General features: G+C 48.9%; 4 protein-coding genes and 1 non-coding gene across 6 annotated transcripts; 2 read left to right on the top strand and 3 right to left on the bottom strand.

The window, feature by feature from the left end:
• The first annotated feature begins 36,595 nt into the window (after nt 1-36,595).
• Nucleotides 36,596-65,349, top strand: HS6ST1 (heparan sulfate 6-O-sulfotransferase 1). Its single transcript, XM_004589328.3, has 2 exons — nt 36,596-37,383; nt 63,046-65,349. The coding sequence occupies exons 1-2, from the start codon at nt 36,857-36,859 to the stop codon at nt 63,752-63,754; spliced, it is 1,236 nt and encodes a 411-aa protein (XP_004589385.2). The 5' UTR covers nt 36,596-36,856; the 3' UTR covers nt 63,755-65,349.
• Nucleotides 65,350-77,159: 11,810 nt separating this feature from the next.
• Nucleotides 77,160-166,444, bottom strand: UGGT1 (UDP-glucose glycoprotein glucosyltransferase 1). Its single transcript, XM_058664368.1, has 41 exons — nt 166,232-166,444; nt 159,620-159,755; nt 158,430-158,512; nt 155,697-155,827; nt 149,431-149,543; nt 144,169-144,343; nt 141,606-141,702; nt 140,667-140,745; nt 134,389-134,489; nt 132,084-132,183; nt 130,670-130,730; nt 127,343-127,434; nt 125,325-125,475; nt 123,897-124,016; nt 123,181-123,266; nt 117,808-117,943; nt 115,661-115,792; nt 113,575-113,739; nt 111,189-111,309; nt 109,499-109,597; nt 108,758-108,781; nt 108,161-108,255; nt 106,030-106,236; nt 104,850-104,981; nt 104,147-104,277; nt 101,147-101,242; nt 97,750-97,852; nt 96,863-96,942; nt 95,478-95,667; nt 91,829-91,987; nt 90,921-91,006; nt 89,317-89,401; nt 88,436-88,524; nt 87,876-87,980; nt 86,125-86,209; nt 85,040-85,222; nt 84,035-84,195; nt 81,830-81,944; nt 80,275-80,391; nt 79,680-79,845; nt 77,160-77,333 (listed from the first exon to the last, which is right to left on the bottom strand). The coding sequence occupies exons 1-41, from the start codon at nt 166,269-166,271 to the stop codon at nt 77,308-77,310; spliced, it is 4,653 nt and encodes a 1,550-aa protein (XP_058520351.1). The 5' UTR covers nt 166,272-166,444; the 3' UTR covers nt 77,160-77,307.
• Nucleotides 150,970-151,107, bottom strand: LOC118757958 (small nucleolar RNA SNORA2/SNORA34 family). The gene has a single exon (XR_004995459.2). It is a non-coding gene; the product is annotated as a small nucleolar RNA SNORA2/SNORA34 family (small nucleolar RNA).
• A 15,355-nt stretch (nt 166,445-181,799) lies between the features above and the next one.
• Nucleotides 181,800-193,698, bottom strand: LOC101522314 (ADP-ribosylation factor 6-like). The gene is made up of 2 exons (XM_004589327.2): nt 193,504-193,698; nt 181,800-182,592 (listed from the first exon to the last, which is right to left on the bottom strand). Exons 1-2 carry the CDS (start codon nt 193,696-193,698, stop codon nt 182,155-182,157), a joined length of 633 nt encoding a protein of 210 aa, XP_004589384.2. The 3' UTR covers nt 181,800-182,154.
• Nucleotides 193,699-199,125: 5,427 nt separating this feature from the next.
• SAP130 (Sin3A associated protein 130) lies at nt 199,126-276,247 on the top strand. Of its 2 annotated transcripts, XM_004589324.4 has the most exons (21): nt 199,127-199,327; nt 200,197-200,314; nt 210,223-210,458; nt 211,136-211,294; nt 212,613-212,724; nt 213,064-213,188; nt 214,600-214,724; nt 227,342-227,489; nt 227,652-227,742; nt 227,945-228,049; nt 232,233-232,374; nt 237,836-237,957; nt 238,456-238,758; nt 241,631-241,808; nt 248,210-248,314; nt 259,722-260,080; nt 267,915-268,163; nt 268,297-268,422; nt 274,336-274,439; nt 275,189-275,302; nt 275,472-276,247. In XM_004589324.4, exons 1-21 carry the CDS (start codon nt 199,256-199,258, stop codon nt 275,628-275,630), a joined length of 3,252 nt encoding a protein of 1,083 aa, XP_004589381.2. In that variant the 5' UTR covers nt 199,127-199,255; the 3' UTR covers nt 275,631-276,247. The 2 variants fall into 2 exon arrangements, with proteins under 2 accessions (XP_004589383.2, XP_004589381.2); XM_004589326.4 differs by lacking the exon at nt 248,210-248,314 and having other exon boundaries at nt 199,126-199,327.
• The last annotated feature ends 10,067 nt before the right edge of the window (nt 276,248-286,314 follow it).

The following is a 286,314-nucleotide window of genomic DNA, read 5'->3' as shown; positions in this document are numbered from 1 at the left end:
ATCGTGTGGTGACCACGGAGACGGGAAGCTCTGGTGGCCCTTCGTGGACACATGGAAAAATGGGTCCTGGGCTCTGGCAGGGCCTCAGGAGTCTGGTTGATGTGTGCTGAGCTGTGGGCAGGGCCTCCGTGGAGTGGTCCATATCAGGAAGTAGAACAGGCACATAGTCATTAACGGAGTGCAGAGAGGAAGCGCAATTCCGGTGATCCTCCTAAGAAGCCTGGGGCACAGGTGGCTCTCGGGACCCCAGCACCCTGGGACCAAAGAATCTGAGTGGGTCTGTGGTCCCACTGCAAGCCCATGGCCCTGTTCGTCTCATGTCAATCATAGAAACCAAAGAACAAAGCACACGGCTGAAGAACTGCTTGTGGCTTAGAACCTGTCTAGCACACCGAGGCCTGATGGAACCCATTCAGTTCCCAGGCCCAATGACAGTGGGCACAGGTGGACCGTATTCAAAGCCCTGCCCCGGGGCCACCCTCCAGACTGCTACAACACACTGCACCGTGAGATGCACCAAGGGGCCCTTCTGCCCGTCCCCCACCACCTTATAGGGTGCTCGTGGTGATCCGCACCACCCCCAGCCAGCCGCATGGTAAGGGACTGTGCTGCCCAGTGCTCAGGCAGAACAAAACTTGGCTTCAAATCCCTGCCCTCCATCGCAGCAGGCTCAGTTCTGACTCTCCTGATCCTGTCCTCCATTCTGTCCTCCCTCACCTCTAAAATGAAGTCTTTCCTACTAGCCCAAAGTCAAGTTCATAAATGCTCAAGGGTGACAGAGGCCACCCCACATCCTGGGTGGGAGCCATGAATCTGGAATTGACTTTGGCAGACAGCAGAGAGGCTGGCAGGGGTGGTAGCATGAGCTCCGGGGGCAGCATCCTGCACCGTGGTTCCCAGCCACCTGTGAGCTTCAGGCAGAGCAAACACTGGAGTGGATGGCTGTCCTCGGAATGCCACCTGGGCCCCTCCGAGTGAGACACGGTGAGGGGGGATGGACAACAGCCCTGGGGCCCCTGGAGGTCTAGCACAGCCCCCCTTGCTGCTGGCAGGAATCTAAGTGGCCTCCCCTTGCAACTGGCTCGTGACCCCGCCACAGGGCACCCATGGATGCCTGGGTGACAGACGCCAGAGCAGCACCAGCACCCACATCCTGACACATGTCAAGCATTCTCAGAAAGCAACACAGAAAAGCTGGCACCTCTATGGCAGTATGGACACCAGTTCGAGTCCCGGATGCTCCACACCTGGATCCAGCTCTCTGCTTGTGGCCTGGGAAAGCAGTGGAGGACGCCCAAGTCGTTAAGCCCCTGCACCCACATGGGAGACCAGGAAGAAGCTTTTGGCTCCTGGCTTCGGACCTGCTCAGCTGTGACCACAGCAACCATTTGGGAAGTGAACCAGCAGATACAAGATCTCTCTCTGTCCCTCCTTCTCTTTGTAACTCTGCCTTTTCAATTAAACAAATGAAACAACTCTCACAGAAACACAGAGATATGCTTAGGACCACCAGGTATCCCTGGAGGACTTCCTGAACCTTTTTGTGCCCCCATTTCTCAGCTGGACACACAGAGGTCTTCCAAGGTCACCAGGCAGAGAGGAGTTTCAGATTCAGACCTGACAGCCCCTGCACCCACGTCCTCCCTGTGGCCGTAACGGTGAGAGGCGGCAGGTTTGGGTGGTGGGAGTGGACACACTTGTTCCTGGCACTGTCATACTTTCTAACTCGCATGCGTGGAGTCCCCCATGCCAGTCTCCACAGAGCAAAGAGCTGTCAGACCGCGGCTCCTTCCTCTCTTCAGGCGGTCGATGGAGTGGGGCATCCCTGTCAAGGACAGCAGCACACATCCAGGCCACCCATCCCCCAGGCTGGGAGCCCGTCTCCAGACCTTGTCCACCCAAGCCTTGCAAATGTGGAGACTGCCTCGGCCCACGGCAAGAGGAGAGTGGATGTCCACAGGCCTGGATCTGTGTCTTGCCCACTGACAAGGGGACTCTAGCATCGGCACCAAGTAGCCACATGTCAGAACTCCAGTGCCGCTGAGCTGGTAGGGGGGAGGAGTCACAACTTCCCTGGAAAGCTGCAGCCCGTGTGGGCAGGTGGAGACTCCGTTGGCGGAGGCTGCGTGGGCAAGCCGACATTCCGATTTCACGGAGGCCACGCTTGTGGCATGATCCCAGCAGGCGGGGCAGGGGAGTAGCGCCAGATAGGCAGGTCCAGAAAGCAAATGGCCCTGCTCCCTACGCCTACCTGTCTGTCCTGCAGGGCTAAGCTCTGCCCCTGCCCCGGGGGAATGTCCTGCATTCTCCAAGTTCCGCCTTTTCATTCCGGGCACGGCACACAGGGCAAGGTAGGGCTTGCTCTGAGAGGTCGGCTCTCAGACTTGGAGGGTGGAGAGAGGGGGGTCGCTTCTCTCTCTCTGCCCCTTGACCTTGTCCGCGGCTGCGGGAAGATAAATGCTACTGCATTCAGAGCCGCCTGGGCCAGGCTGAGCCAGAAGGGGACCGTGGTCGCCAGCTACCCGACCCCCACACTTCCCACCCTCCAGGTCACCTGGGAGGGCAAACCTGCCACTTTCCTCCTTCACCGGGGTCAGCCACAAGAGTGTCTCTACAAGGGTTCCGCTTGACATGGAGGGGCCCGCACTTCAAGCCATCCAGAGCAGGGGTAGCTCCCCACCTCCCCGTGGCCCCATCCATCTCCCTGCCACCACCGCCCCCCTCCCCGGCCCGCCAGAAGGATTTACGGGGTGGGAGGCACGCACAGGACAATGGCCTCCCTCCTTGGCGCCTTCAACGGCCTTTTCCCACGGTCGGCTCGGGCTGGGCCCTGGCGGGAGGGTCGGCGGGGTCAGCTGGCTCACCGGAGCCCACGCCAGCCTGCGGGCCAGGGGCTGCTCCCCCACGGCCAGTGGGCTGACCAACAGCCAGCATCTCTGCTTGTCGTCCGAAGCCGCCCGCCCCTGCCGTGTCCAAGCGAGCCGGGAGAGCGAACAATGGGCCGCTTTGGCTTTGTCTGGCTGTGCGAACGGCGCGCTAAGGGCCTGCGGGAGAGGCAGCCGGACCGCTCGGCGGGGAGCCGGGACTTGTCTGAGTTCCCAGGGAAGCCACATAAAAAGCCGGGCCCGCCCGTTCCCGGAACAATGCTCGGCCAAGCACAGCTTCAGCCTTCCCCTGCGTGGATCACAGCTCGGGCGGCGCTGCCCAGGCTGGCGTCAGGGCGCCGGCCCGCTCTCTCCTCCTCCTCCCCCCCCCCCCATGTCCATGCACCCTGGGGTCAAAGGGCCTGGGGGCTTAGAGAAGAGCTGGGGAGGGGTGCCTGTGGCCCTTCCTCTCTGCCTGTCCCCCTCTCTCCCAACCTCAGCTTTAGCTTCCTGATGATGCACTCACTGCACACCCTGGGACAGCTCAAGTCTCAGGGTCCCTGACACCCATGGAGGAGACCCAGATGGAGTTGGTAGTTCCTGGCCTCAGGTGTGGCCCGCTCATTGCTGCTATGAGCATTTGGGAGGTGAACCTGCAGGTGATGGGGCTTGCTTATGCGCTCTTGGTCTCTCTGTCCGTCTCAAAATAACTGCGGACTTCTTTAAGACAAGTGTTTGGGAGCCAGCACGATGGTGCAGCAGGCTAATCCTCTACCCTGTGGGGCGAGCATCCATACGGGTACTGGTTCATGCCCCAGTTGTTCTTCTGATCCGGTCCCCTGCTTGTGACCTGGGAAAGCATCGGAGGAGCCCCTGCAGCCACGTGGGAGACCCAGAGAAAACGCCTGGCTCCTGGCTTCAGATCAGCTCAGCTCTGGCTGTTGTGGCCATTTGGGAAAGGAAACAGGATGCAAGAACTCTTTCTTTATCTCTCCTTCTCTCTTTGTAAAATCTGCTTTCAAATAAAAATAAATAAAAATTTTAAGTGTTTGGGGCAGATTTGGGCTGGGGACAAACACCCCAGCATTTACTGACCTTGCCATGCCCCCCGGTGGCAGCCAGGGCTCCCACCCCACCTGTGTCACTGTGTATAAGGCAGCTAGGACAAAGAGCAATTGTTTCCTCACAATATGTTCCTGGCAAGACGAGAATTGTGGTCCTTTCGTGAAACCTGGGAAACAGGCCAAGCCCTGCTCCACTTCCAGCAAGTGAGGTACAAGAACTGAAGGATGTAAATACAGAAGACCCTTCCCAGCCTCCAGCAAACTCCTAACTTTAACATGTGCCACCTGCAGCCTGGTGATCAGAACCTGGAGCAGTAGGTTGAAGAGGATTCTGAAGTTGCCAGTTGGTTCCAAATGCTCTGCAGTGGACTGATGATGCCTGCCTCAGGCACAGGAGAACTGAGAAGGTGCTGTGATGGACTAGTGATGCCTGCCATGGGCACAGAGGGATCCTGATGTTATAAGACTCAGGCACCTCCCCACCCCATTGCAGAGGATCTGATACAGGGATGAGTTGGGGCTGAAACCCCCAGTGTGCTGGTCATCAGTGCAGAACCACTAAAGTGCCTGGAAGTTATTTGTCTGACCTGTATCTTCTATACCCTGCCCCCAATCCCACGGATGATTGAAAGGACAGAGGATGACCCCACTCGACAGGACAGAGGACGGACGCTCATCTGCTGTCGGCAGGTGTGGGACACAAAAGCTGGCGGGTCAGGGTCCAGGCTGTGGATTCATGACTGAGGAGTGCCACCTGTCACCTCCCTGGAAGGCCACCTCCCCAGTTCCCAGCACCCATTCCTGCCTTCTCGTTTTGCACATGAGCAAAATCAGGCCTTGGTATAACCACTGCTGTCTGTTGCAACAACAGAAACATCTGACAAGCATCCCAAAAGCTTGTTTCTTACTCACACACTAACCCAAGGCTAATGTTCTGATCTGTGGCTCTGCCCAGACTCACAGATCCCGGCTCCTGCCACGAACAGGGCCACTTACCTCAAAGGACTCTGCACTCTAGTGATGGTGGGCTAGCCCCAGGCTCTATTATCATCCCATTGGACACAGCCCAGTCACGTGGACTTCACAATGTTGCATGGGACCCTGGGAACTATAGCCCAGGTGTTCCTGGGCCATGACAAGACAAGGGGCTAGGAGGCTTCAGGCCAGTTCCTGTGGCTTCCACCCTCAACACACTCACACACATACACACAGATCTCCTCTGAGTTGGCTTCTAAAACAGGGTTAAGCAGAGACTTTGTGAACAGAAACTCCTGCAGAGCGGGCTTTAGGAAGGATGTTGCATGGCGATCAATTAAATTCCAGAGGGAAGTCGGGAAAGACAGTAGGAAATTGCAAGCAGGGAGATAAAAACCACACTGGAATTCCAGGGGGGCTAGTGTCGTGAGTTGCGTGGGTAGAGGCCAGCCAGAGTGGAGACCAGGCTGCAGACAGACCCTAGCCGCATCCTGGGGGCAGACCTGAACTCATCACAGGGTTGGTCACAGCAGTGTATGGCTCCTCCACAAGAACCACCTTAACCTAAGCCCCTACACACAGCAGCTCCCAATGGGGACCCTCCCAGCATTCACGGCCATCCCTCCAGGGATTGGGGTTCAGATATGAAGGTTCTGGATATGATAGAGTCTGGTGTGCTTTTTAAAACAGAGTGTGGGACTCTGGCCTCGGGTGCAGGGGAGCAGCAAAAGCCAGGTGCGGAAGGCAGAAGCAACAGCACCCTGGTCCATGGGAGTGAGACGGGCCTGTTTCAGCTCTGGCCTATGGGGAGCCCCCAGGCCAGCCGTGTACTCAACTGAGGGCTGCAGCTACCTGGAATGAGTATGGAGGAACCCTGGATTTGGTCCTGGAGAGGGAGGTACAGGACTGACCTATACAACATCCCTCTTCTCAGATACTAGACACCTGAACGGGTCATGCTCGTGAACAGAGAGAGAGCGTCCCAGGTAGAGCAGCTGCAAGAAGCACCCTGAGCCCTCTGGCGATTGGGGGTGGGAGGGGAGGGCACACCAGGGCTTCAGGCTGATACAACAAGATGTGGTGGAAGAAGCAGGGGACTCTCACAGCCTAGCCCACGTGGGGATCCACACCTCTCACACATCCTGAGCAGAGTTCTGGGCAGAGGGAGGGGATACCGCAGCAATGGTGGTACCCACACTGGCTCAGAAGGGTTACACCCAAAATTTGAGGCCCCAGCAAAGAGGGGCACACATAGGTGCTCACACAGGTGCCTGTGTAGATCATACAGGTACCCAAAAGGTGCCCACACAGGTGCCCAGAGATAGGTACACATGTGCCTACCCAGTACCCACACATATGCCCACATAGGTGTCCACACAATCGTGTGTGCCATCACCACTGCCCACCTCCTCTCCAGCTGGAGTACACTTCAGATCCCTCTCTGGCTTTTCTCTGCTGTGGGAGGCAGCCCTGTGGGAGCAGCTCAGCCCCTGATTCAGAAAAGCACCAAGCCTTGGATTATTCTCTCCCATCCCCAAGCCAGTGCCCACCTGCCAACCACCCAGAGGTCCCTCTTGTGCCCTCTGAGTCCTGTGACCTGGCCCTGGGAAGGTGGGGCCCTCTCTGTCCACCTCACACAGGAGCCCCCTCTCCCTGCCCAGAGTGTCACTGGAGTCACCTGTGTCTTCCTGGGGCACCTGGATCAGGAGCTGGGATCACCTGCCCAAAAAGCTGTCAACATCGCCATTGCCACCTGCCTCACTCCCATTCCCGTGGAAGGTGTGTCTCCCCTCAGTTACCATCACCTTTCTGCTCACCATCAAAAGGTAGACTGAGGTCCCCATCTCCAGGCCTGTGACCCAAACACCCCATATGAATGCTGGTTCATGTCCCAGCAGCCCTGCTTCTGAATCAGCTTGCCACGTATGACCTGGGAAAGCAGCAGAGGATGGCTCAAGCCCTTGGGCCCCTGCACTCACATGGAAGACCTGTAAGACATCCTTGGCTTCTGGCTTTGGATCAGCTCCGCTGTAGCCATCGAGGCCATTTGGGGAATAAATCTGTGGGGAGCGGCCGATCCCACACGGATGAGGGGCTTCAAGATGGCGGCTGGCCAAGTGCCAGGAGGCGGGACTTGTTCCCGCCAGGAGGCAGGCAGGAAGTCACAGGATAGGCTCATTCTCCCTCGCTGCGATTGCTGGCCTATCAGCGCCCTGTGGACCATGTGCAGAAGTGATTGGTGGAAGAACTATATTTAAGCAGCTTGTTTTCAGCAATAAAGGTCTTTTTGGTTCGTGACGTTCTGGTGGCTCTTACATGGGGAATGGGGGGAATACAGAAACGGGAAGAGTGGGGAAGAAGGGTGGTGGAAAATGGGAGGAAGGGTGGCAAAGAAGCGGGTAGGAAAGCTTAGACAGACGGTGCAGGCGCAGCGGAGAGGTTTTATTTTTTTTTTTAAAGATTTATTCATTTTATTACAGCCAGATATACACAGAGGAGGACAGACAGAGAGGAAGATCTTCCGTCCGATGATTCACTCCCCAAGTGAGCCGCAACGGGCCGATGCGCGCCGATCCAAAGCCGGGAACCAGGAACCTCTTCCAGGTCTCCCACGCGGGTGCAGGGTCCCAATGCATTGGGCCGTCCTCAACTGCTTTCCCAGGCCACAAGCAGGGAGCTGGATGGGAAGTGGAGCTGCCAGGATTAGAACCAGCGCCCATATGGGATCCCGGGGCTTTCAAGGCAAGGACTTTAGCTGCTAGGCCACGTCGCCGGGCCCGGAGAGAAGGTTTTAAAACGCGGACACTTTTGCCAGTTTTTCCCGGACCCCCAAGAGTATGACTAGGCATTTTTAGTGTCGCTGCTGCTGAGTGGCAGTGACAGAACCAGTGGATGGAAGTGCTCTCCCTCCCAACCCCTCTCTGTAACTCTGCCTTTCAAATAAATAAAACTTTAAAGAAAAAAAAAAAGCAGCCCATGGAGGGCCCCATGTGGAAAGGGCGGGGCCGTGGCCGAAGATGAGCTTCTGTCTTGGAAAGAACCTGCAAGTCCCAGCTGGGATTGGCATCTGCCAGGCCCAGCCCCAACTCATGAGAAAAATTGCTTGTGGCTGCCGCAGAATGGTTCCCCCTTGTTGGTCAGCAATAGACAATCGAGGCAATTCCTACACACCCCTCTTAGGGGTGTGCCTGAAAGACACCCCTCCACAGGCTAGGACTAGGGAACCTGGCCAGGAAAGAGTGGCCGCATGGTATCCTAAGAGTGCTGGGCCAAGCATGGCTTCAGTGGAGCCAAGAGGTTCCCCAGAAGCTGGGAAGGGTGTACCCTGTGGGGTCTGAGGACACCAAGGTGCCATGCTCCGTACTGGGTGCTCAAGGCTAAGCGGCTTACAGAAGACAACAAAGGTCTTGGTTGGTGATTCTGCATGCTGGGAGGTTCGAGCTGTGGTGAGGACAGAACTTAAATCCTTTCTAGAAGCCCCAGCTCCTCTGACTAAATAATTGAGTGTTCTACACCTGCCCCTTCAAGTTACCTTCAAGTGCACCTGGGGAGGGCGGGGTGCCCACAGCACAGTCACTCATCAGACTGGGCAGGGACATGTACATTGGGGGTGGCAGTATACAGCTACACACACACACACACCCCACAGCCTCTACAGATGGAGAACATTCCAGTACCCAGGGCACAGGACCAGCTCCAGCTCCCTGGAGGCAGGGGAAGGGGTCAGAGGACAACCAGCACAGCATTCTAGGAAAAAACAAAAACAAAGCCTGGTGCCTTGGAGGAGCCGTGGGTCCTGGCCGTCTTTCTCCTGTCTGTGGCCAGCATACCCGTGGGAGGGTGCTGAAGCCAAAGCAAGATTAAAGCAGATCTTTCTCTCTCAACCCCGAAGCTGCCATGCAGACACATCCATTGCGTGCATGGTAACCCAGCCTGTCTCCCCAGCCGTATCAGCCGTGCACACCCATCCAGAGACTTGGCAGAGGGAAACAGCAAATTGTGCAAGCAGAAATGTAAGATGCTGCTTGCTACCCTCCCACCCCAGGTCCTGGTGAAGGGGAACCAGCAAGGATGGGAGTGGGGAGGGGTCACCAGCTGCTCCCCACCAAAAAAAAAAAAAAAAAAACCTCTTGGAAAGGACTTCCTGTGACATTACGGTCGCTAAGGGGACTGTCTTCCAGTACCCAGTGTGCTAGGATGAAAATCCCGTGGGAGGGCGCTCCTGCCCAAGCAGAGGCTGGTGGGGATGGACGCAGGGCAGAGCAGAGCAGATTTCTTCATCTGGCAGCATTTTTGGAGCGACCCTGCCCCCGCCCCCACCTCAACCCTTGGGGCGGGACCTAGACGGCTCCCGGAGCCAGTAGCTCCCGACTGCCCCACTCTCCCCCTCCTGCTCCCCTCAGTCCGGGCCGGGAAAGCAAGCAGACATGCTTGGAATTCCAAAAATGCGCCGGGGCTCAGGCCTCGGCTTGCTCCCCCAGCCTTGTGGGAGACGGAGAGAGGGGCCACCCCCCCCCCCCCGGGCCTCAGGGCTGTCTGGGAAAGAAAGCCCAATAGCACCATCCCCCACCCACTCCCCTCCTCCTCCTCCTGCCTACAGGGGATCTTACACCCCAGCACCAGCCCAACTCCCTCTCCCCCTCCCTAGGGCAGCTCATCTGCCTCCTGGGCCAGCTCGAAGGCCGCCAGTAGTCCCCCTACACACACACACACCCCTGATGATGCGGACTTCTGGAGCAGGGAGGTGGGGACCACCCCAGGTTCAGGGTCTTCTAGAAGGTTCCATCTTAAAGAGGCCACGCAGATGGGGGTAGGGGGGTGTCAGAAAAGGGCAAACAGGGGACAGCAGACAGTAGGGAACATCCTGTCTGGACGCCCCCTCCCCCCCCCCCAGGTCTAGGCTAGGCCCACCAGCGCAGGAGGGGCCCTTACCTGGAAGGAAGTGCTTCAGATCTATAAGTGTCTCCTTTTTCCTCTCATCTGAGTAATCTCTCTCTGGGCACATCTAGGGCCCCCAGGACCACAGCATGGCAGCTGGTAGTTCTAGGCATGGCTTCCTGGAAAGGAGGCACACCGGGGGAGTTCCAACCTCGAGGCTGGGGGCTCTCCCTGCAGGGGGAGGCCTGTTCTGGGGTTGAGGACACACTGGACACACACACAGACACCTCAGGCCTCCTGACCAACAGATAGCAGCCAGACTCTACCCCGCCTCCTCCGCACTCCTCTCCCTACTTTAGGAGATTCCAGACACAGCAGCACACTGGAAGAGGCCCACGTGTCCCACCTGCATGACCCTCCCTGCTTCCACCGAGGTCCCTCTTGCCTCCATCACTGTCAGGGCTATCACCCTTGTTAAAATGCTGCACTAACTCGGAGGACTGCTTTAGCCACCTCTGACTGCCATAATATGCCAAGACTGGCTAGCTCAAACACCCCCACATCAGGGTCCCCCATTTTAGGGTCTCCCAGGGACCCAATCTCTCTCAACTCCCTCTTAGCCCTAAATGTCCTGGCTCATCTTCTGGGATTAGCCACTTATCCAAAGGAATTGGTTGAATTGAAGGAGTAAGGCAGCTGGTCATGCAAAATTCTAATCATTGAACACAGCAAGTTATTGGCTTTTCCAATAGATAAAACTTTGATGACGGCCAGTATTGACCAGAAGGATTCAGAAAGGGTAGGGAAATTCCAAGTCTGACATTATGCCAGACTAACTGAAGCCCACCATAACTGGTCCCTAAAGAGAGGCCAGCACCATGATACAGTAGGTTAAGCCTCCACCTATGGAACCAGCATCCCATATGGGCTTGGTCTGGTTCTCAGCTGCTCTGCTTTCCACCCAGCTCTCTGCTTGTGGCCTGAGAAAGCAGCAGAGGACAGACCCAGGGCTTGTGCTTCTGCAGCTATGTGAGAATCCTGGATTAAGCTCCAGGTTCCTGGCTCCAGATCAGATCAGCTGCGCCCATTGCACCCATTTGGGGAGTGAACCAGCAGATGGAAGCTCTCTCTGACGACCTCTCCTTTGCTCTGTAACTCTAGTGTTCAAATACAATTAAATAAACCTTTTGTAAAAATCCCTTGAGAGTATAATATCTCTGACCAATACAAGGAAGGCCTTAGAGCATCATGGACCAAACAGGTGCTTGGACACAAGGTGATCCCTTACATCTCAGTTCCAAACTCAGTCTACAAGAATCTGCACCCTAACCCCTGACTGCACTTTGCCATCAACACTGCCTTCCTCAACACCATGTCAGTGATAGGTTTTCTGCACATTGGGGGAGTTGAGGCAAGTTGAGGGGTTCCCGCATCGACTCTTCCCCTTGGCTTGGATTGGCAGGGCGAAGGGGAGAGGGGTGGTTCTGCAGCAAGATCAAGATGCCAGCAGACAAGATGTCCGGTGAGGGCTTGCTTCCAATCAGTAGGCAACCACCTTCCTGCCACATCCTCACACGGTGTGGCAGGGATTGGTCCAGTGTCACTCAACCAGCTCAGGTTGAAAGAGAGTCTGACCCATGTCTGACTCAGCATCCAGAGATGCCCAAAGTGTGCCCTGAGGAGGGCCTGGACATCTTAGGACCATTCTGGGCAGGTGGGGGTGCAGAGAAGGCCAAAATAACTTTAAAAAAAAAAGATTTATTTAGCTTTATTGGAAAGGCAGATTTACAGAGAGGAGAGACAGGGAGAAAGGTCTTCTGTCTTCTGGCTCACTCCACAAGTGGCTACAATGGCTGAAGCTGAGTCAGTCTGAAGTCAGGAGCCAGGAGCTTTCTCTGGGTCTCCCACATGGGTACAGGGTCCCAAGGCTTTGCGCCATCCTCCACTGCTTTCCTAGGCCACAAGCAGAGAGCTGGAAGGGAAGTGGAGCAGTCAGGATACAAATCAGTGCCCATAAGGGATCCCAGGCACTTGCAGGTAGAAGATGAATCTGTTGAGCCATTGTTGCACTGCTCCTGTCCGTTTACTCTCCCATCCCCCCACCATTGCTTTTGTCATCATATGGAAGCAACGCTAACCTCTTCCGCTCTCATTCTCTTGCAAATACATCCAGGACTTTGGGGCCTGTCTGTTGATGCATTGTCACTCCAGTGGCTGCCGAAACATGCACCGATGCACATTCCTGTGTTTGGCAGAGTTTATAATTCTAAATGCTATTACAGCAAACACAGCTAGACATAACCCCAGCGTGCTGGCAACTTCCGATACGAAGCATCTGCTCATTTCCATGCTGTGAATATTGGCACAGCAGCCACGTTGGAGTTGGGAAAGGTGCACACAGCCTCTCACTGCCGGACCTGAAGACAGGGTGTCGGCTTGCCTCGCCCTGGGCTCAAGCACCTGAGACCGGAGCTCTCTGGGTCTTCTGCGATTTTAAGAGCATAAAAGGGTCCTGAGATGAAACCATCTGGAAACCACAACACTGCCCCTGAACGAAAAACCCCTGGGTACCATCAGACCACAGGAGGTGCAGCACTTAGGCATTTTCCAGGCATTCTGACCCAAAGGCAAGGATAATGAACAAGTGACCAGAATGACTGGGAAGAGAGGGCTCCATGCTCCTGGGGCACTGAGGAGGCAGCCCCTCCACTACGGGGCTGGCACAGAGACCCTGGGTACTGCTTGCGAGAGGCACTGCTTGCTGGCAAAAGCCAACATCTGCCCATACCCTCCGTGCCCAGCTAATGAGGGACGTGCTAAGACTGGTGCTTTAAAGGCCAATGGGCAAAGCGGAAATATTCCCATAAAGAAGCTGGGTTAGACTTAACTTGACTCCTTGACCCTGAAATTAACCTTCAGCGGTAGGGAGAAGGGAGCTTCTGGTCCAGGGACCACCCTGAGCCTGATCCTCACTGCCCTAAGTGCTTTTTCTGCACAGTGACACCAGCTGGCTGTGGCTTAAGAGTTGAGACTCCACGGAAACACCTCAGGGCTCTTCCAGCAAAGTAAACCTGTGTCCAGCTGCGAACAGCAGCAGCAGAAACACTGCAAGGCGGCAGGCGAGGAAGCAGCCATGGAGAGGAATTGTACAGCCGTGGGGCCAGAAGGCAGGACCAGACCGAGCTTGTGCAAGCGGCTGCAAAGGCACCAGGGAGGAGGCCAGACCCCTTCCCCCTCACCCCCCACGTGCCCCGGGGGGGCTCTGTACTGAGCCTTGGCGGCGTGGGTGTAAATTCCTTGTCATCACCCAGCTGGAAACTCCCAGCTGCTGGGGCTTCCTGTCTCAGGAGGGCCAGGAGGCCTGGTCCTCGCCTGTCTCACTTTCTCTCAATGCTTCCAGGCTCCCAGGCTCTGCTCCTGGCGACACCCGAGACTGCATGCCCAGGCTTGCTTTGTGTCCCTCGCGCCGTCCCCCTGGGACGCATGGCGTGAGGCCAGGCTGAACTCTCAGCTGCAGACAACACTTCCCCCAGTCCTCCCTGAAAAGCCAGCTCAAATGGGAACCCCTTGGGCAAGCGCCTCCAGACGCTGCCCCTTGCGCTGGAAAGAAGGCAGTCTGCTTTCAATGCCTGCTAAAAAATAAATTGTGTTTTGGGCCCAGCTTGATGGCCTAGCAGCTAAAGTCCTCGGCTTGAGTGCACAGGGATCCCACATGGGAGCCAATTCTAATCCCGGCAGCCCTGCTTCCCACCCAGCTCCCTATTTGTGGCCTGGGAAAGCGGTGGAGGACAGTCCAAGGCCTTGGGACCCTGCATCCTTGTGGGAGACCCAGAGGAGGCTCCTGGCTCCTGGCTTCAGATTGGCAGCAGCTCCGGCTGTTGCAGCAGCTTGGGGAGTGGACTATCAGATAGAAGGTCTTTTCTCTCTGTCTCTCCTCCTCTGTATAAAATTTAAAAAAAAAAAAGGTTACTTTTTTTTTTAATCACATTTTTTTTTTTACCTGTAGGAGCACAGTCAGCCGTGGGAAGTGAGGGAAACGCATCACCGAGCAGGGGGCATGAGCGGCTGCCGGGGGGTTGTGCCGGAACTGGCATCCGTCCGTCAGCATTCAGGGTTGGCCCCTTCAGCCCTGCTCCCACAGATCTCCCCAAAGGCTCCCACCCCTCCCGCCCAGCTTCTGTGTTGCCCTTGAGAGAACACAAACCTCACAAGACCAGGCAGTGCTCCAAGGTCATCGGGCAGGTACACGGCGGCGCCAGGAGATCTGACAATGCTGGGACAGGGTTTCCACACTCCTGGTGGGCATTGGGTAAACTGAGGCAATGGCACCACACTTGTGTCACTCAAGCTGAACTCAGGGCAGCAGTGAGGATGACAGCCATGACTCTGCCGAGTGGCAGCAGCTACAGACCACCTGGATGCCTTTTTGTTTTCTTCTTGCTCTTTTATTAATATAAAGAGAACAGTTCATGCACAGCATAGGCACAGTCCAGGAAGACAGTCCCTCATCTCTCCCTCCCAATCCTCTTCCCCTCTCTGCATCAGTTTTTGTTAAAACACAACTTTTTTTCTTTTGATGACTTGATTTGATTTGAAAGGTAGAGCTTCAGAGAGAGGGCAGAGAGAGAGAGATCTTACATCCACAGTTTCACTTTTGGAATGGCCTCAACAGTTGGAACTGGGTTCATCCAAAGCCAGGAGCCTAGAATTTCTTCTACGTCTCCCACATGGTTACATTAGATTCAAAGACTTAGCAGATGTAAAACCTCTTCCACTCTCTCTCTCCTTTTAGACTATCTTCCGCTGCTTTCCCAGGCACATTAGCAGGGAACTGGGTCAGAAGTGGAGCAGCCGGGACTCAAACCTGTCCCCCAAAACATAGTACATATACACTATGGAATACTACTTTGTCCTAAGAAAGAATAAATTCTGTCTTTTGCGATAGAATAGATACAACTGGAAGTCACTATACTTAATTGATAAAGTAAGCCAGTGTCAAAAAAGATAAATGGCATGTGTTTTCCATGACCTGTGGCAGCTAAGACAGAACCCAAAAATGAGATGGTTGGGGACCGGCGTGATAGCGTAGCAGCTAAAGTCCTCGTCTTGCAAGTGCCAGGATGCCATATGGGTGCTGGTTCTAATCCCAGCAGTCCCGCTTCCCATCAAGCTCCCTGCTTGTGGCCTGGGAAAGCAGTCGAGGACGGCCCAAAGCCTTGGGACCCTGCAGCTGCATGGGAGACCCAGAAGAATCTCCTGGCTCCTAGCTTCGGATCAGCTTGGCTCTAGCCATTGTGGCCACTTGGGGAGTGAACCATCGGTCAGAAGATCTTCCTTTCTGTCTCTCTTCTGCTCTGTATATCTGCCTTTCCAATAAAAATAAATAAATCTTTTTTTAAAAAATGAGATGGTCACCCCAGCCCCCCTAGCTTTGACAGGTGGGAAGGGGAATGAGGCACGGCTTCCAGCTACGCTCATGTGCAGCCAGCCTCAAGTACTCCCAGAGCCAGGAGTGGCAGGAGTGCAGCGGACCCAGATGCCAGCACCTTCAATGGCCCTACCCTCTAGGAGGTGACCTAGGTTGACCCAAACAACATGGGGCATGCACAGATCCTTGGCGACTAACACAGGTGTGAGCTTGTTGTCTAAGTGGGAACTGTCAGCCTAAATAACATTCAGAGACAGAGATGAAGGGACTGTGATGAATCATGAATTTGGAAATAACAGGACTGCCATGGGAACACAGGTGCCGTTGTGAACAACGGATATATTCACGGAGGTCACAGCCAGGGCAAAGGGAGAAAGCTGAGCTCAAGCTACTCACCGACAAAAGTCGTGGACCACCTTAGAGAGCCAAGGGAGGCACTGGTCTCTGCTCACTGCTGGGAAACAACCTACCCAGAACACACCAAGGGGGCCCAGTGTTGTGGTGCAGGGGGCTAAGCCTTTGTGAGAGCACCTAGTATCGGAATACCAGCTCCAGTCCCAGCTGTTCCACTTCCCATGCAGCTCCCTGCTAATGCCTCTGGGAAAGCAGCAGAAGATGGCCCAAAGCCTTGGAACCCTGCACGTAGGTGGGAGACCAGGAGGGAGATCCTGGTTCCTGCCTTCAACCAGCCCCAGAGCTGGCAGCTACAGGCATGAGGGAATGACCCGGTGGGTAGAAGACCTCTCCGTGTGTCTCTCCCTCTCTCCCCTCTTTTCCCCCTCTTTGCCGGTAAATGAATAATTTTTAAAAGCAGTTGGAAATTTGGGTCATCTTTCACTGTTTTCCCAGGCCATTAGCAAGGAGCTGGATCAAAAGTGGAGCAACCGGGACTTGAACCGGTACCCCTTTGGGATGGCAGCACTGCAAGGCAGATTAGTCTGATGGGTTACTGGGCCAGTCTCCTAAAGAATCTTCAACTAAAAAGAGCATCTTGTTTGAACTGTGGTATTCATTACAAAACATTAAAGATAAACTTGTTTCAGAAGTCTGTGTGTGGGTCCAGCACGATGGTTCAGTGGCTAAATCCTTGACTTGCAAGTGGCAGCATCCTTTAAGGTGTCAGTTCATGTCCCGGCTGCTCCACTTCCCATCCAGATCCCTGCTTGGGAATCGAGGACGGCCCAAAGCCTTGGGACTCTGCGCATACGTGGGAGACCTGAACAGCATCAAGAGCTCTCAGGAAACTGGGACATCATCTGGCTACCAAAGGAAGTTGCCAGAAGCAATCAGGGAGCAACTGACATGCACCGCTTCTCAGGTACAGAATCCAAAGTCGCTGTCTGCAGCAACATCAGGGAGCTTCAAGCAGACAAAGGGAAATGGTTCGAGATTAACGGAGAAACTTGACAGGAAAAAATGAAAATGAATTTTTAACAAGCAGACCGGAATCCTGGAGAGAAAAAGGAAATTTAAAATGTGATACAAGGTGTCGATGGCAGAATATAGCAAACAAAAGAATTAGTAAGCTTGAATGTAGGCTGTTTGAAAAATCACAGCCATTGAAGAAAAAAATGAAGAAATATTTCAGAAGCTCAAGAGAGCATTTAAAAAGAAGATGCCTGTGTTATTGGGATTCCAGGGGGACTTGGAAGAAGCACAAAAGGATAGAAAACAATTAACAGGGCCCAGTGCAATGGCTCAATGGCTAAATCCTCACCTTACAAGCACCTGGGTCCCATATGGGCACCAGTTCATGTCCTGCCTGCTCCACTTCCCATCCAGCTCCCTGCCTGTGGCCTGGGAAAGCAGTCGAGGAAGGCCCAAAGCCTTGGGACCCTTCACCTGCGTGTGAGACTCGGAGGAAGCTTCTGGCTCCTGGCTTCAGATCAGCTCAGCTTTGGCTGTTGCGGCCACTTGGGGAGTGAACCAGCAGATGAAAGATCTTTGTGTGTCTCTCCTTCTTTCTGTATATCTGCCCTTCCAATAATAAAATAAATAAATATTTTTTTTAAAAAAAGAATGTTCTGTGACGCAACAGGCTAGTCCTCCACCTGCAAGTGCCAACTTCCTGTATGGACACCAGCCGGTATGACCACTTAGCTCCGGTCATTGTGGCCATTTGGAAAGTGAACTAGTAGATGAAAGACCTTTCTCTCTGTAGATCTGTCATTTTAGTAAAATTGAGTAAATCTCTTTAAAAAGAAAGAATTTTTTCTGCATGTATATTGATGTGATGTGAAATTACATATGTAATGGATCTCACCCTATAACTGGATCATTGGGGATGGGTCACCAGAAATGGATACCTTCAAATCATTTGGAAAATACTAGAAATAACACCAAATCTTTTCCAACACTAATGTGCCACTGGACACTCCCATCAGCCATACGTGAGAATTTCAGTTGTTTCATCCACACTTGGGGTTAGCAGTCTTGTTTTCAAGATTTTTTTTTTTTTAATTTGAAAGGCAGTTAGAGCAGAATGAGAAATAGAGAGATCTTCCATCCACTGATTCACTCCCCAGATGACTGCAACAGCCAGTACTGAGCCGATTTGAAGCCAGGAACCAGAAGTTAAGAGCTTCTTCGGGTCTTGCTTGTGGGTGCAGGGGCCCTCCTCTGCCTGCCCAAGCACCAGTCTTTGAAATATTAACCTTTCTGATGGGTAACGGCATTGTCTTTGTAATCCATTGTAATACAGCAAATTATTCTCAAAGCCTAGTGGTTTGAAGCAACATGCATTTATCACCTCTCTGTCATGTGGGTCAGAAGTCCAAAAGGGAGGGAGGAGTTCCAATTTCTGGCAAGATTCCAGCTGAGACATTAGCAGGGCTGCAGGCACCTGAAGGCTTGGCTGGGCCTGCAAGACGCACTTCTAAGATGGCGCACTCCCCTGGAATGGCAGGCAGCTCTCCATGGGCTGGACTGACTTGCCTGCAGACACAGCCTGAGGTCCCCAACCAGCAAGGGGTCGAACAGAAGGAAGCCGCGTTGTCAGGACCCACAGGTAGATGCAACCTCTGTCATATCCTACTCTGGAAAATTGAATCACTTCAACTCAGCCCATACCAAGCCCCATCCATTAAAGATCTCATGGACCTACTTTAAAATTCTCCTGGTGACCCATCATGATGCCTCGGTGACTAAATCCTCAGTTTGCATCAGCTGGAATCCCATATGGGCACCGATTCATGCCCTGGCTGCTCCACTTCTCATCCAGCTCCCTGCTTGTGGCCTGAGAAAGCAGTCCAGAATAGCCCAAAGCCTTGGGACCCTGCACCCTGCTTGGGAGACCTGGGGGATGCTTTGAATCGGCTCAGCTCCAGCTATTGTGGCCACTTGGGGAATGAACCAGCAAATGAAAGATCTTTCTCTATCTCCTTCTTTCCATAAATCTGCCTTTCCAATAACAATTTTAAAAATGTTTTTTTAAAAAAAAAAAAAAGACTTTCACGGGTATCTCATGGCAGCATTCATTTGAATTTTCCAGTAAGTGAGGAGGAACATTGTGGCATGAGTTTACTCATCCTTAAGGATTAACTTTTTGGCCAAGTACCTCACCAAGTCTCTTTCACAATATCCTATTGTGTGGTACTTTCCTTGCTGATCTGTTAAGCAGCCTTTACAAATCCTGCATGTACGTCAGTGGTACGTGCTACAATGACAGTGTCCCACGCTCGACTTCTGGGAGGAATAGACATTGTTCGTTTTCATGCACCCTGGTTGTTCAGTCTCTGGCTTGATGGTTGGTGTTTTTACATCCTGCCTATAAAAATCCTTCCCCTACCCGCAAGGCATGAAGTGGTGTTCTTCCTAGAATGGCATGTGGCTGTGTCGTCCTGGCGAGGCTGAGCCACAGTCCCCTGAGTGACCCTCCCCAGGCCGCCAGCAAGGGTGCCTCCTGCGCATGCCCACGCCTTCCCGTTATCCGCTCAGACAAGTCCGTGTGTTGTCCGAAGGGATTTAGATGTGAGTGCAATCACACATCAGTTGACTTTCGAAACAGTGAAGAGGGCGGTTTCCCTGGATGGGCCTGACTCACATCAGGAGGCCGATAGGAAAGAGCTTAGGCATGCCCTGTGCCCTGAGCTGTGCTCCAACAGCCATGTGGTCTCCTGGCTGCCTGCCGGCTCTATGGACATCAGTCCTGCTTGGCCAACCCTATGCCAACTCCATGTACCAAATCCATACGTACGCCCTCACACACACCAACATGAACCCTTGTGCCCTGCACGATGGCTCAATGGTTAAATCCTTGCCTTGTAAGTGCCGGGATCCCACGTGGGCACTGGTTTGTATCCCAGCTGCCTCCACTTCCCATCCAGCTCCCTGCTTGTGGCCTGGGAAAGCAGTCGAGGACGGCCCAAAGCCTTGGGACCGTGCACCCAAGTGGGAGACCAGAAGAAACTCCCACAGACAAGCTCAGCTCTGGCCATTGCCATCACTTGCAGAGGGAAGCAGCAGATGGAAGATGTTTCTCTCTGTATCTCCTTCTCTCTGTAAATCTGTCTTCCATTTAAAATACAATAAATCTTTTTTTTAAGGTAGTTAAAAAGACAATATGCAAGGTATACTTGCACATACTCACTGGCTCCTCCTCTCTGGTTATTGGCCCTTAATGCCAGATCCATACTATCTTCCAAATCCATACTATTTTGTCTTTCTCATGTAAGTACAAATCCACTTAGATTTGATTTTTTTAAGATTTATTTATTTTTATTGGAAAGTCAGATATACAGAGAGGAGGAGAGACAGAGAGGAAGATCTTTCTTCCATCTATTCACTCTCCAGGTGGCCACAATGGCTGGAGCTGAGCCAATCTGAAGCCAGGAACCAGGAGCCTCCCCCAGGTCTCCCATGTCGGTGCAGGGTCTCAAGGTATTCCCAGGCCACAAGCAGGGAGCTGGATGGAAAGCAGGGCCACCAGGATTAGAACCGGTGCCCATATGGGATCCTGGCACATGCAAGGTGAGGGCTTTAGCTGCTAGGCTACAGCGCTGGGCCCATATGTTTGAATTCTTTTGTGAATGGTGTGAGATAAGGGGTCAAGGTTTGCTTTGGCTTGGGTTTCTTCCCCCCATTTAGATACTCAATCATTTATCACTTATTACTAAAACACATCTCTTTTCCTACTGTTTGGCCAGCTTTGTCACAAATCCAGAAAGCACGTCCTAAACACTGGGTGCCGACCTGCTTTGGCCACCAAGCAATCTGTCTTGGGACTTGCTGCCTCCGGGGAGGGCTGTGTCAGACTTTGTAACATGTCAGTAGAAACTTCCCACTGGCTCTCCCTGCCATTCCATCCTTACTTCCTGCCCCTCTGACACATATCAGGTTCTCCTGAAAGCCTGGTTTCCTAGCTTTCCTCTGCTTGAAAAAACAGAGAGCACCCTCTGAAGGGGCCTAGGAAGATGACATGGTCCTCCCACGAGTGTTAGAGAAGGTTTGAGAGCAAGGGCCCTGCACATGAGCACTTTTTTTTTTAAGATTTACTTTATTTGGGGGGTGGTACTGTGACTCAACAAGAAAACTCTCCACCTTCAAGCATCTGCATCCCATACGAGCACTGGTTCATATTCCAGCTGCTCCACTTCCTATCCAGTTCCCTGTTTATGGGGTGAGAAAGCAGTGGAGGATATAGTCCAATGCCTTTGGTACCTGGACAACATGGGAGACCTAAAAGAGATTCCTGGCTTCAGAGCCATTGGGGCCATTTCGGGAGTACACCAGCAGGTGGAAGAGCTTTCTGTCTTTGTCTCCCCTTCTCTCTGTAAATCTGCCTTTCCAATACAAATAAATGCATGTTTTTTGAAAGATGTACCAACTATTGATGTGAAAGGCAAAGTGGCAGAGAGAGGTAAGACAAAGAAATCTTCCATCCACTGATGAATTTCTCACACGGCTGCAGCAGCCAGGCCAGGCCATGCTGAAACCGCTAGGAGCCTAGAACTCCACCCAGGTCTCCCACTTGGGTGGTGGAGACCCAAGCACCGGTGCCAACATCTGCTGCTTTTCTAGCCGCATTAGCAAGGAGTTAGAGCGGACATGCAGCAAGTGGGACTCCAACAAGCACTCACATGGGATGCCAGCTCCACAGGCAGCAGCTTAACCGGGTGTGCCACAACCCTGGCCCCACGCCTTCTATTAGTAAACTGACTCATCAGTGTTCTAAACATCCCATAAAAATATCCCCTTGGCATCACTGCCACAGTCACTGGTAAGACAATCAAGTCAGAAACAGTCTCCCAGTCTCACCTGGCATCGCTCCTGTCTTCTGGCTTTGGATTGGTTCAGCTCCAACTATTGCAGCTACTTGGGGAGTGAATCTGTAGACAGAAGCTTTTTCTCTGTGCCGATCTGAAGCCAGGAGCCAGGAACTTCTTCCAGGTCTCCCACGTGGATGCAGGGTTCCAAGGTTTTGGGCCGTCCTCGACTGCTTCCCCAGGCCACAAGCAGGGAGCTGGGTGGGAAGTGGAGCTGCTGGCATTAGAACAGGCGCCCATATGAAATCCCAGAGCATTCAAGGAGAGGACTTTAGCTGCTAGGCCACCAAGCCAGGCCCAATGCATCTTCTTAAAACTATTTATTTTTGTTTATTAAATTTTATTTAAATTTATATAAAGAGAGACTGAGAGAGAGATACCTTCCATCTGCTGTTTTACACCCCAAATGGTTGCAACAGCTTGAGCTGAGTCAATCTGAAGCCAAGAGCCAAGAGTTTCTTCCTGGTCTCCCACATGGGTGCAGGGTCCCAAGGCTTTGAGCCATCCTCTGCTGCTTTCCAAGGCCACAAGCAGGGAACTGAATGGGAAGTGGGACAGCTGGGACACAAACTGGCATCCATACAGGATGCCAGTGCCTGGAGGTGGAGGATTAGCCAGTTGAGCCAAAGCAAATGTCCCTGGTTCTGCCTTTCATTCTGTGCCCATAAGAAGAGAAACATCACCCTTTCATGTTGCCAGTTTTCATATGATCTGGAGTGGTTTAATGATACCACCCCTAGTCTCCAGTGAGGGGAAGTATGTCCTTGGGGAAAGGATCATTCATTGATTGGCACACTGGATTTGCATAGAGTGGGGGGAGGCGTGGCTTCTTACTTATGTCCCTAAGCTAGCTACCCATTCATTGCCTTTCATTTCTTTCTTTTTTTTTTTTTAAAGATTTATTTTATTTTTATTACAAAGTCAGATATACTGAGAGGAGGAGAGATAGAGAGGAAGTGGAGCTGCCGGGATTAGAACCAGCGGCCATATGGGATCAAGGCAAGGACCTTAGCCACCAGGCCACACTGCCAAGCCCCATTGCCTTTCATTTCTGCCTCAGAGGTTTCTCACTCGTAATCTAAAGGTTGCTGAAGAATACAGATTCATTGTATCTTCCATAATTACTTCCTGCTAGTTAGGGGCATACGGTGTGCCTATCCTGGGCTTGAAACTCTCATCTGATGGACCCCTCTCACAAGCTGGAGAAGTTCTACTCTGCCCGTGGCTGTGTCCCCTGCATCTTCATCATTACTCTGAGATGTTCTTGGCTTCTTTGCACAGCAGTTAACAGCGTAGGTGGTCTAATCATACAACATGCGCACTGAGGCCAGAACAAACACCCACAGACTCTGGTGCCCGAGATCAGAGATGGCCATCATGAGAGGAAAGCATAGGCTGCTGGCCAACAACAAAGGCCGTTAATAAGCAGCCCGGCACTGCACGTGCTGCAGTCCCGCCTAGGCAGGCCCAGCCCACTGGCTTTTCAGGCCCCCTGCCTGGCCCACCTCCAGCCTCAGCTTGTCAATTGTTTTCATTATAGTCACTCTAATATGTATAGAATGTATAAAGTGGCTATTTTGCTGAGCGTTTCCTTGGTTCCTGGCTTCAGATCAGCTCAGCTCCAACTACTGCAGTCACTTGGGGAGTGAATTAGCGGATGAAGATCATTTATTTGTTTGTTTTAACTTTTTTTTTAATTGTTGCAGAGAGAGGAGAGACAGAGAGGGAAATGCCTTCCATCCACTGCTTCACTCCCCATATGGCTGCAATGGCCAATCCAAAGCCAGGACCAGGAGCCTCTTCTGGGTCTCCCATGCAGGTGCAGCGTCCCCAGGACTTGAGCCATCCTCCTCTGCTTTCCCAGGCCATAAGCAGAGTGCTGCATTAGAGGTGGAGCAGCCAGGACATGAACCAGTGCCCATATAGGAAACTGGTGGCACAGGCAGAAGTTATAGTCTCAGTGCCAGCCCCCACATTGAGAGTTTTATTTATTAACATTACTATACTTAAGGTATTAAGATATTATACTTAAGATTATTATACTTATTTATTAAGATTATTAGATTATTTATTAAGTCTACACTAGAAACACACAGAAATCTTGGGATTTTTTTGCCCTATTCAAGTCTGAAAAAGATTTAAAAAAACACAACAGTCAGTGTCAGTAGGAGGGGTGGTGTAGCAAGTACTGGCTGGCTGGAAAGGGAGCTGGCATCATGAACTAAGACCCTTAAAATTGTTCCCTTGGGGGCCCGGCGCGATAGCATAATGGTTAAGGTCCTCGCCTTGCACGCCCGGGATCCCATATGGGCGCCAGTTCTAATCCCGGCTGCTCCACTTGCCATCCAGCTCCCTGCTTGTGGCCTGGGAGAGCAGTTGAGGATGGCCCAAAGCTTTGGGACCCTGCACCCGTGTGGGATACCCGGAAGAAGCTCCTGGCTCCTGGCTTCAGATTGGCTCAGCTCCAGCCGTTGCAGCTGCTTGGGGAGTGTATCAGCAGATGAAGATCTTCCCCTCTGTCTCCTCCTCTCTGTGTATCTGACTTAGCAATAAAAGTAAATAAATCTTCAAAAAAAAAATTGTTCCCTTGGCCCATCAAACACTACTTTAATAAACTGTTCTGAAAAAAATAACCTGAAATGTGGGCAATAGTGTGTGACTAGGAGTGCTCATCACAACATTATATTAAGTACAGGGAAAAAAACTCTCAAAAAGTTTTTAAAGATTATTTATTTGAAAGGCAGAGTTACAGAGAGAGAGAGAAAGCATAGTAGATCTTCAACCTGCTGGTTCACTTTATGGCCATGAGGGTTGGGGCTGGGCCAGGCAATGCCAGCAGGCAAGAGCTTCTTCCAGGTCTCCCACATGGATTAAGCGGCGCATCTTCAGCTGCATTCCCAGACCAAAAGTAAGGAACTGGATCGGAAGTGGAACAAGTGGGACTCAAACCAGTGCCCATATTGGATGTCAACACTAGAGGTAGCAACTTTACGCACTACACCATGATGTTGGGCCCCGTGTGTGTGTGTGTGTGTGTGTGTGTGTGTGTGTTTAAATAATCATTACAGGGTTGGTTAGGGTGGGAAGGATCGATATTTAGGGAAAATTGGGTGAACTCATTGTTTACAAATTTGCTATTTTTTCTTTTCCTGGGGAAAGGGAAGAGACAAAGGGGGAAACCACTCATGACTTTCCACATGTCCCAGTGCCCAGGGTTGAGGAACCACCACCTCATATCAACCCAGAGTCTCAACGCACACATGTTCCGAGGGTTCTGTCCAAGTGGTTTGGATAGTTCTGAAATGCTGTCGATTTCAGTTATCCAGGGATGATGTCGCCCTCCCAACGCCCATTGGCTCCGTTCACCTAGATTTTTTGCTGTCATCGTTTGGGGTAGTTGTCCAGTTAGTTCTGTTCTTATGCTACAGCACCAAATGAGCTGCCATATTCTCCTTTTACAACAGGGCCTGTGTCCCCTGCTTCTCCTTTTTTATTAAGTAGGATGTGTTCTTGCATGTAAGTGCAAGTACCCAGGCCAGACGTCCTAAGAATCCCCGGATCCCCCTTCCCTGGGGCTCCCAAACCTGGCACCTACCTAGTAGGCAGGTCCCAGGACCCAGGACAGGAGACCCAAGCCCCACCAGATCCCCTACCCTGGCGATCATAAACCCGGCACCCACCTTGCTGGTAGACTCCGTGGCCCGGGCCAGGTGACCTGAGCCTCATCGAATCCCCCAACCCTGGAACTCAGGAACCTGACACCCACCTAGAAGGTGGGCCTCCGGACCTATGTCAGATGATCTGACCCCACCAATACCCCCACCCCTGGAGCTCACGAAACTGACACCCAACTAGTAGTTGGCCTCTAGCACCCGGGCCATATCCCCTACCCCTGGGGTTCACAGAACCAACACCCAACTAGAAGGCGGGCCCCAGGATCCAGCAGCAACAAGTTTTAAAATACTCTCGGGCCTGGCAGCATGGCCTAGAGGCCAAAGTCCTCGCCTTGAACGCCCCGGGATCCCATATGGGCACTGGTTCTAGTCCCAGCAGCTCCACTTCCCATCCAGTTCCCTGCTTGTGGTCTGGGAAAGCAGTTGAGGACGGCCCAGGGCTTTGGGACCCTGCACCCGTGTGGGAGACCCGGAAGAGGTTCCTGGGTCCCGGCATAGGATCTGCGCAGCACCGGCCGTCGCGGCTCACTTGGGGAGTGAATCATCAGATGGAAGATCTTTCTCTCTGTCTCTCCTCTCTGTATATCCGGCTTTCCAATAATAATTAAATAAATAAATAAATAAATAAATAAATAAATAAATAAATAAATAAAATACTCTGAAAATAGCTAAAGTCGCAACAACAAACAAACTATGAAGTAACTTACAATGTATTTCAAACTGGAAATAGTAAGTAGTCTAACATCTTATTGATTACGTTTTCCTTAATAATTTACAAGCATGCTTGGGATACAGTCTTATACAATGTCATATGGAAAGTCTGTTCTCAATGGCCCCGTTAAAATGTATTAAGGAAAACACAAAGACCAGAAGCAAATAAAAATATCACCCATGCTTCATTTTAGATGGTTGAATAAGAAGTGATTGTCATTTTTCCGCTTACACTAGTTCCCTCCTCTCTTGTGTGTTAAATTTCTTTCCAGGACTGGCAAAATAATTACCAAAGAAAAACCCACTTTTTTGCAATTATTTTGTTTTAATAATCTTTACATAGTTGATCAGGGCACAAAAGCTCAAGGCCTACAGGAAAGTGGGTAAGACCATTGTTTCCATATTATTGCTTTTTTTTTTTTTGTTCTGTATCTGGGGTAAGGAGGGAGATGAAGGGAGAAGCCCCACCCAGCCTCCCACCCACCCCAGGGTCCCCAATGTGGGGCATGCTCCGAGGCTCCTGCTCAAGTGGTTTTGAGAGGTCAACAGTTCTGAATTGCTGCCAATCTCGCCATTCCAAGCACAATGAAATCTCTCCGGAATCCACTGGCTGACATAGTTCACCTTAGAGTCTCTGCCAACACATGGCTGGGGTAGTTGATTGACTTGTTCTGTCCTCCATCCTCTGTTGTGGTACCAGGTGTCCTCTGCAGGTTCCGATGGACTGCCATCTCCTCCATGTGCACCTGGGTATGCTGTCCATTGCTCTGTCTGAGCCTCTGAGGAGGCTCAGCTTTGACACTTGCACTCCACAGTCAGACCATGGAACCTGCAATTCTCTTCATGGTTGGGGTTCTGAGATCAGCAATTCAGTTGGAGAGATTCCAAAAGAAACTTTGTCTGAGGTGATCCCAGACCTGATTCTTGTGTGTGTTTGCCAGCATAGGGCTTGGCACAGTCTGTTGCCCCGACCAGCTGGTGGTTGCAATTGCTGGGTGAATTCTCTTTCCAGCCCTTTCTTCCGCATGAACCAATGGGTGTTGTAGTCCAGCCTGATTCTGCCCAGCACACACTTGGCTCTCACAAAAACCAGTGGGAGCTTCAGCCTGGTAATAGGAGTGACCTGCAATAACCCCCACCAGGTCTGCTCCTTGTGCGTGCGATCTATGGCTGGGAGCAACCCTGGCTGGGGAACTCAGGGGATGACCTGGCTAGGCTGTGGTTCCTACTGGTGAGGGCAAGGGCCAGAATGGGGGCTGCTACCTGGTTTGAACATGGCTGCAGTGTCCCTTGGCACAAGTGTGGACTGGGTCTGTGGTGTGCCAGACTGGGCTAGACTCAAGCACCAACTGGTACTCATGAAAACCAGGGTAGATGTAGAACAGATTAGGTTAGGTCTCTGCTGAGCCATATATGAGCTGTGTCAGGGAATGGACCAGGCTTGGTTAAGCTGTAACACCCAACAGTAAGAACCAGAATGGGTTGAAAGCCACTGTTTCTGCTAGGGCAGGAAGTGTACTAAGTAAGGCTGGTCCAGAGACCCACTGATGGTCATGAGATCTGGCACTGGGAAGGTTCTGATGGAGGAGCCTGGTCAACTGCTCTGTCAGGACACAGTCCCTGCAAGTGAGCACAAGAACCACAATAGGCAACAGCCCAGACCAGGCCAGGTTACAGCACCTGCCAGCATACATTTGGCACAGGTGGGGGCAAAGTAGGCTGGGCCAGTTCATATCACCCACTAGCGAATCTGAGCACCAGAACAGAGTGTGGGTCAGGATGGGTTGGGGTGCAACACAAACTAGTTCACATGAGGGTCCAGACTCGGGGCTAGCTGGGCTGGGCTAGGCTGTAATCCCCACCAACCTGAGCTGAAATTGGGGGTGGGCTGGGCAGGGCCAGGCTACAACATCCACTGGCAAATGCCAAGGTGAGGCAGGCCAACAACCAGCACCCAACCAGCAGCACCCAGCCAGCACACATGAGACCCGGGGGGGCGGTGAACCTGAAAGGGGGCTTCATGCAGCTCCCCTGCTGGTGGAACACCACTCCAACTGGAGAGCATGAGAGCTGGGATGGGGGCAGACAGAGCCGGGCAGGGCTACAACACCTGTAGGCCTCATGTGAGCTGGATCAGGGAAAAGCAAGGCTGAATTGACTGTGCCTACTGGTGCATGCATAAATCAGAATGGGTGAGGATTGGTTAGGCTTTACCGCAGCATCAGCTGGCAGAGGCTGGCACGGGGGGAGGCTAATTCTGTCAAGCTAAAGTGCAGCACCATCTGGAGAGTGCAAGATCTGGGAGTGGACTCATTAGGGAAACAGTGGGCACCGCCCCCTTGTGTTGCCACTCCCACTGCTGAGTGTGAGAACCAGGACTAGGGCAGGCAAAGAGTGGCACCTGCCAGTACGTGTGGACTGGATAGTGGGGCTGGTTGGGTTGAACTGAGCTTCAATGCCCATTGACATGTAAGAAAGCTGAACAGGATGTGGGATAGACCAGACCAGTCTGCTGTATATACTGGCAAGCCCAGGAACAAAGGCAGGGGGCAGGTCTGGTGGGGGTTATTGCAACTCGCTCTAACAAGTCTGCAGTTGCCACAGGTTTGTGTGAGGGCCGAGTGGGCAGTGGGTAGGATCAGGCTGGACTCTAACACTCATTGGTTTGCACAGAAGACAGGGCTGGAGACAGAACTGACCCAGCAATTGCAATTACCAGTGTGTGCAACAGACTGCCAGAACCAGTATTGGCAGGCACACACAAGAATCAGGTCTGGGGAACTTTCAGCAACCTATTGGCTGCTGGGAGGTCCCGGGCAGGGTCAGACTCCATGCTTGGGGCCCTGGCTCCAGCCATCACGACCATACGGTGAGCTGGGCCCAGGCTGTCAGTGTCCCATTTGGTGCCAGGCTCTGCCTGCTAGCCACCCGGCAGTGAGCTGTGGGATCTTGTGGGTATGGAATTGCTGCCTACGTACATCCATGTTGAGCCCACTATGCTTGTGGGTTGCAAATCAATCCTGAAGGACTCCCAATGAGAGTAACTTTTCCTTGAGGGTAATGAGACCTGGTGCTTTGGAGGAGAGAGACCGGATAATCTTCATGGGTCAGACTGACACAGTAGCCTACTTATGTGTCCTGTGTAGAACTTGTTATCACCAAACAATACTGACTGCCACACACCAGCCCATGAGAAAGCTAAGACTGGGGGCTTGTCTAGCAGGGCCAGATCCTAGTACCTGACAGAATGTTGGATCAGGGGATGGGTCACATTAGACAGGGCCATGACACTAACCAGCACACGAAAGAACCATTTCTCGGGGGTAGATTCTGTGGGAGATGAGTGGGCCAAACCCTACGGAAATACTAGTCCCACTTTAACTCAAGAGTTAGTTCAAGATTTGGGGTGGTTGGGCCCGGCAGCGTGGCCTAGCGGCTAAAGTCCTTGCCTTGAATGCGCTGGGATCCCATATGGGTGCCGGTTCCAATCCCGGCTGCTCCACTTCCCATCCAGCTCCCTGCTTCTGGCCTGGGAAAGCAGTCGAGGACGGCCCAACGCCTTGGGACCCTGCACCCGTGTGGGAGACCTGGAAGAGGTTCCCGGCTTCGGATCGGCACAGCACCGGCCGTTGTGCTCACTTGGGGAGTGAATCATCGGACGAAATATCTTCCTCTCTGTCTCTCCTCCTCTCTGTCTATCTGACTTTCTAATAAAAATAAATAAATCTTTAAAAAAAAAAAAAGATTTGGGGTGGTGATGGGCTGAGCTATGAGTGACCACTGAACTTGCCATCACTTACAGGTAAAGGAACCGACAACAGTCTGGGCTGGTCATGGCAGCAGCACCTGCATGTGAATCCTAAAACAGGGTATGGGGTGGGCCAGGCTGCAACATTCACCAGCTCATACAAGGCCAAAATGGAAGGGCAGACTATGCCGGGCACTAGCCTAACACCCACTGGCATGTATGAGATCTGGGTCTGGGAGTGGGTCAAGTGGGGGAACTTGGGAAACTCCCCTAGTGGGTTACAACTCTCATTGATGATCACATGGTCTAGGACTGGGGGTTAGTCAGGCTGGGTAAAGTAACTCCAATGGCTGGCTAATGTGTGGGTTGATTATGGAAGAGGGTGGGCAGAGCAAACCCTAGCTCACAAGCAAGAATAGAAATCAGGCTGGAGTACAGGTCATGCCGAGATAGACTCTTACGTCTACTGGTCTTCATGAGCCAGGGATGCTAGGCCACAGCATCTAAGACAAAGGTCAAGACAGGTGAGGGGCTATGCCAAGATGGGTCAGAACAACCACTAACATGCACGCGATCTATGGCTGGGAACAGGCCTGTTTGGGGAGCTAAGAGAACACCCTGACTGGGTTGGGGGTCCCACTGATGAGGGCAGGGGCCAAAGTAGGGGCTGCGTTCTGGTCTGGATATGGCTGCAGTCTCCCTTGGCACAAATGTGGATTGGGACTGGACGCACCAAGCCGGGCTAGACTCCAGCACCAACTGGTGCTCGTGAAAACCAGTAGATGTAGAACAGACTAGGCTAGGTCTCTGCCCCTACTGTGCCATGTGTGAGCAGTGTCTGGGTATGGATGAGCTGTGGCTGGGCTGAAACATCCAATAGTAAGAACCAGAATGGGTTGTAGGCCAGTCAGGAAAGGCCACTGTTCCTGCTAGGACAGGAAGTGGACTAAATGGGACTGGCTCATGGACCCACTGTATGCGTGAGATCTGGCATTGGGAGAGGTTCTGATGGAGGAGCCTGGGCAACTCCTCTGTCAGGACACAGTCCCTGCAGGTGAGTGCAAGAACCACGATGGGGAGCAGCCCAGACCAGGCCAGGGAAAGGTACCCACTGGCATACATTTGGCATAGGTTGGGGGCAAATCAGGCTGAACTAGTTCATATCACCCATTGGCGAATCTGAGCACCAGAACAGTGTGGGTCGAGCCAGGTTCGGTCGCAACACATGCCAGTACGCATTACGGCTGGGATGGGGTGCCGGCTGGGCTGGGCTAAGCTATAATTCGCACCAACCTGAGCAGAAATTGTGGGTGGGCCTTACCGGGTCAAAAAACAGCACCCACTGGCAAATGCTGAGGTGAGCGGGGCCGTGCCAGACTGGGCCGCAGCACCCAACCAGCTCATGCAGGAACCAGGCAGCCTCCTCAGAGGCTCAGACAGAGCAATGGACAGCATACCCAGGTGCACATGGAGGAGATGGCAGTCCATCGGAACCTGCAGAGGACACCTGGTACCACAACAGAGGATGGAGGACAGAACAAGTCAATCAACTACCCCAGCCATGTGTTGGCAGAGACTCTAAGGTGAACTATGTCAGCCAGCGGATTCCGGAGAGATTTCATTGTGCTTGGAATGGTGAGATTGGCAGCAATTCAGAACTGTTGACCTCTCAAAACCACTTGAGCAGGAGCCTCGGAGCATGCCCCACATTGGGGACCCTAAGGTGGGTGGGAGGCTGGGTGGGGCTTCTCCCTTTATCTCCCTCCTTACCCCAGATACAGAACAAAAAAAAAACAATAATGTGGAAACAATGGTCTTACCCACTTTCCTGTATGCCTTGAGCTTTTGTGCCCTAATCAACTATGTAAAGAATGTAAAGATTGGACCCGGCAGCGTGGGCACCGGTTCTAATCCCAGCAGCTCCACTTCCCTTCCAGCTCCCTGCTTGTGGCCTGGGAAAGCAGTCGAGGACGGCCCAACGCCTTGGGATCCTGCACCCACGTAGGAGACCTGGAGGAAGTTCCTGGCTCCTGGCTCCTGATCGGTGCAGCACCAGCCGTTGCGCTCACTTGGGGAGTGAATCATCAGATGGAAGATCTTCCTCTCCGTCTTTTCTCCTCTCTGTATATCTGACTTAGTAATAAAAATAAAAATTAATCTTAAAAAAAAAAGAAAAAGAAGTGGAGCAACCGGGACCCAAATCAGTGCCCATACAGGATGTTGGTGAGCTCCGGCCCATCCTCACAGGTGCCATCCAGGCGGCCCACCTGGATGGCCACCTCCTGCTGGGTGGGGTTGTGAGGGTCCCACTGCTCGGGGTCTTCCAGCAGCCCAGCTTCCCCTTGCACCTCTCAACCTCCCTCCTGCTTCTGTGACAGGTGCCCGACCACGATTCAGGGCCCAGGTCAGCAGGCAGAAAGAGAAGCAGCAGGGAGAAATGGAATCTCCACGCCCTACCTTGTCTCTACCTGAACTGCAACCTTGCTTGTTGGCTTTCAAAGCCTAGCCCTGCCCAGGTACATGCAGCAGACAAAACCTGACCCGATCCTTGCCTGATCCAATCATGGCCAGAGATCCCTTGCATGCCTGAGCTTGAGGAAGAGCTGACATTCACACAATGGGGAGGTTGGTAAGGGGACCGTCTGCCACCTCCCCAGCGTCCACAAGGGACACTGGTGGCCTTGCAGAATTCTGACTCCTTTGGGAGTTCCGGGGGAATCAGCGCTATGTGGCCATGCTGAGGCTGGGAGAGCTGTGACTGCCCCCAGATTCCTCCAAGTTCTGTGTCCCCACTGGGAGTACACAAGCCTTGGGACCTCATGCCTACCACAAAAGGGTCCCAGAGCTGCCTGAGTTAGCAGGCTGCTGGGTCTTTCCCTGCTGATGACACCCAGGGACCCCGAGGCCATGCCAACACTGCTGGCCTGGCAGGTGCAAAGCCTGTATCCAGAAATCCAGGAGGCCAGAAATCCAAACTCAGACTGCCCGCCCAAGCCAGCAGCACCTCTGGGAGCACCAGGAGCCGGCAGGATACACAGACACATCACACCCATAGAAAAGGGGCAGATGCCGTGAGCCGAGGGGTACACAGAAATCACAAATTCTGAGGTCAGGCAGGGGTTGTCAGAGAGAGGGCCTGGACCAGGCGCTCATTAGCAGGGTCCAGGTATCCTTACCCATCTGGGCTGCTGGCTCTGGCTCAGCCTCAGCCTCCCCAGCTGTGAAATGGGGGCATGATACCCACAGCACAGAGATGACCCACCAGCAGTGGGGAGACCAGGAGTGGGAGGGCCCAGCACATGGCGGGAGCAGCTGCCGCACTGCAGACAGACATGGACGTGTGGCTACACCTGCAGGTCAGCAGCCTCACTCAGCCCTGAGCCCGGCGCCCTGTCCATAGCCCTGAAGCCACTTGCTGGTGGAACAGAGCTCAGCTAGGAACATACGCCCTGGCTCCCAACAGTGCCCGTCTAACTTTGTTTCGACGTGGTTAAAGCCAAAACCCTCTTCCAAGCCTCCCCCCCAAGCCAAGAGCATCTCCAGGACCCAAATCTGAGGGTTGAAGGAGGGTCCTGTGCCCCCTCCATCACCCAAAAGCCAATCCTCCTACCCAGAGGCGCTTGCCCAGCCATGGTGCCCCAGGAATGGCACAGCGCTGGGCTGGCACACTCTCCCCTCCCCCTCACTTCCCCCACACACCCCTGGCCTTGCAGACCGCAGATGCTGTGCAGGCAGCTGGCTCCGTGACCTTGGTGGCTGACCTTGCCTCCCTGGGGCCAGGAGGGGGGGCATCTATAAAAGAGAAGCTGCCCCCCCTCCCCGTGGGCTAGCCCTGTGGCCAGCACTGTCACAGGCCCAGGGATCCGGCTAGGCTGCCTCAGGGCCGGCTTCCCGCTGGCCACAGCTGCCACCTCTCCATGAAAGCAGGAGCTGCGGCCTCCTGCCTGGCTTGCAGTCCTTCCTGCCCCCCACTGCCACTCAGAGCCCCTTGGGCCAGGACCTGCCTCCCCCACCCCCATTCCGGGATGTCCCCAAAGCAAAATGGACTCCACCTGGGGACAGGTGAGAGCTGGGAGGTGAACGAAGGACCGCAGGGCCTGAGAGCTGGCCAGTCAGGGAGGGCTGAAGCATAGTGCCTGGCACAGCCCCACCATGGGCAGGGGCTGCCAGGAGGGCCGGGGTCAAGGCCCAGGCCCCGTGCCTCCCTCCTCCTCCACACAGCCCCGCACAGCTCCAGCCAAGGCCCCAGGGCAACGCTGAGCCCAGCCACACCTCACCGAACTGCCAGGACCTGCCTTGCCCTGCCCTGCCTAGCCGGGCACTGCCCTGCCAAACAACCCCTCCCAGGAAACATGGCCAAGGGTGGGGGGTTGGGGTGGGGGGGTTAGAGCGGCACTCCCAACAAGGACATGGAGGAGGGTGGCGGAGAACGGGCCAGAAGACACAGAGGGGACAGTGGGGGAGTGCCCAGCCCCAAGGGGGTACACAGTTGTCGGGGCCACAGTCAAGCCACAAACCTCAACTCCTGGGAGCAGGTGGGAGGCAGGGGCCGAGCTCAGAATCCCACCACCCTTCTCCTCACCCAAGACAGAAAAGATGGCAGAGAGAAGGCGGGTGACTCCAGCAAGCTCCCCCCATCCACTCGGGGGGCGGGGCAGGAACAGAGGGCTAGCTCCTCACACCTGGCCTGCCCACCACCTCCCCGGCCAGCGCTGCAGGTGATGCAGGGACCTGGGGCCTGCAACCCTGAGAATATTTACATATTCCTGGGGAGAGGGGAGAGGGCAGGGTGCGGTGGGGAGCAGCCCGAGGGGGTCCGTGGGAAGCGAGAGGGACATGCGCACCCACGCGGACACCCCCTGGCTGGTAGGCTCCCTGGAGGAGAGGGCTTGTGGGCTCAGAAGTGGGAGCAGGTGAAAGACAGGGAGAACTGGGGAGGCCGTCGTGAGCCCCGCCGGCAGCCCCCCACTCAGCCCCTTTAAAAGTTTGCCCCCCTGCCCCCCAACCCGCCGGGGCGGGCTCTGAGCCCAGGAGCAGCTGCCATCCCCGCTTCCTCCTCCTGCTCTCCTTCCTCCTCCTTCTCCTCCAGTTCCCGCTCGGACACAACAATGCGCAGCCCGGCCGAGAACGAGCCAGGGAAGCGAGCGTGGAAAATCCCCCAATTTTGCAATGTCAAGGCGCGGGGCGCTCGGCGAGCATCGGGCCGCAGTGCTGCCCCCGCGCGTCCGCCCCGCGGCACTGCAGCCCCCCGAGGCCGGGGCGCCGCGGTTGATCTGCTGGTTCTCGGACGCCGAGGGAGCGCGGGAGGGAGCCCGTGGCGCCTCCTCCCTGATGCCCAGAGCTGGCAGACAGGGGCACCTCCGGGCACCCAGGCCTGGAACTGGGTTCAGCTCCCTGCCTGCCCGCTGCAGCCAGGGCAACAGGGCAGCAGGTGCCCACACCAGGGGCTTGGCCTTTCTGAGCCTCAGTTTTCCCCTCTGCAGGCTTGGACTGGAAATGGCACGTGGACAGTCCCTGGTAAGGAGTAGCACTTGGCAGGACGAATGTGCCCCGGGGTGGGGGTGGGGGGGCAGGACATCTGGAGGGCTCCTCCCCAGGGCCGTTCTGCTTGCAGGGTCTGCCCAAGCAGGAAGCCTCCCCAGGCCTCCTAGCAGAAGGTCAGCGTCACTGGGGAAGCCTAAACCAATGCCCCCTCCAGGTCTCTGGGAACGGGAGAAGCGTCCCCAAGCAGGAGCAGGCCCTTGGAGCACTGCATTCCCCTAAAACCCCCTTCCCCAAGGGCTGTGGGGCCCAAACCGCCCTGAACCCAGCCCCAGCCCTGCCTGCCCTACCCCGCAGTCCCTTGAACAGCCTCGAGTCCACCTTGGGTGGGGTCTAGGGGTACCAGCACCTTTCCTGTCCCCAGAGGCTTGCTGGAGTGCTTTTATTAGATACACAGATAGATTTATTTTGGCAATGCAACAAACACCATCCACCTCCTCCACTCCCTCTTCGCCAGTCTCCCCTCTCTGCTCCCACAAGCGAAAATAGAACTAAACTCAAGCACCGCCAGGCAGAGCCAGGCGCACACTTTGGAACCCAGACCCAGCACCTGGACTCGGTCCCGGAGCTCACTCTGGCCGGAGGTCGCGGGGGTCCACCGGTGCTGCACCTGCTCCCCCTGCAGCCAGAGCGCCGGGGTCCAGGTGCCGCCAGGACTCGGGGTCCAGCAGCCAGGAGGGACACCCCCTCCCGCCCCAGCGCACGCCCACGGAGGCCCAGGGACTCCAGCCCAGGCAGGCCAAAACTCGGAATTGCTTCTAGACTCTCAGCTGTTAAATCCTACCTCTAGGTCTTATAAAAACAACTTTGTCATTGGAGTGTAATTAACTTAAAGGGAGAAAAAAGGCTAAAATTCACACAAGGAGCGAGTGTGAGAGAAGCAGGCCGGGGCCCCTTGGCACACTCAGCTCCAGCCCCTGGCCCCCGAGCCGCGGGCGGGTTCCTGCAGGCTCCCTCGGCTGCGCGCCCCAGCGCCCTCGGTCCCTTCCAGGACAGCCCCAGGCGTCCGGAACTCCAGCCCGCAAGGTCAAGGCCCTTCCTCCAGAGGAGGAGCAGGGCGGCGGGGGAGGCCACCCGGGGCCAGGACCCGGGGAGCAGAGGGCGCAGACCGCAGCGCCACCCCCTCGGCCCTGGGTGCCACCCGCGCATCGGCTCCAAGCTCCCCGGCTCCCCCGCCGGGCCTCTGCGGGCTGCCAGCCGCCCGGCGCCCCGCGGACACCCGGCCTCGGCCCGGGGCGCGTTTGGGGGTGTCTCCGGCACCCCGAGGGGCGGGGGGCGGGGCCGAGAAGCCGCGCGGGCGGCGACGGCAAGCGGCGGCGCGGCGGGGGCGGGGGCCGGGGGCGGGCCGGGGCGGGGCGGCGGCGGACTGCGGAGACGCGGCGGCGCGCGGGGCGGCGCAGAGCGTGGTCGGCGCGGAGCGGAGCGGGCCGGCGCGAGGGGCGCGCGCGCGCGGGGCCGGGGGCGGCGAGGCCCGGTGGAGCGGCGCCGGAGGTCGGGCCCGGGAACCGGGCACCCAGGAGCCGGGGGAGCGCGTCGGGCGCAGCCATGGCGCCGCGGAGGGCCGGGGCCCGCGCCGCGGAGGGCGGCCTGGGCGCCGAGTAGCCGGCCGGGCCGGAACGGGGCGACGGCGGCGGCGGTTGCTGCTGCTGCGCCCCCCGCCCTCCGGGCTCCGCGCGCGCCCCGCGCCGGGGTGGCCGGCGATGGTGACACATGCGGCGGCGGCGCGCCGGCGGCAGGACCATGGTTGAGCGCGCCAGCAAGTTCGTGCTGGTGGTGGCGGGCTCGGCGTGCTTTATGCTCATCCTGTACCAGTACGCGGGCCCGGGGCTGAGCCTGGGCGCGCCCGGCGGCCGCGCGCCGCCCGACGACCTGGACCTGTTCCCCACGCCCGACCCGCACTACGAGAAGAAGTACTACTTCCCGGTGCGCGAGCTGGAGCGCTCGCTGCGCTTCGACATGAAGGGCGACGACGTGATCGTCTTCCTGCACATCCAGAAGACGGGCGGCACCACCTTCGGCCGCCACCTAGTGCAGAACGTGCGCCTCGAGGTGCCCTGCGACTGCCGGCCCGGCCAAAAGAAGTGCACCTGCTACCGACCCAACCGCCGCGAGACCTGGCTCTTCTCCCGCTTCTCCACGGGCTGGAGCTGCGGACTGCACGCCGACTGGACCGAACTCACCAACTGCGTCCCGGGCGTCCTGGACCGCCGTGACCCCGCCACTATGCGCACCCCCAGGTGAGCACCCGCCGCCCGCGGGACGGCATCGTTGCGGACGGGGAGGGGGTCCCCGGGTGGCGGGGGCGCAAGGAGAGAATGGGAGAGGCCCCAGCGCACCCTCGCTCCTCACTGGGCCGGCCAGAGCCAGCCCTCGCTCGGCTACGGTGCTCTCTGCCCCTTCTGACCTGCGGGGTGCCCGATGACCGCGGTTCATCCGCTCTGCTGCCAACCCTGCTCTCTGACGCAGCTCTCATCGCCAAGCTCTCCGGCGTGGCTGCGGTGTCTTAGGTCCCGCAGGTCCCTCTCACCGCTGTGCACACGGGGTGGGGAGAAGATCCGACCTGCCTGCTCCCGCGGGTCTACCTGCGGGCCGGGGGACTTCTGGAATGTACATGCGACCCCCTCTACCTGTGCGGTGCCGGCTTCCCGCCGCTTTCTCGTGCCTAAAGCGCAGTTGAGAGAAGTGAGGTGCACCTGTGGTGCACGCTGAAGGCAGGGGGCGTGGAGACAGGCCTGCCCCGGTGTGTGCAGGTAGAACAAAGGCTCCGTGTGACCTGAGGCTGGGGGTGGGGAGGAAGCAGCGCTGTAGCCTCCCCAGCCTTAGGAGGGAAACAAAAGCCATCTCCAGGGAAGGGAGTGCCATTCTTCCCCAGGACCCGCACCAGCCAGGTGGGCCCAGCTGCTGGTGGGCACCTGTGCAGCCCGGCATCTTCGTGGAGGCGGCAGGGAAGGGGGAGGACCCTCCATACCCGCTCCTTTCCAGGTGCTCCCTTAACTGTGGGAGTTGGGGGCTCAGAGCCAGCCTGTGTGGGCAGGGAGCATTGGAACAGCTTCCCTGGGGAGCCCTTCCTGGCAGGACCCCCAGGATCACTGGCTGGCAGCATGAAACTTGGGATGGTTTGTACTCCTGGTCCCTGGTGCCCCGATGACCCCCACGGAAGGGCCCGAGCCAGCTCCTCTGCTTACCTTTTGTTTCTTGGCCTGGTGTCCTCAGGGCTGAGTCCGCACTCAGGCTGGGGTGGTGTAGGGGTGCCAGCGGGGGGAAGCAGAGCGCTGCTTGGGTTCGCCCTCTTGCCCCACCCTTAAGGGTCTGGCCTTTGGTTTTTCTTACCCCTCGGTTCCACTTGCGTTTGGCTGGGCTTCCCCCCCCCCCCCCGCCACCCGAATGTGTGCCACACATTCGTTCTGCTACCAGCAGCTCTTGGCCCCAGAGGTCACGTTCCAAACTTGGTGCTAACCATGCTGTCCGTTCAAGTTCTTTGAAGCATTGCTTTCTGCTTTGCAAGCGCAGGACCCCCACTCAGACCTGCTGCTGGGTACTCCACAGAGCTGGGCTGAGGGCCACTGCCACCACCCTGCCTTCTGGGCCAGAAACTGAGAGCTGGGCTGTGACCAACCCCCATGCGCCGGGGACGGTATTTCTGTGCCTGTAGGGGAACCGGGAAGGAGATCCTGGGGTTATCTGGCGGAGAAAGCTGGCAGTAGAGTGCCCCAGCAGCGGCCAAGTTGTTCAGCCTGCAGCCCTTCCTCCCTCAGGGGCCCTTAGGAGTGAGAGGCCCTGGCCTGCCCGAAGCAGGAGTTGTCCATCCAACCCTGCTGCCCTCCCCCATGCCCAAGCCAGCCAGCAGTAGCAGGACTGGGTGAGGCAGGCGGGCCCCAGGTGTGTGCACACGGGCCAGCCCAGGCCCCTGCCGGAGGAGGAGGGTCGAGGGACAAGTCCCTGAAGCTGTCTGCCCAGCAGCATGGGGGCAGGTTCCAAGACTGCTGAACCACCCTGGCTGTTAGAGTGGGCTGGCTCGCTAGGCAGTGGTAGCAACCTGCTCCCCACTCTGCCTCCTCTCGCTTCTTCGTTCCTTTCTGTGTGGGGACTCGCTAGATTGCCTGTTTGGTGAGCTTTGTCACGTGGCCAGGTGATCTGGGCTTCTTGGGCCATAGCCTAGCCACCCCGAAGTTCCCCCTGGCTGAGCCTAGCCAGACAGGCAGCATCTCCCGAGTGCCCCCCAGGGATCCCCAGCAACTTAGGGTGCAAGGTGGTGAGTGGCGTTTTGTAGTCACCCTCGTGTGCAGAGGTTTGGGTGTCCATCTGGCTGGTGACCCCTGGAGCCGGCAGGCTGGCTCTGGGCACTGCGTCCCTCTCTCCTCCCCCCACCACCGTCCCCAGAGCCGTGCAGGCTGCAGGGCCTTGGGGAGCTTAGGCTCTGCCTGGAACCAAGCCTCCCCGTGACCAGGCCCAGCCTACAGAGTGTGCATTCGCTGACAAAAAGGTCGGACACTTCTGCCAGCTGGTAGCACTGGCCAAGGCAAGCAGGGCATCGGCCAGTCCCTCTAGGGTTCCTGTGGGAGCCGCCTCAAGCTGCCAGCTTCCCGCCGAGTGGCTGCTCCTGGTGCCAATGTGACGCCGTGGCCCAGAGGGAGACGCAGTCAAGGCATTGCCTCGCCCACCCCAGGCAGTGCTGCCTAGCAGGATGGATGGCACCACGGAGCCCTGGTGTCCGTGCTGTGGGGCCTCGCGGGACCCACAGCCTCCTGTCTGTCTACTCACTGTCCCACAGGCTTTTCTCGCTCTGGTCTTTGCTCAGGCATCCCTTCATCCAAGGAAGCCTTCCCTGGCTTCCTGGTCCTGGACATGCCCTGGGGTGCTCTGCCACTCTGGCACAGCCACATTACCTTGGCTCTGGCACTGCCTTCCTGGTGCCCCCAGAGTGTCTGGGCTCGGTGCCACCTTTCCTTGTGGGTCAAGCTTGAGAGCAGGCCTGAGACCCGCCCCCCCAGGGGCTCCTGTGTGGGGGGCCAGGTTTTCTGCAGCAGCTGTGGCTCTGCGCTTGTGGCAACTTTTGACCTGTCTGCCGTGACACCTACAAACAGACCACTGTTGGCCACAGGGACAGCGGTTACCCAGAGCCAGTGGCTGAGGCCACCAGGCAGGCAGGCAGACAGGCCCCAGAACTGGGACAGGAAGAGAGCTTAGTGTACACAGCCCGAGAAGGCCTTGGATTGAGGTGGGCGAGAGGCTCTTGAATTCAAGATCTTTTGCATTTGGGTTTCACTGAAGCACAGCAAGGCGCTGGGAAAGCCGCCTCTTTGTAAGCAGGCTCCTCCCGTGTGGTTTGCTGACTGCAGGGTCTCTGGGGGCCCTCGGGCTCTGGCTGCTGACCCTGCTCTGGCAGTGGAGGTGGACCCGGAGGCGTGCCCACAGGGCCATAGTGGGGACTGGCCTCGCCTAGAGCCTTGCCTGCTGGGTGGCCGGGACCCAGAGGCCTAGGAGGCCACGGCCATGGTGTGGGTCCGGGTTACTCTCTCGCCTTTGGCAGCCACGGGTGGGGGGTGAGTAGCCACACTGGACCCGGGGTGCTGCAAGCCAGGCGAGGGCTCCCCGAGTCTCTTCCTCCTCCCACGCAGTTGCCTTGTTGCTATCTTTACAGGGGTTTGGTCTGTGGTGGGTGGTGGAGGATGAAGATAAACAGCCACAGTCTCTCTTCCTGTCCCCATGCAAGGCTGCTCCCCCGTCTAATGGAAGCCATAGCGTGAGTGACCCCCGGCCGTCCTCAGGGCCACCGTGGACCCGCTCGTGCCTAAGTTCCAGTTTCCTTTGGGAACCCCGAAAGGCGTGGCTGTTTGTTCTGCTTGTCGCTGGTCAGTTACTTTATAGAGGCTGCCTCCCACTCCAAGCCGCCCCGCCCAGGTGTCCCACCTGGGACGTTGGCGTGTCCCCACAGCTGTGCCCTGACACACCCTCGCTGTCTAGCATGTCACCGTTCAGAAGGAAAGCGTCCTGTTTTGGCAGCAGTCCCTCGCTGTGGTTGCTCCTGACCTACGTGCCTATCTGGACTGGTGACTGGGAGTGACTGTACCCCCAGGAACTCTCAACCATACAGGGGATGCCTGGGGTCTGAAGAAGCGACCAGTCTCTGGAGGGCTAATGAGGAAGCCAGCATAGGGAGAAGAGGGGGGTCTTCATCCCCTGGGTACCCACTGGGTACTTGGGAGAGGTCTTTGGACTAAGCCCTTGGCATTGCCTGGATGCCTACACATGCCCACGGCTCCATTTCCCAGATGAGAAAGTCAAAGGCTGGAGATATCAGGGCACGTGGTCCCCAGCCTTGTATTGCATCTCTGCCTGACTCAGCAGGTCAGGACCAAGTGGGCGCACGCAGGCACTTCACCGTGGACCCCCTGTGGTCAGATTGGCTGCCTTGCAAGCATCAGGCTTCCTAGGGGAGGGGGAGGAGGCGGGGTCTCCCTGCCCCTCACCCCCTCTCTCAAGGCCCTTATTCTTGGCTGTTCAGGAAGCCACTTGGCTCTGGTACTTCCTAATGAGATTGCACTGTTTGTTTTGGCTTCTGTGGGCAGGGGGAGAAGTCTGCCATGCGGGGGAAGAAAAAGTCCCAAGGGTGAAGAGCTGGGGCGGCCTGGGGCCAGACGTGTGTGTGTGTGTGTGTGTGTGTGTGTGTGTGTGTGTGTGTGTGTCTACACAAGAATTCAAGCTCTGGATGCCCAGTCAGCATCCAAGAGCCATAGCTGGGCGCAGCACCATACAAGGCGGGTGGAGAGGGCCTGGTGTCCGTGTGCCTTCTGCACCCCAAATGCAGAGTGGGGTACTTGTCACCCAATCTCTTCCTGGTGGGCAGAGGGAGGAGGCTGCTCAGCCAGGGCAACCCTTGTCCCCCATTACCACCCGCCTGCTGCCCCAGAAGGATGACTCTCCTGGTCTTTCCCTGTAGCATCAGTGGCCAATTGTTCAAGTTGGGGGCTCCCCTCAGGCAGCTGGACCATGGCAGCTGGGGGCGGAGCAGCGATGCTTGGGGGTGTCGGTGAGAGGCCCCCTCCTGGCAGCCCGGCAGCCCAGCAGCCCAGCATCGGCTGGCTGTATGCAGGCTCCTGGAGCCACAGAGCTGCGGCTGCCTCCGCATGTTTACATGGAAGATCTTCAGAAGGCCCACCAGGGCGCGTCAGAGCTAATCGACAATCGCCTTCAGCAGAGATTAGCACTCAGCAGTTACACGCTTACAAAGCTATAGAGGTCATGGAGACCAGTGGCCTGGGTCACCCGCCATTGCTGGTCCCTGATAAGCGGCAGGAGTCTTTATCTCCCCCAGGACAGGGCTTCTCTCCCTGGAGGAGGAGGAGGAGGGAAGGCCCAGGTAGGGTCCAGACTGCCCCCCTTGGGAAAAGCCAGCTGCCAGCTCAGGACCTGCACCTGAACCCTGAGTCCAGCCTGGCCCTGATCCCCACCTGAACACTTGGCCTGCCTTTGCCCGCGTCATGGAGCAGTGGGAGGCCGGGGCTCTGCGGGACTCACATTGTCCTGCACGTCACGTGAGGGCAGGATGGGCAAGCCGTGAGGAGGGCAGGTGAGCAGAGTAGAGACGGGGCGGCTGGGAACTGCCCCAGGCCTCCGGGGGTCCCAGGGAGGCCGGAGTCCAGGCTCGGAGCGACTCCCAGTCTCGCCTCTCACAGGATCCATGCCTTGATTTCCGCATCTGTACACTGGGCACCCCAGGGGTGCCTGTGCCCTGTGGGCGGGGCTTCTTCCTTCAGGAGGGCCCTGGGCTCGATCCCCAGCCCTGGAGGTCAGAGTGCTCTCTCTCTCTTTTTTTTTTTTTTGGAGGATATATTTATTTATTTGAAAGGCAGAGTTACAGCGAGAACCAGAGATCTACCATCCATTCGTTCATTCCCCAGATGACCACATTGGTCAGGCCTGAACTGGGTTGAAACCAGGAGCCAGGAGCTTTTTCCTGGTCTCCTTTATGGGTGTAGGGCCCCAAGCACTTGGGCCATCCTCTGCGGGTTTTCCGAGACTATTAATGGGGAACTGGGTCAGAAGTGGAACAAGCAGCACTCGAACCAGAGCCCACACGGGATGCTGGTATTGCAGACAGCTGCATAACCCAGTAAGCCACGGCACCAACCCAAGCGCTTGGTCTTGCTGCCTCCAGCGCCAGCAGGTTGGATCAGAGCAACCTTACTCAGCAGGTGGGCTCCTGTCACCTGTTCAGCCTGGGATGTGCTGGGCGTCAGCCCTGAGGGCCTCCTCTCAGCCCAGGCTGTGGCCTGTCCTGTCCTGTCCTGATAAAGCTTCAGTGTTGGCCTGCTGGCTGCAGTGCAGAGCAGGCAGGAAGGAAAGAGCCCCTTGATGCTGGCAGGGCTCTGCTTGACTGCTCCTGTGAGGAGGAAGGGAGCCCCCCTTGGGGACAGATGCAAGGCCCAGGCCCTCACCCTCACGGCAGCCCCCAGGCAGCTCCCAATCCCCTCCCGCTTCCTGTGCCTAGGCAAGCTCTACTGTGTAACTCACCTCACCGCAGTGCTGATCTGAGCAGCTCGCTGGCAGCTGCGGCTGACTGTGCTTAACCCTCCGCCGCCTGCTGCCTTCGCCTTGCACAGCCCTGGCCTCCTTGCTGAGATGCACCGTGTTGGTGCACGACCGGCAGGTGAATTCATCAGCTGCCAGCTCACACTGCAGGGTTGCCTAGACCTAGCACCTTGCCCTGCTACTCTGTGCTTGGAGCAGCTAGCAGAAACCCTGCCTACACGTGGCCGCCCCGCCTTCCCAGGCACACAGGGGTTAACCTACCCTGTCCCGCTAGATGGCTGGGGCAGGTTCACAGGGCTGATGGCTGTGTTCATTCGCAGGTGAACTACTCCCAGCTCCCTGGCCATAGTCCCCCAAAGGCTTGTGTCCCTTGGACTGGTTCACCTGCCCTTCAGCACTCCCTCCCAAGTGTCTGTCCACCCCAGACCAGCCCTGCCGTCTGGCCCATTACATACACGGGAGGCTCATGCCTGCCCACAGCTGAACCCTGGGCTAGGAGACTCGGTGAGTGGACAGATGGCCGGCTGACCTGCTGTCCTTCTGGCAGTGTAGACTCCCCGGGGACTTCCTCCGAGGACGTCCCCAGTGGCCATCCAAGCCCAAGCAGCCAGATGAGGCCAGCTCACAGCCACAGGCCCGCTCCCCAGGATCCTCAGGGCCTGGAGTGGAAGAGAGATTCCAGCCAGAATCTGCACTCAATACTGTTTGAAGTCACAGGAAGCCCCCACCTCCCACCTCCCCGCGGGCCCCTTTCCGAGCTGGGGACAGCCTTTGTCAGTGTCACTCCACCCCAGGTAGTTGGCCCCCGCCTGCTATGCCTCAGTCTCTCCCCACCCCATCACAGGGACAACACTGGCTGTCTGTGCCTCCGGCTGGTGCCCAGCTGCCCCCACATGGACCAAGCTCCTGGCACCCCCCCAGCTTGGCCCGGGTTCATTCGTGGAAGCGTCTGCTCCAGGCCAGGCCTGCCACCCCACCCCCACAGGCTTGGGCCAAACAGAAGGAGCCATCTATCACTGCCTCTCTGCAGCAGAAGAGATTGTCACCCAGCCGGCTGTGGGGCTAGCAGGGCTCCCCCTGGGGAAGGGGCAAGGTGGGCAGCCAACAGGGGGCCAGGGGGTATCTGTCCCCTAGTGGGAGCTGCAGAGATGCATAGTTGAAGGGTTTCTTGCTCCTTGCCCACCAGGCTGTCTGCCTGGGATGGGGAGGGGGGAAGCAGACTTGCCACGGAGCCCAGGGTGGCATGGGGATCCTGGGAGAGGTCCCCAAGCCAGCGCCAGCCCAGCCTCGGCGTGTAGCCAACCATGGCACCTGGCCGGAAGTAGTAGAGTTCTCGGGTCTGATGTGTGGGCTCCCTGGAGGAACAGGGGCAGGTGGAGCTGGGGGGAGGGGAGGTAGAGCAGCTGCTGCCCCATTTGGAGCTTCTGGCGTCACCCGGACGCTGGAGAGAGGCACATCCGCTTGTCCCGCAGCAGCCGCTGGGGCACCAGGCAGAAGGTGGGGGCTGCTGGCTCTTCTCTCCCTTCCTGTCCCACCTCTGCAGCCAGGTGAGCCAGCAGGTCTGGACTGGCCTCGCTCAGGCAAGCGCTCGGGGAGGAGCGTTGGATTCTCTTTTCCAGGACAAGAGGGTTAGCAGGCAGGACTGTCAGATTCAGTTGGGATATGGAACAGGGCAGGTAATGGAGGACACAGAGCCCAAGAATCAAAGGGCTTAGAGGAGACTCCAGCACCTTCCCATCTGCAAACTGATCTCTATCCTATGGAACTCTTGCTTTGCCCCAACAGATGCATAAGACACAGGAGCAGACACCTGTGGCCAGCACCACAGGACCAAGAAATCCCAGAGCACAGCTCAGACCACATCCAGCATCCTGAGAGCCCGGGGAGCTGTTGGTGTAACCTGAGTCAGGGAGAGCCTAGGGTGCTGCTGGCTGGCACAACACTCTGGAGCCTGGACCTCCCAGGGCGTGCGGGGATGGGGATTCCAGCTCCAGCAAGGATAGCAAACTCCCTTTTCTCCACCCCTGGGTCCCTGCCAGGCCCTCTCACCCACCGTGCTGACCACGCTCAGGGACTCCCAGCTCTTTGGGAATCAACCACTCCCCGCCGCCAGACGTACCGCTTGTAACACCTGTCTGCCTTCCTCCCTCTAGCTAACACCTAAAATTAGCCATCGCGGCGGCCTTTAAGCCAGGACCTCACTGTAAGCAATGACGAACTCCCTAGCTAGTCACCCGGAGCAGCAGCGGCTCCAGAGGGAACCTCAGTCGCTTCTTTTTAGGCCTCCACCTGATGTCCTCCTTAACAGACGGAGCAGTCTTAGGGGTTAAGCCACCAGTGGGGACACCCAGGTCCCCTATGAGAGCACACGAGTTCAAGTCCAGCTGCCTGGTGCCGGCGCCCTGGGAGGCCCCTAATGACGGCTTGAGTCCTCGGTTCCCTATGTCTTGCAGAAGACCTGGAGTGAGTGCTGGGCTCCTGGTTGTAGCTTTGCCTGGCCCCGGCCACTGCAGGCATTTAGGAAGTAAACCAGTGGATCGTAGTAAGTTCTGTCTGCCTCTTGTTTCCACTCTCAAGTAACTCACCTAGAAGGTAGGCGGGACCTGGTAGCTGCTGGTGCGCGTGTGTGTGTGTATGTGAATGTGACCTTTGGGGCTCTTGGCATTTGTCCTGGACAGAGGCAGGACAGCGCGGAGAACCAGGTACTGCAGAGCCCATGCTGCCCGTGCCATGCGTCAGCAGGCGAGAGGATGCTGGTACCCCGAGTCTTACTCCTATAGGCCTCTCCTTCCACCGTCCAGGTGAGGTCCCCACTCCTGTGCGCCCTCGTTCGCCATTCTGTGTTTCTGCCCCTTGCCGAGTGAGATGAGGACAGACAGCTCAGGGTGAACCAAAAAGCTCTGGGGTCAGAAGGACACAGGGCAGGCCCTCCCCGAGCAGGTGCAACCTGGACCTTGCCCCCCGCGCTGCCTGGCAGCTGCTGTGCGGTCAGCAGGGTGAGTCAGTGTGCACTCGTGACACCAGCATGTCCACCACAGACCTGGAGCTGCCTGGCGTGGACACCACAGTCCTGTCTGGTCCCCCAGGTGGCTGGGGAGCCCACCCTCATCCTTCCCCCCCACCCTTGCACAAACACTGAACTCTGAGCAGTGAGCTAGGGCACTGTGACGGAGCCTGTGTGTGCTTGCGCCGTGGGGTGAACTGGGCCCCGCCTCCTGGGCTCGGGGAGCAACAGGTGCTCACCAGTATCCCAGCCCCCTTCCATAAGGTAAAGTGAGCCAGCTCCTTGGACTCATTCCACCTGTGGGCCTGGCTTCCAGGGATCGGAGAATCAGACCGTGAGTGCTTCAGGGACACAGGCACAATGGCCTCCGGAGTAGTGGGGGCTGGGAGCCCAGGGAGGGCTTGTGCACAGTAGGTCGCTGAGAGCCAAAGCTGGAGGCTGGGAGGCTGGGCCTGTGTCCCACACACAGGAGGCCCCCTCAGGAGCTGCTGTCACAGGGGATGTGGCCAGTGGCTACCTTGGGACATTTAGGAAGTAGGAGGGCAACTCTCAGGTGCTGCTTGCTGCCAAGGAGGTGACAGGAAAGGCAGCCTGGGTGGGGATACAGAGGGGGAGCAAGGTGTTAGGGGAGGCTGAGAGGGACCTGCACCCACCACCCATGCCTCGAGGAGCCATAGGGGGATGTAGGAGTGTGGGACACGGGGTGTTCTTAGCCAGAAGCTTCATGGAAGAGGCTGCACAGGTGCAGGCATGCATAATACATGTGACCATACACATACACAGGCCTGCATGTGCATATGGAGAGAGGCGTGCGTGCACACACACACAGCCTTGATGGCAGACCCAGCCCAGCCTGGCCCTTGCAAGCTGCCAGTGCCAACGTCCGTGGCCTGGGGCACATTATGGGACCAGAGACCATGCCTCCTCCCCTTGCCCAGCTCTCAGGGCCCTCCAAGGTGGCAGCACCAGCTGGAAGCACGGGCCCAGCTGACAACACCTGCCTTCATTTGCAGGTGCAGTGGGACGGGGACGCTGAGGCACAAAACCACCTTTATGAATTCAAAGCAACGCCTTCTGACTGGGTCCTGACTTGCAGCAGCAGAGGACCTAGCAGGTGCTGGGACACCAGGGGAAGCACAGGCTGGCGGGGTGGCCCTGACCTTTTACCAGCCCCAGGGGAGGAATGGGCCACGTGGCTGCGGTTGCCACTGTGCCTAGCCGTCCCCTGCTGCTGAGCTGGGTCAGCCTCAGACCGGATGCTTGCACAGAGGTTTCTGTAAGGACAAGATGCTCCTGGGGCTGCACAGGGCGCACACACACATGCATGCCATACAGACAGATGCACCCACACACAAATACACCACACACATAACACTCCTAGGGGAGCCCAGAGCATGACCAACACACATGCGCACACCCACGCATACACACTTGGGGAGCCCCTGGGGCTGTTCACATACACACACCCCCCCACAGCAGCCCCAGCTGCAGGGCCCACGGTGACTCAAAAAGCAAGCTGCAGCAAGAATCCCTTTTTCTCCTTACGAGTGGTTGGCACTTTGGGCTGTTTCCTCCCATTTGGAATTCCTTCCCACCCATCCCCTTGAAGAGCTGAGCAATTTTCCACTTGGTGGCCAGGCCACTCCTCCCGTGGAGCCTGAAGAAGGGGCCCAGCTATTAGAGGAAATGGGTTTTCACGGAAGAGCTGTTATCACTACAGGAACAGCCTGGGGGATGGGAAGGATGGCCCAGAACCCTGTGGCCCCTGGAGGGAAAAGCCATGCTCAGTGGGATGTGGGGGGGGGCTGTCAGAGCCCTGAGATTTGGACTACAAAGAGTCCCCATGCCCAGGACATAGTAAATGCTCCTCCTTGGAAAAGTAGAAACCAAGCTTCAGTCTAGGTAAAAGGCGAAGGGTGAGGCGGGCCTGAGCCTCCTCCATTCTGGGAGCTGGGAGGAGGGCTCTGTGATGGCCAGTCACTTGAGGGAGCTGGACAGGGCAGGGGAAGGGGGATGCTCCGATCTCAGACCGCCCTCCCACCTTGCTCTTCTTACCCCGCTCTTTCAGCTTTGGCTGAAGAGATGAGTTACAAGCAGGAGGCCAAGGGACAGTCACAGCCACGTTCAGGGAGTCCCAGCTCCCCTCCTTGCATGGCTGGGGGCAGCGAGCTGGACCCTTGCAGCAGCTGGGTGGTCCCCACACTGGTGGTATCCTGCAGACACACACACAGCTGCACACAGAGGTGTGGGTGCAGGGGCAGGTGTGACAGCCACGCCTCGTGATGATGATGTTCGGCTCTGCCTGGGTAGTGTGCAATCTGGGGACCCCCCCCGGGGGGGTCCTGCTGATATAGCAGTCCCCCACTTCTCACTCAGCCTCCTACCTCCCAGGCTGGCTGATTCAATCCTGCTCGGCCCAAGGCAAGTAACCGAGGAAGCAGAGAAGGTGCACTCCTGGGCCCTTGGGGTCCCTGGGGACCCAAGGTAGCTACAGCTGCTCTTCCTCAGCCTCAGGGAGGTCCCCTCTGTTGGGAGCTGGGAGGACAGGAAGCAGCCACCCTGATCTGCCCTGTGCTGTGCCCATGGGGGACCCTACTGCTTGGTGGCCGCCGTGAATCACTTCACTCCTGGTTTTGTGGAGTCCCTGACCAGTTGGCTTTACTGTGAGCTGGTTGGTTGGTCAGCATCATCGCAGGCCTCATTCTGCCCCCCACAGACCAGGCTGGTCAGGGAGTAAGAGGGGACTGTACCGTGTACCACACCCAAGGCCAGAGATGGGTGCCAGGTCAGCTTCTGCATCTGACTTGCACACCTGCTCACCCCCTGGTCCTTGAGCAACAATCCAGCAGGTGTTGGCTGGGCTGCAGCTGGCAAGGCCAGGTGAGAGCCCGGCCCCGGCCCCACCTCCACCCGAGGCTGCCCTCCCTGTCACCTCCAGGGTGAGTCAAACTGCCCGTCGCAATGGGAGCCCGTCAGCTGATGGCAACCCTCCCCCACGTGCCTGGTGAGTCACAGCTGGCCCCCGCCTGGGCCGTGTATTCTGACCTGCAGCCCACTGAGCACCTCAGACCTGGGGTGCAGTTCCCTGCAGGGTACTTCGTTTCCCAGCACTCCTCTGACAGCATGCGGAGTAGTGGCCCAGACTGTTCAAGGCCCAGACCGTCCCCCCCCCCCCCACCCGCAGCCTTGGCAGAGGGGGAGGAAGGAAGGGGTGGGGGGCTGCCAAAGGGGGGGGGGGAGTGAGTGTACACCCAGTGGGAGGGCCCCCCAGGGCTGGCTGAACGAGCTGATTTCCTACACCTGCTAACACCTGTCCTGTGACGGGGCCTGCCTCCAATGGAGACAGCAGTGCTGGCGCCACCCTGCCGTGCCAGGCGAGGGCACACGGCCTGTTCTGCGACTCCCCAGAGGCACACCTGGCCCCAGGCAGGGCCTCAGCACCCCCCCGTGGCTCCGGGTGTTGCAGCCAGGGCTTTTCTCCCTGGAGCCCCGCTTGCTCGGAAGCCAGTCGCCCAGGCTGACGTACCTGCTGAGCTCAGCCACCATCCCTGGAGGCCCAGCGCCACTGCCCTGCCCCCTCCAAGCCAGGCAAACCACAGTCTGTGGAAGCCAGCACAGTGGCAGAAACATGAGCAGACGCTGTCCCTGGCGCCAGGACCAAAAGAGGAGGCTGTGCTAGACAGTGGTACCCCTTCTTGTGTCTCATCTTGGCGTGGCCATCATCCAGTCCTCTCATGGGGGGAATGCAGCTTCCTCTCTTTGGAGACCCTCCATGCGCTGGGTCTGGGAAGGGGAGCCCTCCTCTCTTCCTGCTTTACGGAGAGCTTCATCATGAACGTAGGATGGCATTCAGACCTGAGGTTTGAGGGGAGGATCCTTGTATGTCCGGATAGCCTTACTGTAGGTTGGAACCTGGAGATTTTAGTCAGAGACTCGTCAGCCCCTTGACTGATAGATATCAAGAAGAGCTTGCATCAGACTGGACAGCCTGATCCTTTTAAAATGTTGGTAGAAAGAGCTGGGCATTTTCATTGTGGGGATCCCCTCCCCCCCCACGCACACGCACTGTTTAATCTGGGAAAGGTCACACTGCAGACAGTCGAAGCGGAGTGAAGCCTCTTCGCTGCTGGGTTCGCCAAGTGCTGACGTGTGGCTGTTGTGCACCTGCTTGGGCGCATGTGTTCTCGCTCACACTCCATACGCTTGTGTCTGCAGGCAGAGGGCTACACACAGCCGTGTGTGTGTGCGCACGCGTGCATGCGTGTGCTTTTTAGCAGAAGTTGGAAACTGACCTGCAGGTGTTCAGCAATCTGCAGAAATGTGGAGTTAACACTTCGGTTTTACTTTCTGAGATTGCGGGGACTGTTCCTGGTTTTTTTCTGTGAGCTGTCTGGCTGACAGCTTCTCTCTCCTTTCTCTCGCATGGTCTCCTGGTGCCTCTGACCTGTGGTTGGTGCTCACAGGTAAGTCCCTCCCCTCCATTTCCTCTCCTTCCCCGGGCCCCTCCTCCTGAGCCGGGCATGCTGCTGGAAGAAGCAGATGGTAGAGGCATCCTTGAAGGACCTGTCTCAGCCACGCTGGCTGCTCTGCTCTGTGCCGCAGTGCTGGGCATGCAGAAGACCTGTGCTGACAAGAGTGCCCCCAACAAAATGCCCTCGGGTACCTATTAAAACCTGGGAAGTCGGACACAGCTGGTGTCAGGGAAGCTGTGGCTGCAGAGGCCGTCTGACGGCTGCAACGGTTGTAGGACTAAGGCGGGAAGATGCCTGCCAGGCTCCCACCCTGGCTCGGGGAAAAGCCATTATCCCCATTCAGGTGACAACTTGCCCGGCGTGTCAGCTAGAAGCACAGCCAGATCAACAAGGCCACCGGACGGTAGAAAGTGGGGCGCCGTGGCTAACTGGGGCACGGACTAGCTTCTCTCCACAATGAGCTGTCTGGGCAAGCATGTAGCCACCTCGTGGCCTCCACTGGGTGTGTGCCCGAGGGGATGGGTGTGACCACCAGGGAGAGAGCCTGGTGCCATTTCTTTGGGCTCTTGCCCAAAGGCGTTGATGAGCGGTGTGGAGCCAGCCACCAGCTGGAGGACAGCGGCCCTGGGGATAGGCCAAAAGACCCCGCTGACTCCCACACCTTCTGCAAGAAGGTCCAATTTGATCATGTACCCATTTGGTCTCTGCTCATCAGTCAGGTTTCTGAGCCACACTGGATTCTATAAAACTGTGGTGCCAGACTCCTGCTGCATATTGTATGTCTGCCCCCGCTTCCTCTGGCAGTGGCATCCGTGCCCCTGGGTCCTGGCACAGTCACCCAGAGGGCCCGTCCTTCCCTGTTGCCATGGAGTTAGCAGACCTGCCCCCTGGAGGCAGCCCCTGAGCGTTCTCCAAGCTGGAAGGGGCACACGGAGTGTCGGCCACAGAGCTGGCACTGGGCTGGCTGAGCTGCACGCCCTGGCAAGGCCTGATGCCGACACCACCCCAACCCAATTTGCAGGCCTCCATGTTGCCCTGCCCAGGCCTGGGAGACCGTGACAGATCAGGGGCCTGGGAGCAGTAGGAGTGCACCTTCCCACCCGGCCACACGGCAGGCAGAAGGGACAAGCTACTGTCACCACGCAACAAATCCCCACCCTAGTGCTGCCAGCTGCTAGTATGTGTGCTCCAGCGCAAGGGCCATCTTCGTGCCCGCCGGCTGTCTGGAAGCCAACGAGTGCCAGGCTGGGTAGGGGTGTGGAATGTGAGTGAGCAGCCCTCAGGCCCCCTGGTGCCTGGAAGAGCAGGCAGGAGCTGGGGAGGAGCAGGAAAAGGTGGTGCGGAAGTTGGGGGCCCCCCAAGCCCCACTCCTGGCCACACAGGGCCCCAGGACCAGCGCTGCCGCTGACATCCTCCCCACAGCCCCCAACCCCCACCTCCTTGGAGAGGGCAGGTGGGGGCACGGCCTGCACCCCCAGGGCGAAGGGGTCTCAGGCTGGAGGCAGGGCTCAGGCCAAGCGTGCCTCAGTTTCCCCATCTTGTACAGGCGCAACTTGGCTGGCAGGAGGCCTGGCGCACAGAGCAGCCGGTGTTGTTTCCTCTAAGGGCTGCCGGGCGGTAGAGACCTCACCCCACCCGAAGGCCTATTTCTCACGGCAGGCCGGCTGGGTGTTTTCAAACAAGGGTGGAAATTTCCGTTTCTCCCACCACTGGATAACAATGTGGGTCCTTGAGACCAAGGGCGCGTTTCCTCTCCTCAAGGATGCGCCCAGTGAGGCTGCTGCCCCTGCCGCTCGGATCCCTCCACACTGACCTGGGTCAGCTGAGGTGGGCGGCAGGAGTTCTCCGTTAGAGGGGGTCCTGCCTGTCGCTCGGCCAACTCACCCACTTCCCGGCGGCCTCTTCTGCCTCCCCACAGGCAACGAACTGTTTTGGGAGGAAACAGTGCCCCCTGCGGGCTCTGGGTGGGAGACAGTGTGAGCCTTCAGTCAGGGTTTTAGTCTGGTAGGGACACTGTGGGGGAGGACGGCCTCTCCATCCCCGGACATCTGGTTGGACAGCTCTGACCCTGGCCACGGCTCCCCTGACACGGGGGATCAGCCTTTTTATAGCAGAGGCTGAGGTCAGGCGGACCGGCCCTGGGTGCAAGGGGCAGGGATGCCCCCCTTCCCTGTGCTAGAACCATGCCCCATGTGCGCCCTGCACACCCCCTGCTTCCAGAAGCCACTGGCATCAGGTGTCCTGGTGAATCGAGCTACCACACAGGCGGGTAGGAGGTGTGAAGAGGACTGGAGCCAGAGGTGTTCTGCTGGGCTTCCAGAGCAGGGGTCAGTCAGTCAAGAACTGGGCTCTGCTGTCCCCACGTGCTGCCTAGGAACAGAGAGTTGGTGTATAGAGCAGCAGGGGCCTCAGTGGAAGGAGAGATGCCACCTGGGCAGGTGGCAGTGATCTGGGGACACTGGTCTCGGGAGAGACGGAAGCTAAGGAGGGCCTGCCTATGGGGACAGTAACTGTTGGGCTGCACCAATGACACCCCCCGGGGAGAGGGCTTGCTCCCCTTCACCCCCTCAGGGTGCCTGGACCCTACCCCATGCAGGAGTGCTGCCGACTGCGGCCATCCAGGGCCCATCCCAGGGGGCCCAGAGCGACCGGCTAGATACCCGTATTGGCAGAGCCTCAGGCCCCATCTCATCATGAGGGAGGAGCCGCTGAGAACCCCGACCCCTCCCCACTGGCACCGAGTAGGCGCAGTGCCTGCAGAATGCTAGGACAACTAGTTGCTTTTTTTTTTTTTTTTTTTTTTTAATAAAAAGATTGTATTTATTGTAAGGTCAGATTTACAGAGAGGAAAGAGCTTCCATCTACTGATTCATTCCCCAAGTGGCCGCAACAGCCTGAGCTGAGCTAGTCCAAAGCCAGGAGCCAGGAACTTCTTCCGGGTCTCCCATACAAGTACAGGGTCCCAAGGCTTTGGGCCTTCTTCAACTGCTTTCCCAGGCCACAAGCAGGGAGCTGCATGGGAAGTGGAGCAGCCGGGAAACGAATTGGTGCCCACATGAGATCCTGGTGCTTGCAAGGTGAGGGCTTAGCCACCGAGCCATGGCACCGGGCCTGACAGCTGGTCTTGTTGACGGTAGAACCAACTGCAGGTGGAGCTGAGCTGGAAGACAGGGAGGATAGAGTCAGCAGTGTGTCCCTACTCCCCCTCCAGGGGCCTTCCCTGACCTGGCTTGGAGCCCAGTGCCCTCCAGGTGGGGAGCTGCTGGGGCTGCAGGCTTCTGCCCTCAATTCCTCCTGCCCCAACCCTCCCCCTCCCTCCTCCTCCTCCTCCTCCACCCCCCACCTGTGCCTGGGAGCCAGACTCTGGGCTGTGGGTAGGAAGGGGCAGAGGGCGGCCCTGAGCCAGCACCCCTCCCCCTGCCCCTGGGTCTTTGGCCATCTGGCCTCCCAGCAGGGGACACACACACACACTGTCAGAACTCTAGCCAAGTTGTCATCGTAGCTTCCCCCAAGGCGCCAGCCTCGCTCTGTCGCCAGCCATCTGCCACCAGGCCACAGGGGTGGGAGAGACGCAGGGGCGCCTGTCCAGGAGGCCAGAGGGAGGAGGCATGCCCAGCGCCAGGATCAGACCAAAGTCCAGCACCCGGCCCCGCCCTGTGCTGCCCAGGGACTGTCACAGGTTCCAGGTGCCACGCTCAGGCCCCGGAGCTGTCAGCCTGCATGTGGCTGGCGAGTCACTGTGACTTGGAGGAAATGGCTTGTGGCTTTCGTCCGCACTGGAGTTTAAAACACCACCACCATGCTTGTGCTAGGCAGCCGGGCCCGCCCTGAGGCTGGCAGGATCACAGTCCTCTGCCTTCACTCTGGCCTCGATGCCCCCGTCTGCAGAGTGGAACCCACTGGTACCCATGCATGGCCAGCAGGACCAGGTAAAGCACCAAGGGTTTGGTGGAGTCAGTGAGTTTGCTTGTCACCGCAGGTGACACTTCCCAGGCCCCCCAACATGGCAGCCCACCGGGTCCCAGTCCTGGGTGCCCATACCCTTGATTGATGTATCAGATCCAAGGGTCACAATAACAGCAGTTTCTGACCCTCTGTCTGACTAGGAGCCCAGCCTGTGTGGTGCAGCTGCAGGAAAACACGGGGGACCCATGTTCTCTTGCTGCCCCCAGCCTCAGAAAGCCGGGGCTTCTGCCACGTGGCCCAAGACTGCCTGCACTCCACAGTCACACCCACATCCCCGGTGGCCAGAAGAGAACAGGGCAAGGGACAGTGTTTCTATGTAAATTCTGGTGTCCAAAATTAGTCACATGGCTGCCCCTGGCCACAAATGACCTCCTGGGCTGCTTCCTCTTCCGGGGCCTTCCTCGGCCTCACCTTCCTAAAGCCTGGCAGGGGAGGGGGGGCCAAGGGGTGCTGCTTTGCCCTTTGAAAATTATCTGCTCACCTGGAGATCAGCAAGTCCCACCCAAGTTCCCTTCCTGCAAGGGGTGCTGTGTCCAACCCAGCCCGCCCCCTGGCAGGGGGTAAGGGGGTGCAGGGAGGAGCCCAGGGTGAGGCAGCTTGCCTGGGGTCAGCTGGTCACCCTCTCTAGTGCTGTTACCCCATCTCTAACTGGGACCTCAGGTCACTGCTGAGGGCTCCCTGTCGGCAGCTCCCCAGACTGCACAGAACCCAGAGAGTCCGGGCCCACATGGCACCTGACCCCCATTAGCATGGAACCCCTGGCTGGACACAGATGGAGTTAGCAGACAGGAGGACCCTGCTGTCGCACAGACGTGGCCAGGGGGAGCGGCCTTAGCGCAGCCTGCTCGAAGCTGCTGCTGCATCTGGCACGGGCTGCCCTAGCCTGCTGGCTCAGCACTTGGCGAGTGGGGCTTCTCCCGCGGGTGCTGCCAGGGTGGGTGCAGGGAGCACAGCAGGCAGGGTGGGCCTGAGCCCAGCGGGAAAGCCATCAGCAGTGACCCAGGCATCCTCCATGCTTGCACTGTCTTCCCACTCTTCCCCTCCTCCGTCTCTCCCAGCCAGCTTTGGCCCTCGTGGATCTGGCGAGCTGTGCGCCCGGAGCCACTCCAGCTGCCACTTCCTGGGGGGACTTGGAGCCAAATTCAGCTTCGATCTTGTTGCTAAGGAGCCAGGCTGACTGGGGCACTCTCTCCTCCAAATGATACGGTTTCCTTTGTGTGTAAGACCCGGGCCACAACCCCAAAAGGGCGTGGGAAGCAGGTTCACCTGGACTTAAGCTCCTCCCAGTACACCTGACCTCATCCTAAAGGGGAGTGTCCTCCTCTGGCTCCCGGGGACCCCCTAGAGCGTGGCTGGATCCAACTTTGATGGTGTTGTCATTGTCCCCAGGGTGTGGGGGGCAGGGAGAGCACAAAGCCCTGTGAGAACACAGTCTGCAGGGACAGAGGGTGACCCCTGGCCCTGGAGCCCGTCCCTGGGGCAGGGCGTGACATCAGATCCTGTGACCATCAGCCCCACTGTCACGACTGACACACAAGACATGGCTGTGCAGGCACTGGCTGCTTGGGTCTCAGGGTCTGGTCAGACGGAGCCTTGTGGATGGTACACCCCTGGCCGGGCCTAGGGCACGGGCAAGGCAAGCCTGAGGAAGGCAGTGTGCCTGACACATGGCCACAGGGCTTTGGGGTGCTTGGCCGGATCGGGCTGGGGGCAGGACTTGGGTCTCTCGATGCGGAGAAAGCTGAAGGAAGCAGATACTGGGTGTTTCAAACTTGCTTCCCCCGGACAGTAGGAAACCAAGCAGTTGGCATCTGAGGTTCCCTCTTCTGTCTGCAGAGGGCACTTCCTCCGCGTGCTGGCTGCAGCAGCCTGATTGGGAAATGCAAGCGACCCCTTGGATGTGCAGTGTGGGCACAAGCTGATGTCCCCAAACAGTGACCTGCCATTGTCCCCATTCATCAGACTCGGGAAGAAGAAACCTCTACGTCAGTGGCAGGAGACGCCAAAGCAAAGCTCCGAGAAGTCTTGAGCAGTGAGGGGGCAGAGCTTTGAAAGCCATGGGAATTTTTCACTCTGGACACTTGTACCCACAGCTGCAGTGGCGATTGCATTTCAAGAGGTGCCCCATAGGCCCCTGCTACCACAAACAGACCCGTTCATGGGGGGTCCCTGAGCAGAAGGTGTGGGGAAGACTTCAGAGGAAGGGCTTCCTCTGTGACCCGCTCAGGGACAGTGCTGAGTCCTGTGGGGTCACACGCTAAGTGCCATTGTTACCAGCGTGCTGTGGGCCAGCATGCCATTAACACCGGCCTCACCAGAGGTGCCGTACGCCTGTCCCCTTAGAAAGCATCATTTCCCAGCCAAGGTCCCCTCGCGGGGTCCTGGCCCCTGCTACTGAGTAGGCAGCAGTGAAGGAGAGCCCATTTGATTGGAGCCATCCTGCTTGGCAACCCCAGAATCTCCTGGGCAGTGAAGCCATCCACCGGCTGGATGCTTGGGCTCAGCAGGGGCTGTGGTTCCCTTCTAGGGAGACCACAGAGCGGTCAGGATCATTAATGCACTGTTAGTTACCAAACCACAGGCGTCAGGCAGTCCTGGAAACTGGCTGCCCTTCCCAGCCACCTGCTCACTGCAGCCAGGTAGGAGGGTGAAGAGGGGAGAGGCAGGAGCAGTGGGCAGCTTGGGGAAGGCTTGTGTCCTGCAGGTGCTCAGTTGTGAAGTGTTGGGGACCCCCCCCCCAGGCCCCTGCAGAAATGAGCCATAACAGTAACCACCTGCACACCTGCCGCCCACCCTAGCAGTGAGGACATGGTCATAACCAGGGGCCGTTCTCAGAGCCCACCAAGGCTGTGACACAAACTCATCATCCTGCAGCCTGTGCAGGTGGAACCCTGGCAGACGCTTTCCTGGGTTTTGTTCACTGCCGAGAACTGCCTGGACAGCAAGCCTCACTCCCGGTGAAGTGTTGATCCGCTCTGGCTTGTGCATCTTAGGCACCCTGTCAACTTCTTGCAGTGAGGAGCTGTCCTTTACCTGTCGTAACATACACCGTGAATGTGCACACACCCCATGTGACACTGTCCCCTCCACACGTCCCCTTACGGTTGTCAGGGCATCACACTCCCGTCTTGCTGCCCTCCCATCCTCAGCTGGATGTGGCCCACTGTTCGCCTCACGCCATTGCTTCAGCATCCTTTCATGCACCTCTGGCCAGTGTACTCATCGACTTGCTTCTGCTTTTAATTTTTCAACGCAACTCAGTGACAAAAAAACTTAATATTTGCTTTTCCTTTCCAACTTCCCAAACCATTTGCTGTAGTTTTCAATATTCTTTGGGTATTTACCTCCGTATTTATAAATAACTGATAGCGTTTCCTGGCTTACTGATGTAAACATTGCCTCTGTACTCGCTGCTTTGGAAGATGAAAATCAAGAGTTTCATGCGTCCTTCCCCTCATCCAGCCCATCCTCCCTGTAATGTGAAAGGCCAAGTTTTTAGTCGGTAGCCATTGTTGACAATACAGTTGTCTGCAGAACTCCAGCTTGACTCTGAGCCTGGTGGTATGCGACCTTTTCCTTTTGCCTGTAACTTGGTTTTTCCTGGAGTTGATCATGGCTTTTCATTTGCTTGATTTTCTGCATTCATGGACTTTATTTTGTCCAAACAATTCTAAAAGCTGCCACATCCCTACAGTACTGTTAAGTGAGGTGACGGTCCATGCCCTTTTTCCTGCAACAAATGATCCTATACCCAGGGTCCCGACATCTGGGGTCTCCCTTGGATCTGGGGTTCTGTACCCAGGGTCCCGACATCTGGGGTCTCCCTTGGATCTGGGGTTCCTGTCCGCTGCTTTCTCGTTGTTTTCTACCAAACCAGATACGTTTTCCAGCATCTTCCTCAAACAGAATTCGCAGGTGACGGACTTGCCAAGCATTTGCCTGAAAAAGGTTCTACTCTCCCCCTCCACCTTCAGTTGGTTTGCCAGGTTGGGTTGGGCATGAGAGCTAGTTGGTCATCTCCACTGCATCTTGAAGACATTGCTCCACGGGCTCCTGGCATGGGGCATGGCCATAGGAAGGCTGGGTCCTATTCCAACAGTCATTCTGCTGTCTCCTTTTCTCTCCTGGGTTCAGTCCCACATTTCATTGCTGATGCATGAGCCATTTCTGTCTCGGTGAGTTAGGTGCGAGCACTCCATGTTCACTTGTTTCTCTCACCCTCTTTCCAGAAAAACCCCAGGAAGGCAGTACTCGGGACACTAGGTGGACACCTGCTATGTGCGCATTGCAGGTGTCAGTGCAAAGGATGGTCCACTTTCTGCTGGATGGGGACAGAATACATGAGCCTGGGGCCACCTGGGAGTGTGCAGATTATTCCCATGTCCCTGGGTCTGGAGCCACCCCTGCGCACCTCCAGAATGACGCGCCAGGTCTGGAGAAGGGGCTGATCCTTGCACCACGCCCTGCCCTGGGCCTGCACTCTGAACAGACAGGGTAGAGTGACAGCTGGCGGTCTGGCTGTGGATGCAGTGAGCACAGGGACAGCATAGGATGGACAGTATTGAGGGTAGGAGGGAATGAACAGGTTGATGGAAAGCAGAAACAGGTGTGTGGGCCTGCCGGAGGCGCCCACACGGTCCAGGCCGCTGTGACTGATGGTCCATCCTAGGCTGCTGGCCTCACAAGCAGGTTCCCTGTCTTCCTGGCCTTGTCTCTACCACAGCCATGTCCGAGAACAGAATCCACAGCCCTGGATGTGGTGGGAGCTGTTCTGAACAGAGCAGGTGCAGCAAGGCCCTTCCTGGGCACCCAGCAGCTATAGGCGAACCTGGGTCCCCGGCACCCCACCACCACCACCATTCCGGTGCTTAGAGCCACGTAGGAGGCCTCAGTCAGCTCCTGGGGCTCCCTAGAAAGAGTAGTGTGCTGAGGGGACAGCTTTCACTTACTGTTTGCCCTAAGTAGGGCAGCCCTGCACGCTGGCTGCCAACCATAGCACGGCCATCTTCAGGGACACACCACAGAGGGCAGACTAGGCAGAGGGACCAGGATGGGAGTGCTGTGGCAGGTGCCTGGCTGACCCGACCCCTACAGGTGCAGAGGGCCCCACGGCATGGACACGCTCACCTCCCCCAGCTGCCCGCCTTCCCGTGAACAGACACAGCGCAGTGTTTGCAGACCCCAAGGCGTCAGTTAAGTACAGGAAGTGAAGAGGTTCAACTCCCCTCTCCACCCATCTTTGTTTGCCACCCCGCAGGGAGAAGCCGCAGCAGCCCTGGGCCAGCTGCCAGCCCTGGCCACCGTCCTGGAGGCCCTGCCCTTGGGTCTAGCCACCCGCTGCTCTCCACAGGGCCACATGGGGGCGCTCCTCCCCCATTCCTGCAGCAGCACACTTTTTTCTTGGCTCAATCCTTAAATAATCCACAACAACCAGAGCTGGGAGGGAGCCTCAGAGTCTACCCAGGTCCCACCAGTGGACACAGAATCAGGCCCTATCCCAAGAGACCAGGACTGGAGCCCTCAGATATGGGGCAGCAGAGACTGCTAGGGCAGGGTGGGGTCAGCTGAGCCTGGGCAGGAATTGCTGGTCTGTATGGTCGCAGTGTAGACCCACCTGCAGACCGGACAGTGGGCACATGGCTGTGTTCCTCCCCTCATCCCAGGCAGCCACCTGCCTCACTGGCAGGGCCTTTCTCCAGAAGCACAGCTCTCAAAGTTCCCTTCTAAGCCAGTCAGACAGGGGTAAGTCCTCCCTCCAATCCACATCACCCCCTGCCCCCTTCCCACACCCCTCTCCTGGACAGCTGGAAGAAGTACTAGATTGGAAGCAGAAAGTCTTTGGGTGCAGCTGGAAATCTGCAGGGGGACTGAAGGTGTCCCGCTAGCAGGGAGGGCTTTCCAACCACCTGCCCTGTTCTGTCCTGGGGTTCTGAGGGAGCAGCTGCAAGTGACCCCACACACGTATGCCAGAACTGTGGTTTGGCAGCCCGGGTTAGCATGCCAGCCATCACTGTCTGGTGGGGCAGAGGGTTTGCATTAGCTCAGGCTGGAGGCCAGCAGAGATGACCTTGTGGGCATGTGGCAAGGCCAAAAGAGCGGGGTGGGGGTGGAGGGGTGCCCAGAACTTGTGGGTGACAGTGCAGTGAGCCAGGCAGGAGCACAGGGTGCAGGTACATGGGTGTGGGAGGAGCCAAGCAGGACCCCACTCTGCTGTCTCCCACTGTGTCTCAGAGTCTCAGCACTGGGAAACCAGTGGTCCTTCCCTGTTCAGGATCAGGCTGTGGCAGGGCATTTGGGGCAAGTCACCTGAACCCCTGGGGATGGCCAAAAGCACGCCTCATTAAGCAAGGATCCTCCAAGTGCAGGCAGAACATAGAAGTTCCTCACATCATCTGGTAACGGGGCGTATCCCCCCGTGACCCTGTCTGCAACCGCCCAGGTCCCCAGACAGGCTTCCAGCAGTGTCCGTCCCTGTATCGCATCAGGCATGGAGTAGTACGGGGTGTCCCACCTGCTTTAGCGAGGCCAGGTGCTAATGGGGATCCCGGGTTGTGGGGCTACATCCCAGGGGCAGAGTGCAGTATCGGGAGCTGCAGTGGCTTTTGGAAGGAAAGCAGCTGGTGCTGGGGAGATGTGGCTCCTGGTGGGACCCGCCACACTGTGAGTGATGTGTCATTGTCCCCAGGGGACTTTGTGTGCCAGGAGCTGCTGGCCATCCACAGATGCAGGGGGCTCAGGGATGCCAGAGGACACATGCTGCCCCAAGCTTTACAGAAAGCAGCCCTGTTCCCCCTTCAGACTGGCCCTGGGCACTGACAGCAAGGCCCCAGATGGCTTCCAAGGGGGTGTGGGTCCCAGGCACCTTGGGGGCAGAGGCCTGAAGAGCCCCAGGTGGGTAACAGCTGCCCGTTTCTTCCTTGGTAGTCAACGCTCCCTTGCAGTGTGTTTCCGGAGTCATCAGCTAGCTCCTACATGTCCCCTGTGGAAGGAGCTGCCACACTGCCACCCTTTGGTTTCCAGGCTCTGTTCCCGTTGTCTGGGCTGGCCTCTAGTGTTATCCTGCCACTCTTCTCCCCCGCCGCCCTCCCCCCGTCCTTTTTTTCCCCCCAAGACTTAGTCATTTGAAAGAGAGGTCTTCCATCCACTGGTTCACTCCCCAAAGGACTCCAACAGCTGGGGCTGGGCCGGGGCCAAGTCAGGAGCCAGGACCTTCTGAGTCTCCCACATGGTGCAGGGGCCCCAGCACCTCAGGCACATTAGCAAAGAGCTTGAGCAGAAGTGGAGCAGCTGGGACTTAAACTGGTGCCCATATGGATACAGGTAGCAACTTAATGCTCTGTGCCACAATGCTGACCCCTGAACCATGCCACCTCTGCCCTGAGTAGGCAGTCTACCCAGCCCTGGGATCTCCTTATCTTGGGAGATGTGCAGGTGCCAGCAGACACCAAGAGGTACCTCCTGGGGGCGGGGTAGCCAAGGGGTCTTCACCCCAGGCCAACAGGAGGGCGGCAGATGAACAGTGTTGTAGCTGAAGCTTAGCAAGGTGGGGAAGGGGTAGATGTGGAGCCGCCTCACCATATGCCAGGGGAGTCCCCCAGGAGGGATGGGAGGAGGACGAGGCCAGCCCTTCCTGGGCAACCCCTTGCTCAGCGAGAGAGGATTCCTGGTAAAATTATGGCTTGGGGTGAAGAGAGCCCCCAAGAGCTGCAGCTCCAAGGCTGTCCCCCCAGCAGGTCGAAGTTGGGGAGCCCCCATCCTCCCGGAGCTGCATGTGGCAGGTGTGGCCACTTGCGCTCAGGCCACTGTGTGGGTGTCCAACTGAAAAAATGACCTTCTGTCCAGAGCTCGAGGCACGATAGATGTGGGACCCTGGCCTGACCTGCACACACACCCTGTAACCTTCTCTCTTCCCTTGTGCCCCGCAGGAAGTTCTACTACATCACATTGCTGCGAGACCCCGTGTCACGCTACCTGAGCGAGTGGCGCCACGTGCAGCGTGGGGCCACGTGGAAGACGTCGCTGCACATGTGCGACGGACGCACGCCCACACCCGAGGAACTGCCGCCCTGCTACGAAGGCACAGACTGGTCGGGCTGCACGCTGCAGGAGTTCATGGACTGCCCATACAACCTGGCCAACAACCGGCAGGTGCGCATGCTGGCCGATCTGAGCCTGGTGGGCTGCTACAACCTGTCCTTCATCCCCGAGGGCAAGCGCGCACAGCTGCTCCTGGACAGCGCCAAGAAGAACCTGCGCGGCATGGCCTTCTTCGGCCTGACCGAGTTCCAACGCAAGACGCAGTACCTGTTCGAGCGGACGTTCAACCTCAAGTTCATCCGGCCCTTCATGCAGTACAACAGCACGCGCGCGGGGGGCGTGGAGGTGGACGAGGACACGATCCGGCGCATTGAAGAGCTCAACGACCTGGACATGCAGCTCTACGACTACGCCAAGGACCTCTTCCAGCAGCGCTACCAGTACAAGCGGCAGTTGGAGCGCCGCGAACAGCGCCTCAAGAGCCGCGAGGAGCGGCTGCTGCACCGGACCAAGGAGGCAGTGCCACGGGATGACGCCGATGAGCCGGGCCGCGTGCCCACCGAAGACTACATGAGCCACATCATCGAGAAGTGGTAGTAGTGGCGGCAGCGGGGGTCAGGGCGCCCTCCACCTTGCAGGAAGGGACTGACTGACGCATGTGCGCACACAGCCTGGGGACCCAGCCACAGGGGGCTTCGTGGCTGGCTCCAGGCTAGGGACCCAGAGGGAAGTGCTAGGAAAAGGAATTCCTGCTGGGGCTGGACCAGACAGGGATTCTCTGGCCAGTGGTCCCCCGCTGTCTGGTTGGAGGTGGAGGTGCTAAGGCCCGGAGCCAGTCTCCCAGCAACTATGCACACACTTGTTCCTGTTCACTTCCATCCCAACCAGCACCGCCCCTGCCCTCTGGGGACCTCAGGGCTCCCATAGCCTGGGAAACACCACCCCCTTCAGCCACCTTCAAAAGAAACTAGACAAAAACAGACCTCCTGGACTTCTCCTCCCCTCCCCCCCACCGTAGTGTCCCCCTGACCCGGGCAGGCAGGGAATGCTGTGGCCAGAGATGCCACCCCTGAGTGCACCCCACCAGCAGGCCTTTGGGGAGTAATCGTGTGGGGTGTACCAGGTCAGGAGTTAGGGGACAGAGGGGTTGAGGGAGAGGCTGGGATCACCCCTGCCCCATTCTTCCTTCTGTTCCCCTGGGGTTTGTTAGCAGGTGGCCGCCCCCAGCAGCCCCACGGGCTGGCCCCTGGCCCTACTACAAGCCATGTTGTATATCCGTTGTAAGCACCCGTCCAGTGCGCTCTAGTCCAGGCCAGCATCTCCCCCGCTGGGTGGAGCCCTGGGGAAAAAGTGCATGTACCTGACCCCGAAGTTGGATGGAGTCCCCCTCCATGCCCCTGGCTTCACCTGAAGACAGGAGGGAACCATGGAGGAGTTGGGTGACTTGGCTCTTACGGCAGAGTGTGGGAGCAAGGGGGTTCTAGAATGCTTTCCTCCCTGCCCACGTGGCACTGTAGAACCCACAGCTGGGCAGTTGGCCCCCAGGCAAGTACCCAGAGTGGCTCCTTTAAAACGGTGGTCAGAGTCTTTAACATGGGGTGCCCCTGCTCTCCAGGGAGGGTGGGATGTGTTCTGGGGAGCCCCGGGGTTTCACACAGGCCTGGCTCCACACAGGCCCTGCTAGCTGAGAGCACCCCCTCACACAGGCCATACATGCAAGAACCGTTTTGTACTTGGCAGGATATGTTTTCACTCACGCCCCGCTATTCCAACTCACCGAAACTTCTGTCCTGCCCAGGGTCTTGGCCAGTGGCTAGGTGCGTCCGCCTGCAGCATCTCCAAGAACGCCACAGGCTGGCACACCAACCCTGAGCCCGAGGACCTTCCCAGGGCCAAGGTGACAGAGGCAAAGCCACATGAGCCGGGCCTGCCAACGTCCCCTCCTGCAGGGAGAAGCCGGGGGAGGGAGAAAGAGCTGTCTGGAGCAATGAAGTCTGTGAACTTTTTGGCAACTGGAACGCTTCTCACCCAAACCCCGGGAGCGTTTAAAGCTTTATTTATTTATAGCTTCTTATTAAAAAAAAAAAAAAGAAAGAAAAAAGTGATGAGAAGAAATCTTTGGGTCATTCATACAAAAAAATCGATGATGGCGAGGCGAGTTATAATCCTCCAGTTTTTGTTTTTTCAGTCTAGATCGAGAATGAATGTTAGCAGATGAAATAAACCTGAAAAGGCGCGCTGGTGTGCTGTGGTGTGTGGGGGCCCAGCTGGCCGGTGGGTGGTGGGGGCCTGGCAGAGGGCAGTAACACGCCTGGGGGGTCCGAGCGGGAGGACAGCTGTCTCCGTCGCCCCTGAGCCAGTCTTCCACCGTATAGGGAGGTGACACCAGTGAGGGAGGGACAGGTGCTGATCGTCCTCAGGTCGTCCTCAGTGGCCTCTTTCCCTGCCCCCCCCCACACACACTTTGATCTCTAGAGGCTAAAAGAACTGGGCTCTTAGTTATCTCTGGAGATGATAATGTTAACATTACCCTCTTTTTTCTTTTCTTTTTTAAAAATTTATTTATTAATTACATTGTATTATGTGACACAGTTTTATAGGCACTGGGATTCCCTCCACCCCTCCCCTAGCCCTCCCCCCATGGTGGATTCCTCTACCTTGTTGCATAACCACAGTTCAAGTTCAGTTGAGATTCCCTCATTGCAAGCATATACCAAACATAGAGTCCAGAATCTTACTGTCCAGTTAAGTTCAACGGTTTCTTAGGGAGACCTTCTCTGGTCTGAAGACAGAGCCAGCAGAGTATCATCCCGATCAATTAAAAGCTCCAACATCAACAGTTTAGGTGTTTGTTTGTTTTTTAATCCACTGGAAAGGTTGTGTTATAAAAAAGGAAGCTTCTGTCTGCTGGTTCAATCCCCAAATGGCTGCAAAAGCTAGAGCTGAGCCGATCTAAAACCAGGAGCTTCCTCTGGGTCTCCCATGTGGGTGCAGGGTCCCAAGGCTTTGGGCCCTCCTCTACTGCTTTCCCAAGTCACAAGCAGGGAGCTGGATGGGAAGTGGAGCAGCCAGGACTCACTGGATATGAGTCCTACCAGACCTAAAGCTTAGCCTGCCACCTAGTGAAGCCAGCCCCTGACAAATTGTGACAGTTGATAACAAGTGCACGTATGTTTCCATTTGTCTTCACACACTCATGGGCATGTGCACTCACACACCACACCCCTGTAGGACTATTTTGTTCCTAAAGACTTTTTTTTAAAGATTTATTTATTTTTATTACAAAGTCAGATATAGAGAGAGAGGAGGAGAGACAGAGAGGAAGATCTTCTGTCCGATGATGCACTCCCCAAGTGAGCCTCAATGGCTGGTGCTGCGCTGATCTGAAGCCGGGAACTTGGAACCTCTTCCAGGTCTCCCACGCGGTGCAGGGTCCCAAGGCTTTGGGCAGTCCTCTACTGCTTTCCCAGACCACAAGCAGGGAGCTGGATGGGAAGTGGGGCTGCCAGGATTAGAACCAGCGCCCATATGGGATCCTGGCATGTTCAAGGCAGGGACTTGAACCGCTAGGCCACCGCACTGGGCCGGAATTTTAGGTGAGGACTTGGCTGTTAGGCCACTGCACCAGGCCCTCCTGAAGACTTCTATGAGACGGGTCTCTTGAAGTTCCCACTTCTGACCCCGCCAGGGGCTGATGCAGGCTTTCAGGGAGTCAACTAGTGAATGGGAGTTCAGTCTTTCACTTTCTCAAGCGAACAATTTTAAAGTGAATGGCAAAATGGAATTAAAAGTAAATTGGGGTGCCATTCAAAAAAATTGGAATCTGTACATAGCTTTTCCTAACAACATTTTGCACAAACTTTTTGCAGGTCCATAGAAATGAAATCCCTCTCTTCCTCCCATCTCCCGACCTTGCACCGTCTATACCCAGGTGTATGACCGCTCTCAGCCCTTGCTCACACCTCTCCCCCCTCCAAGCCAGGTGCTGAGGTCCATTGGGTGATACAGGTCAGGTGTTTCCCCCTGATCTGTCTCCTGATGCTATGATTCTGTTTAGCACTCTGGGCCTGAATACCAGGCAGGTATGTGACTTTCCTGGCTACTAGCACTTCCCAAGCTTTAGTTCTCTATCCCACAAGGCCAGAAGAGGCCCTGCCCACTCCCCACCACCCACCTACCCTGCCCAGAGGGTCTCATGCAGAAATACAGGCAAGACATGTGTAGGTCTCCTGAGCTCTGGCCCCCTCCGCAAGGCCATCCCTGGAGATGCTGTTTGGGGGTGCAAGTCAGCCCTCAACCTGTGCCTCCCCTGTGGGAAGCCCATGACCAAGATGTCCTCCACTTACCTGCGGTCCTGCGCACCTGAAGGCCACTTTTCCCCTTAAGCAGGAAGACAGCCAGGTTGGAGACCACCGTGGCGATAGCGATCGGTAAAGCTGGGATTGAGGCTCACCAGGAAAACAATCTGAGCCACAGCCAGCCCTCACCCCCTTTCCTGCCATCTCCTGTGGACCCCCTCAGTTCCCGGCCCCTCTTTCCCTGGTGGGCCTGCTGCCTAGAGCCTTCCCTGGTCCTCGCCCCATGCACAATGCACTGTCCTTGTCCTCACAGCCCTTCTCAAGAGGGTGGGGTCTCTGTACCCCATACCACACACGCGCACCCAGAGGTAGGCTCACAGAGGCCTGACTGGCCACTGGTGCCTTTCGTAGCAGCATAGACAGGAGCCTGTTTTCTGGACAACCTGGAATGGTAGAACCCCAAACTCTGCCTACCTAGGGGTGTGCACCAGATACTGGGGACCCTCAAGACGAGGAAGCCTGCTGAAGCACGGCAGGTGACTTTCACACAAGGGCCTTAACTGGGTCCAAGCGTGGGCCTGTGTCCCCACCCCTCAGCATGCTCAGCCACCCGTGGCCAGCTGTCATGCTTCATGGCAAGGACTAGCAGGAGAGGCCTCTGCCTCAGAGGACCCATGACCGTGAACAGGGCCCAGTTACCAGGAGGCCCCAAGTACTGGTTCTGCCCAGGGCCGACCGTTCGGGCCGTGGTGAGGCACAGCCCCTCCGTGGGCACACCGACTTGTCTTGTTTCCCCTGCAAAGAGGGCCATGCTAGCTCTGCTCACATCACTGACAGATCAGGGCCATCTCGCTTCCTGGCAGGTGCCATCTGTTTACTGCTCCCACCGCCACTTGGCAGGAGCTTCTCCTCTCAATGACTACAAAAGACCCAGTGGCCCCCTTGCCTGCAAGGGCCTTCAGGATCCCCGCTCCCAGGCCTAGGGCCAAGTCAAACAACAGCCTCGGCAGAATCCACACAGCACTCACCGGCTTCCAAGGAAGGACCACAGCAAGTGCACAGAGCAGCGGAGAACAGGTGACAGGCCACAGAGCTGAAGAAAGCAGGGAACAAAGAACACATTGGTCCTGGCAAAGTTACTTTTTCTGGAAGAGAGGACCAAGAGAAACAATAATGGGAAAACAGGGGTTGCCTTTCTGAACAAAGCCAGGGGGATCTTCTCTATCATGTACATTGAAATTGACCTGGCTTGAGCCCAACGCGGTGACTCAGTTAACTAATCGCTCATCTCCAAGCTCCAAGATCCCATATGGGCGCCGGTTCTAATCCCAGCCACCTCGCTTCCCATCCAGCTCCCTGCTTGTAGCCTGGAAAAGCAGTCGAGGATGGCCCAAGGCTTTGGGACCCTGCACCCGCATGGGAGACCTGGAGGAGCTCCTGGCTCCTGGCTTCAGATTGTCGCAGCACCAGACATTGTGCTCACTTGGGGAGTGAATCATTGGACGGAAGAGCTTCCTCTCTGTCTCGCCTCCTCTCTATATATATCTGACTTTGTAATAAAAATAAATAAATCTTTGGGGGAAAAAAAGATTCTAAGATGATAGGGAAGGGAGAAAAGGGAGCATTGGATTCAGCACCTCAGTCCAAGGAGTCCCAGCATGCGCAGCCCCACCACCTGCCCCACGGTTAAATCCTAAACCCCAGCTTAGTGTCGGGTCAGGGGCCGTCCAGGAGGTGGGCGAGTGCTCAGGGAGGCCAGCAGAGGGACCGCGCCGAGCCCCTGCCTGACACCCGCACCCCTGTTGCGGCCGCAGCTCCCACACCACAGGTGCCCGGCTCCGCGCTGCGGGGGACGCCGGATCCGGGGCTCTGATGGCGCTCAGCACAAGACCGGTCGGGTGCGACCCCGCCAAACCCCGGATCCCCAAGAGCCACCCCGCGAGGGCTGGGCAAGGTGACCCCAAGGGCGCATGGAGGAGATGGCGGTGCGCTCCTGTCCTCAACGTACCTGGACAAGGCCACCAGGAGGGGCGGGAGGGGGCGTGAATTAGTGGATGGAGGATCTTTGTCTCTCTTTATTCATATTCATCAGGGTCTGCCTTTTCAATAAAAAATTTAAAAATTTTTTTACAAATTCCGGCCCAGTGCGGTGGCCTAGCGGCTAAAGTCCTTGCCTTGAACGTGCCGGGATCCCACATGGGCGCTGATTCTAATTCTGGCAGCTCCGCTTCCCACCCAGCTCCCTGCTGTGGCCTGGGAAAGCAGTCGAGGACGGCCCAAAGCCTTGGAACCCTGCACCCGCGTGGGAGACCTGGAGGAAATTTCTTGATTCCTGGCTCTGGATTGGCGCAGCACCAGCCATTGTGGTCACTTGGGGGTTGAATCATTGGACGGAAGATCTTCCTCTCTGTCTCTCCTCCTCCCGGTATATTGACTTTGCAATAAAAAAATAAAATGAATCTTTAAAAACTCTAAAAATTAAAAAAGTTATATTTTAGATTTTAAAAATCTCTACCTTAAGTAAGATCCGTTATTTTATCTTTAAAAAATTATTTATTTTTATTTGAAATACAGAGTTAAAGAGATGGTGGGAGAGAGAGAGAGAGATCTGTTGGATCATTGCCCAATTCCCCGGACAACCCATCCGAAACCAGTAGCCTCTTTGGGGACTTCAGTCATTTTGGCGTCCCAAAGTTGGGCCATTCTCCACTGCTTTCCCAAGCCATAAGCAGGGAGTTGATGGGAAGTGGAGCAGCCAGGCCTCGAACCAGCACCCACGCAACAGTCGTCGCCAACTACACCACAGCGATATCCTCCACACATATCTGTGAGGTGGTTGTTTTCCAAGTCAGAGAAACAGCCCACAGACTGTGGTTTAGGACTGCTAGGTGTGCCAGAAGACCTCAAACTCCCTCGGGATCAAGAATTCCCGAAATCAACACCTCATACGCAATCCTGCACTCAGCAGGTTCCCCAAATTGGTAGCTACTGTCACAGAGGAGCCAGAAAAACGCAGATAAAGAGTTGGCGCGCACAACACATGGACAAATGAACGGGAATAACAGGAACACAGGTGACCCAGACCTGCTACAGATGCGTGGGGAAGGCAGGTGCCTCCCTGAGGCCCAGCAACCCTGCTCCTCCTGCAGGCAGCCCGGAGCAGGCGCAGCTTCTGTGGGCCACCGGGGCCCGCGGGGCGGCCTGTGCGGGGTGCTGAGATTGACAGGCCCACGGGGCGGCCTGTGCGGGGTGCTGAGATTGACCGCCTGGGGAGCTGGCGGCAGAGCACGCCAGTGCCAAGGCCGGGTGCGGAAGCATTGCGCGAGCTGTGCACAAGCAGGGTCCTCAGAGCTTGCTACCGGCGGACGTGCGCACACAGGCTCCCTGCGTGAGAACCATAGGCACGAGCGGGATTGCAGCGTGGGAAACGCACGTGTGCCTACAATTCCAGCCAGAGAACCTCATGGTAGCACGCAATTGCACCGTGAAAACCAGACGCGTGCAGTGTTCCAGAGTGAGAACTTGTGTGCGTGTGTGCGTGCACAGAATTCGAGCGTGAAAACCCACACGCTCGCACGGGCTCCCAGTGTGGGAACCTGCGCGTGCACTGTGAAAACTAGACGCTTACACAGGGGTCCAGCAATGAGAACTTACGTGCGTGCACAGAATTCTAGCATGAGAGCCTCACGTTCACACAGACTCTCAGCGTGGGAATTTTGCCCGCCTGCAAGATTCCTACGTGGGAACCACACGTGCACACGGCACTCCAGCGTGGGAACACAGCCAGAGCCAAGTGATTGGCCAGGAGACCCTTCTTCGGTTGTGTTTGCACACAGTCCTTTTCCTCCTTGCCAATCTATGAAGTTTTCCTATTGGAGACGCCGCCTAGGGTATGTCCAACTTGAGACTTCCTGCGTCTGGGACACCTCCGACAGTGCTGCTCTCAACGCTTAACCTCCCCCAACCACGAGCCAGTTTTCACTCTGGGGTGAGGACATTGTCCCGTGGGAAATGCGTGCCCTGTGGCTGGGGTGGGGAAGGGATTGGCTCAGGAGGTCAAGCACTTGTAACATCTGCTGCATTTCCCTGGGTTCAAGGCAGGGCTCCCTGCGCAGCTTCCTGCTAATACACACGCCGGGTGTTGGATCAAGGAGTTAGGTGCCTGCCACCCACCACAGGCCAACACAGGACATTGGTGCCAGCCCCTAGTCCACCGTTGTGGGCATTTGGGGAAAGAGGGAGTAGCGGCATAGCTGGCTTTCTCTTCTTCCTCCCACTCCCTCTTGCCCCTTCTCCTTACTTCAAAAAAAAAAAAATCTTTTTTAATGTTTAAAAGGCCAGGACCAGAATGAATGATGGCTTAAAACCACAGCATTTCAGGCCTGGTGGCTAAAGTCCTCGCCTTGAACGCCCTGGGATCCCATATGGGCGCTGGTTCTAATCCCGGCAGCTCCACTTCCCATCCAGCTCCCTGCTTGTGGCCTGGGAAAGCAGTCGAGGATGGCCCAGAGTCTTGGGATTCTGCACCCGCATGGGAGACCCAGAGGAAGTTCCAGGCTCCTGGCTCTAGATCAGCGCAGCACAGGCCGTTGCGGTCACTTGAGGAGTGAATCATCGGACAGAAGATCTTCCTCTCTGTCTCTCCTCATCTCTGTATATCTGACTTTCCAATAAAAGTAAATAAATCTTTAAAAGATTATATATATATAAAAAAACCACAGCATTTCAACAGGACCCAAACTCTGCTAAACTAACAGCCACCAGGCCAGGCTTCAACAAGAAATCTCTGGTGACATCCGGGGAACCTGTTCCTGGAAGGAGACGACAACCGAAACTTGAGAAAATAGTTGAGAAAATAGTTGGCCCAAAGCCAGGAGCCAGGAGCTTCTTCTTGGTCTCCCACATGTGTGCAGGATCCCGGCCTGGGCCATCCTCCATGCTTTCCCAGGGAGCTGAGTCAGAAGTGGACCTGCCAGGACTGGAACTGGTACCCACATGGGTTGCTGGCACTACAGCAGAGGATTAGTCTGTTAAGTCACCCTGGAATGTCTTATTAACTGCTTCTCCTGGCTGTAACACTTCTCGGTATCCCTTGTATCTCCTGTTGGTACCCACCTGCCAAGCATTCTGAATCAGTGTGGACCCGCACACTCTGCGGTCTGGTTCCATGGGCAGTTACCACTGGACCCCTCCTATTTGAGGCTTTACGAGGGTGGGGTCTTCCATGGTGTAACCCTCTACCCCAGGGCCTGCGTTCCCCTGAGTTCTCATTAGGAAGCCCCTGCTTCCCTCCAATGTGCTGGAACATCATTGCAGATTCTGAAACATCCAGAGTCCTGCCCAGTGTTTTCCCCCCTGGGCCTCATGGAACACTGCCTGTCAGCCAGGGCTCTGCAGCTTCCTCCTGGCCCGGATGCAGAGGCGGCCACCATTGCCTTCCAGTTGCTCAGCCACTGGGCATACCTCCCTCCTGCAATAGCTAAGCTCCCAAGTGTGCCAGGAGCTGTGCGACTGGTGACAGGCAAGAGGTTGCCCCTCTGCCAAGGGCAGAAGGTCATCAGATATTCAGACCCAACACCCAGCATCACCACTTGGAAATGCTTACATGGTGCTTTCAATTTTTCAAGATTTATTTATTGTTATTGCAAAGTCAGATATAGAAAGGAGAGAGCGAGGGGAAGATCTTCTGTCCGATGATTCACTCCCCAAGTGGGCACAACAGCCGGAGCTGAGTCGACCTGAGCCAGGAGCCAGAAACTTCTTCCAAGTCTCCCACATGGGTGCAAGGTCCCAAGGACGTGAGCCTTTTTCTACTGCTTTCCCAGGCCACAGGGAGGGAGCTGGACCAGAAATAGAAAAGCTAGGCCTGGAACCAGTATCCATATGGATGCCAGCACTGTAAGTAACAGCCTTACACCCTACACCGGCACCTAAAATAGATCTTTCAAAAGTACTGTTTATTCTGACAAAGTCCGGGATCTCCAATTCCACTGCACTTAGGACACTGGGTCACCAAGCCCACTGCATGTTGAGTGCCAGGTGCCAGGGTCTTCATCGCAGTCCATGGCACCCTCTGTATCCCAGGGAGAAGGCTGGGCTGCCTGTGGCTGCTCATCTCACCTTGACACTGCCAGGACACTGTGCGGAGTGATGCGCCTGCTCCGCCGCGTGCACGAAGGGCACGGAAAATCTGCCTAGCACAGCCCCAGAGATGGCCCATTATGCTCTGTCACTCCTGCGGGCCCTCTCAAGCTCTGATTTTGCAAAATAACCCACCTGCCGGTTTTAACAAGATGTTTGTTGTATCAAGTAGACTTCATTTTCCTCACAGTCCCAGGAATTGCTTTCTTCTTCTCATTCTGTGGGCACTGGAACCCCCGATGGCTGTGCTGCATTCAATGGGGCACAATGACAGTTAAGATAGCCCTAAAGAAGAAGAGTTTGCAGGACTGGACTGGTGGCATAGCAAGCTCATTCCCTGTCTGAAGCACCTGTATCCCACATGGGCACCGGTTTGTGTCCTGGCTGCTCCCTGCCTATGAGCCGGGGTTTGGTTCCCTGCACCCATGTAGGAGAATCAGAGAAACTCTTGGCTTCAGACTAGCTCAGCTCTGACCCTGTACACAGTGGATAGATTCTCTGTGACTCTCTCATCTGGCCTCTTCATTACTAGGCAACTGCGGACGACTCGAGAGAGGGAGTCTGGCTTGGTGCACCCACTCATGACCTTGGAGTTTAAACTGCAGAAGTCCTGCTGGGGACCATGCAGCGACTCAAAGCTGACATGGTGGTTTATTTGTAGAAACTGTGTGAACTCACCGACTCCCCACGGCACTCACCCACTGCTGCGGCCACTGTCCACATGTCTGCATACAAATGGGATAGGAGCCAAAGACAGCAAGAAACGCGACATAACCACAGCCCCGACTAGGAGCTTTCCCCTGCAGTCCAGGTGGAGAACATATACATTTCAACTAAAAAAAAAAAAAAAAAAAAAAAAAGAGAGAGAGAGAGAAAAGATACCACCTGCACAATCAATACATGTGATGAGCTATGTTTATTAACTCCGATCAGCTCACAAAGATGTCCCCACAAAATCAAGTCCTTAGAAAATCAATCTCTAAGATGACACAACAGGGTGATGTATAAATAACTGCACCAGTTGGCTTTCCAGTTTTTATTTGCCATGTTCACTCCTGAGACAGTTCCCGTCAGGTGGCTCAACCAGTACATCACAGTTCCGCAAAACCGGACACTACAGCGCTAACAGAATTCCCGGATTGTAACTTCTGAATTGAGTTGTTCTTTTGGAGCATTCATGCCACATCAGTTGCAATCATTTTAGAAAAGGATGCTTTCAAAGCTCTGACTTTATTCCTGCTGTTGGGCACGGTATCTGGCCTGTCCCTAAGCAGTGTGTTGGGTAAGCTACGGTCCCTGGCTAGCGGGGACTAGTGCTTCGTGGCCAGTCCCCCACACCTGTGGGACGAGCCCCAGCTCTCAGGCCTTCTAGAGTTGAGGATCCAGTCCCTGCCAGCAGGTCTGAGCTGCTCAGAGGCAGGAACACGAGAGGACGGAGGAGACCCGAGGAAGCGAAGCTCCGCATGGGGGGGAGGGATTCAACAGACATGACTCATCTCTGCTCTCCCACGTAACATTCACACGGCACACGGGCCTTCCGTGATACCGTGCAGACATGCGCCACTCCAACAGCTCACAACTTTTCTAACCCTACAGAAAAGCGATAGGCCATCTCTTTCAGGGTACAAGGATCCAGCACGTGTGCGTGTACACACACACACACACACACACACACACACACAGAGCTAATCAAGACTGGATGGGAGCACAGCACCATTTCCAAGGGCACAAGGTTAGCTGAAAGGTCATTACTCACATGAAGCAAGACACGACAGACACAGGAAGCCTGGATCACTTCAGAACCCAGCTGAGTGCTGTAACACCCGCTGAGGCTGGTGATGGACACGGCAAGGAGTGGCCAGGACACACATCCTAGACAAGGGACGTGACTGATTCTGCACCTTCCTTACAAAGAACAAGACAGACTTGGGGAAACAGAGAAGGGTCGGTCCCACACCCCAACAAAGCCAGCGTTTTGAAAGCACACCCCAGTAGCTTGAGAGTTCCTGTTTAACCACTAGATGATATCCTGGGACAGTGGCCGCGGCCTTCTCTCTGAGACTTGATGAAACGCATAGGTCAAGTTGGAACAAATATATTTTATTCGGTCAATCCCATCACCCTTAGCTACTCTTATTGGTGTGGGGCAGGCAGACGGGGGACGCAGTGCCACAGCCTTTGTGCCCAGCAGCCACAGGGAGGTGGGCAGGGAGAGTGGGAAGGACCAAACCACGTGCCTGATCCTCTTCTGAGCTTTGGGTTTTTAATGGACTTGGGAAAACTAAGTGCTCCTCCAGACCTTCTGGGGAGGCTCCTAAACAAACTTCCGCATTTGAATATGGGGAAAATAAATTACTTGGTATTAGTGATGAGATTCTGATTTATTTAAAAAAGACTGCACACCAGTTTAGTAACTGGCTTAGAAGGGTGAGGACTTAGCTAGCTAGCTATCTGCACCCACTGCTTGCATTTTTAAAATGCAGGTAAAATATTAAAACAAATCAAGCCACTGGCCTCTGGGCACTGAGAGGTGAGTGCAGTGCCCATCGGTGCTTGTGCTGCTGCAGCCTAGCAGCCTGGGCAGGGACGAAGCCAGGGCAATGGGGCCTCCGCCACCCCTGGAAACATGGCCTGGCAGAACTCCAGAGTGCGGCCGTGGGACGTCAAAACCAGGGTGGGCAATGTCTGCAAGCTGGAAGTAATCCACAGAGCCAGGACAGAGGAGCCAGGGAGAACACTGAGCTCCAGTCAAGATTCCCTCCGGGGCTGGGATGTGGGAGCCCGCCCTCCGTGGAGAAAAGTCCGCGCTGACTGACCAGCCGGCCAGCCCTGGGTCTGAGAAAGGCAGGCAGGGAGAGGGCGAGCTGCCGAGCCTCCGCCTCCCTCCACGCCACCACACCCCACCCTTGTGGCTCACAGTATGACTGCAGCCAGTAAGTGAGAAGAAAAAAAGGCAGACTTCCACAAACACCAAAACTGTTTACAAAACAGTCCCCTAGAATGCCCACTACACTAGGTGAATGCCAATCGCTCTTCACTTCTGATTACCATCTAGCAGTGATGGCTGAGAGAACAGCCCACCTCTGGTCTGTCTTGCCCACCCCCGGACCTCCAGAGCCCTCCTACCACACCCCACCCCACCCCATCCTATCCCAGAATTCATTTGCTTAGCAACTGCACCGAGCCAACCCTGAAGACACATGATTGTTGATTCTGATGAAACAATCAATAATCCTAATGTGTGGGAGGTGCATGGCAGGGGGCATGCTGGCACGCAGGCCTTGGACGAAGCTGCTGCTGGCCTGACACCAAGTGGGGGGCGGATGCCTGGGCAGTGCAGCTCAGGTTGTGGGTAAACTGAGGTAAGGAAGAACGTGACGACTCGGGCTGGTCTGCATGCCCACAGGTGTGGGCACCGCAGGACTCTTCTGGGCTGCGGCTGTGTTGCCTCTTCCGACAAGAAGGCGGCTCTGGACAGAGCCCCCGAAGAGCAGCCACTCGCCTTCCTCTGAGGTACAAATCAGGCAGAGCTTACCCCCAGAGAGCCGGTGCCCACTGGTGTGCAGAAGTCAAAATCAAATGTTCAGAATCAAAAGGGGTGGCGTGGCCGCGCCGCCAGTTCATCAGCAGTTGTATAGACAGATCAGAAAACTAGCATTTAGTATAAAAACTGTCTTTCAAAGGGCGTCGTTTCCTATCGTCCTCCAGACATCATAATTCTTCATGATTCTGAAGTCCTATGGGAAAAGAGAACCGTGGGCAAGAAAACAGGTTACCCGGGCACCACAGCCCTGGGTGCCCACACTTCCATGGCGCCAGCCCACTCTCTGTACCCCCATTCCCATTTCAGCCTTTTAAAAATGTTTGGTTTGAGCCCAGTGCAAAATGGCTCAGTGGCTAAACCCTCCTCTCGTATCCATTGGGACCCCATATGGGCACCAGTTTGTGTCCTGGCTGCTCCACTTCACATCCAGCTCCCTGCCTATGGCCTGGAAAACCAGCGCAGGACAAGCCAAAGCCTTGGGACCCTGTAGCCACACGGGAGACCCAGAAGTTCCTGGCTTCAGCTCAGCTCAGCTACAGCCATTACGAGCACTTGGGGGGTGAACCAGTTGATGGAAGATGTTTCTTTCTGTCTTTCCTCCCTGTAAATCTGCCTTTCTATTGAAAATAATACATCTTGAAAAACTAGTGGTTTTTTTTGGTTTGGTGTTTTCAGGCTTAGAATTTTATTTCAAAAACTAATGAATTAGTCAATTGAACAGAGAGTAGCAGGGATTAGAAACCTATCCTCTGTATGCTCCATTAAAAATGCCCTTAGCAGCTGGGATGGGGCTAGGCCGGGCTGGGAGCTGGGAACACAATGCAGGTCTCCCCAAGGGGGCCAGCCCACCTACGTGCAAGCCGCCACAGCTGTGCAAGCCACCACAGCTGTGCCTGCGGGCTGTACTTAGGCGAGAAGTTGGGATCAGGAGCAGAGGACTGCAGGGGACTGCAATCTGACAAGATGCAGGCGTCCTGACCAGCCTCCTTACTGCTACCCTGGACACACTAGCTGCTCTTATATTTTAAACGCAAAAACCTAAATGGAGGAGACGGCTTTCTGTTTCAAGATACTGAAACATCCTGCAATCTGCACCCCCACCTGGCTGCTTTCATGGGAGCAACATCCCCTGGAGTGACCACGTGTGTGTCTCCAGTCGGGAGTCTGTTCCTCACATCCCAGCCGACAAACCATCTTCTTGGTCTCAGGGTAGCTCATCCCTGGGTGTTTAAATGGCTTTCAATGCTTCTGACATATATATATATATATAAAATAGTAAAACAAACTGCATGTATGTAACTCTTTATCAAGCGCACATTTTTTTTTTTTTTAGGATAAATCTGTAGAGAGGAACTTCTGAGGTTATAAACATTTTAAAGACTCTTCTGGGCAGACATGCTAAATCATTTAAAAACTCAATTGTTCAAATTAATAATTTATTTAAATTTAACTTGCTAATTATTGAATAGATTATTTATTTTAAAGAGTTACAGAGTGGGACAGAGACTGCCCATCCTCTGGTCACTCAGGAGCCAGGAACGCCATCTAGGATTCCCAGGTGTGTGCAGGGGCCCCAGCACTGGGGTCATCCTCCACTGCCTTCCCAGCGACATCCGCAGGGAGCCGGATCAGAAGTGGAGCAGCCAGGACTCACACAGGAGCCCATAAGAGCTGCCAGTACTGCCAAGCGGCAATGTAAACCACTGTGCCAACACCAGCCCCAGATGTGCTGCTCCTAAGCAGTGTTGGCATGATGCCATGAGAACAGCTACATCACCTTCTCCCCCAAAATGGCATCGCCGACATGTCTGCTTTTCCCTGTAGGGCAGAGCCACACACCAGACTGTGACTGACTGCTGCCTTGGAGGACTGACTTGTTATTTATGCTTTCCTCTTACTGAGCCAGGTGGCCACACTCTGCTCCCCTATTTAAGGAACGCTTTAGATTTCAATGAATTTGAATTCATTTTTATGGTGACCATAGACCTTCCTAGCTGAGATATTTAATCTGGTATTAAGATCCATGTGTTGTCTTAATGTTTTTGGAAAGAGTTTCAAGGACAACAAGGCTCAAAATCCAGAGCACAGCTTGTTAGTAAAAAGTCTGTTCGTAGGCTACTAACGTTTTCGAGTGGCCACTACTGTGAGCTATACACAGTAGGAACAGACCAGAAAGACTTAGGTCTTTTCTGTCCTTAGCTTAAATGCAACACACTTCACGCCCATCCCAGTGTGTGTTGGGGAAAGGACTCTCCCCAGCCAATGCAGACTTTGTCGTGGTCTCAGCACACCTGCTCCCCAGTTTACTGACAAACCTGAAAACCTGTGAACCATAAGTAACAGCCACTACAATTAAGGTGCTCCTTCCCCCTCCCAGCACAGCAGGGGAAGAAGCTGATACTGGCGCAGACCGGCAAGGTCAGCTTCTAGAGGGAGCTTTAGCCTCCTGTGTCTCTGCTCATTATTCTGCTGCTTGGGCCACAAATAGAACCCGTGACCGTGAACAAAAGCTCCCCGCGGGTCAGGGAGGTGCGCCTACCTTCTTGGGGCTGCTCGGGCGTCTCTTCCTGGTACAGGGTTCCTGCCTCCTTCTCCTCCTGGAAGCGCACCTGCAGCTGCTTGATTTCCTGATCGTAGTCCTGCCACTCGGGGACGATCCGCACAGCTGCTTGCAGCTTGGGCTCCTTGGTCATGGGATTGTTGCACTGGGACAAGCAGAGGAACATACACCTCAGCGGGACGGAAGCAAGGGCATGCTACATGGAGTTCAAAGGTGTTCCTAGTCCTTGGGAAGCCAGCCCTAACTGCATAGAAAGGACAACGACGAGGGAGCAAGTGATGGGCGAGCAGGAGCAGCAGGACGGTGGGGAAGACAAGCCCTCATACGGGGGGGGGGGAAGCTACACAGCGGGGGGGGGGGGGGAACGAGGCCGACTGGAGGCAGTGGGAACAGTCCCATCAGGCCCTGCGGCACTGGGCTCCCCGCTGCAGGCATAAAAGACAGTTCAGAATTACTGGAAGATGCTCCACAGCCCATGGACCAGTCCCTGAGATGGGTGAGGTAAACGAGATGGCTGTGGGTCACTCTCAATCTATGCAGCTAGCTATGCGGAGGAGCGACATGGGTCACTTACCAAATCAATTGTTTTTGCCTTTTTCTTAGAGGCGTCATCACACCACGTTTCACACCAAAGCCATTCTTGAGGAAGTGATTTAATTGGCACCTGATGGATCATGTTGTTCGGCAAATCCTGTTTGGTCAAGGAAATGAAACATGAGGATCTAATGTTCTGGGAGATGTTTTAAAGAACAGTACAGTAAACTGGTGATGTTAGCTGCTCCTGGCAAATCACAGCCCACCGCAAGTGTTCAGCCCCAAAACGGCCCTCACCAAAAGCTAAGAGAAGTGAGAAAATTCATGTACAGAGTTGTCTGAAACCTCAAAATTCAGACAAAACACTGGACCATAATAAGCAACAGAAAAACATCTGTGTGAAGTGCAGAAATAGCTGCACTCAAACATCTGTCAGAGCAATTATAAGAAAAATATTCCTTTTGACTGCTGAGACAACTGAACACAAGGATCTTCAAAAACAGTTCATGGAAATGCATTCTATGAAAAATCAGGCCGCGTAGTGGCATTAATGCTCCATCAAGTACATGTCAGAGTCCAGAACAGGAAAAAAAATCGAGCAGAAAAATACCATGAGACACAATACAAGAACAACATGTGCTAAGTGTACATAACTCCACAATTTGCAGACATAGATACAGTCACAAAAGATGTAAGGAAAAATTTGACAGAAGTACACGAGACAGATTTCATAAGATGAAAAAAGACTTCTAACAACTCTCCAGAAAGTAAAAGAAGCAGACCAAAAAAAAAAAAAAAAAAAAAAAAAAAGAAGCAGAAGAAGAAAATAAAAAGCAGAAGAAAATAAAAAGTATAACAACACATTGCTAAGCATGACCCAAGCAGAGCAGCAGGGATTCGAGCTGGTGCCCATACAGGATGCCAGTGCTGCGAACGGCGGCTTAATCTGTTACAGCACAATGGCAGTTTCCGATTTTACTTTTAAAGACTTACTTATTTGAAATGCAAGATAACAGGGAGAGACAGAGAGAGGTGTCTCCTATCCACTAGTTTCCTTCTCAGGTAGCTGCAACAGCGAGAGCTAGGCCAGGCTGCAATCAGGAGCCAGGAGCCCCACCAATGTCTCCAACATGGGCGGCAGGTGACCAAGCACTGGGCACGTCAACTGTTGCCTTTCTAGGTGTGTTTGCAGGAAACTGAACGGGAAGTAAGAGTCAGGACACAAATCGGCACTCGGATATGGGATGTTGCTGTTTTTTGCAGGCAGAGGCCTACCCCACAGTGCCACAATGCTGGCCCCCAGATAATTTTAAACAAAGAGGCAAACTGGGAATAAGAGGAATTTCTTTAGTCTGAGTGAGCGGTATCTACAAATTGTACAGCGAATGAAGATCTCTGTCTCTCCTTCTCTCTGCAACGTTGCCTTTCAAATAAAATAAATAAATCTTTTTTTTAAAAAAGGTCTCTTACACTGGCACACACACACCCGTTTCCATGAAGAAACAAGACTTCCTGAGACTACCGTGTTTCATTTTCTGACACAACATTGTGTCTTTGTTGCTGCCAGGTGCTAACCATGAAGAATGGCTACTTACTTGATCAAGATTTGAAAGGCTGTTGGGATCCTGGCTGAGCCCTTGGTACTGTCCCCTGAGTCTGTCACCAGCAGCTATTTTCCTAAACTTCTTCAGGTCCACGACATACAGTGCGCTGAATGGGGAAGACACATTTGTTGTAAGCAGTCATGGATTATGGCAGAAAAAGTTAACTCCACTAAAGCACGCAACAGGCCACCTGCCAAGTGCTCTGGCTTGTCTTGGAGAAGTTAAGACGTAGCCCCACAGCAGTTATCGGCCATGCAGGACTTCAGAGGTGTTTAAGAGGTTACTGCAAAATCCATACTCTGCCACCAGAAGCTAACATTTGTCACTGCTCCTTATTGAACTGTCCTCCAGAGGAAAATGCAGTGGATTCGGCCACACAAAAAAAATAACTATTATTCAGAGTTGTGGTAGAAAAACCCAGCGTGCACAATTCTTTTTGACCTGGGAATATAAATGTGCCACTGAAGTCACCAGACCCCAGCACTTCTGCTTGTAGGAAGCTGCTTCAAAAGGTCTGCGGCAGATTTGGCCCAGCAGGTCAGATTCCGTCGCCCACACTGGAGTCCCCAGGCCTCACCCCGATTCCACTCCCCAACATGGTGGACACTGGAAGGCAGCAGGTGATGCAGCAAGAGGCTGGGCTCCCCCTACCCACCTGGGAGACGTGGGTTACATTCCTAGTTGTTGACTTGGGCCCCGACTTTGGGTCACCGTGGGCATTTGAAGACTGAACAATAGATGGAATACTCAGTATCTCTCTCCTCAAAAACAGTAACAACCTTTTTTTTTTTTTAAAGAAAATATGAAGGTCCAGTGTGGTAGCCTAGTGGCTGAAGTCCTTGCCTTGAATGTTTCCAGATCCCCTATGGGTAATGGTTTGTGTCCCAGCTGTTCCACTTCCCTTCGAGCTTCCCGCTTGTACCTGGGAAGGCACTAGAGGATGGTCCAAAGCCTTGGGACTCTGCACCCACGTGGGAGACCGGGCTTTGGATCGGCTCAGCTCCGGCTGTTTCGGCCACTTTGGGAAGTAAACCAGCAGATGGAGGATCTTTCTCTCTGTCTCGCCTTCTCTGTAAATCTGACTTTTCAATAAAAAAATAAATGTTTATGACAAAAAAAAAGTTTATTCTGGTGTCAAAAATAATGCTCTATAACATACATGAAAAATATGTATTATGAAGAAAAAAAAAGCAACTTAGGCATAAATTTCAAAGAAAGGCATAAAAATCAACTTGTATTTTATTACTTGAAAGGCAAAGTTACGGAGAGGGAAAGATAGATTTTCCATCTGCTGGTTTACTCCCCAAATGGCCATCATGGCTGGGGCTATGCCAGCCTGAAGCCAAGAGCCAGGAGCTTCTTGAAGGTCTCCCACATAGATGCAGGGACCCAAGCACTTGCAACATCTTCTGCTGCTTTTTCCACACACATTAGCAGGGAGCTGGATAGGAAATGGAGCAGATGGGTTTTGGACCGGCAACCATATGGGATGCCAGTGTGACAGACGCTGGTTTAACTAGCTATGCCACCAGGTCGGCCCCATGAACTCATAGTTTCAGTCCCAAGCTTCCATGAACACTTCCTAGTGCCCTACTGCATTCCACCAGTCTCCTTACTTTCAAATCATTCAGAGCATGCCTTCCCAGAGAAACATAACAAACACATCCACTATAGGACCTGAGTTTCACTTCCAGGAACAGACCCAAAAATACACTTCAACTGCGTATAACTACCACTGTGTATTTGATAGATAACATATTACAAATCATTATAAATAATTGTAAAAAGCAACGCAAGTCCTTCCCCATATATTGATATTCCGTGTATTTAGACACTAAGTAAAAATTATAGCAAACCAATATAAATAGCATGATACATTCTGAGCAAAAAAGAACACGCATTCATAGCTGCTTACGCAAGGACAGACTGTGAATAAACCACAGAATATACCTGATGCAGGGGTGTGTACTGAGTAGAAGAGAGGTAGGACTAGAATCATATTTTCCCCTGTATATTATATTTGGGATGGGATATAGGTATCTTAACAGTGGGGCCAAATGCCTACCCCGAAACCCATACTTAACTTTTTAAAATATAATTTTTACTTTTGACTAACATAATGTATTACTTATTCACAGTGTAAACTTCTCAAATTTAGACAACACAGCATCATTGGGCATACCCCTTTCTCAGTACCTGATGTGGTATTTTCGCCCAGCTAAATGACTGGCCCAATACCCCGACTTCCAGAACCTGTAGCCATCCATTTCTCTTCGACTATCACAGAAAGGAGTGTAGCCGTAAGGGGCACCATCCAAATTGAAATCCCTCAACTCCTTCAGATCTGTCCGTACAATCTGCAGGAAAGAACAGCACAAGCCATTTGTACGGAGGCCATGCAGAGAGCTCCAGGGCAGCAGCTCCCTTCAGGCAGCACAAAGGGGCAGCCCGGTGGGAAAGAAAGCCAGTCCCAGCCTGGATCCCCCCCACTTAATAGCCGACTGTGCCAACTAACAAATAAAACCTAGCCTAGTAGGAGGCTCAATTTCCTTGCTTGCAAATGGAAATAATGGCAGTACTCCTGTCACAGGGTCGCAGAGGTGGATCATGGAAGTGAACAGGTGAAACCGTGGCTATGTACTCAACCAAGATTAGATGTAGACGTACCGGAATAAGAAAAGGATGTTTCCTGGTTGAGTATATAATGCTATGATAATTTTGTTACGATAAGGAAAATGACAAATACGTAATACAAAATTAAAGTGATCCTATCTTGGGTGATGCTTTTCCATATGTTTTTACAAAAAAACTTACTTTGAAAGGCAGAGTGAAAAAAATCTGTTGAGTCACTCTCTAAGCGGCTGCAATAACCAGGGCTGGAGCCAGCCCGAAGCCAGGATGCAGGAACTCTGTGTCTCCCACATGGTGGCAGGAGCCCGGATACAGGGGCCATCTTCTGCTGCCTTCACAGGAACATGAGCAGAAGATCAGAAGCAGAGCAGCCAGGACTCTGATGGTGCTTCTGAAATGGGATGCCGATGCTGTGGGTGACAGCTTAACCTGCCCTGCGACTATGCTGGTGCCTATATTTTCAAACAGGTCATTTCCACAAATGGAAAAAATGCCTTCTAAAAAAAAAAAGAACGGGAAAGCTGCTACCTTTATTACAACTAGGAAAATCTGGTCCGTTTCACAGCTTACCTGATCAGCATCCACAAACAGGAATTTGTCGACCACGAGTGGGAAAAGCACATCCAGGAACAGGATCTTGTAACCCCAGATGATGCGCTGCTTCTCCGTCTGCTGGTGAAGCCACCTGGGCCATTTGTACTGCACAAGTTCATACTGGAAATTGTACTTGCGTGCCATGTAAGGGATAAACTCCTATTTTGAGATATGGGGAACAAAACCAACAGTGATCTGTTCTCATTAAGAAACCTGGCATCATAATCTAAGGCAATCACCACAATTAAGACCCACGTAAAATGCAGTCACTGCAAGAACTGGCACACGAAATGATACAAGTCTTTCTAAGCAAAAGCTTTTAGATTTACAGCTCTCTGTATGTCACTTCCAAGTCCATTTAACCATTTTTTAGTTTGATTATGAGATGTCCTCAAGGCTAGGGTCAGTCCAGGAAACAACATGGCAAAGTCAAAGTTCTACACAAATCTGCTGCCATTAATGAGCATGTCTTTCAGATTCTAAATGCAAGCACCTTCAGAGAACCAGCAATAAATCAGTCACCTAGGAGATTTGTTAATGAATACATTAAAAGTTGTTTACTAAATGTTATGGGGGGGCGGAGAATGCACGTAAATCACTGTAGATGACAAATTATGGCTGACGTAAATGAAGCAAAAATCTCTCCAAGGCTATCATTCTTGTTTTTGCATGGAATCAATCATCACTTTATCGTCAGGAGTTAGTGGTTCATGATAAAACCAGTCATTCTCCTCAACGAAAACTGGCACTGAGTTTTCCAAATAAAGGGAACATTACTCCATCAAAGGTTTGCTTCAAAAACAAACAAAAAACAATACAGATGATCTCTGTTCACCCTTTCCAAGCTTCAAGCAGGTCAGTAATTTTGGTTTGGTTTTACAATGACTGTTATCGTAAAACAGACAAACTGGAAGCATAACCAACACAGATACAGGCAATAAAATTAAGGTAACTTAACAAACAGAAAGCAGCAAGTAACTATGTATCCATTAGAGTATTTCTAGTATCCGTTATACAAAAAAACATCTCCTTAATGCCATTGCGTTCCCTGAGAAACCAACCTTGAACGTAGGCGACAAATAATTCTTCAAGAACCAGAACTTCACAGGAGTCTTGGTGTTCTTCAGCACGGACAGCATCATTATGCTGCCAAATGAAAAGCAGATAATAACAAAATCCTCCTGGGCATTATTCTCAACAGTGAATACAGTCAACACAACAAGCAGAATGTTCAAGGCTAATTAAAGGATGGCTCGGTTAGGCAGGCGCCCTTTTTCTGTTTAATCAGTTGTTAATGGATGGGAGAGAAGGGGCCTTTATCACCCATAAATACATATCTGAGAGAGGCAAAGGTTATAATTCTGTTGTGAAATCTGCTTTTTTTTCCCCCAAAGATTTTTTTTTTATTTTTATTGGAAAGGCAGATTAGATTTACAGAGAAGAGAGAAAGGTTTCCCAAATGGCCATAATGGCCAGAGCTGAGCTTTCCCCGGGTCCTGCGGCTTTGGGCCATCCTCTACTGTTTCCCCAGGCAGGCAGCTGGAAGGGAAGCGGAGCACATGGGACACAAATGGGCATCCATATCAGATCCTGGCACTTGCAATGTGAGGATTTATTTAGCCACGGAGTTATCGCACCAGACAACCAAAGATTTTTTTTTTTAGAACAAGATTTATTGGGCCCGGCGTGGTAGCCTAGCAGCAAAAGTGCTCGCCTTGAATGCCCCGGGATCCCATATGGGCACCGGTTCTAATCCCATCAGGCCCCGCTTCCCATCCAGCTCCCTGCTTGTATCCTGGGAAAGCAGTTGAGGACGGCTCAAAGTCTTGGGACCCTGCACCCACGTGCAGATCTGGAGGAGGTTCCTGACTCCCAGATTTGGATCAGTGCAGTTCTGGCCGTTGCAGTCACTTGGGGAGTGAATCACTGGATGGAAGATCTTCCTGTCTCTCCTTCTCTCTATATATATCTGACTTCCCAATAAAAATAAATAAACCTTAAAAAAAATTATTTATTTAATTTGAAAGGTAGAATTACAGAGAGAAGAGGGGAGAGACAGAATCTTACAGCTGCTGGTTTAATCTCCAAATGGGCACAGGACTGGGCTAAGCCGAAACCAGGAGCCTGGGCCATCTTCAGGGTCTCCCACATGGCAGGGCTCCAAGTACATACACCATCTTCTATAGACCAGGCAGGACTTGAACTGGCACCCATATGGGATGCCAGCTTTGCCAGCAGAAAAATAAAAGGCATCTCCTGAGAGCTGAGCCTTCCTACCATGACAAGGCCCTCACATGTGCCTTCCACTTTACCGCCAGCACGTCACCCAGCCCAAGCGTGCGGCTCCTGGCTCGAGCTGTGAGAATGCAGGCCAGTCCTTCATGCTCTGGGGCTCAGTTTGTGTGAGTCAGGAATGTCCTTACACAAAGACTGAGGCTCTGCTGGCTCTAAAACCCCTGGGAACCTGCAGGGAACAGTGAAGGGTGCCACAGGTCTGCCTGCTCTCTACTTTCTCATTTTTCCTAATTTTAAGCAATGTCTCGGGGGAGGAGGCCTTAGCTACAACACTTGCACGGCGACAGCAGAGGTCTGTATCCTCGAAATACACACACGGAGCACACATTACACAGCTTAACTCCCTGGCACTGAACAGACAAAAACAGACCCATCAGGCACGCCAGGCACCGGGCCCACACAGGTTCAAGCATACAGCACAGGCACAGAGGGCAGAATTCCACAACACGCTTTCTCTCTACGAATGACCTGTGAGACAAAATCATTCACACACACTAAAGTGATCAACAAGACTAACCGAAGAAATCGTTCATAGAGGTGACCGGATGCGACAGAGAAAATATTAATTATGTCATCTTTATCTGGTTTCACATCCTCCGTCTTCTGTCCTCCTGTGAAGCCCCTGTAGTAACAAAGGTGAGAGTAAGGCCGCTTGAAGAGCAGGCAGAGAGGCTGCTCGCCTCTTCCCTCCCTGCCTGGGGGGTGCGGCTGCAGATGGCCTTTGAGATCCTTATGCACCATGAGAGCCTGGGCTGGCGGCACCAGGCCCAGAGACAACGACGGCACTCACGCCGAGGCAGTGATACTATACACAGTATGTACGATAGGGAAGTGCAATGAGCTCTTCAACACAAGGCGGGAACAGAAGTCACTTCACCACGAGGAGACAGCAGCCACCTTCAGGCAGCCACGGGTGAAAGCACTCGTCTACTTCAAATGTAAGTGGAATATTTGCTGTACAAGAGCAGAAGGCAAAAAGCCCAGGCAGCATCGTTATATTAAAAAGGAGAAGACAATACTGAGACATGTCTCAAACTTCCCTTAAAAATGTGGCTTCTCTTTATGCTGCCAATTTACCATTTGAAGGAGTCCCAAAATCCAGATTCATTCTCACTTGTCCCATCGCTCAGCAGGTCTTCGTTCACCATGTCCGCCTTCTTCTGCACCTGCAATCATACATCATGGGCTCATTCCCCCACATAGGTCTAACAGGCAAGCCTGACGCACTGATGTACACTGTGCGTGCTGCTGACATAGGGCACTGTCACACAATCCCCCCACAGGCGGGGGAAAACCCACCCAGGGCCTGGACACTCTCAGCAGAAGCAACCACAGCAGAATGTTCCCGTGGGAACTTCAGGTGAAGAATTTCAACCTCTTCATGAGACAGCAGCCATCTGCAACTTGCAAAGTGGATGGATGAAGGACATGAAATCAAACTGTGAGTTAAACCAGAAGCTCTGAGAGGAAGGAAGCACTTCTGGTCAGGATCTGAGGGATGTCCTGGCACCGACACAGGCTAACTCTTGAAAGCACAGGAACCATTTTCCGCTCACCCAGGCGTGGCCGACTTCAGGGTTTATTATGTATAAGCACCATTTATCCTGCAGTATATTTTATCTGAATTTACAGCACTCTAAAAAGTTGCAAATGCTAAGAAAAAGCCAAAGCGAGCAGAAATCACAGAGGACTGTCATTTCATTACTTAGAGAGTAAGTTGCTCAACAACACTGTGAACTGGGAACAATGCATATGAAGTGGGACTTCTGCCGACTGAGGTCCTCAGCAGGTGTGACCTCCAAGTTCCAGCAGCACTCCTATAACTGCAATGGCAAGCTCCAAAGGGAGCTGGGGGCTGGGCTCAAGATCTGAGTCTTTACACAGTGACTGCCTAGTGACAAAAAGCGGCTAAGTTTACCGGCAGTAAGCAAGTGAGTGCCTCGGGGTAACAGACTCACCTTCACTTTAATAATTTTACTTTTGAAGTTGTTGAGGACGATGACAACCTCATCAGCGTCAGGAGGAGAATCAGTACCATCGTGGCTTGGAGAGAAAAACAGGAGACATACTACAAATCCCAACTCTCACAAGGCAGTCAAGAGGCACGAAAACCGGCCGTGCTTGCTAACCTTCCTCGTGCTAAAGGATGCTTTCAGAACCAAATTGTTTCCCACCTGGAGGAAGCCACTTGAAGCTTCATGGAAGCACTTGTCACAATCCTGAATTTCACAGGAAGTGGGTGCCTAAGCTCCCTCACAAATCCTTGTCAAGTGATCTGTCAGAGTGGGCTGCTCTCAGGCATGGGACACTCCTAACAAACACTGAACAACCGTGCGGGCCCACAGATCTGAGCCAGGCAGGGTGCCTTCCATGAAGGACAGTGATGGGGAAGGACCTCTGCGTCCTCCCTGGAACCACAACACATCTCCTCTTCACCTGGCGGGGCACTGTGAAGGAATCTACTGTCTCCTCTGTCTAGAGACACACAGTCAGCCAGGGCTGACCCTCAGCTCTATGTGCAGGCAGACCGGGGCAGAGGCAGGAAACTCACAAACAACACTTCCCTATCAAACATCAGGGTCCAAAGTCACAGGAAGAATATGAGTTCTCTGCATGTGCTGTCATTCAGCAAAACAGAGTTCTTAGGCAAAAGTAAGATTCTAACAGGAGCGGAACCCAAAGTAACACAAACTAAGATTGGCAAGCACAGGAGGACAGGAACCAGAGACATTTAACATGGGGGTATCAGTCCACTCAAAGGTAAGGGGAAACACTGGGGAGCTAGGGCACAAAGAAAGGTTAGAGGCAAAATGTGGAGAAATGTCTCCTGTTTACCATGCAGATGTTGTTATGGTGCAAAATCCAATAGAAAAAAGATCTCTTGCGTCTTGCTTTTGTGCAGGACGGGAGCAAAAGAAAGACACACAAAGCAGTGTCTCAAACCATCTCTAATGAAAAGTGTTCCCCAGAAAAGTCCCAGCGTGACTTCACACGGCTTAAAACTAACTTACACTGTGGTAATCAGAACTGACGCTGAACTTAAGCTGATAAGCACATGCAGCTTTAGAAAGACTTTGTCAAGACCCTGCAGACCAACCATAAACCTTCCTGATCAAGACACGCACTTTCAGTAGACAAATTTGCTTTTTTCTTTCCCCCCCCCAAAAAAAATTACACTTTTCACCTGCCTATGGTCTGCATTACAGTGAATACATGATTTAATTCCACACATGCAAAGGAGTCACTGAAGAATAAAACCTGGCAATTCAAGGGTCCTTTAAAAAAAGTATGAAAAATGGAATTAAGAGATCAGTTTATATGGGCGTTAAAATGCATATTATGAAAAAAACTACACATGGATTTCACATCTTTTTTCTATCTCTCATTATCCAATTTTACCATAATAAATATTCCATATTTAATTTACTGGAAAAACACTGCCTCATCCCACATAGAATTATGAAGCCATGTTGCTCAGCTACCCAACAGGATTATTTTCAATCAGATCTGATCCTAAGTTCGAAAGGTCCTGAAGCAATGCACCCGCAGCACGCGCCCCTACCTATAGATCCTGTAGATATCCTCCGAGCGCCCCTTCCGCAGTCTGAGAAACCAGGCTCCCGGGTTGGCTTTCAGCTGAAAATAGCCCTGCGACAAGAAGAAAAGCCAGATGTTAGGTCTCTTCAAAACATCGACATGCTGTTTCTGAGAAACAGTTCCTTTCATTTTCAGTCAAAAACAAAAGTTTGGTGTATGTATACATCTTGGAAATTCTAGCAAAGCACATGCCAATCAAATTAAGAAGTCCGCCTACCAGCGACGAATCAAGGTGGGGCAGGTGTTGGGGTACAGCACAAGCCACTGCTTAGCACCCCGGCATCTCCTGTGTATGGCCTGGGATAATCACGTCCCAGGTGCACTGCTTCGGATCCAGCCTTCCCTGATGCACCCCAAGAGGCAGCAGCTGACTGCTCAAGTGCTGGGACCCCTGCCACCTACGTGGGAGACCTAGACGGAATTTTGGGCTCCTAGCTTTGGCCTGGTGCAGCCCTGGGTATTTTAGGTATCTGAGAAGCAAACATGTAGGTAGGATAGAAGATATGTCTCCCACACCTCTCTCTGTTATACTCTGCCTTCCAAAGTAATAACAATACATAAACAGACATTAAAAAAAAAAATCTAGGTGTGCTCCATGGATCAGCTATGAAGCTACAGAGCAAAAAAACAAAGCTTTAGCTCACGAGCAATTTATTCCATATAGGTCCATTCAGTTAGAGCAGACATTACGTTATTTTTGGGTTAACTTAATTTTGATCCACAAATTGAACTGAACTAGTGATTTTTAAAAATGGATCAAATCAAGCCAATTATGAATTTTAATCTCACGCTATGGTTCAGAATGCCAGCTGCTTTATGATAAACTATGGTATGCAAATGACCACAATACTATCTGATGAAGTGCGTATTTACCAGATTGGCCATGACAATGGTATCCACAACCACAGGATTGGCTGAAGTTCCTAATGTAAACTGCAATCCTCGAGGGGGTTGACCTGTGGTGACGTCATAGCAATGACCTTCCAGCAACAGGTACTCCAGCTCATACTCAGCAGCTACTATGCTGTCCACCTGCAATATTGAGATGGAATCACTTGAAGACTCTGCACCAAAACAGATACATCTGAAAAGCACTCCACAAAATGAATAAAGCAGACAAAAAAGACACATATACCATATACTTTAAGAATTTTCAGGCCCAGCCTAATGGATATTGCTAGGAGACTCCCCCCAGCCCCAGCCCTTCCTGTCACTCCAGTGCCACGCATAGCAACACACCTGCACACACGTGTGGGCACACCTGCACACACAAGGCAAACCCCGAGAACCATGGCCCTTCTCACAGTTAACTCCACTCAGGGACACTTTGACCACAGAGCACCGCCTCTCGCCCAGCACCCCACAGCCCTCTACACAGAATCCTCCCTCGTCCTGACCCCAAATGCAGGTCAAGATCCCCAGGCACCCGCAAAAAGCCCAGTGCCCCTGCTGTTCATCTTAGCTTGCAAAGAACAGGAAGCCCCACATCCCAGGCCTCTCACACCTGCCCTGACCCAGGACGGAGTGCACAGCTGGCAGGGGACACAGCTCTCTCACTCAGCAAAGGACAGGAGCAGAGGACAGCCTTGAGGGGAGGACACAGGGCCACCGGTGGGGTCAGAGCCACTTTGCTCTGAGCTTGGTCAGGACCGGCCTGCGACTACACAGGGGCTGCCCCTCCCTTCTCTGAAGCTGCTCCCACCTTGCCCACAGCCACCTGCTTCCTTCCCAGTGATGGGATCCCATACGGGCACTGGTTCTAATCCCGGCACCCATCCAGCTCCCTGCTTAAGGCCTGGGAAAGCAGTCGAGAACAGCCCAAGGCCTAGGGATCCTGCACCCATGTGGGAGACCTGAAGAGGCTCTTGGCTTTGGATCAGCAGTTTTGGCCGTTGTGGCCATTTGGGGAGTAAATCAGCGGACCAAAGACCTTTCTCTCTGTCTCTCCCTCTCTTAAATCTGAATTACCAATAAAAATAAATAAATCTTAAAAAAAAAAAAAAAAAGAATACTCAAGAAGAGACAAAACTACACCATGAGAGAAAACATTTCAGTTGTTTCTTGGAGCCAGCGGAAGGTGCAGGCTGCCTGCAAAGAGGTGGTAAGTTAACTTTTGGGGGTGAGTGAAATACATCTCAGCAGTGGTGAAGGTTAATAAAGATGTCTGTGTTCATGCACTGGTACAAAAGCACCAAGATTACAGCGAAATTGTTCATAATATAAAAAAAGGCAAGAAACAATCTAAATTTTCTTTCACGAATGGATAAAGAAAATGTAATATGTGAACACATTATTCAACTATAGACAATCTGTCATTTGTGACCACATAAATGGACTTGGAGGTTACGGTAGGGGAAGTAAGTCAGATATAGAACAACAAATACTGCTATCAATCATTTGTGAAAATGAAAACAGTTAATCTCACACACACACAAAAAAAGTAGAGTACAGTAGCAGCTACCAAGGCCTGAGAAGGTCCTGGGAGAGGAAATGGAGAAAATATCTGGTTAATGAGTACAGTGGTGCCCACTGTCACCTTTTTAAAAGATAGGCACCAAGCAATGAACGTAGGCATCTACCTATTCACTTTCCAAACACCCACAAAAGCCAGGATTGGGCTGGGCTGGGCTTGGCCAAGGCCAGAAACTGGAGACACAATGGAATTCTTGCCTGTTGGTGAAGGGGACCAGCAGTAATAACCCTGCCTCCCACCACGTGCACTGGCAGGAAGCTGCAGCGAAGAGCCCTCTGGTTCTGACATGGGATGTAAGCACCTCCACTTCTAGGCTAAATGCCTGCCCCAAGAAGAATAACTTCTAAGAGTCTAGAGTACAGCAGAGTAACTGTGGTTGTTTATTTCAAACTCCTGGCAGAAATAACTTTTTTTTTAATTAATTTTTTTTTTTTATTGCAAAGTCAGATATACAGAAAGGAGGAGAGACAAAGATCTTCTGTCCGATGATTCACTCCCCAAGTAAGCGCAACGGCTGGTTCTGTGCTGATCCAAAGACAGGAGCAGGAACTTCTTCCAGGTCTCCCACGTGGGTACAGGGTCCCAAGGTTTTTGGCCGTCCTCGAGTGCTTTCCCAGGCCACAAGCAGAGAGCTGGATGGGCAGTGGAGCTGCTGGGATTAGAACCGGCACCTATATGGGATCCTGGCGTGTTCAAGGCGAGGACTTTAGCTGCTAGGCCACCGTGCTGGACCCCAGAAATGACTTTTAATGTTTCCAATACAAAGAAATAAGTAACATTTGAGGTGATGGAAACACTCTTTGTGCAGATCTTATCAGTTTTTGCAGGCATGAATTTAAATGTCATACTGAATCCCACAAATAAATACAATTGCTATGTATCAGTTAAAAAATTTAAAATATTAATTTAGAAAAACCCAGCAGACAGGTGTTGTGGCACAGATGGTTAAGCTGTCCCCTGTGGACACTGACATCCCATATTGGAGCACAGGTTCAAGTTCTAGCTGCCCTGCTTTCAATCCAGCTCCCTGCTAATGTGTTTAGGAATACAAGGGACGATGGACCAGGTCCTTGGGCACCTGACACACACGGGAGACCTGGTATGACCCAGCCCTAGTGGTTGTGAACATACTGGGAGTGAAACAGTAGATGGAAGATCTCTTCCTCTGTGTCACTCAGCCTTTCAAGTAAATACATCTTTAAAAAAACACCCTCCACAGACAATAAAAAGCACTAAAATGAAGTACCAACAAATGCTACTACATGCCTGAATCTGGAAAACAGCCTGTTAAGTGAAAGTGAGTCACAAGAGCCAACATCATAGGACTCTGTATGTGAGATTATACAACGTAAGAATTGGCAAATACACAAGGATGGAGACCAGATGAGTGTTTGCCTGGGATCAAGCAAATGGGAAGTGACTCCTAACAGGATGCAGTTTCTTCCGGAGGTGACAAAAATACTATAAAATTAGGCAAGAGTGCTGGTTGCACAACTCTCAGAATGTACTAGAATGTACAGTTTAAAAGAGGTTAGCTAGCATTGCAGTGCGGCATGTTAAGCTGCCATTTGCTATGCAATACTGTATCACAATACTGGCATCCTGGCTATTTCTCTTCACTTAATCTCAGCCAAAAGATTGAGGAGTGATGGCTGCTTCCCTTCTAATCTACCTTCCTGCTAGCTGCTGGGAAAGGCAGTAGATGACGGACCCTGCCGCCCATGTGAGAGAACAGGATGGAATTCCTGGCTCTGGCTTTAAGCCTGGCCTAGCTCTGGTTGTTGAAGTTATTTGGGGAATGGACCAGTGGATCAGAAGAGTGGTTTCTATCTCTCTCCTCTCTCTGTCACATTGCCTTTCAAATAAATAAAAATCAACCGTTAAAGACCAGGTGAAACTTCATAGTATATGAATCCTATCTGAATAAAGCTCTCAGTGTAACAGGTACATCAGACTGAGACACTGAGGCCTTAAGAGGCCCACCTACCCGGTCTGAGCCCGCCACCAATGCACCACAAATGGCTTCATAAACAATAAGGTCCATCTTACCTCCTCTAAATAAATATTGTCAAGATCGTAGGGCGTTCTGACAGATTCAACCATCCAGCTCTCAGGTGTGTTCAGATTCAGTGTGAACAGCGGTGACTGTGGCATATCCAGAAACTTCGCTATTGGACCTTTAGCAAAGCTCTTGTCTGAGGTGAAGGCAATCTCTGGTTCTAAGACGTAACGGTAGAAGCTGCGATCAAAAGGGATGTGTCAGATGAGCTGTATGACCGTGGTCCTGGAGTTTACCAGCAGCCACACCGGAAAACAACTGGCTGTTTTTACAACCCAGATTTCCAGGACTCTCCTCCCGTTTTGGGGAAAAGAATTTCCAAAAACATCTTTTGACCTGATGATGTGTCCTGTGGTAATTGTGGAACCAATAACAGAAGGGCTAGGACTGAGGGGAGGTCACTGCCTCACATGGGTAGCAGCTGTCAGGGTCATGTGCCCCAGAAAGTTCCTGGGGAACTCTCTTCCCATCAGGGAGAAGTCATTATTCTCTTAAAAAAACAAGGCCACTGGGCATGGTGTGATAGTCTAGTGGCCAAAGTTCTCGTCTTCCATGCGCTGGGATCCCACATGGGTACTGGTTTGTATCCCAGAGGCCCCCCTTCGAACCCGGTTCCCTGCTTAGGGTCTGGAAAAGCAGCAGAAGATGGCCCAAATTCTTGGGACCCTGCACCCACGTGGGAGACCCAGAAGAAGCTCTCGGCTCCTGGCTTCGGATTGGCTCAGTTCCAGCCACTGTGGCCACTTGTGGAGTGAATCAGCAGATGGAGGATCTTCCTCTCTGTCTCTCTTCCCCTGTATGTCTGACTTTCCAATAAAAATAAATAAATATTGGAAAAAAAAATGACGGAGACAGGTTCTCGGGCTCAGCCTAAAAACCCCATGGGTGATCTATTTAAACACTGCTCCCCATAAGGAGTAGGGAGGGGGGTAGCTGGGAACCCTCAGACATTTGCAAACACTTGCAGAAGGTGGCACGGTAAGGAAACGCCCACTGCAACAAGCACGACACGCCCACTGTTGAGGCTTTTTCTGTTTCCCTAAGTGGCTACTCCGAAACTCCTCACACCATAAAGCCATCCTCCCTTTGAAGACACGAACCAGGGAGCTTAAGCAACATTGCTCTAATCCACGTATTCCAATTTGAAATGGCTCTGGAGATGAAAAGTACAAAGATAGGCAGCCTGGGTTGAAGCCCCCCAAATGCTCCTATGGCCATAAAGTGTTTTCAGAAAAAAAAAAAAAAAATGAGAAAACCGAACTTCTAGTAAAATGATCTCTTCAAACTTGATGTCTACCTATGAATCCACTTGATCTTCAAGTATCAGCTTTTGGATTCAGAATCGTTTTTTCTTAAAAGGTAAACAGCGTTTTACCTTTTTAAAGGCATGTCGGAGAGTTTAGACTGGCAGTTCATAAACACTCTTAGATTCATGTTTACCAGCTGTACCAAAACCTAAAAGGACAAACCAGGTGACAAAATAGTTACATTTTCTCTTCAGAAATTATGGCTTTACACTTAATTAAGAAAGAGCATTGCTCCAATTAAAAAAACATTAACAATTAGTACCATAAAGTATACACTGAAGAACTTTCTAGAAATCATTACTAGTCAAGAACTTCAATCATTTCTAATCAAGAGTTCTTTAAAGAGCTAGTGTAATTTAAAGTGTAATTTAAAGATAAGCCAATTTTGGCATGAAAAATGTGAAATCCATGCTTGTGAGTATGATGACTTGGTCAAAACCAAACCCCCATGAAGTAAGCAAGCACAGATAACTGATTCTCCCATACACAACGTTCCATGCAGTGTCAGCGAAGCAACAGAAAATGGACATCTGTTCACAAAAGAAAATGTCAGGGTTCATCACTGCCACTCCCAAATGAAAGTATCAGAACACTGAAAATAGGTGAGGTGACCACACTTTAACAACAACACGTGTACACACACTGGCAAGTGCTTATGTTTTTGCCAGAGTTCTTTTTAATGTGTTGAAATAGTATTGTCTTTTGCATACCTAAACGATAAGACACCACCCAAAACTGTGTCACAGCAACAGCATAGATCACCTTCATGCAGAGCTATTTTGCTCTAGAGTGAGGATGTTACTGAGTTTTCAAAACTATGAGGTAGCCAGTGACACTGAGCCCACTGTCCTTAGAGCCACTGTTGACCTCTAGAGTGAGCTGCCTGGGAGGCCCTGCAGCTCAGGGCTTGTAACGCCACCAAAGACAATGCAGACCTCTGTGCAGCCATCCCTACCAGGAGCAGCGGGGTGAGCCTCTGCGCCTCACGGGTGGCAGGGTCGATGACAGCCAGAACATCGAAGTACGTCTCCCCTTCCGTGGGCCGCAGCTTGATCGCACTGTGGAGGACAGAGAGGTGAAAAAGAAAGTAAGCGTGAGTGGCCCATGCTTTATCCACAGGATCCCATCAGCCCTTTTAGCACCTCAGAACATTCTAGATCTAGATCAGCTAGGGTGCAGTGGTGGTCAGCTATACTGATTAGATATATCCCAAAGTCAGCAAAACCCTAATAATGCAAGCTCACTTGAATGGCTTGAAAGATCTGGACGAGGACAGAAAAGCAGTTTGAAATTACATTCAAGCAAAAACTGCTAAAAGCTCCTGACAGGTACTGAATATCATGTCGACTTTTATTCCTTGGCAAGAAGGGTACAATCTTTAAAAAATGATAAAGGGAAAATAGGAGCATTTGAGAAAACCCACAAAACAGAAAGAGGAAATATCAAATATTATTATCCTAGTCCAATCACTTCACTGCAATTTTACACAATCTTTTTCAGATTACTCTATAAAAGGTAGCTGCAGGCATAAAATAAAAGCAACTTTAAGCCAATTTTGTTCCTTTCCTACTACTTTAGTGGAAAGATACTCAAATGTTATTATGTATTAAGCACTATTAGTAAGGAACATTTTATTAAGCAAGTGATTGCGTCACAGTTTACCTAAGCTATTCTTTCTTGTTAGACATTTAGAAGACTTTCGGTCTGCAAACAATTTGTATAACTAGCTTTCCTAGCTTTATCTGGAAATTTCTTCATGGAAAAAGAGAATATGAAGACATGAGATTATAGAATCACAGGATCTGAATATTTCTGGGGCTAATACGTATGTGGATCACATTTCCTGAAGAACTAAGCCAATTTACAAGCCAATGAAAATGTGCACCACGTTCTCAGCAGCATTACCAGTACTACGTATTTCATCTGTTCTTAGTAAAGTGGACACTGGCAGCTGGTTAGGCTTCTATCTGCTGCTCTAAGCTGTCTGGGGGAGTGCACATTTACCCACATGCAACCCCCCACGGCAGGGACTCAACTGTAATTCAAAAACAAGTCAACCTGAGAGGATTTCAACCTTTCCCCAATCACCCCAAAATTACTGCTTCAACCAATCAATTTATGCTGGCTATAGAAATGACCAGACTAAAATCAAAAGCACTGGAGACTAGGACGCGTTCACCCAGGATAATGCTCACAGGAATCACCAAGGGAGATCTATGCTGATACAATAACAGGGCCAAAGGCTGCCTCTCCCCACAAGCTCCCAGGCTGTCCCCTGCTGCTGGGCTGCTCCACACAGCTCGGGGCACTGCGAGATCTGGGGTGCATGCACAGACAGCTCAGATCCTTCCATGAGGAACTTCTAATTTGAATGTAATCATTGCTCTTTACACCAACACAACCCCAATAAGAGTAACTCAATGCACAATGTAATTTTTACCCTGATAGTATCTGGAATTAGGGCACTTTAATCATTAAATAGTCATGGAGTCCCATGGAACAAGGATGTTCTTTTGCTCTGGTCTCACTAACTTGGCCATGAGGCAAGTCACTGAGGACATGTCTGTTGTGTAATTAATGAGTTACTTTCTGAGAGCAGGTGGAGGGTGGCTGGAATGGTTGCACGTGCCAATTCAAAAAGGGTCAGGCAGGAGCCACAGAAATGGCTGCCCACTGCCGAATCAGGAGAGAGAGCAGTGCCAGCAGCAGGTCTGCATCCCAGCCTACAGACATCAAAGGGTCTGCACTCACAAACCATACCGCCACAAGGACTGGCTGTGATAAAGCCACCAAACCAACCCACACCAGACCAAACCCAGTGGGACACAACATGAGAAACAAGCACACCTGCCAAACAAGGCAAGGGCTACCCATCATCACAGTGCGGGATCCGCCTAGAGCCAAGCCAGGTCTAAGCACGAGGAAAAGGCCAAGCTGGGAGGCACACCAAGGACCACTGTCTTGAATCCAAAAATGTTAACACCATAAAAGATAAATGACTGAAAAGCAGGACGGAGGATGTCTTCTAGACTAAAGACAAATAAAGAAACATAATTGTTGTAATCTGTGAACTGAACAAAACATACCTTAAAACAGCTGTAAGAGGTTCCTATTGAGACACAGGAAAAAGGTGAACTGTGTCGATGTGTTAACACTGTTGTCGGTTGGACTTCCTGTGGGCTGCTCGGGAGGTGTGTGTCTAAGTCTCAAGACCTACAGCATGCTTAGGTCTACAGGGTATTATCAAATGGTGAAGAAGAGTGTGTGCTCAAATTCAAAGATGTAATGAATGCACACTCACACGTGTGTGACTGCACACAAATGTTACAAACAGCACAAATGTGCCATGCCAACAACTGATGGTCCAGAATAAAGACTCCCATATCTGGGTGTTCTTTTTTAACTTACAACTACTTCTCGGCTCGAAATTTCTGAAATAAAGACTCAAAAACAAAACGGCAAGAACTTCATAACACTATGTTTATTTTTATTAAGAACAAAACAATTCAATAAAAGGCTAATGAGTGCTTCAGCAATCTGTTTTTTCTTGACTATCAAAAAGTACAACCTATCTGTTTCATTAGAATGTATCTGTTTTTACTAAAAGGATGCATTCAGAATTATTTCAAATCTATTTAGAAACAAATGTCAATGTAAATGTAAATGAAACCTGAGCAAGGGCACTTCAAAACAAGTCAATCAACCACCTCAGCCATATGTTGGCAGAGAAAAACTGGACAAATGGAGACTCTATGATGGATTATGTCAATCAGTGGATTCTTCAGCAACCTCATCATGCTTGGAGTGGCGAGACTGGCAGCGATTCATAACTGGTGAAATATCAAAACCACTTGAGCAAGACCCTCGGAGTATGCCTCACATCAGGGACCTGGGATGGGTGGGAAACTGGGTGGGGCTTCTCCCTTAATATCCCGCTTTACCTCAGATACATGAAGGAAACAATGTGGAAATAATAGTCTTACCCACTTTCCTGTAGCCCCTGAACCTTTTTTACCCTAATCAACTACATAAAGATTGTCAAAAATACAATAAAAAAAGAAGGAAAAAAAGTTTGCATAATGTCAAATTAAAATGTAAGGTTATTTTAACAAAACAAATCTTTGAAGCCTATACATTTTCCAAGTCTATATATTAAACAAACTTTCTAAAGTATGTTTGCACTTAAATTTGCATATGAATATCAATGCATACCTTAACATTACATATTTTCCATTTCCACGGCATCTTACACACATTGTCTTACAGGAAAATAAAAACCAAAAAAAACTGACATAAGGGCCAATCTAGCTTAATATTCAAGAACATACACAAATTCAACATTAATTTCCTACCTGTGTTTGTCTTCAAAGAGCTGGTACTCAACTCGTGCTTCTCCTTTTGGCTGAGCCGACAGGAGTGCGTCCACCTTCATCACCAGATCACTCGCCCTGAAAGATGAGGGCTGGTGAAGGGCAGCCTCTCTTCATCCTCCCGCTGGCCCGCTTTCACTACACCTATCATCAGGCCCAGCGCTGCAAGCCAACGAGACGCCAGCTCTGAGCTTGTAAGTGACTCGCTGCACAACCATGTGTAACTTCCTTCCTGGCACCTACCCTGCATGGCGCTTCCATGCACTGAGCTGGCCAAGCATACAGTGCCCACCGCAGGGCTTGCCCATTATGGACTATGACCAACATTTGCATTCTTCCTCACCATAATTCAAACAAGTTCATTTCTTTATTTGAGAGGCAGAGAGAGATGGAACTCCTTACTTTGTATGATCAATACAGCAATATTGTTGTAATTCAGAAAAACATACACATGGGAAATGAAGACTACAGATACTATTTAGAAACAAGCTATTTAGAAACATCGTGATCAATAATGCTACATTTTAGGATTGTATACATTTTAGGATGTATACCCAAAGATAAAAGTAGGAGTATGTTTCTTGGTAACCTACCTTTTCACTTAAAAGCATGAAAATTTTTTGTTTGTCAGTAAGTACAGGGATGTATCAATATATTTAAATAACTGTGATATATTTATGGGAACATCCACACAGATGTAAAAACCTTTATGTTGTTTCACACACCAATTTTATAACCAGTACTGCAGTAAATAATTTAGAAAATCATTTATTTTCTCTGCACCTTCCAAAGCTTATTATCAATCAAGGAAGATTTTGAACTAAACCCTGAACCTGAATGAAATGCTCTAATTTGTTGAACCAGACAACATCCCGAATAAGAATTTTGCAAGAGCACTTATGGGTATGGTAAGCTATGCTACAATAGGTTAAGCTGCCACCTGTCACACTGATATCCCAAATGAATGCCAACTGAAGGCCTGGCTGTTCCACTTCTGACCCAGCACCCTCCTACTGTACCTGGGAAAGCAGGTGAAGATGGTCCAAGTGCTTGGGAGACACAATGCAGAGTTTTTGGCTCCTGGCTTTGACCTGGCTTAGTCCTAGCCACTACTGCCATTTGAGAAGTAAACTAGCAGATGGTTTGTCTCTCCTTTTTTTTAATTCTGCCTTTCTTTTTTCCTGGATTTATAAAGACGAATTCATAGATCCCGGCAGCTCCACTTCCCATCCAGCTCCCTGCTTGTGGCCTGGGAAAGCAGTCGAGGACGGCCCAATGCATTGGGACACTGCACCAGCGTGGGAAACCTGGAAGAGGTTCCTGGTTCCTGGCATCGCATCGGCGCGTATCGGCCCGTTGCGGCTCACTTGGGGAGTGAATCACTGGACAGAAGATCTTCCTCTCTGTCTCTCCTCTCTCTGTATATCTGACTTTGTAATAAAAATAAATCTTTAAAAAAAAAAAGAGTCATGTATTTATTTCAAAGGCAGAGGGGCTGGCACTGCAGCACCATGGGCAAACCTGTGCATGGGCAATTCGGATGTTAGCTTGATACCTGGCTGTTTCATTTCTGATTCAGCTGCCCGCTAATGTGCCTGGGACAGCAGCACACCTTTGCACTGAGCAGGGGAACCTGGAAGAAGCCCCAGGCTCCTAGCTCCAGCCTGGTACAACCCTGGCAATTGAAGCCATTTGAAGAGTGAACCAGTGGATAGAAGATCTCTTAATCTGTCTATCTCTCTAACTTTGCCTTTCAAATACATAAATCTCTCTTTTTTCATTTTATTTAGAGGCTTTATTTATTTTTATTGGAAAGGCAGATTTCCAGAGAGGAGAGGCAGAGACAAAGATCTTCTATACACTGACTGGTTCATTCCCCAAGTGGCCGCAACAGCTGGAGCTGAGCCAATCCAAAGCCAGGAGCTGCTTCTGGGTCTCCCACATGGGTGCAGGGTCGCAAGGCTTTGGGCCATCCTCGACTGCTTTCTCAGGCCACAAGCAGGGAGCTGGATGAAAAGCGGAGAAACTTGGACATGAACCAGCATAATATGTGATCTTGGTGAATACAAGATGAGGATTTAGCCAATGAAGCCATCATGCCAGGCCCAAATAAATCTTTTTGAAGCTTAGAGAGAGAGAGGGAGAGAGAGAAAGAGATAAATGATCCATGTCCCAGTAAAGATGCTTAACATTACCTTTCACTAAGGAAACACAAAGCAAACCACACTGTGACATGACTTCATTCCCATTATGATGATTGGGGAGAACAAAAATGGGAACCTTTGAGCGTTGTTAATGGGAATGTAAAACAGGACAGCCCGTTCATTTGACCTTTAACACAGAACCTAGGTGCATATAACTGATATGCTCTAATTACTCAGCAGGGATATAGACCAATCAAGTCCATTTCTTCCAGTAAGTCAAGTAAAATACTAAAATACAAAAGCTCGTCAAAACAATAAAGAAATTAACAAAATCAACAGCAAGCAAAAAAAAAATCATCATCATCCTTTTAGAGGATGCAAGATAAACAACTCTGAATTCTGTTTGAGTAAGTCAAGAAAAGGAAATATTTAACTTCACTTCCCCTTCCTGAGCGAAATTAAATTAAAAAGAACTAAACAGACAATGAAGGAAATCTATCTTTATGTAAGGATCCCATGTAATAAGTAAATTGGTCCTTCTCTTACGTATGAGCTTGAAATTTTCCAGGGCCAATAGTTAAAAAAATTAATTAAAATGGAGAGAAATAATTCAGTTCTTTAAATAGCAGCCACCTAAGTAAATTAGCTTGCTTCAACAGGAACGTAAGTTAAAAATTTCAAGAGCTAATATCATTACAGAATAAAGCTGGAAGCAAAAGGTCCTAGAATAGCTGCTGAATGTGACCATACACGATCACACCTTTGACCAATGAGGACAGTCCAATCAATATGAATGTCAGGGCACGAGCTAGTTAGCGTCCTCTACAGCAACACTTACACATCTTCTTCTACTCGAAGATGCTGAATGTGAGACTTTATCTTCTGTCCTGAGGTTTTTAAGATGATATTTTCCAGAAGGTGGAAATCATCTTGATTAAAGAGTTCACTCTCCTCCAGTGGTCCAATGATCTGGGAGGAAAAGAGCAGGTGTTCAGTGTGGACAGCATCTGCAGCCACTAGCCGCCAACAGTCCTGGGTGGTCTATCTTACACCCCAAATCTCCCCAAAGAACCGAGACAGGTACATGCCTCAATAAAACTAATGAAAAAAAAAAAAAAAGCTCTACCTATCCCATAAATAGAACACAGTCTTGTACACTTGACATTTTACCGTGGTAACCTGACATAATATAAACCAGCAATGTAGTTTTCATTCACTCTCACTGAGTATAAACAACAAAATCCAACCAACGTGGTTAAAGGTCAGACGAGCTTCTGTTCTGGAAAGGTACCACGCCCTCACCACCTCCCCTGACAGCAGGACACAAACAGCAGCAAGGCTCCACACAGCGACTGGTGTGTCCAAAGCACACTTCCAGGGAAATAAAGGGGCAGAAATGTCCCCGACACTTGGCAAGCCCTAATCACCTTTGGAAACAGAGTGGCTCTGTTGGAAGTTTACTAGCTGCAGAGGAGAAGGCTGCAAACACTGCTCCCGGACCTAAGTGAAGCCAAGCGTGTGGCAGCTTGGCAGATCCTCACCCTTCCATTGCTGATCACTGCCCTCTGTCCCTTCTTCAGCTTCAGGACATCCCTGCAGTACACGGCATGAGACAAAATGAAATCCATTTTGGAAGACTCAAAGACCTCGTTAAAAAGACTGAAATCCATGCCCTAGGAAAGCAATCATTATTAAGGAAAAGTAGCTGTTATTAACAGACCATATGAAAGAATAATCATAACGAACAAACCATAAAATGCTCTTCTAGTGGAAAGTAATTACAAATTTTCAGTCATCATATCTCAACTCTCTCAATTTAATCTTCCTCCATTAAAAAAATGTCTCATTTACTATTTCCATTTTCTCTTGTGACATGTTCAAATGGCAGAGTCTTTCATGGTACCTTTATTCTGCATTTTATTTTTTAAAACTACCAATCTATCTACCTACCTATCTACCTGACAGGGAGAAACGGGGGGGGGGGGGAGTAGCCCTATTTTCTGGTTGACTCCCCTTGGGCCCGGCTAAAGCCAGCCAAGGAATTCAACCCAGGCCTTGCCCAAGAGTGGCAGGGACACGAGTACTTGAGCTCTCATCACTGCCTCCCAGGCAGGTCATACACTAGCAGGAAGAGGCAGCAGGGACAGGATTCAAATCCGGGTAACTCAAATATGGCCATCTCACTGTGACTATAGCAAACACCCGAAGCTTTCCACATTCAAAATCTTGCTGAGCTCAAGTGGCACCTGTTTTATTCTAACTGAAAGTTCAGAATTACAAATAATCCTGTCAGTGACATTTAAATTAGAAAACACTCTCGGAAAATGTAAGTAGCAACTACACCAGTGAACTTGGGCTTATACTGGAAAAACATCAAAAGCTCATAAACCTCTAAGCTGTAAGTGGCTTAAATTTCACCCTTATTCTCGAAACCAATTAAAATTACTTGTCTTTTAAAAAAAAGTGCATCAAATGCCTTTGTGTGTAAAACACAGAAAATTTTTGCCTTTTTGCCTATATCTCGAAATGTAGGTAAGTTTGACATTAAAATGTGACACAATTATTTCTTGGAAAGAATCCTTTAAATTAAAAACCAACAAGCAAAATTTCTCAGAGTCAGAAACCATCATAAAATGCTGAAAGAGAAATATGCACCCGAAGGAGTGAATGTGTTACGGAGAGGGTGAGGCCACCTCCTAGAACACACAGAGCCAGACGTACCCCGACTGAGAACTGCCTGATGTCCGCTCCGGTGGCCAGGGCCTCTGCTGTCTCCTGCTTGGCCATTTTGGTGATGAAGTTCTTGGCCACGTTCGAGCTCTGCGTCTGGAGGGCTGCCCAGATTGCTCTGGCGATCTGAGTGTCCTTGTGGCTTATTTCTGCACTGGGATTATTGATTATGCTTATCCTTACATTGTTACTGGATTTCTAGGTGGAAAACAAAAAGTTTCAAACTTTAAAAGCAGTACTGGCATCAGTTACATTCTGTAAGCAGCAAATAACATCTCTTATAAGTCTTTGGCTTCTGCATTCAGAATAAAACTCTAGAACTTCATTCAAGCCTTCAGAAAAAACTGCAAGAACTTAGTCCAGCCAATTTTTCTCCCAACTTCATTTCTCACCACCCTGGCAAACAGATTACAGACCCCCAAGCCCTCTCTGCAGTGTATTTATTTTATATTCATCCAGCACATGTCTTGCCTCACATTTTTTTAAGTATTTATTTACTTCTCTTGGAAGGGCAGATTTACATAGAGAAAAATTTTCTGTCTGCTGGTTCACTCCCCCAAGTTGCCACATCAGCTAGAGCTGAGCCAGTCTGAAGCCAGGAGCTTCTTATGGGATCCCAAGACTTTGGATCATCATCCATTGCTTTCCCAGGCCACAAGCAGGGAGCTGAATGGGAAGCAGAGCAGCCAGGACACGAACCAGCACCCATATGGGATCCCAGTACGAGCAAGGCGAGGATTTAGCCACTGAGCCATCCTGCTGGACCTTTTCCTTTCTTAACTTTCACCCATTTTTCAGACTGCTCAAATCTTTCCTCACTCCCATGTGCTTCCAGATTCCAAGTAGAAATGAAAACTCTCCTTGCACAAAGGCAGGACTCAACACGGGAGAAAGCATATGGACTGCATCAAACCAAAAATGGGGCTTTTGTTAAGAATATAAGAGTCCTTCAAAAATTTCATGGAAAAATGGAACAAAAAGATAAGCTTACTGGATCAGCCTTGTGGTACAGCAAGTTAAGTCATCATCCGGCAGCACTAGAATTTGTTATCAGTTTGGGATTTGAGTCCCAGCTGTCCCACCTACGATCCAGTTCCCTACTAAAATGCCTGGGAAGGCTGTGAGATGGCCTACAGACTTGAGCTCCTGCCATCCACATGGGATGAAGTTCTGGGCCTCTTCCATCTGATGATTCACTCCCCAAGTGACTGCAATGGCTGGAGCTGAGCTGATCTGAAACCAGGAGCCAGAAGCTCTTTCGGGTTTCCTACATAGGTGCAGGGTCCCAAGGCTTTGGGCCATCTTCCACAGCTTTTCCAGGCCACAAGCAGGGAGCTGGATGGCAAGTGTAGTTACCGGGATTAGACCTGGCGCCCATATGGGATCCTGGCATGCTCTTCACCAAAATAAATATTAATTCCATTTCCCATGAGCTTAGGAAGTAAGAGGAAATTGTATTAATATATGTATTCAAAGACATGTGCCAGAGCTCAGCTGATATGAAGCCAGGGGGCAGGAGCCTCCTCTGCATCTCCAATGTGGGTACAGGGGCCCAGAGATGTGAGCCATCTTCCATTGCTTTCCCGGGCCACAAGAACGGAGCTGGATCAGAAGTGCAGTAGCCATAAATCGAACTGGTGCCCATATAAGATACTGGCATCACAAGCAGAGGCATAACTTGTTACACCTCACCACCATCCCCAAGAGTTTTATTGTCTTTCAACATGCCACAGCATCATGCCTACAATTGTGCAATGTCACACTGCTCACTGACACAACAGTTATTTCTCAGACTATGCAGGGGCTACTAGAGTCAGAGTGATAAGGAATGCCATAAAACAAGTGCATCCTCAAAGGGAAGCTCACTTCAAAGAGACTGTCATTTGCATCGCTATGTAACCTCATCCTCTGGCGCTACCAGGGACATCAAGAATGTAGGGGCAGAGTGACAAAGCTGTTCTTATCCCTGTCCTCCACAAGCTCATCTCTTCTACACAAGCTGAAAAACCTCTGAAGACATATTAATCTTCTCCCTGAAGCCTGAAGAAGGCATCCCACACCAGAACAACTACATCAGCACAGCTGTCCTGAAGGAGACACAGAATGCAGCATAGATACTTGCCTGATGTCTGATAGCATCGTGCAGCAATCGCCTCCCAGAAGCGCTATCAAAATCCCCAACAATCCAGAAAGTCACCGGCCGAATAAAAGACTCATCTGCAGAAAAATAAACACAGCAAACTGAGCTGGAGGATAAACATGCTTTGTTTCAACGTTATTGTTAAACTAAGTTAGTTTCTGCAAACCATGCAAATAAATCAATAAGGACAATGACAAGCTTAATAAAGATCCAAGGTAAAAATAGTGAAACTTCTCTAATGATGGGAAAAATGGGATAATCTTCCAAGTGGCTTAATTAGAGACTAGAAACATGCACCAATTAGTCCTTCTAGTGTAGGTATATACCTGCAAGCACAAAGAGTTCTGAAAATGTGGGTAACATATGATAGTCTTTAATCATGCTAATTTGTAACTTTCTGCAAAGTTAATTCTTGGCAAGCAATTATACAACAGGATTAGGCACTGATGGAGTCAACTGTTACCCACAGGTTCCAGAAGCCTCACAATCAAGAGTCAGGGAATTCTGAGTAACAGTGATCCCCAACACCACATAAAGTGATGAAGAAAAAGAACAGAACATTCTGAAGTTTTGAGTTACCATAGATTTCCTTGGAGGACATTCCTGGACAGGGTAAAGAGTAAAAGAAAGAAAGTGTCATTTCTGTAATTAATGCCCATTAAGCAAGTTAAAAGTTTAAATTATGACTAACATGATCCATGCATCTGTCTGTTCCCTGGTTTTCTCAGTGTTACCACATGACTCCAGGGCCCCTTGGATATAATGTCTCTGAGGAACCAGATGGAAGAATTCCTAGTTCCTGTACCCAAAAACCAGATGTCCTTTCTGGGAGACCGGAGCTAGGATCCACACAGCTGGCTCCCCTGGCAGCTTGCAGGCCTTTGAAAGTCCAATACACAGCAGCACTAAGAATCGGTCTGCACCTGACAAGCCATCATCTGATAGCATCTTAGTCCAACAGTGTAACTCCAGATAACATCAGCTTTAAAAATACACCAAGCTTTTTAGAACCAGGTTTATGTTATAAAACCTAGTATAATCTTACACTGCCCGATGAAGGAAGCCAAGCCATACTTTCAGCCCATTAGCCCAATTCTAAATCATAAATGTCTCCCACACTGAATCATGACCGATTTCGCAGCTTGATTTGAATAGCTAAAATAAATTTAACACAATATAAAGAGTTGAATTTTAAACAAACAGTACTTTCAAAGCACTACAAGAATAAAAGAAACGAAGGAATTTCTTTCCCCAACAGATATAAACATATTCCCAAATACTAAAAAGAGTTAATTCCAAGATAGGTCCCAAATGGATTACCTTTCTTTGTTAGATAGTTCATACTGTTGGCTACTGCAGCAGTCTTTCCTTGGGAATCCAAGACAGTAAATCTAGCATAATCATCCACATAAAAGTTATCTAAGGGAACAAAGTTGAAGTTGGTATATAATTAATATGCTTCACTTCAGTCTAAAGTGCTCAGTTGCTAAGATGACTTAACCACAATCTAACATTTATAAAAATTGGTGAGTAGAGTTGGCATCATGGTACAGTGGGTGAAGCTGCCACTGATGATACTGGCATCCCCTATCAGAATGCTGCTTTGGGCCCCAGCCGCTTCTCTTCCAATCCAATTCCCTGCTAAAGTGCCTGGGAAAGCAGAAGATGCCTCAAGTACTTCGGCCGCAGCAACATACACTGGAAAGCGTATACACATACACCAGAAGGCGTTCCAGGCTCCTGGCTTCAGTCTGGCCCAGCTAAAGGAATCCAATTGTTAGAAGATCTCTCTCCCTCTTTCTGGCATTATGTTTTCAAATAAATATTACAAAAACAAAAATTCTGTGACAACTGGAACATGAACCCTACTCCATTAGAACAGTATCCATAAAATGACAAACACATTCTCTGTATATTAATAAAAAATTTTTTTAAAAGCACAGTTAATGAACAACATAGATCTCTCACACAGTGATGACCATTCCTATCACTTTACAACTGGATAAAAGCCTCTTAAAAGGATTCTTTAACTCATTCCTCCTCTCCTGGGATCACCCATGAGAGTAAATTTTCCCTTATTACACTGGAAGAGGAGAATGAAAGAGACAGAAGATATGAGAACTCTGCTTCTTTTTTCCCATGACTTTTAAACTATTGTTTTCCAGATTTTTTTTACTTAATTCAAAAGGCAAAAAAAGACAAAGACCTTTCATCTGCTGGTTCACTCCCCAAATGCCTGAAAGAGCCAGAAGACTTACCTGGGTCTCCCATATGAGTGGCCAAGAACCCAGGCAGTTGGGCCATCACCCACTGCCCTCAAGTGTGTTAACAGGAAGCTGGATGGGGAATGGAATACCATTCTAAAGTGGAAATATTCTAAACATAAGCCAGCTTAATTTGCTATGCCACAACACCAGGTTACAAAATATTTTTTAAACTTAAGAAAAATAAAAGGACTCCTTCATTATTTTCAGATGTCTATCTTATCCAGTTAGGTTCCAAGGACAACACTTGGAAGTTATTGGAAAGGTAGATTTATGGAGAGGAGAGACAGAGAGATCTTTCAACTGCTGGTTCGTTTCCCAAGTGGCCACAATGGCTGGAGCTGAGTCAATCTGAAGCCAGGAAGCAGGAGCTTCTTCTGAGTCTCCCACATGAGTGCAAGGTCCCAAAGCTTTTGGCCATCCTTGACTGCAGGAATCTGGATGGAAGAGGAGCAGCAGAAACACAAACTGGTGCATATATAAGATCCCAGTGCTTGGAGGTGAAAGATTAATCACTTGAGCCATTGTGCCAGGCCCCCAAAAAACACATCTTATGAACTCAGGGGAAGCAAGTTTACAAGACTGTATTTCACTCTGGCATTACCTTCTGAACATTGCAATCTAACAAATGCAAAGATTTTGAAGCGCGCGCTCGCACACACACACACACACAAACAACAAACACAACAACAAAACAAAACAAAACAAAAAACAAAAAACCAAAATTGTTTCTGAAAGTTCCTTACTACTTGCTGTTAAGTCCAGATACACTCGCTCAGCCATCAAAATTCTGGAATTGATTCGAGGAACAACATTTGGCTGATTCATGAGATACTCCACCACATCTTGATCATGGGGTAGCTCACCCTATAGGGGGGAAAACAGGAGACACTGAGAAGACTTATTCAATAATAACTCATCAAGAACTAAAATGCAACTTCTGTTTGATACATCTTAGAACAGAAGTTTCCATGCTTGCAGGCACAGAACTGAATGCTTAGGAAAAAAAATAAAATTTGCTTATTTATTTAAAAATAGAGCTATAGAGACATTTTCCATCTGCTGGTTCACTCTACAAATGGCTACAATACACAGGACTGGATCAGGCCAAACCCTGGTGCCTGGAGCTTCAAGGTCCCCCGTGTGGGTGCAGAGGCCCAAGCACTTTAGCCTCTGTTGCCGTACTCTAATCTGTTAGCAGAGAGGTGGATGGGAAGTGAAGCAGCCAAGTCGCAAACTGGCACTCATATGGGATGGTGATACCACAGGTCAGCTCTACCTGTTGCACCACAGCCTGGGCTCCTCCATACTTCATGTGCAGTATCTCTATCAGGTCCCTTGCTACTGACATTCACCGTAAAGATGAAGACGTGGAGGCACTGAGAGGAAGGATAACGGAAAGTCGCGAGCTAACACAGAGTGAACATGCATCCATCACACATCCGCTCCACACAGCAGCATGCTTCTCCAGAAGTGAACAAGCTCTTCAAATTACGCAAGCCTCAACATAAACAGTAATGCGTCCTGTGCTGCTGTCTAATGGAGACACCCAACTCTTCTCTCCATGAGCTCATAGATGGCATAATAAAAATCACTCAAGACTTTCAAATCACACATACTGAAGTAATTCTTTGTCTTTCACATCAGAGTTACACTGAGAAAAGATGAACCCCTTTAACATTCATTCTTTCCTTTCATGCAACTTATTATAACAATGGCTGTACTACTCTGGACAGCGGACCATCGTGCACATGGAGGACATGGTAGCTCACTGGAGCTTGCAGAAGACACCTGGCAGCATAGCAGAGAATGGAGAACAGAACATATGGACAACTACCCTAGCCAAACGATGACAGCAAGCATCGGTGTGACTGGAGACTATGTCGATGTGTCAGACAATGGACACTGGAAGGGTTCCCCACCCACTGAGCAGCAAGACTGACAGCATCCTCCTGGGCAGAACTCCAGAACAGGCACCATTGTGACCCTGGGTTGCTACTGGGTGGCCTTTCCCCATCCTCAGCGATGGTGGGGAGGTTGGGTATGGCCTGTCCCCTAATGTCTCCCCTCCCCCCCAGAAATAGGAAGAAAATATAAAAAGCTTGAAAACAATGATCACGCCTACTTTTCCCTAACCCTAGATCCCTCCCACCCTGATCAACTATGTAAACATCATCTAAAAAACAAAAAAAAGCTGTACTTTTAAAAGGTAATCTCGAGCCAACTGCTATGGAACCCTGCAGACAAGCACAAGGTTTAGTATAAAAACAAACTGTAAATTCATTTTCATGAGAAAGATAGCAGTGAATGAAATACACACATTCAAGTCTACCAAACTCCATCAGGTATTGTTTGAGCTACTTCTCCCATGACAAGATGAACCAATAACAAGCATATGAACCAACCACACAGTTCAGAAATATTCACAAAGAAGAGTTTCACGGTATGTGACTAACACATGAACTATATATACATTAACTTCCGTATATAAAAATAATGAGTCTTTTTAAAGTCAAAATTCCTTACCAACACAATGGTCAGTGAAATCTACAACTTTTAAAATAAATGTTTCATCTTAAATCTAAAAATCAATTATCTCAATCGTAAATACAGAAGGTTTATGATTATTTTCAAACTAACAGGACTTGCGAGGAATCTAACCAGTAACTAACGACAATAAAGAACAGTAATGTTAAAGCAATTTTATTGCTTACTACAAGAGGCTACAAAAACAAAGTATTCTTGTTCCAAACCAGCCTTGAGGGCCAGCGTTATGGCACAGCAGTCAGGGCCCAGTCTGCAAAGCCAGCATCCCATATACGCATTGCTTCAAGGTCTATCTGCTCCGCGTCCAGTCCAGCTCCCTGCTAAGACGTCTGGGAAAGCAGTGGAAGAAGGCCCAAGTGCCTGTGCTTACTACTCACATAGAAGACCTGGAGCTCCTGGTTTTGGGCTAGCCAAACTGTGGCCATTCTGGCTATTTGGGGGGGTGAACCAGCAGTTATTAGATGCTTTTATCTCTCCCTCTTTCCTCCTCCTCCTCCTCTTCTCTACCTTTCAAATAGGTGTGTATATACGTGTGTGTGTGTGTGTGTGTGTGTTTCAAAAAAACACCTTTGAAATGCCACTTACCAAGTACACGGCTCTTTGGAAGAAGTTTGTGGTCTCCAGGATTTTGTGCATTGTGATGGTCTCCAACTCATCAGGATCGAGGTGTTCTCTTTCAAGGGGCATCCCATTGAATAGGATGACAGGAAGTGGACCGACTCCAGTCTGCTCATAGTAGCTTCTTGCTTCCTAAAGCACAATGGAGCATAGAAACACCATGTATTTGTTCTTCATAAAACTAGTGAGACAAAATAAAAACTGTACATGCTTGTTCCGTTAACTGAAGTAATGGTAAAGAAGAAATAATTGAATATATTTCTCAAAAAAAAAGGTGTGGGGGAGAGGATACTGTGGCATATATTATTAAGCCTCCACTTGCAGCGCCAGAATTCCACATGGGTGCTGGTTCAAGTCCCAGCTGCTCCACTTCCAATCCAGCTCCCTGCTAATTTGCCTGGGAAAGCAGCAAGAGATGGCCCTAGTGCCTGGATCTTTGTACCCTTCGTGGGAACCCAGAAGCTCCTGGTTTCTGACTGATCCAGCTCCAGCAGTTGCAGCCATTTGAGGAATGAACCAGTGGATCAAAGACCTGTCTATCTCTTTCTTCCTCTCTCTTTCTGTAACTCTGCTTTCAAATAAATAAACAATCTCAAACAAAACAAAACCAGAGCAAGAGAGAAAATCACTAATAAGGTTAATACCTTACTGGGCATATCTGACACTGAATTACTAAGTTTTTATTAGATGACAAAACCCTGAACATTAAGAAGTGGTGTGTGTGTTGCATGTGTATTATCAGGTGTGTAGTTCAGGTTACCAAAATGGAGTTGCATATACTGTGGTTAGTAGTGTGCAACAGAGCTTTCTCCAGTGATGGAAAACTTCAATCTGCGCTGTCTACCACAGCATCAAATAAAAACCATGTGGCAACTCAGCAAGTGGAATCAAGCGAGTAGAACTCAACAACTAAATATTTAATTCTAATTGATTTCACTTAAAAAGTTGCAGCTGGCTAACAGCTACAGTGCCCTTAGACAGAAAAGCCTGAGCTGAAATTTCTACAGCCCTACCTCTAACACAGAAACTGCACCTGTGCAAAATAAACCAGGCTGGTGGGCAAACAGTGCCCCCAAACTGCTCCAACATATACAAATCCCAATCTTTTTCCTTCCAAATGACCAAAGCAGTTACTTAGCAAGCAAACGGTGGGGCGATAAAATGGACATGGTCACTCTTCCTGACTATGAACATGGGTATTGTTCTTCAGAACAGCTTTCCAAATTCCAAAACCAATCTCACCATTTGCAATGTAAAGAGCAGTGCTCTCAAAATTCTAGTCAAGAACCTAGTAGCCATTTAGCTTTATTGAAGATTGTAGAATTGTTTATGATAACTGTTGTTTAGATAGTATAAGCAGAAAAAGATTGCAACTGGGCAACTAACAGCAGTCATAGTCAGACCTCACCAGGGTAATAAATGATCACACAGATTTAATCGAGACAGAATGAGACACAGTTGAAGAGGCCTAGAGGTCGATCCCAGACACTTTCTTGCATCAATGGAAAATTTTTTGAAATCCTAACTACTTCACAGATGTTCTCAAAACACAATTTAAATATATTTGAAAATTATCCCTCTGGCCCAATGAGCACAATGCAAAACAAAATGACAATAATCAGGGCCCAGTGCAATGGCTGCATTAACTAATCATCCCCCTGAAAGCATTAGGACACCACATGCAGGCAAGTCTGTGTCCCAGTGGCCCTGCTTCCCATCCAGCTCTCTGCTTGTGGCCTGGGAAAGCTCTCGAGGACGGCCCAATGCCGTGGGACCCTGCACCCGCATGGGAGGCCTGGAGGAAGCTTCTGGTTCCTGGCTTTAGACAGGCTCAGCTCTAGCCATTGGCCACTGGGGAGTGAAGCAGCAGATAGAACATCTTTTTCTCTATAAATCTGGCTTTCCAATTAAAATGAATGAATCTTTAAAATGTGATACGGTTTCCAAAGCTTGAGATGTTAAATGATGATACACTTTGTAAGCATAATAATCAATAAAAACAAAACAAAACAAGGAGAGTTAAGGACAGCAGACTGTTAGAAAAATCTCTTACCTTCCGACTTTGATCGTAAGCAGAGTCAATCCCCAAAATGCTGTTTACTTCCACATACGGATATTTCTTCTCCAGGACACTGACCACGTGTTCAACTTTCACTTTTTCTCCAGTCCTCACTTTGTTATAGATCTGAGCGAGGGGAAAACCAGATTACTTTAAAATCCTTTGTCAACATGCTCATTACAAAAGATTTTTGAATGTATGGGAAAACATTACGATTTTTCGTAAAAATTAGGAAACATGTTTGGCAGTTCTTCTTTTTCAGGTATTTCAGCAAGATATCCTCTCAGAATTGACACTAATTTTCTGAAAATGATCTGAGCAGAGGGTGTCTGGTGTACAGGCTAAGACACCAATTAGGACTCGTTGCGTGTTCGGAGCTCCAGTTTCCTGCTAGTGCGTAACAACTGGAGGGCAGCATATGACAGCTCGAGCGCTCGAGTCTCCGAGCCCTCCCCTACGGCAGACCCGGGTCGCGTCCCCAGCCCCCACTTCTGGCCTCAGCCCAGTCCTGGCTGACGAGGACAGGAGTCCTTGCCCTCCCTCACATAGATTTGAAAAAAAAATCCCAAGTTAGGTCAAAACCATGTTAAGCCCCCAAAGCAAGCCCGTATTAAGAAAAACAGGACTACTTAAAATTCTTAAACTAAGAACAAAAACCCATGATGTTCAGTGAGGGAAGGAGTTCTAAAGTATATATGGCATAATCTCTTTTTTTTTTTTAAAAAAAGAAACTATTAAAAGTAACAAGCTGTACATATGCATAGTTATATCCTAGAGAAGGATACCAGGCAATCTTTTAATGGTGTCCACCTTTAATAAGCATTTACTTCGTTTTTCTTGAGAGAGAGTACATATTACTTTCATAATAAAAACAGGAAAGAATGAAAGCTTACATAATAATCCCTTCCTTCATACACATATCTATCAGCGACATGGTTTTTAAAGTCAAATTAACATACCGATTATTCAGAGTCACTGCTAACTAACGCCTTCTTTGTCTACTCTCCTGGATCTCCCCCCAACAATTCACCAACCAAACCCCTGTCACTTCCTTCACCCATCCGTTCCATCTCCACGGTGCAGCAGGGGATCTTCTCCCCTGCCCTGTGGACATCCCAGCTGCCTAACCCACAATGGTGTTCAGGACCGAGCAGCCCCTCTGCTGCCTGGCCCTCACAGTCCCCCATGGCAACCACCCTAACCACTTGTCATCACCACCTCATTTGCACCAGGTTCCACTGACTCCCACTTGTCATGGGCTTAAAAGGCACAATTTCCCACTCCAAAAAAAATGCCCACTGCCACTCCCAGCTTGTGCTGATGGGGTGGCTGCGTGGGCCGTTTTTGTGCTCACAGTGTGCATGACCCCAGCTGCTTGTGCACATGCCCGTACATGCTGCGGCTCTCAGAGGATGGGGTGAGAAGTTACTACACACTGCACCCCTCATACCGGTATGTGGTCTGCCACGCAGAAGGCCTTCAGTAAACATTACTCAGAGAAATATGCAACTTCTAACAAAAAATGAATAAATCAAAAACCAATCCCTAACCAGTAAGCATAATATAAAAATAATATAAAAATAATAAACAGCAGACTAACATCACATCTAGGGGTAAAAATAGTAAAACTCAATACCTTTAAAAAGGGTTCTTAATAGTGACCATTCATTAAAACAAAATAACTGTAAAGCAGAGTATACACAAAAAGAGGAAGGAAAAGAAAACAAGACAAGAATTCTTTTTTGAACTTGAGCAGGTCACACACAAATCGGGGCATTTTAGAGTTGACAGTAAGAAAAAGGGAAAAAAATCATATCAAACCTTATAACTTGGATATTAAAAGAAGTTCTACAAAATATGACAGTTTCAAAAGAGAAAAAAAACTAGACAATGTCTCATCTGCACAAAAGACCTTAATTACTAATCTCAAATCACTGAAAAACAGCCACGATTCAGCTGGAGGGCTCCCATGGGGTTTGCTGAAATCCCAGCAACTGACCCTTAATACTAATATGTCAATACAAAACACAACTTCTACTTTTCCTTTTCACAGAAATAATGAGTCAATCTGCTTACCACACACTGCTTTTTAGAGTAAGTTAGAGTAAAAGAATGCTTTGCCATTGTGGACAAAAACATACATGTGTCAGAGTTTGGAAGGCATGATACCGATCCACTTCTTGCACGACATAGTTATAAGCTCTCAGGACAGCCACGCCGGCATCTTGCATCCCATCAACATCTTCAGAGTCATTAACCACAAAGATAAAACCAATTCTGGAGGGGATGAGGAAAGAAGAAAAAGAAACTTCTCAAAGAACGCAACCGGTTATGAGGAATGGCAACCCCTGCTCACTCGGAGGGAAACTCTGCTGCTGCAAAAGCATCTTCCTCCAGCAAGGGCTGCAAAGGTCACCGCTGGTCCAACGGCAGCCTCACCAGGGCCCTCTGCACTTGTCTAGCAGCAATCCGCAAAGGGAAACCCACACCACGTGTCCAACGGCAGGCTTGCAAAGGCCCACTGCACTGGCCTAGCAAGTGTGCACATCAAGAGTCCTTTACTGACACAAACGGCACGGCTATCATTTCAACTGGAAATTTTATTATATAGTTTTAAACAAAAATTGGTGAACACAAAAATTCTCAGACTATTAAACAGAAACAAGGGAATTTTGAGCCATAATACAAGCAATGACAGAATTCCAGGGGTAAGGAACAAAATATCTATCCTGTGGTGAAAACTTCTAATCAAGGTTAAAGTTTCTTAAAATCGAAAGTTTCAAACAAAGAAGTAAAACCCAGACATCACTGTGTTTCTATGCACTGGTTGGAAAGTCTTTCAGAGAGCCCCCAGACATCATCCTGGAGCAAAAGCAATTCACTAGACACAGTCTTTCCAACAAATGGTGCAGAACTGGACATGCATGTGCAAAATAATATATCTAAATACCCACCTTCTGCCCTTCGCACAAAATTAACTCAAGTGGATAATTGACCTAGATGTGATATACAACACTATAAAATTCCACGAAGTTGCAACAGAGAAGAAAATGTAGGTGACCCTGGGTCTGTGAATGACACATAGATATCAAGGCCCAATCCATGGAAGGAAAAACAAAAGAGTGGGATTTGATTAATGTTAAAACTTCAGATCTACAAAAAACATTATTAATATGATGAAAAGACAAACCACAAACTGGCAAAAAATCTTTATAAAGACAGCTGTCTGAAGAAGGTCTAGTATCCCACAATTTTTTTAAAGATTTATTCCATTTTATTACAAAGTCAGATATACAGAGAGGAGAGGATTCACTCCCCAAGTGACTGCAACGGCCAGTGCTACGCCGGTCCGAAGCCAGGAACCTGGAACCTCTTCTGGGTCACCCACACGGGTGCAGGGTCCCAAGGCTTTGGGCCGTCCTCAACTGCTTTCCCAGGCCACAAGCAGGGAGCTGGATGGGAAGTGGAGCTGCTGGGATTAGAACCGGCGCCCATATGGGATCCCGGGGCTTTCAAGGCGAGGACTTTAACCACTAGGCCATGCCGCTGGGCCCCCAGATTTTTTTTTTTAAAGATTTATTTATTTTATTACAAAGTCAGATATACAGAGAGGAGGAGAGACAGAGAGGAAGATCTTCTGTCCCATGATTCACTCCCCAAGTGAGCTGCAACGGCCGGTGCGCGAAGCCAGGAATCAGGAACCAAAGGCTCCAAAGGCTGGCTTATATATGGGTCGGTAATGGAACGGGGTGGACAGGGCAGGGCCGAGCAAACCTTAGCTCACAAGCAAAATTGGAAATCAGGATGGAGCACAAGTCATGCCAAGCAAGAAACTTACACCTACTGGTCTGCATGAGCCAGGGATGCTAGGCTACAGCATCTAAGGCAAAGGCCAAGACAGGTGAGGGACTTTGCAAGCCGAATCAGAGCAACCACTGGCATGCGCGCAATCTTTGGCTGGAACCAGACACAGCTGGGGAGCTAAGAGGACACCCTGACTGGGTTGGGGGTCCCACTGAGGAGCGCAGGAGCTGGAGTGGGGGCTGCATTCTGGTCTGAGTATGGCTGCAGTCTCTCTTGGCACAAATGTGGATTGGGACTGGACGCACCAAGTCGGGCTAGACTCCAGCACCATCTGGTGCTCGTGAAAACCAGGGTAGATGTAGAACAGACTAGGCTAGGTCTCTGCCCCTACTGTGCCATGTGTGAGCAGTGTCTGGGTATGGATGAGCCTTGGCTAGGCTGAAACATCCAACAGCAAGAACCAGATTGGGTTGAAGGCCAGCCAGGAAAGGCCACTGTTCCTGCTAGAACAGAAGGTGGACCGAGTAGGGCTGGCTCACAGATCCACCAATATGTGTTAAATCTGGCATTGGGAGAGGTTCTGATGGAGGGGCCTGGGCAACTCCTCTGGCAGGACACAGACCTGGGGCAGGTAAACGCAAGAAGCATGATAGGAAACAGCCCAGACCAGGCCAGGGAAAGGTACCACCGGCATACATTTGGCATAGGTTGGGTGTGTACCAGGCTGAACCAGTTCACATCACCGCTGGCGAATCTGAGCACCAGAACAGAGTGTGGGTTGAGCCAGGTATGGTCGCAACACATACCAATACACATTACAGCTGGGATAGGGTACAAGCTGGGCTGGTCTAGACTGTGACCGCCAGCAGCTGGAATGGGGGTGGGCTGGGCCAGGCCAGGCTACAACACCCACTAGCAATCGCTAAGGTGAGGCGGGCCATGCCAGACTGGGATGCAGCGCTAGTCAGAACCAGGGAGGGAGGGGACAGAACCAGCAGGGGGAATGTGGAGGGCCCCCCTGCTGGAACATTTCGCCAACTGGAGAGCATGAGCTGGGATGGGGGCAGACCAGACTAAGCAGGGTTACAACACCTGTGGGTCTCAGGCGAGCCAGATCAGGGAAGAGCCAGACTTGCTTGACTGTCCCTACTAGTGCAAACATAAAGCAGAATGGGTGAGGGTTTGTTGGGCTTTGTCACAGTATCAGATAGCACAAGCTGGCACCAGTGGCTAATCTGTCAACTTAACTACCTAACCATCCGGAAAGTGCATGATCTGGGAGTGGGAGTGGCTTGGAAGGGCAATAGTGGTCACCTCCCTCTTGGGTTACCACTCCCACTGGAGAGCATGAAAACCAGGACTGGGGCAGGGGTGGCTAGACAAAAGGGCACCCACCAGCATGTGTGCAGCCTGGATAGTGGAGCTGGTTGAGTTGAATTAGGATGCCCATTGATATGTATGAGAGCTGAATGGAATGTGGAACAGACTGGACTAGTCTGCTGTACATACCTGCAAGCATGGGAACCAGGGCAGGGGGCGGGCCTGGTGGGGGTTATTGTGGGTCACTCCGACTAGGCTGCAGCTTCCACTAGTTTATGTGAGGGCCGAGTATGTACTGGTCAGGATCAGGCTGGACTGCAACACTCTTTGGTTCCAGTGGAAGACAGGGCTGGAAACAGAACCAACCCAGCAATTGTGACCACCAACTGATTGGGGCGATGGACTGTGTCGAGGCCTGTACTGGCAAGTACACACAAAAATCTGGCCTGAGATCACCTCAGACAAAGTTTCTTTGGGGATCTCCCCAATCAAACTGCCGGATTCAGAACCCTAAACATGAAGACAAGTGCAGGTTCCATGGTCTGCCATGGAGTACAAATGCCGGAGACAAGCCTCCTCCGAGGCTCAGATGGAGCAGTGGACAGCACAATCAGTGAAAAACTGGGCAAACGAGACTCTAATGTGGACTATGTCAAACAGTGGACTCTGCAGCAACTTCATCATGCTTTGAATGGCGAGACTGGCAACAATTCATAACTGGTGAACTATCAAAACCACTTCAGCAACACCCTCGGAGCATGCCCCACATCGGGGACCTGGGATGGGTGGGAGGCTGGCTGGGGCTTCTTCCTTTATCTCCCCATTTACTCCAGATACAGGAAAAAGAAGAGGATGTGGAAAGAACAGTCTTACCCACTTTCCTGTAGCACTTGAACCTTTGTGCCCTAATTAACCATGTAAAGATTATCAAACATAAAGAAAAATAAATTAATTAATTTTTAAAAAATCCTCTTAAGATGGAAATTACACGTGTCTGCTATGGACAGAAGCAGCCTAAACAGTCTTATGAAAATAAACACATAGGCTAAAACCTAATTAGACTATCAGAATCTTTTTATCATAAACTAATTCCCCTCCTTACATTTTCAGTTTTGAAAAAGAACATTAGACTTTTTCTATTAGCTAGGTCAGAAATTTCAGAATTTAGCTTCTCCTGGATCCAGTTCCACGGCAACCACTACTGGAGAGTTCATGAGAGGTATGCCTGGTCTCCACAGCCTAGGCCAATAGCTCCATGTAGGCCTGTGACAGCTCACAGTGAGTACAGCAGGCTGCAGGCCTGAGGCTCTCACCAACTTCCCACAACACAGCTCGCGGTGGCCACTACCTCCTCACCCACCCGTGCAAACTGAAGATTTTGTTCTCTTCTTGCTCCTCAGAACAAGTCACTCAACACGTAACCGGTACCCACTCTTGTACCCTGCACCAAGTGCTGTGACTTGCTGTTTCTCTTTGAATCAAAACACGGCTCTGCTGTGCAAGCTGATGATTGAGTGCTGCATCTATCCAAGTGGTAGTCATATCTTATAAGAAAACCTTCACTGAACTCCAAACCTCTGCTTTTCCAAGCCATCAAACTTTGCTTTATTCAATGCCCAAAATCCTGTTTCCCCCTGAAACTTCAGCTTCTCAGGTGATTCAATTCCTAAAGCACCTGATGAACAGCAGGACAAAATTCCTTGGTCAGACGCCTTGCTGAGGCGTTGTGCAGCACTCAGAGCACTAGTCACTAGTCACTAGCACTAGTCACATGGCTCAGCCATCACCCTCAGCAGCTCGCTCAGCGCTGCCCGGGAAACATGCAGCAGTGCTTGCTGGTTTAACGCTCGTTTCATTTCCAAGTTTCCTAAGAATTCAAACTTCATCAACATGTAAAATAACCAGAATTTTTCAGGAGGTAAGTTAGAATGTCTTAACAGTTATATGTAAATCCGTAAAAGTTTCTTCTTCAAAGGAATAGCTGTTCAGCGTCATGTGAGGAGAGCTGGCATCAACTGAACCGTGCGTCTGCTGCCTCTGCAGAACTCAGCCCGCAGCAGTGTAACAAACTAACTGGCAAAGCTCACCCGTCACAGGATCTGTGACAGAGAAACCCACCCACGAAAATTCCCTCTCCTGGGGAATAAGCTAAGACCACAAACTATGTTTACAGGGGCTATTCACTAACACTTCAATGGTGAAAAGCTACTATTCATTGACAATCAAATTCAGTGTCCTAAAAAATAGTGACTTAATACCAAGGAAAATCAAACTTCCATTAATGATTCCAAGTATTACTTTTCCTCCAATTCAGCAGCGCAAGACATGCATTTCAGAATGACAAAAGTCTCAGTGCAAGCGGATACAGCCTAAGACAACACTAGTGTTACCTTAGAGGTATATGATTACTGAGGAACATCTCAGCCGTGTTAATCAACTCCGACGTGCTCTCATGTGTGGGGTCAACCATGAAAACCTGTGGAGAGAAGGCCAGTGAATCAGCAGACGGAGGATCCTCCTCTCTGGCCCTCTTCCCTCCGTATATCTGACTTTCCAATAAAAATGAAATAAAACAAAACAAAAAAACACAAGGATCACAGCCTGGGAGAGCAGAAGCAGATGGCTTAAGACCTTGGGCTCCTGAACGAACCCATGCAGAAGACCCAGAAAGAAGCTCCAGGCTCCTGACTTCAGATCTGCTCAGCTCCCGCCTTGCACCCATTTGAGGAACAAACCAGCAAACGAAACACCTTCTGTCTCTTCTCTCTTTGTAAAATCTACCCCTCAAATTAAAAAAGAGAGAGAGAGAGAGACAGAACAAAAAAAAAAAAACCACATTTTTCAGACAGCACATTCTAATCCCTAATTCAAGGATGAGGAGTACCTGTTCACAAGCTTGTTGGAGAATGCCACACTACTATGATGGCTCACAGCCCTATAAGTGAATGAAACATGCCAAAGGCTTCCACCGTGAATACAGAGCACATGTGGTCATCGCAGGGGGGGAAGCAGGTGGTCCACAAGCACACACCCTGCACAGGACACTAAGGTAGGGAAGGCCAGGGAGAGGGCTCAGAGCTAAGGCAGGAAGGGGCAGCTTCCTTACCATGTTATGCAAGTTCCTTCGGATCTGCCGGATAACGCCAGGAAACGTGGGTCGAAGCAACTCTTGTAGGTTAGAAGGCCATGAACTGTATCTGCTATCAAGCTCCAGGTTGTTAACCCACTAGACAAAACAACGCAACATGGGGCACACACTTTAGTCATCTGTCATTGAAATGTACAGTAACAAACATTTTAAATTACGTTAAGCAGAATCACATGGTTAAAGGTCATCTACAAAGATCAAGCAGAGAGACAAGTGACTAAAACTACGCAATAGGTGAAGATATTTACAACCACCAAAACCTGCATAAGACATATTAATTTAAAAACTCAAGTCCTTGAGACCAGCACAGTGAGTCAATAGACTAATCTTTGACTTGTAGTACTGGTAACCCTTATGGGCGCCAATTCTAGTCCCGTTCTGTAACTCTGTTTTTGAAAGAAAAATTAAGTTAAATCTTTCAATTTTTCAAAAAAAGGAAACTTGATGAAAGAGATTCTGAGGGAATACTGGATTAAACAAATCTTTATATTATTTTGTAGGGAACAAAAAGATAAAGTAACAGGGGAGTCGAGGTGGAGGGACTGCACATCACCTTGTAATAAAGAATGACTAGCAAGCAAGAAGCAGAACTACAGAGGGGCATAAACAGGGGTTTGTCACATGGAGCATCTTATCCCCCTCCAAAAATTGATCTCACACAAAACGGTCAAGTGCTAACACTAATGTTAATCATTTCTAAGTATGGTGAGGTGATGTGTCACATGGTTGTGACTTTTTTTTTTAACAGTAACCTAAACATACTTATGTATCATAATTAAGAGCATCTTTAACGGAAGACAAATGACACAGCATGGTTTGTCAAAGCACACAGAGAGGGTCTGACCAAGTAAGAGTTCAACAGTGATCATCTACATTCTCCTTCAATGCAATTCCTCTACCCGAAGTACAATGCAGAACCCAGGTCTGGGTGCGTACGGAGTGCTGCCACATCAACTCTGTCCAATATGACCCCCAGTCTCTCTGACAGCTGACAGACAGACACTGAGGATCATATAGCAGGCAAGAACTAAAAGTTCCATAAAGACAGTTAATTAAAAACCCATAATGTTAAACATAGCTTTAATCTATACATGTTGTCACAAAAAGCACACAAGGCCTGTATGCAACTGAGAAAACACAAAAGAAACACTCCGTCGCAGGATGTTCAGCTGAGACCTGGAGCATCACGACTGCCCTAACCACATCACCCTCAACAGCTCGACTCTGTGGAACATTCAAGCATCCATGATACGTACACAGTATCTGGTTGTGAACCTTCCGACCACAATGAAAGAATGAAATAATGAAATCCCCAAGAAAAAATAATTGGAAAACCGTACAGAAGATCCCAGAGCGGAAAGCCCCTGGCTGGCACAGCTAACTCACGGCAATGGCAGGACTCCTGATGTCTACTGCGTAGTCGGACTCGGACTGCTGGATGTTCAGCTTCAAAATCTTGTGCAGAGAATGCCCCTCTATTCCCAGCCTGTGCAGGCCCTCCATCACTCGAGCTTCGTTCCTCAAGGTATCAAAAAGACTGGGGGAAAACAAACAGGTGTTCAGTAGGATAAACAATCCTTGCTGTGAAAAACGTCCACTCAGTTCAAACTCAATGCTAAATCAGATAAGCAGGGAAATCAAAACCAGAAGTTAGCCTTTGCTTTATCCCATCAAAACACACTGAACAAAGTAGCTAGGACCTGCTCACCAACGCCTACCAATGAATGCACAAAGTATCTCCAAGTTTAAACATTTAGCACAGGATGGCATAACCATAACTTTGTTACTACAAGTCTCTAAAAACAATATTAATCTGGGTCAAGCGCAATAGCATACTGGTTAAAGTCCTCGTCTTGCACACGCCCAGGATCCCATATGGGCGCAGGTGCCAATCCCGGCAGCACCTCTTCCCATCCAGCTCCCTGCTTGTGGCCTGGGAAAGCAGCTGAGGACGGCCCAAAGCCTTGGGACCCTGCACCCGCATGGGAGACCCGGAAGAGCTCCTGGCTCCTGGCTTTGGATTGGCTCAGCTCCAGCCGTTGCGGCCGCTTGAAAAGTGAACCATAGGACAGAAGCTCTTCCTCTCTGTATGTCTGCCTTTCCAATAAAAATAAATAAATAAATAAATAAATAAAAACACAATATTAATCTGTATTGCTTCTTTTAACTGCATATGAAGCTACAAGTACTTGAAAATGAATTTTAATAAATCAGCAAAAGATGTTACAGGATATAGGATTCAATATCAGTGTCAATCTACAGAGACACTATGTAACATATATGTAAACCGCAGGAAAAAGAATTCAGCTTACTTAGGTGTTTGCCTGGGATGTAGAAAACAAGGACAGGAGCATGAAATGCATCAGGAGGTAAAATTTGGTTTCTTAATATCCATTAGTGGAAAGTATTTACATGGAACAAGCACAAAGTCCACAGGCTCTGAAATATGTGTGTATATGTATAGAGACACAATCTTACAGTAACCATGTCTGTTTTTACTAACTTGTCACTGGCATGTTAATGCAATTACGCATATAACAGCAAACAGAACTGAAGTGAAGTTATCCTACAGTGTACATGGCTTGTTCGGAAGCAGCAGCACTTCCTGTTATCTTTATTCTGATGTAGCCAGTGCCAACCGTGCCAATTTAATTATAAACACAAAAGCAGAATTCTGTGGGACTGCCCATTCAGGGGTAATGAAGATAAAATAGAGCAAGTATATCTTGAACTGCATTTGGATAACCAAAAGGGTGGGCACGCAATGATACTTGGGGGCAGAAGGCCTTTTGGGACATGACATATGGCATTGTAAATAACGTTCCTTTAGGCCTGGTATGATAGCTCACTGGCTAAGGTCCTCACCCTGCCTGCACCAGGATCCCATATGGGCACCGGTGAGCACTCTGGCTGCCCCACTTCCCATCCAGCTCCCTGCTTATGGCCTAGCAGGGTGATCAAGAACGGCCCAAAGTCTTGGGAACCTGCACCCACATGAGAGATCCAATTGAGGCTTCTGGCACCTGGCTTCAAGTCTGGCCAGTTGTGGCCACCTGGGGAGTGAATCAGCGGATGGAAGATTTTTCTTCCTGTCTCTCCTTCTGTTTGTAAATCTGCCTAATCAATAAAAATAAATAAATAGGCCTCCACTACTTGGACTGCAGATGCCCGACAGCCTGCTCTCTTCTCCCTTTCTACGATGAACAGGGCATCCCTGAAACACACTGCGAGCTTGAGTGAACACTGTGACAGCGAACAGCAACACTCACACTGTTCAGCCAACCTTCACACACACACACAGTGGGGCCTGGCAAGCCACTAGGCTTTACATCTGCCTTAGGAACAGTGACCTGCACATGCCACAAGGGGTTATATGTTACAAAGAATAGATACATCACCCATACCTGAATATGTCCTGTGTATCTAAATCAATGTGAAGTCCATTGATGAAAATAGCTGAGTCTCCAGGATGTATGCCTAAAGTCCCCTTAAAATACTGAAACATAAAAGAAGTAATATATTAAAAAACAAAGAGAGGGCCCAGCATGATAGTGCAGTGGTTAATGTCCTCGCCTTGAATGCACCGGGATCCCATATGGGTACCAGTTCTAATCCCGGCAGCCCCTCTTCCCATCCAGCTCCCTGCTTGTGACCTGGGAAAGCAGTTGAGGACAGCCCAAAGCCTTGGGACCCTGCACCCGTGTGGGAGACCCAGAAGAGCTCCTGGCTCCTGGCTTTGGATTGGCTCAGTACCAGCCGTTGCAGTGAACCATCAGACAGAAGATCTTCCTCTCTGTCTCTCCTCCTCTGTATGTCTGCCTTTCCAATAAAAATAAAAACAAATCTTAACAACAACAACAACAAAAAAGCAAAGAGAAAACATTTTCCAAAACCGCAGTATTTCTGGACTTTATTAGGTCCCAGTGTGGGAGCCTAGCAACTAAAGTCCTTGTTTTGCATGTGCCAGAATCCCATATGCGTGCTGGTTCTAATCCCAGAGGCTCTACTGTGGCCTGGGAAAGCAGCAGGACGGCACAAAGCCTTGGGACCCTGCACTCCAGTAAGAGACCCGGAGGAGGCTCCTGGTTCTTGGTTTCAGATTGGCTCAGCTCTGGCTGTTGTGACCACTTGGGGAGTGAATCAACGGGCAGATCTTTGTCTTTCCTCCTCTCTGCAGTATACCTGACTTTCCAATGAAAATAAATAAATCTTTAAAAAAAAATCTTGACAACCTGAGGTGGACTCATATTTCCTTCTTTGTACTTGCACACACTTCTTAGCACCTAACTGAACTGAGTAAGACTGCCAGTTTAACAGGGCATACAGCTCCTGTTTCTTTCCAACCTCTGTCAGCTTCATCATGATCGTTGTAACTGCTTCCTAATGTAGGTACGGGTATCAGAAGAAGCATCTGAACCCGGTGCAATGGCTCTACTGGCTAATTGTCCCCTGCAAGTGCTGGAATCCCATATGGCATCATTTGTGTCCTGGTTGTTCCACTGCCATTCTACCTCTCTGCTTGTGGCCTGAGGAATCAGTGGAAGATGGCTGAAAGCCTTGGGGCCCTGCGTGCTTATGGGGGGCCTGGAAGCAGCTCCTGGTTCTTGGTTTCTGGCTTCAGATTGGCTCAGCTCTAGCCACTGTGCCACTTGGGGAGTGAATCAGCTGACAGAAGATCTTTGCCTCTCCTTCTGTCTGTAAATGTGCCTCTCCAATAAAATTATTTTAAAACCAAAACAAACAAAAGAACTAAAGAAAAATCTTACAGCTACCAAACTTCATGAAAGTATAGAAAAATGGTGGACCACATAGTGGCACAGGAGGGTCATCTTCTGCCTGCAGCATCAGCAGCTTAATTCTCAGGTGATCCAGCTCCAAGCTAACAGCCTAATGTAAGACAACTGATTGGATACCATTTGCATGAAAACAACTGTATATTAAAAAAAGGTGTTTCCCCCACTCCCCTCCCAGCCCCCTGCCCCAAAGGCAGGGAAACAAGAGCTAACAGACCAAGGAAAGGAAGTCTCCCTCTTACTGTTGAAATGTAAATGCCTCAAACCCTCCTTCCTGATGCCTAGGTGACCCTCAGTCTTGAAAAGTCTAAAAAAAAAAAAAAAAAGAAAAGAAAAAAGAAAAGTCTAATGTTGTTAATAACTTTAGGCTACTGACCATCAGCCAGTAGTCCACACACGTTATCACACGCTCCCATCGCTGCTGGACAGCGAACAGCCTAGAAAGCAGCAGCAGATGGCCCAAGTCCACGGGTGCACCCACGTGGGAGACCTGGCAGCAGCTCCTGGCTCTTGGCTTTGGACAGGCCCAGTTGTGGGCTGTGGCCATTTAGGGAGTAAGTCAGCAGATGGTTGTAGTCCCTCTGTCTCTCCTTCTCTCTCTATTGTAACTCTTTCAAATCAAAATAATATAATCTTTTAAAAAAATAAACAAAACAAAATAAAAATTACCTAGCAAAGAGGAATCAAGGTGAAGAACTGCAAAAAAATCTAGAAACTTTTCTAAAACTAAATAAAACGTTTCTCCACATTTAAGACACACATCAGTTATCCAACAGTACAGAGACTTTCGTCTTCCAATGAGCATGTGTAGGAGGACATTGTGACCCGAAAAGGTCAGTGAGCACAGGACTACAGTTGGTTGGATAATATTTGGAGGAGAACAACCAAATGGCTACCTTTTGTATACCTTATTGGATATCATCTGCATATGTATATGAGAACACCTGGTGGAATATACAAGACAAAAGGAGTTCCAAACAAGCATTAATGGTTTTGTTGATAAGCTCAGCACTTCCTCCCTTATCCTATATGACCCTCAGAGTATAGAGTCTGATGCTACTAATAAACCTCGGCTATTGACCATCAGTCAGGGGTCCACGCGTGTTATTATCGGCTCCGTGCACCAAGTCCATCGCTGCGGAACAGCGACAAGCATGTAGCAAAAAAAAGGGAAAAAAAATCCTAGATAATTCCAGACAGTAAAAACACATCTCATACAAAGGCTTCAGACCACTCAGCAGCCATAATTGAAGCCAAAATCCCAAGCAAAGGTAACAGTGTCTTTAAATCTTTAATGATTTCTACTCTAAATCTGGATACACAACCAAGCTTTCAATACAAGCAGAAGAGGAAAACGAATTCTCATAAAAAATGCACTGCACTGAAAGGAAAAAAAGACTCCAATAAAGGAGGTTAAAGGAGAGTATAAGGATGCATAAAAGCATAAAAAGCAACCAGCCGATACTAGAGCAGATCAAAACTGGAAAAAATCACAACATAAAATAGGAAAAAACGATAGTAAGGAGCAATGTAGGGACACGGATAGGGAAGAAGTAAAAGCCCTCATACTCAAAACAGGACGCCAAAGCACAAGCAATAAAGCTGAAAACTAGGGTGCAATCCAATTAGGGTAGAAGTCATGGTAAGAGGAACTGCCAAGAGTTGAAAGGAGGTGCCTTGGCAAAGAGTGGCACAATAGGGGTGACATACATTTAGGGAGTGCTCCTTTTCTGAAGCAAAGGGTGGCACTGTTCCGTGCTTCCAGTTGTAGTTATATTCAACTCTGATGACAAGTTAAAAGTGTGACCATTACAGAAATCTACAATGTTGCCATCTCTTACAGTTATGTTGTTCAACGCCACAGGATTAACCTCAGACATCCTCATGTATCAAGACAGATCACAGAACAAATGGTCAGTATTTTGTGCCTGTTGATACCTTTTGATTCTCTTCCACTTCTGCTCGAAGTTCTGAACTCACAGCAGTTTTTGTGATTGCCCTGAGGATCAAAAATATGATCAGTTGCTTAATGTTTGATACAAATGTCTTCATCTTCATTTTCACAATTTTGAAGAAGACTCTCTTGCTCAAGAAACTACATACACGTCATGTCCCCTCTCTAGCAGGTGTGAGTTTCATGACCGTAGGATGCGACACTGCTGGAAGGCTGATGCAGGAGCACTGAGGCAGAAGCCGTGCCCTCTTGCAGGCGCTCGCTGCCGGGTATGCACCTGTCCTCCTGTTTCCCTTCTTTACACTCACACACCGAAGGATGAGAGATAAAGGAGGCTGCAGGCTGCTGTCCAACTCAGGGAGGACGCGAAGTGTCCTTTTTAAGTACTGCATTGTGATAAACATGGATTTACTCTATGATTTGTAATCAATATAAGAGTGACTTTACAAATTAAAAAACAAATTTGTTTCCAAATATCAAGTCTGAAATCAAAACATTACATCCAGATTTCTCGAAGGGAAAAAAAAAAGAGGGGGGTATAACTATACAGAGTGGGTATAATGGCACAGCAAATTAAGCCACTGCTTGGGCCCCACACCCATCAGTCACTGATATGTCTCTCCCAATACTGCTTCCTGCCAACGCAGCACAAGCTGGGAAAGCAGTATTAGGTGGCCAGTATTTCTGATGGACCCATGACGTGCACATGGGAGACCAGAATGCAATTCTCGGCTTCTGGCTTCATCCTGGCCTAATCTTGGATATTTTAGGAATTTGATGAGTAAACCTATCGTTCAAAGATTTTTCTATATTTTATCTATTCCCTACCCTAACCTCTGTCATTCCGTGTTTCAAGTTTAAAAAACAAAAAGCAACCATTTCAATTAACTCCTAATAAATTTTTTAAGCCATTTTGCCATGCATTTGTGACATGTAAAGAAACATGACAGAATCAAAAGTGATGTTACAAAGTTCAAAAGTGATGTTACAAAGCTAGGACTCTAGCACTCAGCTGTCTCATCAAAATTCAGCACCTGCATCCTGAAGGAGCAAAGTCCCATCATCCGAGCCAGACTCTAGATGGGTTACATTGGCAAATTCGGTATGCCGCCGAGTTATTAAAGTCAAGACTGTCCTTCTCATCCTACTGACTGGCATGGTGAGATAAGGAGACATCATTTAAATACAGAGATCACACATCCAGTAACTGGCAGTAACAAGAACCAACTAGGACCATCCTCCACACACCAGGCTTGCCCTCTCAGGAGAACACTAGTGGAGGGAACAAGGTGCTGTTTATTAGCACTTTCATATTTCACTTACCTCGTTTGGCATGTAAACACAAAGGTAAATGGGTACTATATTAAAGAAAAGAAGAGATTGAAACCTTGGTATTACCTGGCTTTCGTAGGGAAATTTTGACTAAGATCCTTCATAACCACTAAAGCTAATTCAACAGGAGCAGCCAAGATTCGAGCAGCAGTCTGGAAACTCAGATCTGTAAAATGTCAAATAAAATGTAGAGCATTATTCACCTAATGCAATGAAAACCAGAAACAAATTCACATTCATTTATCATCATTTTCATGGTAACGAAAGCAGCTGTTCTGATCCAGGAGGCCACTCTCCTGAGGTTTAGGGCTACCAGGACGGGGCAACATGGGGCTCAGCCCCGTGACAAACAAAATCATTCTGATGACAGGAGACAAGCTGGCCTGAGTCCACACCTAAATATTCTTACCACTTCTCAAAGTGGTGTGGAAAATGACAGAGGAGATGAACCATGCAGGAAACAGCCCTTGGGGGGCACTCAATATGCATTAAAATTCATCCTGTTGGTGTCACTGTATTGATAAATTAATATTTTATTTTGCAAAATTGATTCATGCTTCCAAACAGGGTGTTCATGGAGCGAATCATCACACTTCATTTTATGCACCAACAGCTGATACGTGGTAAAGAGAATTTTTTTCTTTTAAAGATTTATTTATATTATAAAGTCAGATATACAGAGAGAAGGAGAGACAGAGAGGAAGATCTTCCGTCCGACGATTCACTCCCCAAGTGAGCTGCAACTGCCAGTGCGCGCCGATCCGAAGCCGGGAACCTGGAACCTCTTCCAGGTCTCCCACGTGGGTGCAGGGTCCCAATGCACTGGGTCATCCTCGACTGCTTTCCCAGGCCACAAGCAGGGAGCTGGATGGGAAGTGGAGCTGCCGGAATTAGAACCGGCGCCCATATGGGATCCCAGGGCGCGTTCAAGGTGAGGACTTTAGCCGCTAGGCCATGCCACCGGGCCCAAATGGTTAGGCTTATTAACCACACTTGTCATTAAGGACAATTTTTAGGGAGCTGATTATGCAGAATTTCCAGTAATGCTCCAAATATTATTCAAAATTTTTAAAAACAATTCTCTTTGGGCCCAGCGGTGTGGCCTAGCAGCTAAGATCCTCGCCTTGAACGCCCTGGGATCCCATATGGGCACCGGTTCTAATCCCGGCAGCTCCACTTCCCATCCAGCTCTCAGCTTGTGGCCTGGGAAAGCAGTCGAGGATGCCCAATGCTTTAGGACCCTGCACCCATGTGGGAGACCTGGAAGAGGTTCCAGGTTCCTGGCTTCAGATCGGCACAGCACTGGCCATTGCGCTCACTTGGGGAGTGAATCATCAGACGGAATATCTTCCTCCCTGTCTCTCCTCCTCTCTGTATATCTGACTTTGCAATGAAAATAAATCTTACCAAAAAAAAAAAAGACTAACCATTTGATCTGAAATTTATAAGGAATACAGGAAAGTACCAAATACAAACAGGTTATTACATTAGGAAAATGTACCAGAGTTCCTAAGAAATCAAAATTTGTAAGAATAACACTAAGCTATCTCTTGACTTTTTTCACATTTCCCACTGGATAATGGAATTTCCAAATACTTGTTTGGAACACATGGAAAAGCAACTGAGAAGCTAGAGTTTTTAAAAGGATTCATGTTGGTTTTGGTTTCTTATGAAAATATTTGCAGTTCAGTTAAGAAAAGTGAACTAAATTAGGATGCTAATGTGTTTATGAATTGAAATAAAAATGATATTTCACTAAAAACACACACAAAAAAATGGAAATCATTGCAGAGTACCCATGGTTTAATTTTAGATTTTATTCACTTCACAGATCCCCATTTATTAAACCATTCCTGAAGTACCGCAATAAAACATTACAGTACGCACTAACACAATCGGCAGAGGACAAATCAAGCCCAAATTGTTTTCCCTCATTTCTATTTCTAAAATATGACATTAACACTTTCAGGAGCACAGGTAGGGAGGGAGAAATCTATGGAGGAGAAAGCAGATACGTTCTAGCACACTATCAGGCCCTTAACACTCTACTGATACACAACTAAAGAAATGTACACAATTGCGATGGGGTGCCATGGTGTTATGGTTAGCACTCTGGACTCTGAAATGCACACATACAGGAACACGAAGACACTGAGAAGTATTCAGTGCTACAAGCCTGAGACAGAAAATCCTGGCACTCATGTGCTACTCTTCCCTAGCAATACCAGCGCAGACAAATCTAATGACAGTAAATGATGTCTTTAAAATCTGTAATATCCGTGATTAGATACAGTTAAATTCAAATACTACATTTCTCAGAACCACAAACATTGACCCAAAAGCAGATGAACGATGTCTCTGCGCTGATTACCTTGCAGCTGCCAGACTTTTAAAGGCGCCATTTCATTGGTGCTCTCCACTAGATGCTTTCTGAGTTCCTTCAACTGCACTGACAGATCAGGGTGCAGATCTCTGAAAGAAACAGTCAATTAGACTCAGCTGTCCCACTGCTACGAATATACCCAAAAGAAATTTAAACTACACAGGAGAAGTGGATCTATAATCTTATATTTACAGCAGCGCAATTTACAATAACAAAGTCATGTAAACAACCCAGATGCCAATCCAAGGAGGAGTGGTTAAAGAAACTGTGATCTACTCCATGGAATAATACTCAGCTATTAAAAAGAATGAAAATCATACAATTTGCAACTAGATAGTCCCAACTAGAGACCATTATGCTCAGTGAAATAAGTCAATCACAAAAAAGAGAAATACCATATGTCTTCTCCAATATAAGGAATCCAACATGAAAATTGGAATGTATAGAGGTGGAGTAATGGAGACTACCACATCCAGATGTGAAGACACAATGCAACATACATATCTGCTTCCAAGCAAAAGATGGACTCCCAACGAAAGTGTTGGATATACATAGACATTGGGATGATGGACTGTCTGACATTGTATGTCGGGGCACACTAAAACAGCACACTGGTGGAAATGTGACTACTTATGAAGAGTTGTGACATTATGGGAAAGAAAATCAATCAGGGGTCGGAAATTGGAAGGAGGGGAATTCCAAACTATACAGAATTACAGACTAAATTTCAAAAATAAAAATAAAAAATAAAAAGTCAATTAGCTCTTTCCACTATTTGTTCTTTCCCAAAGCAAACTTAAAAGGAAGCTGGCAACAACTCTAACTTCCCTTGTCTAATCCTAGGATAAAAGATAAATTAGTTACTGGGCAATATGATGGCTAGCCTGGTTAATCCTCTACCAGCAAATGCCAACAAGTGTTATGGGCACTGGCTTTTGTCCTGGCTGCTCCACTTCCCATCCAGCCACCTGCTTATAACCTGGGAGGGCAGCTGAGGATGGCCCAAGAGCTGGAGGTCCTGAATCCATAGGAAACAGGTTCCTGGCTCCTGGCTTTAGAGTGGCTCAGCTCCATCCGGGAAGGCCATTTGGGGAGTAAACTGAGGTATGAAAGAGATTTCTTTCTCTGTTTACCTTCTCTCTTTGTATTTTGTTTTCCAATAAAAATAATTAAATATTTGAAAGGCAAAAGATCACTACAGCGGTGATGCCAGTAAGAGGAAAAGTATGGTGATAACAAGACAGAGCAGGTAACCAAGGGGATATCAACTTCCCCCCAAGGACTTCACTTGCCTATCTTTTTTAATGCTAATTTATTTTCTTTCTTAAGATTTATTTGCGGGCCTGGTAGCGTGGCCTAGCGGCTAAAGTCCTCACCTTGAAAGCCCCGGGATCCCATATGGGCGCCGGTTCTAATCCCAGTGGCTCCACTTCCCATCCAGCTCCCTGCTTGTGGCCTGGGAAAGCAGTCGAGGACGGCCCAATGCATTGGGACCCTGCACCCACGTGGGAGACCCGGAAGAGGTTCCTGGTTCCCGGCATCGTACTGGCCCAGCACTAGCCCGTTGCGGCTCACCTGGGGAGTGAATTATTGGATGGAAGATCTTCCTCTCTGTCTCTCCTCCTCTCTGTATATCTGACTTTGTAATAAAAATAAATCTTAAAAAAAAAAAAAAAAAAGATTTATTTGCTTATTTGGAAGTCAGTGTTACATGGAGAGAGGGAAGAGACAGTGAGAAAAAGAAATCACTACTCAGATGGCCAGTTAATGGGGGCCTACACATGTGGGGTCCTCCTTCACTGCGAACTGCATCAGAACTGGCACACCAGGACAGGAGTGAGCACTCCTGTGGCCTGTAGGATACTGGCACTGCAACTAGTACTTTATCAGCTATTCCACAATGCTGGCCTCATTTTTGCTTTTTAAAGGAAAGATGGCTTATGTGTGGGGAAAAAAACAGACAATGTTATTACCAGTTATCTAGAAAAAAAAAAGCAAGTATGATAGCAACAATCATTTCTGGGTGGTATATGGAAAGTACATGGAATGTAAAAACCTAAGAATAAAACTCAAAAAACTGGTACAAAAACAAGCTTATCTTTTAATCTTACATTTATCAAACTTCTAGAAGTATCCTTATTATTTTCCATAGTTTTTCGTTTCTTTTTTTTTTCTTTTATTGTAAAGGCAGATTGAGAGAGAGAAAGAGAGATCTTTCATTCAGTTTTCACTCGGCAAGTGGCGGCAAAGGCCAGAGTTGAGTTAATCTGAAGCCAAGACCCAGCAGCTTCTTCCAGGTTTTCCACACAGGTGCAGGATATGGGATCCTGGAGCAAGCAAGGTGAGGATTTAGCCATAAGGTTATCAAGCCAGACCCTCCATTGTTTGGTGAAAAGAATATTTTAAATATTCATTTACTTTTATTAGAAAGGCAGATATACAGAGAGTAGGAGAGACAGAGAGGAAGATCTTCCATCTACTGTGTCACTCCTCAAATGGCTGCAATGGCTGGAGCTGCGCCGATCCAAATGAGGAGCCAAGAGCATCCTCCGGGTCTCCCACACGGGTGCAGGGTCCTAAAACTTTGAGTCGTCCTCGACTGCTTTCCCAGGCCACAAGCAGGGAGCTGGATGGGAAGTTGGCCCTCCATGATTAGAACCATATGGGATGGGCCCGGTGGGATAGTGTAGTGCTTAAAGTCCTCACCTTGAATGTACTGGCATCCCATAATGGGCACCGGTCCTAATCCCGGCGGCCCTACTTCCCATCCAGCTCCCTGCCTGTGGCCAAGGAATGCAGTCAAGGATGACCCAAAGCCTTGGGACCCTGCACCCAAGTGAGAGACCTGGGGGAAGCTCCTGGCTCCTGGTTTTGGCTCAGCTCTGGCTTTTGCGGCCGCTTGGGGAGTGAACCATCGGACGGAATATCTTTCTCTCTGTCTCTCCTCCTCTCTGCATATCTGCCTTTCCAATAATTAATAAATAAATAAAGAGCCATATGGGATCCTGGTGCATTCAAGATGAGGACTTTAGCCGCTAGGCTACCAAACCAGGCTCAGTTTTCTGAATTTTTAACTTTTCAAAAAAAAAAAGGAGAAAAACGTTGCCAGTTCTAAAATGAATTTTTTCAGGCTAAATGCTCATAAATCTTTTAGTTACATGAATATAATTCTAGTTATTGGGTTTTATATAATCTTAAAACACAATGTACTTCATTTAAAGTTAACCAAATGGGTTATCACAGGCAGAGCTATGAAAGTTGGATGAGCTACATAGCTGGTTGGTAGATTAGTTCTGTTTTTGTAAATGCCAGGACCTCAAAATGTCTTAAATGCCACAAGCAGGAAATTAAAACATGGGCTCAACCCTTCACCATGCAGCCTACCCATTTACAGTTGCTTAATTCCAACTCTTCATGATAAAAATGTCAAAAGAGTGGGGCCAGCCTGGTGCCACAATGAACCAAGCCACATGTAGAACACCAGCAGTGCATGCATAGACTGGCTTGAGTCCTGCTGCTCTACTTCAGCCTCGCTCCAGGAAACACACAAGGAAAGCAGCAGGCAACGGTCCAAGCCTTTGGGTCCCTGGCCACCTAATGTGGGAGACTCAGATAAAGCTCCTGACTCTGCGTGGCCTAGTCCTAGTTTTTGCTGCCATCTGGGGATTGAGCCAGTACATGGAAGATCTTTTTTTTCTGTCTCTTCTCTCTTTGTAACTTTACATTTCAAATATTTAATAAATCTTTTTAAAAAATACATCCTATGTCTTGATAAACAATTTTCAAAGCACGGAAGAAATAACTACAAAAACCAATAAGACTCTTCAACTATAAAATACTTTCCGGGGGCAGAAGGGTTGTGCACCACCGTAGTCAGCATTTCATTTGGGGTACTGGTTCATTACCCAAACTGTTCCACTTCCAGTCCACCTCCCTGCCTGCCTATGGCCAGGGAAAGCAGAAGGAGATGGCCAAAGCCATGGGAATCCCACAAGAAATAACAGACTCCCAGCTCGAGTCAGATCAGCTCTGGTCACTGCAGCCATTTAGGGAATGAAACTGGGTGAAAGACTTCTCTCTCTCCTGTTTCTCCTTTTGTTGGAGTAACTCTACCACTCGGATAAAAATCAAAAAATAAACCTTAAAAAAAAAAAAAAGCCACTGCCTGCAGTACTAGCATCCCATAGGGGCACTGGTACATGTCATTGGCTGCTCCACTTCCAGTTCAGCTCCCTGCTTAATGTGGCTAGGAAACAAAAGAATATATATACATGCTTAAGATCCTTGAGCCCCTGGCACCCACATAAGACCAGGAAGTAGCTACTTGCTTTTGCCTGGCCCAGCCCAGCAACACAGTTGAAGCCGTTTTGGTGTAGTGAGCAGCAAATAAAAAATCTTTTCGGGCTCGGCAGCGTGGCCTAGTGGCTAAGGTCCTCGCCTTGATCCCATATGGCCGCTGGTTCTAATCCCGGCGGCTCCACTTCCTCTCTGTCTCTCCTCCTCTCATTGTGTCTGACTTTGTAACAAAAAAAAAAAAATAAAAAATAAATCTTTTAAAAAAAAGAATTAAAGGAAATGAAACTTTGAAAAAAAAATTTTTTTTTCAGGGCCCAGTGCAGTAGCCTAAATGGTTAAAGTTCTTGCCTTAAACATGCCAGAATCCCATGTGGGCACCAGTTCTAATCCCGGCAGCTCCACTTCCCATCCAGCTCCCTGCTTGTGGCCTGGGAAAGCAGTCGAGGACGGCCCAAAGATTTGGGACCCTGAACCTGCATGGGAGATCCAGAACGCTCCTGGTTTTGAATCAGCGCAGCTCTAGCCGTTGCAGCTGTTTAGGGAGTGAACCATGAAGATCTTCCTCTTTGTCTCTCCTACTCTCTGTATATTTGCCTTTACAATAAAAATAAACAAAATATTTTTCAAAATAAATAAATAAATGAAAATCATTTCTATCTTTCCTACTCTCTGTAACCCTCTTTTTCAAGTAAATGTTTTTAAGTTTTTTTTTTCATAAAATGTTTATGGAATTAAGGAATTTTTAAAATTCAATAGACATTTATTTTCCCTTTTCATCTAAAGCAAGTTCTGATATAATGTATTTCAATTCAACATGCATCAAAGTAATTATAGCTCTTCTACATTACCTTCAGACTATGTCTAATACAAGCCATGAGGACACTTGAACTTAAAATGCAATTTTTTCCTTCAGAAAAAGTTAAGTCAAACATTTGACTTCTCCTATTATGTCAATCAAAAAATGATACATAACTATATCCCATTAACTGAGAGTCCCAGAAGGGTCAATTGAGAACAGAAAGGCAATGACAGTATCATTCTAAAATAGCAGGCTTCCTTCCAAGGCTGGCATTACAACACTACTGGTCAGGATGCCGTTTTCTGACTCTGGCATCCAACATGGGAGCACTGGTACAGGTCCTGGCTACTCTGGTCCTGCTCAGACTTCCTGATGATGTGCCTGGGATAGCAGCAGCAGGTCACCCAGTACTTGCGCCCCTGCCTCTGACATGGGAGACCAAGACGGATCTCTGAGCTGCTGGCTTCAGCCTACCCAAGCCCAGCCATTCCAGTATCTAGGGAATGAATAGCAGATGGAAGATTTCTTTCTCTGTCTCTCATTCTGCCTTTCAAAGAAATAAATCTTCATTTTTCAGATTACATTTATGAAATGTAATAGCAAGGAGATCTGTAACTCAGACAATAGTTGGCATTAACATGCTTGGCCCGCTGGTCAAGACACCATTTGGGATGCCTTGTCCCATGAGGAAGTAACCGAGTGGGTACCTAGCTCTGTTCCCAACTCCACTTGCTGGCTACTGCACACCTGGGAAATCTGGACTGAATACCCAGAACTTAGACTCAGCCCCAAGCATAGAGCATTGTAGGCATACGGAGAGTCAATCAAAGCATGATGGGCTCATTCACTACAAGTTTAAAGAGAATAAAAGCATTTCCTGGGAATAGTGCCATAGTTAAGCCTCTGGCTGCTACATTTTTGACTCAGTTCTCTGCTGATGCACCTGGGAAAGCAGTGGGGGATGGCCCAAATGCTTGGAAGAAACCTCCGGGTTCCTACCTTCGGATCAGCTCAGTTCCGGCCACTGCAGCCATTTAGGGAGTAAACTAGTGACCAGTACATCTCTTATTCTCTCACCTCTCTCTATAAATCTGCCTTTCCAATAAAAATAAATAAATCTCAAAGAGTGATAGATTACGGGCACTTCCCAAAATACATAGGATATGCATACCTTAATTTTCCAAACAGGAACCCCTGAACTTCATCAATAGGGTCATTTTCACCGATCACCGTGGTGTTTACTTCAGTTCCTGTAAAAGCACGCCAAATGCAAGGCTAAACACTCAGGTGAGAAATTAAAATATTACTAAATAAAGTTTGAACAATGCTAAAGCAAGGCAGAATCACATGAAATTACAATACCATTTAAGAGGTTAAGCACCACAATTAGCATTTTACAATGATTCTCTGAACAAACAGAATGTGTTCTAACATTTCCTGTGTTCCAGGAATGTATCTTTTTCCCCTTAATTTTGGAAAACTTTCATTGCTAAAAATTTCAAAATTAGTAGCTATGCAAAAAATTTGCAATGTCAAAATTATGCATAATTTGCAATCCTAAATAAAATTACTGAAAAAAATAGAATCAGAGGTACTGGATTCTTTTCCATTTACTTTGCAATTCCAATCGCTTAAAATGAGCTAGAAGAAGCAAATACAACTCAAAAACTTGTGGTTGAGAAAATGAACTCAAATCCTGGAGTATTACAACAGGTAGTACAGTAAACCATTCTAAGCACAGAAAATATAAATAAAACAGTTCATTAATAATACAAGAGTTTAAGATTTCACATTAGAGTAGCAATTTAGTGGCTGTTAATCACATCAACAATAGCTACTGCTAATTAAAGTTTTGCGCAATTTCAGTGCTTAATTCATTATCTATTCCTGCCAAATACTGGAAGGGGCATATATCATTGCCTTAATTCCACAGAGGAAAAAAAATACCATTAAAGATTTGCTTAAAGTCACCCAAAAAATTTAACAGAACAAAAATTCCACATGGGTCCATTTTATTCCTAAATCTAATCCTGTCATCACAAACACAGATTCTCCTGTAACCTGTATGTAACAGAAAGAGAACACGGTGCTCTTATTTTTACAAATTCACCTTTCACCTGAGTATCATCCTTTGCTTTGTACTCAGTGCTCTTAATGGCCAATTCCACACCATAGCCAGAGAGATACACAGGTTCCTTCCTGGGATTCTGCAAGCAAACCAAGGACCCATCATTAAAACCTGGCTCGTCCCCAGGCGCAACGGGATCACATTCACATAATACATAGCAGATATTACCACAGAAAAAGTAACCACTGGCATGCGTGCGATCTATGGCTGGGAACAGGCCCGGCTGGGGAGCTAAGGAGACACCCTAGCTGGGTAGAGGATCCCAACAAGAGGCGTATGGGCTGGAATTGGGGTTGCATTCTGCTCACGATACGGTTGCAGTCTCCCTTGGCATAAGTGTGGACAGGACTGGACACACCAAGCCAGGCTAACTCCTGCTCTGGAGGACCAGGGTAGTGTGGGACGGAATAGGCTAGGTCTCAACCCCTACTGAGCCATGTGTGAGCTGTATGTGGATATGGACGAGCCGTGGCTAGGCTGAAACATCCAACAACAAGAACCAGATTCGGTTGAAGGCCAGTCAGGAAAGGCCACTGTTCCTGCTAAGACAGGAGGTGAATTGAGTAAGGCTGCTCATGGACCCCCTGGTATGCGCGAAACCTGGCTTTGGGAGATGTTCTGATGGAGGAGCCTGGGCAACTCCTCTGGCAGGACACAGACCTGGCAGGTAAGCGCAAGCAGCATGATAGGAAGCAGCCCAGAACAGGCCAGGGAAAGTATCCCACTGGCATACATTTGGCAGGGCAGACTAGGCTGAATCAGTTCACAACATCCACTGGCAAATCCAAGCACCAGAATAGTGTGGGTCAAACCAGGTTCAGTCGAGACAAAAACCAGTACACTTTACAGAATGCCATGGTGAGGTTGCCTGTGCCAGATGTGGCCGCAGCACCCAACCAGCACGCATGAGAACCAGGAAGGGAGGGGGGCAGAGCCAGCAGGGAGAATAACGGGGGTGGTGCACTTGCTGGACAGCTACTCCCATTGGAAAGCATGAGCTGGGATGGGGGCAGACCAGACTAAGCAGGGCTACAACACCTGTGGGCCTCATGTGGACTAGATCAGGGAAAAGCCAGGCTGGGCTGATTGTTCCTACTGGTGCAAACAAAATTAGAGTGGGTGAGGGTTGGTTGGGCTTAGCCGCAGCATCAGCTGGCAGAAGCTGGCACAGGGAGCTAATTCTGTCAAGTCAAACCACAGAACCACCTGGAGAGTGCATAATCCAGGATTGGGAGAGACCTGAGAGGGAAACAGTGGGCTCCTCCCTCTTGGGTTACCACTCCCACGGGAGGGCACGGAAACTAGGACAGGGGCTGGGGTGGCTAGACAGAGAGGCACTCAACAAGATCCATGATACTGGATAGTTGAGCTGGTTAGATGCAACTAGGCTTCAATACTCATTGACATGTATGAGAGCCAAATGGGATATGGGACAGACTGGACTAGTCTGCTGCACATACTGGAAAACCAGGATAGGAGGCCTGTTGGGGATTGTTGTGGGTCGCTCCAACTAGGCTGAAGCTCCCACTGGTTTGCATGAGGGCCGAGTGTGTGCTGGGCAGAGCCAGGCTGGACTGCAACACCCATTGCTTCCAGTGGAAGACAGCGCTGGAAACAGAACCAACCCAGCTATTGCAACAACTAGCTGATAGGGGCAATGGACTGTGCCAGGCCCGGAACTTGCTAGTACATACAAGAATCTGCTCTGGCGACACCTCAGACAAAGTTTCTTTGGGGATCTCCCCAGTTGAACAGCCGGACTCAGAACCCTAACCAGGAAAATACACATGACAGGGCCCGGTGGCGTGGCCTAGCGGCTGAGGTCCTCGCCTTGAGGGCCCCGGGATTCCATGTGGCGCCGGTTCTGGTCCCAGCAGCTCCGCTTCCCATCCAGCTCCCTGCTTGTGGCCTGGGAAGGCAGTCGAGGATGGCCCAATGCTTTGGGACCCTGCACCCTCGTGGGAGACCCGGAAGAGGTTCCAGGTTCCCGGCTTCGGATTGGCGCACCGGCCGTTGCGCTCACTTGGGGAGTGAATCATCGGACGGAAGATCTTCCTTTCTGTCTCTCCTCCTCTCTGTATATCCGGCTTTCCAATAATAATAAAAAATCTTTAAAAAAAAAAAATACACATGACAGAACAAGTCAATCAACCACCTCAGCTATATATTGGTAGTGAAAAGTTGGGCAAACGGAGACTCTATGATGGATTATGTCAATCAGTGGATTCTTCAATAACCTCATCGTGCTTGGAGTGGCGAGATTGGCAGCAATTCATAACCGGTGAATTATCAAAACCACTTGAGCAAGGATCTCAGAGCATGCCCCACATCAGGGACCTGGGGTGGGTGGGAAACTGAGTGAGGCTTCTCCCTTAATATCCCCCTTTACCTCAGATACATGAAGAAAACAATATGGAAAGAACAGTCTTACCCACTTTCCTATAGCCCTTGAACCTTTTTACCCTAATTAACTATGTAAAGATTGTCAAAAATATAATTTAAAAATGGAAAAATGAAAACAGTTGCAAAGTCAGTCAATACTTACAGATACATAATGTCTCAACACATAGTTGATTTTGCCTGCATCACTTTTTGATATAAGCTGGTGGTGGAAATTAAAAAATTCCTCAGAGCCAATCTCAGCGTAGAAAATCACCACAGGGCTCTCAGGATTAGTTGAGGGATATCTGTGATCTCCTTTGAACAAAAAAGGTTTGGGCCTGGAAAGTAAATACGACAAGATTAAAATCGTAAAAAAAAAAAAATAAACTTAATGAAAATTGTACAAAATATAAAAACCACTATTATGGTAATTTAAGTAAAGATTATAGGCAGTTTAACATCAAAAGTATCACAGTGTTAGGTAGGATGTACTTACTAAAAACAACAATAACTCTTAGTTTCACACAGGAGCTTCAAAAACTTCGTGGAAAGACTATTCGTAAAAAGCTCACGGGAACTACATACTCTTTGGCACCACAATATTCAATCTTTCCTCCCACTTTTCCACCAACTTTTTGAAACCCTTTATCTGTTCATAATTTTTAAAAGATATATTAAACAAATCAAATACATGTAACAAGCATAAAGTAAACTTCTATTAGTCATTGTTACCAATTATTGGAGAGAAAAAAAGCCAAAGAGAGAATACAGACCCAACTGAAGTAAGACAAGTTCAGTTTATTTATTTTCTCCCTTATAAATGCAATGTGGTTATTCTTTCATTGGAAAATATTAAGTACAAATAGTAAAATAAATAACTAAAATAAACAAATAAAAGCAGATGATGGATAACTTTAAATTAGTAACTTGCCAATTAAACTTAGGTCTCCTTTCTCTTCACATTTTAACTAACATGTTTTTCTATTAATGGACTTCACATTCAAGGTTCTTAACAACTTTTTTTAAAAAGATGTATTTGGGCCCGGCACGGTGCCCTAGCGGCTAAAGTCCTCGCCTTCAAAGCCCCGGGATCCCATATGGTCGCCGGTTCTAATCCCGGAAGCTCCACTTCCCATCCAGCTCCCTGCTTGTGGTCTGGGAAAGCAGTTGAGGACGACCCAATGCACTGGGACCCTGCACCCGTGTGGGAGACCCAGAAGAGGTTCCAGGTTCCCGGCTTTGGATTGGCATAGCATCAGTCGTTGCGCTCACTTGGGGAGTGAATCATTGGACGGAAGATCTTCCTCTCTGTCTCTCCTCCTCTGTGTATATCTGGCTGTAATAAGATGAATAAATCTTTAAAAAAAATAAAAAAATAAAAAGATGTATTTATTTTTATTGCTAAGTCAGATATACAGAGAGGAGGAAAGACAGAGAGGAAAAATGGAAGAATCTTCCATCCAATGATTCACTCCCCAAATGGCCACAACAGCAGGAACTGCGCTGATTCAAAGCCAGGAGCCAGGAACCACTACCACACAGGTGTCAGGATACCAAAGCTTTGGGCTGTCCTGCACTGCTTTCCCAGGACACCAGCAGGGAGCTGGATGGGAAGTGGGGCTGAAGGGACACAAACTGGTGCCTATATGGGATCCTGGTGCATGCACCGCTAGGTTACTGCACTGGGCCCCCTAGCAACTTTTAAAACATCTCAAAAAAAAGTCTTGAGGTTTAATTATTCTCAAGATATGAAGTCACAGACTTTACGACCTACTAATCTCTACTATAATATTCAACAGAAAGTAAAGACACACACAGCAGACATTACAATAGCAAAAAAAAAAAGAGAGAAAAGAAACCTTAAAAAACCATCAGTTAAAACTAAAACACAAGACACGCTTACATACATTATACATCTGCTAAAGCTAATGAGATACACCTATTTGCACGAAGTGAAAAGATGTCTACTGTACAAATAAACCTACCTACGTTCATAAATTTAAAACTGTAGGAAAGATTTAAAAGTAGGTACCACCTCTCAGAAGACGACATGATACCATTCTTCAGAAAGGCCTGCATTATTACGCTAACACATTAGCCGATGCTTTTTGTGAAGGATTACAACGCCATTGCTTTTGTCTGCCCCAAGAGACGGCCCCTTTACCAGTGTCCACACCCTGAGCCTGAGATGACTAAAACAGACAGTGCATTTCTGGTCTCATCCTAGGTCAGAAGCACTAATGCCAGGCACACAAGCTCACTCCAGACCTGTGCCATCTACAAAGCCATCAAACTCACGCAACAGATGGTAAGCACACTGCTAAGGGTGTCAGAGCAGGTGAGGATGGCTTGCTGCTGCAGCACACAGCACAGCACAGCACAGCGAGGCCCATCTCAGCTCTCCACTACGGGAACTCTGCATTTAGGAATATTTTGGCATGTTAATTAACAATTTAATACCCAAATGAGGCTTGCATTATTGTTTGAATGATCTCTTGTCTGAAGCTAATAATATTCTGAGAGATCATTGCAATTAATATCATCACTACAGGCACTGGCCTCAATACACGCAGCATTTCCTCAAAAGCTAACGACAGGCCTGTGAGATCTGATCTCAGATAGTCGTTACCAGACAATAACCCATCATATTACCTGTTCCTATCATCTCCACTCTGAAGTGAGATGAGAAAAGAAACATTCCACGTGATGGAACTGAGATTCAAATCTATCCATTACACCCACAGTGACAAGATACACAAGCAAAAGGAGAAGGCGGAGTTAACACGGCAGGCGTAAGAACAAGCATGATGGAGAGGCGAGCCGAGGGCTGTGGGAGAGGACGTCTAGCTTGGATCCCGAACCCAGTCCGCCATGTGCCCATGGCTCATGGCGGGCTGGGCCCAGACACGCCTGGGTGCGGGGCCTGCTTCCTTCTGGGGTGAGTACGCCGAGGGGGGAGGCCTCCGTGACTGGGCATGTCCGGGACCCACCCACCACCCTCATTGGGTGGTGAACGGGATTGGGGAGGGGCGCAACCTTGGGCCTGCAGGATTACACCTCCGGCTGCCAGAGGCGAGCCGAGGGCTGTGGGAGAGGACGTCTAGCTCGGATCCCGAACCCAGTCCGCCATGTGCCCATGGCTCATGGCGGGCTGGGCCCGGGCGGCCAGTGCGCCATTTGGCACCAGGCTGTGCCTGCTGGCCGCCCGGCCGGGGAGCTCTGGGGTATTGGACGTCTGAATCGCTGCTGAGATAGCTCTAGAGTGACCCCACTGTTTCTGGGATCTGAGTCAATCCTAAAGATTCCCAATGCCAGTAACTCTTCCTTTGAAGAACTTCCAATCCCTTAACAATGCTGAGCTTTGAACACCTATCAAGTAAAAGATAAGCTCCGGCTTGTCTAGCAGGCTGGCACCTAATGGTCCTCGGAGCAACCACGTGCAGGTGCATGATTTACGGCTAGGAACGGTCCCAATCTGGGATGCCACAGCTGGGTTGAGGTTCCCACCAAGGGGTGTATGTGCTGGAATGGGGGCTGCGTTCTATCTAGGAAACAGTTGCAGTCACCCGAGGCACTAGTGTGGGCTAGGATTGGATGCACCAGGCCGGTTCAGATCCCAGCACCATCTGGTGTTATGGAGAAACAGGGTAGATGTGGGACTGACTAGGCTGGGTCTCAATCCCCTTCTGAGCCATGTGTGAGCTGTATGTGGGTATGGACGAGCCATGGCTGGGCTGAAACATCCAACAACAAGAGTCAGAATGGGGTGAAAGCCAGCCAGGAAAAGCCACTGTTCCTGCTAGGACAGGAGGTGAACTGAGTAGGGTTGGCTCAAGAACCCCCTGGCAAGCGCAAAATCTGGCATTGGGGGGGGGTTCTGATGGAGGAGCCTGGGCAACTCCTCTGGCAGGACACAGTCCCTGCAGGTAAGCGCGAGAAGCATGATAGGAAACAGCCCAGAACAGGCCATGGAAAGTTTCCCACTGGCAGGCATTTGGCATGGGTCAGGAGCAGACCAGGCTGAATCAGTTCATGTCATCCTCTGGCAAATCCGATCACCAGAACAGAGTGTGGAATGGGCCGGGTTTGGTTGCGACAAAACCAGTACACATTATGGAACGCCAGGGCGTGGTTGCCTGTACTGGATATGAATGCAGCACCCATCCAGCACACGTGAGATCCAGGAAGGGAGGGGCAGAGCTGGCGGGGGGGTTAAGGGGCTGGTCCCCTCGCTGGACAACCACTCCCACTGGAGAGCGTGGGCTGGGATAGAGACAGACACGACTAAGCAAGGCTACAACACCTGTGCGCTGCATGTGGACTAGATCAAGGCCACAGCATCAGCTGGCAGAAGCTGGCACTGGGGACTAATTCTGTCGAGTCAAATCACAGGACCACCCGAAGAGTGCATAAACCGGGACTGAGAGACCTGGGAGGGAAAAAGTGGGTTCCCCCTTCTTGGGTCACTATTCCCGTGGGAGGGCATGAAAACTAGGACGGGGGCTGGGATGGCTAGATAGAGGGGTACTCAACAATATCTGTGAGGGCTGGATGGTTGAGTTGGTTAGATAAAACTAAGCTTTAATACCCATTGACAAGTACCAGAGCCAAATGGGATGGGGGACAAATTGGTCTTCTGCTACACATACTGGCAAACCAGGGTAGGGGGCGGTCTGGTGGGGGTTATTGTGGGTCGCCCCAACTAGACTACAGCTCCCACTGGTTGATGTAAGGGCCGAACCAGACTGGACTGCAACACCCATTGGTTCCAGTGCAACTCGGGACTGAAAACAGAACCAACTCAGCAATTGCAACCACCAGCTGATCAGGGTGATGGACTGTGCCGGGCCCTGTGCTTGCTAGAACACACAAGAAACTAATCTGGGAATACCTCAAAGTATCTTTGGAGATCTCCCCACTTGAACTGCTGGACTCAGAATTCTAACCAAGAAAAGACAGAAGACAGAATAGGACAATCATTCATCTCAGCTACATGTTGGCAGCGAAATATGGGACAAATGGAGACTTCATGATGGACCATATCAATCAGTGGACCACCTCATCGAGCGAAACTGGCAGTGACTCATAACTGGAGAACTATTAACTCCACTTGAGCACATATCTCAGAGCATGCCCCACATCCGGGACTTGGGGTGGGCGGGAAACCGGGTGGGGCTTCTCCCTCAATGTCCCCCTTTACCTCAGATACATGATGGAAACAATATGGACATAATAGCATTGCCTACCTCCCTATCCCCCTGAACCTTTTTTTTTTTTTTCTTCTCTTTCTTGATTTTCCTTCAACTATAGTTAACTATGTAAAGATTGTCAACAACAATACAATAAAATGGATAAAAAATAAATAAATTTAAGAAAAAAAAAAAAAAAAGAACAAGCATGATGCTTAAATACACGTGCAACCTACCTTTCAGACGCTGTCCGCAGGAGAGTCTCAACGGCATCGAAATCACACGTCTTCTCTCCGTGCACTGAGAAAAAGGAGCTACAGCCTTCTGACGGGAGCTCGTCAGCCGCTATCTGTCACACACGACACAACCAAAGGGTAGATAAGGACATGCACATTCTAAACAGGTGATTAGAATATAATCAAATACCAGCAATGCAGACAAACATGAACAGCTACCCAACATTCAGGCAATTCTTTCTGTTAACCTCACTCGGAACTGCCGTCAGCCAGGAGCTAACAGTAATGCCATAAATGGAATGTTTCAGCCAAATTCGAATTAAGAAAACCAAAAAAGAAGTCCAGAGTATAAAGGCCACACTTCATGGAAAACCAAGCTTACAAATGCCAATTCGAAGTTCCAAAGTATAGCAGTGTTCAACTTTATCAAAAAAGGAAAATTAACTTGAAAACCCTCACCGAAATGGCAATACATAATAGAATCTAAAAAACGAACCAAGCAGGGACCGGCTTGATGGCTCAGTGGCTAAATCCTTGCCTTTCAACCACCGGAATCCCGTATGGGCACTGGTTCTAATCCCGGCAGCTCCACTTCCCTTCCAGCTCCCTACTTGTGGCCTGGGAAAGCAGATAAGGACGGCCCAAAGCCTTGGGACCCTGCACCGGCATGGGAGACTCAAAAGAAGCTCCTGGCTGTGTATCAGCTCGGCTCTGACCGATGCAGCCATTTGGGAAGTGAATCAGCAAATGGAAGACCTTTCTTTCTCTTTGTCTCTCCCTCTCTTTGTAAATCTGCTTTTCCAATAAAAATAAATAAAGCTTTCTTTAAAAAGTCAAAAAGCACAAAAATATATAGACAACAAAGTAAAACGATCAAAGCTGCACGTAAGATATTCGAGGAGAAGGCTGAATAGGATGTCCGTTTATTTGTGGAGTTACTTGTTCATTCACATCAAGACCTAAAGGGACAAGTCAGTTTGTAATGTTAATCAGAGGCATTTTGAGAAAGTCAAGCAAAATATAAGTAAAGGACACAAAGACAAGTTTATCTGTGTGCACTGCTATTATTTATAAACTTATCAAAAGCAAGATGTTATTTCTTTTGCACATACAAGATATAAAAAATTAAAAGATAGCAAGAACTGGGAAGTCTGCTACATATTTGACATTAAATACTTTCTATGACAGTCTGCATATTTTTTGGTAAATTGCTTCAGAAAAGTACAAACCTTAAAAAGCAATTGTACAATGAACCAAGTGAATCCATCACACAGTACAATAATTATCAACCATGGACCACCCTATTTATCTTCCCATCATACGTCGTGGGAACACTTTGAAACAAATCCCAAACAACTTTTTATCATGTGTAATGTTTAAGTGTGTAGTATTAAAAGGTATTTTTAAATATATCATCATTACACTTCCTTTTAAAAAATAGAACTCCATGATGATGACAACTGGCAGCATAGTTTTCCAACCTCCCCAGTTCCCCTACAAAAACAGCAGCTGGAGAGCAAAACCCCAAACCTCGTATTCTGGTGTTTCTTTCCAATGAATTGGCCATTACATGTTCCAAAGTTTTAAAATGGCCAACAGACCATAGAAAGACATTTCTTTAGGCTCCTGCTTGAAACCAACAGCTTCAGCACACTGCTGGTCTTGATTCAGGGCCGACACAGATGGCATTTCTGATAAGGCTGGTTGAAAAGGAAGCCCCGACATACAACACACTAACGAGGCAGCCAGGGATGCAGCAGACAGCACAGGCAACCCTGAGGAGGAAAAACCCCAAGCAACAGGAGCTGAGAAGTGTGGCGGCCATCGAGCTCTGCTCACACCAGAATCAGCTGAACACGGGGCACCCAAGTAAAATTCACCGGGGATGGGGGAGTTCGGCACTCTGACCTCTCAAAACACCCGGGAAGCCACCTGCTGAGAGCAAGCTAAAACTTGAATAGGACAGAGAGACAAACAGAAGATAAGGTCCAAATGAAACTGTAAGCAACTCGCAATTTGTAAACCACCTTATTTTCTTGACACTATACTTCTAAAATATAAGGAAAGCTAACTTCACATCAATACATGCACAAGTCTCTATGCTAAATCCTGTAACACCTACAACAAGACAAGGAGCAGACCAGTACTTAGGCAAGAGAGTTGACTGCAGTGCTGCAAACCCTCACCTGGCAGCTAAGCACTGGGCAACAGGCTAGTAACACTGAAGAGGTAGCTTTTTTTTTTTTTTAAGATTTGTTTATTTCATTGGAAAGTCAGATGTACAGAAAGAAGGAGAAAGAGAAAGATCTTCCATCCGAAGATTCAAGCCCCAAGTGAGCCGCAACGGCCGGTGCTGCGCCAATCCAAGGCAGAGCCAGGAACTTCTTTCCAGGTCTCCCACATGGGTGCAGGGTCTGAAGACTTTGGGCCGTCCTCGACTGCTTTCCCAGGCCAGAAACAGGGAGCTGGATGGGAAGCAGAGCTGCCAGAACTAGAATCAGTGCTCATATGGGATCCTGGCACATTCAAGGCAAGGACCCTAACCATTACGCCACTGCGTCGGGCCCCAAGAGATAGATTTTTACTTCAACTAATCTTAGTTAATTTCTATTTAAATAGCCTTTTAAGGCCCGTACCTACCATACTGAGCAGTGTAATCATAGCCAATGAGATCCTGTACAGCCAGAAGACAGATAAAAATGTAACAAACAAGTTGTAAGGCATTAAAGAGATGATATAACATAAAAGATTACCTAGTCAGAATCAGAGAAGCTCAGAAACAAGGAAACACACTAACAACTAACATGAAACAAGAGATGATTTCACGGTGTTTATATTCTTCATTGTATTTGAAAAGCAGAGACGAAGACAGTGAAAGAGAAAACAGATGCTGCGAGAAAGATCTTCCATCTGCTAGTTCACATCCCAAAGTGCTCACAATGCCAAAGTTAGACCAAACCACCAGAAGACCAGTGCTCCATCAAGATCTCACATGTGGGTGGGACAGACTGAACACAGACTAGCATGTGAACCAGGGTAGGGGGCAGGCTTGGTGGGGGCTATGGGGAGTCGCCTCGACCAGGCTACAGCTCCCAATGGTTTCCGTGAAGGCTGAGTATGAACGCAGCAGGATTGGGCTGGACTACAACACCCATCGGTTCGTGTGGAAAACAGGGCTGGAAACAGAACTGACCCAGCAATTGCAACCACCAGCATATGCAGCAGCTGATTGGGGCAATGGATAGTGCCGGACCCTGCACTGGCAAGCACACACAAGAATCAGGTCTGCAAAAAGCATGATAGGAAACAGCCCAGAACAGGCCAGGGAAAGTTTCCCACTGGCATACGTTTGGCATGGGTTGGGGGCAGACAAGGCTGAATCAGTTCACATCATCCACTGCCAAATCCAAGCACCAGAATAGAGTGTGGGTCAACCCAGGTTCAGTCGCGACAAAAACCAGTACACTTTACAGAATGCCAAGGTGAGGTTGCCTGTGCCAGATGTGGCCGCAGCACCCAACTAGCACGCATGAGAACCAGGAAGGGAGGGGGGCAGAGCCGACAGGGAGAATAACGGGGGTGGTGCACTTGCTGGACAGCTACTCCCACTGGAGAGCATGAGCTGGGATGGGGGCAGACCAGACTAAGCAAGGCTACAACACCTGTGGGCCTCATGTGGACTAGATCAGGGAAAAGCCAGGCTGGGCTGATTGTTCCTACTGGTGCAAACAAAATTAGAGTGGGTGAGGGTTGGTTGGGCTTAGCCGCAGCATCAGCTGGCAGAAGCTGGCACAGGGAGCTAATTCTGTCAAGTCAAACCACAGAACCACCTGGAGAGTGCATAATCCAGGATTGGGAGAGACCTGAGAGGGAAACAGTGGGCTTCTCCCTCTTGGGTTACTATAGTTAACTATGTAAAGATTGTCAACAACAATACAATAAAATGGATTATAAAAAAAAAATAATAATAAATTAAAGATTGTCAAAAATACAATAAAAAAAGTAAAAAAAAAAGAAAAAGTGTCAGGTCTGGGATCACCTCAGACAAAGTTTCTTTGGGGATACCTCCAACTGAACTGCTGATCTCAGAACCCCAACCATGAAGAGATTATGTCAGCCAGTGGATTCTTAATAGATTTCATCATGCTTAGAACGGTAAGACTGGCAACAATTCAGACCTGTTGAACTATCAAAGCCACTTGAGCAGGAGGACCCTTGGAGCGTGCCTCACATCGAGGACCTCGGATGGGTCGGAGGCTGGGGGTGGCTTTTCCCTTTGTTTCTCCCCTGACCCCAGATACGGGCGGGGGGGGGGGGGAGAATGATGATATTAGTATGGAAACAATGGTATTACCCACTTTCCTGTAGCCCTTGACCCTTTGTACCCAAATCAACTAAGTAGATTATTTTTAAAAATAAAAAAAAAAAAGATCTCAGGTATGGGTTGCAACGATCTTCTGCGTGCCAAAGAATACTCCAGCAGGACATTGGAACTGGAGGTTCAAACCCGGCACTGTGACATGGGCCATGGGCCTTCCTAGCTGGGTGTGAGCCTCCGACCCAAGGTTGCCCTGAAAGCACTTCACTAAAAGGATACACTGCCCACCTGAGCATACTGGCACAGAGCTATCAGCATCAAACCGTAATCTGATACATTATGGCTTCAAAGCAAGTTCCGTGTCGTCTATGGGTAAAAAGAGCAACAGACCTTGAAGGGTATCATCAGTGGTTTCTGGAAAGCAACCTTATGCTGAAAGACAACGGTCTGTGCTTAATATAGGCAAGGAAAGAAAACAGGAACCAAGATTTTGCATCTAGACTTTGCACGTACAGAGTTCACACCAGAACTCTGACATCACAATTACAAAAGGAATGGCAGTATTCTTCCCGGGCCCCCTTCCTGAAGTCTTCAGGGGGCGGGTACGCATCAGGAAAGCCAGCAGAGGACACTGTGTAGAAGCACTGGAAATGAGCAATTAAGACCTGAATGACCTCTAGACAAAAGAATGGCAAAAGGGAAGTTAGGGTCACAGAAACTTCTGTGCTATTTTCAGGTAGAATATAGTCATCTTTTTCAGAGGCAGAAATGAGTGGGATCACTAAGCTGCCAAAAGATTTGAACAGTTTCCAGTGAATGTAAGGGGTGACATATTACTACTGAGCATATTACTACTGAGACTACTGAGCAGATGAGTAAAGCAAACCAGTCATCTTAACAAAAGAAAACCTGACTAGGGTTAAGCCTCCGCCTGCAGTGGCCACAATGGCTGGAGCTGAGCCGATCCGAAACCAGGAGCCAGGAGCTCTTCCGGGACTCCCACGCGGGTGCAGGGTCCCAAAACTTTGGGCCATCCTTGACTGCTTTCCCAGGCCACAAGGAGGGAGCTGGATGGGAAGTGGAGCTGCCGGGATTAGAACCAGCACACATATGGGATCCCGGTGCATTCAAGGCAAGGACTTTAACCACTACGCTACCGCACTGGGCCCTCTACGTATTTTTTCAAGCAAGTAAATGAAACATTTTTTAACCAAAACGACAAAAACAAGGAGGAATAAGTTGAAGATTATGTGATTAACAAAACACAGATGGTGAAAATATCTACAGCGCAAATGCTCCAAGTCACACAAAGAAAAAGAGATGGAAAGAAGACTTGCAAACTAGGACTAATGGACAACGATTAATTTTCTAGAACTGGGCAAGACGAAACCACTTTGTAGTGATGTTCTCTTAGGCAATAACATGAAAAAACTTACAGCAGGGAACTCTACCAGAAGCTGAGAGAGAGAAGACATGGACAAATGTTACTCCCATCTGGGCCAAGTCACGGGGCTGTTCCTTCTGTAAGCGTCCAGATCACTGCCCTACAGGCCTGCACCTCTGCAGTGCTGCCTCGCGCTCCTCCCTGGTGCATTTCCTGTGTCATCTACTTTTACATCTATAGCTCATGACCAGATTGAGGTTCACTGGCTTGCCAAAATTCTCTGTCCCACACTCTGCTGCATAAACTCCACTTGTCCTCTTTGTGTGGATATTCTTCCTCTCTTAGATGAAAATATGTGCAAATTACACATGTTTACAATTCTGTGACTTGTAGGCTTTAACATCGGTTTTGCTTACGATTTTTAAGACAAATCTTAAGTCCTAAAAAAATTCCGGGCCACAAAGTTACAGCTCTGTAATTCTACCCCAGGACTGCTACAATCTAACCCATCGTGATGTCACACTCCCCACAAAAGCCTGCAGGCACGTTGGACGTTGGACTTACCTGTTGGAAGGCTTGGATTGTAGACGAGTAAGAACGCAGAGACAGGCAAAATTTCAACAAATTCTGCTGAAGAGGTGACAGAAACCGAAATGCAGCTTCCAATACTGCCTGATAATAGGAATAATCAGTAGCTGTTAAAGAAGAAATTCACAAGGTAAGTGGGCCTGTCTCATCCAGGAAGACAGACTGTGTGTCACCAAGGTAAGTGACGGCCGCACTCGAGCAGCACGGTCACCTGAACTGCTGTATTCACAGAATGCACTCTCGTAGACTCCTGCTTTTCTTCCCCCTGTTCAAACCGTGCCTTCCCCGAGACGGCCAGGCTCACCTTACCTGGATGCATTCACTTCTTCCTCCTCTGTCCAGAAGGAGTCAGCTGTAAAATCCACTATTCTACCTTTTCCACTTCTCACACTTTTTACTAAATGACTGACGAACTATCCACCGACCCCTCCAGCTAGTCTCTGGCCTGTCCCATACACAGAGATCCTGACTGACTGATTTTGGCACCTTCTACATGTGGGATAACGGAATTGTAAGGTAAATTTATTTTGGTGCGAAAAAATTTGTAAGGGCCCAGCCCAGTAGCCTAGTGGCTAAAGTCTTTAGTTTGCACACTCAGGATTCTATATGTCCCACTTGCTCTACTTCCCTTCCAGCTCCCTGCTTCTGGCCTGGGAAAGCAATTGGTTTGGGACCCCGGACCCGTGTGGAAGACCTGCAAGAAGCTCCTAGCTCCTGGCTTCAGATCGGCTCAGCTCCGGCCATTGCGGCTACTTGAGCAGTGAATCAGCAAATGGAAGATCTTCCTCTCTATCTCTCCTTCTCTCTGTATATCTGACTTTGCAATAAAAATAAATTCTCAAAAAAAAAGTTTAAATCTATATGTAGTTTATTCATAATACCTTTTTTCATAAAAATTTTGAAGACAGTTTATATACATGGATTTCAACAATTTTTGCAAAAAAATAAATTTTACCCTTTAATTTTCATATTTTCACACCTTGAGTTGCAGAAGGTTAACAGTGTCAATTTTGGGTTGTTTGAATATGAATAATATTTCTAAAAAGTAAACATTTAAATAACTTATAATCACTTCTAAAAATTTTTTTAAAGATTTATTTATTTTTATTGCAAAGTCAGATATACAGAGGAGAAGAGACAGAGAGGAAGTTCTTCTGTCCTATGATTCACTCCCCAAGTGACCGCAACGGCCAGAGCTGAGACAATTCGAAGCCAGGAGCCAGGAACTTATTCCAGGTTTCCCATGCGGATGCAGGGTCCCAATGCTTTAGGCCGTCCTTGACTACTTTCCCAGGCACAAGCAGGGAGCTGGATGGGAAGCGAAGCTGCCGGGATTAGAACCGGCACCCGTATGGGATCCCGGTGCATTCAAAGCGAAGACTTAAGCCGCTAGGCCATGGTGCCGGGCCCCATCACTTCTAAAAATTCATACTCCCATAACTTTAACGCAGGACACAGATCAATTATACTTAACATATTTCATTTTAAATGTCACATTTCAAATTTCATTGTAAAGCCCAGACAAATCTGTCCTATGAAATTTTTCAAGTGTCTTGGCGCTGTGGCCTAGCAGCTAAGGTCCTCACCTTGCATGCACTGGGATCCCATATGGGCACCAGTTCTAATCCCGACAGCTCCACTTCCCATCCAGCTCCCTGCTTGTGGCCTGGGAAAGCAGTCGAGGATGGTCCAAAGCCTTGGGACCCTGCACCCACCTGGAAGACCTGGAGAAGGCTCTGGGCTCTAGGCCTCTAGATTTGGATTGGTTCAGCTCCAGCCATTGCGGCCACTTAGGGATTGAATCATCAGGTGGAAAAATTTCCTCTCTGTCTCCCCTCCCCTCTGTATATCTGCTTTGCAATAATAATGAATAAATCTTTAAAAAAATTTTTTTCAAAGCAAAATGAATTAATAACTCTAAGTTGCATAGCTAAAACAATAGCTTTTCAAAGCCTTTATTAAGGAAAAAATAGATTCAGATTTTCAAAAAACAGCACATTTTTCTAAAATTAGAATGTTAATGAAATAAAAAAACTTTAATGACTGTGTTAAAATTAATGGCAGAGACAATTTTCAAGTATTTTCTCTTCAATAAGAACTTGTACTCGTCGGTGTAATATCAAAAGATTTTAACATATCAGTGTCATTGTTGACTCCTAATGTTCACATCCTATATTAAGTTTTCCTAAGTTAGCAAACGTCTGTGAGATCACAGGAGAAATTATAAATGGGTGACCTAGACTGATTTCTTGATACGCAAGCTGTGTGGGGCTGGCAGAAATAATGGAGAACAATCTGGAAGACACTAACTTGGCGACAACAATCAACAGGTAATGGATCAGTCATTTAGTTAGTTTACAACACGGGGGAAAACAGACCAAATCAGATGGTTATCAAGTTAGTACTAAATGCGTTAAAAATGAAATGTACTTTCACAAACTATTCACAAAGCACTTTAATTAAAGAACACCCAAAGAACAAAAACAAAGAAGAAAAGAATTAAACATACTGCTCACAACCACAATCATACAATGCTTCAAAAACAATTACTTTGGCTATGTTGGCTCTTCCTGGCTACCACCACAACCCCCCTCATTAAAAACTAAACTGCTTTTCATTATTGTCATGCCACAAATCCCAGAAGAGACCAATGCCTTCTAATATCTTCCCAGATACCAAAGTCAAAAAAGCATTTGCTTCAAATTTTACCGTGATTATCTGATAATCCAACATTTTGACTGGCTTCTACAAAATTCCAAAATTTCTCTGGACTCTCTTCTGCTAAAAATTCACTGTGAAAAGACAGAAATGTCAGGGGAAAAATTAATTAACAAAACCATTCAAAAAGAACTACAGTACCAAACAGATTAAAGAAGAGTTGGGAAGTTTCTCAATGTCCCCGGTTGAGCTTCAACTTTTAATACAAATTACACACAAGGATGCATACATAGATTTTGCTAGTGGTAAGAAGCTCTTAAAAACTTCTTAAACATGGGCCCAGCAATGTGGCCTAGCGGCTAAAGTGTTCGCCTTCAACGCGCTGGGATCCCATATGGACACCGGTTCGAATCCCGGGCAGCTCCACTTCCCATCCAGCTCCCTGCTTGTGGCCTGGGAAAGCAGTGGAGGATGGCCCAAAGCCTTGGGACCGTGCACCTGTGTGGAAGACCCAGAGGAGGTTCCTGGCTTTGGATCAGCTCAGCTCCAGTCATTGTAGCCACTTTGGAATGAATCCACAGATGGATGAAAGATCTTCTCTGTCTCTCCTCCTCTCTGTATATCTGACTTTCCAATAAAAATAAATAAATCTTCAAAATAAATAAATAAATAAATAAAATTTCCTTTATTCAATAGTCTAAAACCTCTAACAGCCAATGTGTGTAGCTGAATTATCTGCATAAGCCAATGAGCTTCTCCATGGTGATCATTCACTGTCTGAAAGCGAGCTACAGGTGCGGGTCTCAGCCTACCTAGCCAAAGGAAGATTTCCCTGTTACTTCTTAACAATCACTCTACTCCACAGCTAGACACAGCAACACGGCAAAAGTAAGAAACAGTTCCTGGGAATGCATGACTTCTCTAAAAATAGGTTTCTGAAAACACCCATTATCATAACGCAGGAAGCTTCTCGGTGCCTCCCCCTACACAGACACCACAGCAACCTTGGGAGAACTCGCCCTGAGGAGACTGACACTTGTGGAGCTCAACCCATTTATCCAGCTGGTGTCTGCAGGGAGGTCCTGAGTTGTGGTTGGAGCCCTTTCCGGCCTGGATTTTGTTTTCGCTTTGGCCTCTCACTGCTGAGAAAATGGAGGCAATCCCCAGGGATGGGAGATTCAGGCTCCTGCGCAAGTCAAGGCCAGCTTCCACGTACCCTACCTCCCCATGAGTCCTTTTACCTGGCTTCTAACAACAACGGCGTGGAAGACCACTTCGTGGTCAGAGAGGTGGTGATGGCTTTTGAATCTGCCTTGACTGATGAAAACAGCCACAGTCCACTGAGCAGAAGCACAAGGCCCATTTTACCGCAAGCCCCTGGAACAGAGTTTGGCAACAAAGTCATGTTACAAACCTGAATACTTGCAGACACAAAGTAACAGTCTTAATAATCGGAGGCACAAAATAACATTAAAGTTACAGAAATAAATGCTTTGAACTAAGAAAGTATTTTAAAATGTTTGTGGAAAATGGGATTGAAAGATAAGTTTGAAGGCCTGGCAGGGTGGCCTAGCGGCTAAAGTCCTCACCTTGAAAGCCCCCGGATCCCATATGGGCACTGGTTCTAGTACCGGCAGCTCCACTTCCCATCCAGCTCCCTGCTCGTGCCCTGGGAAAGCAGTTGAGGATGGCCCAATGCATTGGGACCCCGCACCTGCATGGGAGACCTGGAGGAGGTTCCTGGATCCTGGCTCCAAATCGGCACAGCAGCAGCCGTTGCGGCTCACTTGGGGAGTGAATCATTGGACGGAAGATCCTCCTCTCTGTCTCTCCTCCTCTCTGTATATCTGACTTTGTAATAAAAATAAATAAATCTTTTTTAAAAAAGGTAAGTTTGAGTGCAAAATATTTCTGAAATGCATGCTTTCTTCCTGATGTATATTTCTTAAGCACTTTTTGAAGACCTGTCACACAGATTTCAAAACTTTTTTGCACCAAAATAAACATTTTTTAATTCCATTTTCATAAGCCTTTGCAACCATACTGAGTATCTAGATACTACAGATGCCTGCTAAATGACCCACGGGTAACTAGGCACACAGAGCTCATATTTACACTGTTTTCCACAGAGGAACTACTTCCTTTCTAGCAGTATCCACACTACAAAGCAGTAGCAAACTCGCTTGGTGGCAAAGCAGCTTGCACATAACCATGTGGGGAAGCAAGCAGGTGAACACTGATACAGACATTAAAATTACATTTTAACCCAGTTCCAACGAAACTGTATCACATAATACAATGTAATCAATAAATAAAATAAAATTTAAAAAAATTACACTTTAAGCTAAGAAATGTCTGTGGTTGCCAGAGGTTCGAAGAGGCAATGATCCCCAACTAAAGGCGTCAGAAAGAACAGTCTTGCCACACCTTGCCTCAGGACTTGCAGCCATCACAGGCAGGAAGTAGTAAATTTAAGTTCTAGGTCAACCAGTTGTGGTACTTTATTGCAGCAGCCCCAGAAAACTGATATAAGGTCTGAAATTTAGCTCTAAGATACATTGCAGAGGAGTGGCCATTTGGCCTTGCAACTCACACACCACAGAAAAAGGCCCATTTCGGAATTCCGAAGTACGACTCTCAGCTCATGTTTCTTCCCACTATTACTGACTCTCGAAGGCAGCAGAGATGGCTTACTAATTGAGTCCCTGCCACCCACATGGGAGACCTGGATAAAACTGTTAGCTCCCAACTTCAGCATGGCACAGCCCCAGCCACGGTAGGCCTTGGAAGAGTAAGCCTGCAGATGCGAGTGTTCTCTCAAGTAAGTTCAAGATGTTCATTAATTTAAAACAATAAAAAGAACCCAGTGCAATGACTCAGTGGCTGAATCCTTGCCTTTTACACACTGAGATCCTATATGAGTGCAGGTTCGTGTTCTGGCTGATGCACTTCCCATCCAGCTCCCTGCTTGTGGCCTAGGAAGGCAGTGGAAGACGGCCCAAAGATCCAGGACCCTGCATCCACATGGGAGACCTGGAAGAAGCTCCTGGCTCTTGCCTTTGCATTGACTCAGCTCCGGGCACTGCAACCACTTGGGGAGTGACCCAGCAGATGGCAGATCTGTCTCTCCTCTGTGCAAATCTGCCTTTCCTATAAAAAAAACTATATCTTCTCTGAGAACAGCAAGAACCCTGCGGAAAGCACAGCGGGGGCAGGCTTTCCCCATTAGACTTTTCATACCAGCAGGCTGCCTAAGGCAAGTCTAAGGAGGCTTCCCCTTGAGCTATCTGAAGAGTCAGCATTCAAGCTCTACCCATTTGAACGAAACCCCCAGAGGCGACCATGCGGGAAGCCCTGAGCCACCTGCTTCAGAGCACTCCTCAGGATGGCACAGAACCCTCCACCAAGGACCAGAAGTCCATGTCGTGCAGCTGGCTAGTATCCTCTTTGGACACACACAAAAATCCTAAGTATACGTGCCAACCTCCTATCCCTGGAGAACAATGGCAAAAAGCAAAATAAGCTACATCTAACAGGGGGGCAAAACAGCTTTTAAGTTTTAAAAGTTCAGGGGCCAGTGCTCCGTGGCATAGTAAGTTAAGCCTCTGCTTATGGTGCCAACATCTCATAGGGGCATCTTTATGAGTCCCAGCAGTTCTACTTCCAATCCAGCTCCCTGCTGATAGTCCGGGGAAAGCAGTGAAGGATGGCTCAAGTACTTGGGCCTCATTCCCATGTGCGAGATCCATTCGAAGCTCCTCACTTCGGACTGGCCTGGTTCTGGCTTCTGAAGCCATCTGGAGAGTGAATCAGTGGATGAAAGACTCTGTCTCTCCTTTCAAGATAAATTCTTTTTTTTTTTTAAGATTTATTTTTATTACAAAGTCAAATATACAGAGAGGAGGAGAGACAGAGAGGAAGATCTTCCGTCCGAAGACTCACTCCCCAAATGAGCCGCAACGGCTGATGCTATGCCAATCCGAAGCCAGAAGCCAGGAACTTATTCCAGCTCTCCCCCACAGGTGCAGGGTCCCAAAGCTTTGGGCCATCCTCGACTGCTTTCCCAGGCCACAAGCAGGGAGCTCGATGGGAAGTGGAGCTTCCGGGATTAGAACCAGTGCCCATTTGGGATCCCAGTATGTTCAAGGCGAGGACTTTAGCCGCTAGGCTACTGCACCGGGCCCGTAAAAATAAATTCTTTAAAAATGAGAGAAAAAGAAAAAACTGTCTTCTAAGTTATTAAATGATATATCATCGCTATTACATGGCCTCAAAAATAAGCCTTTAAAATATATATGCATCCCTGGGCAAGTGGAGACACTAAGGCGGACTGTGTCAGCCAGTGGATTCAGGAGAGATTTCATTGGGTTTGGAATGGTGAGACTGGCAGTAATGCAGAACTGTTGAACTATCAAAACCACTTGCAGGTCCGGCGGCCTGGCCTAGAGGCTAAAGTCCTCGCCTTGAACACGCAGGGATCCCATATGGGCGCTGGTTTAAATCTCGGCAGCACCACTTCCCATCCAGCTCCCTGCTTGTGGCCTGGGAAAGCAGTCGAGGACATCCCAAAGCCTTGGCACCCTGCACCCGTGTGGGAGACCTGAAGGAAGTTCCTGGCTTCAGAATAGCACAGCACCGGCCGTTGCTGTCACTTGGAGAGTGAATCATCGGATGGAAGATCTTTCTCTGTTTCTCCTCCTCTCAGTATATCTGCCTTCTCAATAAAAAGAAATAAATCTTTAAAAAAAAAAAAAAAAAAAACACTTGCGCAGTGCCCTGGGAGCATGCCCTACATCAGGGACCCAGGAATTGTTGGGAGGCTGGGTGTGGCTTTTCCTTTTGTCTCAACCCTTCCCAGAGATACAGGAAGGAAAAAAGAGAATGTGGAAACAATGGTCTTACCCATTTTCCTGTGGCCCTTGATCCTTTGAGCCCTAATCAACTATGTAAAGATCATCAAAATAAATATATATATACAGATATATATATGCACAGAAATATATGTATATATATCTCCCCTATGTTTAAGATGAACAAAAGAAAACCCTTCCCAAAAGTCACTGAGTTTCTAAATTGGACAGGGAACATGGGAACTGTGTCCAGGCAGCACCCTACTGGCTGTGTTAATAACCTATCCTGAAAGGGCCTGAGTGTGCAAGCTCCAGCCATGCAGGGAGTGGTGAGAGCCCACAGCACAACAGAAGTCCCCTGGGACACCTCAGCACTTACTGAGCAAGGCGTCTGTGCTAAGCATGGCATCAGGTGCTTTCCATGTACCAAGTTATGGAACCCTTCTCAGAAAAGCTCGGGGGACTGAAGTCCCTGAGCACAGTAACTACATCCGCTTTGCTCGCCCCGGTGAGTGGCACAGTGCCTGGCATCCAGCAGATTCTCTCTAGATATGCTGCAGAGCTGGATGAAGCAGCAACATCTCCACCATCAGGCAACTGATGTGTAGCAATGCCTGGAACTTACACGTGCCTCTTTGTAAAGAGCAAGAAGACATGCTGTCTCTCCCTGGTTCTCCACCTGTAGAAGAGGTAAGAAGTCGCACTGCAAAGCAACCTGCTCTTTCGTAAGGCTCAATGCAAGTTCAAGGACCATCTCCAGGCCAAGACCTCAGAACACAAAAGGCTGAGAGAGGAAACAGTTTCAATTTGAAACCAATGGTGTGGACCTGATACCAGACCCCAGGCCAGCCAGCCTTACATTAGCTATGGGGACCGAACGGGAGCTCAGGAATAAGGGCTTTTGTCTGTCACGGTCACCATGCCCTGTGTGATACCTGAAACGGAGAAGGCATCCCAAACAATACAAACGGGCTTTATTTACCAAGGGGTGAAGAAAAGACAACATGAAAAAAAAAAAAAAAAAAAAGAATGTGGCAGCAAGAGTTAGTTTCATCACCCAAAAGTCAGGCCTGCTAAGAGGACAGAATGAAAATCCTAGGTACTTGGGACTAACCCCGAGGTCTCCCTGCACTGGGTAAGAGGAAACCAATAGGTCCAGCACCATCAGACTCAAGCCTAGGACAATGCTGCACGTTCAAGACCAGCTCTGCCTCCTTGCCCTGCAGTCTCAGAGTCTCAGAGGACAAGGTTGTGCAGAAACCACAGAGGACCATATCCCTGAAGTGATCTTTCCTTTGGAGATCTTATTGTATGCATCCTTCAGCGCTCTGACCTCACCTGCCTTTAGTCTGAGAAACAACCACGAACACAGTATGCGCATAATGCTGCAGGATATTCACTGAACAGAAAACACTCCCAGGGTAAGTGCCCAGCATAGCACACTGCGCCTCCGCCTGTGGCGCCAGCATCCCATAAGGGGGTCAGTTCAAGTCCCGGCTGTTCCACTTCCGATCCAGCTCCCTGCTAACACATCCTGGGAAAGCAGCAGAGGTATGGCTCAAGAACTCAGACCCCTGCATGCACATGGGAGACCTGGAAGCAGCTCCTGGCTCCTTGCTTTGAACAGGTCCAGTTCCAGTCACTACAGCCATTTAGGGAGTGAACCAGCAGATGGAAGACCTCTCTGTCTCTCTCTCTTTCAAACAATAATTAAAAAAAAAAAAAAACTCCTCAGTTCATGTTTCAGCTCTCAGTGAGAACCAGTTATGTTTATCTCTTTGCTACTTGATCTAAAACAAGGCATCCAAAAATAAAATAAAGTAAGGTATCCAAAATGTCAATAAAAAGTATGTATGTCAAATACTTTGCCTCTTTTGGAAAACGGGCATAAAAATCCCAGATCATCACCAACCATTTCTTCTCCCATTTTTAAACTGAAGACTGTAGGCAACACTCGCTCTCAAAAGAAAAAAACAGCTTGTGATCTGCACCTTGGTAAGCATGTTGGCCATCCAAGTTTCTGCATGTATGATCGTGGTGAGGAAAAGGCATTAGCAAACGCTTTTGGGAAATTCACCTCATAGTCCTACAACCACACACCCCTACACCTCTAAGCACAGTGTGGGCTGTGAGTCACATAATTCTAACTCCAGCTAGTCATAGAAGACTACAGAAAACTGTTAACAGCTTTCCCTTCCTGTTCAGGGCACCAAGCTACTGTAGAAAGTGTAACACGGACTCCTTTCAGAGGAAGTTTCAGCTGAAGGTATCATAAGCCAATCCCAATGAAAAGGCTACAATCACCCTGGGTTTATGGAAGTGTCCAACAGCCATCTGAAATGCCTTCAAAGGCTTGCAAATGTACAAGTTAAGCGGGCATGAGGTTGCACCAAAATAAAGAAAAACCTGACTTGGTAAGTGCATCAAAACAAATTCAACCTAGCGAGGATTCAGACCCCAAGATTTTCAATGAACAACACAGGCTCCTTTCTCCAAGCTGGCGAGGAGCGGCCAACAAATCAGCCGCAGACGCCGGCAGAGCCACCGCCACGCACGGGCGGTAATAGCGCCCTGGTCCGCGCGGGTTGGTATTCTCCCGGCAGGTCCCACAACTCAAAAGTGAAACCGGAACATCCCGTGCGGGGCCAACACAGATCTCCCAAATGAAACGAAAACAACAAGCCACGTTGCCATCACCCCAATTCCGTGCAGGGGGCAAGTACAACCTATAAAATAAGTCGGGGGAGGGAGTTTGGGGTAGAAGGAAAGAAGGCAGGTCGATCTGCAAACCAGGGTTGTGCAAACTGCTTGCACTTAAGCCGGTCTGAGGGCGCTAACCCTCGGCTCCCTGCACCGGGATTCGGAGGTGCTCCACACCCCGAGGCGCTCGCCCGAGGGGAGACCCAGTCAGGTGCACGCTCAAGGTGACCGGGGCGCGCCCCGTCTCGCCCCCCGCGCCGTCTCCCGGTGCACGCGGCCTCCCCACGCCCGCCCCGGGCGTACCTGTCACCCGCCGCGCCACGGCGAGCCCCTCGCTGCCCATCCCGGGCGGCGCTGCGTGCCCTGGGAGCGCCAGGGCGGGGCGGGGCGGCCGCGGCTCTGCCGCCAGTGAGCGGCCGACACGCGCCTTTCCCGCGGCTCGCCTTCGGAGCAGGACTCGCCGGAGCTGCAGCCAGCCGCCGGCCGCCCCTCGCCTTCCGCTTCCTCCACGGCGCCAGTCGGAGGACTTCCGGCCACCGAACCGCCACTGACGGGGCCAGAGCGTCGCGCAGCGCCATCTTCTCCCGGGAGGTCCCACCTCCTACCTCTCCGCGCGGTCCTGGGTGGGATGCACCTGACAGGGGCTTGGGCAGGAGACCTCGGCCTTTGGTCACTCTTTGGAACCCTGATGTACAATAAAGGACAAGTGGGCCCAACGCGGGGGCCTGGCGCACAAAGTCCTTGCCTTGCACGCGCTGGGATCCCATAGGGGTACTGGTTCTAGTTTCACCGGCAGCTCCACTTCTCATCCAGCTCCCTGCTTGTGGCCTGGGAAGGCAGAGGAAGACAGGCCAAAACCTTGGGACCCTGCACGCAAGTGGGAGACCCCGAGGGGTCTCTGGGCTCCTGGCTTCAGATCGGATCGGCTCAGCTCCAGCCGTTGCAGTCACTTAGGAAGTAAATCATTGGGCCAGAGATGCTGTCTGTCTCTCCTCTCTGTATATCTGAATTTCCAATAAAAAATATCAAAAAATAAATTTTTAAGAAAAATAAAGGACAAGTGAGAATTTCTGAGCCTGCTAGAGTTTATCTTGAAGATTATCATTTCATATTTCCGTTCCAGAAAACACAAGGAAGATTTTAAATTAGATGATGGATGGTGATTCGCTGGGATCCCTTGTCCATGAAGTATACCTCACTGTCTTAAATATCTTTGCAATGCAGGGCCCTGTGAAGATCATTTTATCCACCAACAAACAGATATATCTCCTTACACAGCTTATTGTAAGCAGTTATGTCAAAGTGAATTAAAAAGCCAAAAACCAGATGTGAAAAGCAGGATTTTTACTGAGTCTGAATTATATGACAAACAACTCTGGCTTCAATACAAAAAAAAAAAAAAAAAAAAAAAACAACTTTAGTTAACCTAATAGCTATACCTTTGAAAGAGCTTGAAAAATACTACAGCGGGCCTGGCAGCTTGGCCTAGCAGCTAAAGTCCTCGCCTTGAAAGCCCCAGGGTCCCATATGGGCGCCGGTTCTAATCCCGGCAGCTCCACTTCCCATCCAGCTCCCTGCTTCTGGCCTGGGAAAGCAGTTGAGGACGGCCCAAGGCTTTGGGACCCTGTACCCGCGTGGGAGACCCGGAAGAGGTTCCAGGTTCCCGGCTTCGGATTGGCGCGCATCGACCCGTTGCGGCTCACTTGGGGAGTGAATCATTGGACGGAAGATCTTCCTCTCTGTCTCTCCTCCTCTGTGTATATCCGGCTGTGATAAAATGAATAAATCTTTAAAAAAAAAAAAAAAGAAAGAAAAATACTATAGCGATTTACTGAGTTTTCATTTGTTCCTTGCTGGAGAGAAATGAGTCCAAAATCCTTTCAAGGAAGGAAACCGACCATTTCCTTTCTGGAAGGAGACTTTGTGAGGTGATGTGTTATCCAACCCTCTCAGTCACTTCAGGTGGTATGTCCATAAAGGAATGAAAAACAGCTGAACAGGGTGGGTGTCATGGCATTGCCACAGGTGGGTCTCTGGGACACCCTGAGCATGGTCCCTGTGTACTGCTTAGATGGAACAATGGATATAGTAATGTTATTTCTGGTCTGTGTACTATCAGGAGTTCCAGGAGAGGTGAGGTCTAGTAGTGATGGAATGTGGGGAGAAAAGCCAGGGAAAGGTGAATGTCTGCAGCTTTGAAAGTGTGTCCACACTGTTATTCGTTGCATGTCTCTTAGGATAACTTACATTGCTGGGGAAGCTGGGACACAGGTCTTCAGCTTAACGGATGGACTTCAGGATAATGACCATTTGTTCCTGTTTGGATTATGTTTGGTTGGATTATGATTGGTTGGATTGCCATATGGACTTGTGATTTGCTATTTCTTGTATGCTTTATTATCACCAAGCTTGGTTAATAAAGACTCCTTAATAGACCTTAGACATGTCTGGTGTGATCTCGCTCGCACCCCACAACAAAAATAAACTTTACATTACATAACCTACATTGCACAGTTGTCTGCTTTCTTCAGTTGTTATATTCTGCCTTGTGTCGAGAAAAAAGCAAAGGCAGAAGGCCTTGCACTATGGCTCAATCAACTAATTTTCCCTTTGTAAACATCATGATCCCAGAAGGGTGCCAGTTTGTATACTAGTTACTGTACTTTCCATCCAGCTCTCTGCTTGTGGCCTGGACAGCAGTAGAATGATCTAAAACCTTAGATGGGCTGCCTTCTGATGGGCTCAGTTCCAGCCATTGTAGACAGTTAGAGAGTGAACCAGCAGATGGAAGATCTTTCTCTCTGTCCTTCCTTCTTTCTATCACTCTTTCCAATGAAAATAACTTTTAAAATAATTAAGTTTGTTCAGTTACAGCATACATGTGGTACAGAGTCTTTCAGAAAATTGGATTTCTCTTTTTCTAAACTTTTATTGTGCAAAGTGCTATCATATTTGAATGGAAACATTTCCAGTGCTTGCAAAGTGAGAACTGAGCCATTATATGAGGATTTAATGAAAACCTTATTTTTTTTCATCTCTAGTCTACAGGGCTGGCACCATGGTATGGTAGGCTAAGCCTCTGCCTATGGCACCAGCATCTCATGTTCATCAACCAATTCATGTCCCGCTTATTCCACTTCCAATCCAACTCCATGCTAATGACTTGGGAAGGCAGTGTAAGATTACCGGCAATGCCTGCATCACCGTATATCCCGAGCCGAGCAGAGGGACTAGGGTTGAAAAGAAGGCAACACACACTGGGTCATTTGTGTAAGGAGAATGCCATATATTGAAACTCCAGGCTGCCTTTTATACTCTGCCTAGTTCCTCTCAGTATTTATCCAATGCTCAAGCAGCCATCCTAAAATCTCTCGAGGGTATAACCTGACAATCAGGAAGCAGGAACTTGCGGTTAAGCCAGGGGTAAATGTGTCATGCCAAGATTGCAAGTCCTGTTACACCTCTTGAGAAACAAGCTAAGCTGTGGAGTCAACCCTTAGGAGACCGGGCACTGCGTAAAACTGCTTAAACCTTTCAGCCCCTGCACCAATATGGGAGACCTGGAAGAAGCTCCTGGCCCCCAGCTCCCAAACTGCTCAACTCTAGCCAGCTGTTGCAGCTATGTGGGACATGAACCAGCACATGCAAGATCTCTGTGTCTCTCCTCTCTGCCACTCTGCCTTTCAAATAAAAAGTGAAATAATTTCATTTAAAAATGCTTACTGTTGAGCTAATTGTAAATTCAGAAGTTGCAGAGATGGTATTCAGAGCTGCCTTGTATCCTCTCCTCAGTTTCCACATAAATCATTTCTTAAATATCTGTAAAACAGAATCAAAGCCAGAAATGGACATGCGACAGCATCTCTGTGTGTGTCATTTCAGCACCATGAAGATCTGTACAGTGCCCACCCACACAAGGACCAACAACTGGGTGAGCACTACCAGTGCCACTTTAACAATCCACAGTCCCTTCCTCCTATGCCCACTGCAACAACGAGATCCATCACTAAATCTGAGATTTCTAGAATGTCACATGAATGATCACACAATGTGTTGCCTTTGGGCCCGGCACAGTAGCCTAGCGGCTAAAGTCCTTGGTTTGCATGTGCCCAGATACCATATGAGTACCAGTTCTAATCCTAACAGACCCGCTTCCCATCCAGCTCCCTTGTTGTGGCATAGGAAAGCAGTAAAGGACAACCCAAAGCCTTGGGACACTGCACCTATGTGGGAGATCTGGAAGAAGTTCCTGGCATCTGGCTTCAGAGCAGCGCAGCTCGGGTCGTTGCGGCCACTTGGGGAGTCGATCACCAGACAGAAGATCTTGCTGTCTGTCTCTCCTCCTCTCTGTTTATCTGACTGTCCAATAAAAATAAATAATTTTTTTAAAAGACTAGCTTCTTACTATTAAAAAACCTTTGAATATTTGCCCAAAATGTGTTGGCAGCTATTTCTGGGGCCTTTTCTAGTGATGTGTATGTGCATTTCAATAAAAACATAGTATCTAGGGCCCAGCGGCGTGGTCTAGCGGCTAAAAGTCCTCGCCTTCAAAGCCCCGGGATCCCATATGGGCGCCGGTTCTAATCCCGGCAGCTCCACTTCCCATCCAGCTCCCTGCTTCTGGCCTGGGAAAGCAGTCGAGGACGGCCCAATGCTTTGGGACCCTGCACCCACGTGGGAGACCCGGAAGAGGTTCCAGGTTCCAGGCATCGGATCGGCGCGCACCGGCCTGTTGCGGCTCACTTGGGGAGTGAATCATTGGACGGAAGATCTTCCTCTCTGTCTCTCCTCCTCTGTGTATATCTGGCTGTAATAAAATGAATAAATCTTTTGAAAAAAAAAAAAACACAGTATCTAAATACCAAAAATAACTTATGTTTAGATCTTCGCCGGTATCTATGCTAAAGGTTTCTATCTCATGGTGGAAGTGGTTGGGCCCAGATTTTGAGATCCCCAGAAATCATCAGGATTCCGAAATTGATCCAAGTGCACAAGGATGGGTTATTGAAGCTCAGCACATCCGAGCCTGGGTTCTTGGTTGAGAGCGGGCAGCTGGCTGACTGACACCCCTTACTGGAGTGTGGCCCCAACAGCACATTCATAGGGTTTTTAGAGGGACAGTCCACAATAGCTTTAAAAGGGGAAATTCACAATAACCTGAAAGATGAGGGGAAATACCACACATTTCCTACCTATCTAGGCTGGACAGCCTATGCCTCCAGCAACTGAAGAAGCACCTGCTTAATTACTTGGAGCCACCTGTGAGATAACCAGACTTAGGTGGGCATTGATTCATGAGAATTGGGGCCCATCAGTGCTAAAGGTCACATAGGCCTTTTGGCCTGCAAGCTCATACAGTTTCTTAGTAGCAATGAGCAATGAACAAATGCTTGGGATTTTGAAACTGAGGTTCTTCACAGGCATCCCATGTAGGTGCTAGTTCAATTCTGAGTTGTTCCACTTCCTATCCAGCTCCCTGCTCATGGTGTGAGAGACCTGATAGAAGCTCCTGGCTCCCAACTTGGGATCAGTTCAGCTATGGCTCTTTGGGGAGTGAACCAATGAATCAAAGACCCCAAATAAGCTCCTGGCTCCTGGCTTCAGACTGGCCCAGCTGCAAGCACTGCAGCCATTTGCAGAGTAAACCAGCAAATGGAAGGTCTATCTTCGACTTTCCTTTCTGCCTTTCAAATAAAATAAAAATATTTTTTAAAGTTCATAAGAATTCATGTTATCTTCTTTTTTTAAGATTTATTTATTTATTTTTGTTACAAAGTCAGATATACAGAGAGGAGGAGAGACAGAGATACAGAGAGGAGGAGAGACAGAGAGGAAGATCTTCGGTCCAATGATTCATTCCCCAAGTGAGCCGCAATGGCCGATGCTATGCCAATCCGAAGCCAGGAACCTGGAACCTCTTCCGGGTCTCCCATATGGGTGCAGGGTCCCAAAACTTTGGGTCATCCTCGACTGCTTTCCCAGGCCACAAGCAGGGAGCTGGACGGGAAGTGGAGCTGCCGGGATTAGAACCGGCGCCTGTATGGGATCCTGACGTGTTCAAGGTGAGGACTTTAGCCACTAGGCCACGCTGCCAGGCCCACATGTTATCTTTTTAGCCCATTTTTGCAGAAACTTTTGAAGCCTACTTGTGTATTATAGTTAGTTCTTCACAGGGAAGGTTCTCTGTTTTTGACAGAATTATCAATGAAATGCAACTTGAGCTTACCATCACCTACAAGGGAATTTGCTTTGGGAAAGGTTTAGATGATTGCTGAGATGGAAGGGGTCAAAGGTTAGGGGGCAGAACTGCATGGTCCCTATGACAACCATGAAGCCGAGAAAGTTAAAAAGCATGCTTACTGACAGACTTTCTGGCTTGGCATGTAAGTGTGAGAGGAGTCAGACTGGGTAGTAGGCAGTTAGGGTATTCTGGGTCCCCAAGTCATCATTTTTTTCTCAAATATAAAAGGGTATTTTCTCCACATGATCTTGGATTCACCAGAACACCTTTTTTTGTTTTTTTAAAGATTTATTTATTTTTGATTACAAAGTCAGATATACAGATAAGAAGAAAGATAGAGAGGAAGATCTTCCGTCCGATGATTCACTCCCCAGGTGACTGCAACAGCCGGTGCTGTGCCGATCTGGAGCCAGGATCCAGAAACCATTGGGATTAGAACTGGCACCCATGTGGAATCCCGGAGTGTTCAAGGACTTAAGCCGCTAGGCCATGCCACCAGGCCCACACCAGAACACCTTTCTCTCAAGAGATAAGTGCATAGTTAACATATCATGAACATGCTTCCCCAAGAGACAAGGGCTACATTAACAGAACAGTTCTTCACCTAAAGTGTCAGCCCAAATAGGTCTCAGGCCATTGCCAAGGGGGTAGTATCAGACTGGTCTCTTTATCATTACAAAGAGACTAAGGAAGTTCACCAGTAACACATTTTTGGGCATTTTGTCCCAATAACCCCCACCAGGCCCATCACCAGCCCTGATTCCTTGCTTGCCAGTATGTGCCGCAGACTGGTCCAGTCTGTCCCACATCCCATTCAGCAATCCTACATGTCAATGATCATTGAAGCTTAGTACAACACAACCAGCCCCACTATCCAGCCCACACACATGCCAGCAGGTGCCCTGCTATCTAGCCACTGCTGCCCCAGTTCTGGTTTTCATGCTCTCCGTGGGAGTGGCAACCCAAGAGGAGGTGCCCACTATTTCCCTCCTGGGCCAACTCCCACTCCCTGGGAGTTGGTTCTACAGTTTAATTTGACAGAATTAGCCTCCTGTGCCAGCCTCTGCTAGCTGATGCTGCGGCAAAAGCCCAACTAACCCTCACCCACTCTGATTTATGCATGTACCAGTAAGAACAGTCAGTCCAGCCTGGCTTTTCCCTGATCTAGTTCACATGAGGCCCACAGGTGTTGTAGCCCTGCCTGGTCTGCTCTGTCCCCATCCCAACTCGTGCTCTCCAGTGGGAGTGGTGGTCCAGCAGGGGAAGTGTGAACCACTTTGAAGTTATTCTGTTAATCATGCTGTTGATGCAGACGCAAGCTTACATATGTCGACTGCATTGATCTTCCCTGTGGTGGAGATGTAGGAGTTAGAATGTTTCCCCAAAGATCCATGTGATGAAAGGAGCAAGAACACAAGTTTGCACCTTATGTCCTTAGGATAATAAATAGAGAATCTCCCACCAGGGGCACTGCTTCGTTTCATAATGTGGTGTAACCTGTCCCTACCCCATTCTCTGCCTGTCCCCAGAGAGAAGGATTTATCAGGGTTAAAATGCCTACAAAAACTGGTCCGTCTCCACCCACTCCTCTGTTTTTCTTGGAATTCCTCTACCCCTGGGAACACTCCCAAGACCCCAAGTATGGCAGTCTAGCCTGTTGAAAGACTAGGATCCTGCCACATGGTCATTCCATCTAGGCCTGGGGAAATTGGCCACCTCTTTATTTCTCCCTTTGATAATGAATTTGATTTAATGTGAATTTGCTCCCTGTTTCTGTGCTGCTTTCCCAATATTTGGCATCCTGCTTTCACAACCATTTTTTCCTTAGAGACTTTGTCCCCCCCCCCCCGCTTTTTAAAAGATCTATTCATTTTTGTTGAAAAGGTGATGTAAAAAAAAAAAAGGAGACAAAGATCTTCTATCTCCTGTTTTACTCACCAAATAGTCACAACAGTCAGAGCTGATCCAATCCGAAGCCAGGAGCCAGGAGCTTATTCTGGGTCTCCCATCTGGGTGCAGGATTCTGAGGTTTTGGGCCATGCTCCACTACCTTCCCTGGCTGTAAGCAGGGAGTAGAATGGGAAGTAGAACAGCCAGGACATGAACTGGTGCCCATATGGGATATTGGCACTTAAAGGAGAAAATTAGCCAGTTGAGCCATCTTGCCAACCCTGTCTCCAAAATCTTAACATTCAAGGTTACTGGCTCAATGATCGTGGTTAGTGAATTAATGGCAAAGACAAGATCCAGGTGTGGCATCTGGAGGCGGTCCTTAGACTTCTTTGCGAAGTCATTGGATGGCATTAGGTGTTCAGGGCAGGAGACCCTGATGATTAAATCATGGTGGCTTAACAGCTACACTCCTGTTCTCTCTCTGCCTCCTGTGGCTCTTCCTCCACCATCCACTGACCTGACCCATTCTCAGAGAGGGAACCTGCAAGCTGCACACAGAAACAAAACTTCCTCCTCCCTGTACCACCTCTCCCAGCTACTATAGTGATAAAACCTGAATCACAGGGCTAGAATCGCTGAATGAATTATTTCTTTATCATGCCCGAGGATGTTTTAGATACAGGACTGTCAGGAACAAGAGTCTTAGAAAAGCCTCCATCTGGCCCTGTCTCCAAAGGCTTTGAAGAGCCATTTGCTGTTCCAGATGGTGTTGTAATGTCTGTTACATCAATCTGAATATACACAATCGAGCACAGGGCTCACATGCTTGTATAAATGCAGAAGAGCGCTGCAGATCAAAGACAGACACATCCCAGGCCATCTTTGCTGAAAACTGTGAGCTGTGGAAAGCAAAACCTGCCCGTGGGAGACAATGAGTCTGCAGGGCAGCGTTGGGAGGCAGGTGTTTCAGCACTTAGTGGTGTGACTGAACTCTCCATTGCTGAGTTGGTGACATGTGGGTTCTGGGAATGAAATAAAGATATGGTCACGCAGAATTCTAAGGAGGAGGCAGTGCACTGTGGATTGTAAGCCCACTTTACAGTCCCAGGCCCACTGTTCCAGTCTATAGTCCTAGCCTGAAGCCTCTCGCCACATGGGCACCAGCCTGTGCCAGCCTGGGTGGAACTTACAGGCTCACTGAAGGTCCTGGACACCTGAATAGGACATTTAATTCCAGAATCGTTTCCTAGGAGCCCCAAACCACATCATGTCAGTCTGTAGAAGTTACAGAATTCCAATGTCTGTTGTTCAAGCTCCCCACATTCCTTTTTGAGATTAATGCAGCCCCAGCTATAGGCAACAGGTTAGGTTGCCCAGTACCTAAGGAATTGTTGCAGTGCTGCCAGTAGCTGGCAGGCATTCTGAGACTGGTTAATGCCAAATTTGTGTTAAATCTAGTAGTATGACAGCATAGTTGCTTATTATTTTTAATTGGAAAGTCAGATTTACAGAGAAAAATCTTCCATCTGCTGGTTCACTCCCCAAGTGAACCAATCTGAAGCCAGGAGCTTCTTCCAGGTCTCCTGCAAGGGTGCAGGGTCCCAAGGCTTTAGGCCATTCTCTACTGTTTTCCCAGACCAGAAGCGAGGAGCTGGATGAGAGGCAGAGCATCCAGGACATGAACGAGCACCCACATGGGATGCTGGCATATGCGAGGCAAGGACTTTAGCCAATAGGTTACCAGACCAAGCTTTTTTTTTTTTAAAAAAAAGAATTATTTCTTTGTTTATTTATTATTTTATAAAGAGAGAGGAGGAGAAAGAGAGAGGAAGATCTTCCATCCGATGATTCACTCCCTTAGCAGCCACAACGGCTGGAGCTGAGACAATCCAAAGCCAGGAGCCAGGAGCCTCTTCCCCTGTAAGCTTTTTGATACATTTTCCTAACTTTTCACTGTATTCAAATTGTAATAATTTACTAGGATATGTGTTAGAATGTATTATTCAAAGGAATTTTTCCTGCTACTCAGTGGTAACTTTCTGAGACAATTTTCTTGAATTAGCTTCAGAGTTCGCCTTTGCTTTTTTTGCTCTCTTGAGTAGCTCAGTGACATGCATGTTATTTTCTCTTTGCTTCTTCCCCATTCAACACTTTCCTCTGCATTTTTTGGTGTGTGTTTTTTTTCCTTTATTTTGCCTTACATTGTTGCTTTCTACCCTTCATCAGCAATCATTTCTTTAAAGGTTTATTTATTTATTTATTTATTTTTGGAAAGAGATTTACAGAAGGAAAGAAAGATAGAGAAGATCCTTGACAAGACTTTGGCTCAATAAGTGCTGTTAGACCTTAACCGTGGAAGACATTGTGCTCCCAGAAAAATCTCTAGGAAACTAACTACAGGTTGAGGCTAGTGCAGTAGTATCACAGCTTAATTCTCTGCTTGTGCTGCCAGCATCCCATCTGGACAGTTCATTTCCTGGCTGTTCCACTTCCCATCCAGCTCCCTGAAACGCGCCTGTGTGGGCAGCTGGAAAGGGTGCTGCACCTGCGTGAGAGACCCAGAGAGGTTCCTGGCTCCTGGCTTTGGAACCACCAGGCTCTGGCAGTTGCAGTCATCTGTGGAGTGAACCAGCAGATGGAAGAACTTTCTCTGTGTGTCCCTTTCTCTAATTCTGACTTTCGAGTAAAATACATAAATCCTGAAAATACACTATCAGGCCTGGCGCAGGGCCTAGCAGCTAAAGTCCTCACCTTGAATGTACCTGCCAGGATCCCATATGGGCGCTGATTCTAATTCTAGCAGCTCCGCTTCCCATCCAGCTCCCTGCTTGTGGTCTGGGAAAGCAGTGGAGGACGGCCCAAAGCCTTGGAACCCTGCACCCACGTGGGAGACCTGGAGGAAGTTCCTGGATCCTGGCTTTGGATTGGTGCAGCACTGGATGTTGTGGTCACTTCAGGAGTGAATCATCGGATGGAAGATCTTCCTCTCTGTCTCTCTTCTTCTCTGTATATCTGACTTTGCAATAAAAATAAATACATCTTAAAAAGAAGAAGAAAATACACTATCGCAGGCAATGGTACTAGATGTTGACTTGGGCTCTCTAAAGGAAGGGATGGAGAGATTGGGTCAGCATGAAAGTTGGAGATAAAATTCTTCAAGAATATAGAGGCTGCAAAGTAATACCAGAAGACCGGTATGATTTTCTATTTAGAAATGGTGATACTCTGGGAAAACAGTAGGCATCATGGGCCTGGCACAATGGCAGAATGCTTAAACCTCACCTTATAAGTATTGGCATCCCATATGGGCACAAATTCATGTTCACTTCCCATGCAGCTCCCTGCTGTGGCCTGGGAAAACAGTGGAGGACGGCCCAAAGCCTTGGGACCCTGCATCCATGTGGAGACCTGGAAGAAGCTCCTGGTTCCTGGCTTCAGATCGGCTCAGCTCTGGCCATTGTGATCATTTGGGAAGTGAACCAATGGGTAAAAGATCTTCCTCTCTGTCTCTCCTTCTCTCTCTAAATCTGATCTGATTTTCCAATAAAAATAAATAGAGAGAAGTGACATCACATGAAGCTGCCCATAACACTAAAGTTGTTAAATCTCATCTTGTAAGAAATGTTCATATCTCTTTTATTTTTTTTAAGATTTATTTATTTTTATTGCAAAGTCAGATATTTAGAAAGAGGTGGAGAGACAAAGAGGAAGATCTTCCATCCAATGATTCACTCCCCAAGCAGCCGCAACGCCTGGAGCTGAGCCGATCCGAAGCCAGGAGCCAGGAGCTCTTCTGGGTCTCCCACGCGGATGCAGGTCCCAAGGTTTTGGGCCATCCTTGACTGCTTTCCCAGGCCACAAGCAGGGAGCTGGATAGGAAGAGGATAGGAAGAGGGACTGCTGGGATTAGAACCGGTGCCCATATGGGATCCCGGCGCATTAAAGGTGAGGACTTTAACCGCCAGACCCCCATGCCCATGTCCATACCTCTTTCAAAACAAATGCTGCCTCAGGCTAACACCCACTATCTCTAAACTAGCTTAACAATTCTAGTGTAAACATTGCCAAAAAAGCACAAGAACGAAACAAAAATCACCAGCTGTTCTCTCATACAGGAAGCAGATGCTTCCAGAAACCTTGGAACATACTCACTGATAGCTTTATTGCTTTTGAAAATATCAGAGGAGATTCTGATCCTGGCACTCCCAATCACAGCCGGCTAGGCTCCATTGCCCCCTCGCTTTCCTAGAATGCCTTTTGAGTTTTGAGGAAGCGCAATTTACCAGTTTCCTAATTTTCTAATTACTGTTTTTTATGTTCTGCATAAAAAAAAAATCTTTGCCATATACTAAAATTCTGAAACTATTTTCCAAGGTTTTCTTCCAGAAGCTTTATGTAGTTCCTTTATATATTAAAGCCTCTTAGCCATGTCAGATCCTTTCTGAGACTTGTGTAGATGTGTTCATTCATACACCTAGGCATTTCAGCATCATTTGATGATAACTTATTTTCTCCCTAACTTTTTATGAGCTTTGCTTGAGGTTTATGAATCTATTAATCTTTGAAATAAAAACAAATTCAGGATTTGATTTGCTCTTCCAATGGCTATAATAGCTGGGACTTGTCCAGGAACCTGGAACCCTCTATCTGAATTTCCCAAATGGGTAGCAGTGGCCCAAGCATTTGGGTTATCTTCTGCTGCTTTCCCAGTAGTATTAGCAGGGAGCTGATCAGAAAAGGAACAGCCAGTAATGGTACCAGCACCTCAATATGGGATGCCAAAATCATAGGTGGTAACATAGTCTTGCATATAATCATAGGTGGTAACTTAGTCTTGCACCACAAGACTAACCCTTGGGGCCCAGCGTGGTAGCCTGGTGGTTAAAGTCCTAGCCTTGCACCTGCCAGGATCCCATATGGGTGCTGGTTCTAATCCTGGATGCTCCACTGCCCATTCAGCTCCCTGCTTATGACCTGGGAAAGCAGTTGAAGATGGCCCAAAGCCTTGGGACCCTACATTCATCCACTTGGGAGACTGAGATGGGGTTCCAGAACCCTGTTTTTGGTCTTGCTCAGCCCTGGCCACTGTGGCCATTGGGAAAGTAAATAAGAGGATGGAAAATCTGTGTGTGTGTGTGCCTGTGTGTGAGTGAGTGTGTGTGTGTCTTTGTAATTCTGCCTTTCAAATAAATAAATAATTAGTATTTTTTTAAAGACAGATGGGAAACAGGGCTGCTGGGATTAGAACCGACGCCCATATGGGATCCCGACACATTCAAGGCAAGAACTTTAGCCACTACGTTATCATGCCAGGCCAATCAAATAAATAATTTTTTTTAATAAATGTAATTTTTAATGATCTTACTTAATTGATTAGGGTACAAAGCATCAAAGGCTACAAGAAAGTGGGTAATACCATTGTTTCCACACTAATATCATTTTCCCCCTGTATCTGGGGTCAAGGGAGAAACAAAGGGAAAAGCCACACCTAACCTTCCACCCATCCCAGGTCCCCATGTGAGGTACACTCTGAGGGTCCTGCTCAAGCAGTTTTGATAGTTCAACAGGTATGAACTGATGCCAATCTCACCATTCCAATTGCGATGAAACCTATTCAGAATTCACAGGCTGACATAGTCTCTTCATGGTCGGGGTTCTGAGATCAGATTTCCCTTGAAATCTTCTGCAAGGGAAAATAGAAGATGAAACTGGAATGTCTTTTGATAACATTAAATAAGAAAATCCTTGGGCCTGGCACAGTGGGCTAGCGGCTAAAGTACTTGCCTTGAACGCCCAGGATCCCATATGGGCACCGGTTCTAATCCCAGCAGCTCCACTTCCCATCCAGCTCCCTACTTGTGGCCTGGGAAAGCAGTTGAGGATGGCCCAATGCATTGGGACCCTGCACCCGCGTGGCAGACCTGGAAGAGATTCCTGGTTCCCGGCTTCGGATCGGCATAGCACCAGCCGTTGCGGCTCACTTGGGGATTGAATCATCGGACAGAAGATCTTCCTCTCTGTCTCTCCTCCTCTTTGCATTTCTGACTTTCCAATAAAAATAAGTAAATCTTTTTTTAAAATCCTTGCATTCATGAGAAAACATTAAAAGACGTACTGGCAATCAAAAGATTTCTAAATGGCCAACACAGGAACAATTTGAAAAATAAACAATGATAGGAGAGGATAATGACTCACAAAATAAAGTCAGTCTCCTTGTCTCTGTATTGATATCAATCAGTATTGAGTAAACAAACTAATGGGAGAGAAGGGACAACCATTCCTTAGGGAAGAGAATCAAACATAAATTTAGGAATAAAACAAATGTAAAAGTACTAGCTGGCCAACATTGTAGCAGCAATTGTTGCAGGCAACATTAACCAAGGGAAACTAAAATCTGTGGGCACAACAGTATATTAACACAATCTCCATGTAGTTCCCCCAAGATAGTCATGTCACATAAGGAGGGAAAATGACAATTTTACAGCAGAGACACTTAGTGGGATGATACAAACCAAGTGACCATGATGTAACTCCTGGAAGGCTTTCCAGAAAAGAACAACATGACTTTCACCTGTTCATAAAGACATATCCCACAAACCCAAATACAGACATTTTACAAATCATCAAGTCCATGACAGACAATGAAATTAGACTAGAAGAAGGAAAAGGGTTCTGGAAGAGGAAAATAATACAAAAAACCTCATGTGGGGTTCTGAGTTCAATCCAGGAACTTTGAGATAACATCTAGGAAGGGGTAGGCATTATGGCATAGTGGGTTCAGCCTACACTCACAGTGCTGACAACCCAGATCTGAGTGAGAGTTCAAGTCCTGGCTGCTTCACTTCTGATTCAGCTCCCTGCTAACGCACCTGGGGAGGCAATGAATGCACCTGCCACGCACATGAATGACCTGGCTGGAGGTCCTGACCTTTGGTCTCAGTTTGATCCAGCCCTGGTTGTTGCGACCATTTGAGGAACAACTAGAAGGTGGAAGATCTGTCTCTCTGTTTCTCTCCCTCTCTTTCTGACACTTTGCTCTTCAACTAAATACATACAACTTAAGAGAAAAAGGACTTCTGAAACATGGATAATATAAATTTATGTGGTTTGATTAAAATAATATAGCATTATAAATATCCTGATTATTTTGGTTATAAAAGTTGTTAACACGAGGGGAACTTTGGCAAAATTATAAATAGTGCTAATATATGGTATATAAGAATGCTTTATTATTTTCACAAATTTTTGAAAGCCTGACTTTTCTTTAAAAAAGTATTTATTTTTATTGGAAAGGCAAATTTACAGGGAGAAGGAGAGACAGAAAGAAAGATCTTCCATCTACTGGTTCACTCCCCAAATGGCCACAATGGCTGGAGCTGAACCAGTCTGAAGCCGGGAGCCAGGAGCTTTCTTCGGGTCTCTCAAGTGGCTGCAGAATCCCAAAATTCTGGACCATCCCCCGCTGCCCTCCCAAATCCTAAGTTGGAAGTTGGATGGGAAATAGAGCATCTAGGACATGAGCCAGAAGACACATGAGATCCTGGCGCTTGCAAAAGGGTGGACTAGCCAATTGAACCACTGAACCGTGCCCAAGCTAAGCTTTCCTTAATATAAAAATGTTTGAGCTGTTGTGCAAATTCTTCCAGTTAGTAGATTCATGTGTGTGTGTGTGAGAGAGAGAGTAGATTCTGGAGCACCCGGGAGCCCTTTAGGGCCGTCAGCTTCAGCTTCAGCATACATTTTGGGGGGGAAAAAAGATTCTCTAGAAATTTAAAAAAAAAAATCAAACCATTATTATAAAGGATTTTACCAAGAACTGCTCTATTTCCCCCACCCCATTTGCTGGAAGTCAACAAGAGCATCTAGCACTTTGTGAGCATGTCAAATGTCAGATCAGAGCATCCTAACGCAAAGCAGAAAAAAGGAAAAAAAAAAAAACACCCAACCCCCCTCCCTAAACCATAGAACAGTAACTCCAGAGTTCACATTCCAAAGAAGAGAAAGTGGCGATTGAAAGAGGTGATGGTGGCGATAATCCTATGAATGGGTTTTTGATTTCTCTCCTTCCAGGGAACTGGGTGAAGACCGCTCCTTAGGATTTGTAGTTAGAGGTTAACCATGTGAGCCCCCCGTAGGGTCCGTCCCCCGAGGTGGCACACGAGAGCTGCACATACCAGTTCCTGTCCCGAATCCGGGTCAGGCCCACTTTCTCCTGGATCTCGTGGGGTTTCATGGCATCGGGCAGGTCCTGCTTGTTGGCGAAGATTAGGATGATGGCGTCCCTCATCTCCCGGTCATTGATAATGCGATGCAGCTCCTGGCAGGCCTCGTCGATGCGGTCACGGTCGGCGCAGTCCACCACGAAGATCAGACCCTGGGTCCCAGTGTAGTAATGCCGCCACAGCGGCCGAATCTTGTCCTGGCCTCCCACATCCCAGACGTTGAACTTGACGTTTTTGTAAGTCACCGTCTCGACGTTGAAACCCACTGTGGCCATCAGCTGCTGCCTCCCAGGCACAACAGCAGGAAGCTATATGCGAAGCAGAGGCAAGATTTAATCTCAGGCACTCCATTATGTGCTGTAGGCATCCAAGGGACAGCCCAAGCCACTGAGGGCAAAACACCCACTTCCTACAGGTACCTTGGAAATATTCTCTTACAGATGAAGAGCAGGTTAGCACACAGCAAACGTCATGCAGAGCTATCTGTAACCCAGTCTCTCTCCGGTAACTGGTCATACAGAATTCTTCAGAAGGTCATCATGCTGGAGGTGCACACTGTGACAATCTAAGCTGTTTACCTATGCCCTTCAGGATGTCTTCAGGCACCGCCTCGTGTACATAAACTACAGGTATTTCCATTTGATATTGTGTTAGTGGAGCATTCATCAACTTTATGGATTTATCATTTTATGGATCATAATAAGCAGTTAAAGCTGACAGATAATTAACCACAAGATGTTTCTCAAAATGGCGGGGCGGGCATTGTGGCACATCAGGTGTGCCTGCAATATCAGTATCTGATAGGAGTACTGGCTTGATTTCTTGACTGCTCCACTTCTGATCGGGCTCCCTGCTAATGTGTGTGGAGAAAGCAGCGGAGTATGGCCAGACTGTAGCACAAAACAGGAAGAACCAGGAAGAGTGTGGGCCAATTAGGCAAGGCTACTGTACCTCCCAGAACAAGAGGTGGACAAGAGCCTGGGCCAAGGACCCACCAGTATGTGCGAGATCTACAATTCAGAAGAGACCCAACAGAAGAAGTTGGGGAACTCCTCTGTTATGACCAGTACCTGCAGGTGAGCCCAAGAAGCAAGTCAGGGAGCAGCCCAGACTAGGCCAGGTTATGGTACCTGCCAACATACATGTGCAAAGGTCAGGTGCAAAGGCGGGTCAGGCTGGGATGATTGATAACACCCACTGGCAGATCTGAGAACCAGGATGGAGTGCTAGACAGGCTGGGTTGACTGCAACACCCGCCAGTTCACACTAGGGCTAGGACTGGAAGCTGACTGGACTAGGCAAGGCTTCAGGAACCACCATCAAAAACCAAAGTGAAGCAGAGCATGCAAACTGGGCACAGCACCCACCAGAACACATGGATCCGGGTGATGAGGAATGAGCCCAGTAGGAGGACTGTGGAGGGGTTCCCCAGCTGGGCCAGTGCTTCAACAGCAAGCGTGACAATGGAATGGGGCAGAACAGGCGAGACAGGGCTACAACACCTATGTGCCTCATTTGAACTAGGTGATGGGGAGAGCCAGGCTGGGCCCACTGTACACGCTGGTGCATGCATGAGATGGTAAGTGCAGGCTTGTTGAGCTTGGCTGCAGCATCAGCTCACAAGCGCTAGAACTGGCGGCAAATCCTGTCAGGTTAAACTATAGAACAATCTGGAGAGTGCATGATCAGGGAGTAGGAGTGGGCCCAGTAGGAAAACTATGGACATCTCTCTGATGGGTTGCAACATACAATCGTGGGCATGAGAACCAGGACTGGGGTGGACCTGTCATGACAGGTGGTGACAGCCGCCAGCATGAATGAAGGCTGGATAGTGGTGTTGATTGGCTTGAGCTAGGGTTCAATGCTAATTGACATGTAGGAGAGCTGAATGGGATGTGGGACAACTGGACCAGTCTGCTGTACATACTAGCAAGCAAATGAACCAGGACTGGTGGTGGGCCTGGTGGGGGTCACTGGGGGTTGTTCCGACTAGTCTGCAGCTCCTGCTGGTGCATGTGAAGGCCGAGTGTGTTGAGCAGGGTTGGTGTAGGCCACAGTATCCATTGTTTTATGTAAGAGATGGGGCTAGAGACAGAACCGACCCAGCAGTTGCAGCTACCAGTATGTGCAAAGGCTGATATGGGTGATAGACAGAGCCAGACCCCATAATAGCAAGCACACACAAGAGTCAGGTCTGAGGCCACCTCAGATGAGGTTTCTCTGGGGATCACCCCAACTGAACCGCTGGAATCAGAACCCCAACCATGAAGAGAATTGCAGTTTGCATGGTCTGACCACGGAGTGCATGTGTCAGAGCTGGTCCTCCTCAGTGGCTAAGATGCAGCAATGGATGGCATACCCGGATGCACATGAAGGCTATGGCACAGTCCATTGGAGCCTGCAGAAGACATCTGGCACCATAATAGAGGAAGGAGGGCAGAACCAATTGGTCAACTACCCCAGTCAAGAATTGGCAGCAAATATCTGGCCAAAGTGGGATTCTAAGATGGATTATGTCAGCCAATGAACCTTGGAAGGATTTCTTCATCCTTGGATCAGCATTTCAGAGCAATTAAATGATTGAAACCACTTGAGTAGAATTCTCAGAGCATGTTCCACACTGGGGACCCGGGATGAAGGAAGAAAAAAAGAAGGAAGGGAAGGAAGAAAGAGATGGGGGGGAGGGGTTGGGATAATCTTCTGATCTTCCATCATCTGCTTGTTCACTCCCCTAATGCTCCCTATATGTCCACAATAGCCAGGTCTAGACCAGGAAAAAGCCAGAAGCCCAATGCTCCATCTGGTCCCCTCACATGGGTGCAAGGACCAAAGTTCCAGGGCCATTCTCTGCAGGGAGCTGGATCAGAAGTAGAGCAGCTAGGACTCAAACAGCACTCCAAAATGGGATGCCAGCGTAGCAGGTGGTGTTTTAGTCCTGGAACAACCCGCTGGAACATCAGCATGGACCCCAGTTCTTTTTTTTTGAATTTTTTATTTTATTTATTTTTTTTATTAATCACATTGCATTACGTGACACAATTTCATAAGCTCTGGGATTCCCCCAACCCCTCCCCGTACCCTTCCCCTATGGTGGATTCCTCCACATTGTTGCAGTATTACAGTTCAAATTCAGTCAAGATTCTTTCATTGCAAGCATATACCAGCATAGACTCCAGCATCTTATTGTCCAGATAAATTCAACGGTTTCTTGGGGAGACCATCTCTGGTCTGTAGGCAGAGCTGGCAGAATATCACCCCAATCAATTAAAATGTTAATCAACAACCATTTACAACATTATGGAATTATTTGACATGGTATTGAGTAACCAATATGTCGTCTACGGTCATATCACCCTGAACGCACCCGATCTCGTCTGATCTCGGAGTAACCAATATGTTAAAAAAAAATGCAAGTTCTTAACCACATCCTGTGACTACTTCATTGACATTTCAATTTTAGTTTATTTATTTTTTTTAAAGATTTATTATTTTTTTTTTTTGGAAAGGCGGATATATATAGAGGAAGAGAGACAGAGAGGAAGAGCTTCCATCCTATTATTCACTCCCCAAGTGAACCGCAATGGCCGGTGCTGTGCCGATCCGAAGTCAGGAACCTGGAACCTCTTCCAGGTCTCCCACACGGGTGCAGGGTCCCAAGACTTTGGGCCGTCCTCAACTGCTTTCCCAGGCCACAAGCAGGGAGCTGGATGGGAAGTGGAGCTGCCCAGGATTAGAACTGGCGCCCATATGGGATCCTGGGTGTTCAGAGCGAGGACTTTAAGCCGCTAGCCCACGCCGCCGGGCCCCAATTTTAGTTTATATACAACCAGTTTCTATACACCTTAAAATGGCTGTAGGGTACTATTGAGCTGTCCCGTGTCTATTTTCATTTTAGTATTTAGCCGTTTTTTAGTGTTGAAGCATAATTTTGCTGAACTTGGCAGATTTTAGGATAGTCTAAACTGGTTTATAACTCTAACAAGACATATGTCAACAGTTGAGGTGTAGAACAGTTTTAGGAGGGGTGTGCAGAGAAATCTTCAATACCTTAGTGAGGAGTAGCTAATCTTTGTGTCCTTCCTAGTAAGGTATGTGTGAGTCCACGCTGACCGTTTCCTCCTGGTTCTAAGCTTTCCTTCTTGTTCTCTGTCTATCTATTCTAATCTGTTGTTGTTGTTTTTTGGCAGGGGGGCCTCCGGAGCAACCCTGATGGTCAAGGAGCCCAGTTCTTGATGATTGAGTAGCAAACTGCTAGGCATGGTTCCATTTGCAGGATACTCCTCCAGCATCCATAACTGGGGCCTCCATAACTGACACCCCACAAAACCCCCTGTATGTCCACTTTAGAAGACCCCAGCTGAGTGGTTAAGGTGTGAACTCAACCACTCAGGTGACACCTTGTATGAAACGTAGCCATTCCCAATTAATGTGTGAGCACTCTGGCTTCTGTTACCCTCACCCCTTCTCCCCCACAGCTGACAATCAGATGAACCCAAGTTTCTGTGTTTTCTAGGGGATAAAAGAAGGGAGACGTGGGGTGAATCCAATCGGGTCATGAGTGTTGGTTCATCTGGGTTGTTAAAGCTCCCTGCTTCTGTTGGAGGGAGAGTGGAGTGCCATGGGAGAGAAATCAGAAAACTCATCGTTCAGCACCCGGGAATCCCGGTCCTACGCTGCAGGGTTACTATTACAAACTCAGAGAACAGTGATGGCTTTATGGCTGTGAGATTTCTTTGTTGGTGGCATTCTTAAAGAATTTCGAAAACAGGACCACACATTCGGCTGTGTGGAACGCCTGCTGCGCCTGCAGCACCAGGAAGCTGTGAGATTTTTGTTAGAAGAGGAAAAAAAAAATCTTCATGTCCCTAAAGGTTGAGAAAGCGTATACTGCAGAAGCCAGCATTGTAGCCCAGAGGAGATTGCAGTGTCGGCAGAGTTTACTGGACTCTGGTTTGAGAGAACCGGAAGCTCCCCTCTTGTTTCTTTTTTTTTTTTTCCTTTTATTTTCATTTATTTAAATATAGTTTTCAGAACTAACCCAGCAATCCCAACGACCAGCATGAGCATAAGCTGACTGGTGTGACGGACGGTGTCGGACTCTACTAGCAAACTCGCGCAAGAACCAGGCCTGGGATCATCTCAGATAAAGTTTCTTTGGAGATCCCTCCAACTGAACTTCTGATTTTAGAACCCCAACCATGAAGAGACAGTCAGCCAGTGGATTCTGAATAGGGTTCATTGCAATTGGAACTGAGAGATTGGCAGCAATCCAGAACTGATGAACTGTCAAAACTGTATGAGCAGGACCCTCAGAGCGCGCCTCCCGTTGGGGATCTGGGATGGGTGGGAGGTTGGGTGAGGCTTTTCCCTTTGTTTTTTTCCCTGACCCCAGATACAGGGTAAAATGATATTGTTGTGGAAACAATGGTATTACCCACTTTCACCCTGTAGCCCTTGACACTTTGTTCCCTAATCAACTAAGTAAGATTATTAAAAAATAATTTAAAAAAATAAATATAGTTCTCAGCATATTTGAGTGAAACTGGGTCTCCTTGGGGAAACAAAAGACTTTAAAAAAAAATCTTAAAATAAAATAAACCACAAAAGACAGGGCATCCCATTCCCCCTAGGTCTTGTGCAGTGGGTAGGGCTTCCACCTGCAATGCCAGCATCCTATGTGAGTGCAGGTGGAAGCCCCTGCTGCACTGCTCCCAGTCTAGCTCCCTCCTAAGGTACCCGGGAAAGTCTTTCCAATATAAATCAAATAAATATTTTTTTTTAATGGGAAAGCTAAGCTTGCTACTATGATGTGAATGATTATGCTACTGTAACAATTCAGGAAAAATAATAAAGGGAAGAGACAAGGAAGGATGAGGGAACGGGAGGAATGCCTGTGCCTCTAAATCTGTCTCATGAAAAATGTGAGGGGGGGCGGAGGGGACAGCTAGCTTTACTGCTTAAAAGCAGCTGGCACCATTTTGGCCCAGGCTGGGAGGGCTGGGCATGCAAACGGGACCCCTCACTCCACGAGCTGCTTGTGGCTGGTGGGGTCGACGACGTGGAGGGGGTGTGCAGTCCAGCCTGATGGCTTAAAAACAGCAGGCACCATCTTGGCTTGGGCTAGGCATGCGAATCAAAACCTCCACTACCCTGGCTGCTTTGGGCTGGTGGGGAGAGGGGACATGGCTTAGCCCTAGCCTGACTTTTTTTTTTTAAGATTTATTTATTTTTATTGGAAAGATGGATATATAGAGAAGAGAGACAGAGAGGAAGATCTTCCGTCTGATGATTCAGCAATGGCCAGTGCTGCACTGATCCGAAGCCGGGAACCTGGAACTTCTTCCAGGTCTCCCATGCAGGTGCAGGGTCCCAAGGCTTTGGGCCGTCCTCGACTGCTTTCCCAGGCCACAAGCAGGGAGCTGGATGGGAAGCGGTGTGGGTGCCAGGATTAGAACCAGCAATAAAAATAAATCTTTACAAAATAAAAAAATTTAAAAATCTTTCAGAAAGTTTTTGTGTGAGCATGTTTTCTGTGGGCATTTTCTTTTCAAAACTTTTAGATTATATTTTTAGTATTGTTTACTTAGTTGAGAGGGATACTTGTCCTTGTGTGCCTCTAATTAGGCTGAGGAGGTTGAGGTATAGAGGAAGGTGGGTGGGACAAATGTTTCGGTCTTTTTTCTCTTTCCTCTTGTGTCCATGGTGGGGGAAGGCAAGGGGGCCACTCCTTGCTTTCAGACTACATCAGCACCCAGGAATAGGAAGACAGTCATTTTATGACACTTTAGAGACCCCAATGTGGGGAAGAATGTCCCAAGAGTGCTATTTGAATGGTATTGATAGTTCTGAGATTGAGAAAATCTTCAAGGGCCTGACTGACCAAGTTCACCTCAGTACATTCACAGGCCCAGCAGGGGCGTGCCTATGGTTCCTCTCCCAGACATTCTCCCAGCTCCCGATTTTGCACTTGTCAGGGGGTATTGCAGTCCAGTCTGACGTGACTAGCAGCCAGTCTCAGCACTTGCCAGTGGGTGCTGTAGCCCAGTCCAACTGGCCTGCATGTGTTCTGGTTCCCACGCACGTCAATGGATTCCACAGTCTAGCCTCCCCTGGTACAACCCAAACCCAGCTCTCATGCTCACCAGTAGAAGCACTGATCCATCAGGAGAGTCTCCTAAGTTCTCCTACCAGGCCTGCTTCCAGCCCTGCATCTTGTGTGTGGGCTGTTGTTTCGATCCAGTCTGGCATGGTCTGGTGTCAGTGTTGGCACTTGCCTGTGGATGCTGCAGCCTAGGCTGGCCTGGGCTGCTCTTCATCTTTAACTCTCACTGGCAGGTCTTGTAGCTTAGCCCAGGGCCAAGCTGCACATTTGGGATTTTTGTAAACTTTGGTTAAGATTTCTTTTTATTGGAAAGACAGATACACAGAGAGAAGGAGAGACAAAGATATTCCAAGCTGTAAGTTCTTCCCACATGGCTACAGGGTCCCAAAGTCCTAGGCCATCCTCTACTGTTTTCCCAGGCCATAGGCTGGGAGCTGGATGGGAAGTGGAGCAGCGGGGATATGAGCCAGTGTCCATATGAGATCCCAGAAGATGCAAGGTGAAGATTTGGCTTCTAGGCTATCATGCCAGGCCCTCCCATCAACATGTATAATTTTCCCCTTTCCTTTAGTCACTCAAGATTTGAACTGATATTGAGGTTTGACTTAGACGTGTCTAATGATTAATGATATTGTATGTCTTTTGGTTTTAAGATTTTTTTTATTGGAAAGTCAGATATACAGAGAGAAGGAGAGACAGAGAAGACAATCTTTCATCCACTGATTCATTCCCCAAGTGGCCGCAACGGCCAGACCTGAGCCGACCTGAAGCCAGGAGGCAGGAATTTCATCTGTGTCTCCCTTGCAGGTGCAGAGTCCCAAGGCTGATGCTTTTCCAGGGATCTGGAAGGGAAGTGGGGCAGCTGGGACATGAACCAGTGTCCATGTGGGACCTCTGCATGTGCAAGGCAAGGACTTCAGCTACTAGTCTACCATTCCAGGTCCTTGCATGTCTTTTTGTAAGCATATTGCTCATTCATGTATTCTCTCTGGAAAAATGATTTGTTCATGGGCCTAGCACAATGACTCAAATGGTTAACTCCTCACCTCCAAGCACCAGCATCCCATATGGGCGCTGGTTCATGTCCACATGAATTTGATACCCAATCTAGTTCCTGACTCCAGCTTCCCATTAATGTGTGCCCTACCAGGCAGCAACTGCTCTACTTCTAATCCAGTTCTCTGCTAATGGCCTCTAACGGCCTGGTAAAACATTAGACGATGGTCCACAGGACCCTGCACCTGTGTGGGAGGCCAGAAATAAGTTCCTGAATCTCAGCTTGGGATCAGCTCAACCTTGGCCATTGCAAACATTTGGGGAGTGAGGCAGCTGATTGGAAAACCTCTCTATCTTCTTCTCTCTCTGTAAAAAAATCTTCCATTCAAATACAAATAAATACATCTTTAAAAAAAAATCATCAGGTAGGGCCCGGCGGCGTGGCCTAGTGGCTAAAGTCCTCGCCTTGAAAGCCCCGGGATCCCATATGGGCGCCGGTTCTAATCCCGGCAGCTCCACTTCCCATCCAGCTCCCTACTTGTGGCCTGGGAAAGCAGTCGAGGACGGCCCAAAGCTTTGGGACCCTGCACCCACGTGGGAGGCCTGGAGGAGGTTCCAGGTTCCCGGATTCGGATCGGAGCGTACCGGCCCGTTGCGGCTCACTTGGGGAGTGAATCATCGGACGGAAGATCTTCCTCTCTGTCTCTCCTCCTCTCTGTGTATCTAACTGTAATAAAGTGAATAAATCTTTTGAAAAAAAATCATCAGGTAGGGCAATATTAACCATGCCTCTGTGTCAGCAGGTGTAAGCCTAGACCAGCATGTGGAAACGTGTGGGTTTCAAAACTGAGACCATCAGTCTCGGTGCAATAGCCTAGTGGCTAAATCCCCTCTTGAATGTGCCAGGATCCCATATGGGCACTGATTCATGTTCTGGTTATTCCACTTTTCATCCAGTTACCTGCTTGTGGCCTGGGAGAGTGGTGAAGGATAGTCCAAGGCCCTGGGACCCTGCACCCATGTGGGAGATCCAGAAGAAGCTCCTGGCTTCGGATTGGCTCAGCTTTGGCTATTGCAGCCACTTGGGGAGTGAACATGTGCCAATACAGAACCCATGCTGCATTATGACACTGTTGTGTGGGTCATTAGGAATCTGCCTGGTTCTACATGGGAATCTGAGCTGGTTGGAAGATGGGAGCCAGGAGTCTCTTCTAGGTCTCCTACAGGGACCCAAGGTTTTGGGCTGTCCACTACTGCTTTCCCAGGCCACAGGCAGGGAGCTAGATGAGATGTGTAACTACCGGCACACAGACTGGGACCCATATTGGATGCTGGCGCCACAGGGTAGAGGATTAGTGTGCTGTACCACCGTACTGGCCCCAATTAGTTACTTATTTTTAAATACAAGTGGAACCAGAAGCAGAACAGTGTGTGATGTGCTACTCTTTCTGAAATGAAAGGGCAACATTTCTATACACAGATGTGCTTGTCAACACATGGGCAATCGTGCAACTTAGCCATGTGAGCGGCCTGAATAATTTTCTTGCAGGGAGAACAGAGGAGCTGAGATACAGGCCTGGAGAGCACTTTGCCCTATGCATGCTTTAAAGCCTTGTGAGTAGCCCAGTGCACTAGCCTAGTGGCTAAAGTCTTTGCCCTATACGCACTAGCATCCCATGTGGGTGCCGGTTCTAGTCCCAGTGGTCCTGCTTCTCTTCCACCTCCCTGCTTATTGCCTGATAAAGCAGTAGAGAATGGCCCAAGGACTCGAGACCCTGCACCCGCGTGGGAGTCCCGGAGGAGGTTCCTGGCTCCTGGCTTGGATCAGTGCAGTTCCAGCCATTGCAGCTGCTTGGGGAATGAATCAGTGGACGGAAGGTCTGCCTCTCTGACTCTCCTCCTCTCTGTATATCTAACTTTCCAATAAAAAAGTCTAAAAAAGAAAAGGAAAACCCTGTGAGTGTCCTATTTGAAAGAATAAAACTCAAAACAGAAAACAGCAAGATGGCTGGATTGTTTGTGTCAGGGTAGCCTGGATCCTGGTAGTCTGGCCTCCCAATCAGTGGTGGCTTGATGACTGGCCCTAGGGAACAGCTGGAGGCAACAGCCTGGCACCTGCTGCCTGCTGGTGATGATCTACCTGTAAGCATGTCACTTGGGCGGCAAAATCAATAACAAGGACCCAGGGCCCTCGGGGACTCAGAAGATAATCGTCAAACTTAATGTTTTTCTAGGAGAAGATTGCTATTCTTAGGGATGCGTCTTGAAATATTTTAGAAGGCCTGAATTTGTTTTCCAATGGGTATACAAAAGCATCCCCAATCACACACATCATGGTGGGGAAGAGGCGAAATCCCAGAGGAAGCAGATGTGCATCTGTGCCTGCACCATGGCTTGGGAGGCTAAGTCTCTGCAGTGTCAGCATCCCATATAGGCGCCGGTTCAAGTCCCAGCTGCTTCATTTCCGATCTGGTTCCCCACTAATGTGCCTGGAAAAGCAGCAGAGGATGTGACAAATGCCTTGGCCACCTGCACTTGCGTGGGAGACCTGGCAGAAGCTCCGGCCTCCCGGCTTCAGCCCGCCCAGCCCTGGCCAGTGCAGTTATTTGGGGAGTGAACCAAGGCATGAAAGATCTCTGTTTCTGCTTCTCTGCAATTCTTTCAAATAAATAAATAAATCTCTAAAAGTTGTTACTCTAGGTGGGGAGACCAAAGCTGTTCATTAAACAATTCTTTCAATCTTCTGGGTTTTTGTTTTTTGTTTTTTGTTTTTTGGAATATTTCAAAATTTGATGATAGTAGAGGGAAATAATACAGAGATATTTATTGACTTGGGATGAAGTTATAGCCCACGCATCCCATCACAAATTGAAAGTATCATAAATAAAGAAGAAGAAGCAGCATTTGTGCATGAGCTGCGCATCTCAGCTCAGCAACACAGCACACCAGAGAGCTGGTTTTGCTGCCTCTGGTGATGGGACGCCTGGCCAACTGAAGTTGTGCTCTCGGCCTCCCCCTAGCGCTGGGAGAGAGCACCACACCACAAAGGACTAGCTAGAGGAAAGATTCACATTCAACACTGTTTGCTTTCACAAGAAGCCTCCGTCTTCCAGTGACTCACCAGGATGATGAGCACAAAGAAGAGCAAAAGCACCTGATACACGTTCTCTGGAGCTGCTGGCTTGGCTGTGTAACTAGCGTCTACATGAGATCTGACAGTGTACACATCCTGGAATGGGCACTGCTCAAAGAATACTGCACTGGCAAAGCTGTGGTAGAGCAGCCAAAACTGCAGCAAGAAACACCGGCATCCCATCGAGACACTGGTTCAAATCCCCACTGTTCCAAGCAGCCTAAACTGCTACATGAAATACTGGCATCCAATAGAGGCACTGGTTCAAATCCCCACTGTTCTACTTTCCGTCTAGCTAACTGCTAATGTACCAGGAAGGCAGCAGAAATGGTCCATTGCTTGGACTCCTGCACCTATCTGGAAGAAGCTCCTGGCTCCCGGCTTTGGATTGTCTCTGCCCTGGCCATTGCGGCTACTTGTGAACCAGTAGATGGAAGACCTTTCTCTCTGTCATTCCCTCTCTTTCTCTCCATGACTCCACCCTACAGATAAATGAGAAACAAAAAAAATCTTAAAAATAAAAGGGGAATGTCACCATGACCAAATTGGCAGAGTCTGAGCCGTGAGCCAGCATGCTGTGGGCAGTCTTATGAGCAACATTAAGCACAAGATTCTCACTGAGAAAATCAATATGCCTCTTGTACATGTTAAACACACTAAGATCCAAGATAGCTTCATGAACTGAGTGAAGGAAAACGAGAGAGAAGATGGCAGCAAGAAAAGCACCCGGTTTTCCCTGAAGCACCAGCCTGCTGCGCCCACAGCAGCCCACTTGGTCAGAAGCACTGGAAGAGAGCCACAGCTGGTGGGGTCCCTTTTCCTTGGATTCGTAGCATAATAACTGTGAAACAAAACAAAGCAAAAAGCAACCATTGGCACTATAGGAAAAAATTAAACTACAGGATCTCCCTTTTTAAAAAGAAATAGTGTTTTTTTTTTGTTTTCAGATTTATTTCTTTTTATTGGAAATGCAGATCAGATTTACAGAAAGAAGGAGAGACAAAGATCTTCCATCTGCTGGTTCACTCACCGAACGGCCGCAATGGCCAGAGCTGAGCTGATTCAAAGCTAATAGCCAGGAGTCTCATTATGTGGGTTCTGGGTCCCAAGGCTTTGGGCCATCCTCTATTGCTTTGCCAGGCCACCAACAGGGAACTGGATTTGGCAGCTTAAACAGCAGAAATGTATCCTCTCACAGTTCCACAGACTAGAAGTCCCACATCAAGGTGTGGCTATCTTCTATTCATAAATGGCCACAAAAGCCACTGAGGGGGCTGGGCCAAGGCTGAAGCCAGATGCCAGGGGCTTCATCTAGGTCTCCTATGTGGGTGGCTGGGGCTCCAGTATTTGGGCTATCTTCCAATGCCTTCCTAAGGCACATTAGCAGGGAGCTGGATGAGATGTAGATCAGCCAGGCCTGGAACCAGTACCCCTAGGGGATGCTGGCCTAACCTGCTACACCACAATCCTGGTCCTATGGCTAAGCTTCCTCTGAGGTCTGTCTTCCGGGCTCATAGCTTTCCTCGCTGTTTCTCTGATTCTGTGTCTCAGTGTGTCCACATGCCCTGTGTGTCCAAGTGACTGCTTTTAGGGACATTAGCTGGATTAGATTCAGACCCACCCTCATGACCTCCCTTTAACGTAATCATGTTTGTAAAGGCGCTATCATCCAACACAGTCACATTCCAAGGACCTGGGGTTAGGACTTGAAAATATGAATTTCAGGAGAACATGATCCAACTCACATGAGGACATGCATATTTACATCAAACCGGGATCAAGAACATTGCAATAACACAGCATCTTAGTCCCTGCCGGCTGCTGTAACATGGTACCTGGGTAGATCTTGGAGGCTGAAACCCGAGGCTGGAGGCCCTGGTATAACCAGGTCCAGTGAGGGTGTACTTCTTGCTGTGTGAACACCCACTGTGTTCTCCTTGCGTTGCCACATGGGCCTGAGAGATTGTGTCTCTCGTGTCTTCTTTTTTTTTAAGATTAAACTTTTTTTTTAAAGATTTATTTATTTTTATTGGAAAGGCAGATATACAGAGAGGAGGAGAGACAGAGAGGAAGATCTTTCATCCAATGATTCACTCCCCAAGTGGCCGCAATGGCTGGAGCTGAGCCAAGCCGAAACCAGGAGCTCTTTCAGGTCTCCCACGCGGGTGCAGGGTCGCAAGGCTTTGGGCCGTCCTCGACTGCTTTCCCAGGCCACAAGCAGGGAGCTGGATGGGAAGTGGAGCAGCCGAGGCTAGAACCGGCGCCCGTATGGGATCCTGGCAGGTTTAAGGCGAGGACTTTAGCCACTAGGCTATCATGCAGGGCCCTGCATTTATTTTTAATATGCACACTTAAACATGTATAAACACACACACTGCAGTGAGTGTGCTTGCTCTTTTTTAAAAAATATATTTATTTATTTATTTGAAAGGCAGAGTGACAGAGAGAGAGGGGGTAGACATGGAGAGAAGGAGATCTTCTGCCAGCTGTTTCACTCCCCAAATACCACAATGGCCAGGATAAAGCTATGAGCCAGGACATTCCACCAGGTCTCCTTTGTGGGTGCGAGGGCCAGAGGACTAGGGCCATGTTCTGCAGTTTTCCCAGGCACAATTAACAGGAAGCTGAATGGGAAGTGAAGAGCTGGTTCCGGAACTTACACTCAGTACTGGCTGCTGGAGCCTCAGGCAATAGCTTTACTCAGTAGGTCACAATCAGCCTCTTCAAGCTTGCTTTTGGTTAAATTTAGTGCTGCTGGAAAACACAGGATGATTCAGCACGCATTCAGAATGTAAGATCAGGCCTTGTTTTTGATTTTAAAGATTTAAAAAAAAATTATTGGAAAGGCAGATTTACAGAGAGAAGGAGATATAAAGATTTTCTGTCTGTTGGTTCACTCTTCAAGTAGCCACAACCACAAGAGTTGAGTTCTGATCAGAAGACAGGAGGTAGGAGCTTCCTCTGGGTCTCCCACAAATGCACGCAGGGTCCCAAGGTGTTGGGCCATGCTCTACTGTTTTCCTAGGGTGGGAAGTGGAGCAACTGGGATACAAATTGGCGCCCATTTGGGATCCCACTGCATGCAAGGCAACGATTTAGCCACTGAGTCATCACACCGAGTCCTTGCTTTTGATTTTTTTTTTAAAGATTTATTCATTTTATTATAGCCAGATATACACAGAGGAGGAGAGACAGAGAGGAAGATCTTCTATCCGATGTTTCACTCCCCAAGTGAGCCGCAACAGGCCGGTGCGCGCCGATCCGAAGCCGGGAACCTGGAACCTCTTCCTAGTCTCCCACATGGGTGCAGGGTCCCAAGGCTTTGAGCCATTCTCTACTGCTTTCCCAGGCCACAAGCAGGAGCTGGATGGGAAGTGGAGCTGCCGGGATTAGAACCGGCGCCCATATGGGATCCTGAAGCATTTAAGGTGAGGACTTTAGCCGCTAGGTCACGCCGCTGGGCCCCAACTTCACTTTTAATTCTATGACCCATGTAAGAATTTTTTCTAAATATTTTCTTCAATGTTTCTCATTTTCTTATGGAAAGTAATGAGCACTTTTTTTTTTTAAAGATTTGTTTTTATTGGACGGGCACATGAACAGAGAGAAGGAGAGACAAACATCTTCCATTGCTGGTTCCCTCCCCAAGTGACAGCAATGGCCAGAGTTGAGCTGATCCAAAGCCAGGAGTCAGGAGCTTCTTCCTCTTCCATGTGTGTAGAGGGTATAGAATTTGGGTAAGCCTCTGCTGTTTGCACAGACATTAGCAGGAAGCCAGACTGGAAGTGGTGCAGCCAGGACTCAAACTCCTATAGGATGACAATGCTGCAGATCATTGTTTAATCCACTACAGTACAATGCTGGCCACTGCTCATGGTTCAAAAAAGCCTTGGAACCCTGCACCTGCATAAGAAACCTGGAAGAAAGCACCTGCCTCCTGGCTTTGGATTGGCTCAGCTCTGGCTATTGTGGCTTTTCATTTAAGGGGATGTATAGTAATTGTGTAGTAGAGACTATCACATCCAGATGTGAGAATACAATGCAGTATGCACCTCTACTTCTAGACATAGATGGACTCCCAACGGTGAGGAAGTAAGTGTTTTGACGGAGTAAAGAGAGGGGTTTCAGTCTCCCACGGGATCCTAACCAATCCCCAGAACGCCAGGCCTGGAGGGCCACCCGGGGAGGGAAGAAGGCGGTTTCCACAGGTGTGTAAGTCCAACCCCTCCCCCAGAGAACCGTGGGCAACAGGCGGCCTTCCCGAGCACCGCGCCTGGCCCGCCGGGGCTTCGGCGGCGGTGGCAGCGAGGTCTGTCCCTCCATTCCCCCCAAACGGGCACGAGACGGGGGACCGGCACCGTCGGCCCCCGCCGGGCCCGGGTCGGCTTCCAAGGCCCTTCCCGCGTCGCGCCGACCTCAGCAACGGGAAAATGAAACCTAGTTGCCGTGAGGCCCTCCGGTGGGATGCATTATTCGCTCTCCGCGGAAGAAGAGGAAAAGGCAGAACCGACTGCGGGCAGCAAAGGGCTGTGTGTGTGTATTTATGAGCGGTTGGCGGGGCGGCCTCGGGTTCAGTCGCCGCGAAGCCCCGCCCCGACGCTCTCCACCTCCTTCCCGGCACGCCCTCCGGAGAGGCCGCGGACTACATTTCCCGGAGACCCCCGCGGCACCGAGAGAGGCAGGCCCGCCAGCTCTCCGGCTCATCCCTAGCGCTAATTGGTCTGTTCCGAGCGAGGCGGGTCCTGCCCCGGCCAATAGGCGCTAAGCTCGTTACGGCGGCGGAAGCAGCGGCCCCGGAGTGAGGGGTGGGGGACAGAGTGCTAGCGCCCCGGCGGCGGCGGCTGCGGGTCCGGAGCCCCAGGACGTCGGTGCCACCAGGCGGAGAGGGAGCGCCCGGGAGCGAGCTCGAGGCGGCGCGGCGGCCCCTCGGCGCAGCCCCCAGGTAATGGCGGGACGGACACCGGGAGGGGAGGGGAGGCTGCGAGGGGGCGGGGCGGCCGCGCCGGGCTGCAGCAGCCTCCGTCCGTCCCCGGGGAAGGGCAGAGGGGCCCGGGCTCCCCGCGGCTCGGACGCTGACGGCCAGTCGGGCGCCCGGGCCGCGCGCGGCGGTTGGGCCGGAGGCAGGGTCCGGGTGTCCCGGCGGGGACGAGGAGGGGCAGGGGAAGGAGAGGCGCCGGGAGGAGTGGGCGGGCCCGGGCCCGGGGGCGTGGCTGGCGGGGGCCTCGGCGGGGACAGCGGGGCGGCCCGGGCGACGCGGGCGGGCGGCCCGGGGAGTTTGGCTCTCGAAGCAGTTTAAAGTGACTCTCCACATCCGGGCCCTGCGCCCGCCGCTTTCAGACCCCGATCGGGGCGGGGCCTCCCCGTTCCCCGCCCCACCCCCGCTCGCCTGTCTTGCCCTGCCATTGGCTCGGCCTCGAGAGGCCTGGGGGGCTGCTCCCTCTGCCAGGCTCGTTTCCGATTGGTTGGTGGGCGGCGGGGAGGGTGAGGGCGGGCCCAGAGCGTGCAGCCCGCTGCGGATTGGTGCTAATCCTCCGGTGACGCGCCGGGCGTGAAGCCAATGGGCGGGCGGGCGAGGTAGGGGCAGATTCGGGGTGGGGGAGAGGACTGGGGAGCCCCGCGGCGGCCGAGTGGCGGGGCTGGGCTGGGCTGGGCTGAGCTGGACAGCGCAGCGGCGGAGCCCGGACCGCTCCGGCAGCCAGACACCTCCTCTGCGATCCCGGAGCCCGGTGCCGCCCCCGGCATGGGCCCTCCTCGGCACCCCCAGGCCGGCGAGATGGAAGCGGGAGGGGCGGGCGGCGGGCGGCGGCTACAGGTAAAGAGACTCTCCGCTCCGTCCCCTGTCTTGGGGTCTGGGCAGGATACTGACCTCCTCCCGGACAGCGTTTCACGCACTCCCAGGGTCTGGAGAGCTGTGTCCTGGCGGTCTCGGGCGCGGAGGGGTGGGGTGGGGGTGGGGGCGATGAGGGGTCCGTGTGGAGCGGGGCGGAGTTGCAGGCGGATCAGGGAGATTGACAGAGCCTGACTCCCGGAGGGGCGATTCTGAAGAAGAGGAGGGTCGCGGGTCCCCCCCCCCCCCCCCCGACTGCCCGAGCTTCGCGGGGGGCCTGGGAAAGAGGGGAAGGGAAGACCGTAAATGGAGGCCTTTGCAAGGAAAGCGCTGGAAGAATTCCTCTTGCCTTGCGTCTTGATGTGTAGTCTTTAATCTGTCCTTAGGGTTAGGGCTTCCCCCTTCCGAGCCTTCCCTTTGCATGCTTCCGTAGTAGTGTTCACCATGTGTGTTGCAGAGATGTGTCAGTGCCAGTAAAAGTTTACCCGTCCGTATGCATTGTGGCTGCACCTGTCCCGTGGTTGTTTTGCCAAATCCTACCATCAGTTTTCTTGGGAGAGCAGGCCACAGGTATCTGTACCGTGTCAGCAAGGCTGCTGCTGCTCTGGGGTCCCTGTGTGCGAAAAACTTAACCTGAGTTAGAGCATGTTGGCACTGCAAACCGACTTCAACAAGCTGACGGACTGTCATGTGAAAATTTTTTGGGATGCTTGTGGGATTTTGAAGACCTCTGACATACTGATGTTGGATTCATTTTTCCAAGAGCAGGTGGCATAGACCCCTTCCCAGCATGGGTGAGTTTGCCGGGGTGGAGTGTGGTGGGATCTGGCAGTAACCCCGTAACTCTGCTGCAGGTGGAGATGAGTTCCCAGCAGTTCCCCCGCTTGGGGACCCCCTCGACCGGGCTGAGCCAGGCCCCCTCGCAGATCACCAGCAGTGCTTCTGCAGGACTCATCAGCCCAGCTGCTACAGGTGAGCTGGGGGGTCTGTGCTTAAAGATGCGCAAGTGGTTTCTAGGATCTTAGTGTGTGCTGGTGTACTGAGCTGAACAGAAGGTACTTTACTATTCAGTTTGAAACAAACCCGATTTATTCCTTGTGTTTTCATCACTTCATTGACATGGACTGAAGTACAAATGTTTGGGTTTTCCTTTAATTCTCATTCAGGGCTATGAGCAGTAGTGCCCTGCAGGAGTCCAAAGGTGTGTAAGGCAGAGAGTTTGCCTTTTAAGAGTTTTCTGTCTAACAGATGTAAAAAGTATATATATGTGTATGTGTATGCAAAGATATAGAACATATGTAACTAACTCACGTACACACACATCAGCTCACGTACACACACATCAGCTGCTCTGGTGTGAGCAGTGTCTGTCACTGCCATCCGTCCCTGAGGGGGGTGAGTGGGGAAGTGGTACTTTGGCCTGCAGGCAGTCTTCGGCAGTGTCACAGCCAGGGGGAGCTGCTGGCAGCTGACGGTAGAGGCTGCCAAGCCACTTCTAGTACCCTGTCCCCCTGCCCCACAGTGAAGTGTTACCCTGTCCAGTGACAGGTGAGCAGCCCCTGCGGATACGCTGTGTTCTCCATTTAGTAAATCGAAAGATGGCAGAGATGGCAGAGTAAATCAGATGGAGAGATGCAGAGAGATCAGCTCCCTTTCGGAAGCCCCCTACCTTCACCCCGTGGTCCTGGCCTCCTATCTGCAGTGCGCAGAGCCATCCTGATTGTTGTGTCTGACAAGGAGGCTGTGGCCCTGTGGACTGGATCCACCTTGTGTCCTGCTGTCTTCTGTTAGGTATTAGTTGCTCTTGAGACTTCCTTGTGCCCCCGGCAGTGAGAGACGAGAGCTTCTGAGGTTTCATGACGTTGGAACTTTGCAGGCTCTTTTTCTTTGACCATAATCTTCCTTTCCACACTCAGTTTTCTGATTCACATTCCTTGCGGCTTCATGTTTGGTGGCATTGTCCCTGCGAAGTCTTTGCAGACTGGCACCTTTCCCCGGGACGACAGCCAGATGAGGGCCAAGACTGTGTTTGCCTTGAGTCCCTCTGCGTGTGCTGCAGCTGCTGTCTGCAGGGGGAAGGGCAGTCACGGAGCGCAGTTTCTCACAGAGCCACTTCATGTCTTCCTAATCCTTAAGAACAGTTTCTGGCAATATTTTGTCTTTGGTATGAATTCACGGTAGGTTAATTTAAAGGAGCATATCTAAGGAGAATAATTTTGAACATCTATTCTTTACAAGAAATGGTTTGTTTTGTTTAAGGATTTATTATTAACATTATTATTATTATTATTGGAAAGACTTATGGGGAGGAGGGAGAGAAAAAGATTTTCCATCCATTGGTTCATTCCACAAGTGGCCACAACTACCAGAGCTGAGCTGATCCGAAGCTAGGAGCCAGGAGCTGCTCCAGGTCTCCCTATGTGGCTGCACAAGCTCCTCTTGTGCTTTGCCGGGCCACAGGCAGAGAGCTGGAAGGGAAGTAGAGCAGCTGGGACACAAACCAGCGCCCATATGGATCCTGGTCCTTGTAAGGGGAGGATTGAGCCAATTGAGCCATTGTGCTGGGTCCAAAATGGTTCTTTTTCTTTTTTTAAGTTTATTTGTTTTTTTGAAAAACAGTTACAAAGAGAAGAAGAGCTCTTCTGTGCATTGGTCTTTTCCCACGTGGCTACCAGTGGCTGGGGCTGGGCCAGGCCCAAGCTGGGAGCTCTGTCCAGGTCTTCCCGTGTGGGTACAGGGGCCCACATACTCAGACTATCTTCTGTTGCACATTAGCATGGAGCTGGATCAGACAGAGTGCCAGGACCCAAACCATATGGTATGCCAGTTTTACCAGTGGTAGCTGAACTTGCCAAGCCACAATGCTGGCCCTATACTGTTCATTTCAAAATCTGTTAATCTACAGTAACTGTCCTCAGGTTTTGTTTATAAACAAAGTTTAGGTCAAAAGTGTCTGTAATTTTTCTTTGAAAAATCATTATGTTTAGTCTTTCAGTTGCTCTTAAAAAGGAAAACAGAAAGTCTGTATGTTTCAGTGTCTTTCTGTTTCTTCTTGCTCATATCAGAAGAGACAATTTGGGCTGCTAAACATTTGATTTCAGGAATGTGTTCAAACTGAAGAAGTATACATCATAATCAGGTCTCTTTAACAGCTGCTTGCAGGGTCTTTTTTTTTTTTCTTCCGTGTTCAAAAGTTTATTGAAGGATGAACATATACTCTGGGGTTCACCTCAAGTGTGAGACTTAACAAATGCAGTCACTTAATTATCATAATCATAGAATTGCACACCAAAGCACAGAATCACTCAAGAAACTCTTAGGCCCCACTGCAATCAACTTGGGGTCCCCACCTTCTCTTGCAATGACCGACCATCAGGATCACTCCGGACACCCCTCAAAACAACCAACCAAACAAAAAATCTTGGATAGAGATCAAGGAAAGCTTGGACTCAGACAGGAACGGTCAGTGTGGATTCACTTATACCTTGCTAGGTGGGACACAGAGTGGTTACTCCTCACTAGGTGTTGTGGATTTCTCTGCACACCCCTCCTAAAACTGTTCTGCACCTCAACTGTTGACATGTCTTGTTAAGAGTTATAAGCCAGTCTAGACTACCCGAAAAAAAGGCAGGTTCAGCAAAATTATGCTTCAACGCTATAAAATGTTAAATATGATGAAAATAGACACAAGATAGCTGAACAGTAATCGATAGCCATTTTAAGATGTATACAACCCGGTTGTATATAAACAAAAATTGAAATGTCAATGGGGTAGTCACAGGATGTGGCCAAGAACTCGCATTCTTCCAACACATTGGTTTCTCAACACCACGTCAATTCCACAACATTGTACATTGTTGCCGATGTTATGTTGGGGCTTCCAACCGATCGGGATGACACTCTGCTGGCTCTGCCCCCAGACCAGAGAAGGCCTCCCCAACAAGTCGTTGGACCTATCTAGACAACAAGATGCTGGACTCTATGCTCGGCACATGCCCGCAATGAAAGAACCTCAGCTGAACTTCAACTGTGGCAATGCAACAAGGTGGAGGAATCCACCATGGGGGGCAGGGCTTGGGGAGGGGTGGGGCGAATTGCAGCACCCGTGAAACTGTCACATAATGCAATGCAATTAGTAAAAAAAAAAAAAAAAAAAATGACCTGTGTGAAACAGAGCAGTTTACAGTGCTGCTGAAGATAGTTCTAAGATCACGGGTTTTGCTTGATTATTCTGCTCTAAACTTGACTGTGAAAAATTAGCTTACACCATGTCCAAATTCACTCCCGCTGTCAGCATGAAAGGGACCAAGATACCACGTTCCATTGGTTCAGCCAAGCGCCAGACCTGAGGTCCATCAGCATCACGAGCTCCACTGAGCCAGGTCGCGCACCGCGGGCGAAAAGCGCAGGATCTTTTTAAAATGAAAACAAACTGAAATGGAGATCTCCAAGTGTTTAGAAGACAGTGACAAATGAGTCAAAATTATCAATAGTCCATTTTAATGAAGTTGTTAAAACAAATCAAGGTCTTCTTGGATGGTAGGGTTTGAGGAACACTGAAATCATTCATTTTCCTTGAAGATCTGAATGAGAAATCTGGAGAAGATGGGAAGTTAAAAATCACTAATGCAAAGGCAGAAGTGAAACTGCCCTTACTCACATCCAGCGTGACATGTACGCAGACTAAAGAATCTGCAAAAAGCTGTTGTAATGCACAAATAAAATAAATAAGGTTGCAGAATACAAACTCTGTAAACAAATCGAGTATATGTCTAGACACTAGTAAAGAAATTTGAAATGTTGTTTATAACGAAGCATTTGGAATCAGGGATAAATGTAACAAAATATGTTGAAGACCAGGTGTGAGAAAACTATAAAACACTGCTGGGAAAATTAAGGGCTGGTGCCATGGTGTAACAAGTTAAACCCTCCACCTGTGGTGCCAGCATCCCATCTGGGAAAGGGCCAAAGATGACCTGGACCCTTCACCCACCTGGGAGATCCAGAAGGAGCTGCAGGATCCTGGCTCTGGACCAGCCCAGCTTCAGTGGTTGCAGCCACTTGGAGAGTAAACCAGCAGATGGAAAATCTTTGTGTTCCTCCCTCTCTCGTCTCTGTAAATCTTTCTTTTAAGTAGAAATAAATAAATCTTTAAAGATAAATATTGTTGGGAGAAATTTAAAAGCTAGGTAAATGAAAGTCATGAATTTGAAACCTAAGTATTTTTTTTTAAGATTTTTTAAATGTATTTTTATTGGAAAGTCAGATATACAGAGAGGAGGAGAGACAGAGAGGAAGATCTTCTGTCCGATGATTCATTCCCCAAGTGAGCCACAACGGCCGGTGCTGTGCCGATCTGAAGCCAGGAACCAGGAACCTCTTCCAGGTCTCCCACATGGGTGCAGGGTCCCAAAGCATTGGGCCGTCCTCGACTGCTTTCCCAGGCCACAAGCAGGGAGCTAGACGGGAAGTGGAGCTGCCGGGATTAGAACCGGCACCTATATGGGATCCTGGCGTGTTCAAGGTGAGGACTTTAGCCACTAGGCCACGCTGCCGGGCCCAAAAAGCTAAGTATTTTTTAAAGAATTTTACCAATATCACCTCTAGATTCAAGACTTTTAGAATTCAAGATTCAAGAAATCTAGAATTCAAGGTTCAGGATTCTGATGAGATCAGGATTCCAGCTGAGTCAGGGCTGGTGCTGTGTTACAGTAGCTTAAATCTCTGCCTGCAGTGCTGGCATCCTCTACAGGTGCTGGTTCAAATTGCAGCTATTCAACTTTTGATCCTGCTTCCTACTAAAGCAATAAAGAATGGATGGCCCAGCTCTGTAGCACCTCTGCACGCACATGGGAGACATGGATGAAGCTCCTGGCTTCTGGCTTGTGGCCAGCTGGGAGCGAACCAGTGGGTAGAAGATCGATCTCTCTCTCTCTCTGACTCTACCCTTCTATTTCTTTCTTTCTTTCATTCTTTTTTGGAAACTAAAATGTACACAGAGAGAGAGCTTCCATCTGCCGATTCGTTCCCCAGTGGTCACCACATCTAGAGCTGGGCCAGTCTGAAGCCAGAAGCCAGGAGTGTCTTCTGGGTTTCTCACGTGGTTACAGGGGCACAGACACTTAAGCCGTCCTCACTGGTTTCCCAGGCCTTTAGTAGGGAGCTGAATCAGAACTACAGTAGCTGGGACTGAACCCGTATTCATATGGCTTAAGCTGCTGTGCCACAGGATCAGACCCTGTAATTCTCCCTTTGAAAGTAAATGCAAATCTTTTAAAAAATGTTACTCAGCAGTGAAATGGTCCAGACTACCCAACAGGGGTAGATCTCAAAAACGTTATACTAAGGAAAGAAGCCAGATATATAGCTCCTTCCTTGCACTGTGTGATTATGTATCCATGAAGGTGTAGAAATGAAAAAACTGGAGTGACAGAAAGCAGGACCATGATTTCTAGCAGATTGATGGGCAGGGGAGTGGACTCCGAGGGACAGGGATGAGCTAATGGGAGCGATTTGGACGAGTGGAAACTTCCACATGGAGATGTCTAGCTCATCGTTTATGCCGCTCTATGTTTCTGTGATGTTTCATCTAGTTTTACTCAAAGAAGTAGTGAATTTTTTATATAAAATGTATTGATTAAAAACAGATATAGAACAAAGAGAAAGAAAACAAAAGCAGGTGCAGATGTGTAGATACTTCAAGAAATAAAACTTGGGCATGGTGAAGTAGCTAGGGGCTAAAACCCCACCTTAATGCACCTGGATCCCATATGGGATCCAGTTCATGTCCCGGCTGCTCCATTTCCAGTGCAGCTCCCTGCTTGTGGCCTGGAAAAGCACAAGAGGACCACCCAAGGCTATGTGACCCTGCACCCACTTGGGAGACTTGGAGGAGGCTTCTGGCTCCTGCCTTCAGATTGGTTCATCTCCGGCCACTGTGGCCTCTTGGGGAGTGAACCAGCAGATGAGAAATCTTTCTCTCTGTCTCACCTTCTCTCTGTGATCTGATTTTGCACGGGCCCAGCAGCGTGGCTGAGTGGCTAAAGTCCTCGCCTTGAAAGTGCCGGGATCCCATATGGGCGCAGGTTCTAATCACGGTGGCCCTACTTCCTATCCACCTCCCTGCTTGTGGCCTGGGAAAGCAGTCGAGGACGGCCCAAAGCCTTGGGACCCTGCACCCGCGTGGGAGACCTAGAAGAGGATGATCTGGACTCCTGGCTTCAGATCAGCGCAGCACCGGCTGTTGCACTCACTTGGGGAGTGAACCATCGGACGGAAGATCTACCTCTGTGTCTCTCCTCCTCTCTGTATATCTGACTTTGTAATAAAAGAATAAAATAAATCTTTACAAAAAATAAATCTTAAAAATAATAAATAAAATAAAACTGAATTGCTTATGGTCACAGGTGCAGGTCACCATAGAAATAGTAATCAGAGTATCAGTGAGATAGGAGGCACTGGAGAGACTGTGGAGCAGCTGGAAAGGGGACGCAGTGCCTGAGGGAATCTTCTCACACTTTGCTGTAACATTGACTTGTTAAAGATTTATTTATTTTTCTTGGAAAGGCAGATATACATAGAGGAGGAGAGACAGGAAGATCTTCCATCCGATGGTTCGCTCCCCAAGTGGCCGCAATGGCTGGAGCTGAGCCATTCTGAAGCCAGGAGCCAGGAGCTCTTCCAGGTCTCCCATGCGGGTGCAGGGCCCAAGGTTTTGGACCGTCCTCGACTGCTTTCCCAGGCCACAGGCAGGGAGCTGGATGGGAAGAGAGGCTGCCAGGATTAGAACCGGCGCCCATATGGGATCCCGGTGTGTGCAAGGCGAGGACTTAAACCACTATGCTATCACGGCGGGCCCAGTAGAGTGGTTTTATAAACAAGGATTTTTAGGATTCTGAGTAACCCGAGAGGAAAGGTAATATGCAACAGATGAGAAGGTGTTCATCGAGGGTTTCCACGTCCAGAACTATCTTCCTGGAAAGTCACTGGACAGGGTTGTTGAGAATGGCAAAAATTTGGAAATTATCTGAAGTCCCTCTATGATAAAGCAGTTAAAAAAGCTCCAGTACATCTGTGTAGTAGAATACCAGTTAGCCTTTTTTTTAAAGAAGTACTTACTAGGACACAGTGATAGAGGAAGGGAAGAAGACAGAAAGCTGCCCTCTGCTGGTTCACTCCCCAGATCGCTGCAGTGGACCAGGCTCCAGCTGGGAGTTTGGAAATCCATCTGGGTGACCGGAGTCCAGGCGCTTGAGCCATCTTCTGCTTTCTGGGCCCAGTTCGCAGGAAATTGGATAGAAAGAGGAGCCTCCAGGACTCCCAGCAGCACTCAGTGGTGGGATTTCGACCTGCCGGCCTAACTATGCTGGTACGCGCAATGCTAGCCTCTTCAAGATGACACAGAACAGACTCAGGAATTCTAGTCCTAGGTATATACGCAATAGAAATGGTACGGATGTGCAGCAAGACAGGTACAAAATTATTACCCACGCTATTTATAGTAATAACAAAAAAAGTTCCGTAACAATAAAAATGAATTTGAGGTTCATTCACAAAAATTTCTTTTTTTTTTAAAGATTTATTTATTTTTATTACATAGTCAGATATACAGAGAGGAGGAGAGACAGAGAGGAAGACCTTCCGTCCGATGATTCACTCCCCAAGTGAGCCGCAATGGCCGGTGCTGCGCCGATCCGAAGCTGGGAACCAGGAACCTCTTCCAGGTCTCCCATGTGGGTGCAGGGTCCCAAAGCATTGGGCCGTCCTCGACTGCCTTCCCAGGCCACAAGCAGGGAGCTGGCTGGTTGGGAAGTGGAGCTGCTGGGATTAGAACTGGCACCCATATAGGATCCTAGCGGGTTCAAGGTGAGGACTTTAGCCGCTAGGCCACGCTGCCGGGCCCAATTCACAAAAACTTCTAACAGTTAAATGGAATTATAGTTTAGTCATACGCATACATGTTTTTGGTTTTATTGAGAGTAAACTATGGTAATATGAATGAATTTCAGAAGGAAGACCCAAAGAGTTATCTTCAGTGTGAGACTGTGTATAAAGTTCAAAGTAAGCACTACTAGAGGCCAGTACTGTTGTGTAGTAAGTTAACCTCTGTGGACAGCGTCCCCTATGGGTGCTGGTTCCTGGCCCAGCTGCTCCGCTTCCCCTCCAGCTCCCTGTTTATGGCCTGAGAAAGCGGTGGAGAATGGCCCAAGTCCTTGGGACCCTGCACCACATGGGAGACCCAAAAGAAGCTCCGGGCTCTTGGCTTTCACTTGGTCCAGCTCTGGCCATTGCTGCTATTTGGGTGTAAACCAGCTAATGGATGATGCTCTGTCTCTCCTTCTCTCTGTAAATCTGCCTTTCATATCAAAATAATCTTATTTTGAAGTAGCCACCACTGCCATGCAGAATACTATGTTGGGGGTGGTGGGCATGCATAGCAGGGACGGAGCGGGGAGTTTCTGAGGGATCCCTGAGATTTTGTTTCTTGAGCCTTCACCTAGCTAGTGGATGCAGATGGTAAAAATCTATTGAACTGCGAGGGAGCATTAGTCTGCACTCATCTTTATGAAAGTTATACTGCAATGGGGGCCCGGCGGCGTGGCCTAGCCGCTAAAGTCCTCGCCTTGAACGCCCCGGGATTCCATATGGGCGCCAGTTCTAATCCTGGCAGCTCCACTTCCCACCCAGCCAGCTCCCTGCTTGTGGCCTGGGAAAGCAGTCGAGGACGGCCCAATGCTTTGGGACCCTGCCCCCGTATGGGAGACCCGGAAGAGGTTCCTGGTTCCCAGCTTCGGATCGGCGCAGCACCGGCCCGTTGCGGCTCACTTGGGGAGTGAATCATCGGACGGAAGATCTTCCTCTCTGTATATCTGACTTGTGATAAAATAAATAAATCTTTAAAAAAAAAAAAAGAGTTTTACTGCAGTGAAAGAACACTGCATATACCCCACTAAAAACCCACCCCAAATTAAGGAGTGAGATTTCTACAGTTTTAACAGAATGATAGCTTAGTACCTTTTGGGATAGATGTGGAGGCAGCTTTATTTTCTTTAAGGGTTTCTAAGTTCTCTGCCTACAGTAAGTTTTATGTTTGGGTTCAGAAATGTGAGAGATGTGGTGAGTGGTTCAGTTGGGGTCAGCTGTGGTCATATGGACAGCTTAGTGTGAGTACCTGCCGCCTCACTGCTGATGTACACTTGGCGAGGAGTAGTAGCCTTCTCAGCTCCAGAAACATGGCTTGTCAGGACTAGGGAACAAAAATAGAAGTAATTTTCACTATACCAGTTTAATTTATTTTGTTTCTATTGGAAAGTCAGATATGTAGTAGAGGAGGAGAGACAGAGAGGAAGATTTTCTGTCCATTGATTCATTCTCCAAGTAACAGCAATGGCCAGACCTGTGCTAATCCCAGCCAGGATCCCGGAACTTCTTCCAGGTCTCCCGTGCGGGTGCAGGGTCCCAAGGCTTTGGGCCGTCGTCGACTGCTTTCCCAGGTTCCAAGCAGGGAGCTGGATGGAAAGTGGAGCTGCCGGGATTAGAACCAGTGCCCATATGGGATCTCGGGTGTTAGAAGCGAGGACTTTAGCTGCTAGGCCATCACACCAGACCCGAAAATATTTTATTCTCTAATGCACCTGCAACTATTTGAGCTCATTTTAGACAATCAGATCTTTTGTTCATGAGGATGAAAGAACCTCACTACCCAGAATGAACCCCACATTCCACAGTTACAACCCCTGGGTCTGATTTCTGTCAGGAGATTCTAGTGCCCAAACTCTCAGTGTTCAGAAAATCTCACAAGAAGCGGTCAGGTTGTCAGCTCTTGTCGGTGCTGCTGCTTAGTGACCAAGACACGCTGTCTCGCTTCATGTCTTCACCAGTCAATGATGAATCCGGGCGAGATGCTGAAGTCGGTGCCAGGGAGCACCTGGGTTCCAGCAACTCCCTGCAGTCCCGGGAAGAGAAGCAGGAGCCTGTTGTGGTAAGGCCCTATCCACAGGTGCAGATGTTGTCTACACATCATGCTGTCGCCTCAGCCACACCTGTCGCAGTGACAGCTTCACCAGCACACCTGACGCCAGCAGTGCCACTCTCATTTTCGGAGGGACTCATGAAGGTAATGGAGAGGTTTAACATTTTACACTGAACCTTAGCTAGAGGTTGGCTGATCTTCGTGACCATCGTCATAGAATCTAACCGTAGTCACGTGTCCTGGGCTCGTGCTATGTGTTTACTTTCTCACCTGTCAGTTCAGCTGTCCTCCGTCGCTCAGAACCCTGCAGCACCTGGCTTGTGATTCTGGCAGATGCCATCATGGGGTCTTTTTGACATCAATGTTGTTCAACTGAGGGGCATACTAAGTTTTTATCTTAAGAGTGACACTCTTCAAGGTTTGTTTTAATAGCTGGCTAGTTTAGGAATGTCTGAGAGTACTGTGTTACTTGTAACATGAGGTTATGTTTCTGTTGCCAGGAGTTTTGTTTACTTCTACCTTGGGAAGGAGGCAGCATTGTGTAGAAGTGAGGACATGGGCTGGGAGTCACACAGATCTGGGCTGTATTCCCGGTTCTACTTGTTACTCTGTGTGGCTTTAACGAGTCCCTTAGCCTTTGTGTACTTCCTCCTGCATAAAATGAATGTGCTAATACTTCAGTGCCCACGCTGTGATGATGAATAAGGCCATGTACGGCGGATGGTGTCATGCCCTTCGCAGCTGTGATTTGTGAACCTTTAACTCTGGAGTGCATCCCTCGGATGACGTATTGATGTGTTTTTATGGTTTTCTGTTTGCAGCCACCCCCGAAGCCCACCATGCCTAGCCGTCCTATTGCTCCTGCTCCACCTTCTACCTTGTCACTTCCCCCCAAGGTTCCAGGGCAGGTTACTGTCACCATGGAGAGTAGCATCCCTCAAGCTTCAGCCATTCCTGTGGCAACGATCAGTGGACAACAGGTGTTTTTTTCTCTTAATTTGCTGATTTTCAAATTGGGATGCCCAACTGTCAACCCTTATGTATTGTATGTCAGCAGAATGTTACAGACCCTGTCCTAAATTAGAAAATTCAACAGGTACTGATATATTCAAGGGCAAAATGGTAGGGTGGAGGGAGCAGAGTAGCTAAGGGAGTAGAAGCCTGTGTTCATAGTGGTGGTTGGGTCAGTATTCCCTAGGCAAAGAGGCAGTGATAGAGCTCTCCCAGCCTCTGATTTACTGCCCGAATGCCTTGGTAACAGCTGGGGCTGGATGAGGCCGTAACCAGGAACCCAGTGCTTATTCCAGGTATTCCCTGTAATGGAAAGTTCACCTGCAGCCTCCTAGAATGTATGTTAGCCAGATCAGAGCTTGGGCCCAGGCACTGTAGTAGGGAGTGCGGGCGTCCCAGGCAACAGCAGCTGCTGTGTTGGTGCTGCAGGGCCTGTTTTCAGTGTGGGACACAGGTCTGGACAAGGCAGCCTTGCCCTTCAGGAGCTTGAAGCCAATTTGTCCTTGGTCATTCAGCTAAAGGGGAGGGTCGTGTGTCTTCTCAGGTGTGGATTCCCGGGGGTACTGGTGTAACTTCCCAAGGCCTCTGTACTTGTGAGCACTGATTCTGATACCTCCTGTTTCATTGTGGAAATGTTATAATCCTACTGTACTGTGTGTATTTGATACATGGCATCAATCCTAAATTAAATCAAATTTAAATTAATGGAATCAGAACTAAATCTCAAACTCTTTCTTTTCATGACTTCAAGAAAAATTAACTCTAGAAATAGGCACTCTGTGTTGAGTACTCCTGGAAGTAGGAATGTGTGAGGAATTAACTAAAAACTGGCAAGGTAGTAGCTGTGACACCACCAGCCGGCGTGTACTTAGGATACTGTCCCTAGAGAACGGACAGACACAATGGCATGCAAAGGAAATAGCATGAAACGGAAGTACGCATTTGGCCACAATGAGGAATACATGCATGAAAGGCTAGTAAGTTTCAGGTGAGGGTTTCTGAAAGTAAGCAGCCTGTGTAGCTTCTGTCCTGGGATCTAGCAGCTTGGTAGGCCTGAGCAGGTGGGGTCCTCCCAGCTGTGTGGATTCTCCCAGTTGCTTCTCTCATGGCTGTTGGCATATAGTTTGCTGTGTGAGAAAGCTTAAAAACCATGTCCTCAGCCCATCCCCTTAGGGTACTCACCATCTGAAAGCAATGACGGGACCCATAGTTGGAAACCCCTGACTTCCCAAAAGCCATGGTTAACAGCTAGCATATGGAAGTAATATCACATCTTGTTTCTTTCAGGGACATCCCAGTAACCTGCACCATATCATGACCACAAATGTACAGATGTCCATCATTCGCAGCAATGCTCCCGGGCCCCCTCTTCACATTGGAGCATCTCATTTACCTCGAGGTAAAGACTGCCCGTTTTGTTAACACGTGTTAGGAAATGGGTCAGAATCAATCAGCTTGGAATAGTACAGTTTGTTTCATGGTAAAAGGCAAAAGATTTATATGATCTGAAGAGAGACCAGAGTATTAGTTTGTTTCATGGTTTGCCAAATGCTCATATTATGTGTGTGTTCAGCCTTAAGCCGTTCAGTGCTTGAATTGGAGTGGGTGCCAGGTCTTGCAGGGTTAAACTCTGTTCCTGCAAATGTGGAGTTACCATTTGCCTTCTCAGTGGCACAGGGCAGGGAAGAAATGAGAACATTGTGAGCCTATAAACTCGACTGATGATATTTTTTTTCAGGTGCTGCTGCTGCTGCCGTGATGTCCAGTTCCAAAGTAACCACGGTCCTGAGGCCCACTTCACAGTTGCCAAATGCTGCCACAGCCCAGCCAGCAGTGCAGCATATCATTCACCAGCCGATCCAGGCATGTCAAGGGTGGGAGTGCTTGGCCCACAAGCCGGGGGTGTTGCCAGACATTCAAGTTTGATAGAACAGCAGTGCCTGGTGTGAGCTGTGGGCCAGAGGAGAAGCAGCAAGGGGAGGCTTTGTTTGGGATGGGTGTGGAATGAGGATTCCGAGAAGCGAAGAGAAGGAACGGGGAGTGAGTGTTATGGACTATGTGAGTCAGCGCCTGCTGGAGTGAGGGGGTTTAGTTTGGATAGGAATCTGTAAACTGTAAATTTCTATGTGTATATTAACATATATGTAACATGTGTACTGTATATGTAAATACACGTATACACATTCTTATGTGTGTATACACACACACGTATGTAGAAGATGGTTTTCCAGGAAGTTGGTTCTTGCCTTCTAATTTTTTTTTTTTTTCGAGGAAATGTGTGGCATCAGTACTACTAAAATATACTAAGATACAGTGTGTTATCTGTAAGGAAGAATTCTGAGATTGAGTGTAAACTTGATTTTTGTAGACAATGGAGAAGCCGTATTATAGGAGTAAAGATCAGCTTAGTTAAGCTGAATGGGCAGGTGGAAATTCAGATGCTATGGGGAATCAGAAAGGTAATATCTGTCATGCAGCAGAGTTTCAAACGATAAGGACGAGTGCTGATCAGAGCACTGGGCAGTACATTTCTGGTTTCTAGTTTTCTTTTTTTCACCTATTTATTTATTTTAAATATTGTTTACGTAGTTGAGAGGGATGCGTGCCCATGTGTGCATCCAGTTAGGGTGGGAGAAGTCTGTCGTTACTTTTTTTCCTCCTGTGCCCACTGGATGGGAGAAAGGAAAGAGGGGACCACTCGTTGCTGTCCAACTACATCAGCACCCAGGAGTGGGGATGGTCATTTGACGACACCTTAGAGAGGTTGGCGTGAGGAAAAACGTTCCGAAGTTGTTACTTGAGTGGTTGTGATAGTTCTGAGACGTGAGCTTTGTTGTGCCAGTGTTGAGAAGATCTGTCCAAGGTCTGTTTGCCTCATGCACCTACAGACCCAGACACTTGCTGGGCAATGAAGCTCTAGTGGGGGGAATTAGGCCTTTAAGAATAGGCATGGCTTATTTGAAGGGTGGGAGAAAAACAAGAACCCAGGCACGGACTTAACAGTGGGGAAGCCAGTGCAGGCTCTCGAGTGTGAGACAAGCAGCTGTACACAGTGGGAGGGAGAGGGACTTAGGTACTCTTCACCTGTGGGAAGGCCTTTTGATAATTCCGAATATCTGATAGCATCCTATCCAAAGAGAGGATTCCTTGATCAGTTGTTGAGACTGAGTACATCAGCCTGGAGGCTCATGTTTCAGATGACATGTTTAGTGTCTGCCTGCTGTGTATTGTTTTGCTTTTGTTTCCAGTGAAAATGTATTCTCTGTTTTGGTAGTCTCGTCCACCCGTGACCACCTCCAATACCATCCCCCCGGCAGTGGTGGCAACCGTCTCGGCCACCAGAGCTCAGTCTCCAGTCATCACCACGACAGCTGCGCACGCCACTGACTCAGCACTGAGGTATGTGTGGGGCCTCCTTCCCCTCAGTCAGTACTTATTCCTGGTTCTAGTGTCTCGGTGCTGGGGATAGAAGAGTGAACAAAACCCTGCCCTCGAGTCTGTTTTAGAGAAGCATTGTAGGCCTTGGTTCGGGCATTTTGAGGTTATGCTGACTGCTGAGCGCCCAGACAAGAGAGGCGAGAGTGGATCTACGAGGCTGCAGCACAGGAAGAGACTCAGGCCCTGCAGCAAGAGCGTGCAGGCAGGGAAGAGTTAGGGCAGTGGAGTGGGAGGATTGCTCTCAGGGGCGAGCTCAGCTCTGTTAGGACAGGGCAGGAAACGAAATGGAGAATTGGGGGGATTTCAGCAGAGGGTCAACCCTGAGTCCAGGTAATGTGCAAGGTGGGGTGTTTGAAGAGGGGAGACAGCACAGCAGAGATCTACAGAGTCACACAGGAATGGTCGTAGAGGCTGGCTGTGGGTGTCTCACTCATATCCTCAGGGAGAAAGACAGAAAGATGTCCAGTGGTGGACCTGTGGGCCAAGGATCAGCTCAGGCGCCCACAGAGTTGTGGTCGTTCTTGACTCCGCGCATTGGTCATGTGGATGTCAGGGAAAAGGAGCCGTTGGCAGGATGGTAGACGACATGACTCACTGGGTTAAAGCAGATAGCCAGTGTGGAGCGTGGAGCTGTGGGCAGCTAGAGGCCATCCCAGGGACCAGTATCAGCTGTTGAGGGACAGGGAGGACTCTTCTGTCCTCATCTGACTCAGTAGAGAGGAAGCAAGGGAAGGGAGGCTGAGTTTTGGGACACTAATTTTTCGGCGAGGAACAGTGGAGTGGCAGTTGCCAGTAGGTGGTTGGAGAGATGTCAGTTGGCAATAAGCAGACTTAGGAGACCTCAGCATGTGAGCTCATGTAAAGCTGTGAGATGCAGCAAATCTACCCAAGGGCCGTGGCTGGAGAGAACTCCGCAGAAGTTAGCAGTGCAGTGGAGCGGAGTGCCTCAGCTTGTCTTAACTGCCGCCTCTGTCACCAGCCAGAGGTGAGACATAAGGCATGTTTTTGGTTTCCTGCTTTTTAGTCTCCAACAAAAGGGGGATGTTTAACTTTCTGGTAGTTAAACATGTTGCCTGATAATTTTAACTTCAAATTTCAACTTCAGGAGTTTGATATTTTTAAATCAATTGATGAAGCTTAAAAGGTGTTGGGTATTTTTTTTAAAGATTTATTTATTTATTACAAGTCAGATATACAGAGAGGAGGAGAGACAGAGAGGAAGATCTTCTGTCCGATGATTCACTCCCCAAGTGAGCCGCAACGGCCAGTGCTGCGCCGATCCGATGCCTGGAACCTGGAACCTCTTCCAGGTCTCCCACGCAGGTGCAGTGTCCCAAGGCATTGGGCCGTCCTCGACTGCTTTCCCAGGCCACAAGCAGGGAGCTGGATGGGAAGTGGAGCTGCCGGGATTAGAACCGGCGCCCATATGGGATCCCGGGGCGTTCAAGGCGAGGACTTTAGCCTCTAGGCCACGCTGCCAGGCCCGGTGTTGGGTATTTTTAAAAATTAAATCAAAGTATTTTCCCAATAGAACTTGGATCTTGAATTTCATTGAATACATTCTTTTTTTTTTTATTCATTAATTACATTGTATTATGTGACACAGTTTCATAGATACTGGGATTCTCCCCTCCCCTCCCAAACCCTCCCCCCATGGTGGATTCCCCCACCTTGTTGCATAACCACAGTTCAAGTTCAGTTGAGATTCCCTCATTGCAAGCATATACCAAACCTAGAGTCCAGCATCTTATTGTCCAGTCAAGTTCAACGGCTTCTTAGGTGGACCCTCTCTGGTTTGAAGACAGAGCCAGCAGAGTATCATCCCGATTAGTTAAAAGCTCCAACATACCATCAGCAGAAATTTACATCATTATGGAATTAATTGACATAGTAATGAGTAACCAGTATGTTAAAAATAAATGCGAGTTCTTAACCACATTCTGTGACCACCTCATTGACATTTCAGTTTTAGTTTATACACAACATATAACATGCATAACATGTTATACATACATATACATCATATGTATGTGTATATATGTATATATACATATGTATATACATCATATCATCTTAAATTAAGGCAAACGTGGTTTCTAACCTTTTAGGATTGGCTCATTTCCCTTAGCATTATGGTTTCCAGTTTGGCCCATTTGGCCACAAAGAACTGCATTTTGTTTTTTTTAATAGCTGAGTAGTATTCCATGGAGTAGATGAACCATAGCTTTCTTATCCAATCCTCCGCTGATGGGTATTTTGGCTGCTTCCATGTTTTTACAATTACTGATTGTGCTGCTATGAACATAGGAGTGCATTTTGGTTTCTCATGAAACAAGTGTTTTGGATATATTCCTAGGAGTGCTATTGCTGGATCATACAGTATGTTGATTTTGAGTTGTTTGAATGTTCTCCATACTGATTTCCATAGAGGTTGTACCAACCTGCAGCCCCACCAGCAGTGGAGTAGGGTTCCCTTTTCCCCGCAACCTTGCCAACAAGTGTTGTTGGTGTTTTTATTCATGTGGGCCAGTCTTACTGGCGTTAGGTGGTACCTCATTGATGTTTTAATTTGGATTTCCCTTATTGCCAGGGAACTTGAGCATTTTTTCACATGTTTATTTGCCATTTGGGTTTGTTCCTTGGTGAAGTGTCTGCCCATTTCCCATGCCCATTTCTTGAGTGGCTTGTTTGTTTTGGCATTTTGGTTGTTTTGTAGCTCTTTGTATATTCTGGAGATTAGCCCTCTATCACCTATGTAGTGCACGAAGATCTTCTCCCATTCTGTGGGTTGCTTTTTTACTTTGTCGATTGTTTCCCTTGCTGTACAGAAGCTTCTTAGTTTGATGAGGTCCCATTTGTTTATTCTGGGCTTGATTGCTATTGCCTTTGGTGTCATTTTTAGGAAGTCGGGACCTACCCCTAGATCTTGCAGAGTATTTCCCACATTTTTTCCCAAAAGTTTGAAGGTTTCTGTATGTAGGTTTAGATCTGTTATTAGTGTATGGTGAGAGATGTGGTTCTATCTTTTTGTTTCTGCAGGCTATTAACCAGTTGTCCCAACAGCATTTATTGAACAGACCTTCCCATTTGCCTGGATTGTCGTTTGTCTTTTTGTCAAAGATTATTTGGCTGTATCTGTGTGGGTTCCCTTCTGGTGTTTCTATTCTGCTCCATTAATCTTCCTCTCTATCTTTGTGCCAGTACCAGGCTGTTTTGATAACCACTGTCCTATAGTATGTCCAGAGGTCCGGAACTGTGATTCCCCCTGCTAACTTCCTGTTCTTCAGGATGGTTCTAGCTATTTGTGGTTTTTTGTGTTTCCAGATGAACCTTTGAATCATTGTTTCCAGTTCCATGAAGAATGTTTTGGGCAATTTGAGTAGGATTGCGTTGAATGTATATATTGCTTTTGGCAGTATAGACATTTTAATGATATTGATTTTACCTATCCAGGAGCATGGGATGTTACTCCATCTTTTTTTTTTTAATATATATTTTTATTATATTATTTATGTATCTGAGGTGAAGGGGGATGTTACTCCATCTTTTGAGGTCTTGTTCAATTTCTTTTTTAAGTAGTTTGTAGTTTTCTTCAAATAGGTCTCCTACATTTTTGGTTAGATTTATTTCCAGATACTTCATACTTTTCTCTGTTATTTTGAATGGTATCTTGCTGGTTAGATCTTTTTCCTTCTTGGGGCTGTTTGCATACACTATGGCTGTTGATTTTTGTTCATTAATTTTGTACCCTGCCACTCTACCAAACTCTCGTATGAGTTCTAGCAGTCTCTGTATTGAATCATGTTATCTGCATATAGTGAAAGCTTGACTTCTTCGTTTCCCATTTGGATTCCTCTGATGTCTTTTTCTTGTCTTATGGCCTCAGCGAGTACCTCTAGGACTATGTTGAATAGCAGTGGAGAAAGTGGACATCCCTGTCTTGTTCCAGATCTCAGTGGGAAGGGTTCCAGTTTTTCTCCATTCAGTATGATGCTGGCGTTGGGTTTTTCATATATTGCTTTGATTATGTTATGAATTTTTCCATCTATGCCTACCTTGGTTAGGGTTTTTAGCAGGAAGTGGTGTTGGATTTTGTCGAAAGCTTTTTCTGCGTCTATTGATACTATCATGTGATTCTTGTTTTTCAGTTTTTGGATGTGGTGTATCACATTTATGGATTTCCGAATGTTGAACCACCCCTGCATTCCAGGGATGAATCCTACTTGATCTGGATGAATGATCTGTCTGATGTGTTTTTGAATTCTATTGGCTAGGATTTTGTTGAGAATCTTAGCATCAATGTTCATCAAAGAGATAGGTCTGTAGTTTTCCTTCTCTGTTGGTTCTCTGTCTGGTTTTGGGATTAAGGTAATGTTGGCTTCATAGAATGAGTTTGGAGGGTTGCTTCCTTTTCTATTGTTTTGAAGATTTTGTAGAGGATTGGGGTCAGTTCTGTTCGGAATGTTTTGTAGAATTCTGTAGTGAAGCCGTCTGGGCCTGGGCTTTTCTTTGTTGGGAGATCTTTAATCCCTGATTCAATCTCTGCTTCAGTTATGGGTTTGTTCAGGTTGTTTGTTGCCTCTGGGCTAAGTTTTGGCAGGTGGTAGAAGTCTAAGAACTTTTCCATTTCTTGGTGGTCTTCTGATTTGTTGGAGTACAGTGCTTTGTAGTAATTTCTAATTATGTTCTTGATGGTTGTGGTGTCTGCATTGAATACATTCTTGTGCAACAAAAATTGTCTGCTTCTCATGTCCTCAGCACTGGTGTATATATATATGCTTGAGATACAATAGCAAATTACACACCAGAACCCCTAGTGGATGGTGTTCGTACTCTATCTGTAATCAGGGTAAATCCCAACACCACACTGTGCAAATGCCGCTGGTCAGAAGTTTAGAAAAGACCCTTTTCCATAGAAACAGTACAGAAGAAACCTTCAGAGCTCAGCCCCCAGAGAGCACTAGCCCAAGCTGACTGAACACTCAAAACCAGGCGACCAGAACATGGCAGCATTGGTTGAGGATGTACCAAAGGAGTTGAGCATTCCAGGAAGGGTTAAGTGAGGAGTCTTCTCTTCCTTTGTTAAGTAACATTCAGTGAGGTTTGTGGTTTTTTTGTCTGTTTTCCACTATCACGACTTTAGTGAGTGAAATCTACTCTTTGTTAGTCTTCTTAAAGACAGGATTATTCGAAAGGACCAGTATTTTATTTATTATTATTGTTATTTTTTTAGGACTAATATTTCAAATTTCTGCTTGGCTCAGAATCATTTCCCACCTATCTTTATGCAAGCAGTAGTAGTTTGATGATAAACATGTTTTTGCTTCTGTAATCATTCCATGAGTACTGTAAAGGTGTTTTGTCCTTGTCTTCCGGAGCTGGATCATGCTAGTGAGATGTCTGATGCCAGCCTGGTGTCTGTTTGAATTTCTTGACCTCGGGCTTGTCACCCACTCACCCTCTCTGTGCATTTTGTGTTGTCCATTATGGATGGTGTGTTACAGCATGGGACTGTGAAAAGTTTTTCTTAAGTTTTATCTTTATTTATTTATATACACACACTTTTTTTCCCCATTTTATCCAGGAAGAGGTGCTTATCTCTGTTCGTAGTGGATCTTTTTTGGCCTTTTTTTTTTCCAACAGTGTTATTGAAAGTTGTGTATGTGATTACTTTGTTCCCGTATCTTCTTCGTTGTTTCTTCCTTGTATTTACCGTTGCGCTTTCCTGCGTGCTGAGACTTGGCTTTCGGCTTCAGGATATTCTTTGCGGGGGTCAGTGCCCACATGGACAGTTGTGCTGTAGGCCTTTTCCCGCTGCACCTCCTCAGTGTAGATGATGTACTTCTTCCTGTAAAGCTGGGCCACTTGGCTGATGTGTAGTGTCCTCGCACAGCCCGCACCTCGTCGTCCCTCCGGATGGGCAAGGACTGCATGTTGCACTTCTGGCTCAGCTCCTTGGAAAGATCTTCCTGCAGACGCGCAAAGGGGCATCAAGATACTTTTTCTGGTTCTTGCTCTGGCCGGGAGTCAGGGAAGGATTGAGCTTCATTTGGCCGCTGCCAGGCCAGCGACCTGTTCTCCTTAGATTCTACTGATCTCTGTCTCTGCTTTTTCCAGCATTGTCTCCCTTGACCTGATCATATTTTCACTTCGTTCCAGCAACAACTCAGAAGTCGCCTTCTGTTTCCCTCTTCAGTACTCCTGTTTATCTGATCTTCTGTTGTGATCGTTTTCAGTGAGCTCTTGTATGTTTGCTTATCATTTCATTTTATGAAGCAATTTCTTATCAAGTTTTAAAATTCCTGGCGTAGTTGTCATCTTCCCCGTGAGAGTGTATCTTATACATTCCCTCATTTTTCATATTTCTCCTTTGCATCTACTAAAAGTAGTTCTTTGTAGAGCATTTTTTTTTCAAAGATTTATTTATTTTTGCAAAGTCAGATTTAGAGGAGAGGAGAGACGGAGAGGAAGATATTCCATCTGCTGATTCACTCCCCAAGTGACTGCAATGGCCGGAGCTACACCAATCTGAAGCCAGGAGCCAGGAACTTCTTCCAGGTCTCCCACAGTGGTGCAGGGACCCGAGGCTTTGGTCCGTCCTCAACTGCTTTCCCAGGCCGCAGGCTTGGAGCTGGATGGGAAGCAGGGCTGCTGCAACTAGAACCAGTGCCTATATTGGATCAGGGCACTTTCAAGGCGAGGACTTTAGCTGCTAGGCCATCGCACCTGGCCCGATAATTTTTTCTTTAAGATTTATTTGTTTTTATTGCGAAGTCAGATGTACAGAGAGGAGGAGAGACAGAGAGGAAGATCTTCTGTCTGATGATTTACTCCCCAAGTCACTGCAACGGCCGGAGCTGAGCCGGTCCGAAGTCAGGAGCCAGGAGCTTCCTCCAGCTTTCCCACATGAGTGCAGGGTCGCAAGGTCTTGAGCCATCCTCGACTGCTTTCCCAGGCCACAAGCAGGGAGCTGGATGGGAAGCAAGGCTGCTGGTCTAGAACCGGTGCCCGTTTCGGGTCCTGGTGCAAAGATATTCGTCTTTGGACTGAGTTTGTTCTGATTCAGCAATTTGTAGTTCTTGTAGCCGGGGCTATATACTGGTTTAAGAGCAGTTTTCCAGATGATTTGGCATCCTTTGAGTTGTCCTGGCCGTGCTGCTCTCCTACCAGTAAAGACGATCCACTCCAAACAGAATCCTCTCCTGGCCAGATGCAGCATCTCTCTAGCCATGTGATATCTGGTTCAGCCCCATGGTCTTTGATTCTAGGCCGTTGGAACTGGTTCAGACCCGCCTCCCTGCTGGCCCCAAGCAAAGCAGTTTGGTTTTCTGGGTGGATTTTGCTGCTGCCCGCTTTGGAGAGGTGGATTTTGTGTTTTCCTGGTTTTATTCCTGAAATGACAGCTCTAGGAACGCTGTGTCCTGTTTGGTTGTCACTCTTCAGCAGTTGTGCTTTCTGCTCTATGGTGTCTCCTGGTTGTCCTTGTGACTGTTCTTGGAGGAGATATGGCAAGCTGGCAGTTGCTGCCTGCAGTCAGAGAAGTCGCGCAAGGCAGGTGTTGCGGAGAGGACACCTGCAGCCCCTGCCACAGTTGGCAGTTTAACTCTCAGCTGCTCTGCTTCTGGTGTTGCTTCCTGCATGGAAAGCCATGCTTCTGGCTTCAGCCTGGCCCATCTCTGGTGTGTTACACCGGGTGGAAGGAGTTCTTCGTTTCTTTTTCTCCCTCAGTTGTTCTGCTTTTCTAATAGAAGAAAATAAATTCATTCTAAAAAAGCAGGTTAGGGGTTGGAGCAATCATCATGTTCCTTCACCTTCAAGTGGCTTTGTTTCTGCCTTTGGCTCAGCTTTTTGGGAGGAGTCAGCCTGCAGATGAAAATTTCTGTCCTTCTCCCCCTCCCTTCTATTCTTCTCTGTAAATCTGCCTTTCAGATAAAAAAAATCTAAAAAAAAAAAAAAAAAAAAAAAAGAAAAGATTAAAAAGCTGAAGAAGTCAAGCAAGAACCTGGCTGAACACTGGTTGTAAACCAAACCTCTGTTTTTTGTAGATGTCGAATTACTTGATCAAGTCTCTGTCACTGAAGTCATTTTAAGGCTGTAAGTGAAAAGGTAACAAAAAATGATCACTTTGACAAATATTGTAGTGTTTTCTATCTGAGAAAGTTTTTTTTTTTAAGGGTTTATTTCTTATTTGAAAGGCAGAGTCTCTCTCTCTCTCTCTCTCTCTCTCTCTCTCTCTCTCTCTCTCTCTCTCTCTCACACACACACACACACACACGAGGGGAGAGGGAGATAGATCTTCCAGCTGCTGGTTCACTCCCCAAGTGCCTGGAGCTGGACTGGTGGGAAGCCAGGAGCTTCTTCCAGGTCTCCCACATTAATGCAGAGTTCCAAGCCCTTTGGCCGTCCTCCTTTGCTTTTCCTAGGCCATTAACAGTTGAATTGGAAGTGGAGCATCTGAAACTTTAAACAGCAGCATGGGATGACAGCAGCTTTGCCTGCTGTTCCCCAGCACTGGCCCCATGCCGTATTGTTAATCTGTGTGGCCTTTTTAGGAAAGGGATGTTGTTTAGTGTGTGATCCTTCCCCTCTACTTTCTGCAGCTACCCTAAGCCGCCTGGGTGTCCTCCTGAGTACTTTTCTTGGTTCTGATCCCTTACGGTGTTTCAGGCTCACTCTCATGTGCCTGCTTGTCTGCTCTTGAAATCAGCTGTTTCTCTAAGGACCCTTGGTTCCTTGGAGTGGTATTTCGGACTCCGTGTCTGGTTGTTAAGGGTGTTCATTGTTTTTTGCGGTTACCTTTTTGGACCTGTGAAGACAGTCAGGGCAGTTCTGTCCTCCTATGGGTGTTTCCAAATGAAATTTTTTGAAAAGATTTATTTATTTTATTACAAAGTCAGATATACAGAGAGGAGGAGAGACAGAGAGGAAGATCTTCCGTCCGATGATTCACTCCCCAAGTGAGCGCAACGGCCGGTGCGCGCTGATCCGATGCCGGGAACCAGGAACCTCTTCTGGGTCTCCCGTGTGGGTGCAGTGTTCCAAGGCTTTGGGCCGTCCTCGACTGCTCTTCCAGGCCACAAGCAGGGAGCCGGATGGGAAGCAGAGCCGTCAGGATTAGAACCAGCGCCCATATGGGATCCCGGGGCATTCAAGGTGAAGACTTTAGCTGCTAGGCCACACTGCCGGGCCCCCAAATGATATTTGGCATGTATTTTTCTTGCTTTATTAGATCTTATACTTGTATATCTTTTTTTGCTTTGTAATGAAAACTTTGTTTCCTGAGGCTATTACTGTAACTACTTTTTTTTCATGCTATCACGTGCAGAAGATAGTTTCAGAATAGTAGTTGAAAGTCATGAACCCACTCATGGTGAAGTATCCTGCTTTCCGTAGCTAGCATTAACTGTAAGGGTGCATGAGCCCTCCTGGGTCCTGCTAAGAAGCATCGTGGGATGTGCTCAAAAGTCACTTTTATTGATCCCTCTGAAGGCTATGTGGGACATTTTTTTTTCTAATTTAAATTCCACATGTTTCTAAAATATAAAAGCATAGAAAGACATACAACGAGAAGCATCACTCTCTCTTTTGCTCTGCAAATACCAATTTCCCATATTTCCTTTTCCCTTGAATTCAGAAGTAATTTGGTATTAACTTTTTGCTTATCCTTCCAGGATTTCCTTATTATTATTTAATGCTGAAATACATTAACTATAAATTTCACAGGCTTGAAATCCCTGCATAGTTTTTTTTTTTTTAAAGATTTATTTTATTTTTATTACAAAGTCAGATATACTGAGAGGAGGAGAGACAGAGAGGAAGTGGAGCTGCCGGGATTAGAACCAACAGCCATATGGGATCAAGGCGAGGACCTTAGCCACTAGGCCACGCTGCCGAGCCCCCTGCATAGTTTTTCATAATATTTTGCTGAAACTTACACGTAACTTCCTTTGCATTTATTTACTTGAGATCAGGCGCGTTCAGGTGGTATGGCCGTGGACGCATTTGTTGATTTGAAAGACAGGAGTGGTGAAGAGGAGAGCAGGTGGCACTCAAGCCAGTGTGCCGACATGTACACGCCGCCATTGCAGGTGTCTTAGCGCCTGGCTCCACACTGCCAGCCCCTTGTGAGCTTTCTGAACATCCCTCAGGTGTACAAGTTCATAATGTTTTTATGTCATCTAATGCAGGTTTTTAACAGATTTTTTAAAATTCTCTTCGTATGCTGTGGAGATGATTCTGATCAGTACATAGCACTCCTGTTGACTCATTCCTTTGCCTGACTGCGCTGCATGCACCCTGATATGAAGATGCTGGTGGATATTTTGGCATGTGCTCTTGTGTATTTGTGATGGAATGTCCTTAACTTGTGTTTGTTTAATTCAGAGTGCGAAGTCAAAGAGCGAATGCCTTGTGTCTTCAGTTAGAACATGTCAGTGGCATTCCCCACCTCAGAGATCACCATAGGGTAACTATGTTGATCATGTAAAGCACTAAAAACATAGCTGGCGTGGAATGTGCATTATGTGGGTATTAGCATTTATTTTCCATTGGGGTAAAGACCAAGACTATTGTAGTATATTCTTTGGGGGGTGGTGTGTGAACTGGACCGCTTCAGAGAGAAGTACATGTTAAGTTTGAAGAGGTTTTTATGGGTGATTCTGTAACATTCTTTGCTACAGGAGTGTTCTTTTCATGGATTCTTCTGTCCTGAGACCTGTCACTAATTCAGCTATGTATCCATACATCTCTGCATGTTGGAAGGGGTGGCCCTCATGTCGGTACGGGTGACCGTCACAGCAGTGTGCCTGTAGGATCAGCCACTGAAGACCCAGGCCCCGTAGCAGGCTGCCTGGCCCAGGGAGACTACAGTTGCAGCTCAGTCTAGGTTTGCTGCTTTGCTGGAACTTGAACAATCCACTCTGTTGCTCTCTTCATAGCAAAATCCATCTTCTAATCACATTGTAAACTTTTTACTGATAAGTCAGCAGTTCTTTTTCTTTTATTTATTTGAAAGGCAGTGTGTGTGTGTGTGTGTGTGTGTAGAGGCATTTCAGAATGAACCAGCAAGTTGGAGTCTGATCTCTGTCTTTCTGTCTCCCCCAGTTGCCTTCTCTCCTTCCCTCCCTATTACTGTGCCTTTGAAATTCATAAATAAACATTGTGCTGTTGCTTTTTTTAAATAGACCAGTGGTGGCCACTGACCTGTGTTGAGAGTGGACATTGTTTGTTAAGGGACCCTTTGAGTATTGTGATTGAACTGTGTGTATCCTTTGCGTACTTGTATACTGGACTGTTATTTTTCTGTATACTGCGGTTTCTCTTCATATCGTATAAATCATTTGCCTTTTACTGCAGGTTTCCACGGACTATTATTTTTTCATTGATTTCTCACAATCAGTATATTAAGAAGGTTAAATCCTCAGACTTTTCTTGTAGTGTACTTTGCCATCTAGTAGGTTTGTTTATTTTTTTTATTCACATAGTGAAATTTATTGCTGTTTTTTCTTTTGTAGCTTTTAGATTCTTTTGTTTTTTTAAAGATTTATTTAATTTTATTGTAAAATCAGATATATAAAGAGGAAGGTCTTCCATCTGTTGATTCACTCCCCAAATGGCCGCGACAGCCGGAGCTGTACCAATCTGAAGCCAGGTGCCTCTTCCAGGACTGCCACGCGGGTGCAGGGTCCCAAGGCTTTGGGTTGTCCCTGGCTGCTTTCCCAGACCACAAGCAGGGAGCTGGATGGGAAGCGGGGCTGCCAGGATTAGAACCGGCGCATTTAAGGCGAGGACTTCAGCTGCTAGCTACCGCGCCAGACTCTTGTAGCTTTTAGATTTTGAATGCTTTTAGTGGTTAGAAAGCTGCTCCTCACTGCAAGGCTAGAAATTAATTGTACCAACTTTTGTTCGTATGTAATTGGAGCTGCCTTTAATCCTCTCAATGTGTATCCTGATGGACTGAGTGAGGTGTGATCCATCTGCATTCTCTCCAGGGCCATTTTAAACTTAATTTTTATTCCCCCTCCTGTTTAAAAACGTTGTTACCGTGCAGCGTTGTCTAGCTGGTGATGTAATGGCAGTAGCTTGCTGCGGCTAGGTTTGGCATGCTGTCTGTGTTGATGCCCTCTCTGTTAGTAAGCACTGACGGCTACTCCTTCCTCGCTGAGCGTGTTCTGGTGTCTGATGAGGAGTGACGTGGGAGTGGATTGTGAGCTGCACGAGGAGCACAGGTGGAGCTGCCATGAACGAACATCATGTGTGCACTTCCCTCATGAGACGTGTCAGCACGTCTCAAGGAACTCTCTGGGTACCTTCTGTTTGGCCATGCTGGATGGTGATGCTCACTCTACTGCTGTGGCTGCTGAGTACCAAGAGTCTCTTGTTAACACGCCCAGCTTGGGACCTGCTGCAGTATCAGAAGAGATACTCAACTGGACGTTGAATTCACTGCTGGCATTAGGCCCAAGAATTGCTCAGAAGAAATACAGCTTGTGTCACTCTAATCTAACCCAAGATAGGAAATGGCCTTGACTCTCTACCAGGGCTGTGGACAAGTTACAGCGTCTTCTGTGTCCTTTCAGTCGGCCAACCCTGTCCATCCCGCACCCGCCGTCCGCAGCCATTAGCATCCAGCGGCCTGCCCAGTCGCGAGACGTGACGACGCGGATCACCCTGCCATCGCACCCTGCGCTAGGAACGCCGAAGCAGCAGCTCCATACCATGGCACAGGTAAAATCAGAGATAAAGAGCTCCTTGTGCCACTTGGGGAACAAACCCAGGCTGGACTTGCTGGGGATCTGGCAGTAGAGAAAGGCAGGGATATGTTTAGAGCAGGTTGTGGGGTAGGAGGGAGGGTGCCTGCTCTTAGCTGTGCTATGGTTCCCCCCACAGAAGACCATCTTCAGCACTGGCACACCAGTGGCGGCAGCGACAGTGGCCCCGATCCTGGCAACTAATACCATTCCATCAACAACGGCAGCCGGTAAGTCAGTACCCTGCCTGCCATGCCCCCGCCCTGGGACAAGAGGTAGAAATCAATCATTTTTCATTATTTACTTTCAGAGAAAAATAGCAGGCTAAAAAGATTCTCTTCTCTTGTCCCAGGAGCTTTCCCTCATGTCCAAGCACCTGTAATGTGTGCAGAGAGCCATTGTTAACTAATTTCCCTTTTCTCCCCTTTTCAGGATCTGTGTCACACACACAAGCTCCCACGAGTACAATTGTCACCATGACAATGCCCTCCCATTCGTCGCATGCCACGGCTGTGACCACCTCCAACATCCCGGTTGGTAAGTGCTGTGCGGCGTGTCGCGGATGCCTGCGAGGAGTGTCAAGCCTCTGACCTGGCATCTGTGGCTGGTTGGGTGTTTTGTTGTAGATTTTCAAAGCAGCACTGCACTTTCAAAATGACTTTGTTGCAAGGATTTGGCATTCTTTGGTGGTAGGAAGGAGAGAGGATAACCATTTTTGAATGACCTATACAGTTATTTTGTTTTGAAATAAGTTCATTGCATGGACAAAACCAGGATTATCAGGTAAGGCAAGAAAAGCAAAGGTCTAGAATGAGGAGAACCCTGTCTGCTTCACAGATTGTTAAGGCAGAATTGTTAAGCAGGAAGGACACTAAAGCTCTCATCAGGTCTGAGTACTCTCCCAGGGTGCTCAGTATCCATACCGAAGGTTCTTCTAGGCTTTGATTATGAGCACCTGTGTTTTTTGAGGCTTAAGAAAAAAATCTCTGGAAAGTTTCTGATAGCCAAACTTCACTCATCAAGCACAGAGATGGACAGATGTTTTCTTTTTCTAGAAGATTTATTTATTGGAAGCAGAGAAAGAGAGAAAGAGTGAAAGATCTTCCGTATTTTCTTTCATTCCCCAAATGGCCACTGAAACCGAGAGCCGGGAAGTCCAGCTGTGTCTCCCACACAGGAGACAGGGGCCTAAGTACTTGAGCCATCATTTGCTGCTTTCCCAGGTGCTTGAGCATGGAGCTGGATTGGAACTGGAGTAGCCAGGACTGAAACTGGTACAGCGATTCTGCTGTATATGCTGTTCCACAGTACCTGCTCTAGCACACCTTTCCTCTGAGGTCAGGTGCTAGTGATTTCAGGATTGGCAGTCCATGCAGCTCTGTGTTGTATTGCCCTGCCCTGCCGCTGCATCAACAAGACAGCCAAGGGCATGTACAAAGGCAGGTGTGCCTAGATCTGTGAGGCTTTACTTAGGGGCAGGGAAAGTAGAATTTCAAGATAGATATATATGTATATCTATATATACATATATAGATATATATATATCTGTAAAATTTTTTTTAAGATTTATTTTATTATTATTATTTTTTCCATTGGAAAGGCAGATATGCAGCGGGAAAGATCTTCAGTCCACTAATTCATTCCCCAAGTGGCCACAACAGTCAAAGCTGAGCCAGTCCGGAGCCGGAGCTTCCCCTAGGTCTCCAATGGGGGTGCAGGGTGCCAAAGCTTTGGGCCATCCCAGGACACAGGCAGGGAACAGGATGCGAGTGGAGTAGCCAGGATACTAACTAGCGCCCATCTGGGATCCTGGCAGATGCAGCGTGAGGGTCTGGCTACTAGGCTACCGTGCTGGGTCAAATTTCAAGATACTTTCATGTTTCTTAAAATACTGTTGATATTGGGCCCGGCGGCGTGGCCTAGTGGCTAAAGTCCTCGCCTTGAAAGCCCCGGGATCCCATATGGGTGCCGGTTCTAATCCTGGCAGCTCCACTTCCCATCCAGCTCCCTGCTTGTGGCCTGGGAAGGCAGTTGAGGACAGCCCAGTGCACTGGGACACTGCACCCGCGTGGGAGACCCGGAGGAGGTTCCAGGTTCCCGGCTTCGGATCGGCGCGCACCGGCCGGTTGTGGCTCACTTGGGGAGTGAATCATCGGACGGAAGATCTTCCTCTCTGTCTTTCCTCCTCTGTGTATATCTGGCTGTAATAAAATGAATAAATCTTTAAAAAAAAAATACTCTTGATATCTACCTATGCACGTTTAAAATGTAAGCCTGTTTTCAGCTCATCAGCCAGCCAGGCACAGGCAGCAGGCTAGATTTGGCTGCCTGATGCCAGCGCTGATTTTTTGGGGCAGATGCCTTACTCCCACAGCTTCCAAAGCAGAGGCTGCAGCCTTGGAGGCAAACGGTGACTCTGAGGCCTGGGACGACAGTGTAGCGGCTAAAGTCCTTGCCTTATGGGCACCAGTTTGTGTCCCGGCAGCCCTGTTTCCCATCCAGCTCCCTGCTTGTGGCCTGGGAAAGCGGCTGGGGATGGCTCAAAGCCTTTGGACCCTGCATCCACGTGAGAGACCTGGAGGAAGCTCCTGGCTCCTGGGTTTGGACTGGCTCACCACCAGCCATTGCAGCTGCTTGAGGAGTGAACTAACAGACTGAAGATCTTCCTCTCTGTCTCTCCTCCTCTTTGTGTATCTGCCTTTCCAATAAAAATAAATAAATCTTTAAAAAAAGGGGGTGGTGACTATAACCCGTGAGGTCTGAGTTTTCAGCGTCACCTCCACCTTGAATCTGTAGCACTGAGTATATCCTCTTTCTGTTTTCCACTCCCCAGATGTGGGCTGGCTGCCATGTTTTTAACACAGTGTACTTTCTGGAAAACCTGTCAGAGTTGGAGCCTCCCTCTCCATTGGGACTCCCCCTTCCTTCCTACACAGATGGAGTAGGCTGCAGCTTCGCAGCCTGGGAGGGCACTCATGTATGGTTTTGGAGGCAGGCCAACTCCCTGCCAGGGTTCTGGGGCCCCCAAAAGCTTTCAGAGACAGAATTCTGCTGGTCGCTGTGACTTCACTGGAATGAGTCATGTCACTCAGGCTTAAGTTCAGTTTTGTGAAGAGAAGTTTTGTGTTTGTGTCTGTTTTGGCATGATTGTGTCCCATTTCTAAGTGATCATATTGCATCAGTAAACTCACTGGAAGTACCTGGAGACTGAATTGTTCATTCCCAAGTCCCATCAGCTGCATGTGCCTGGTTGGTTCTCTGATGTACCAACCCAGCACCTTAAGGACTCTAGAAATGGTACCTCAGTGCAGAAGGAAAACCTTTTAGATCCTTCTGCGTAGATTTTCAGATTGGTATAGAGATACACTGGAATCACTTCAGTGACTTTTTTTCCTTGAATTCAGCCCTTGTCACAGGTTGGGTCAGAGCAGGCATGCTTGATTAATCGCCAGCATAGCGTGCTTGCCTCTGCTACTGCTGATTTCCAGTTGAAGACCATCCTTATCTACTTCCTGCTCCGGCCCCCACAGTGTCCTCAGTTACAGAAGGCAGAATCAGATGAGGGCTTTATTCAGAAATTAAGGATTCTATTGAGATGCATCTAGCAGACTTAGGCTTTCTGTGTTACATATTTTTTGGCTTTTAACTTAAAAATTGAGAGTCCGTGTTGTTTTTTAAGTAAAAAAAAAAAAAAATAAGAGACTAAAGATTGGCATTACGGGGTATTGTCTGGCTGCAGCAGATAGCAGCTTCATTCCCTGCTGGAGACATTAGGTTCTTGCACCTATCACAGTGAAAACACAGGCCAGATGGCTTCCTACTAATGTCCTGTCTTCTGACTTGCCTGCTGCTGGCTTCTCATGGCATTGGTCAATGAATGCCATCCTTCCTGATCAGATCGGGCATCCTGCAGTCATGTTGCGCAGTGTCTTGAGCTGCCCCCCTAGGTGGCTGAGCATGATGGTGGCTTTTCCCAGCTCAGCCCTGCTCTGTACGTTGGCTCTTCAGGCCATGTGCCTGTCGTGGTGTACCTGAGTCTTCACGCTAATGGAAGCTCTCTCTGTGTCCCTCAGTGTATTCTGATCAGGCAATAGCTTTTCTTCCCAAGTCTCCAGATGTAGCTACAGTAAATGAAGGGTGTGCCCTCTAAACAAAATACAGTTGCAGAATATATATATTTTTAAAAAGTGGGCTTAAATCCTAAGATTGAATTTGTTACCCTTCAGGCAAACTGACTTTGATATTGCTGTGACTTTATGCGAAATCATGGGACATTCAAGTGGATTTTAGAAGTTGTTAAGTGGTAGCATCTTTATGGATAAAGAAACTGAGATTTGAAAAGTAAAATGATCTGTTTCTGATTAGGTCAGGGAATAGGATCCAAATTGTTTACCGTTTTTGTGTTGGGGGAAAAAACAAGGGTTTGTTTCTAAAAGGTCTCTAAGAAGCCAGGTTATGAAGAAGTGGTTGCTGATATTTTTGATTATTAATGTTGATCCCTGATTTTAATAACTAATATGAGTGTATCAGTGGATTATTGGATTAAAATGCTATAGTTAAACATTCTGCACTCATCTTTGATTTTATATTTTGATTACAACTAAAAGTCCAGACTTATTTAGAGCTGTTTGCTTTCATAAGATCGCTGCTAGCCAAAACTGTTTTGGCCTGCCAGCAAATGTGTCTGAGTGGTGATATGCTTGGGTTTTGCCGTTTGTAGCTAAGGTGGTGCCTCAGCAGATCACACACACGTCTCCTCGCATCCAGCCTGATTACCCTGCAGAGAGGAGCAGCCTGATTCCCATTTCAGGACACAGAGCCTCTCCGAACCCTGTGGCCATGGAAACCCGCAGTGATAACAGGTAGGAAGCCGTGGGTCCCTGACCCTGCCAGCTGGTGTCATTCATTGTTCTGTTTTCCAGTAAGACAAAGTGTCTCACAGATGTGACATGTATTTGCTTATTCATATTTGCAGATTTTCTCTCTGAACATAATACGTTGTATGATTTTTCCTTTCATGTTGGAAAACATGCTGTTTTTGTTTGTTTGTTTGTTTTTTAAAGATTTATTTTTATTACAAAGTCAGATATACTGAGAGGAGAAGAGATAGAGAGGAAGTGGAGCTGCCGGGATTAGAACCAGCGGCCATATGGTATCAAGGCGAGGACCTTAGCCACCAGGCCACACTGCCGAGCCCAACATGCTGTTTTTTAACTAAGCCCTTCCCCTTTTGTTCATTGTGTACCTGGCATCCATAGCTTGTTTTTTTTTTTTTTTTAAATATTACAATTTATTTTATATTCACAGAGCACCTACTGAGTATTTTTTTTCAAGATTTATTTATTTTTTATTACAAAGTTAGATATACAGAGAGGAGGAGAGACAGAGAGGAAGATCCTCCGTCCAATGATTCACTCCCCAAGTGACCGCAACGGGCCGATGCACACCAATCCGAAGCCAGGAACCAGGATCTCTTCCAGGTCTCCCACATGGGTGCAGGGTCCAAAGACTTTGGGCCGTCCTCGACTGCTTTCCCAGGCCACAGGCAGGGAGCTGGATGGGAAGTGGAGCTGCCGGGATTAGAACTGGCGCCCATATGGGATCCCGGGGCTTTCAAGGCGAGGACTTTAGCCGCTAGGCCATGCCGCCAGGCCCCATAGCTAGTTTTGTGTTTAATTTTTGTTTCTAAGGTTTGCAGCATCATCACCTTTGTCCTTCAGTTTGTGACAGACATTCTCTTACATGACCACATCCCAGGCATCAGAAGGGATTCTGTCTTTCCGTTCTGTTTTAGTCAGTAATCATGTTGAAGAGTCTAAGCAAACCAGTTGTTTTGTGAAATATTACTTTTTTTTTAGATTTATTTATTTTTTGGTTTTTTTTTAAGATTTATTTATTTTTTTTTACTACAAAGTCAGATATACAGAGAGGAGGAGAGACAGAGAGGAAGATCTTCCATCCGATGATTCACTCCCGAAGTGAGCCACAATGGCCGGTGCTGCGCCAATTCAAAGCCGGAAACCAGGAACCTCTTCCCGGTCTCCCACGCGGGTGCAGGGTCCCAAAGCATTGGGCCATCCTCGACTGCTTTCCCAGGCCACAGGCAGGGAGCTGGATGGGAAGTGGAGCTTCCGGGATTAGAACCGGCGCCCATATGGGATCCCGGGGCATTCAAGGCGAGGACTTTAGCCACTAGGCCACGCCGCTAGGCCCAGATTTATTTATTTATTTGAAAAATATCTTTCTGCCACTTCCTTCTCCAGATGGCCAGGGCTGGGCAAGGCAGAGGCCAGGAATTTGTTCTGGATCTCCTGTGTGAGTGCAGAGGCCCAGGCATTTGGACCGTCCTTCACTGGTTTTCCAGACTACAGAGAACTAGATCAGAAGTAAAGTAGTTGGGATACAGACCAGCACCCATATGGGATAACTGGTGATGCAGGCAGTAGCTGTTACCTGCTGCCGTACAACGCTGCCCCTTAGGATGTTCTCCAACTTGTTTTTAATGTGTTTCTACTGGTTAAATTCACATTAGGAATTTCTGTAGAGATCCAGCTTAAGGAATGTATTCTCACTGCTAGTGTGCTGTATTTGCTGTTTTGGAATAACGCCCAACAATTTGGTCGCACAGTGAAATGTAGTGAGTCTTTTCTGCTTCCTTTCTCTGAGAAGGGAGTTTTCTAGCAATGAGAGTTAATCAAGTAAGAGAAAGACTTTCTTACTCAGAATTTGCTTGCTACGTGATGCTTCTCATAGGTCTTTAGTGAATTTCCATTGTTTAGCACACACCTTCTTAACATGTCCTTATTTAGCAGTCTGGCCTGGATGAGAGGTGACCACTGGGTTCCTTTGTGCAAGTGGATATTAGCTTTTGGAAGCCACATCATGCTTCATCTACTGTGTCTGCACACAAGAAGAGGTCTCCTTGTTGCTAACAAAGAGTGTGGTTCCTCAGAGGAACACAGTGATAACAGCTCCCGTCTCCAGGCCTGGCACCTGGCCTCCTCTTTTGTGCAGTGTTACTTGCTGGCTGTCTTTCAGGCTTTTCTAAAATGAACTTACGGAATTTCTTCCTGTCAAACTACTTTCTTTTGTTGCTTTTCCATCTTTCATGGCTCTGGTTTCCAAACACAAAAGCTCAGTGCAAAACCTTTAGGGTCCCAGATGATGGCTTCTTACCTGTACCTCAATGATGTGCTTATCAGAACATGCACTACTGCCTTGGCCTTCAGATCTGTCACGTAAATCCCGTTGTTTTTTGTTACACAGTTATATACATCTTCTAATGCTGTTATTTCTGTTTCTTCCTTCTCTCTGCATCACCTTCTCCTCCAGAAAACACAGCACAGCAGCTGTGGAGGAGCCGAGCTTGTCCCATCCTCCTTGATTGACTGTTCATTTCCTTTGTCATGCAATTCCATTTTCATCAGAGAGGACTTTGTAATTTTGAAAAATCTGGTTTGCTTTTAAGATTTTTCTTTGGGGCCTGGCGGCGTGGCCTAGCGGCTAAAGTCCTCGCCTTGAATGCCCCGGGATCCCACATGGGCGCCAGTTCTAATCCCGGCAGCTCCACTTCCCATCCAGCTCTCTGCCTGTGGCCTGGGAAAGCAGTCGAGGATGGCCCAATGCATTGGGACACTGCACCCACGTGGGAGACCCGGAAGAAGTTGTAGGTTTCCAGCTTCGGATCGGCGCACATTGGCCCGTTGCGGCTCACTTGGGGAGTGAATCATCGGACGGAAGATCTTCCTCTCTGTCTTTCCTCCTCTCTGTATATCTGGCTGTAATAAAAAATGAATAAATCTTTAAAAAAAATATTTTTCTTTAAAAAGATATATTTTTTAATATGACAAGCCTATTCACATGGAGAAGGAAGAAGAGACAGATTTTCCATTCCTTGGTTTCTTCCTCAAAGGGCGATAGTGACCATGGCAGGGCTGATCTGAAGCTAGGAGCTTCTTCAGGTCTCCCATGTGGATGGTCCCAAGTATTTGAGCCATCTTTAGCTGCTTTCCCAGGCGAACTAGCAGGGAGCTGTATTAGAAGTAGAGAATCAGGCCCAGCATTGTAGCCTAATGGCCATAGTCCTTGCCTTGAATGTGCCGGGGTCCCAAATAGCACCAGTTCATGTCCCCACTGCTCCACTTCCCACCCAGCTTCCTGCCTGTGGCCTGGGAAAAGCAGTCGAGGATGGCCCAAGGCCTTGGGACCCTGCACCCACATGGGAGACCTGGAGGAAGTTCCTGACTCCTGGCCTTGGATCGGCACAGCTCTGACCATTGCGGCTACTTGGGGAGTGAATCATCGGATGGAAGATCTTCCTTCTCTGTCTCTCCTTCTCTCTGTAAATCTGCCTTTCCAATAAAATGTATAAGTCTTTTAAAAAAAAAAAACAAGAAAAGAAAAAAAGGAGTATCTGGGGCCTAGCGTGATGGCTCAATGTCTAAATCCTCACATTACACACGTCAGGATCACGTGAGGACAGCAGTGGCCTGGGTGCTTCACTTCCCATCCAGCTCCCTGCTTATGGCTTGGGAAAGTGGTAGAGGATAGCACAAAGCCTTGGGACCCTGAGGCCATATGGAAGACCTGAAAGAGGCTCCTGGTTCCTGGCTTCAGGTCAGCTCAGCTTTAGCTGTTACAGGCATTTGGGGAGTGAACCAACAGGTGGTAGATATTTCCTTCTCTCCTTCTCTCTGTAAATCTGCCTTTCCAATAAAAATAAAATAATTTTGTTTTGAAAAAATTTTTTTAATTGGAAAGACTAGTTCATTCCCCATGTGGCTGCAGCGACCAGAGTTGGGTCCTGGTCCTTGGGCTGCCGTCTGCCTTCCCAGAGCGTTAGCCAGCACTCCACTATACCACAGTGCTGGTGCATAGAGAGATTTGTTTAAATTTTTTTCCTTCATTTGGATTTGGTCAGGGTGGTATTTTTGTTTATTTTATCTGAGAGAAAGACAGTCTTCCATTTGTTGGTTTATTCCCACAGCTAGGGCTGTGTCAGGCCTAAACCCAAGGCACAGGGATGGTAATAACCCAAGAATTTGAGCCATCATCTGCTGTGTCCCAGGGAATGCTTTAGTGCAAAGCTGTGTTGGGAGCAAAGTAGCTTGGGACTAGAACCAGACCCTCAAGCACGGGCTGTTGTCATCCCAAGCAAGTGACTTAACTTGCCCCAGGAGTGGTGCTTTAAGGTCAGTTTTTAACCTTTTTCAGTTCTTCGTGAGTGATGTTGGGTTTGAACCCATAGGACATTGTAGTCAGTGGTTTCTCACTGTGCTCTTCACCCAGTGAGCCAGGAAGGACCAGGGAAAAGACAGAGCATGTACTGTGCAGCCTGAGCACTACCTGGAATATTCTGCAAAGTTCTCTGGATGATTTTTAAATACTGCTTTTACCATTAGAGTGCATGGAAATACTTAGAGGGTTTGATATGTCTTGTTGTGCTGATCCCTTGACTGAGTACTCCTGTTACTGCAGTGTGTTTCATGTCTGAGTAAGGAGAGTTGGGGGTGGCAGAAGGTCTTTTCGTTTTCATTTTTATGCCTACTTTTCCTACTTTCCTGGCTAGAGTTTCTAATTAAATGCTACTAAATTAAAGATGGTGACTGGGAAGTCATATTAAATTCCGTTATAGAGTTTGGCAGATACCATTTCAGTTTGAGAAACAAAGCTCCCATTCCTGTTTTGTTAAGTATTTGCATCATGAATAAATACTGAGTGCCATTACGTATTGTGTACTTAGATATATATTGCATTTAGAATAATTATTCCCAGTTTTTAAAATACGATCTAGAAGATGAATAGAAATTCTGATCTTGAATCATTTCTGTGTGTAACGAACTATTTGGTTATGGTATATTTAATTTTAAATGATGCTTGATGCACTTGTATTTAGTGATTTTGTGTCAGTATGGAGTGATATTTGTAGTCTTCTCATACTTTGTCCTGTTTTAGTATTAAACTAAAAAAAAAGTTGGATTTTGCTTCTTCTTCTGGTCTCTGAATCAATTTGCAGGAAATTGGCATTGTCTGTTTCATGCATATTTGACAATATTTGCCATTCAAAGCATTTGCTCTTAGCGAAACTGAGCAACGAAGACTTGATAACTGGGTAAATGTTATTATTAGAAACCGCCCTTAAAATATGTTTTTATATTTATCTATGTATGGGTATTTGTAATAGTCACTTGCTTTTGAAGTCTGTCCTTTGCTTTGTTTGCAACACAACTTTGGGAGAGACCCTGCAGCAACGTGTGATGTGAGGAGGAACATTTGACAACCAAGATTTGATAACCACCTTATTTCATTTTGCTCCGTCTCTAGACCTTCTGTTCCTGTCCAGTTCCAGTACTTCTTGCCAACTTACCCACCTTCTGCGTACCCACTGGCGGCACACACCTACACCCCAATCACCAGTTCAGTGTCCACTATCCGACAGTATCCAGGTAGAAGCAAATCAAACTTTTTAAATTACTTTGCACTTAAATTTTTTGCCAGCAATGAGATACATATTGATCAGACATTATTTTTAGTGTTGTATTTACTTATTCTAGCTTCAGATAAAGCTAAAACATGAAGATTTTAAAGTATTAAGTCGCCAACTTTGTCATCTATTAAAATACTGTATGTAAAGGTAATATTAGGGTAGTTGTGTAATTTTGTCTCAGCCTGTGAATAATCATGTTAATTTTTGTAGCACCTTTAAAAATATGTACTCTTGAAATGGATAAACTGGTACTGGTAGGTCTCTTGTTGCTCGTGAGATGTCTGCTGTGTTTTCAGTTTTAATGCAGCTAGGTTCTCCTTTCACTATTCTTACTTAGAAGTAGTGTTCTTTGGCTGATCCAGACAAAGCAATCTGCAAATCTCAGAATTTGCATAGTCTTTCCCTGTGGGACCCTCTGCCACCAGCATCTTGTAATCACGCTTTGTGTCATTTTTAGTTTCAGCTCAGGCTCCAAACTCTGCCATCACAGCTCAGACTGGTGTTGGAGTGGCGTCCACAGTACACCTCAATCCCATGCAGTTGATGACCGTGGATGCATCACATGCTCGACATATCCAGGGGATCCAGCCAGCACCCATCAATACGCAGGGGATCCAGCCAGCCCCCATTGGCACACCGGGGATCCAGCCAGCACCAATTGGCACACAGGGCATTCACTCAGCCACCCCAATCAGTACGCAAGGTCTTCAGCCTGCTCCCATGGGCACTCAGCAGCCACAGCCTGAAGGAAAGACCTCAGGTAATTTTAATTCTTATTTTTTTTTTGAAGATTTATTTATTTTATTACAAAGTCAGATATACAGAGAGGAGGAAAGACAGAGAGGAAGATCTTCCGTCCGATGATTCACTCCCCAAGTGAGCCGCAACAGCCGGTGCTGCACCGAGCCGAAGCCAGGAACCAGGAACCTCCTCCAGGTCTCCCATGCAGGTGTGGGGTCCCAAGGCTTTGGGCCATCCTCAACTGCTTTCCCAGGCCACAAGCAGGGAGCTGCATGGGAAGTGGAGCTGCCGGGATTAGAACTGGCGTCCATATGGGATCCAAGGGCGTTCAAGGCGAGGACTTTAGCCGCTAGGCCACGTCGCCGGACCCAATTTTAATTCTTATTTTGTGAAAGATGGCACAGGGCAGGGAGACATTGGCTGCTTTGGAGGTCTTGGATAGTCTCTAGAGCGACCTGGAGTTACTTTGAGCTTAGCCTTTAGGGTCATTGTAAACAATCAGACGGACAGGCTCTGAGTATGCACATAGTGAGGAGCATTCCATGAGGATCTTAGTTGAAGGGGCACACTCACTGTACAAGAAGTGCTCTCATTCATGTGGAGTTTTTCTTTAGATGCATGTGTAAGGTGTGAAATCTTAACCACGATGTTAGCTAATGATGTCAGCACATTAAAAAAGAGCTAAAATGATGGCATTATAGTAGAGCAAGTTAAGCCACCATTTGTGATACCTGCATTCCATATAAGGGTGCTGGTTCAAGTCCCAGCTACTCTGCCACCAGTCCACCATCCTGCAAATGTACCTGGGAAGCCAGCAGGTTAGAACCCAAGTACCTTGCAGCCTTGCCGTTGTAGGTGGAATTCAGGCTCATGGCTTTGGCCTGGTCCAGCCACAGCTGTTGCAGCCATTTGGAGAGTGAGCCACTGGAAGGAAGATCTGTTTGTCACTTTGTGTTTCAAATAAAAACATAAATAAATTTAAAGAAACAATACTAGTGAAATAGACATTTTGAAAATTGGAATAAATCCTTCTGTGTGGAGTGCTGATGAGCCGTCTCTTTGCTGTAGTTGAAAAGATGGCTCTTTCCTTAGCTGGGATGTGGATCTTCAGAATTCTGTTGTGGCAGTGGGCATTCATCCTGACAGTCAAGACACTAGTCAGGAAGCCCTGTCCCACATCACGGCGCCTGGATTCGCGTCCTGGTTCCAGGTCCTGACATGAGCTTCCTGACCTGGGTGGCTGCAGGGAGGGTTCCTATGCTTGGGCTCCTCCACATCACCTGTGAGAGACCTGTGCTGCTTTCCTGACTCCTGGCCCAGGCCTTTGCAGGCATGGGGAGAGCCACCTCTTTCTCTCTTTCTCTCAAATAAATTATTAATAAAGTTTTTTAATGGGAATAATAATGGTAGAGTAGCATTATTATAGGTAATGAAAATGTAGTGAATATTTCATCAAAAGAAAGGTTAAGAAAGTTATTTTGGAAATTTTTACTTAAAGGAATGATAACCTGGAGCCCTGATTTGAATATTAAATGATATATTCATAAACTGTAACATGATATCCTTTATTATGTATATGCAGTTGTCATGTATCAGTAAAAAAATAACTTTTTAAAAGATTTTATTGCCAGGGCAGAGTGACAGAAAAAAAACTGATTTTATATTCACTGGCTCACTCCCCATGACTCTAAAAGCCAGGGCTAGGCCAGCCCAAAGCCAGAAGCCAAGGGCTTCTTCTTAATTTCTCGTGTGGGTGCAGGGTTCCAAAGCCTTGGGCCACTGCTTTCCCAGGCCATTAGCAGGGAGCTGAATCAAAAGTGAAAATGTTGGAGCCAGTGTTGTGGTGTAATGGCATTAGCCACTGCCTGACATCCCAACTGCCTCACCTCTGACCCAGCTCCCTGCTAATGTACCTGGGAAGGCAGCAGAGGAGGGCTTAAGTCCTTGGGCTTCTGCATCTACATGGGACACTCTTGGCCTTGGCCTGGCCCAATTGTTGTGGCCGTGTAGGGAGGGAACCAGTGGATGGAAAATTTTTATAGTTCTGTAACTTTGCCTTTCAGATGAATAAAATAAACCTTTAAGAAATAACAAGTGCAGTGGTTGGAACACAAACTGATGCACATATGGGATGCCAGTATTACAGGTGGAGGCTTAGCATACTGTGCCACAATGCTTGTCCCAAAAATCCAATTCTAAAATATCTATTTGAGAAGCAGAGCACAGAGGTGACAGGGGTGCGGTGGAATCGGGGTAGGAATCTTTTATTTCATCTGCTGGTTCACTTTCCAAATCTGCAATAGCCAGGGTTCTACCAAACCAGACCCTTCAAGAGCCAGGAGCTCCATCTTGGTCTCACACATAATTGGGAGAGACCCAAGTATTTGGACCATCTTCCACTGCCCTCACTGGTCCATTAGCTGGGATCTGAGTCAGAAGCAGAGCAACCAGAACTTAAGTGGACACCCAGTCATTGAATGCTGGCATTGCAGGCAGAGGCTTAATGCACTGCACCCACAACACTGACCCTAAATGGAGACTTTTTAAAAATTATTTTTAAAATAATGTTGACAAAAATTATATAAGTAAAAACTTCAAAATACCTAGTAGAGCAAAGTGCTATGGTAGATGGTCTGTGTACTACTATGTATGTATCCTCTTTCGACGGTAACTACTATTATGAAGTAAAAAGGGTAGAGTTGATTGTGTTTCCTGTGTACTTGGGCACCTCCACTGTGTGCCATCTGCTTTCAGGGAGGTGAATGTCCTTCTGCCCCATGTCCTCCTCAAGTTGCGCAGTTGCCTGATGCCAGTGGTCTGATCATCTTAGTGACATGTTTCTCTGTGTCTCCCCCTTCATTGTTCTCTCCTGCCTCCATGTGCTTTTCCAGCAGTGGTCTTGGCAGATGGAGCTACAATTGTAGCCAACCCTATTAGCAATCCATTCAGTGCTGCTCCCGCAGCAACAACTGTGGTGCAGACCCACAGCCAGAGTGCTGGCACCAATGCTCCAGCCCAGGGCTCATCCCCCCGGCCAAGCATACTCCGGAAGAAGCCTGCTACTGATGGGTGAGTAGAGCACGTTGTGGCAAGTGGAGCCTCTGGTTCTGGTTTAATTTGTTGTGTTTTTTTTTTTTTTTTAAGATTTTTATTTATTTATTACAACGTCAGATATACAGAGAGGAGGAGAGACAGAGAGGAAGATCTTCCGTCCGATGTTTCACTCCGCAAGTAAGCCGCAACGGCCGGTGCTGTGCTGATCCGAAGCCGGGAACCAGGATCTCTTCCAGGTCTCCCACATGGGTGCAGGGTCCCAAAGCATTGAGCCGTCCTCGACTGCTTTCCCAGGCCACAAGCAGGAAGCTGGATGGGAAGTGGAGCTTCCGGGATTAGAACCGGCGCCCATATGGGATTCCGGGGCATTCAAGGCAAGGACTTTAACCGCTAGGCCGTGCCACCGGGCCCCTTCTGGTTATAATTGTTACGGACAAGTGCTCAGTGCAGGTGGAAAGCAGGTCCCTCTGTGGCATTTTAACGTTCCCTCCAAAGCATTTTGACCGCAGAGTTAGTAAGTAGAACCTTGCCCAGCTCAGCCTGTCACTTACTAAGGATCCTCATCTCAGTGCAGTATCAGTTTCTAAGGGACATTGTTGCTCAGGAGTCTGCCAAGTTTAATACTGTAACCGCTATACTAGCTTATGGTGGACTTCTAAGGCTTTTCTATATAGGTAGCATTGGTGTATACTGTGTTTTCTTATCATCCAAATTGAATAACTGCTAAGGAAGCCTTTTCTGGTTTAAGACTTTTGCTTAGTAGCAGGTAGTATTCTGTGTTGCCAGATCAGGCTCTCACTTAGCACATCACAGAGGAGTTTTCATGCTGTGCTGATGCAAACATTCTGGAGGGGAGATGACCAGAGTCCATGATGACAAGGCCAGGAGAGGAGGCACCAGTAACAACACTTGAGCTGGAAAGCACGTGGGCTGTGAGAAAGCTAAATGTTAATCCTACGCAGCACAAACTTGAGAACCATTCTCTTTTGAATGAAAGAATCTTCAGAAAGACCAAGAACAGATAGAAATGGGGAAAAGGAAGGCACCTGCTCCTCTGGGGAGCTTGGGCTAAAATCTGAGAAGTGGTTAAAACCCAGAGCTCAGAGCTGCTTCCACACCCATACTGTGGGGTGTACAGCCTTGCTAACCCCAGCAGGAGGCTGGCATTTTAAGCTCTGTAGCTGGTCCACAAAGATCATCCAGCACAGTTGAGAACAGGAGCATTTTACTAAGATAGATTAAGTCATCAGCCAAGTATGGATTGCAAGACTTCCCATCTATTCCTTCTTTTTAACTGACAGAATCTGGGCAGCCTTTACAGTTTGAATTCTGTAAATGGGAAGTGAAGACAACTTTACCTCTGAACAGTCAAGACACAGGTGAAGGCATTTGGCATAGCTCTTTTTTTTTTTTTTTTGAGATTTATTTATTTTTATTGGGGAGTCAGATTTATGCCAGGGAGGAGAGACAGAGGTAAAGATCTTCCATCTATCTGCTGGTTCACTCCCCAAGTGGCCCCAATGGCTAGAGCTGAGCCAATCTGAAGCCAGGAGCTTCTTCCTGGTCTCACATGTGGGTGCGCAGTCTCAAGGCTTTGGGCCGTCCTCGACTGCTTTCCCAGGCCACAAGCAGGGAGCTGGATGGGAAGTGGAACAGCTGGGACTCAAACTGGTACCCATATATAGCATACCAACACATGCAAGGTGAGGACTTTAGCCATTAGGCTATCATGCCAGGCCCTCGGCATACCCTTAGGGTTCCACTTGGAATGTTTGCTTTCCATATCAGAGTGCCTGGGTTCAAGTCCCAGCTATATTCTGATTCCAGCAAATGCTAGGAGGCAGCATGTGATAGCTCGAGTGGCTGTGTTCCTGACAGCCATTTGGGAAACCTGGTTTGAGTTCTTGGCTCCTGGCTTCAATGTGGCCCTGCTCTGGCTATTATAGACATTTAGGGAGTAAATGTTTATAATAAGAGCTTTTTTCTCTACCTTTCAGTCTCCACCTTTCTAATTAATAAAGTCAGTAAATAAAAATTTAAGGAAACACTAAGGTTTCCCTTTGAACAGAGATGCTATAACCCTTCTGTGACCCTACTGGCGGTGCTTCCAGCCAGCTCTTCAGTTCCCTGTGCCCAATCTGATCAGGGAGCCAGGGGTGGCTAAGTTTCAGAGGGGATAATATGAACCACAGTAAACGTGTCCTAAGAAGGACCTGAGAAGATGAGTGGCTAGGCAGAGAAGAAAAAAACTGGAAGGGGAAGAAAATAAGAACAAATTGAAGCAATAATTGAGTTTGGATTGATACCTGAAGGTAGCAATAACTTCAGAAGGAAAACCCAGTCCCAAAGTCCAGAACACGGTGCTGTATGTGGGAAAGGATCATGGAGGATTGAAGTGTGAAATATGATAGCAGAAACTGAGCACTCATCTGAAGAACTAAAAGACAAAGAAGCCATCTTTTTTTTTAGTTAAGTTATTTTTTAAATTATATTGTTGACAATCTTTACATAGTTAATTACAGTAAAAAGGTTCAGGGGCTATAGGGAGGTGGGTAAGACTATTATGTCCATATTGTTTCCTTCTTGTATCTGAGGTAAAGGGGGATATTGAGGGAGAAGCCCCACCCAGTTTCCCACCCACACCAAGTCCCGGATGTGGGGCATGCTCTGATATCCTTGCTCAAGTGGTTTTAATAGTTCATCAGTTATGAATCGCTGCCATTTTCGCCACTCCAAGCACGATGAGGTTGTTGAAGAATCCACTGATTGACCTAGTCCATCATAGAGTCTTTATTTGCCCAGTATTTCGCTGCCAACATATAGCTGAGATGGTTGATTGACTTGTTCTTTCTTCTGTCTTTTCTTGGCTAGGGTTCTGAGTCCAGCATTTCGATTGGGGAGATCCCCAAAGAAACTTCGAGGTATTCCCAGACCAGATTCTTGTATGTTCTAGCAAGCACAGGGCCCGCCACAGTCCATCGCTCTGATCAGCTGGTGGTTGCAATTGCTGGGTTGGTTCTGGTTTCAGTCCCGACTTGCACTGGAACCAATGGGTGTTGCAGTCCAGCCTGGTTCTGCCCAGCACATACTCGGCCCTCACATAACCCAGTGGGAGCTGCAGCCTAGTCGGAGCGACCCACAACAACCCCCACCAGGTCTGCCCCCTGCCCTGGTTTTCCAGTATGTGCAGCAGACTAGTCCAGTCTGTCCCACATCCCATTTGGCTCTCATACATGTCGATATGTATTGAAGCCTAGTTCCATCTAACCAGCTCAACTATCCAGCCCTCATGGATGTTGCTGAGTGCTTCTCTGTCTAGCCACCCCAGTCCCCAGCCCAGTTTTCATGCCCTCCCATGGGAGTAGCAACCCATGAGGGGGGAACCCACTATTTCCCTCCCAGGTCTCTCTCAGTCCCGGTTTATGCACTCTTCGGGTGGTTCTGTGGTTTAACTTGACAGAATTAGCCTCCTGTGCCAGCTAAAGAAGCCATCTTAAGACCGGAACCGAATGGAACAAGGAACAAAGAGAAAGAAGCAGTAAAGAATGAGCCTCACTGTGAAAGTGATTCAGCAAGAGTGTTGAGAGAAGGAAGGATCATTCTCAAAGCTAGTGAAGGAAAAGAACCCACAGTGGTGGGCAGGGATTTCCTGATGAGCAGGTTTACGGCAGTCTCCTGCATAGTTGGGCCTTCGGCACCACACTCCATCACCTCTCAGAGCCCCCTGTGCTCCACCTCCGCCATTTCTTTGTCTCTTTCTCTCTCTAGTTTATTTTTATTGGAGAGGCAGATCAGGTTTATAGAGAGAAGGAGAGACAGAAAGGTCATCCATCCATCCATCCACTTGTTTATTTCTCAAGTGATCGCAACGGCCAGAGCTGAACTGATGTGAAACCAGGAGCCAGTAGCTTCTTCCAGATCTCCCAAGCGGGTGCTGGGTCCCAGCACACAATTTCTAACCAGTACAGGTGTCAAGGGACATGACCAGAGCTTTGTCCAGAAGGGTTTAACACTGCAGGTGCACATTGTGTCCCTCTGACTTCTTCCTCTTGGTCTTAGTGTAGCTTATTTTGCTGCACATGATTGCCACTTCCTCATTGCAGTGTAAAATACTGGTGTAATAGTACCATTGTTTATCCATGGCCTTTCCTAATAATGTAATCCTGAATGTTTTTGTGCATTGCTGTTGATCATGCGTGAATGTTTCTGTTACAGGATTTGTTGAATTGTGGATTGTACTTATTTCCAACTCTGGTAGATAGTGGTATATCCATTTACACTCCCTGGCTGTGGGGATCACTACTTCATCCTCATCAACATTTCGTACTTGCACTTTCATTTCCTTCTTATTCTTTGAGAGAGAAAGAGAGCAAGAGTGAGCAAGCTGGTTTGTTCCCCCAATGCCTGTAGCTGTCTGGACCAAAGCTGGAAGCCAAAGGCAGAAACTCATTGAGGTCTGCTACATGAATAGCAAGGCTTCACTACGAGAGCCATCACTTGCTTCCTCACACATTAGCCGAAAGCTGCCATTGGGGGCCAGAGCCAGAAATAGAAGCCATGTGCGTTTATGTCGTATGTGGGCATATTAACCAAGAGGTTATGTACCTGTGCCTGGTACTCTAGAAAGCATTGAACTTTCTGTCAGCTTACAGTGGTTTGTGTCTACTCAACTTCTTTTTTTTTTTTTTTTTTTTTTTAGATTTTGCTATGATTTTGTTGGTGATTCAAGGAGGGTAGTAGAGAGGTTATCTTTGTTTCCTTTATGTTTTGTTATGGGATGTTTATACGTAGTAAAACATGAATGTGTACCCTACCACCCAACTTCAGTGATCCATTTATGACCAATTTTGCTTTACCTGTATATGCCAGCCAGCTACCTATGTACCTCTTATATAAATATATATTAAATATATGACATATGCATATATTTAAACTTACTGAGAGGCAGAGAGAAAGACAAAGAGGCAGTGAGAGTGCACATTAGTGAGCATGCCAGCAAGGAGCCAGAAACTCAATCTAGGTGTTGTCTGTGGGTGATAGGGACCTTCCTACTTGGGCCTTGTCACCTGCTGCCTCCCAGGGTCTGTGTTGTTAGGACACTGGAGTGAGGAGTCCGAGCCAGGTGTCAGACCCGGACTCCAGTACGGGACACAGCTCAATGTCTCAGCATCATAGCTACTTGGCTCAGTGCCCATCTGTACCAAGTTTTCTTGAAGCAAATCTTAGACATCATACCATCTTGTTCATGTGTTGACATGTGTCTGTTGAGATATCCACACTATTGGGAAAGAAAAAGAAACAGCATCATCATAGATGTTTGAATTTTCTGTAATGGTGTTAGTTATCCTGACTTAAGATTTCTGTGATAATTACTTCTTGGCGTTTTGTCTAAGATCAAGTAAAGATTTCTATAATAGCTTTCTTCTGTTACTGGAATCTCTAGCTTCAAGTGTGTTCTTTTATTTATTTATTTATTTAATTCATTTGTTGTAGCTGAAAGTCAGAATACAGAGAGAGGGCTAGACTGAAATCTCCTCTATGTGCTGGCTGACTTTTCCAAATAAACTTAAAGGTCAGAACTTGGCCAGTCCAAAGCTTGCAGCCAGAAGCTTCTTTTGTGTCTCCCTTGTGGGTGCAGGGGCCCAAGGCCTTGGGACATCCTCTGATATTTTCCCGGGCCATCAAGCAGGGATACTGGATTGGAAATGAGGCAGCCAGGATCCAAACTGGCACCCATTTGGGATGCCAGTGCCACAGGTGGAGTCTTAGCCTACTATGTCTCCATGCCAACCCACTTAGTTTAGCTATCTTTTACCAGGCAATAGCTATTACCTGATAGTCATCTTTTTTGAGATAGCGGCTCTGATGATCAATTCCTACATCCCATAGTAATTGGGCCTTTTGCAGTGTATTCTTATTCTGGCTGTTTCTCTCAAACCCACTTTTATCTGACATTTGTTCCACCACTGAACTCAGACTAAACATGTCAAGATCCCTTATGACCTGGTGTCTAATCTCAGTGGCTCTCAGAGCCTCTTGGGACCTCTACCGCATGACCTGGCTGGTGGGTAACTTTTTTCGCTTGGCTGGCTTCCAGAGCTTCCTGGGGTCTGCATAGAGCTCTGTGCATAACAATGATTGTGGACTGTCAGTGTGGGCTTCGTTTTAGTAATATATGATGGCCCTGGGAGGTGTGGCATACTGAGAGGGTCGCACAGTCCTTACTCCCTGGAGGGAGTCTGGCAGGAAGTGGGCAGGCCTGGGGAAGGGACCAACGAGCTGTTTTTAAGTGGACTTTCACTCAGAGTAGTGCTTTTGTCCTGCCGTGGCTCTGCCTGGCAAACAGGAGCCTAGTGCTGACCCTTGAATGCCCTCCCTCAGACTGCTGTTTTCTGGATTTGTCTCATCTTTTTCAGAATGGCAGTTCGGAAAACCCTCATTCCTCCTCAGCCTCCTGAAGTGGCTAGTCCTCGAGTGGAGAGCTCCATGCGGAGTACATCCGGGTCACCTAGGCCTGCAGGGTGAGCACACCAATGTTCTTACCACTCCTGCTTCCAGTGACACGTCACTTCTGAGGCCATTTCTTTCATGTGCAACTTTTCACGTTATATGAACATGTTTTTTAGCCACCCCAACCCCCATTATCAGAGCACACTGATACCTACTGCTTAAAAGTCTCATGTATTTAAATGAAATATTTAGAGTACTTAGCACAGTACCTACTACAGAATAAACACCTGTTTTATTACAGCTATCAAAGATGGTATTATGACATGAAGTGAAAATAATAGAAATTATAAAAATATTTAAAACATAAAGTCAAAATCAGTGTTCTGTTCCCCAGTAATCCTGTCAGTTCCATTTCCCAGAACTATTTGGGTTGGTTACATGTTTTTAGTTTGTTTATTTCATAACAAAGTCATTATGTCTGAATGTTCATTACAGAGAATGTAGAGGATCAAGGCAGAGAGATTGGTTACATTTTTAGTAAGTCTCTCCACTCCTTTTTCTGTATACACATGTAGATAGGCTGGTAGATTCTTTAAAAACATTGAAAACAGGGTCTTGCCAGTTAGGTGGTTTTGCATCTTGAACTTGTTACTTGCTGATATCAGTAATAATTTATAATTTAAAATATTTAAATCTGCTTCTTCATAAAGCTTGTACAAGAAAGTTCAGATCTGCTTTATGCTGGATTTTAGGATCCACAGTATCAACTCCACTTAAGCATAGAGAAGTAATATATGAGGAAAAGAAGCAGTATAAACTGAGTGATTGTGGAGTAAATGCCCTTTGCAGGCATTTGGGAAATGAATTGACATGGGAACTCTCTCAAATACAACATTCAAAAGAAAAGATGGTTGAATTATTATTTATTCAGTGCACTATAAGCTAAAGCATTAAAAACAGAGTAGTTGAAATAGTATCTTCTGTATAGTAATTTAGTAATAGTATTATGGCCAGTTGTTTCTCTTTTGTTTTCTTCATTTGTTTGACAGAGGCAAAGACAGTGAAAGATCTTTGGTTTGCTGGTGTGTTTCCCAGATAGCCACAATACCCAAAGCTGGAGCAGTCCAAAATCAGGAGCCAGGAACTCCCTGTTGGTTCTTGACGTGTATGTAGCAGCCTGAGGCCTTGGCCCATCCTCAGCCTTCTCAGACACATTAGCAGAAAGCTGCATCAGAAGCAGGGTAGGCCCGGCACAGTGGGCTAGTGGCTAAAGTCCTCGCCTTGACCACACCGGGATCCCATATGGTTCTAATCCCGGCAGCTCCACTTCCCATCCAGCTTCCTGCTTGTGGCCTGGGAAAGCAGTCGAGGACGGCCCAAAGCCTTGGGACCGTGCACCCGCGTGGGAGACCAGGAAGAGACTCCTGGCTCCTGGCTTCAGATTGGCACAGCACCAGCCATTGTGGTCACTTGGGGAGTGACTCATTGGATGGAAGATCTTCCTCTCTGTCTCTCCTCCTCTCTGTCTATCTTACTTCCCGATAAAAATAAATCAGTCTTAAAAAAAAAAAAATAAAAAGCAGCAGGTAGTCAGCACTGGAACTGGTGCTCTGCTGTGGGCTGCCAGTGCTGTAAGCAGCAGTTTTGACCTGTGCCCCCAGCATTGAATCGTTACCTCTTAATCCTTGGCAGATTGCCCTACTGCCTCCTTAGATGAGACCCATTTTCAACATTTTACCTTTACGGTGTTCAGTGTTGTGTCACTGTGAAGGTTATTGCTAGCTGATGGGAACATCTTCACTGAATTTTAACAAAACTACTTGTTTTCACTACTGCTTAGCCTGTGGCTGCAGCTTTCATAGCATCATCATTGTGCTGACAGCTTCTCCAGCCTGGCTTCTGAAGTGATGAATTAACATTGGCTTTTCTTCATTTTTCTTGTAATTAGTTTTGTTATAGGGTGGCAGCTTAACAGCTTGTGTTGAATAAAGGATTTTATTTTGTAATAAAATTATTACTGTCTTCAAAATAGAGGAAGGCACTGCATTTCACCATAAATGGCTTCTGATTCCTAAATGCAGTTTATAACATGACATTATAGACATGTTGATTTCTTTTTTGTGTTTTTTGGACTTATCATTATGATCTATACCATAGCTTTAACAAGCTGAGGTGTTGTCATTCTTTTTCTTTGCTGTCTAACCATGTGCAGTTTTGAAAAACAAAGTTAATTATTTGGAAGACACATACGCATAGATAGAACATGTCTTATCTACTGATTTCACCTCGCCAAATGCCAGGTCAAAGCCATGAACCAAAAACTCATTTCAGGTCTCCCATGTCGGTGGCAAGAGTGCATTTATTTACTCTTCCCAGAGTCCGCCTTGTTAGGAAGCTGGGATCAGGAACATTGAACCCAGGTGTTCCTTCCTATATGCCAGTGCCAAATCATATCTGACTTTATTTCAACAGTATTCACTTTTTTTTTGGGGGGGGGGGGGGGGATTTTCCTCTTCATTGACAAGCTCTCTTACCCACTCTTCTACTTTGCCAGAACTTCAAATGGGCTTATTATTGGGAAGCCAGAGTAAACACAGGGCCTTGCTTTGTTATCTTTGGGAGTTGTGGTTCTGGTGTGCATTATGACCAACAGTTGGAAGACATGGAAAGGAATGACATGATAAGTTACTGCTCATGAGTGTTAGTTTCTCTGCTCACTTATTAGTTTCGTCATTCCTTATTTGGGAACTGTAGAGCTGGCAGCCAGGTTTGTAAATAGTTGTTAAACTGTGTTGTTTCAGGAATAGTGACAAGATACAAGTTTGTACTTTGGACATACACTAGTTAAATTATATTGCATGTTTTAGGAGGCAGAGTGACCAAGAGGAAGACACAGAAATAGATGCATCCCTCAGCTCACTGCTCATTTGGCCACAACGGCCAGAGCTAGGTCAGGATCCAGGAACTGCATACTGGCATCCTAGTCTCCCATGGGGGTAGCAGGGATGGAACGTCCTTATGTTGTTGTGGTCGTGGTGGTGGTTTAAGTAATAATTCATTTTATTCTTGATGATGTTTACATAGTTGGGAAAGATATGTGCCCATGTGGACCATCGATTAGGCTGGGGAGTGTTGAGCGATGAGGGTAAGTGGGTGAGACAATTGCTTTCAGTCTGCTTTTTGCTTCCTGTATCTGGGGGAAGTTGGGGAGAGAAGGGGAGAGGGCTGCATCAGTACTCAGGAATGAGAGACAGCTACCCCATGTCATCCCAGGATTCCCGATGTGGAGCATGTTCTGAGGGTACTCCTAAGTGGTTTCAGTAGTTCTGAGATGCTCTTGATTTCATTGCTTCAAGGTTGAAGAAATCTTTCCAAGGTCTATTTCTCAACATAGTCCACCATAGAGTCTTGATTCGCCCAGATGCTTATTGTCACAGCTTGACTGGAAGAGCTGTCCAGTTTGTTCTGCTCTCCATGGTACTAGACATCTGTAGACCCCAGTGAACTGGTTGTCTTGTTCCCACACCAATCCCAGATCTCCCCAGTGTGCCTGAGGGTGCTAGGCCCTTACCCAGCATATCCTGCCACCCAGTATCAGCCTTTTTGTGTGTGCTGGTGGATGTTGTAGTTCGGCCCACCCCACACCCAATTCTTGGGCATGCATGTGGGTACTATGGACCAACTAGCCTGTTTCCAACCCCAGTATCCATTGAGTGTTGGTGAGTTCCATGGTCTGCCTAACTCAGCCCATCACCACCCCCGCCGTTGAGGAAACCAGCAGATGACAACAACCTCGCCTGGCTTGACCTACACCCCGTGCTGACTCTTGCTCATGCTAGTGTGTGCTGTGGACTGGCTCAACCCACCCTGTCACCAGACCCAGGCCACACAATACTATTGAGTGCTACGTCCATGCCTGGCCTGGTTCACCCCCATTCCCAGCTACCATGTTCCCCAGCAGTGGCTGTGGAACAGCAAAGAAGTTCCCCTACCAGGCCCTTTCCTAGTCCTGAATCTTACGTGCACTGATGGATGCTGTGCCAGCAGGTGCTAAAGATTGGTCTAGCCTGGCCTCATCCCAACCCCAACTCCCATGAGTGCTAGATGAGTTCTGTGGTCCTTCCTGGCTCAGCCTGTCACCAACCCCAGTTCACCATGCAAACCAACAGGTGCTATAGTCCCACAGGGGTGAACCCAGAAGTCTTGTATGGAATCTGCTCCCAGATCCTGTTCTCTCTTGTTCTGGGAGTGCTGTGTCCAGGCATGCCCCCAAGCCCCAGCTTTTGCATGCGCCAGAGGGCAACAAGTATTGCTGCTGAGCTCAGCCCAAGTCTCCCACATGACTCTGTGCCTTGGCCTGACCCAGACATGTTGTCCAGTTTTTCCCCTCTAAACCACTCTGTCTCAGTTCTCTTGCCTGTGAGTGCAGTGGTCCAGTCTGTAGAAACCCACAGAAATTACTCCTTTCCTTTCAGACATGCCCTCAGGTGCTCCCACTCCCAGTATGTCCCCAGACCTCCTTTCCTTTGGCAGTCTGCAAAATGACCCTCCACCTGCCTGGGGCGTAGCGGGAGTTGGTGTGTGTGTCCTGGCCTGACATTCCCCGCCTTCCCCACATGTATCATAGACTGCTGTGCTAACACATTGGTATAGTTAACACAGCTTTGGCATTAACCAGGCCCAGAATGTCCACCAACTATTGGCTCCTTTTCTCCCAGCAATGTAACACTTGCCTAGATACAAGGCAACCCTGGCAATTACCTACAGCTGGGGGTAACTTTTTGTTTTTAATAACAAAGTAATGTATAAGCTTCCTTTTACAGTGCTAGAGAAAAATACATAGCTGCTGGAGGTGAAGGGCATACATGAGTGTAAGTCTGTCCCTTTGAGCAGCAGCAGGTGCACAAGCTGGGAAGAGAACAGAGCTATTTGTAGAATCTCTGACAGTTCCTGTGGATCCGAGGGGTTGTGGAAGCAGAGCCTCACATGCATATCCACACTGACCTTAGTTGCAGCTGTTGGTCTGTTTCTGTGGTGCTTGAAAGAAAGCATTTGGTCTGTGAAAATATAGCTGGACAGCAGAGTCTCCACACTCCCCCATCCAATTAAAGGGAATCCCATATTGATGCTGCTTTTATGGTTAGCCCGCTTCATTCACTGATAAGTAATAAAAACACTGCTTTGAGGTTGACTAAACTGTAAATGCCTGAAGAGAACAACAAAAAATACAATGTTCACAGAGTACACTCAGCAGAAACAAAAGTTGATCTGGACAGATAAAATTTATAAAAAATAATTCGGGCCTGGTACAGTGGCTCAGGGGCTGATCCTCGTTTGCATGCATCAGGGTCACATATGGATGCTGGTTTGCTGCACTTGGCATCCAGCTCCCTGCTTGTTTCCTGGAAGAGCAGTGAAGGAAAACTTAAAACCTTGGGACCCTACACACTCTTGTGAGAAACCCGGAAGAGGTTCCTGGCTTCGGATTGGCTCAGTTCCAGCTATTGTGACCTTTTGGGAAGTAAACCAGGAAATGGTAAATCGTTTTGTCTCTTTCCAGTAAAAATAAATTAATTTTAAAAATAAGAAGAATTTCAGAGAGACAGAAAAACTGGTGTCTGTTGAGTCACTTTCCCAGTGGCTCAGCTGGGCTAAGCCAGTTCAAGAGCCTGGCTCTCCTTGCGGATCTCCCACATAGGTGCAGAGTCCCAGGTACCTCAGGCCATCTACTCCTATTTTCTCAGCACATTAGCAGAAAGCTGAATTAGAAGCAGAGCAGCTGGGAGTTGAAGCCAGCTTGCATGTGGGGTGCCAGCATCACAGACACAACTTGCTGCACTACAGTGCTTCTTGCACTTCATAGCCAGATTCTAAAATACTGTTTTTAAGCTGCAGAAAGTAGTTAAGCATAAGAAAAAAACATGCAGAGCACACTAAATGTAGGCCCCAGATCCTTATAATTGAGGGGAAACAAAACTCCAACATGAACATGGGAGAGAACGTTTTGCTTGGTTGGAGCCAAGAACACCGTAGACCTCCAAGCTGGAAGACAGGTGTGACATCATTTCTTCTTCACCGCGATCAGCATCCCTGGCTAACACCTTGTTCTTGGACTTCGGGCTCCAGAACTGTAAGACAAAGTTTTCTCTGGAGCCCTTACTGCGAAGGCCTTGTACAGTGACCTGTCAAAATGAAACCTTGGCAGATGGAATCCACACAGCAGTGTGTACTGCATGTCGAGACAACTGCTCCAACTAAAGGAATCAGGGAGGTTGGAATACGCGCTGTGCTGAACCTGCAGTGATAACACTATGCGGTTACGTTAACAGGAACTTGAACCACTCACGAGCGCTGACCAGCAAGGTCATTCTCCAAGTTAAGTAGTGTTTAGATTTGAAGTTTCCATTTGGTTTTTCTGTTTTTGTTCCTCTTCATGTGAGTTTATAATTGGTTATTGATGTACCAATTCCTACATCAGTCATGTCTTATTCAAGTCAGTTTCCCCAGTTATCGCTAGGAGTGGTTGTCTATTTGGAGCTAGACATTTTAAGGCTCACAGTGCTCCGGGTTTGCAGACAGGCTGTGTTTTCATAGGCCTCCCTGCAGACTTCCCTGGCTGTGCTTGTGGAAGGAGCAGCCTGGCCCCCCAACAGCCCGGCTCCCCATCTGGCCTCTGTGATGCTGTTGAGGAATGGGTTTCAGGGAGGACACTGAGGTGCAGCTCATTCCAGCCTGGCCAGGGAAAACAGAGGTGCTCCACAGCCCTTGACAGACGGTGAGCATGGGCCCCAGGTGATTCTGGGTAGTTCCTCTGGAATAAAAGTATTGGCTAAAGGCATTTTGTTATGCTAAGCTACATTTTCCTTTGTTCCTCGGTGTTCCCAGTTGCCCACTTCTCCAGCACACAGTAAAGAACACACAAACAATTAGAAAACCCAGGGGTCACCTTGCCCTGGGTGTGTCTTCTCTCCAGCTTTCAGCGGCCAGTGTGCAATGCTCCTGGCTGCTGCCTTCCCTAGTGGAGGAAATAGAGGGACAGTATGTCCGTTCCATCTTCCAGGAATAAGCACTGCCTTCACTCCTTGGGACGCTTTTAGATTGGAGAGCATTGTGTCTCAGAAGTGCTGAGGTCCTTACTCTGTGTTCCATATTTTGTTGTTAACTCTGGGAATCCTATCTATCTTCTTTCCAGATGAAAAAAGTTAAGCCTTTTCATTTTAAATTTTGTAATGAAATCTGTAAATGGAGAAAATAGTGCAAAAAAGGTTTAAAATAGTGCCGACCTATTCAGTTTATCAGTTTTTGTATTTTGTCATGTCTTAAGACACTGTGTTTACTTTCTTTTACATTTTGGCCGCTTATTCATGATGGATCTCAGTGTGCTTGATCTTCCAAGGAGCTATTGAATGTGTAGATTGATGTTCTACATCAGATTCGTAGTTTTCACCTGCTGTTTCTCCAGGTGTGCTTTCTGCCCCTTTGCTTAGCTCACATTATGCAGATATTGGTGTTCTCATGGCACTCTGGGCCACTCACCGTCACTTTGTTTCCTTTCTGTTTTTCACTGTGTCTCCCTCAACCCTGATTATTTTTTATGTCTCCTACGCAAGGGTGCACTTGCCCCTGTTGTATTTCTTTTCCTCTCAGCATCTAGATTTTTGAACTCTACAATTTCTATTTGTTCCCTCTTACAATTTCTGTCTCTTTATTGAGAGTCTGAACTTCATGAGACGTGATGTTCTTGCTATTCTTTGCTTGCACTTGGTCTCCCGTCGTTCTTTTGAACATATTTAGAACAACTAATTTAAATTGTTTTTCTAGTATTTGCACTCTTTTCAGCGACAGGTTGATAAATTGCTTTTCTTCCCTGTGTATAATAGACCGTTATTTCTTGTTTCTTAACCCATCTTGTAATGCTTTGTTGAAAATTGTGCATTTCACACAATGTATGACATCTCTGAATATCAGGTTCTCCTCGTCAGCATTTGTTCTTGTTTCTCGAAGATGTAGTTGTTTGAGCAGCTGCTGAACTCTACCTTCTCTCTCTGTCTTGTGTGGCCACTCAGTTCTCTCCTGGGAGAGCTTGCTAGTCAGCTCCTCGTGACTGAACAGAGTGCCTCGGATGCCTGTGGCCAGCCAATCTCCTTGGGTTTGCTGAGAATTCTGTGTGTGTGCCTTAAGGTGCCCCTTCAGGGCTATGCCGGGCAGTTTGCAGCTCTGCTCCACCTGCTTCCTGTCCACCCAGAACCTCAACATCACTGCATGGTGAAAGCGTGGGGTCTCTCCTTTCCGCCCTGGCTGGGTGCCCAGTCCCACACCTATGTGTTACTTCCTCAATTGTCAGAAACACAGCAGAATTTTTAATGCCCCTGTGGGTTTTTCCTTGAAACTTTTTGGACAGCCTGCTGTTGTCCATGACTGCGACCACTCCCTCCCACAGCTGTAGTTAATCAGTTGCCTCTAATTTTAACAGAAAAAGGTGTTTGCACTAAGTATATTCTGAGTTGGCTCAAATAAAAGCAGACTTCTGGGTTAATCTCCCAGGACCTGGCCAGGCCAGTGCCGTAATGAAGCCTAAAGGTCGCCAACCTGCCTGGCGTCTGTCAGCCTGCTGGTCCTGCCTGTGAGTGTAGACTTGCTGTGCAAGCTCCTATGGAGCTGGAGGTGTGGAAATACCAGTTTGCTGTTCTTACCTAGGTTCAGCTTGGTTTTCTTGGTAATCTTGCCAAGTTAATTTCCAGAGTTCTGAAGAAGCCTGTGCTCTCGCTGTCTTGCTAATGTCTTGTGCTAATGTCTGATTGTTTTGTCTGATTCCAGAAGAATCTTTACCTTAGCCACTTTGTATTCTTTAAACATTTATTTTGAAAGTATTTAAAGCTTGCAGGCACAATACAGGATTCCCATGCACCCTTTGTCAGGCTTTCTCCAATGATTACATCTCACATAACCCAAGTACATTTTCAAAATAAAGACTGGGACTGGGTTGGAGTATGTAGGTTAAACTGCCGCCTGAGACACTGCCATCCCATCTGTGCCGGTCTTCCAGTCCAGCTAATGTGCCTGGAAAAGCAGCAGAAGATGGCCCCAGTGCTTGGGACCCCTATGACCCATATGGGAGATCCAGCTCTTCCTGGCCTTGGCCTGGCCCATACCCAGCCCTCGTGACCATCTGGGGAGTGTGCCAGCCAGTGAAGATGTTCTATGTCTCAGCCTCTCTCAGTCATTTGCTATTCAGATAATGTCTTCTTCAAAAGTGAGAGGCTACACTTTGGTTCATCTCTTGACTGAATCACCAGCTCTATTGGAATGTCGCCAATTTTTAGGTATTTCTTTTGGGGGAAGGAGAGGTATGTATAGTACTTGGAAATTTTACCCCATGTATAAATAAAGAGCTATTTCACTGTCACGAAGACACTCCATTGTTTATAAACTACACCCTCTCCCAGGCCAAGCCTTTGCCACTTAGCCAAGTCTTCATCACTATGATCTTTGACATCTGAGAGCTTGATTCAAGCGGGATCACATATACAGATCATTTATAAGGAAGATGTATATTTGACACATAGTAACCCAGTGATACTAGCTTATTTCAGCTTAGCCTGGTTGGGTTTTTGTGTGTGTGCATTTTTTCTTCTGTAATTTTTTTTTTAAAGTTAGCTTTGTGCTTTTTCACCATGGGTCAGTAATTTGTTCTTTTTTGGTTGAAGTTTTCCTATAATGATAGCAACATTTATTCATTTGCTTTTTGAACATGGGAGTTGTTTCTAGCTTGAGGTTACACAAGATACCTTGCCGTGAATGTTCATGTATATAGTTTTCTTGGTAGACTTTAACATTTTCCTTTCTGTAGGACAAAAGTCCTGCAAGTGGAATTTCTGGGTTGTTCTGTTCATTCGATGTGTGTGTGCACATGCACACTCTCGTGCACACATGTGCCATAGGAAATGGCCAAGCCGTACTCCAGAGTGGCTGTAACATTTTGAATTCCCATTGGCAACATATCTTCCTCTGCTCCATCATAGCTTTCCTAAATTTATTACTGCTAGGAGGGAGGGAGGGAGAAAAGGAGTGTGTGTGTGTGTGTGTGTGTGTTTAGTCGCTTGGAATTGTAATGTTCTTAAATGTTTACTAAAAATATTAGTAGATATATAGTTATATATCAGATTTTACATTTCCCAAATTGTTGAAGTTGATGAGTCCTGTGTGCTTGTTGGTCGTCTGGACATCCCTTAAAGTAAAATGTCTGTTGATGTCACATATTTTAGTCATTTTCTGATCAGATTATGTGCTTGCTTTACTGTTAAGTTTACAAAGATCTACATATAATCTGTTTCTTTGTCTTGTGTGTTTCTGGTTTTGTCAAGTATTCCAGTCATTTTTCATTATACAGTTCAACAGTGATAACTGCTTATCTTTTTGTAGTTGCCTGATTTCACCTAGTACAGTGTTATCAACTTTGTTCTTCTCATGGTTTTTTTCAAATACCTCCTTACAATCTATACCTCATTATTTTGGTTTTAAAGATTTAATAGAGATTTATTTCATAGAGTTAAAAGACACAGAGAATCTTCCACGCTTATTCAACTCCCAAATGGAGGTGATGATGGCAGGAGTACAGCCAACCTCAAGCTAGAAGCTGGGAACTTCTTTCTGGGCCTCCAGTGTGGGTGCAAGGCCCAGGCACTTGGGTCATTCACAGCTGCTTCTCCAGGGCATTAGGGAGTTGGATCAGAAGCCGATCAGCTGGTACTCAGACTGGTGCCTATATAGCATGCCAGCATCACAGGAGACAGCTTAACCCACAATGCTGCCCCAAAGTTCAAGTTTTTAACTTTCATAAAGCCCATTGTATCTTTTTTTTTAATGGAGTGTACCTTTGGTGTTATTTCTAAAAACTTCACCTAATCCTAGATTTTCTTTGTATTATAAACATCTGATAGTCTTCTTTTACATTTAGATCTGTGATCCTTCTGAGTATACTTTCATCTGGTATGAGCTTTAGGTTTGATGTTCTTTTCTTTGCCAGTGGGAGCCTTCACACCTTCACAGTTGTAGTATAAGTAGATGAGCAGTACCATCTCTTTAACAGAAATTTTTAATGTTCAAAACAATTTGCATTGACTATCCTCTCATTTTTTATCCTCTTAAAAATAAATATATATATTGCTACAAAAGCAATCTAACAATCCAAGCAGTTTGTTCATATTAGTTATTACAGATACCATTTGAAGGCCCTCATATGTATGGATTTTAATTGTTTTTGTTCCAAAAGTGATCTTTTAATTCCATGTTTCATTAAGTTTCCTAAGTGCTCTCATACATAGGGTATTTTAGAAACTTGAATTCCCTTTAAAAGCTACCTTAAGTTAAACCTGAAAGAAGACAGAGTCACTCAGGCTGTATGTTATAGGAAAACACCCATCCTGAGGTAGTACAGGTTAATGCATTTTCTCCCTCTGTTTTGCTGTTGTGTTTCAGTGCCAAACCTAAGTCCGAAATCCACGTGTCTATGACCACGCCAGTCACGGTGTCCGTGGAGACTGTATCCAGTCAGAATAATGATCAGCCCACCATTGCCGTCCCACCCACCGCCCAGCAGCCTCCACCAACCATTCCAGCCATGATTGCAGCAGCCAGCCCCCCTTCCCAGCCAGCTGTTGCCCTCTCAACCATTCCTGGAGCGGTCCCCCTCCCTCCACCCATCACTACCATTGCAGCTGCGCCACCTCCCTCGGCTGCCGGGGGTGGCAGTCTCTCTTCTGTGTTGGGCCCCACGGTACCTGAGATCAAAGTGAAAGAAGAAGTGGAACCCATGGATATCATGAGGCCAGTTTCTGGTAAGTTCACTCACAGAACTCAGTTCATTGCCCCTGCTTCTGCAGGGTTGAAGTGCTTGCGAGGACACTAGCCTCGAAGGCCATTCCTTGATATACACTGAAAATGTTGCATTTCTTTACTTTTTAACAAATGGAAGAAACTCAAGCCATTTTACTATCCTTTGTTAACTCATTTCTAAATGAAGTCATGGAAGAAATTCATATTTTTGAATGGCTCTCTTCCAGTAAAGCTTCCTTCAACTCCTTGAGAAACTATTACCAGGGTCCAAAGAAAATCACATGTGAATAATGTTCATTAGCTTATTCCCAGGAGATGGAAGAGATCTCTGTAACTCCACCTTTCAAGTAAAATAATAAATATTAAATCAGTAGTTTGTAAAAGCCTGAGTGTGCATGAGTGAGTGCAGTCACCTAGGGAAGAAGCACTGATGCCGACACAAGTGCCTGTAGACTGAGCCCAGGACACTGCGGCATTAGGGCGGGCTGGGGGGCCTGCATCAAGAGACCCTCCGAGGGGCAGGCTGAGCCCACGGTGTGTGTATCCTGTAAGCAGACGGGGAGGGGAGTGCACAGCCAGATCTCCTGCTGTTGAGAGATGGTGGACTGAGCAGTGATGCCTCAGTTAGCCCCACAGAGGTCCAGAAAGCCTGAGAAGCGCAGTTTTCATGTATGAGAGGGCTGAAGCCCTACTGGGAGCAAGTTCATCTGGAGGAAAAATAGGCAGAGTATACAGGCCACACTTGAGGAGTTTGTTACATGGGTGTGGATAAAGTAAGCAGTAAGTTAGGTCAGTGCTGTCAACGGGAACTTTTTAATAGTATAAACAACAGTATGTTAGTGGGAATTATCCCATAGAGAGGCCGCTGGCACAGGAAACTCATTGAATGTTCCTGGAACAGCAGCTGCTCAGGTGAGAGCAGGTGTGGCCAATGTGCACCCCAGGATAGCACAGTGGGCATAGAGGGTCACAGTGCAGGTGGCAGAGGCAGTGGTGTGCTTTTCTTTTAGGGACCTGTTTTTTCAGGTGCTTAACTTTTCAATGGAAGGGCCTGGCGCCATAGCATAACAGTTAAAGTCCCTGCCTTGAATGTGCTAGGATCCCATATGGGCGCCAGTTCTAATCCCAGTGGCCCTGCTTCCCGTTCAGCTCCCTGCCTGTGGCCTGGGAAAGCAGTCAAGCACAGCCCAAAGCCTTGGGACCCTGCACTCATGTGGGAGACATGGAAGAAGCTCCTGCCTCCTGGCTTTGTATTGGCTCAGCTCTAGCTGCTGTGGGCACTTGAGGGGTGAACCATCAGACGGAAGATCTTCCTCTCCGTCTCTCCTGCTCTCTGTATCTCTGCCTTTCCAATTAAAAAAATAATAATAAATAAATAAAATAACTTTTCAGTAGAAGATGAAAGCCAGGCCATCCTCTGAAAACATGGATGACAGAGTCTGTGTTGAAAGTTGAAGGGAAGATACAGTGTAACAATCCTCTGGGGAGGAGATGGACTTGGCACACACACATGCACACAGTGTGGATAGCCAGCATCGCCTTGTGTTGTTTCAGCCACATTGAGTTACATACACGCAGACTAATGGGTGCTTTGGATGAGAACATGTGTGCCTTTGCATAGGGAGTACAAGGAACCAAGAATGGGGGTAAGGAAGGAATGAAATGATTGTAGAATATTTTTTTGGAAGACTTTTTTTAATGTATTTGAAAAACAGAGAGAAATAGAGAAAGAGAGATTTCCCATTCTCTGGTCCCCCCCCCCCCCCCCGCACCAGTAACCCTAGTGTCTGGGGCTGGGCCATGGAGTCAAACTCCATCTGGATCCCAAGTGTCAGGGTCCCAAGGACGAGGGCCATCAGTCCCTGCTTTCTCTGGCATATTAGCAGGAAACTGAATCTGGGGACTGTCGTGGAATGGAAATAAGAGTTACAGTGAACTTTTTACGGAGATTTATTTTTACTTGAAAGTTGAAATTACAGAGTGAGAGAGAGGAAGAGACTGAGACAGAGATCTTCCATCTGCTGGTTCACTCCCCAGAAAGCCTCTGAGCAGAGCTGGGCTGATCTGAAGCTCTGAAGCTCTGAAGCTGGGCACCTGGAGCTGCTGCTGCTTTTTTAAGTTTTATTTATTTTTCATTTGAAAGGCAGAATTACAGAGAGAGAAGGAGAGAAGATGGTGAGGTGTTCTATCTGCTGGTTCGTGCCCCACGGGACTGCAGTGGCCAGAGTAGGGTTGATCTGAGGCTGTGAGCCAAGAGCTTCTTTACAGTTGACACAGGGTCCAAGCACTTCAGCTGGAAGATTAGCATGCTTGCCATGGCACCAGCCCTGATTGCTCATCATTCTAAGTCCAAAGGAAATAGTAATGATTTTGAAGTGTTCAGAAGTCCACCAAAAAACTACACATGCGTAGCTTTGAATGTAATGGTAGAGAAAAGACAGAGACATGTATTCTGAGGTATTCATAGATTTCCTGGGTTGCACAATTACAGTGATTTAAGATTTTTCTTTCATTTCACTTAATTTCCAAGTTTTCCTTAAGGCATACATAGTGTTTACTGAATAAAATAGATTGGATCTCAGGGAATAGGTGTTTGACCTCGTAGCTAACATACCAGTTAGGGTAATCCTGTCCCACATCCAAGTACCTGGGTTTGATTTCCCAGCTCCACCTCCCGACTCCAGATTCCTGCTGTTGCAGATCTTTGGAGGCAGTGGTGATGACTCAAGTGATTGGTTTCTGCCAGTCCTCTGCTCATGGCTGGAAAAAGCAGTGGAAGATGGTCAAAATGTTTGTGCACTTGCCACATGCAAGGAAGACCTGGATGAAGTACCTGGCCTCTAGCTTTGGCTTGGCCCTTTACTGGCTATTGTGGTCACTTGGGGAGTGAACCAGCAGATCTGAGACCTCTCTCTTTGTCTCTCCCTCTCTCTATGGCTCTGACTTTACAATAAATAAAACTAGTTTTAAAATGTTCATAGGAAAATGGAATTGAAAGGTTAATTTATTTTGGTGTAGGCATCTTTTGTAATCCTTATGTAATTTTTCATAATTTGCATTTTCCATGACGTTTCTGAAATCTGATCACTTTATGTGTGTTGTGTGCACATACACTCATGTTAAGTAATTGTGACACCAAGTGGCTGGCATTCTGGTGTAACAGGCAACGACTTCACTTGGAATGCTGGCATCCCGTGTGGACACTGGTTCTAGTCCCGGCTGCTCCACTTCTGATCCATCTGCCTGCTAATATGTTGAGGAAAACAGCTCAAGGTGGCCCAAGTATTTGGGTCCCTTGTCCCATGTGGGACACAGGATGAAGCTCTTGGCTCCTGGCTTCAGCCTGACCAAGCCCTGGCCACTGCAGCCATTTGAGGAGTGAACCAGAAGATGGAAGACTTTTCTTTCTCTCTCAGTCTCTTTCCCTACCCTCTCTTTCTCTGTAACTCTGCCTTTCAAACAAGTAAGATAAAACTTTTTTAAAAAGTGTGAAGATAGTATGGGGGCAGCTTATAGTCAAGTACAGTAGACAGGATCTCAAGTGCTGATAAGGATCAAGAGGACAGCAAGCCATGTAAGTGGAAAAAGAAAGGGCATCCTGTGTGCTACAGAAGTAGCTGTTTCTCAGGGCCAACTGGCTGCTGTAAAAAGAGGTTACAGGGGGCTCGGCAGCGTGGCCTAGTGGCTAAGGTCCTCGCCTTGATCCCATAAGGCCGCTGGTTCTGATCCCGGCAGCTCCACTTCCTCTCTGTCTCTCCTCCTCTCAGTATATCTGACTTTGTAATAAAAATAAAAATAAATCTTTAAAAAAAGAGGTTACAGGTCAGTGTCAATTCTCAGGAATCCAGATTTCTAGATTTTTTTTTTAAGATTTATTATTATTGGAAAGCCGGATATACGGAGAGGAGGAGAGACAGAGAGGAAGATCTTCCATCCGATGTTTCACTCCCCAAGTGAGCCACAACGGGCCGGTGCACGCCGATCCAAAGCCAGGAGCCAGGAACCTCTTCCGGGTCTCCCACTCGGGTGCAGGGTCCCAAAGCTTTGGACCGTCCTTGCCTGCTTTCCCAGGCCACAAGCAGGGAGCTGGATGGGAAGTGGAGCTGCCGGGATTAGAACTGGCACCCATATGGGATCCCAGGGCGTTCAAGGAGAGGACTTTAGCCACTAGGCCACGCCACCGGGCCCAGATCTCTAGATTTTAATGGGAAAATGTTGATATGCTGTGAAAATGGGTATGTTTTAAAACTGCAACACTGCTTGTTAAACATCAGAGATGTTACAGGTCAGATAGAGCTTTGGGCTGTGAATTTGGACTTCTGCTGAAACCTCTGGTTCCTACATGGATAAATTCATTTACAGCACTTCCCAACATATTGAACATCAGGGCACATTTAAAACTAGAACAGCCTAAAGGGAGCCAAAGGGGGACCTCATGCTTGCCCCTTTCAGCTACCCAGGGGGTGAAAACTGAACATCTTGGGCAACTTTGGAACCCCTTGCAGCCCAGTTGTACCACCCGCTGTGACTGGACACACTGGGCAGTAGAAAGTATGGAATAGTGTCTGGAGGAGTTGAGATGAACATCAGCTTTGTTGGGTGGGAGTATTGGGAACATGGATGAGGGAGAGGGCCAGAATATGGTGGGAAGTAGGAAAGATGGCTGGCTATTGCTGGAGCCCCGGTGCCAGGCCTTGAAGACCAGGTGTGTAAAGGTCTTCATATTCCTGGGACTGGCACAGAGGCCGACATAGAAATTGCCCTTAAAAAGTTAATTGAGGGCCCAGCGCCATGGCCTAGCAGCTAAAGTCCTTGCCTTGAAAGTGCCAGGATTCCATATGGGCGCCAGTTCTAATCCCGGCAGCTCCGCTTCCCATCCAGCTCCCTGCTTGTGGCCTGGGAAAGCAGGCAAGGACGGCCCAATGCTTTGGAACCCTGCACCCGAGTGGGAGACCCAGAAGAGGTTCCTGGTTCCTGGCTTTGGAAAGGCATAGCACCGGCTGTTGCGGCTCACTTGGGGAGTGAAACATCGGACGGAAGATCTTCCTCTCTGTCTCTCCTCCTCTCTGCATATCTGACTTTGTAATAAAAATAAATAAATCTAAAAAAAAATAGTTAATTGAGTGGGTCAGTGCTGTGGTGTGTCAGGTTAGACCTCATCTGGGTGCTGGTTTGAGTCTCAGCTGCTCTATTTCTAATCTAGCTCTCTGATAATGGCCTGGGAAAGCAATGGAAGATGACTCAAGTGATTGGGCCCCTGCCACCCTCATGGGAGACCCAGAAGAAGCTCCTGGTTCCTGACCGCAGACTGCTCGAGCTCCGGCCATTGTGGCCACTGGGAGTGAACCAGCAGAGAGATTAAAGTGTTTCAGATTTCTTTTGAGTGATATTCAAGCAAAGTTTAAACACTCTTGGATTCAGATCCTAGAACCAAATATAATCCTGTTGACCTCTTTCTGCCAATGGGATTAGACTATGTCTTTAGATGATAAGAAACTGCCTTGTATTTTACCAATTTATCAGTGAGATATCAAAGAATGAGCTAATAAAAATCCCAGTAGTAAGGGGAAAAGAGATTTAACTTTAAATAACTTCTAAATGTGGATAATTCAGGAACTTAAAATTCTAGCCAGCATATCTCTAATTTGGAGTTTTTATTTCCAACTATATGTGACAAATTCACCTGGGATGTTTCTTTTTCTTTCTTCTTAATTTTGAATTTTATGGTACAATTTTGTAGTCTGAGATTCTCCCCTCAAAGCCTGGAGCTTCTTGGAAAGACATTTATACAGAGAGAAGGAGAGACAAAGATCTTTCATCTGCTGTTTTACTTCCCAAGTGGCTGCAGAATCTGAAACTGAGCCAATCCGAAGCCAGGAGCTTCTTCTGGGTCTCCTACATGGGTGCAGGGTTCCATCCTCTACTGGTTTTCCAAGCCATAAACAGAACTGAAAGGGAAGTGGAACAGTTGGGGACACAAACCAGGGCCCATATGGGATGTTGAAGCTGCAGTCAGGATTAGCCAGTTGAGCTATTGCACTGGCCCCGATACAGTAAAGTTTTAACATGCTTTTTGGTTCCTGAATTTGTGGTACATTTAGACTCCAGCGAACATTGACTTCCTTAGTGTGCATGCATTCGTCTGGATGTAGTGTGCAGTTCGCAAGGGCTACTCAAAAGCCAGACTGCCTCTGGAAGCACCTACCTCCACCACCTCGTCCTCTCAAAGCCTGTGAATTAGGAGGTGATAATAATGCCTGCTTAGCTTATTTGAGATTCTGAGTTATTAAATTATCTGCTGGGGATTTGTGGCTTAAACATGAAGTTTTATTATGTCCTTGTAGCGAGTGTAAGGCAGGCCATTCAGAGATGCTCAGGTTCCTTCCCTCACCATCCCTAGGGGTAGACCCTCAGGGTAGCTCAGCCATCACCTCAGAGTTCTCCAGTCACAGAAAGGAGACCAGTGGAAGGTCACACCTTCCTGTTAAGGGGACTTCCTACCAGCCCAAAAGATGGTTTTCACCTCTTATGTCTTATATGACGATGCTGGTAACAGAGCCTAAGCAATACTTTCTTTTTTTTTTTTTTAAAGATTTATTCATTTTATTACAGCCAGATATACAGAGAGGAGGAGAGACAGAGAGGAAGATCTTCCATCCGATGATTCACTCCCCAAGTGAACCGCAACGGGCCGATGTGCGCCGATCCAAAGCCAGGAACCAGGAATCTCTTCCAGGTCTACCACGCGGGTGCAGGGTCCCAATGCATTGGGCCGTCCTCAACTGCTTTCCCAGGCCACAAGCAGGGAGCTGGATGGGAAGTGAAGCTGCCGGGATTAGAACCGGCGCCCATATGGGATCCTGGCGCTTTCAAGGCAAGGACTTTAGCCGCTGGGCCACGCCGCCGGACCCAGCAATACTTTCTTTGAGCTGAATTGTGCTGTGCTCATGTCAAACTGAAAGTCCGTAAAACAGAGATAAGGGGGCCCAGCACAAGGCCTAATGGCTAAATCCTTTCCTTGCTTCTGCCGGGTACCCCTATGGGCATTGGTTCAAATCCCAGCTGCTCCACTTCCCATCCAGCTCCCTGCTTGTGGCCTGGGAAAGCAGTCAAGGATAGTCCAAAACCTTGGGATCCTGCACCCGCATGGGAGACCAGAAGAAGCTCCTGGCTCCTGGCTTAGGGTAGACCCAGCTCCAGCCATTGTGGCCACCTGGGGAGTGAACCTGCAGATGAAAGATCTTTCTCTCTGTCTCTCCTCTCTGTAAATCTGCCTTTGCAATAAAAATAAATATTTCAGTGAAAATGTTGGGAAGCAGTCGACAGGTTTGTATCACTTAATTTGCTTATCACAGTCCCAGCCACTTGAGAGAATGCAGTCGGTGTTAGCTCCCTGTACTGGTTTTTAATCACTGTCATTTCTAGAAAGTACAGTGGGGCCCGGCGGTGTGGCCTAGTGGCTGAAGTCCTCATCTTGAAGGCCCCGGGATCCCATATGGGCGCCGGTTCTGGTCCCGGCAGCTCCACTTCCCATCCAGCTCCCTGCTTGTGGCCTGGGAAAGCAGTTGAGGATGGCCCAAGGCTTTGGGACCCTGCACCCGCGTGGGAGACCCGGAAGAGGTTCCAGGTTCCTGGCTTCAGATCGGCGTGCACCGGCCCGTTGCGGCTCACTTGGGGAGTGAAACATCGGATGGAAGATCTTCGTCTCTGTCTCTCCTCCTCTCTGTATATCCAGCTTTAAAATTAAAAAAAAAGAAAGAAAGAAAGAAAGAAAGTACAATGGAGTTTTCCAGTTCTCAGGTTCTCATAACGTGTACTCTGCATTTCCTCCGGCAGCAGTTCCCCCACTGGCTCCCAACACTGTGTCGCCGTCCCTCGCGTTGCTGGCCAACAACCTGTCCATGCCTGCCAGTGACCTGCCACCTGGTGCCTCTCCAAGAAAGAAGCCACGGAAGCAGCAGCATGTGATCTCAACCGAAGAAGGAGACATGATGGAAACCAACAGCACTGACGACGAGAAGTCCACTGCCAAGAGCCTCTTGGTGAAGGCCGAGAAGCGCAAGTCTCCTCCCAAGGAGTATATCGGTAACGGACCCTCGGCCAGCCGCTAGCCCCTGCACTCCCTCGCACGCAGGAGGCCCTCGTGGAGGGCAGTGAGCTGTGCCTCTTGTTGAATGGTCAGTGAGCTATTAAGTGTCATATTCTGTCTTTCCAACAGATGAGGAAGGGGTGAGGTATGTCCCAGTGCGGCCCAGACCTCCCATTACTTTGCTTCGCCACTACCGGAACCCCTGGAAAGCTGCTTATCACCACTTTCAGAGGTACAGTGACGTCCGGGTCAAAGGTCAGTTTCCCCAGGGTCACCTGGTATTAATGTTTTTGGCATCAAATCTTTAAAAATTCATTTTATTTTTTATGCTTACGTAGTTGAGAGGGATGTATGCCTATAGGACCACCAATTTGGGTAGGGCACCAAACCTCTTAAACCTCTTAAACTTGAGTTGAACTACTTTGCCTGTGTTTTGAAATACTATTCATAAAAATAAATGAAGCCAGAGTATTTTAAAAATAACTCACAGGAATGAAAAATAGAGAAATAAGACAAAATACAAAAAAAAAGAAAAAAACAATGTAATCATGATAAATTGTCAGCAATGATGTTAATAGTTGCTTAGATGCAAATGGTCTAAACATTACCAATTAAAAACAAATTGATGTGGAGGGGGAGAGGCCTGGACAGGTGTTGTGGTATAGTGGGTTAAGCCTCCACCTCCAGTGTAGTCATCCCACGTGAGTGCTCGTTCACATCCTGTCTACCCTGCTTCCAGTTCAGCTCCCTGGGAATGCAGTGAGGGACAGCCTGAGTGCTTTGACCCCTGCCACCCATCTAGCACACCCAGATGGAGTTCCTGACTCTAGGATCCACCCTGACCTAGCCCCAACCTTGGTGGCCATCTCGGGAGTGAACCAGCAGATGGAATATCTCTGGCCATCTCTTTTCTCTGTCTCTCTGCCTCTCAAGTGAATAAATCAATAAATCTTCAAAAAACAAAAAGCAGATTGACAGAGTAAACAAAAAAATGCAGTCCAACTATATAATATCTGCAGTGGCTTACGTGGACAGTAAAGGGATAGGAAAATATGTACAAGGGTTATTTTAAAAGAGCACGAGCATCTTTATGTTAATGTCAGGTAAAATAGATTTCAGGCCTCATCATGGTAGCCTAGTGGCTAAAGTCCTTGCCTTACTCGCACCGGGATCCCTCATGGGCACCAGTTCATGTCCCGGTGGTGCTATTTCCCATCCAGCTCCCTACTTGTGACCTGGGAAAGCAGTCCAGGACGGCCCGGGGCCTTGGGACCCTGCACCCGCATGGGAGACCTGGAAGAAGCTCTGTCTGGCTCCTTCCTGGCTTCGGATCAGCTCAGCTCCAGCCACTTGGGGAATGAATTACTGGACATGTCTCTCCTCTTCTCTGTATATCTGACTTTCCAATAAAAATAAATAAATCTTTAAAAAAAAATAGTTTCCAGAAAGCGCAAGTTTATGGAAGATAAAGTTAAGAGCAGATACAAGGGTGATTGAAGATAAAATAACAGCAAAACTGGAAAACTAGCTCTTTGGAAAGAAATTCAGATAGAGATTACACAGATTGTTACTGTAGGTAATGCAACAGGCTGTGTAGCCCTCAGACACACTGGAGTTTTCTTCCGGGGATACAGCATGGACAGGCGGAGATGACTTCACAGGTGCTGGCAGGTAGCACTGCAGCCAGCTGCTGAGGCCAGTACCAGCAGGGCCAGGCCCTGTTAACTAACCAAGGGCCCTTGCGGCATGAGGCCTGGCGCCCGCTCCGTGTACTCCTTTCAGAAACCCAGAACCATAACCCTGTCCTGAGCAGGTGTAGGGGAGTCATGCCCAGGGGCAGCACACACAGTAGTGTGCCGTCAGCCTCGGAATCGTCAGGGTGTTGGAAACAAGAGGAGGCCAGGCAATGGCACAGCCAAGACGAATCTCAAGCAAGCGATGAGAAATAACTGGATTCCTGGGACAGAAAGGAAAATCCCACAGCAGCAGTCATTGTAGAAATGCCAGTTAGGATACACTGAGATCACCCAGAAATGCCCCTGAGAATGGCTGAAGTAGGAAGTAGTGACCATTGTGAATGCCGGTGAGGAAGTGGGACAGCTGGACGGCTCTTCCATTGCCTAAGCACTCCAAATTCACCCCGCTGCTGCTGAGAAGTCAGCTGCTAATGGCATCGTGGCTTCCTTGTACAGGAAGCGTGTTTTAAAGTGTAGAGTGTTCTTGGCTTTTGTGTGTTTCTTAAATTCGAGGGAAAACTCCTGTCTGCTCACTGACTCCACAGTGCCTGCAGTGATGGCTTGGGGCTGGGACTAAGCCAAGCTATGGCTGGGAACAGGGAACTCAGGCTCTCCCAAGGGCCCCTAGGACAGCTGCCCTCCAGGGTGCACGTTAGCGGGAAGCTGGACATTCAGCCATGGGCTTCCAGGTGGGATCTGAACTGTTGTTCAGGCACGTGCCTCTGAAGAGTTGTTTTTCTTTTCCTCTTTGTCACTGTCTTGATGTGAGGCCTTTTTTCACTGCAGTGTATTGTGGTTTTGTTTGCATCTGTCCAGCTTGAGAGCCCTTGACTTCCTGAGTGTGTAGATGACTTGTATTGTTTTGTGAACTATTCCCTCTGCTTTCTGTCTCTTGCTGGTGTCCCCATCATGTGTGGCATGGTCCTTCCTGGCCCTGAGGCTCTACTAGTTGTCTTTGCTCTCCACTTCCTGGCCTATGTTGTCTCAAGTCTCTCTTGAAGTGTGTCAGTCCTTTGTTGTGCCACTTCAGTCCTGCTGCTGAGCCCTTCTGGGGGTCGGGGCTTTGTCCTTTCCGTCTGTCGGTGTCATACCTGTTCATCCTACCTTCCCTTTCCTCCACAAGTATGCATCACACTTGGTTATTTCTTCCTTGGTTAGATAATTTTTCATTAGAAGCAGGACAGTTTAGATTATGTATTGAAGCAGTTCTCAGTACTAATCTCTGATCTCCCACTTTTTTTTTTTTTTTTAAGATGTGTTTTTTTAAAAAGCATAGAGACGGAGAGGGAGAAAGAGAGGTTTTCCATCCGCTGGTTCACTCTCCAGATGGCTGCGACAGCCAGGAATGAATCAGGCCAGCCCCGAGTCCAGAGCTTTTTCTGGATCTCCCAGTTGGGTACAGGAGTCTAGCAGAGAGCTGAATCACAAATGAACCAGCTGGGACTCAAGCCAGCCCCCATGTGGGCTGCCAGCAACACAGGCCGCAGCTTTAACCATTATGGCACAGCACTGGAAGAAAGTCCCATCCTCCTTGCCTTTGGACTTGAGATTGTTATTCCTTATTTGTGTAGTGACCGGTTGGGTTAATTTAGTGCTGACTGGCCCAGCCTGCACATGCCCACATCACCCTGAGGGGACAAGGACTGGAGTAGGACTCCTTCCATTCCTGCCCTCGCCTCACTAGTTCGTTGCTGGCTGTTTGCTCTGCTGTCTTCAATAGTGCCCCGAAGCATAAATCCCCCTAAAGACCCAGTCCAGTCAGACTTGTTCTTTGAGCAGAGTAGTGGCTCGCAGGCCAGAGTTGCCTGTGTGCTCTCTCCTCAGAAGGCCTCCTAACAGCCGTCCTGTGGAGTCTGCTGTGCACTGCCAGGCTGGGCCTGTCTCCGTTCCACCCGCTATCCATCTTCCCCAGCTCCTTCACCATGGCCCCCGCTCATTGCTGGGTGCACCTCTAGGCTTGAATTTGCCATTGGATTGTGCAGAACTTGGAAGCGATCCTTGTACTAGCCTGCTGCTGCCCAGGGGGGCTTTGGACCAGGGATTAGGGGCTGGGGTGGGGACAGGGCAGGCTTCTCTGAGTGAAGAGGAAGGTGGGAGGGAGCAAGTAGGACCCTCTTCTAGGTGAGCCAGGAGAGGTATCCTGGGTCCCAGGTACAGTGTCCGTTTTCCAGGTGGACCTCAGGATACCTGTGGTAGAATGAGGACCACTGCATCCTGTGCTTCTAAAGGAGATAGCCTGCGTGGAGGCCCCACCAGGCCAGTATGGAGCCTGCGTCCAGCTGAGCTGGGCCGGGAGGGGAGAGGAGGGGTGGGAAGCAGTAGCAGTTTGGGTTTCCATGCTAAACCCCTTTTCTCATTGCATTTTCAGTCCTTGGTTCTTGCATGTTTTTCATTTGTCATTGTCCTGGCGGCCCTTGTAGAGATTGGTGTGGTATTGCTGTCTTCGGGTTGCCCCTGGCTCACAGGGTTCGTGCACCGTCAGTGTTCTGGCATGCCCCCATTGGTCAGCTCACACATGTCAGGGAGCTACCTGGCAAACAGTTTGACAAGTTAGTGTTTATCTCACAAAATGAAAAACTCTTCATGCAATCATGTAGCAACTTGCTTTGTGATAACGGAGAACAGGAGCCACTCACACAGGGGCTGTGTGGATCCCACTGCAGCAACACTCAGCGTCTCTCTGGATTGTCTGTTCTGGCTTCTCCCAGCAGTGGGCTTTCTCCATGTGCCATGGTAACCGTTGGCATTTTAGGAGCTGTCAATAGTTTTCAAAGCAGCTGGGCTGTTAGCTGCCAGCAGGTCTCAAGGCTTCCTTGACACTTTAGCGTTGTCCTCTTCCTGATGGGTCACACTGGCACCTTGGTGTGGTTGTGGTTGTAGCTTGCATTTCCCTGACTCCCTTGATGTTATGTTTCACATGCTTATTGGCCGTATGCATGTTTTTAGAGAAGTGTCTATTCAGATCACTTCTCCAACCCCTCCACCCCCTTTTTTTATAAGTTTGTCTTTTTACTGCTGAGTTTACTCTTGGAGTTGTATGAATCTTCATGTGTTCTAGGTTTGAGTCCTTTATCAGCTGTACCACTGTGCTTTCTTGGCAGCTTCCTGTGAATCTATAATTAATTAGACTAACATGCATAGAGTGAGATCCACAGACGTGTGTAGAGCCGGTGAGCTCTGAGCAAGGTTGGCGGACTGCCACGCTGTTGTGGTAACAGAATGCCACTCTTTTTTTTTTTTTTTTTTTTTTTTGAAAGTCAGATATATAGGGAGGAGGAGAGACAGAGAGGAAGATCTTCATCTGTTGATTAACTCCCCAAGTGGCTGCGACAGCTGGAACTGAACCAGTCTAAAACTTGGAGCCCAGAGCTTCTTTCATGTCTCCCATGCTGGTGCAGGGTCCCAATTCAACTGCTTTCCCAGGCCACATGCAGAGAGCTAGACAGGAAGTGGAGCAGCCAGGATATGAACCAGCACCCATCTGGGACCCCAGTGCATGCAAGGTGAGGATGTTAACCTCTAGGCTACTGCACCGGGCTCCAGAATGCCACTCTTAGGCCAGCGTCACTATTGTCATGACAGAATACCGCTGTAAGGTTGGTGTCGCACCACTGGGAGGGATTGGCTACAGATTCTGCAGGTCTGTCTTTCCCACAGGCACCTCTGACTCTGCAGTTACCACATAAGGCTGAGCGGCTCCTGAAATCACGTTAACGTTTTCATGTTTGTCTTTTGAGTTGATGAACTTTATGCCATGTGCATCTCCCTGCCTCCCCACACGCACCTTTGCCACAGCCAGGAGAGCTGTGGTGACCCCTCACTCAGCTCGGAGTCCGTAGGCTACATGAAGGCTCCTTCTTGGTGTTGTGTATACAGTGGGTTAGGACAGATCTGCAAATAGATCTAATTCTTCAGAATTAACTTTGAAAGTAATGCTGTTTGTGAAATGGTTTTTTAAGTGACCGGGTGACATGTGCCTAGCCAGGCAGTAACTGATACTGCACAGACACAGCACCCCTCCGTCCTCATGTTTGTCCCCCGAGTCCAGCGCTGGGCCCTGGACTTTCCCTCCCCAAAGCTGAAGTGTGATTCATGGAATAAGTTCCCTGAGAGCTAATCAGCACTGCTCAGCGTGTAGGGCCTCCTGTCTAGCCCTCCATGGGCTTGTCTGCATTGACCCCTGAGCCAGGCTCCAGTCCACCCAAGACCAACCCCTTGGAAACAGTCTATTATGAAAAGATAGCATGTCTTTGAGTTATTATCCTGGGGGCAGGCAGAAGCAGAAGCAGCTTGTGTTCATGTTGTTAGCCCGTGTTTGAAGTGATCTGAAGTGCAGAGGGCTTAGCTAAAAGCACAAGAAAACATTCTTGGTGAGACTTGAATGGGTTAACTTTCTGAACATTAAAATGTGTCTGTTCTGATACGGTTACAGAGGAGAAGAAAGCTATGCTGCAGGAGATAGCTAACCAGAAAGGTGTGTCCTGCCGCGCCCAAGGCTGGAAGGTCCACCTGTGTGCCGCGCAGCTGTTGCAGCTGGTAAGTGGGACGCTGGGATGACCTCCCTTGTGCCAGGGCAGGGTGCTGGGATGATTGTCGCCTGTCAGCCGTACATGGGATCTAAGTGTCACCCACATCCAAGTACCTGGCACAGCTCTGGGGTAGCCCATATCATGTGTGGCCGCGGCATCAGAACAGGGAACCTCAGGTAACCTAGCCGTAGTTCCTCCATCCCCCTCTGATCTCGGATCATTTCTCCTAGTACAGGGACCCAGGATCCACTTGGGCCTGAATAGCAGACCTCAGTGTCCTGCCGATCACACCCTCCCTGAGTACAGGATAAGCCCTCTGTGACTGCCCAGCCTGCCTCGCCAGCCCCTGCTGTCCTTTCTGCTGCTGGGTGTCCTGTTCCTCCCACCCCCCGCCCCAACCAGGCTGGTGAGTGACTGCCAGCCCTGTCAGCCCAGCCTGGTGTCTTGCTGTTTCCATAGTTTGAAGACAGGATGAGGAGGCTGTCACACTGACCACCTCACAGCCTTGCCATCCGCAGAGCAGTGGCCCAAAGACACAGGGTCTTCTGAGAAAGGACTGCCTTGGCGAGTTTACACTAAGAAGAAAATCACGTATCGCTTCTCGGCCTTTTGGTTAAGATCAAGTGTAGAAGAAAATCCTATTTCTGTGAAACGCGTAGGCTTGTTTTTCAGAGGTATTGTTCAGGGCAGTGTTTCAGTGACACACTTCCCCCCCATAGGCCCAGGGTTACCATGTCTTCCCTCCTTGTGTTGCAGACGAATCTAGAACATGATGTCTATGAGAGACTGACCAACCTGCAGGAAGGGATCATCCCAAAGAAAAAAGCAGCCACTGACGACGACCTGCACCGAATCAACGAGCTGATCCAGGTTAGAGCGGGCCCCTCCCTCCTGAGCACCCCTCCCACTCCCCCGGCGGCCCCCCAGCACCCTTGGTGAGGCCCTGCTGAGGCCTCCTTCTCGGGAGCCTCATGCCACACTGTGCACAAGGGGGCTGCTGTCACTGGACACCCCCTCACAGCTGCGTCTTGTGTTGCAGGGCAACATGCAGAGGTGTAAGCTGGTGATGGATCAGATCAGTGAGGCCAGAGACTCCATGCTTAAGGTGTTAGAGCACAGAGACCGCGTGCTGAAACTCCTCAACAAGAACGGGGCTGTGAGGAAGGTGTCCAAGTTGAAACGGAAGGAGAAGGTTTAGCCCCAGCGGAGTCACGAGTTTGAAAAGAGGATTGATCATGGATGACGGTGGGGAGGGGGTTCTTCGTTGTTTCCGAGGTGGGACATGAGAATAAAGGAAGTGTTCCTGTTCCTTAATTCTCAAGGGAAAACCGAGGGATCGTGGCATCCTGTGAAGGGGTCAGAGCCCACTTGACGCCATGCACCCGTTCTTTGTTTGGGGTGCTCCCCCGGTGAACCTGCTGCATGTCCTCTGACTCGTGCGTGCAGCGACTCCGAGGGCTGTCTGCCCAGCGTGCTCACCTGGTGGATTCTGTAGGACTCATCCCAGCTTGGACTGAGCGAACCACCGGGCCCACATTGGGCCTCTACCCTCCCTGCAGCGGGTCCTGCCTCTGTGTGGCCCTGGAGCAGCAGGTGTCCTTCACAACAGCACCATGGCCCATGCTGGTTGCCGCACGCATGATGGGTTTGTCCTGCGTGAGTCCCAGTTCACGTGGAGGCTCCGAGCACCGAGGTCCTCGCTCTGAAATTCGTCCCTGGTCCCTGTATTTGCGTAGCTCGTGTGCCGCTGTTCCCTGTGTGTACCACTCACCTCCAGACGTTAATAAAGGACTCGGAGGGTTTTGTACATGGCCACTTTCCAGAGTGACTGGTACTGAACATTGCAGACACACTCGGCTGAGTCTGCTCTGCCCCCAGGTACTGCGAGGGAGGCTTTGGTCTGAGATGAGTGCTGAGGCTCCCGTTACCTTAAACATGGGACAGGCCCACGTGGAGGCCCCGTGCATGTGATGGTCATGGAGGGGGACACTGCCCTCATGAGAAGGGGCTCCTCTTCTCAATCTGCCTCGTGCTTCTCTGTGTGGCCTCGGGGACCACAGGTGAGCCTCTGCTTCTGGGGAGCGTGGGTCTGCAGCCACCTGCTGCCCTGATGCCAGCCTGCCCAGGCCTCTGGGACCAGCCTCACAGCTCACCTGCAGCTTCCCCATGTAAGAATGCTAAGTCTTCACCCGTGGTAGAATGGTTAAGAGAAACAGAGAGGATCCCTGGTCTCCCTGGGTTTGGGCTGTGGGCCTGAGCAGCCACGGCTGCCTCCCCGCCCCTGCCCGGCGACAGTCAGGGGGCAGGGCGGGGCACAACAGCCCACAGTAAGCCTGTGCACATCCTGCCCCAGTGCAGGCAGGTCGTTGACTGACTACTGTGCCACACGACTGAGACATTTGGGATCCTGTGTGAACAGCTGTGTTCTCTTACACACACATACACACATACACACACCCCTCTCACATAATCCTTCTCCAAAGCAGCAGCTTGTCGGTAAGTATGCAGGCCCTTCAACACGTTCACACACGGTGGAATGAAAAGAGGATTTCTGAAGCAAAGATTTTGGAAACCTGTGTAGTTTTATATAATACACATTTTTATTAACCTTTTTTTTTTTCATTGATTTGTTTAAGAGGCAGAATGACAGCGAGCTTGATCTTCCATCAATTGCTTGATCCACCAAAGGGTTATAGCCAAGGCTGGGCTGCTCAGGTTGGGGTGCTGGCATGCCCTCCAGGGACCCCACGATGTGGGCCATCCTCTGCTGCTTTCCCAGGTACATTAACAGGAATCAGGAGCCAAAGTGCAGCAGCCAGGACTCCAACTGGTGATCACGTTGGGTGGAGGCATTGTAGGCAGCAGCTTAACTCACTGCACTGCAAGGCTGGCCCCTCTTTCTGTTCTGAGGAGAGCACTCGTCTGACAGCCCACTCCCTGGATGCTCGCCCCAGTGGGGCTGTGTCCTGCATCCAGGAACTCCCATATGCCTGCCTCGAGTTTGGGAAGCAGGGATCCAATCACGTGCTATCCCCAGTGCCTCCCAGGAACTGTGTTAACAAAAAGCTGGAGTTGGGAGCCAGGCTGGAGCTCCAGTGCCGGTGCTCCGGGTTCAGGAGGCTGGAGCTCAGTCATGAAGCTGAACGTTAGGAAGGCTCAGCTTAGACACACCTCCGCATCAGGGAGGGTCATGGCAATGGCCTTGCTGTGTCAGCATAGTATTCAGGCAGGGAATTCTGTCCGAGCACACTGGCTTTTGGAAATAGCTTTTCGAGGAATGGCCAACACACAGTGAGCATCTGAAGATGCTACCACCTGCAGTGCCAGCATGCCATGGAGGTATGCCAATCCTGGCTGCTCCACTTCCACTCCAGCTCCTTGCTGCTGCACCTGGGAAAGCAGGGGCAACAGCTCAAGTATTTGTGCCCCACATGTGAGAGCCACAGGGGAGTGTTGGCTCCCAGCTTCAGCATGGCCCAGCACATGCCATGGAAGCCATTTGAGGACCAAGCCAGTTGGCGAAAGCAATGCTTGTCACTCACTTTCTCTCTCTGCCATCCAAGTACGCAGATTTTTAAGTTTCTTTTGTTTATTTGAAAGGTTCAGTGACAGAATGCGCCTCTGTCTTCTTTCTGATTCCTTCCTCCGATGCTCCTAAAAGCAAGCCTGGCCAAGGCCCAAACGAGGAGCCAGGATTTCCAGCCCCATCTTGTACTTGGGTGGCAGAGACGCACCTGCTCGCCGTGACCACTGTCTCCCATGGCATGTGTGAGCAGGAACCTGGATTGGAAGCGCAGGTGGGACTGGATCCCGGATTCTGCAGTGTGGAATGTGGGTGCCAGAGCACACCCAGCACCACGATGCCCACCCCGTCGTGCACGACACGCTGTGAGCTGTGTCCGAGAAGCCCTCACCACAGTCCCAGTGGTGGTCATGTCCTGGGGGCCTCTGCCCTTCACCGGATTTCTCCCTCATGATGCAGGCTGTTCTTGTCACTTGTGAGTTTGCCGTTTGTAGAATCCGACGAGAGTGCAGTGGAAGCAGGAGGTCTGGCTTCTGGAACAGTCCAGTGGCTGTGGTTGCCGAGGTTGGTTCAGTCACTCCCCACTGCTGAGTCGTATTCAACAAGGTGTTGATTGACCTATGCTGGTGGTGATGCTAATAATCCCATATTCCAGCAGGAGGTGGTGGCTCAGGTCCTTGGGCCACTGTCACCCACGTGGGAGAGCTAAATGCACTCCCCACTGCTGACTGGGGCCTGCCTCTCTACTTCTCAAATAAAATAAGAAAATATGGGTCTAACATAGTAAGTCAATTGACTAATACTCCCACTTCAAGCGCTTGTTCGTGTCCCAGCTGCTCCACTTTCCATCCAGCTCCCTGCTAGTGGCCTGCAAAAGAAAAAAAAACAAATAGCAGACAATGTCTCGAAGCCTTGGAAGCCCAAACTTGTGTGGGAGACCCAGAATAGGCTATCGGCTCCTGGCTTCAGATTGGCTCAGCTCCAGCCATTGCAGTCATTTGGGGGATGAATCAGCAAATGGAAGATCTTTCTCCCTGTGTCTCTCCTCCCTTTATGCCTTTTCCATAAAACTAAAACTTTTTAGGACATGGCAGCTAAAGTCCTCGTCTTGTGTACACCAGGATCCCATATGGATGCCAGTTCTAATCCTAGCAGCCCTGCTTCCCATCCAGTTTCGTTCTTGTAGCCTGGGAGGGCAGTCGAGGAGGACGGCCAGAGGCCTTGGGACCCTGCACCTGCATGGGAGACCTGGAGGATGCTCCTGGCTCCTGGCTTTGGATCAGCACAGCTCCGGCCATTGCAATTACTTGGGGAGTGACTCATCGGACGGAAGATCTTGCTCTCTGTATATCTGACTTTCCAATAAAAATAAATTTAAAAAATAAGCATAATCTTTTAATTCGGGCCTGGCGCAGTAACCTAGTGTCTGAAGTCACCTTGCATGTGCCAGTATCCCATACAGGTGCCAGTACTAATCCTGGCAGGCCTGCTTCCCATCCAGCTCCCTGCCTGTGGTCTGGGAAAGATCCAAAGCCTTGGGACCCTGCACCCACATGGGAGACCCAGAAGAAGCTCTGGGCTCCTGGCTTTGGATTGACTCGGCTCCAGCTGTTGGAACTGCTTGGAAAGTGAATCAGCAGACGGAAGATCTTCCTCTATATGTTTGACTTTCCAACAAGGACAAAAAAATTGCAATCTATAAAAAATTAAATGCATACTTTATAGTCATTACTGAGTTTTAAGTGTTGTGAATAAAACTGGTAGATTTTCCTTCATTGGGTAGACAAAACCTTTTAATTGTGGGTTTTATATCCAGTTGTGCATACCAGGGATTCCTGGCCCGGAAATAACTGGAAAGTCCAGACAGCAAGTGACTTTTCCTTTTGGTGTTTGCATCAAAGAACAGAAGAGATCTGTCTGCTAGTTCCCTCCCAGTGTCGGCAATAGCCATGCTGAAGCCAGGGGCTCCACCCTCAGCAGCTGGATGGGAAGCCGAGCAGCACTCATCGCAAACGCAGTGCAGCATGGTGTCGGCCCTGAATGTCAGACAAAACGCACAGGGTTGTGGGTTTGGTTTTGTTGCTTGTTTGCTTATTTGATGACTGATTTATTTTACTTGAAAGAGTAACAAGGAAGGAGACCAATCTTCCATCTACTGCTCCACTCCCCAAATGACCACAGCAGCCAGAGATGGGCTGATCCAAAGCCAGGAGCTAGGAGCTCCCTCAGGGTCTCCCACGTGGGTGCTGGGTCCCAAGACTGAAAGTTGAAAGTTGTGCCTTGGGCCCTGCGTACTGGTGGAACAAGCTAAGCCTGCACCTGTGGCACTGACACCCCACGTTAGCACCAGTTCAAGTCCCAGCTGCTCTACTTCTGCTCCAGCTCCCCACTGACAGGCTGGCTGGGAGCAACAAGATGGCAGCGCATGGGAGACCTGGGCGGACTCTGCGCTCCTGGCTTCAACATAGCCCACGTGAGGAATCAACTGGTGGATGGAAGATCTCTATCAAATAAATCTTGAAATGATGGGAGGCAGACAGGGAGGAGAGAAGGACAGTTACATGATGGAGTGTGATGGTAGCTGGCGGAACAGCTGGGACTCAAACCTGTGCTCATATGGGATGCAGCTTAACCCACTATGACACAACACTGCCCCCTTCCCCTGCTACTTTTTTTTTTTTAATCTACACCCAGAAACCATCGAACTGTTAAAGGAAAACACAGGAAGCATGCTACAAAATAAAGGTGTAAGGAAAGACTCCTTGGAAAAGACCCCAAGGACCCGGCACAGTGGCCTAGCGGCTAAAGTCCTCGCCTTAAACGCACTGGGATCCCATATGGGCACCAGTTCTAATCCCTGCAGCTCCACTTCCCATCCAGCTCCATGCTTGTGACCTGGGAAAGCAGTTGAGGACAGCCCACATGGGGACCCAGAAGAAGCTACTGGCTCCTGGCTTTGGATCGGAACAGCTCCAGCCATTGCGGCCACTTGGGGAGTGAACCATCGGACAGAAGATCTTCCTCTCTCTCCTCTCTAAATCTGACTTTGCAAAAATAAATAAATCTTAAAAAAAAAACAAAAAGGAAAAGACACTAAAAGCACAAAGCCAAAATAAACAAATGGGAGTACATCAAACTAAAAATCTTATGCACAGCAAAGTGAAGAAGCAATCAACAGATTGGGAGAAAATCTTTGCACACTACGCAACGAAGAAATTCCACAACAGCAAAACAAACAACCCTTTGAAGAAATGGACAAAGGAAATGAACACATTTTTAAAAGAACAGATTCAGATGACTAGTAGACATAGGGAAAGATGCTCAGGCTCCCTGACCACCGGGGAGATGCAAATGAAAACCACGCTGAGGTGCCACCTAACTCCAGTGAGATTAGCCTACATTCAGAATACTAAACACCTGCTGGCGTGGATGTGGGGAGAACAGACCCTCCTTCACTGCTGGTGGGAGTGCAGGCTAGTACAACCACTGAATTGCAGCTAAACCTGCCATATGACCCCACTATCCCACTCCTAGGAATATATCCAAAGTGAAAACTGCATATGAGAAGGGGATCTGTAATCATATTTACAGCAGCACAATCTGCAATAGCAAAACATGGAAATAGCCTCAATACCCATCCAAAGAGGAGTGGTTAAAGAAACTGGTACATCTACTCTGTGGAATACTATTCAGCCATTAAAAGTAATAAAATTACCATTTGCAACTAGATGGTCACAACTAGAGACCATTGTGCTCAGTGAAATAAGTCAATCCTAAAAGGACAAATACCATATGATCTCTGTGATACAAGGCAGCCTTCATGCAAATTGTAAAATCAGTAACCCTTTTCATACTGTTTTTGCTACAACCCATGGGTTTTGATATTTTTGTTTTTATTTTCATTTATCAAATTCTTCACTGACTCATAGATCACTCAGTAGCATCATTTTACCCAAGAAGCTTTTGTGTTTTCTTTTTCATTTCTTCATCAATACATCAGTTATCCCAGTAGCATGTTGTTGAACTCCATGGTGCTGTGAATTTTTTGTTTAACCTTATTCCTGTTGTTGACTTTGTTTCGTAGCTTCTCATGTAAGGGAATGTATAGTGACGGCATAATAGACTGTCATATCTAGCTGTGAAGACACAATGCAGTATGCAATTTTAAAGGATTTACTATTTTGAAGGGTGAAGAGAGAGAGAGAATGTTCCATGCACCGTTCATTGCCTTAATCCCCACAGTGGCCAGGCATGTGCCAGGACAAATCCAGGAGCCCTGGGCGCTCTCCGGGTCTCCCATCGAGGGTGCGGGGCTCACACTTGTGCCATCACCTGCTGCTTCCCAGGACATTAGCAAGGCAGCTACCTAGGAAACACAGCAATTGGGACTTGGCCTGGCACCCCACTGTGGGATGCCAGTCTTGCCAGCAGCAGCGAGGGAGGGCTCCCGCACCCATCTTCCCGGTGAGCATTCAGCCTGACAGCCTTAACATTGTACATATGGGCATCTATTTAACAAGCAGAGACAGCACCTAGCCTGGGGTTGGCTCTGCAGATGGACACCACAGCCAAGCTGGTCAGGCCAAAGCTCAGAAGTCAGCCTGATTCTCCTGCAAGGCAGCACAGATCCCAACACTTGGGGGGATGTTAGCACAGAGCTGGAATGGGGCGGGGAGCTGGTGCCTGCAGGTGGGGCACAGCGTCCTTCAGAGCAGCCTGGCCCAGGCACAACACTGAGTCCCTCTTGGCCTATTAGTGACTTGTCTAAGGTCAAGGACTGGATAAGGTAGCACAGTGGGGAGTGGGAACCAAGTTTCCAAGACAATGAAGCGTCTGTATGTGGTCAGGGAATGAAGGAAAACTCTCTCTCTCTCTCTCTCTCTCTCTCTCTCTCTCTCTCTCTCTCTCTCTCTGTTCTGGGGAACAGTTGTATGCCCAGTGAGCACCGGGTGGCGCCAAAACAACACAGTTGCGACTCCTGGCCTCCTCTGACCCTGGAAAAAAGACTTAGGCAGGTGGTTGGTTTTGAGCATCTGACCTGATCCCTCATGGGAGGTGGGTGGGAAAGGCAGGTGGACTCAAACCTGAGGCCAGGTAGCCCAGGGCAGCGCTAGATACGGACAGGCTCAACTGCCATGGTCCGTGTGCACATACTTGTAGGCAAGCCGTTTGTGTGAGAATGTCACAGGTCCAGGGTACTGAACGGCCCACCCTCAACACATGTCCATCCACGCTGCCCTAAGCATGAACAGGTCAAATGGACATTTCTCAGGAGAGAATGAGAGATAGGAGTGAGAGTTGGCCACATCCATTCACATTTCCCAGTTTCCCCACTGATCATGAGAACCCAATTGTACAAAACAGAGTGAGGGCTCTGCTGGTCACCACGGGGCCACCTGTTCACCCACTGTCCCCACACAGGGCTGACCCTCAGGGTGGCTCCGTCTCCATCACTGCACGTCTGGAGGCTGCCTGTTGCCTGGGCACAGCATGTGCTTCTGCTGTGTGCTGCCCTGGGTGCTGGGCCTGCACCCGCTGTTTGGGCATCCCTGATGCTGGCCTGGGTCTAGCGGACATGCCTTTTGGCACAGAGTGTGAGCGTGGAGGTGAGACAGGAGCTGTGTGTGTAAGAGAGGTGGGCCTTGGATGCCGTCTGGCCTCTGGTCTGGGGGTCCCTGTGGGTCCCACACTCTCCCTGTGGCTTCTCCACCACCCATGGGCTCTGGGAAGACAGGAAGCTCACAGGGCTCTCCTTCCCTACATAGGGAGGCCAGAGGCTCCTCAGGTCAGGAGCCACCTGACCACTCCTTCAGTCTCCCCATCGGCAGTTCAGCCCGGGCAGCTACATCCAGCTGCGACCAGTGCTCACCCCAGGGGAGGGCATCTCAAGAGAGGGTCCTGGAGCCCGCCAGAAGGCTGGCCCGCCTTCCGAGTTTGCTCTGTCCTGGCGTCCTCTCCTCCTCCCTCAGGTCTGAGAGGAAGGCTGAGACTTGGGTTATCTTAAACATTGGACAGGCCCAGCGCCTGACAACAACCACTCAGGCACAGAGAGCACCCTTGCTTCCCCAGGCTGAACTGGAGCTTGGGATTTCTGATCAGGGAGTGCTCTGAGAACCAGCTCTGTGGCTCAGCACCTGTGATGGGTTAGCTCACGTCAGAACAGTGGTTCAAGTCCTGACTGCTCCTCTTCTGATCCAGCTCCCTGGTAAAGCACCTGAAAAGCAGAGGAAGATGGCCCAAGTACTTGGACCCATCACTGTTGTGAGACACCCAGATGGAGGTCCTGGCTCCTCACTTCGTACTGGCCCAGCCCTGCTCATGGTGGTCATCTGGGGAGTGAACCAGTAGAGGAAGATGTGTGTGTGTCTAATTCAGCCTTTCAAACCAATCTTCTAAGTATGTGTGGTGGGGGGTAGTTACCCACCAGAGTCTATCTAATGCAGCCTCTTGCAGCGACACCTGCTTGACTTCTCTGGGATTAAAACAAGATGAGGTCATTGTGTTGGGCGTGGCGCCGTGGCCTAGCAGCTAAAGTCCTCGCCTTGACCGCGTCGGGACCCCATATGGGCACTGTTTCTAATCCCGGCAGCTCCACTTCCCATCCAGCTCCCTGCTTGTGGCCTGGGAAAGCAGTTGAGGACGGCCCAAAGCCTTGAGACCCTGCACCCGCGTGGGAGACCTGGAAGAGCTCCTGGCTCCTGGTTCCAGATCAGCGCAGCACTGGTCATTGCGGTCACCTGGGGAGTGAATCATCGGACAGAAGATCTTCCTCTCTGTCTCTCCTCTCTCTCTCTCTATATATATATATATCTGACTTTCCAATAAAAATAAATAAATCTTTAAAATAAATAAAACAAGGTCACATCATTGTGTCTACAGGTTAGTGTTCCCACTGCCAGAAGCAGAAGGCCACATCATTTTTAGAGTCTGAATGGTATTTATTTATTTATTTGTCAGGAAATTTTAATTTTTCTTATTAAATGTATTTTATTTATTTGACGGTGATTATAGGGCTGACCAGGGTGGGAAGGATCGAGGATCAGGGGAAAGTGGGTGAAATTGTTTCATAATTCTCTATTTCTTCTTGTCTCTGGGGGAAGGGGAGAGATAAAGGGGGAAGCCACACCCAGCCTCCCAAATGTCCCAGTGCCCAGGGATGGGGAACTGTCACCTGATATTGACCCGGGTCCCGCCATAGTGCATGTTCTGAGGGTTCTGACCAAGTGGTTTGGATAGTTCTGAAATGCTGTTGATTTCGCCAGTCCAAGGTTGAGGCAACCCTCTCAACGTCCATTGGCTGTCATAGTCAACCTCAAGTCTGCACTCACCCAGACTTTTGCTGCCATCGTTTGTTGGGGTACTTTCCAATTTGCTCTGTTCTCCTTCCTCTCGGAGGGTACCAAATGGGCTGCCATATTCTCCATGTACATCAGGGTCTGTCCATACTATGCCTTTTTTTTTTAATTGGAAAAGCAGATATACAGAGAAGAGGAGAGACAGAGAGGAAGATTTTCAGTCCACTGATTTAATCCCCAAGCGGCCGCAACAGCCAGAGCTGCGCTGAACTGAAGCCAGAAGCCTGGAGCCTTTTTCGAGTCTCCCACGCGCGTGCAGGGTCCCAAGGCTTTGAGCCGTCCTCGACTGCTTTCCCAGGCCACAAGCAGAGAGCTGGATGGGAAGTAGAGTAGCTAGGACACAAACTGGTACCTGTATGGGATCTCGGATGTGCAAGGCAAAGACTTTAGCCACTAGGCTACCGCGCCGGGCCTGCCTTTTTTTTTTCTGTGATTAATTTTATTTGTATTGCAAAGTCAGATATACAGAAAGGAAGATCTTCCATCCAATGATTCACTCCCCAAGTCATTGCAACAGCCAGTCAATGCTGTGCCAATCCAAAGTCAGGAGCTCTTCCAGGTCTCCCATGTGGGTGCAGGGTCCCAAGGCTTTGGCCCATCATCCTCAATTGCCTTCCCAGGCCACAAGCAAGGAGCTGGATGGGAAGTGGAGCTGCCGGGATTAGAACTGGCACCCGTATGGGATTCCGGTGCTTGCAAGGCAAGGACTTTAGCTGCTAAGCTACCTTGCTGGGTCCCACTACTATGCCTTTTTCACTAGTGAGTAGGCCCGAGGACCAGGGCCAGGTGACACAAGCCCACCAGACTCCCCACCCCCAGGGCTCATGAACCCAGCACCTCACAGGCGGGTCCCATGATCCAGACCAAGTGACCAGAGCCCTGCCAGATCGTCTTCCCTGGGGCTCAGGAATCCAGCATCCACTGACCCCTGGCTGGCATGGCTCACTTCACCTCAGCATCCACTATCGCATATCCCCTGTGTGAATGGCTCGTGTTGCAGCATG

This window comes from Ochotona princeps, chromosome 5 (assembly GCF_030435755.1).
Source record: "Ochotona princeps isolate mOchPri1 chromosome 5, mOchPri1.hap1, whole genome shotgun sequence".
In the NCBI taxonomy this organism is placed as follows: Eukaryota; Metazoa; Chordata; class Mammalia; order Lagomorpha; family Ochotonidae; genus Ochotona; species Ochotona princeps.
The sequence above is the reverse complement of the archived record's forward strand: the minus strand, read 5'-3'. Positions and strand labels throughout refer to the sequence as shown.

What these genes read in the sequence shown, in the direction of transcription:
- SAP130 (XM_004589324.4), top strand. Translation starts at nt 199,256, where the DNA reads ATGGGCCCTCCTCGGCACCCCCAGGCCGGCGAGATGGAAGCGGGAGGG. An exon ending in CATCAGCCCAGCTGCTACAG is followed by an intron (nt 200,315 to 210,222) that starts GTGAGCTGGGGG and finishes TGTCTTCACCAG; the next exon opens with TCAATGATGAATCCGGGCGA. An exon ending in AGCATCTCATTTACCTCGAG is followed by an intron (nt 212,725 to 213,063) that starts GTAAAGACTGCC and finishes ATTTTTTTTCAG; the next exon opens with GTGCTGCTGCTGCTGCCGTG.
- UGGT1 (XM_058664368.1), bottom strand. Translation starts at nt 166,271, where the DNA reads ATGGGCAGCGAGGGGCTCGCCGTGGCGCGGCGGGTGACAG. An exon ending in CTGCGGACAGCGTCTGAAAG is followed by an intron (nt 144,344 to 149,430) that starts GTAGGTTGCACG and finishes TTTACTTTCCAG; the next exon opens with GCCCAAACCTTTTTTGTTCA. An exon ending in AGGCAAAAACAATTGATTTG is followed by an intron (nt 79,846 to 80,274) that starts GTAAGTGACCCA and finishes TGCTTGTCCCAG; the next exon opens with TGCAACAATCCCATGACCAA.
- LOC101522314 (XM_004589327.2), bottom strand. Translation starts at nt 193,698, where the DNA reads ATGGGATGCCGGTGTTTCTTGCTGCAGTTTTGGCTGCTCTACCACAGC. An exon ending in TCTTTGTGCTCATCATCCTG is followed by an intron (nt 182,593 to 193,503) that starts GTGAGTCACTGG and finishes CTTCGCATATAG; the next exon opens with CTTCCTGCTGTTGTGCCTGG.
- HS6ST1 (XM_004589328.3), top strand. Translation starts at nt 36,857, where the DNA reads ATGCGGCGGCGGCGCGCCGGCGGCAGGACCATGGTTGAGCGCGCCAGC. An exon ending in GCCACTATGCGCACCCCCAG is followed by an intron (nt 37,384 to 63,045) that starts GTGAGCACCCGC and finishes TGTGCCCCGCAG; the next exon opens with GAAGTTCTACTACATCACAT.